The following is a 288358-nucleotide window of genomic DNA, read 5'->3' as shown; positions in this document are numbered from 1 at the left end:
GCAGTTAAATCTCTAGAACTATTCTTAGGTTTATTAGACTTAATACAGCTTGTCTTTTGGCTCACAAATGGGACCAAGAAAGGAGAAGGAATGCTCTTCTCCAGGAAGCCTTTCCCACCTCCTGCCTCCAAGTTCAGAAATTATATCTCCTTCCCGGGCAATTCCATAGTTTCTTTGTTTCTCCCCCCCCCCCCCTTATAATATTGATTATATCTTCCTGTGTTTTCTGGTAACTGGGTATACAGTGTTCTTCTTCACCAAATTACATATTTCCCAAAACATAGGAGGGTTTGTGCTTTACTTTCTTCACCTGCTATAATAAAAAATATCACAAACCGGGAGGCTTAAAGATAACAGAAATGGGTTTCTCACAGTTCTGGCTGCTGGGAAGCCCAAGATTATGGCACTGGCAGATTCTGTGTCTGCTGAGAGTCAGCTTTCCCACTGATGGCTGTCTTCTCACTGTGCCCTTACATGGCAGAAGGGACAAGGGAACTCTCTGGCATCTTTTATAGGCATTAATCCCATTTATAAGGGCTCTGCTCTAGCAACCGAATCATTTCCCAATGGCCCCACTTCTTAATACCAGCACCTTAGGGGTTTGATTTCAATACATGAATTTGATGGGGGCGGGGCACAAATATTCAGATCATAGCCACTTGGAATAGAGTTTAGTCATAGAAAGTGTTCTATTATCATTGTTACTATTGTCTCAATTCATCTAATTCCTACATCAAGCTATTCTGTGGGCACTCGATCTGTGCTTGCTAAATGAATGAGCAGATTCTCATGGCTCTGTGTTTATAGTGACTCCCGCAGGGCCCTTCCCCCACGTCCCAGTATACACACACACTCAGAGTACCATGACACCATTCCTTTACTCTCAGGTCCATGTTTTTATTTGGAGAGGGGAGCACTACTTTACAAAACAGTGAGGACTTCTGTTCGAATGAAGATGTCTAATTTTTCCTGGGAGACCAAAAAGGGGTCAGACCACACTGACTGCAGGGAGTGCCTCTAAGTCAGGAGGTTGAGTCCTGGAGGAGAATTTGCACCCACACAGGGGTTCCCTTCCTCTGTATTTTGGGCAACATTGCTGAAGACTGATGAGGGGTTTCCTGAGATCAACATCCATTCCCTTGTCCCATACAAGACCTTGGTTTGACTGCCAAAAGTTCTCAAATTCGTTTATGACTGAGTCGCTAAACACACTTTCATAGAGCTGAATACCTACATAAAGAAAACCTGATACCCAGAAATGCCATCATTTTGCACGACACCCTTTTCTCTTCCTTCACGTGTGGCTGCCTAGGCAAGTCTTCAAGTCTTCCACGCGGTGAGGAAGGCGGCAGCCGGCTCTTGCGTTGGGTAATCAGGCGTTGGTGCCAGGACCTTTGCACGGCCACTCTTACAAAGACAAGCAGTGTGGTGTTTTGTGTACTTAAAGTGCCTCAAAGGTATTTTTAGGTGTTACAGGATACAATAAGAATACACTGATGGCCGAATTTGAAGGCAAAATCCAGACAGTTTGATTATTAACTCTCTGATTTACTGGTGTGTAAATTCAGTTCCAGCTGGAGGTGGGCATCTGCTGCATTGGAGGGCTCTTGACATCTACTCCTTTAAACGGGAACCAGCAAATTGAGATCAAAGGTGAGTCCTGGGGGGAAGGGCTACTTAAAAGGTGCATATTGTCCGTCCCAGACAGACTGTCTCCAGCTGAGTAGAGAAAGAAGCCCCTGGCCACACATGGGCAGGCAGGAGCAAGGTCCAGCAGGCCTGTGGGATTCCCCAGCCGGCCAACCCACTTTCTCACCTCTCCCCATCCCTTAGCAGTGCCCCTCATTGGTCCTCGCAGTACAAAGCAAATGCCTGAGAGGAAGGCAGCTGGCCTCTTCACGCCTGCTTGTCTCTGCCTGAGTTTTGAAGTTCTTCCAGGGCCTTTCTGTAGCAGACATTCATCCCCTTGGCTGAAAAGGAGCACGGCTCCACGGGAGCCATGTGGGCTCAGGGCCAGGGAGGCTGAGGAGCATACAAGATGGAGACAGAGCTCAGTCCCACGGCAACCCACCAGGATGAACCTGCTCCAAGCTGGCCTGTCCTACAGAGCCCACTTCCTCACCATTGCCTTGAATTATTCATCAGCTCTTGCAGAGAAACAAAAGGCAAAGCCATTTCATCTCCTCCAGAACTGACTGTCCTCCTCTTTGACCTCAGGGAGTCTTAAAATTCAAGACGCGCATCCAAAACTCCCATGCACTTTCGGAAGAGACAGGAAAATGCCCCGTCATCTTCCCCTTCCAGACTCGCTGAGCCCTGCTGAGCAAGTGTCTCTGGCTACTTGGTCCCTCAGCCTGTGCTTTGTCCTTCTTCTCACTGATCATGAGAAGGACGGGCAGGGATCCTTGGCCTCCTATTGAATGACCTGGACATCTTAATAGGTGCCAGGGGTCGGGACAAACGCTCTACCTAGACCCTAGGGCCATCTATGCTCAGCCTCCTAGGCTTCTCTTCAGAGAAGCTCTACCCTCCTGGTCCTGGATAGCCCTGCTTCCCAGACGACTGTGAACGGGGCAAACAAAAGGCACTTTGTCCAGTCGCCGCTGAACTTAAGCCCTCTACCAATCCCACCCCCTTTACTTCAACCCGAGTCCCGGATCTCCGCTTCACCAAGGAAACATGAGCCACCAGGCAGAAGCTTCTCCTCCCTCCACCTCTAGAATTAGAGGCGCCTAATTCTAGGCCTTCATGCCATCACCCCCTTTCCTGACTCGAAGGAATCTCTCCTCTTAAAACAACTACTGTCTCTAGTTCTGCCCTTTGCCCAAAAGCCCTGCCCCCTCGCCAGGACCCTGCTGGCCTGTGTGCACCTCCTCTGACAGAGTGGCAGTGTGCCGAGCTAATACCTTTTATTTAATAAGTAAATAAAAAATGAAAGATCAGTGCCTTGCTGACATCTTTTATGTGAGCACTGCCACCTAGCAGCCATGTGACCTGGGGCAGTTTCAAGCTGCCCTCGGCTGTGGGGTAGTTAGGCAATTGTCAGGGCTTCTGGGAGACAATAGCAATCTCTGGCGATCAGAGGTCAAGCAGCCCTGCACAAGCTCACTGACAGGTGCCCGTTACCATGGCAGCAAGTCTGAGATCAAATTCTGCTAAACAAGCAGCACTATCGCCAAGCAGGCACAAAACCCTCGCCTTAAATCTGTTTCGCAAGCTTGGCCTGGCCCTGCTCCATCCTCAAGCACTCCGACGAGCACCTCGCATGAGAGGATAGCTTCCAGGCAGACAGAACCGAACTCTGACGGCAGGCCCGGCCAGCAAGACTGGGAAGGGGGGCTCGGGGGACACCGCTCCTTCTTCACAGGTCACACCGAAGCGTATGCTGAAAGATCTTCAATCATCCCACACACAGTCCGAGAATATGCAACTTAAGCTCTTTGGTACAGCTCTTTCCTCATTCTGGAAAAATGGCAATAATGATGGCATCTGCCCTCTAAGGATGCCGGGAGAAGGAAGTGAGTTAGTCAACACATCCACAACATGTAAGAGAGAGGCTGGCTACGGTCAGTGCTCGCTCCGTTTATTTCTTATTATCATGTTTCTCTGAACTCTCTCATTCTCATCAACCTACAGGATGCCTCCTTAGATCTTACCTTTCTGTCAGTTTACACCCTCTGTGCTGCTCGACTTCTTCAAAGATTAACCTTCAGTCTGTGTCTCTACTGAATCAACTCTACCTCAACTTTCCACTCAAGTCCACAGTTTCCCCTAATTTCCTTTTCAATTCCTCCAATATCTGTGACACCCCTTGCAGGTACACTGGCCATCCTGTGGCAGGTGCAGGAGAGATTTCAAGAGGTATATCTGAGGAAATGTACCTCTTTAAGGAGCTCTGGAAAGAGAAAAGAATGCCAAATCGTACATTCCTCGAAGGCCAGGGCCTCATCTTAAAATGTGACTTAAAAAATTTTTTTAAATGTTTATTTATTTTTGAGAGAGAGAGAGAGAAACAGAGAGAGGGAGACACAGAATCTGAAGCAGGCTCCAGGCTCTGAGCTGTCAGCACATAGCCTGACGCGGGGCTTGAACTCACAAACCCTGAGATCATGACTGACCTGAAGTTGGACACTTAACCAACCAAACCACCCAGGTGCCCCTTAAAATGTGACCGGGAGGTAGAGGTAGTCCTGTCCATATGTCACAGATGGAAGTGACTCACTACCCACAGTAGAACACACATTGACATCTTAATCCTCCTAGGAGTTGTGAGGTTCTAAAAATAGGGGTGATCAGACAATGCAGGAATCTCCCAGTTCAAGGCTGTTCTGTGTTTGACATAAAATACTTTTACATATCTTAAGATCCAAAGAAAAGTAAAATTCAATCAAATGACCAATCAAATTGAAGGCAAGCTGAAAGTTTCTTTGAACAGCAGGATCACTCATTGTCCAACATGAAAGGGAAAGCCATGCCTGGGGACACCGCAAGGAGCGTTCTTGACAATGGGGGCAACAGGTGAGGGTAGAGGCAGTATCTAGACCAAAATCTCTGCTTGCTGTGTAATCTCCAGCAAGCTGAGAAAGCAACCCCCCAAACTCCGAGAATACAGCAGGATGATCTGAATTGTCCCCTGATACCTTTTATTTGAGAAAGAGGTAAAACCAAGTATAGAAATGTTTAAGAGTATCAAAACTACAGCATTAATATTTTGCCTTAGGAATCTGTGCACGTTTGGTATTTTAGGTATGTGAAAAACTTAGGATAATTTGGCCTATTGCAGTTGTAAACAGATCAATGCTGAAATTTCATCCTGAATGTCAGGTGGATAACTAATTTAGACTTTTGACTTCAAGTAGAAACCTCACTAAGTTTGTATAGCATTGAAACATCTAAGAAAACTTAAGCTTTTCTTTTAACCACCACACTTTTAAGATTGTGACCTGTTAGTTCTTTAAGAGCTGATTCAAATACTCAGGATATTTTGTTAAATCAGGCAATTGAGTTACTTAAAAAGGAAATCAAATGTATTAAATTTGTACACACAGTCTAAAATATTTAAAGTAGTTTAACTGCATTTGGAAGTGATACAACATATTAATCTAAGGCCTTCAAAAATGATTTTTCAGATTTTCTAGATGTACAAATCTTAATCTATTTATAAGCAGAATTTAAAATCAAGAACTTGAGTTTCAAATGTGTACCTTAATAAATTGAACTTTAAAGAAGCAAACAAACACAAAAACAACCCCCCTGACTAATTTGTTTTGGCACAAAAACTGCCCTTAAGTAACTAAAGCAATTAAATAATTACTGTCTACTCACCTAGCCTGTGCTGCCTAAATCCTTATACTATCTTGGGCATAAGTCTCATCTCTCTAACAAGTTTGTTTGTGGCACCGGCTGGGTTGTCTCTTTCTGCTCTATCCTCCAGGGGACCAGTGGTACATACTCAGCAAATTCTTTTCTCACCTGACTGTATGACTTTGGACAAGTCACTCTGAGCCTCAGGCATCTGAAAAGGAGGGAGTGGACATCCTGCTAAGAGGTGGTCTCCATGAGAGAAGGACCTATGTCTGTCTCATCACATTGTATCCCCAGAGCCCAGACCTGTATGAGGCACACGGCAGGTACTCAACAAACACCACCGCATGAATGAGCAAATGCACTAGATAGTTCTAAGGCTCCTTTTACATGGACCCCAACTGTTATGTCTCACAATGTCTCAACGGGCCATAGGAGCAGTCCATCAACAGAAAGACAGTAACCTTAGTCACAGCAGATTAGGGTCACAGTTGGAATGAGGCAAAGTAGATCTTGACTATTCCTGTGTGGTCACCTTTCAACCAAAATGGAGTCTGCTGCAGACCAGTCTGCCTTGCTCTGCTGTTTCAATCTTCCTGTCCCAGAATGATCTCCTCCTGGCACCGTCTGAGAAAGCTAACACCCTTCAGAGGAGAGCACAGCAAGCCCTGCTTTGCCAACCTGGCTTATATGAGTGGCCTCCTGTCGCGTTGTTTTCCTGCATTCTCACACTAAGAGACCCCCTCCGCCCCAGGGGTAGTAGACAAGGAGGCAGGAGGGAAAGGAGACCGATAAACCCCTGCCCCACATACCTGGAGGGAAGTGAGGGAACGTGGGAGCTTCAGTGCCGTGGCCAGTGGTTAATCGGCAAAGGGACCTGGGTGACATGGTGGGTACAGAGTTTTCTTCCCAACTCTGCCTCGAGCTCTGTGCAACCTCAAGCAATGAATCTCCTCCTCTCTTCGGGACCTCCTTCTCCAGACCTACAGAACAAGGGCAGAAACAGAAGATCTAAGGCAGCAATTCCCAAACTTTTTGGTCTCAGGAACTCTTCAGCACTCTTAAAAAGTACCGAACCCCCCAAAAGCTTTTGTTGTATCTATTGGATTATATTTACTGATATTTACTGTAGTAGAAACTGAAACTGGGAAACCTTTAAAACATAAGAATTCAGAAGCACGCATTCTACTTGTCATCAGAGTGAGGATGTCATCTCCCTAAAAGAATTCCGTGATACACTTGAAGGAAACCAGAATATATCACCCCAGGATGTGCCTCTTTGACATAAAAATTGTTTTGAGCCGAAGACAATTAGGAGCAGTAAAGGCAGAAAAAGCTCTCCCTTCTCTGCCTGAAGGCAGGACATATGTTCTCCTTCACTGAAGACAGACTCCCATCAGCCCTGAGACGGCATCAGAGGAATCCGCAAACAAACCTTGTTAAACTCACTCTTCCCTTTCCAGTTACTCCCTCACCATTCCCAGCCCTAGCCCAAGCTTCTTTGTTTTGACAGATCTTCACAAATGTGTTGTTTCTTTGTCTAAAGACTATAAAAGCTGCCTGCGCTGGCCAGTTCGTGGGGTCTTCATTCTCTTACGAAGGCTCCCGTGTACGTGGAACAATTCAGTACAACGTGTGCACTTTTCTCCTGTTCATCTGTCTTTGTCAGTTTGATTTTCGGATCCACCCAGAGACCTTATGGTCCTCCCCTATACACTTAGGAGAGAATAAACATTTAAAAAAATCTTAATGTCATTATGGAAGTAGTTTTGACCTCTAGGACCACACATCTCACCCTGAGGATTACACCCCACTTTGATGCCCTCTCATCAGAATGGTGACATTAGCTTTCATTAAGAAAAGAACAGCGGTGCCTGGATGGCTCAGTCGGTTGAGCGGCCAACTTCGACTCAGGTCATGATCTCGAGGTCCGTGAGTTCGAGCCCCACGTCGGGCTCTGGGCTAATGGCTCAGAGCCTGGAGCCTGCTTCCGATTCTGTGTCTCCCACTCTCTCTCTGCCCCTCCCCTACTCATGCTCTGTCTCTCTCTGTCTCAGAAATAAATAAACTTTAAAAAAATTTTAAAAAAAAGAAGAGAAAAGAGCAGACTGAGGGGCATCTGGGTGGCTCAGTAGGTTGAGTGGAGGGTCATGAACCAGCAGTTTGTGAAATCGAGCCCCAAGGCGGGCTCTGTGCTGACAGCGTGGAGCCTGCTTGGGATTCTCTCTCTCTGCCCCTCCCCTGCTCAAGTTCACATGCTCTCTCTCTCTCAAAATAAATAAATAAACTTAAAAAAAAAAAGGAACAGACTGGAAGTTATTAACTTCAAACTGAAGATGCCACTTGACATCTTCATGCCCTCCCATTGGCCTTCACTGCTTGGGACCACACCACCATGGCCTCCTGAGAACCCCTTTCGTTTCACACGTCCTGCCTGTTGTTGCCAGTGGAGCATCTCAGATCGTCCCTCCCTCCTGTCCCGTTCCTGCCAGGCCAGCCCAAGTCAAGGCGCCACGACGCAGATGCCCCTGTGAGAACTGGCGCACCGTGTAGAACAACTTCTGGAGCTGCTGGAAAACTGACTTCTAAAGGGACTGGTGCTTCCTTAGACCCAGGGAACCCGGTGAACTTTCTGCCCAAACTGCCTTTGCAGGCAGACACCCTAAGCAAGAGGCAAGAGTCTGGGGGACAACAGGAGAAGAGGATGAAGGGGACCGAGCAGGCAGCATTAGGATGGTGGGTGAGGTCAGGGAGAGGGGCGAGTGGTCCCCACCAACAGGGTGGGCCCCCCGGGGGTGGAGAAGCCCCGGTTCTCTGAGTCTCAGGCTAAGAGCATAATCAAGGACTCCCACCCAGTCCCTCGGGCAGATCCAGGGGTCTGATCAGCTGCCTCCTGCCGCCAGCATCCCCCTGCTCACTGGTTTCTGTTGTTGAGCCGTGGCCAGTGCAGAATGAACGGCCCGGCACACCCCGGTTGGGTACACAAGTTCGGTCCCCGGTAGCACCTGCGCACATCTGCGCACATCTGAGCAAGCGTGCTGGAGGGTCGTGTTCCAGCTCAGGGTCCGTTAGCTTCACACTCCCTTAGGGGCCGGTCACCAACAACTCAGCAGAGGAGACCCACCAGTGATGAGGGCCACAGCCCCACCTGCAGACAAAATCGTGAAGGGGGCCGGCTGCCCCTCTCCACGCCTTCCGTTTCTGCACTCATCTCCCACCACCAAGGGCGGAGAGCTGTAAAGTGCTTTGTTCTGGGACCTCCTAACATTTTGGGAAAAACTATGTATCCTTCTCAGACATTATTTATTATTTAAAAAAAATTTTTTTTAATGTTTATTTCTGAAAGGGAGAGAGAGACAGAGCAGGAGCAGGGGAGGGCAGAGAGAGAGAGAGACAGACAGACAGACAGACAGACAGACAATCTGAAGCATGCTCCAGGCTCTGAGGTGTCAGCACAGAGTCCGATGTGGGTCTCAAACTCAGGAACCGGGGAGATCATGACCTCAGCCGAAGTAGGACACTTAACCGACTGAGCCACCCAGGCGCCCCTATCCTCCTCAGACATTTTAAAAATCACATATAAAATTTGTATCACAAGTTTAAGTTATTAAGAAATATGTTAGCTTCTGGCACATTGACTTTTCAAATTGTTAAATCACTCGTTTAATGTATTGAATACCCACCTTCATCTATTGAAAAGACACGTGAACAAGCTCTTTTTAACAGCCATAAATTTTCCATCATTTATGATGCCTCCTTGCACTCGTATTTTCAACTATGTGACCCACACAACTTTATCTTAGTAGGATAAGCTTTTAAGCTTGAAAATCTTATATTGGTCACCATACCATAATCCTTGGTTATAAAATATGTACATAAGTTAAAATTTTACATATTAAAATTTCCTAGATTATTTGTTATATTTATTAATTCAAAATTGAAAAAGTTAAAATTTCCTGTCACCATAAAAATCTACATGTTACTCAATACTATAGATCGATTTGTCATTGCAATTTATATTAGTAAATAATTGGGTAAAATAAAATAACTATCATATACAGTTTTTAAATAATCATCAAGCATAAAAAAGGGAACTAGTCTTTTTTTAAAGATTAGTTTTTGTATTTTGGATGAATATTGCTTATTGCTAGAGTAAGACAATATTCCGTGGAAATTGCCAGCAAAAAGAAGAGAAGCTATTAATAGGGCCACTAAATATACAGAAAAGCTGAAGCAAGCAGGAGACTTGTACCCAAATTAAAAATGCATATTAGTTCACAATACACAATAATCTTCTGGGTAAAAGCTAAAGAAGATTGTTTTCCCATGCATTGGAGCAAATGATTAAGAAACTACCTCATATAATTTACTTTAACTTGAAGCTATAATCTTAGTCTTTCGCCTCCTCCTACTTGAAATCAATCCCTAGTATGTACTAGAGACTCGGACACCAATATTTCAAGTTGATCCTTTATTTGGCGCACTGGAGGGTCTCCACCTAGCAAGATGCAGCATGAGAGAAAGAGGTCCCCTGGGGGCTTCTGCAAAAGGGGGATTGCGGGGAGAGAATCAGCCTGACACCTCGAATGTACCCCCAAGGACATCAGTTTTAGGGAAAAGCACATATGGAAACCAGGATCTGGAAATCGATTCTACTGAAATTACCCACATCCACGTACTCCTTGATGGAGCTTTGAGTGCTCCCAATGGCGGTTGTTCTGGGGTGCTCTGTCCATCATATTCCCCTGCCTGCACCCACCCCGATATCCATTTCGTTCAAGCCAAAGATCTAAAGCCAAAGATCTAAAGCCCCCATCGGCAAGCCAGCAAGATGTTCTCCTGCAAGTTCCAGTTGCTCATTTCTTCTCCCCTCCCTTCCCTCAATCTTCCGGACACAGTGGCCACTCCCAGGGACTTGGGGTCGTGGTTTCTGACTGTTGCACAGTAAGAGGTACCTGCTGATGAGCTGACATACTAACCTGCAATCCATAGGGAGATGATTTCTAAAGGCCTTGCCTCTGGTGGGTGACATAAGTGAGGATGTGCCTATCTTCCTATGTCCTGTGTTTTTCCCTTCTCCTTCCTCACCTCCTGGACACTCTGCAGTATCTCGGCGTTTCTAGACACAGTAAGCTGCAAATGCCTAAGACACCCACCAGAAATGCAAATATAACCTCGATTTGCTAGACAGACTCAACCGTGGGCCCCTAGCTCAGAAGGCTCCCAGAAGCCCAGTTTCTGGAGGGAGTGACATAGGAGGGTGGGATGGGGTTTCTCAAAGGTGGTTGTGATATAAGAGCAGAATCAGAGGGTGCTAGATACCTCAGTGAGTGAGCGGCTGAACAAGAGAACCTAAGAACCCTGCTGGTGTCCCCATTGCCCCTCCTCTCCCTGCACCGTTCCTGTCACTGGAGGAGTGCCACGGCAGAGCAGAAGAACAGGACTGAGAACGGGGGCAGGAGGAAGGTGGTGACTCCTAATTTCGAGTTCTATCTTCCTGGATGAAGGGAGAGGGAAAAGAACTGGCCTTAGGCCACATCTCTAAGCAAAACAGGATTTCCTGCGCATCCTGTTGTCTTTTTTCTGGAACCCCTCCAATAGTGCCTTCCACACGGTTTCTTCCCTTCCCCACCCGGCTCCCTGGCAGGTATTTTTAGGCTGAGGGGCCTCTCTCGGTGGTAACCGCTGAAGAGGAATGCCCAAGCACCTGCATCCCCTGCGGTTTCCTGGACTCAGAAATCCAGGGGTTCCTCCTTCTTCCAGCCTCAGCCGGACAACCCAAGAGCCGTCAAGAACTTTCTAGAAGTGGATCACTGAATCCAGATGAGTGATCTATTGAATACTTGTGTAGCTATAAAATAAGAATTCATTCATTTAGAGTTTTGTCCAGTTGCAGTGTGTAGCCTGAGTCAGAAGGCCATTAGCCGTACGTATTACAGCACGGTCTGCTTCAAATGTTTAGTGACTTCTGGGGAGAAGCAAGACATTCCTGTGTATTAGGTATGATGTTACTACTATTATCCTCATTTTACACATGAGAAATCAGTAGTTTGCCCAAACCCACACAGTCAATACCTGATAGAGAGGAAATGTGAACTCGGGTGCTCCTTTTACCTGATTCCAAGGCCACACTTGTTCTTGGCTCCACACTGCCTTTCAGCTTCCTAGCCTAGGCCCTCAACAAGCCTCTCCCACCTTTCATACCTTTTACTTCTACCCCTTCTCAAATGGTAAGAGCCAAAACACACAATAATTAACGTGACGAGTAGCACCTAACAAGAGACATTATCAACACCTCCTGAATTTCAGCCCTATACACCCATGCAAATTCCGCCCTCACCCCAAGGATGCCTGCCACCCTACCTGGGTTTATACTGTGCTCTTGATCTTGACATCTATCCCTATCTTACTTTCTGCTCCTCCTTATGACCCCATTGCTTCCCCGTGGGAGGAAAGGGTTCTCCCCAACCAAACTTTGTCTCCTTAGAGCTCTGTTTCATATCAAGGTAGGATCTAAAAGCAGATAATGTAGGGGCACCCGGGTGGCTCAGCTGGTTAAGCATCTGACTTCGGTTCAGGTCATGATCTCACAGTTCATGGGTTCAAGCCCTGTGTCGGGCTCTGTGCTGACAGTTTGGAGCCTGCTTCTGATTCTGTCTCTCCCTCTCTCTCTGTCCCTCCCCTGCCTGCAGTCTGCCTCTCTCTCTCTCTCTCTCTCTCTCAAAAATAAACATTAAAAAACATTTTTTTTAAAGCAGATAATGTAGATGATTCTTGGTAAGAAAGGCAGAATCTCTATTAGCACAATAACACACTGGGGTAATGCTATTTGTCCATATTGGCAAGAGGAAGTTAAAGATTTTTAAGAAAATATTCGGTCAGATGGTTGTTGAATGAATGAATGATACACTCTGAAGCTAGACCAGGAAAGATGTTTTTCCATGCCTATGCCTCAGTACAAGCAGAAACCAAAGTAGAAGGGCCCAGAGGGAGGGCAGAGGGGGAAAAAGCAAAAAAAAAAAAAAAGACTCTGGAAGAGGAACCCAGAAAGAGGGCAGGAGTATTCTTGGGCCCCATCTGAGGTAACTGATCACAGACTGACAGGTATCCCCAGGGCAGAGTCAAGGGCTACTTTGAGCCACTCTACTCTTGCCTGTTTGTGCTTGATACAGGTTTTCTGTCTGTACATGGGGTCGCTTCCACACTTCAACAGGTCAAGGGATAATTAAAAGGTTACATGTAGGGGCGCCTGGGTGGATCAGTGGGTTAAGTGTCTGACTCTTGATTTCCCCTCAGGTCATGATCTCATGGTCATGAGATTGAGTCCCACATTGGGCTCCATGCTGCGTAGAGCCTGCTTAAGATTCTTTCTCCCTCTCCCTCTGCCCCTCTTTCTTTCTTTCTTTCTTTCTTTCTTTCTTTCTTTCTTTCTTTCTTTCTTTTCTTTCTTTCTTTCTTTCTTTCTTTCTTTCTTTCTTTCTTTCTTTCTTTCTTTCTCTCTCACTCACAAAAACAAAACAAAAAAAGCCAAAGCACAAAGTTACACTTACATGTGTGTGTTTCACCTACAAAGTGAAAAACTTCTTGAGAGCAGAATCCTGGTCTGATTCATCCTGAGTTTCCCATAGATCTGACCCCACGTTACGTGACATAGTGCCTTGTAGGTAGCAGGCGCTCGATACATATTACAGATTTGTGACTAAAAGAGTGCATATGCCCCTTTTATGAAACAGACGGTTACATCTTGATTACCACACACCATCCTCCAATTTGTCATACACTTAACATTTCCCTGATATACAGCTTCAAGCCACATGCAGCGATTTTCAGGAATATATTCTTTGATAACTCTGCTCTATCTCTCAAGCAGATCTGTGGAATCAACACAACACAACCAAACAAAACATCATATGATGAAGTTCCAAATGTTCTTATCCTAGTGCCGTATAGTTTGTTTACCAACTAGAAGAACATGAAAGCCGACTGTGTAAATAGGCACCGGATAAATTTTTGAGCAAACTGTGTTCACCAAATTTAGGAACCTTGATTCCCTAAAAACAGGATATTTGAGAGTAGGGATTCCTAAACTGAGATAAAGAAAATGTGGAAGGGTAGATAGGTAGAGGGTGCTGGCCACTGAAAAACATAAGGTGCTCTGCCTACTCTTCATAAATTTGTAATCCCTTTGAGTCAACTACACATACAGAGATGATAACAAGACCTGTCTTGGTGTCTCAGTTCAAATGAGTACTAAGTTCTTGGGCTGGTTAGGGAAAGCTGCTGGAGGAGTTGAGATGTGAGCAGGACCCTGAAAAATGATGAGAATCTGGGGTCCATTTGAAAGGTCCATTAGAGAAGGCTAAGACTTCAGCCTGGGAAGGGGCCGGGACCACACAGAACCCGACTTCCCACGCGTGGCATCTTCGCACCCCCACACAGCCATCTCCGGGCCAGCCTGAGTCCTGGGACTCTTCCCACGTTTCCTCCTCCTGCTGAACTACACCCTCTCTGCCCCCCAGAGCTGTAACTCACTCAGCCCAGATGGTGGAGGTGGACATTTGCCGTGTGTGGCAGAGGCTGCTGGTCAACACGATAGCTCTTGTCCCTCTGTCTTCCTTAGAAATAAAACTAAGTGCTGACCAATGTGATATACACAGGAGTGGTGTGCACCTTCTAGAAAATGTCCTTCAAGGAAAGTGGCTTATCCCACCCCACCCCCATCTCCTTCCTGCCAACGGGAATGCAAATCATGTGGTAAGAGCTCATCCTGAGGAATGCAGAGCAGTAAGATCTACTGAGCCCCGGTCCCTGACAGCTTGGAGAGCCAGGCAGCACTGGTCTGCCCCTGGACTTCTGTCATGTGGGTAAGAAAAAAGCCACTGTTAAATTTTCTATTGTTCCAAATTGTTTTTGTTTTTGTCTTCAGCCAAACTTAACGTTAATTTTACACTCTACAGTTGGAGGACACAACACACACACACACACACAGATTAGTTCGAGTAATTTAACAAAAGGAAAGATGCTTGTCTACTTAGAAGTTAAAGAAATAGAAATTAAAGACATGAGATGCCATTTTGTCTGCTAAATTCTAAAAAAAAAAGAAAACCGATAAAAATGATAATAAGTCTTTGGGGAAACAAGTAAGCTAATGACAGTGTAATAAACTGGTACAATTCTTCTAGAAAACAATGGCCACTTCAGATATGTTTTTATACCACTACCCAGTGGTCCAATTCCTAAAAGGTTGGAAAATGCATCACAATCAATTAACTCAAAAGTAAAAAATGTATAGGGGCACCTGGGTGGCTCAGTTGGTTAAGCCTCTGACTTGATTTTGGCACAGGTCACAATCTCACAGTTCATGAGTTCGAGCCCCAAATTGGGCTCTGTGTTGACAGTGTGGAGCCCGCTTGGGGTTCTCTCTCTCCTCTCTCTCTTTGCCTCTACCCTGCTCATGTTCTCTTCTCCTCAAAATAAATAAACTTAAAAACTGTTTTTAAAAGGTAAAAATGTATAAAAATGATGACAGCAGAGCTATTTTAATAGCAGAAAACTCAAACTGCCCAAATAAGATGCTACAGGGAAATGGTAAAGGATGACATACTAATTTGATGGAGAACCATCCAGCCATTTAAAATAATATATGACAAATACCATGCAATAACTTGAAAACATACAATATCTTACATAAAAAAATACTTCAGGAAACCGAATGAACGTTAGGACAACAGCTGCCAAATTGTGGCCGTTTTCCCAGTCCTGTGCCTTTAAACAGGTTCAACTTATCTCTCTCTACAGTGTCCAGTGAGAACTGTATGTCCCAGATCCGTTCCTTGCAAATTCCTGGTCTTTTTCTATGTTGCTACCCTTGCAGAAACAATCCCTTCCTATTCTTTTGTTTTGTTTTGAAACTTATTTGTTCTTGAATTTTGAGTTTCGGGTTTTACAAGATGGTTTCCAGGGGAACATCTCAGGTAGACAAAAGAACTTCTAACAATCTTAGTGGGATTGCTTCACAGCAGCCAGACATGCCCAAAGAAGAGAGACGCCAGTCTCAAAAAGAATTTATGGATGTGGTTTTGGAGCATGTAGTCAACTGAAGTGACAATAATAGAACACGTACGGCATTTTAAAGAGAGTTGTACTGAAAAAAGAGACGATACATTCTGGAAAATCTAAGACGACAATAAACAGATCAGTGGTTGCCAGGGTTTGGTGGGGATGAATAGGCAAAACACAGAGATTCTTCAGGGAGCTGAAAATACTCTGTCTGAGCCTATAATGATGGTATGTATCGTTATACATTTGCCCCAAACCAGAGAATGTGCAACATTGAGACTGAACCATAACGTAAACTATGGACCTTGGATGATTATGATGTGTCAATGCAGGTTCATCAGTAGTAACACATGTACTACTCTGGTGGAGGATGTTGACAACAGAAGGGCTGTGCATGTGTAGAGGAAGAGGGTTGATGAGAAATTTCTGTACTTTCCCCTCAATTTTGCTGTGAACCCAAAACAATTATAAAAAAAAAAATAAACTCTTAATTAAAAGCAAACAAACTACAACAACAAAATATATAGCCAGCTTGGAGTAAAAGAGCTAAAATTTCACAAACTGCAAAATGGTCTTTGGGGGCCCCCAATCTTTTTTGTTTTTGTTTTTGTTTTGTTTAGTAAGAAGTTGTCTCAGAAAGCTACTCAGAAGCCAACACAGACTATTTCTTAAGCAAAAGAGGAAGGCAAAGCCAAGAACCAGGATGGAGACACCAAAAACGATGGGGAATAATGGATCAGGAAGGGACTCCCAGGGACAGGACTGGGTCCTGCTCTCAGAACAGAAAGACCTGGCAACATGTGCCTGGCGGAATTCCAGAATTCTTATGAATTCTGTGCCTGCTGTGTATCTTCCCTTAATTCCTGTTTTGAAGGGAAGTATTTACTGCAATTGTCCTGGCCCTATCTTTCATTGTTTGTTGAGTGTTCGCAGAGCATGTAATTTGTCTCTTCCACTTACAGGTTTCTGAATCCAAAGGAACCACAGCCAAGGAATTCACCCTCATTTGGACTTGATAGAAATCACAGGACTCGGGCCTTGGAGCCTAATGCTACAGGTAAATGAGATTTGTAGGGGTGCTCAGAGGGAGGGAGTATATTTTGCACATGACAGGAGAATGAATAATTGGAATTAGGAAAAAGGTTGTGGTCTACTTTTGGAGTAGTGGGCACCAGTGATTCATGCCTTTAGGTAGCCACTTCCCATATTGACTCTGGGCTTGGCCGTGTGACTTACTTTGGTCTGTGGGACACAAACAGAGGTAATGCAAGCAGAGGCTTGAAGAAACACTTGCTTAGTGGGGCTTGCCCTTTCTTGCTCTTTCCATGGAGGCCTTCCACTGCCATACAGAGAAGCCCAGAGACCTAGTGGAGAATGAGAGATCACGGGGAGACAGGCCTCAAGCTGTCCCACGTGAGACATTCCAGGTGAGGTCTCAAAGATGAGAATGAGTCCCACTCTGGCCCAGCTGGTCCAGACTAGAAGAAACATCCAGCTATCCTATAGAATTATGGTAGTGGTGTTAAGCCATCAAGTTTTAAGGTGGCTTTTTAACCAGCAGATACAGCGAAACTCAAATAGGGGCAAATCTAGCTTATGGAAGGTGGGAGAGGTGACTCTGAAGCAGAGAAATCTCCGGGAAGAACAGGCCTACACGTGTGGGCAGTTTCCCAAGACAAACTAATGCAGATTCACAGGGGGAGGCCATAACGATGGTTAATGAGGGGCCAAGAAGAAGAAAGTGCCAGAAGTTAAGTCTAATAATGGGAAAAGTGAAGATGAAAACTGGAGGATGAGCAGTACTTTTGGAAGTTGGTGGGATTAAGAAGAAGCAAAGTAGTGGGAGAAATGAATGGGTCAGAACAAGTCAATTCAGAAATAAAGCTTTGAACCCAGAGAGTTCTAGGTCTTCTTTCAATGAAGCAGCTAACAGCTAATTCGTGTGGTGTGCAGTAAACACTGAATCAGAATATGTGAGGGTGTGACCCTGGAATCTGCATGCTTAACAAGCTCCCCAGGACATGTTAATGTATACTTTCTTCTCAGTGAGCTGCCCTACATATGAAGGAGTATTGAAAGGGGTAAACTCTGTCAAGTTACCAAAGTTCTAGAATACCCTTTCCCTAGGACAACAGGTCCTCGCTCCCCTCAAACACAACCATGGAAGATCAGTAGTTCTCAAAACAAGATCAGTAGTTCTCAAAACAAGATCAGTGGTTGAGAACAAGTGGTTCTCAAGACATTAGAATCACCTGGGAAACCCAGAAAAAGAAAGAAAGAAAAAGAAATTCTATGTCCTACTGCACAAGAATTCAGTCTGAATCTCTGAGAGTAGCATCTAAACATCAGTACTTTTAAAACGTCCCAGGTGATTGGATTATGGGGTGGAGGAAGACTCTGGAAGAGATGATGTAATCTCTAAATCAAGAATCCATCAGGTTTCTGAGAAATGAGTAATAAATGCAAAATCTCTCTGAACCTCCTCATTTTCATGTATTTGGCGATTGATCTAAACTGCCATTAAACTCAAAGAGCAGTGTTCAGAATTTGGTGACTAATGTCTATTTCTGAGTCAAAAATGAAATAGCATTTATTTTCATCATGTAATAAAAGTCAGGCGAACATTAACTCAGACCCAATGAATCAGCAAACGTGATTATTCAAACAGCCTGAAGTCAAGTTATCTATGAAAATATATTTTTGCTTAATTTGTTACACAAAACTTCAAGATTTTGGTAGAAATGTTTAAACTACTACTACTAAAAAAAAAAAAAGAAAAAAGAAAAAACAGAATCTAAATGAATAAATGAATAGAGCTAGCCTGATGTCTGAGACAATAAAGAGTAGTTGGGAGCTGTGACAAATCAAATTTTCAGGGATGAGAAGATTTTTGTGCCGGTCAAACCTAAAAGGATTGGAGCCCAATTTAGCTGACAGGCTGCTGGTCTACGGGCCTCTGAGTCATAACAGAAACTATTAGGATATAGACAAGAACATAAGTATGAAACTATGATAGTTAAGGGATCAGGAAAGATTTTAAAGAAGTGGGGACCGTGGAAACATTTTAAAGGCTGAGGATTTTTTCAAGTTTTAAAATGTAATTTAAAGAGTGTTAAACTTTTCATTTTGAAGTGATTTCATGTGCAAGTATGTTATAAGTTTAGTACAAAGACTTCCTGTATGTTCTTTACCCAGGCTCTCCAGATGTTAACATCCAACATAACTTCTGTACAAAGATCAATATCAGGAAGTTTACTACAATACTGTTATTAATCTACAGACCTTATTTGAATATCACCGACTGTTCCACTAATGTCTTTCTTTTCTTCTTTCTTTCTTTTCTTTCTTTCTTTCTTTCTTTCTTTCTTTCTTTCTTTCTTTCTTTCTTTCCTTTCTTTTCCTTCTTTCTTTTCTTCCTTCCTTGCTTCCTTCCTTTCTCTCTCTCTCTCTCTCTCTCTCTCTCTGTCTCTTTCTTTCTTTCAGGTTCAAGACCTAATCCAGGATCACACTTTGCATTTGGTTATTGTGTCTCCTTGGTTTCCTTTAATCTGGCATAGTTTCTCTTTGTCTTTCATTGCCTTTCATGATCTTGACATTTTTAAAGCGTGCTGGTCAATTATTTTATAGAATGGCCCTCAGTTTGGATTCATCTGATGGTTGCTCATGATTTAAATTCAGTTTATATATTTTTGGAACAAATAACACAGAGTGATGCTGTATCTATCTGAGTGTGTTCTTTTTTTTTTTTTTTAATTTTTTTTAACGTTTATTTATTTTTGAGACAGAGAGAGACAGAGCATGAATGGGGGAGGATCAGAGAGAGAGGGAGACACAGAATCCGAAACAGGCTCCAGGCTCTGAGCTGTCAGCACAGAGCCCAACATGGGGCTCGAACTCATGACCTGAGCCGAAGTCGTCCGCTTAACCGACTGAGCCACCCAGGCGCCCCTATCTGAGTGTGTTCTAACCAGAGACATATGATAGTGACTTGGACCATTACAGTAAGGAAAATTAAATCACTAAATGAAGCTGGGGCTTGTCATATTTCTCTATTATAAGCTTACTATTTTTCCCATTGGAATTAATCATAAGCTTTTGGGAAGATACTTTGACATTATGTAAATATCCTATTCCTCATACTTCTGTTTACTAATGTTAGCATTTATTAATGACTTATGTCTGAAACAATTACTACTGTGGTGTTTGCCAAATGGTGATTTTCTTTTTTTTTTTTTAATTTTTTTTTAATGTTTATTTATTCTTGAGACAGAGAAAGACAGAGCATGAATGGGGGAGGGTCAGAGAGAGAGGGAAACACAGAATCTGAAACAGGCTCTGGACCCTGAGCTGTCAGCACAGAGCCCGAACGTGGGGCTCAAACTCACGGACCGCAAGATCATGACCTGAGCCAAAGTTGTACGCTTAACCAACTGAGCCACCCAGGCGCCCCCAAATGGTGATTTTCTAATTTCATTACTCTTTCTATGTTTATTAGTGGAATTCTATTTACTTTTCTTCTCTCTCATTTGTTTGTATATGTAAGTATAGTTTGTGGATTCTCATTTTATTCTATGGGTTATAATCTATTCTTAGCATTATTTATTTTGTTGTTCAAGTTGTCCCAGATTTGATCACTAGGTACCCCTTCAAGTAGGCTCCTATATCCTTTTGACATATCCCCATCGTTTCTGTTTTCGTACTTCCTTACTTCTGGCAGCACAAGACACTGCATGCCCATCCTGCATTTTCTCCGCCTCAGACCTAGAACCAGCCATTTCTCCAAGGAACCCTAGTAATTTCCGTTAGAGAATGGTAACCAGAAACCAAGATCTGGGCAATTAGTGTGCCCATTGGTACTGAGTGTCATGGCTTCTAGGCTTTCTCTGCAGATAGATATCTCGGTCTATTGTCATATGCATCTACATATTAAAAATTACAAGTTCAGGGGCGCCTGGGTGGCTCAGTCGGTTGAGCGCCGACTTCGGCTCAGGTCACGATCTCACGGCCCGTGAGTTCGAGCCCCGCATCGGGCCCCTGTGCTGACAGCCCGGAGCCCGTTTCAATTCTGTGTCTCCCTCTCTCTGACCTTCCCCCACTCATGCTCTGTCTCTCTCTGTCTCAAAAATAAATAAACGTTAAAAAAAAAAAAAAATTACAAGTTCATGGTGATGACCTCCAATTTGATTCCAACGTGACCAAGTTCATTCTAGCCTTCCCCTTTTCCTTATTTATAACTCCTTTCCCTGACCGTGAGAAGCTTGGCTCTCATTTTCCATACCATTTTAAATTATTTGCTCAATCCTAGTTTACATGTCAGGTGGTTTTAGACAGTCTACCCTTTTTACTACACAACACCTATATACATCTATCTTCCCATACATGCATTTTTAAAGCATCCATCCACATCTACATAAAGTACAATCATTCCATCCCCCAAAATAGACAATCCAAGTATCATTCATTACTGCATCCAGTTCCAAGTCCAGGACTTCTTTCAGTCTGGATGTCGCTCTTCATGGTTGGTTAAAGCATGCGTAAGACAGATTTATCAATCACCAACAAATCCAGTACATAACAGCAGAGAAAGACCAGGGATGACCACAGTGGAAGAAATCTCTATTATAAAAGAGGAGAATTGGGAAAACATACCCACACATGAACACAGACACATCCTGAACAACAATACACATAAGACATAATTCTCCTGGGGTGACTATGTGACTTGAAGGTGAACATGACTTAAATTGTCTAATCAGGGTGAATCTCAGAACTCTGGCTTAGAAATGCTGTACAAAGGGTTTGCTTTTTTCTTCTCAGCCTCATCGTCTGAAAATGCTCTGACAGTAGAGGAATAGATTAATCAATTTGGCAGCCTCTGGTTTTCTTCTCCTGGAGGCTTTTTGTTCACTGAAATAGCTAGAGATGTTTCCCTTTCTAGGAGCTACATAATTTTAGCATCCCCTTTTCTGTGTGTAACTTCAAAGAGCCTGAGAGTGTCTTAGGAGTTGAACAGTCATGGACTGTGGTTGTCCAGGATTGGGATTTCTTTGGCAATATAACTCCTTTACAAACTTAGTTATCGTCAAGAGATTTTGACATAGGCTAAGAACCATAAACAGACAGCCTGCCTCTAGTCATTGTATTTAAGTCTAGGACTTTAGACTGTCTAACAATAAGCCTTTGTTGTATGACCATCCCCTAAAGCCTTAGTGTAATGGCTGCTACTTTTGGGTTGGCTTCTGCTTCTGGACAGTTTCTGACCATAACTTGCGGTGGAATGATTTGTTCCATCATAGCTGCTCTTATTTGCCTTGTCAGGTGAATACTGTTTTGTAGGAAGCTTTGGGGAGTGGTCTAAAGAGTCAGGCTTGTCTTTTGCCCTAGTCTTACCTCCTATCTTTACTTCACTTGGAGTAGAGTATTTGGTCTTTGCAACGCTGCTAGATTTTAGTCATCTTGATTTCAGGCCATACCCAAAAAGGGAATTTCTAAGCAAAATCATATACCCTTCCTTCTCTGCCTTCAGATGGGTCACTTCATCTTAAGGTCATTTCTTTATTTTTTATTATGTTATTTATTTATTTATTTTTAGAGGGGGAGAGAGAGAGTGAGTGGGCATGCAAGCAGGGGAGAGGGGTAGAGGGAGAGAGAGAGAAAGAGAGAGAGGGAGAGAGAATCTTAAGTAGGCTCGACACTCAGCACAGAGCCCAATGCTGGGTTCAATCCCACGACCCTGGGATCATGACCTGAGCCAAAATCAAGAGTCAGACTCTCACCCAACTGAGCCACTCAGGTGACACGTCAGATTTTTCTTTATTGTAGGACCTTTCTGTAATCAAAAACCCTGGATATTTCCTACTATTTCCCCTTATGTGCCTTGTAGGTTCAGGCCTGACTCTCAACAGGTCACTGCTGCTTACCTCATCACCTCTGCTCGGCCAAATCCACATTTTAGGGTTTGTATTTTACTGTACCCCACTCCTGGAACGAAATTTCTGTATCAGTTATGAATTCTCTGGTGCAAGAAACAGAAGAGTTTGCTCAAATCACCATAAGCAATGAAGGGATCTATTAGCTTTTATAAATTGAAATTCGGTGATGAGGCAAACCTCAGAGATAGCTCACCTCAGACTGGGATCCACTTAGCTGCACACTTCTCTTCACATTGGCTTCCTCCTTGAGCTCTTTCCATCCTAGCAGCAAAATGGCCCCAGCAGTTCTTGTCTTTCCATCTTTATCCTCTGGTTCTGAGAGGAAAAGCAATTAAAACAACTTTGGTACCATGATTGCATGCCAGAGCCCAAGATCAGCACTGATTGGACTGTTGAGATTCCATGGCTACCTCCAAACCAATAGGAGTTTAGTATATTTGGCTAAGCCAACCAGTGCCCATCTCATGGATGGTGCGTGACAACAGTAGAAACCTAATTGAAAACAGTAGGCCATTAGGAAGGGGAAAGTGGATTCTGGGTAGGCAACTAATAATAATCCATTTCCAAGCCTTTCAAAATAAATTTGTTCCCAGGCCTTTAAAAAATAACTTCACGTTATCTTTTTTTTTTTTTTTAATAAAATTAATCTGTATCTGAAATGATGTCTTTCTGAAGAATCTAAGGCTTCGTGAGAACGGGGACCTTATCTGTCCTGTTCATTTCACTTGAAATACAATGCCTGGCATTCAATAAATATTTGCTTAATAAATGAATGAATGCATTGTGTTTATCCTGAATCTCTGAGACCTTCCAGCATAATGTCCCAAACCTCTAGGGCATGAATATTTCATTTGAGATGCTTGGGCTTAAAGCTTCACAGCTGGTAAGTGGATGGCCAAAACCTGAACTCAGGCTTGCTGACTCCACATATCATGCATTTCCGACTATTCCAAGCTGCTTTCATGTGTTAAAATAAGCCCTCAGAGTTTTAGCACAGCTGTGTTCAGAATACATGTAGGAACTACATAAAATATGCTGACAGCTAGTGTCCAAATAACAATTTGGAGGATTAATGGGACTCTAAAACTCACGTGAATTGATGTTTGCTTTTCTGATCTGAGCTATCAACATGCTCCAAGTTAAAATCATATCCTGCCTAACAGTATATGAAAGAATGGGATTGATCTGTTGCTAGTCTCCTTTCTCATTTTGTCATGGCAATAACAGAAGGCACATTATAATTTTTCTTATTGCTTATAGCTTCTGTCGAAGGTAAAACGTTTTTATCTGATAGTGTTAGCAGAGAAGACTGATCAACAGAGTAATAACATTAACTGATTATCTACCATGAGCTAGGTACTTACTCATTTACATATTTTAATTTTTATCCATTTATTGCATATTTATTGAATACCTTCCATGTGGCAGGCACTGTGCTACAGGAAAGGGAAACAACACTTAGCGCAGGCTAGGGGGATATTACAGATTATAGTGCATTGATTAAGACAACAAACTCTGGAGTCAGAAAGATCTGAGTTCAAACCCTGGCTTTGCTGTAGCCTGTGAGATCCTGGGCATACACAGTTAACTTATCTTTGTCTTATTTGCTTCATTGCATGAAATTGTTCTTTAACTTATATACAGTTGTTTTGTGAGTCTTAAGTGAGATAATTTAAATGTTGTACTTGCCATGTCTGACAAATAGGAGTTGCTCAATTAAATGTTATTTTTATTATCAGATGGTCTCTATCTTCAAGTTGCTTACAATGAGTGCAGAAAACAGACATAAGCCTTCACACTTAATTTCTCCCAAAACGTTCTGAGTGTTATTTTTCCCCTTTATGAGCAAGGAAATTGAGAATTTCAAGAGTTTGTTCAAGGCCTTCATTAATGAGTAAACGAGGCAGAATTCAAAATTCAAAGATGTCTAAGTCCAAAGCCATGTTATCTTCAATTATCTGAATGAAGAATTGAGACAGTGGTTCTAGTCCTGACGTTAATGGTTCTCAACCCTGGAGAGAGTCTATAAAGCACCAACTGCCAGAACCCTGTTCCAATTCAATTAAATCAGAGTATCAGAATCGAGGCTGAGTAGGGCATCAAGTTTTTTCAAAATCTCCTCAGGAGATTCTAGCAGGCAGCCAGAGTGGAGACCCACTCAACTCTCTAAAGACTCTTCCAGCTTTAACAGTCTGATCCTTTTATATATGGCGGCGGTTGTCAGAATGAGATCAGTGCTTGTAGAAGCAGGGATATTCCAGGACTTCCCTCCACTGTGGCTCCGTGTCACCCCTGTGTCCTTTAGAGGAAAGGCCCAGGGCAGGTGGAGCTCCCTTCACCTAGGGCCACCGCCGTGGGTTGTAAAACCCAGTAGAGTACCCACCTGGCTTACCCAGCAGCTGCATGAGTGCTGGCAAAGGAGGCTGGTGAGAATCCAAGCTCCCTCTTCAGGGCTGGGTCGACAGATCAACGGTATCCTTCACACATGGAGGAAGGAGCGGCCTGGGAAATGTCCCAAACAGATGCAGCTGTTCTTTGTTGCTGGAGAGGATGCCAATAACATTTTGTTCCTTGGGGTTCTCAAGAATGAAAAGTGTGCATAGCTATAAAAACAAATAAGCCCATAGGGATAATCATCATACTAACCTAAATGTCATATAGACACATATTTAAGCTAATTAAGTCATAACCGATATTTTGACCTATTCTACCACAGACTTTACATTGCGATATTCAATAAAGGGAAGAAAAATAGTTCATCAACCATGGGGTGCCCTCTGGGATACGTCAGTCACTTAGCGTCAAAGCTTCTGCAGCTCCTGAAACTGGGGTCATTTTAGGAACTCATTCCAGAGTCCAGTCCACATAAATCTAACCTGTCCACTCTCTGATTCGCTCCTCATAGCAATTCTGTGAGATTCATGGTCAAGCATCACTATTATTTTACAGAGTTAGGAACTGAGGCTTAAAAAGGTTAAGTGATTTGCTCGCTGACTAGAAAATGCATATCCTACATTCAAGCATGCCCCTCTGGATTCTATATTCTTAAGCTGACTATCTACACAGCTCTTCCCATCAAAATCTCTGCAGAGTGAGCAGAAGACAGGAGCTCTTCAACTCCAGAGATAGGCTAGATCGGGTTATCAAAGATAGAGGTCAGTTCAGGTGTGTTACAGAAATAAAGCGACTATTTTTACACGCCGAGTACCAAGACCGCATGCAGTGCGCAAAGACACCTTTCTCTGGAATCCTTGCTCAGATAAGTGAACTATTGAGGGGCTAGAGCATCATGGAACAAACTCGGTTTTAACCCACCCACTGCCTCTGCTGGATCTCTCTTCCTCATAGCTTGGTGGTACCTCAGACAGACCCCTTGTCTTTTTCAGTCGGTCAGATATCAAGGATTTCTCATTTTCAAATATTAAAAAGTCCAGTTCATCTAACACAAAACTTCAATCTCCTGTATATTTTCAAAGCGCACCTCCTCCCCCGTTCAGGCCTGACCCAAACTCAAATACTTGAATTAAAGAAGGGAGGTGGGTATGGACCAGTTCCTTACTTACCCTAAAACACCCTCGCCTCAACTTACTCTGCTGCTTCTAACTACTCCAGAACTAGGGCAAGGAGAGGGAGGAGGGGCAGAGAGGCAAAAAGCTGTATTTGACCAGCATTGGAGCAATATGGTCATGGCGTCCACTACTTGACAAACCACGGCCTTTTCTTTCTTACATCACTTTTGTTGATTTTTGGAGACCTCCTTGCTGGAGACATCTCCCTGAAGAGAGTAATATCCCCTGGCTGACCACTCACGATCCCCTTAGCTCCTATAGGACAGCTGACCCATCAGTCTCTGCCGGTTTGTCTAGTCCCCATGGGCAGACCCTTTGGGTGGGGTCCTTTCAAGGCAACCAGAGCCTGGCTTTCATCTGAGGTGTCCTCCCTGACCCACAGAGGACAGGGTGACACCCACCCCTGCCTGCAACAGATGGAAGTGTTATTCGCTGTCCCTTTGGCCTCTCTCTTCACCCTACACTGGGGACAAGTCTATCAATATTTCCCCTTCAGACTTTGCAGGCTCTGTGCCCTGCCAACTCTAGACAATACTTGTCAAACTTCCCTCAGAGTTCCCTCTGAATCCACGGCCATCTTGGGTTTCTGTAGTTATGTAAGCTACTAGTTTGGAGGTGAGTAGTCAACATCTCATATCTTCAACCCTTTCCCAGCTCCTATCACACACTCGATTTGAGTAGGAAGAGGGGCGGAAATATTCTGCTCAGGGGAATCCTCTCTCACTAAGCTCACAGCATTGCTGTTGCCTTTTTTGTGTGTAGGTGAGGGTGGGTGATATGCTATAGGTGGCAAAACTCGTTCCAAGTTCTTAGCAAGTCTTACTGATACTCTAGCACCCTCTGCCCTCAGCTTTGGAGCCTGAGTCGATAGGACCATCCTCCTTCATATCGTGCTACAGAAGTAAGAGAGCTGGCCACCTCTCTGGGCTGCCTTAAATGCAGTCCTTCTCAGTCACACTGATTTTTAAAAGGAGAACACTGTAATTAAAGTAAGTCATCGATTAAATTTAAGCAATCAAATTACCTCAAGCTGTTTTCCAACATTCAGTTTTAATATTCAGAAGCTTAAGCTTTGTTTGTCTTTTCTAACCATAGGACGATTCCTAAAGTTACTTGCAAAGTGTGGGAAATGCTTGTTTTCCTTTTAGGGATATGGAATAATAAACCAGGTATAATACAGAAAAGCAATTCAAGGACTCTTAGATCCACCAATCATATAACAATAAAGAAGTCTTAACAAAATGGGCATCATAATATAAGCTTTTGAAAACAGTGTTCCCCTCTTTCACTAGTGCTTGGCTGCAGAAGAAACTTGAAATCAGTTGAATTCTCAGACTATGTAATTCCTATTTACATCCCTGGGGAGACAGAAATATCAAGAGAATATTTTTTAAAGTTTATTTATTTTGAGATAGAGAGAGAGAGAGAGAAGGAGAGAACGAACAGGGAAAGGCAGAGAAGGAGTGAAAGAGAGAGAATCCCAAGCAGGCTCCACACCTCCAGGGCAGAGCCCAACACAGGGCTCAAACCCATGAACCACAAGATCATGACCTGAGCCCAAAACAAGAGTCAAATGCTTAACGAACTGGGCCACCCAGGTGCCCCAAGAGAATATATTTTTAAACGCTCAGTAAAACTACAGATTTGAAGAAATATAAATCTTACCAATCATATATATGAAATCTCTTCTATTTGAACAGGTTGATCTATAAGCTGTTCTTTCCAGGTCATTTTTCTTCCTTCTTCTAGAGAATCTGTGTGAATCATTGTGGCCATAAAACTATATGACTGAACACTGCTAATTACATGACTTTTAACTGGAAGAGAACAATGTTTTAGTTCTCCATCTCTTGATGGAGCCGTCTTACTCAGCCATAGATTTTCTATCAGCGTGCAGCCAAGAGTTGGGCTTCGCTGGTCAGAGGGTCTGACTGTCTGTGGAAGATTCAGGCATGGCAGCCAACAAGACTCAGAGGGGCAGCTTCTGCGGCTTTCCTAGAATCCTCGTTCAAGCTGGGCTTCTGCCCGGCCAATGGGGGGCCAGCCCTGTCCTAGAGCTGGCGGCACCCTGGCCTCCCGCACCCCACGGGCTCTTGGCCAGATCCCTCTGCCCTGACCCTGGATGGCAGCAGGACGCCCAGGCACATAGGGACAAACCTCCTCCGCTTTCCACTCTGCCATGACATCAGCCGGTGCAAGAAGTGCCAAAGTATAGGAGATTGGTTTAATAACTGATTTAGCCATTTCCCTCAAAATAAAAATAATGTGCCTCTGAATTACAACATGTTCCTGTAGTAATATTGAACACAGTATCTGTGGGCCAGCAGGACCAACAATGGCACCCAGCTCAGTATCTTCCTTCCAAGTGCCCCCACATGCATCAGCTCACTGGGACCTGACACTGATGGGAGGGAGGGAGGCTGCACTAATATTATGACCTCTCTTTAAAGCCATGGAAAGGGGTCATTGCACTGGATGAATCTTGCCTCGAGTCACTAAGCTAGGTACTTTCCAGTCAGAACTGAAAGCCCGATTTCCTCATCCTCACGGTTCCTACTGCATTAACTGAGGAGAAGAAGGCTGCATGGCACTTTTTTTTAATGTTTATTTTTGAGAGAGAGACAGAGTGTGAGCAAAGGAGGGGCAGAGAGAGCAAAGACACAGAATTGGAAGCAGGCTCCAGGCTCTGAGCTGTCAGCACAGAGCCCAATGAGGGGCTCAAACTCATGAACTGGGAGATCATGACCTGAGCTGAAGTCAAACACTTAACTCACTGAGCCACCCAGGTGCCCCTGCATGACGTTTTTTAAAGAATAGGTTTTTTTTTTTTTTTCTGATTACAGAAGTAATGTGGATTCTTAGAAAAAAAAAAGAGGAAAAATACAAAGCACGAGGAAAAACAGAAAAATTGCCCATATTCCCAGACAGGATGAGTGCTATTAACATTTGGATGTATAATCTCACATGTACATTCTTCTTTAAAAATGGTTTCATACTGTGCACACTGTGTTTAATAAGTTCCTTTCATGTTCTTCCCAATTATAAAGGTAACGCATGCTTATTACAGGAAAACCAGAAGACATGGATGGTCATAAAGAACATCAAAACCATCTCATAAAGCCACCCATTAAGAAGCAGTTTCACTGAATTTGACGTTTAGAAAGCCCACAAAGTTGCAACACGTCTCTGTCGCAAGGGTAAGATGTTTTAGGAAGAGTAAGGAACCAATACTCTGCCATTTAGAATCTAAGCTGATTTGTCTGGAATGAATGTCTCTTTATTCCAGCTTCCCTATCATAAATACAGGCAAGAATTTCCAATTACCATCACAAGAATGTTTGGGGATCGATGATACAACATTCATCGGGAGTTTTGAAGGTTCTGGAAGAAATCTACCATCTCCAGACTGAACCACACTAATTCAGATTGGGTTTCTCCTTGCCAGGCCAGACCACACGGAACCGGGGCCACGTGAAAACAGCAGAAGGTGGTCTGGCCGGAGATACAAACTCAAGCTTTATCTAGGCCAGGGAACGGAAGGGGCTGACCAAGCGAAGGAGAATGGGGAAGCCCATTGTTCTTCTGTCCAGGCCAAACCACCCAAGCCACATTCATGTGCAGGTGCTAAAGATTCTATGAGGGAGACAGTGCTGTCTATTCTAGGACTTGCATACCAATTTTTCTTTGAAAAAAAAATTTTTTTTTTGCTATATCTCTCATTGCCTTGGAAATGATAGCCCGAATGCGGAATGTTCCGCCATCTAATCTAATAACTATCTTGATCGTACAGCTGTACCTACATAAATTGAATAGACACGATGTCTTAACCAGCCAAATGGCAGCACCAAGTTGAAAGTATTCGGATGCTACAGAACATTAAGTCTCAAAGGTAACTCTCAAGATGATTTTGGGTCATGGCTGCGAAGAGGACTCGAGAAGAAGGCACTGAGGTTACCTGGCTAAAATAAAACAGAACAAACTCACCACACAAATGAAAACATGAAGCATACTCCCAGTGTAGACAGTGCACTGTCGTCTCCTATGTCCTTGCACCATGTGCTTCCCGGGGCCGGCTCCTCCTCTCCAAAAGTCCTACTCGTTTATGGCAAATGATACCTCTGTCCATGCAGTTGCCCCTAAGCCAAATTCCCCAGCATTATTCTTGACACCTCCCTCTTTCCCATTCCCCATATCTAATGAATTACTGAGCCCTGCTGATTCTGTTTTCTAAGTGAGTCTCAAATCCTCACTTTCTTCTACCCCTACTTTTGCTAGCACTGTCCAAGCTGCTGTCACCTCTCATGTAGTCCACTGCTATCCACTTCCCGGTGGCTCCCATTTCTATTCTTGCCGTCCCCTCCCCCCCACCCCCCGTCAGAGTGACCCTTCGGAAACACAGAGCTGACAGTGTTTCTCTCCTGCTGAAAACCCTCCAATGGTTTCCCGTAGTTCTTTGAACTAAAGAGTCATTTCCATACAGTAAAAATCACACTTTTGAGTGCGCGATTTTGACAAACGCACCTAGTGATGTAACCACCATGGCATTCAAAATATAGAACAGATCTTTCCTTGTGAATAAGAAAAAGCTGTTATAAAAACTCAGTTTTGTGTGTGCGTGTGAAAGTAAGTTTTCATTCTATTTGGGTAAATACCTGGGAGTGGCATTTCTGGGCTATATGACAAACGGGTATTTAACTTTATAAGTAACTACCAAGCTGTGTTCCAAATGGGCTGTACCATTTTGCATCCCTGTGTTGTAGGATCAAGTCTGAACTCCGTATTAGGTTTTCCAGGGTCCTCTTCTTTTGCCTCCTGCCTGTCCCAGAAGCCAACTACTGGTTTTTATTTGATCCACAGGATGATTTCAAAAACCTGGGAAACATCAAAATTCCTGACTTATCTTGAAAAATCTGAAGATGTGACAATGCTGAGTCTGTAATTTCCATGGAAAAGCCTTCTGAGCGAGTGGTGACAGACTGTCCCTCTAGGCAGCATGCATTCTCTCTGGTTTGCCACAGCCCTTGACATGCTGATGCCGTGTACCTGCCCTTCACTAGCTTAGGTTACTTGTCTAAAGGCATGAGGTTTAATGCCCCACAGTCAATGCTTCAGGGCCATGGTGCAGGGAGTTTGGAGACTAGGGCTGGTCCCCTTGTGTGTTCCGTTTCTCTTTCTGGCACATTTAGGTGGGTGACCAAATGGAATGACTATACAGAGTAACCTAAACCTCAGGAAGTCAAGAAACAAAGGCGATGCCCCAAAGAGCTCTGTGATGAGAGGGAGGCAGGGAAGCAACTGTGAAGAGGGCGTCCCCCTACCCCGCTCAGGCCATAGACACTTACCTGTGTACAAAAAAGCCTGTGTGGTCCGCAATGCCAGCTGGCAGTGACCCCGCTTCTCCCTTGATGATTTAACTTAGCCTGGAGTCTAGATTACTGTTCTACCGAAGCACCAATGCATCTCAGGCAGCACCGATCTGAGTTACAGTCTGGCTCGGGAGAGCTCTGGAAGACAGCTAGAAATTTTCCACGCCAGCTTATGTAATCCGGTCTCTACCGCAAATCCTGGCACAAGGTCACTGAATAAATCCTTATTGAAGATGAATGAACTTCGTGCAAGTTGCTTCTCTTCCTGCTTCATCTGTAAAGCGATGAAGCTAATGCTAAAGACTTCTCAGGGCTCTAGAACTCTGTAGTTCTATGGATGTCTAAGTAGTTTCAAGCAAAGTAGAGGTCAGCAATAAATACCAGGGGTCTCCTCCATTTCCTGGTCATAGTAAAACAGATTTTAATAATGGCAGAAAAAGAATCAGGAAGGCTCCGATTTTCCAGGGCTGAGCGGAAATAACGCTATTAGTCATAGCTGTGTTTCTCAGCATTGGTGTCAGGGTGCATAGATCAGACGTTTACATTTTGCATATGAGTGGAGTTTATTTGCCAGAAATGAATTCATCAGAATTTGCCTCCAGGACTCAAGACACGTGGCTGTAATGGGTGTGATACACAGGTAAGGCCTGTGCAGTCCGGCCAGGTGACTGGGGCTGCCCTGCTGGTGTGGTTTAAAGAGCACGTTCGGGCTCCTTGCCCAAGAACTTTCTTCTGTTAGCCTGCCTCGGTGCCTAAAATTCCCACTTGTAGTCTCACCTTTGAGTTAAGGCCTTGAAAGATGGTGTTCAGATGCTCCAACATGTGGGGAGAGGTGTTAACCCAAAACGTTTGCATGTGTTATCATGTTCGGAGAATAATTTTCTCCAACCATGATGATATTTGCAATCCATTATTGAGCACTAATCCTGTACCAAGCACTTTACATGCTGCTGAGTGTGTTTTATTTCCCATCATGTGCTCAGCTACCAATGTGACAGGTACCGTATCTATGTTTGTTTACAGGGGTAAATGTAGGCTTCGCAAGAGTCAGAGGTCACACAACCCTAAGGGGATTCAAACCCAGATCTGCCAGTTCTAGATTTCCTCTATTTTTTGTTTTATGGCATAACCTACACGCATTGAAGTGTACAATCTTAAATGTATAGCTCAATGACTATTTACATATGCACACCCTCACTTAACTACCACTCAGACCAAAATAGAGATCATTTCCAGCATTCCTTCATGTCCCTCCCAGCTGGCTCCCCCAGCACCACTCCCCTGCAAGAGGAACAGAACCCCCTAAAGCTTAACTATTTGGTTCTATGAAAGGGGCGGTCGCCCAGGCAAGCTCAGGGAGAAAGGAAATGGTCCAAAACAAAGAATATTGGGGGGGGGGGGTAGGGGAGGGAGACATCATGGGGGAGCTGCCTCAGGGAAAGACAGGGACTTGTCCTCGGGCACCACCTGCCCCTGCAACGGACCCAGCCACCGCCCAGGTAGCTGGGACAACAAGCGGCATCTCTGAAGCACGTGTGCAGAGACGGTGCGGGAGCACAGGATGTGCATAGCGCTGGTCTCTCCTATTGCCGGGAATCCCAGTCTCTAACAAGAAGCAGGATGCTGACAAATGAAAAGGAGATGTATTTGCTGGCACACAGTCCACAGAGTGGGAAGACAGGCCAACCCAGGGCTCCCACAGGAAGTTTCAAACCCACTTTGTAATGCTTAGTTGAGCTATCATCAACTCTTCCCAGATCCAATACTGTGTTTTTACTTTGCTGACTTTAAATCAGGCTTCTCTGATTGTCCTTGTGTCGGCCCAACAGTTTGGGATGCTAGTTGGGAATTCTACAACCTCGCGGGCTTCTGCACACCATCAACTGCATTCTCTTCAAGAGAGCTCTTTGGCCAGCTGTTGAGTTCTTGCCAGTTATTCCTTAAACAGGCATCACTGTATCTCCAGATCTGAGGTCCTAAAGAGCAGACAGGTGTAGGAGGCACACCTCAGAGAAACTCCGTGACTTCACCTGTGGGGCAGCGGCGGACGAAGATGAGACGCTACATATGTAGGTTTCTGCCGACGGGGAAAGAGAAGCATGATCTTGCAAAGGCGGGCGAAGGTTGCAGAAGGAGGGAGGAAGAGAAAAAGGCGAATGAAGAGCAGAAGGAGAGAAAGAGAAGAAACAGAAAAGCGCTGAGAGGGAGAAGGAGAGAGGGAGGCAGTGAGAAGGGAGGAGAGAGGGATTGAGGAAGAAGGATACAGAGAATAAGTCGAGGAAGGAGAGATGTGGTTCAGACTTTGAGAGGACAACACGGGACTCTGTGAGACAAGCGAAATGGAGTTTTGAAGGCTTAATTATCCATGTGAATTGTCAACAGCCGGAACAGCTGAATAGTGCCAACCACCTACCTCCATGGGTGCCCACAGAAAACTAGACACGAAGCACTGCCCCGCGGTGTCCAAAAGTGCACTTACCCTTAGCAGATAAGGGGGTTCCTATAAACATAGCTGCGGAAACAGGTTTGGTCCTTGTCGGTCACGTCCAACTTACATAGCTGAGAAGCTCTCACAGGTGAGAGCAGTAAAAGCAGACGGAAACAGTTTGGGGCTGCCCACGCTCTACAATTTCCACGGGGGAGATTTCTTGAGCTGTCATCAATGATGCTAAACTGGACACAGTGCCTTTCAGACTAAGAAGTCAGGGGAACACGAACTATACCTGGAGAAAAGTTCTGTCTGTTTAAAACTTTTTGTTCGGTGTTTACAGGTGGTAACCCCTCAGCTGAACCTGAGTCTCCCAGAATGGTGCATCCCGACCCCTGTCCCCCACCCCCACCCCCACCCCGGGAGGGCTGCAGAGCCCACGTGTTCCTACAGGTGTTTGTCATCAAAATTAGAGACGGCCTCAGAGGTGCGCTAAGTAGTGGGTCTGTTCGGTTAGGTTTGGGAACGATAAAACATTTTACTTTTTAGCACTGATTTACCAATTCAGTCACATCCCTTGCTAGTCAAAAGATACCAAATTTCAAAAGACTAAACCTCTACCAATAAAGAAACTCCTTTTGAAGAATATAAAAATAGTGGCTCAAATGTATGATATTCTATTGGCATTTTTCCTAACTTGATAAACATAGAAGTGCTGGTAATCATGACACAGAAGTTAGAACTCTGAACCTAGCCATCTATGTTCACATCTTAGGAAACCTGTTCACAGAAGGCATCTGAGTGAACTAGAAACACTGGGGGGGGGGGGGTACCTGGGTGGCTCAGTCGGTTAAGCAACCGACTCTTGATTTCATCTCAGGTCATGATCCCACGGCTTTGTGAGTTCAAGCCCCACATCAGGTTCTGTGTTGATTCTGCTAGAGCCTGCCTGGGATTCTCTCTCTCTCTCTCTCTCTCTCTCTCTCTCTCTCTCTCTCTCTCTCTCTTTCTTCCCCTCCCAAGCTTGCACTCCATCTCTCTCAAAACAAATAAACTTAAAAAATTATTTCAGAAACATTAGAAATTAGATGACTTTAGTTTTAGTACTTTGTCATCCACTAAATGGGAATTATTCTTCGGGTAAGTCATTATTTATTCATTAATTCCAGAAATAATTTCTTGAGCACCTAGCATGTGTCAGACTCTACCAATCCCTGAGAATATAGAAAGGCCCATTCCTACCACCCTGTACTTCCTCACAGAAAGTAAGCAAGTTGTATCTAATTGTTTCAAAGCCTACTGTGTGATACTGGTCTTCTCACATTAGAAGTATCAACTACTCAAGAGAGCTAACTCTGTTATCGATTGTTCACCTTCCTTTCTCCAACAGCTAAGGCAATACAGACCACATGGTATGTGCTCAGCAACTACTCGTCAAATGAGTGCGTTTATCTTAACATTTTCCAAGGGCGCCTGGGTGGCTCAGTCAGTTAAGCCTCTGACTCTTGATTTCCGCTCAGATCATGATCTTGTGGTTCATGAGTTCAAGCCCCATGTCAGTGCAGAGCCTGCCTGGGATTCTCCCTCTCTCCCTCTCTCTGCTCTTCCCCCCTGCGCTCTCTCTCTCTCAAAATTAATACACAACTTACACCCATTATTTCATTCAATCATCACAACAACCCTATGAGGTAAGTCCTGTTCTCCTCCATTTTACAGTTGGGGAAACTGAGAAAAAGAGAAGCAAAGAAATTGGCTATAACTCACATAGCACAACTGGAATTCGAACCCACAAAATCTGATGCCAGCATCCATGCTCTTATACTATACTGCCTCTGAATGGACCAATGAATAAACTAATGAATGAATGAATGAATGAATGAATCTAAGTAGTTCACAGCCTGTGGGTTTTAGGATCATTAATTACAATATGAAGATCCTGGATAGCACTCCTAAACTTTTCCACCAAAGTTTAGTACAAGTTCATTTAACTAATCACTTTCCTAATCATCAGCAGGTACTCTCCATTTGTTAATTTGTTATTTAAAATGCACTATCTGGGGCGCCTGGGTGGCTCAGTCAGTTGAGCGTCCGACTTCGGCTCAGGTCACGATCTTGCGGTCCGTGAGTTCGAGCCCCGCGTCGGGCTCTGGGCTGACAGCTCGGAGCCTGGAGCCTGCTTCCGATTCTGTGTCTCCCTCTCTCTCTGCCCCCCCACCCCGTTCATGCTCTGTCTCTCTCTGCCCCAAAAATAAATAAACGTTAAAAAAATTTTAAAAAAAATAAAATAAAAAAATAAATAAATAAAATGCACTATCTGATGTACAGGAATGGTTAAGGCCAGTGGCCTGTGTCCTCTCCAGCATGCCCTTTATTTCTGTTACTGACACTTGAGTTGTACCATCCTCAAATCTGTGTGTGCCTTGTCTTATTATAATTATATGATTTAATTAAATGTTCTTTAAATGCATAGATTATGACTACAGAAGGAAATGGAGCTGTTGTTTCTATGAAAGCTACACCGATTAGGCGGTAAATATGCAAGGATGGATTTTTATCTGTATGTTTGAAATATTTAAACATAGACAGTGAGGGGCGCCTGGGTGGTTCGGTTGAGCATCTGACTTTGGCTCAGGTCATGATCTCGGGGTCTGTGGGTTTGAGCCCCATATCAGGTTCTGTGCTGACAGCTCAGAGCTGGGAGCCTGCTTCGGATTCTGTCTCCCTCTCTCTGCCCCTCCCCCTCTCGTGCTCTCTCTGTCTCAAAAATAAATAAACATTTAAAAAAAATTTAAAAATAGACAGTGAATGCTGGAAAGCTAAGTAAAAACTTTTGAAATATTTAAGAAATGCAAGTCACTTGCATTTGCAAATTGCTTCCAAATAACACGTGGAAGAGACAACAGTAGAAGAATTGTAAAACATCTTGACAGATTTTTCACTTAGATTGCTTTGCTGGTGGCTTTAGATTCTCACAAAGACCAGGCACACAGGGATATCAGACAATAAGAAAATCCAGTAAAGGAAACCACTCTCATAGAAATCCCCTTAGACCAACATCACAAGGTAAGGGCACAAATATATACTTACATATTTTTTTTTTTTTTTTTTTTTTAATTTTTGGGACAGAAAGAGACAGAGCATGAACGGGGGAGGGGCAGAGAGAGAGGGAGACACAGAATCGGAAACAGGCTCCAGGCTCCGAGCCATCAGCCCAGAGCCTGATGCGGGGCTCGAACTCACGGACCGCGAGATCGTGACCTGGCTGAAGTCGGATGCTTAACCGACTGCGCCACCCAGGCGCCCCTATACTTACATATTTTATATGTGATGTATCTATTCTATAATATTCATAAAATGTATGCATTTATGTGTCGTATATTTTAAGAAAAAATAAGACATTTCAGGCAAGCATGCATCATTTTCTAGGATTCTCGTATTTAATCGTTTTAGTGTGCGCACATAGGTTTCAAGAAACTTCTTCAAAGTCTTATGTTTCATCCTCAAGTTCGTAAGAGCTTTGCACCCAATTCCGTGGTAGACATGAATATCGTTCACCAAATAGTTCTAATGCTTCTGGGCACACCGCAGAATTGCATCTCCCTGACCCTCTCTGAAGATGGATGGCTCCATATGACACTCTTTGGCCGATGAAGTGTATGAAAGGAAATGACAGGGGAGCATGTCAAGATCTAGTTCATGATTTATGCGTTGTCTTTTCCTCCACTGAGACAATACACAAAGCTCTACAGAGAGTCCGTTCCATGGGTCTGGATCCTGGGATGAGGACAATGTGGAACACCGGCCCCAGCTGCCCCTCGTGGGGGTGCCCCTCGGGGACCTGTTGCAGGAATGAGAAATAAGCTTTGCTGTCTTCAATCACTGAGATCGAAAGTTTTTTTGATACTGGAGCATAATCTAATCTATCCCGACTAATACGTATTCCACGATACATTTGTACCTGTTTAAATATGTACATGTATTACCCTCCAAATCTGAAGATAAACACTGAGCACTCCAGAGAGAGACCACATTTACCCAGTGGCTGTACTGCCTACCCTTTCCTCCCATAGGAGAAGTATAGAACCGATGTCTCTAAGAATCCCTCCAAATGCTAAGATTATGTCATGTTGTGTATGAGGAAAGAACAGAAACCCATGAAAGTTGTGCCGATGTCGCTTAAATCAACCAAATAAAATAAAATTAATTTGATTGGAGAGCTATTATATCTGATCGTCGGGCAACTGATTAGATTTCCATAGAGTCAATCTGATTTGGTTGTTATTGTTTCGATTGTCTTAACGAGGCAACTGGATTGCACAGTGATCCAATTGATTGTTTTGGCAATTGGCCTGCCGACTGTTGGCCATTTAGCCGGTGCCACAGTTTAACCCCAGGACAGAATGTGAAATTAATTCACTCGCGTGCTGCATTCAAGCATTTTTTCCTACAAGCTGCTGTGTGTCAAGTACTGTCATAGCATGAAAAAATATTTATCAGCTGTAAATATTTAAAATGTACTATCTTCCCCCTGTATACATGCCACACCAAGAGATCTAAATATTTTGTGATGCTATAAACTTCGATTGGGTCATGCTTCAGTTACTTCCCTGCAGAGCTTCATGTCAGCATCCCTTAGGATCAAAAATTGATCACGCCTTGCCCTTACAAACAACCGATTCTGATGCCACCGATTCAAAATGAAACTATTTGTGCGAATGGTGAAAGAGTGGACTCCAGCTCCAGCAGACCGGCGACTCGTCTGCTCTCTTCGTGATCGCGTGCACTCAAACAGCGCTCGGGCTTGCTGCAAAGACCAGTGAATGAATAAGTGAATGAGCAATTAGCCAATGACGGAGAAGAACCGATATTCCCTTATTTCCGTTATTTTCCAGAAGTGAACGGAGTGGTTTTCTGAACACATGAAGCGCAACAGCTTCAGGGTTAAGTGCTCTGGGTTTGCAGTGACTTGAGCCTGGATTTGATTTCTGATCTCACTGTGGCAGATATGAACTTGCCACTCCCCTGTCATGAGGTAGTCAGTTTTCCCACTGTATTGAGTCTAGGTGAATTCTGAGCAATATAATTAGCAGAAGTTATGGTGCACCAGTAAGACATCTTGTAAGATGTCACCCTTAACTGACCTGGCGGTTTCTGCTTCCTGTCTCTTGGAAGCCAGTCACCAGGTAAAAAAAAAAAAAAAAAAAAAGCAGAATCCTCTGAAACATGAAGGTTCTGGTTGGATTACTCCTTGGATGATGCGCACACAGAGAAATGGTCCATTCTGAGAGAAAATAGGACACGTTGGATTTGCTTTCCCTTTGGGACTCACAATTTCAGTAGGGACTTGGCTATACAGGTTTGAAACTCAAAAGAGACATATGCATTAGAAATGTAAATTTGAGAGTTAACAGCAAATAGATGGTACCTGGAAACACGGATAGTTAGTAAGATACAGGTGAGATTATCTTTAAAAATAAAAAGCATAGAGGATCAGAAAAGAAAGTGGGCCTGATTCATAAATATGAGGAATACCATCCCTTAAGGAAAGGGCAGAGGAAGAAAACTGTAAGAGATTGAGAACAGAAGGTCCAGAAAGGTGGTGGAAATGGAGGAGAATCCTGGATCGCAGAAGCAAAGCAAAAGGACTTCGAGAAAGAAGGTGCAGTCAGCCATGTCAAATGCTGCTGAAAGGTCAAGAGAGCTGACAGGGAGGACAGGGCTGTGTGGCAAGATCGAAAAGCTGAAGTCTCTGTTTTCCACAACCTCTAGCAGCTGGGGTTTTAGATCTGAATGAGGTTTCAATAATTAGGTGCGTTTGCTTGAGATTTGGAAAGTGAAACTGAGCAATTTTTCTGGAGCTTTTGGCTGTTTCCATGCCCTTTGGTGATACATTTATGAAAACTGAAACCCAGTGCTGCTTCCAGAGAACACCACTAGCTAATAACGTAGTGACCACAAAGACCATCAAAAGCCACGTCCAGGGGTGCCTGGGTGGCTCAGTCGGTTGAGCATCTGATGTCTGATTTCAGCTCAGGTCATGATCCCAAGGTTGTGGGATCAAGCCCCACGTCGGGCTCTGCACTGGGTGTGAAGCCGGCTGGGGATTCTCTCTCCCTCTGCCCTGCCCCTGCTCACTCTTTTTTGCTTTCTCTCTAAAAATAATAATAAAAAAAAAAAAAAAAAAAAGGACACAGTGGGTGTAATGTATCAACAAATACTATGAAACTGAAAGTCCACAGATTCCATTCCATCAGGCTTTCAGATCTGGACACGGCACACAGAAGACTCCGGAGTGCCATCTGCCTTAAAGTCAAAGAACACGACCCAGTTACATCATAAAACAGGTTAGTTTGCATTAACCCACTTTGGCTGCAAGGAGAGCTGAATATGGGAAATTAAGATAGGGAGAAGGAATGTTTGAAGGGTAGGCATGCAGAAACCCAGCTCCAACCCAGCCCCAACAGGGCTTTGGGGCTATGGAGATGCGAAAGCAACAGACAGACTTACACGAGAACAGCAAAGGGACTCAGGCTGGCTTCTCCTGTACGTTGAAAAACTCGCACAGCTGAGAAGGTACCAAGTTCAACCGACAGTGGTTGCCGCCTGGAGCTGAAGGATTATGTTTACCTGAATGGTGCACATGTTCTGATAAGATCAGAAGACTTTTCAGCTGCTACGATTGGTGACAATTTTAGAAGGAACCTAGGACGTACAAAGCTTTTCCCATTTAGTACCTTTCTTCCACAGCTTTCTTCTGAGAGAGATGGGAAAAGGAATCCATCTCATTACTCCTTGGGCTAAATTTTGGCAAGGCAAGGTTGAAGAACTTCCTAAGGTCAATAAGCAGAAGCAATCCTAAGACTTTTGAGGAGACGTCCCAAATACATAGTTTTTCCCTGTTTTTAAAGAACCCTACTTCAATTCATTCCTGTCACATCCCTATAAGGAAAATAAGGCAAGTGTTCATATTTGTTTCCATTTCATGGATGAAGAAACTGAGATCCTAGAGAGTTTGACTTAACTAGTTCCTATCACTAAAAGCAGCAGAGCAGTAGAATGTCGGTTTCACCTTTCCTGGTCTTTTGGTGAACGCTGTAGGTGGATTAAAGACAGTCCACCTTGATTTGCAAAAGTAGGGGCTTGCACAGTTACTGAACCTGTAAAATTCATGAAAAGTCACCAATAAATACATTCTGGGGTAGCCTGGGACTTCAAAATCAAGAGACATATTCTGTACTATTCTAACCAAGCTACGTAAGTAATAGCTATGTTGATACGAGAAAATGATAATATGAAAATAGAGTACTGTAGTTAATGGTTTCGCGTTGATTGGCACGGAATGTCTAAAACTGCCTCCATTTCTCTACAATCCCAAGTTTGCCCAGTCTGCTGTGAGGATGCCTGGAGGCTCAAGAGGGCCGTAAGTATTCATAAGAAAATGACCAATCTTCTTATGTCTTTCTGCTCTGTGGGTCCACTCTCACCTCCTCCCTTGCAACTGAAATATAACGCAGCACTGGGGCACCTGGGTGACTCGGTCTATTAAGCATCCAACTTTGGCTCAGGTCACCATCTCCTGGTTCGTAGGTTCGGGCCCTGCGTCAGGCTCTGTGCTTACAGCTCAGAGCCTGGAGCCTGCTTCGGATTCTGTGTCTCCCTCTCTCTCTGCCCCTCCCCTGCTCATCCTCTGTCTCTCTCTCAAAAATAAATAAACAACAACAACAAAAATGTAATGCAGCACAGCTACAAGATACATGCCGTCATTTTTCACAACTTTCCCTTTTGCCTCTACCAGAGATCAGAGTTTTGCCATCTTTCTCATGTCGTTAATTTTAGTTATGTTCTGAACACAGACTAAGGAGGTCTTCAAGGCTACGGGTGACTGACAGTGTTTAGACAAGTCCAATTAAGTGTCTTATGTTTGGACAATCTTGGGAAGATAAATAAATCACTGAAACTCTCATTATGCAAACTGCCATTTGGCCATGGCGATGTTTCTCCTGGGAAAGCAATGAAGATTTGTGTCTGGAGAAAGGGTCCAGCCAGCTGAGTGCACCCTGCCCGGAGTAGCATTCCTATCACGGAATGAACTGAACGAAGCATCCAGTTCAACTCTGTTTATGCGTGTCACTGTTCTCCCTATCCTTGGACTCCCTTTCCAGCTTCGTTTCTCAGCGAAGTTGTGAACTGAAGAGACTTCCTTCACTCAGGTTCTTCAGACAGGCTTGTGGTGACGAGGCAGTGCCCAAAGGTGACTTTGGCTTTGGCCAACACCCTTGCATCCTGCTATTTGATTCCCAGGGCCTCCCGCTGCCCCCTGTTCTGCCCTTAAAGTGCCTGTCTTCTCCCAGGACTCCCTTCTACCCCAAGTAGAGCCCTAATATAAGCAACAACTAAAGGAGTTTTCTAGTTCTTCCAGAATTTACACCTGGTGCAGTAACCATCCTCCCATGTCCCTTGTTTCTGTCCCCTCCCTACATCCCACGGGCATCTGCGAGTGAAGCTTATGAAGATCACAGAAGTCACTAGGAAGATCAAAGAAATGTGTATGCAAACTAATTTTCAGATAGCATCATGAGATTTTTGTAATAATTTTGTTAAGTTTGTTAATTCCATGGTGGTTATGTAAACTTTTAAAAATGTTCCTAAGCTGGGGATACATCCTGAAACATCACAGATGAAATGGCATAATGCCTGAATTTGCTCTTTAAATACTTTGGAAAAAAGCAGTCATGATGGAGACAGAAATCGCACCATTTATTGTAACAGGAAATTTAACATAAGGGATTATTAACCAGGTCACTGACAAGTGAAGAGAATCAAAGGGATCATGGAAGTAGCCACTTCAGGAAGCAGTTACTGCCCTTGGGTTGGGAAACAAGGGAAGGGGTTGGAATTATCAAGACCTAGAGGCTTGGAGGAAGCTCCCCACTCAGCTGGACACAGAACTCTGAGAAAACCACAGAGTCTGAGCTCCAGGAAGGGCTGGGGACCTGAGTTCTCTGACCTCCTGGGGCTGGTGCCTTTGGGAAGAATGGTGAAGCTTATTGTGTGAGTGTCAGAAAAATGACAGCTAGATACTACTGTCACCCTGGGAAGGGACTGCCACTGGGGGAAAGTGGCACTGCAGGGTGGTATTAGCAGGACGCAAACAGGAAGAGGCAGGTCCCCTCTTCCTCCTCCAGCCTCCGTCTCCCTGTAGCACCTGCCATGGGCAGAGTCCAGCAGTCCATGTACAAAACTGGAATGAGGTTTGAAGAGCCCCAGCCCCCAGCATCTCAAAGAGAACATGCAGGGGTGGGTTTGGAGGTGAGATAACAGCTCCACAACCAGTATGAGGGGGATACACAATGCAAGATTGGCAAATAGAGGCTAATGGTTGAAACTGGGTGATGCACACGTGCGGACTGACCTGCTATCCTACCTCTGCATATGTTCGAAACTTTTCTGTAACATCAAGTTAGGATAAAAAGGGGCTCACTTGAAAAAGAAATCTTCTTTTCAATTTTGCTGTTATTATTATTATTAATATATCAAAAATTTAAAAAAATGATTTTAATGGAAATCAGCAGCACCTGGGTGGCTCAGTCTGTTAGGCATTTGACCTTTGATTTTGGCTCAGGTCATGATCTCATGGTTTGAAGGATCAAGCCCCACATCAGGCTCTGCCCTGAGAGCACGGAGCCTGCTTGGGATTCTCTCTCTCCCCCTCTCACTGCTTCTCCCCTGCTTTCATGTGCTCTCTCAAAATAAATAAACATTAAAAAATTATAATGGAAATTAGAAAAAAAATTAAGGATCTATCTACAATACTGCTATTTACAAAAAACAAATTTGTTTTTAAAAAATATTTAACAGCATTTTAAAGATTTCCTTTATTAAGAATCTCACACCTTGGGGGGAACTGACCCATGCAATTCACTGTAACCCTCCCGCCCCTCACTATAGCCTCTTCTTTACTTTAGACAGAGTTCTTAGCCTCCACCTCCATTTAAGGATATGACCTAGCTCATTGTCAGGCTGCCAAATGACACATGTAAGTGCGTGTCTCCTTACCTTTTCTCCATGCATCTTTCTTCCATTCCTTTCATCATTACTACTCTGTTCTAAAAAAAAAAAAAAGCTTATCTTATTTTTGAGAGAGAGAGAGAGAAAGCACAAGTGGGGGAGGGGCAGAGAGAGAGAGAGAGAGAGGAGGACAGAGGATCTGAGGGAGGCTCTGTGCTAACAGCAGAGAGCCCAGTGCAGGACTCAAACTCAGGGACCATGAGATCATGACCTGAGCCAAAGCTGGACGCTCAATGAACTGAGCCACCCATGCTCCCTACTTCTACTCTCTTCTTAAACTTCCTCCAATTAGTCCATGGACACGGTGTAATCTACAAGGCTCAGGGGAATCTCAAAGAATGGTTGTTACTGGAAATGACCAGTTAGCTCAAATGGTGCTCTCCGTGTCTCCCATGCCAAGATGGGATGTTTCATTCTTCTTTCTAGGCTACAGGTGGCCTCTTAGAACCAACATGGAAATAGTCATACAGTGGGTTGGGTGGCAGCTGGAAGAATATAAATGGTAATTCCTAGGGAGGGACTGCACTGTGATCCCTCAGCAGCTGGAGAAACACATGCACTCATCCTGAAAGGGGATCAGGGAGGCACCTCACAGACTATACGTATGGTTCCGAACCTTGAAACATGGTTCCTACATTGAAAAGTAGGAGCATGTCCTGGAGATGTGTCCTTTTTAGTAGTTAGATTGATCTTATTCTTTTTTAACAGCTACATAGTATTCTAGAAGATGATGTACCACTGTCTTTTGCTGGTGGACATTCAAGTTGTTTCCAGCTCTTTACTGTTAGAGACAATACTGCAGGCCAAATGGGTTTCCAGCTTCTGTTAATGACCGAGTTAAGTCCTTACCAGAGGATGCTCTTTCCCTCTGGAAACAATGGTAAAGCCTACATAAAATTCAAAGGCAAGAGGTGCCTGGGTGGCTCAGTCGATTGAGCCTCTGACCGGATTTCAGCTCGGGTCATGACCCCAGGGCTGTGGGGATTGAGCCCCATGTCAGGCTCTGCAATGAACAGAGGCTGCTTGGGATTCTCTCTACCCCCCTCTCTCCCTCTGCCCTTCCCCTGCTTGTGTGCTCTCTCTCTCTCTCTCTCTCTCAAAGTAAATAAATAAACAGGAAAAAAAAAGAAAATTCAAAGGCAAATACCTGAAGTCACTGGAGAGTGAACAGAAACAGAAAGACCCTTGTGGGGAATAAATGCTTGGAGGAAAGGAGTGCTGTGAGATAGGTTCCCCAGTTCTGCTTGCTTTCAGTCTGGGATTAATGTGGTCCACTTGGCATTTGGCAGCCTGGTGGTGAGGGCACTGATGGGAAAACCCACAATCCTTCCAGTTAGTAGGATCAGGAAAGTGACGCTGGGGAACGGTTACTCGAGTGAATGGAAGGGAAGAGAAAGGAGACAGACAAAGGATCCCTAAACTAAGTCTACCCACGTCTCAGGCTGACCTCTGAACCACGCCTGTGCGGAGCAAACAAAGCAGCCCAGCTGAAGCAAAGGACTTAAACCAGGAGCAGAGCTGCTGTCTAAAGAGAAAGAGTTCTACAGTTCAAGCCTAGCCAAGGCACTTGCCTGCTAAAGCAAAGCAAACAACACACATTAGAGAAAAACAGCACACCCAAATCTTCACAACTTCACATTCATAATGTACATGATACATTGCAAAATAACTTGACATAGGAAAAATCAAGAAAATGTAGCACATTCTCGGGAGAAAAGAAAATGAACCACATCTGACCCCGAGTGAACCAGATGTTGAAACTAACAGGTACCTTCCTTCTTGATGAAGTAGAATATGCTCTCAGTGAATGAAAACACAGGGAAGCTCAGCAGGAATATTTAAACCAAAAAAAAGTGGAAATTCTAGGACTAAAAAATAAAATATCTGAAATTTTCAAATTCCCAGATGCACTCAATAACTAAATGGAGATGTAAAAGAGGAGTAAACTAGAAAATAAAGTCAATGAAATGATCTAAGAAGATGAACAAAAAGAAAAAAGATTTAAAAAAATGGACAAGGGACCTCTCAGATAACATCAGATGGTTTCACATATAGGTAATCTCAGAAGAAGAAGAAGAAAGAAAGCACAGGGCAGAAAATATTTGAAGGAATAATATTCAAAAGTTTTCCAAATTTGTTGAAAACCAGAAATGTAGAGACTCCAGATGCTCAACACCAGTTAGAATAGATATAAAGACTAATATTGAAATACATGATAATTACACTGTTGAGCAAAGATAAATAACAAAGCTTGAAAGCAGGGGGAAAAAATACACATTGCAAACAAAATCCAATTAAAAAAATGAATTCTCATCAGAAACTGTGGAGGCCAGAAGAGAGTTAAGTATTACCTTTAAAGTGCTGGGGGGGTGAAAAACTATCAATCCAGAATATCTCATCCAGCAAAACTATCCTTCAAAGATAAAAGCAGAATAAGAGCAATTTTAGATAAAAGAGAACTAAGAGACTATGGCCCACAGATCTGCCCTATAAGAAATGCTAAGGGAAATTCCTTAGGCTAAAAGGAAAAGATTCTAGATGGAAATTTGGATCCTCACTAAAGAATGAAGAGCATTAGAAATGATTACAGCACACACACACACACACACACACACACACACACACACACCCCTAAGAAATTGAAAATACTTCTCTTAATTAAAAAAATCTGTTTAGAACAAAGAGTATGGCATTGTCTTGTGGGATTATAATATAGATGTATGTAATACACATAACAACTACAACACAAAGGACGGAGCAGAGGAGGATATGGTTCTATGCATTTGCAAGTTTTCCACCTATTACACAAATCGCTACCATGTTAACTGTGAAAAGTTAAGGATATATATTGTATATTACTAGCCAACCACTAAGAAAAATATGCAGAGAAGAATAGCAAAGGGCCAGTAAGAAAATTTAAATAGAATTTAAAACATTCAAATAGTTTTAAAGGCAATGAATGAAAAATGTAGGCTAAAAAATAGAGGATACGGCTAAAAAAAAAAAAACCCAAAAAATAAAATGATAGACAGACATACCCAAACAAACAATCACATCAAATATTATGGATTAAACAATTCAGTCAACAGAGATGATCAGAATGGATTTTAAAAACTACTGTTTACCAGTGAGACACTTTAAATCTGAAGACACAAATAGGCTCAAAGTAAATGAATGGAAAAATACATCTATACTACACAAATAGAAAGCATATGAAGGCTGCAGTGGCCATATGAATATGAGACAAAATAGATTTCAAGATGTTGTAGGTTGAGTTGTGTTTTCCAGGAAGATGTTGAAGCCCTAACCCCTTGTACCTGTGAATGTGACCTTATTTGGAAATAGGGTCTTTGCTGATGTAATCAAGTTGAGATGAGGTTATGGTGGATTGGGCTGGACTCTAATCCAACAACCAATGTCCTTATAAAAAGAGAGAAACTTGAACACAGAGACACATGGAGAGAAGGCGGCTATGTGATGGCAGAGGCAGACTTCAGATTGATACATCCACCAGCTAAGGAACACCCAACAGAAGCCGGAAGAGACAAAGAAAGGCCTGGAGCCTTCAGAGGAAGAATGGCCCTGCCAATACCTGGGGTTGGGACTTCTAGCCCCCAGAACTAAGAGAGAATACATTTCTATTGTTTTAAGCCACCAATGGGCGCCTGGGTGGCTCAGTCGGTTAACCATCCAACTTCACCTCAGGTCATGCGCTCACGGTTCATGGGTTCGAACTAGACGTCCGGCTCTGTGCTGACAGTTCATGGCCTAGAGCCCGTTTTGGATTCTCTTTCTCCCTCTCTCTGCCCCTCTGCCACTTGTGCTCTCTCTCTCTCTCTTTCTCTTTCTCAAAAAAAAAAATAAATAAATAAATAAATAAATAAATAAATATCAAAAAATTTTTTTTCAAATAATAAACCCCAAGTTTGTGGTGCCTTTTTTACGGCAATCCTTAGAAACTAATACATGAGACAAAAAGTGTTATCAGAGATAAAGGGGAATATTTCATTATAATAAAAGGGTCAGTTCATAGAGGAAGGCCTAACAATAAAAATGTGCATACAACTAATGAAAGTGTTTCAAAATACATGAGGTAAAAATAGCATTAAACACAAAAATAGACAATTCCACAATCAGAAATCTTAGCACCTTTCCATCAGCAACTAATAGAATAAATAACAAGGCAAAAAAAAAAAAAAAGAAAATCAGCAAAGACACAGACGATCTAAGAAAAACACTACCCACCACCTAAATATATAAAGGAAGGGAGAATTGTTTGCCTTGGAACATTTTTTTCTGCTATCCGCACTTTTTCTGATGTCCTCAATTATAGTCTTGGCCTTTCTTCAGATATGCAACATATTTACCCTATTTCTCCCTCAAATTTGTGGTTGCAAATGTTTTTAGTTTGCTTTTTAAAAATGTCCTTCATCTTACATCTTTCAGGCAGCATTTTATTTTCTTCTTGGTCAATCGTTTTAAAGTTTTCTTTTCTTATTGATGCTATCTTTCACACATTCCTCCTTTCTGTTTTGTCCTAAATTTATTCTTCTTCTTATAGATTTCTCATTTCCTTAAAAAGATAATAGCAAACACATCCAAATGCTCTAAGTATATTCAGTTTTTTAATTATTTACAACAACCATAAGAAGTGCCATTTTATTCCTGTTTTATAATGAGGACGTGAAGGCACAGAGATGTCGAATAACTTAGACCAGACCATACAGCCAGTAAATGGCAGAGCCAGATCCTAACCAGGCAGTTGAGTCCCAGTATCTGTGCTCTTAACTGTTGAGCTATAGAATTTGTTTTCCTAGACTGCCAATTAAATATATTGACTCCTTTGTAATGATAACCTCTCTTTCATTTCCTCTTTAACAACTTCTTCATTTTCAAAGATTTGAGTCATTCTATCAGTTATGTTACTCTTCCTCAAATTACTTTTCGCTAGCTCCTTTATCATCATGAAAACAATTTTCTTTCTAAGCCTCCTGTGGTAGACTGAAAAACACCCCTTCAAACATATCCATTCCTTAATCCCTACAGCCTGTAAATGTTATTTCATATGGCAAAGTTTTGGCAGATATGATCAATTTGAGAATCTTCGGATGAGATCATCTTGGGTTATCTGGGTGGGCCCTAAATGTAATCACACTTATCCTTAAGAGAGAAGTGGAGGCAGATTTGACACCCCCAGGGAGAAGAAAGAAGTATGTAGGCAGAGCAGAGAGGGACTGGGAGTGGAGTGATGTATCCATGAGCCAAGGAATGTGGTCGTCACCAGAACCTGGGAAAACCAAGCAACCGATTCTCCCCTATAGCTTACGAAAGAAGCACAGCCCTGTTGCCACTTGACTTCTACCTAGGGTGGCTGACTTCAGACTTCTGGCCTCCAGAACCGTGGGAGAATAAATTTCTATTGTTTTGAGCTTCTTAGTTTGTGGTACTTTGTTACAGCAGCTGCAGAAAACTCATACACTCCTTCCCTCAGCTACACCGTTAAAATCTTTCATTAGTTGCCTTCTTTCATGGGGAAAAATAATTTTATTCTTTCATTTTAACAAATATTGGATATAGGCCTACTGTGTGCTGGGCTTGAGGAATGAACATGTAAAACAGAAAGTGTCTGTATTCTGAAAGAGCTCGGGTCAAGGGCAGACAGTGCTGGGCAAAGTAATTGCAAACAAAATATAATAAAGTATATATTATGAAAGTGAGAAAGCTAGGAGATCACACAGGATGGGTATGAGCTTGAGAAGACTAAGTCTGGCTTCTTCATGGAGGTGACAGGAGGGAAGAATGAACCAGGCAGAGTGGTGTTCCAGGCAGAAGGAACAGCATGTGCAAAGGCAGCAATTAACTCCTCTCTCGGGTCCTTGGCATCTTAAGACACCCTTATTTCCTTCAATTAACTGATAAGACCCACAAAAAGTCATTTCTTCTGTACCAGATGCTCGGTAGTTCTCTAATAATTGAAAAGATAAATCATAATTTTAACATTACCAGTTTCCTTTTTTTCCCTTCTGACAACATTCTTCGTAGAAGAATCAGCAGCTGAGGATTGGAGATGGGAGTGCTGGTTCCCATTTCCATTTCTCACATGTGCATTTCCATAGTTCACAAGTTTCTTGATAGAACACATGGGCCATAACAAACATGAACATGTTTCCAGAAATACATTGTGTGACCAAAAGGGACACCACTCTTATTCTCATTCGACTTCTAAATATGACCTTCAGAAATTGACTTTTAATTTTCAATATTCCCAAAGACTCAGGAAAGCCACTGGAGGATTCTTCTGCCTCCATTTAAAAGGTCTTAGCCATCTCCACGGACATTGGCATGCCCTCACCATCCTGGGGATCATTAACTCACAGTGGGCAGGAACTGACCCCCCACTGTGCTGATATCTGCCTTGGCTTTCCAGCCAGAAACCGCACATTGAAGGTGAAGAAAAATGTGCATAAACAGCTGTGTTTTCCTTTTTCCTTGCCTTCATTGGGGGAGACCCTGTTTGGGTCCATGTTCTGCACAGCTCATAGCTCACGAGGGTCATCTATCAATGTCTGCTAAGATATTTGAAGGTGTTTGTTCACTCTTCTCATCAACGTCATTATAATGATGCGATATACTTAAAGAGCAAGAAAGAAACTGGACACTGTCATGTGTGAGCTTTGAACTCATCAAACAACTCTGAAGGTCAGAGGAAGCAGTTTGATCATAATGAGATAAAGAATTAGGGTGTACTTTAAAAAATTATTTTTACTGTTTATTTATTTTTGATAGAGGGAGAGAGACAGAGCTTGAGCAGGGGGCGGGGGTGCAGACAGAGAGGGAGACACAGAACCGAAACAGGCTCCAGGCTCCGAGCTGTCAGCACAGAGCCCGACGCGGGACTCGAACCCACGAGCTGTGAGATCATGACCTGAGCCGAAGTCAGACGCATAACTGACTGAGCCACCCAGGCGCCCCAAGAATTAGGGCGTACTTTTAAATTTTCTTTCAGCATTGAAGGCTATTAGTAAGATAGAAGTACAGAGGTTCGGGAACTGGATAAGGGTGGAGAGAAGATGGTGTCATTTCAGAGCACAGCTGAGCACATAGAGCTAACCCCCTTTTCCTCCTCGATTTAGCCAACATTTGGTTGGCTGTTACACAGCTTCCAGCTCCGTTTCAGAAGGTCTTTGTTTATCTTTGCAGGGACAATTAAGTGACAGGAATGTACAATAGAGTGAAGTATTGCCAAAACAAACAGCTCTCTTAAAACATGTAGAAGTGGCTATTCTTGCTGGTGTTTCTGCAAGAGTCAGAAACCACTTGCTAATAGCATAATTCCATTTCTCTGCAGGCAGGCCAATCTTACTGCAGAAGAGGGAGTATGTGGGCTGCTTGGTAGAGAGAAGTCCTGGAAGCATGAATGGGCCCACATTTTATAACATAGCTGAACAACTGACTCACTCTGTGACCTAGGGTTACATCTCTTAACCCCATAGGGCTTGTTGTCCATCCAGCTGGAAAATTTGGTGAGATGGGAGACTGGACTGCGAATCCTTTTTGGTGCAGCTGTTCTGCTTGACCACAGGGGATGGTTTGGGACTGCTGGGCCTTCCTGGCTGAGTGACAGCCCATGGGCTGTGACTGGTAAAGGTAAGTGTCAGAAGATACAGCGAGAGTTCAGGCTGGTGAGAATATCCTAGAGAGGAGACGGAAACCTCTCTGCACCATCAGGGGATGAGCATTTGTACTCTGTTTCCCCTCTGGCCTTGGTCAATAGTCACATTTCCCTATAAAATGGTTCTTAATTAGAACTCGGCAGGTTGTAGACCCCCAGCTCACTGGCACATGGTGACAGTGCTTAGCGGGGCAGGTGCTCTTTGTGTTCCTTGCCCCAGACAGCTGCAGAGTCTGCAGAGATGTACGGTCAGGTCAGCTATGCTGAGGCAGGGATGAGCTGGAGGGAAATGAGGAGCAGGCCCTTCCTTGGATCTCCAAAGGGGAGCAAGTTGGCCTAAAAGACCCGCACTCCAATGGAAAAGTAACTGATTGAAAATTAATGAGTTAAGAGAGAAAATAATCCAAGGAAGGGAATGTTCATCTCATAGGAAATGGACGTTTGGTACTGCCTTTGGGTTTCTGAAAGACGTTAAACGTACCCCAGGATGGTGACTTCAGATCCGGGGCCTGGAATCAATAACATTTCGGTCATGCAGCTTCGGCCTTTGAAGGTGTGACTTCTGATGAAACCTACAAAAATCTAGACTGGTAATGTGCACTTTACCCTAAGGCACAAGGGAGTTCCCAAGGTGCCTGGGAAACTGATAAACTGTGCCTGAATTGACTCTTTTACTCCCACAGCTGATAATAATAGGTTTGTGTTTCAGACAACTATTTACCTAGTCTAGTCTTAAGCAGGTGAAAGGAGAATGGTTTGGGATAAATGGCCATTAGGAGGGAAGCAGAAGTAACAAAACACACATGGCACCTTGCTTTACTAACGTCACAAATCCACAGGAAGCCGCTGAGAGTGGAGCATTTATCCTCTGCCATGGATTAGCTGAAAACACAGTCAGAGTAGCCAGGTGAAGTCTGTCCTCTGCCTGGTGATTCTAGATGTGACTTTCAGGGCCTACCTCAACGTTTGAAGCCCTCGGTATCCTCCGTAGGATGGGTACTTGGTTCTACCATTAACTTCCAAAGAATCAGGAGGGAAACGTAGACATCATCCTGGGCTGAATGAGATCAATGGGAATGCAAAGAATTAAGAAGAAGAAGAAGAAGATAAATTCGGAGGAATTCAAAAGAATAAACGCCCAAATTGTAGTATTTTGAGCCTAATTTACCTGAGTAGAGAGGTTGGGATGACAGAGGACTTCCCAAGAAACCTGCACTCACATGATTGACAACTGCCTGTCATTCTTCATTCATTTAGCAAACACGCACAACACTGCCATAGGTACCGCAAAGGATTCAAAGACGATAGGCAACATGACCATCTGAAATAAAATACATAATATGGGTGCACATACCCAAAATACAAAATACAACATGTCAGAAGGCTGATAAGGCAAGATATGTTCTGTCTGCAGGAGGATCCATTTAAAGGCATGCAGGATATAAGATTAGTAAGAAACCTTGAATGATAGACTTCATTCTGTAGGCAATGGGAATATTTGAGTGTTTCAGTCCTTCATTTATTCACTCACTCAACAACCATTGCTGGAGAACCTAATATATGCCAGGTCCTTTGGTAGGCTTTGGAAATTTAAGAAAAACCCGAATTTGTCCCTGCCTTCAAAGCAAGTACATTACCGTAGGAAAACATTCTGCCAAGAGCTAACTGGCAAAAAGTAGTGGACCAGCATAGTAAATACATACAGCAGCTTTGATATCAGACAGAGCTGGGTTTAAACTTCATGCCTGCCACACACCAGCTGTTGGACCTGGACAAATTACTTACACTTATCATCTGCAGAATGAGGCGAATAATGGTAGATATTCCATAGGGTGGTCATGAGGCTTAAGTACAGTAGTGGACATAAAGCATTTAACACAATTCTGAGCACATTGGAGCACTTGACCAATGTTTACGATCATCAAAATGATAATTTTCAGGACTGCTATTTGTACCTACAGAAAAGGAGCAACCAGTGCCATGGGAGGGAGAAGAGATGGGCCCATCAGGAAAGCTTCCCAGAAAAGATAATGGTATGTCAGGTTTGGGGGGATACATTGAAATTCATCGAACATGGGGTCAGAGAATTCTAGGAAACTTGTGCAAAGGCATGAAGAGAAGGCCTTGTGAAGAGTTGTATGTGGCTGACAATCAGGGCACCGTGAGGAATATGGGACAGTAGCTGGGACCGGCCCGTGGTCTTGAGCCTGGTATGCCCGAGAATCGTCTTTACTCTGGCCATGGCCCCAGAGCCTCAGCTGCTTCTCCCTGTTGGCTTTCACCATCAGCTCACCATTTGCGATTTGGTTTCCCCTGTGACTGACTGAACGGGGTAACAACATTTACCTAGCTCTTTTTTAGCCACTGATGAGCAAGTTTTACGGGTAGGGTCTGTGAATGAGTTCATAGTCTCTACATCTCTTCCTTCAACTTATAAGTACTAACTTCTGGGTCACCTGGGTGGCTCAGTTGGTTAGGCCTCCGACTTCGGCTCTGGTCATGACCTTGTGGTTTGGAAGTTTGAGCCCCGCATCAGGCTCTGTGCCGACAGCTCAGAGCCTGGAGCCTGCTTCAGATTCTGTGTCTCCCTTTCTCTCTGCCCCTCCCTCTCTTGCTCTCTGTCTCTCTCTCTCTCTCAAAAATGAATAAACATTAAAAAATTTTTAACCAAAAATTAAAATTAAAAATGAAATTAAAAAATAAGTGCTAACTTCTGACTTGTCATGCAGGTACCGTGCTGTTTCTTGTCTGGGTGATTTTCCATCCTTTTCACGCATTTATTACCTGTCCAACTTTTAAGATGCAAATCGAGAATTACTTTCCATCTCTTGTTCTTGGATAGAACAATTCAGCACCAAAAAGAGGTCAGTCTCCCCAAGTTAACTTACAAATTTAATGCGTTTTCAGTACAAATACCAAAACGTTTTTTCACAATGGAGCTACATAAGTTGATAGTAAAATTAGAAAAGTAAAATGAGAAAAGGTACAAGAGGATTAAGGATATTAAGACTATTATAAAGCCTCCATAATTAAAACAGTATGGTACCGCTACGTGAACAGAGACAAAATAGAATAGAAAATAAAGCAAAAACAAACAAACAAACAAACAAAAAACTAGACCCAAGTACCCAGGGAAAATCTGTGTGTGAAAATGGTAGTATTTTAAATCCCTGAAACAAAGATGAATGTTTTAACAAAGCTGCTGGGACAAACTAGATAGTGATTTGGAAAAGGATAAAACTAGATTCATATCTCATGCCATAACTAAGAATAAACTTCAATGAATCAGAGATAAAAATATAAAATGTGAAACCACACAGATGGGAGAAGAATATGTGGGTGAATTCTCTATAACTTTGGTATAAAGAAAGACCTCTGACTATGACTTAAAACCCAGAGGCAATAAAAGATGTAAAAACTTACAAAAAAAAAAAATGTTGCATGGCAAAAAACAAACAAAAAACCCAACAACAACAACAACAACAACAACAACAGCACTATAAACACTATAAACAAAGTTGACAAAGACAAACTGGAAGCTATTTGCAACATATATTATAGATAAACAGCTGATATCCATAATACATAAAGAATTCATTTAAAGATCACAGAAAGAGACCTGGTAGTCCTTTAGGTATTTACCCAAAGGATACAAAAATAAAAATTTGAAGAGGCACGTGCATGCCAATGTTTATAGCAGCATTATCAACAATAGCCAAAGTACGGGGAGAGCCCAAATGTCCATCAGCTGGTGAGTGGATAAAGAAGATGTGGGGCATATATATATATATGAATATTACTCAGCCATCAAAAAGAATGAAATCTTGCCATTTGCAATGATGTGGATGAAGCTAGAATGCATTATGCTAAGTGAAATAAGTCAATCAGAGAAAGACAAATACCATATGATTTCACTCACATATGAAATTTAAGAAACAAAACAGATGAACGATTGGAAAGGGGGAGGAAAACAAGAAGAAAGGGAAGCAAACCACAAGAGACTCTTAAAGATAGAGAACAAACTCAGAGTTGACAGAGGCAGCTGGGGGTGGTGGTTGGGTGATGGGTACTAAGGAAGACACTTGTAATGAGCACTGGGTGTTGTATATAAGTGATGAATCACCGAATTCTACTCCTGAAACCAATACTGTACTGTATGTTAAATATCTAAAATTTAAATTAAAAAATAAAAAACAAAACAACAAAAGATAGGGGCACCTGGGTGGCTCAGTCGGTTGAGCATCCAACTCTTGATTTCAGTTCAGGTTATGATCTCATGGCTCATGAGACTGAACCCTGTGTCCAACAGTGTGCTGACCGAATGGAGCCTATTTGGGATTCTCTCTCTCCCTCTCTCTCTCTCTGCCCCACCCACTACTCTCTCTCGCTCTCAAAAAAATAAACATTAAAAAACTTTTTTTAAATGTTTGTTTTGAGAGAGCGAGAGAGAGAGAGAGGGAGAGAGAGAGAGAGTGGGAAAGGGGCAGAGAGAAAGGGAGACTCAGAATCCATAGCAGGCTCTAGGCGTTAAGACGTCAGCACAGGGCCTGAGATGGGGATCGAATCCATGATCCACAAGATCATGACCTGGGCTGAAGTCGGACGCTCAACCAACTGAACCACCCAGGTGCCCCTAAACATTCTATAAATAAATAAAACAAAAGAAAACAAAAGAAACAAGCAAAAGACATGAACAGAATAGACACATACACATAGTTGAACATGACTGGAACATGTGAAGAGAAATCAAAATTTAGACTACTCTGAGGTATCATTTCTCACCTACGTGACTGGTTAAAATGTTAAAGTCTGACACCACACTTTGTGGGTGAGGTTGTGGGGAAACAGGAATCCTTAATACCCTGCTGATGGGAATGAAAATTAGTACAATCTTTGAAGAGAAGAATGTTACAGTATTTAACAAAACTACATATGTGTTTACCTGACTCAGCAATCTCATATTTAGGAACTTTCTCTGAAGATACACCTCCAGAAACATAGAAATATATATGCGAGAGGTTACTCAATGCAGTGTTGTTTGTGATTGTAAATACTGTAAATGTAGGAAAGTCATTAAATAAACTATGTTGTATCCACATCATGGAGTTGTACACAGCCATAAATAATTGAGGGTGATGTTTATGAACCACATTTTTAAGTAAAAAGAGCAAATTACAAAAAGATATCTATACGGTGCCACCTTTTCTACAAAAGTGGATAAATAAGAAAATACGCATATATCTCCTTAAAAAACAACGGATACTCAGAGATACAAGAGGTAGAGGTGGCTACGGTAGAAGAAACAAGAGGTGGGGGAGTGACACTGAGTATTTCTGTACAGTTTTGACTTTTGGAATTGTGTTTATACACTCAAAACAATTATGCAATAATAAAATTTTTATAAATAGGGAAACCAAAACCTAAAATAAAATAAATAAAATGGCATGCAAACAAAAACAAACTTAACCATATTTCAAGTCAAGACATCATCTAACATAGGAGGGGAAGAGCCAACCCAAGTAATTTTTGCACATAGTATCATATACCCTCAGACTAGAACAAGAACTGTAAACAACTATGAACCAAGTCAGTTGAATTTGCCATAGTTTGTCACAGTGCAGGGGTCGGTGGCTATAAAACTGCTTTCAGTGTATTACAGGATGAAACAAGTTAATACATGGAGGATAATGGGGTCAGATTTCTCATTGTCAGAGAAGGTTGTGTTGGATTAGAATTGGAAGTATCAACATGGCCTCATGGTTTATTTTAGATCTATACATTATAGATATATATTAACTTCTATATCTTTGTAGGGATATAGACATAGATGTTATATCCACATCTGTGTAGATATGGATGAACGTATAGATGTGTATACACATATATCTGTTTCCTATGTCCACTGAGAAGGTCTAGAAGCAATGACACCTCAGCAGCAGTGAACACTCACTCCTATGCCCAGATCTTAGTTTCTGAATTTCAACCTGTCCTCCATGAAAAGAAAACTGGGTCGCTTGGAGATATGGCTGATTTTATAACTAGTGCAGGAAAAGTTCAAGATGAATCACGAATATCTTCTTGTACAGCAAATTAAGGGCATTCTTAAAGAATAATGGCGCAGAAGAAAGTTTGAAGCAGTTCCCACTGCCAAATCTGGGATAATCTGAGCATCAAAATAAATTATATTTACAGATTACCTACTGAATAAAATAGGAATTGGTAAGTTCATACTGATATGAACAAATGAATGAATGATGAGTAAATGAGGGAGTAGGAAAAACTATTCTCTGTAATATACTGCCACAAAATAAACATAGAAGAAATAAAGGAGTTTTAAAAATCATTTCACAAACATCCTTGTAATAATCTATTCAGCAAGCATCATCATTAGATGCTAAAACTAGTGGCTGAAAGTTGATAAGAAATGGTAAATCTAGGGGCACGTGGGTGGTTCAGTCAGTTGAGTGTCCAACTCTTGATTTCAGCTCAGGTCATGATCTTACAGTTTGTGGGATCGAGCCCCATGTTGGGCTCAGTGTTGACAGTGGGGAGCCCAGTTGGGATTCTCTCTCTCCCTGTCTCTTTCTCTGTCCCTCCCCTGCTTTCACTCTCTCTCTCTCTCTCTCAAAATAAATAAACATTTTTTAAAACATGGCATATCTATGTTGTCTCAAATATCTTTTCACAAAATACTTATTAATGACAAGGGGAAATGGCAAATCTAAAGAAGAGAACCTGGCAAACACCTTCTGAACCTTGTAATCCAATTTAATATTGCCAGTAATGAGACAAATTGATCACGTACCTACTGATATACCTACTGATGTGATGCACTCAGAAGGATGCAGTGTGACCTCTGTGGTGCTCCTGCCAAAAATACATAAACTTACTCTCATAATGAACAAACATTACAGACACAGAAGTCAGATTTTCCTCTTTGGTATGTTCCTATTTCTCTGCAAAGATTTCTATCATGCATTTATCACACGTACTGCAAATATGCATTGATGGGTCTGCTTCCTCCTGTATCTTGGTTCGTAGAGTCAGGGACAAAGTTATTTATCTCTCTATACTTCTAAGTATATTGCCTTCTTATGCATAACTCAATAATCACATTTATTATACTATATTTTACATATTACTTTGCCTGGTTTTCTCCTGTGTTTTAGTAAGACAATCCAACTAATAATGGCTTCAATAAGGAAAGCACTTGATTACCTTATAGAGAATTAAATCTGGATGCACATAGTTCCAAAGTTGGATCAAGAGTTTAATGATTTTATGGGATTTTGTCAGCATCTCTCTGATTCAATTGGCTTTTCCGTCAATTTCAAGATGGCCACCACTGCTTTACACATCATGGTCTTGTATAACAAGAAGGAAGGAAGTAGGTAGTTCAGGCCTTTTACCAGAAGAAGAATTCTTCCCTAAGTCTCTGGTAGATTTCCCCTAAAGTTTCATTCACATGCGCACTCCTAGACAGATTACAAATCATCCTCTCTGGCCAGACGCATTACTGTCTGAACAAAACTGGGGTTCTGTTAAGAAGGAAGAACAGGGTGGGTGTCTACTGAAGGGGCAGCATTAGTGGCTGCCATATTCCTTCACTCTGCTGTAAATTCTCTGATGGCAGAAACTGATTCTTAACTCATCATCGTCATCATCATCATTATTATTATTATTTTTTTTTTACCTACAGGGTATAGCATAGCACCTGAAAACATACACTCAACAAATGTTTACTGAATGAATGAAAACGACCAAGCATGGATAGTATAAGACAATAACAAACACGGGAAGGTAACAAAGCTGCAGAAATGTACAAATTCTTATAATCTTGGACTCTGGCCTCTAATTCTCAATTCCCTTCACAGAAGGTAACTTGCAGAAAGGAATGAATTGTAAAGGTGTTTTGTGTTTCGGGGCACCTGGATGGCTCAGTCGGTGAAGCATACGACTTTGGCTCAGGTAATGATCTCGTGGTTTGTGAGTTCGAGCCCCGCATCAGGCTCTGTGCTGACAGCTCAGAGCCTGGAGCTTGCTTCAGAATCTGTGTCTCCCTCTCTCTTCCCCTCACATGCACATGCTCTGTCTCTCTCTGTCTCTATAATAAATAAATGTTAAAAAAAAAAAAAAAGGTGTTTTGTGTTTTTTGGTGGTTGATCTAGCATGAGTAAGAAAGAAAATGGGAAGCTGATAGGCAGAAAGGCTGATATTATCTGTTCGGATTGCTCTGTATTGAAAAAAATTTTTTTACATTTATTTATTTACTTTTGAGAGACAGAGAGAGACAGAGCACAAGTGGGGGAGGGGCCGAGAGAGAATGAGACACAGAATCCAAAGCAGGCTCCAGGCTCTGAACTGTCAGCACACAGCCCAATGTGGGGCTCAAACCCACAGACTGTGAGATCATGACCTAAGCCGAAGTCAGACACTTAACCGACCGAGCCATCCAGCTACCCCCGGATGCTCTATATTTAAAAAATGAACAGCTGAGGGGCACCTGGGTGGCTGGGTCAGTTGAGCGCCCAACTTTGGCTCAGGTCATGTTCTCACAGTTCATGAGTTCAAGCCCCACAAATGGCTCACTGCTGTCTGCTCAGAGCCCGCTTGGGGTCCTCTGCTCCCCTCCCCCTTTCTCTGACTCTTCTCAGCTCACACTCTCTCAAAAATGAATAAACATTTAAAAAAATTAAAAAACAAAAATGAACAGCTGAGATTTCACATAACAAGAAATACACGGGAAGGGCAGCCTCCGTGTGCCGCATACAAGGCATAGTTGTTGAAGATTCTGCTATCATATCCAGATGCTGCATACCCCAAAGGGGTGAAGAAACAGACTCTTTGGTATTTTAGGAGCAAAGAAACCTTTCCTAAAAGGTCCCCAGTGGACATCTCCTCACACTTCTTTGATCAGAATTTGGCCACATGCCCAGTCCTAAACCAGCCACTGGAAAGTGTGACTGATTTAGGTTAACCGTTCAGGATGGGAGGGATGCCAGCAAGAAAATCTGCGTGGTGGCTACTCCAGTTTGGGAGTTATGGTCACAATATAGATTAAGAAACTTCAAAAGTCTGAACTTGTTTTATTTACTGTGGGTAAAATAGTTATGAAAGTAGGATCTAAGAGATATTTTAAAGAGAGAACAGTCAAAAAAATAAATAAATAAAGAGAGAACAGTCACTCATTGAACATGGGTGGGGGGAGGGGCAAGTGACAGGGAGAAATCAAAGAGGTTTTGAGGTTGAATCTCTTCTCAAAATTGATCTACAGCAACAACAGAAAGATGGGGAGCCACTTACAGACTATTTCCAGAAACTTGGAAACTATTCCCAGACTTAAAGTTCAGTTGCGGTTAACAATGAACAAACAAACAAAACCCAAAGCGACTAGCAGAATGCAGGACTCAGAGCATTTTATTATGTGGCAAGACAAGGGGGTAAGGTCAGCTAAGAACAACATATGCAATAAATTCTTCATGTGGCTAAGGACCACTTCACCTCCCAGGGGGTGGAAAAAGCGATAAGGGAAAAAATTATTCTGCTCAGAATTTTGTCAGTTGGGACAAACTAGGTAAAAGGAAGAATAGTTATGCAGAAAGTAGCAGCTTAAGCTTTGGGAAAGCAGAAATGGATAGCATCAGCACAGTCAGACGTGGGTTTTCAACATCAGGAGGGTGGATCCTCGCAGTTCAGAGAAAAGATAAAAGGCTAGAGGGGCGCCTGGCTGGCTCAGGCGGAAGAGCTTACGACTCTTGATCTTGGGGTCATCAGTTCAAGCCCCACATTGGGTGTAGAGATTACTTAAAAAAAAAAAAAAAAGATAAAAGGTTAGAGACTCCATGAAGCCATTCTGACTATAGTTTCATCTGATATGGATGGCCTAGGGCTGGGTGGGGTGGCCATAAGAAGTTTTGTGGCTTCCCAAGGTACTCTCTGATGACCCTAAATTCTAAGACTATCTATTAAAAGAGTTATCATCCCATAGTGGATAAAACCTTGACTATGGAGTCAGATAGAATGGGGGATAAATCCTGTCACTGACTCTTAGCAGCTGTGTGACCTTAGACCAGTTGACAACTGCTCTGTGCCTGCATCTCCTCATTGTTAAACTGTATGTAACAAAAAAAAAAAAAAAAAAAAAAAAAAAAAAAAAAAATATATATATATATATATATATATATATATATATATATATATATAATTTTCACCTCTTAAATACTTTTTAATAAAAAGAGAGGAATTAGGAAGAAAATCAGAAACACTTGCCACAATTCTGTTTTCTAGATGAGTCCCTTCAGCAGGCTTTGAGATTTCAATCAGGAGAGAAAAAAACACCGAAGAAATAAGCGAAACTCCCTGCCCCCAGCAGACCTGCCCCAGCTCTCCTCTCCAAACGTAATCATCGCTAACAGTTTCTTATGATTACTTCTGGAAAAACATTCCAAAACAAGTTTTATTTTTGAATTAAATGCTAAATAAGAGGCAAATAACAACAAAGAAATTGGTCACATATGGTGTGTGGTGCAACAGAAGTGGACAAGGAAGCAAAAGAGCACACCCACCGGGTTCTCCTCCCCTTCCTCCCTCCACCCCTCCCCGCTTCTCCTCCTTCCTCACTTCTCCCCATCTCTTCCTGTACTTCCTTTTCTTTCCTCCATGCCCAGTAGGAAGACTGGAGCTCCCGGGGCTGAGAGATCTGCAGATCCAGCAGGGAGAGGAGCTTGCCATGTGCCTGGCAGAGCTGGCTGAGGTCAGCCGTGGACCTCCGTGACTTATCACCAAGAACTGGGGGGCCTCGGAGGAGACAGGATCGAAATGCTCCTCCCTGTTTTTAAGGGACTTTGGCAACAGGAGGAGAACTGTGCCCTGAATCTCAGCTGGTGCATCGATGTGGACGCCCGAACAGTAGACCAATCACGTCAGTGTGGAACCTGAGCACCTTCTAGAGTGGGCCAGTAAACGGGATGTGAGTAAGTGGGTAAGGAGATTGAGAGAGCCCGAACTGGACCTGCCTCCTCTTTTCTGACCAGTTCACTAGACCTAGAATCCACAAGGAATGCTGTAGACACAGTGGGTCCAGGTGTTATGAGGCAGTTGACAAAGTTGCTTATGATAATCCTTAAGGGGAAGTGGAGAATGTGATCTGGGGGCATAGACATTCATGTGGCTTCCTAATTAGTTGGGCCACCAGAGGTGAAGGATGCTGAGGAGGGGACCGACCCGTGCTGCTTGAGGAACATCATCCACATTATCTACACAACAAGGACATGGTTGGCAGAAGACCTCAGGCTTATCTGACATCCTTTCTTTCTTTCCTTCTTTCTTTCTTTCTTTTTCTTCCTTTCTCTTTCTTTCTCCTTTTCCTTTTCCTTTCCTTTTCTCTTCCTTTTCCTTCCTTCCTTTTTTTTTTTTATTTTGAGAGAGAGAGAGAGAGAAAGAAAGAGAGAGAACAAATGGAGGAGGGAGAAAAAGAGAGAGGGAGAGACAGAATCCCAAGCAGGCTCCATGCTGTCAGCACAGAGTTCAGTGTGGAGCTTGATCTCATGAACCATGAGATCATGACCTGAGCCACAACCAAGAGTCGGACGTTTAACCTACTGAGCCACCCAGGCACCCCTATCCTTTTTCTTTTTTTAAAGGAGAATGTGCTTTAATGTTGCATGTAAATCGAAATGAAGCCTTAAAATTTTCAGTATTTTAATAGTACAATGTTTTAATAGAATTTTATATAAAATTTAATTAAAAGAACGACTTTAATAAAAATTTTCATAATAAAATATCCTCCTGATGTTTCCCCATCTTTGTCAAGGGAAATTGCCATGATCTAAGCTCTTTGTGCTGAATTGACTGCAAAAAATGGCTATACTTACTCACCTCTTCCTCTACATACAGTCTTTGCACCAAGACCTTGCAGCATCTTCCATCAAGAGATGTCCCTGTTCCTTGAATGGGGCGGGGGGTGGGGGCAGTGTCTAGTGACTAGCTCTGGCTAATAACATGGAGCAGAAGTGATGGTATGACGGATCCAAGCCTAGGTCTTAGGCAGCCGAGTATGTTTCCACTTCCTCTGGGCCACCACTGTGTGACAAGCCCAGGCTGGCCTGCTGTGTGATAAGAAACACATCACACCACCTCAACACCCAGCCGACGGCCAACACACTGCGGGCAGGTGACTGAGGCCACCCAAGACCAGCCAGCCTCCAATCGGCCACCTGACCACTGACACGTGAACAAGCCCAGTGGAGATCGGACAGGCCTGGCCCTGTTGGGCAGAACGTCCCAGCTGATCTGCTGGCGCTTGAATAGTACCAACAGCTTATTGTCTGAAGTCACTGGCTTTGGGGTTGGTTTGCTCCACAGCACTAGCCGGTGGTTATGGGCCACACGGAGCTGTCCTGCTGATCCGTCTTGCTCTCTGGAGCTCATATCCTTTGCTCCCGCTATGCTCCTAACAGACCATACCGTCTGCTCCACAGCTTTACAAATGCAAAACTTCTGCCTGGTTTACCCAGCTCCTCCCTCCCCCATCCTTCCCCTGGCTGATTCCTCCTCATCCTTGGAGGCTCATCTCAGGCACAGCCTTTGTCAGGCAGCGTTCCCCAGGGCTCCCTTCTCCAAGTTTCTGCCCAACTCCTGTTGAGTGCGTCTCCTGCTACATGCTCATGGTTCTTATCCGTGCCTCCGTCATAGCACTCGTCCTAGGCTACAGTCCTCTGTGTACGCAGCTTTCCATCCTTGTTTCATTAGGAATTCTTTGAAGGTAGAAATCTGGTCTTTCGTCTGTTATCTCCACAACGAGTATATTTCCTTACACATATTCAATGCTCTCAAAGTGTTTGTTCCGGGGTACGATGAAGTGTAACAAAACAAAACAAAAACAAAACCCACTTTATGTGTGTTTTGTACAAAAAAGACAAAAAACAGAAGAGAGTGTATTTTGTCTCAAAAAGAGAAGATATAAAAGATACTAATTATACAAATTTAATAAATACACCATTAGCTTGGAGATAGCTATGGGGTACCAATTAGGTCTTCAACGGTCCAGAGTAACCAGCTGATACACGTTAACTCCTTTAGCCGTCCACCCAGCAGGCAACACTGTGTTCCTCAAAGCAGAGGTCACCACCGATGAAGACCGTTGTATCTGCAAAGGGTACCTGAAAAGATCCCATGAAATCTGTATTTTTTGGGGGGTTGGGGGGGAGGTTACCAAGATCACGCAGTGCAATGTCTGAGAGGCCCAGCTTCCAACCACAACTGAGCCGCTGTTTCTATTGCTTTAAGGAATCAGAGAAAAGCAATCATAGACACACTACAGCGAACGTGCAGGCAGCATGCAGACAGACAGGTTACCCCAAGGAAAGGACTCCAGAATAACATGATAATTTTCTTCAAAGAGTTGTTTAAGGATTGTCACAGAAGAAAAACCCACTATGATCCTGAAAAACACAGCTAGGACCAAAGGAAGTTGAAGTCAGACAGATACATGCACAGGCAGATCTCCTAAAAAATTAGATTTGCTTTAAAATGGAATAAACAACTCTTAAGAAATAGTGCCTTTTTTTTTTTTTTTTTTTTTTTTTTTAATCCCTGGAGATGTCTACAGAGAAACTAGCTGACAAAATATCAGCAAAGTTGCAAGGAAGTTTCACGCTACAGAGCTCCCTCTGCTTGGCTATTCAGCAAAAGATAGATCTGTTCGGGAAGCAGAGTGTACCCACTTCCCACAAACTATCTGCACTGATGACAGGTACCTGCCTAAGTGTTGAAAACACGTGTGATGCTATCTGCCCAACTCCAAGACCCTTTTCATGCAAACAGCATTTCAGCTCCGATCCTATTTGCAGAAAACACCATCCTCTGGCCAGACTAGACGGACCAGGGGTGGACACTTGAATTCACAAGCCTGAATTTCAAATTTGGGAGTTTGGGTATAGTGCACCGACGGCCTTCAACATGCCCACAGAGGGACACAGGAAGCTGCTTTGCTGAGAAGTACACAGATTAATGCTGACTGAGCAAATACCATATGTCAGGCACTGTTCTAGGCGTGGGTGAGCCTGCAGGAAACAAACCAGATAAAATCCCTGCTTTCATAAATCTCACATTTAGTATGAGGCCAGGAAGCAAAGATAAGAGGCAGAGAGAGAGAGAGAGCGAGAGAGCAAAAGAACAAGGCCTGAACTTCCTGGCAGGCCCCTGAGAACTGCCTGTGGGTTCTGTGAGAAACCCCAAACGTTTCTCTAATAAACTTCCTACTTGCTTATGCCGACTGGAGTTGGTTTCTGTTATTTGCAACCCCGAGGGTCTTAACTAGGACCCCATAGGAAACGCATTCAACTTCCTGTCTGTCCACTTGACCAGCACCTTGGGGCAGGTGGATAGGGGAACTTTTTAAGATCAGTAAGTCAGAAGCTAGTGGAGGAGAACGAGAAAACTTTTCTTGCCATCCTTCCATATATCACTTTTCGAATTTAGGGTCTCTGGTTCTCTACTTTCCGTAATAAGGAAGACAGAGAAGCTGCTTCCTCAGATACTCCGGATGGCAGAGCAAAGGTTACGTGATAGGCAGAGTTTCGTGTTCTCTGCGGCATCCAGCTATTATTATTATTTAATATTTCTACTAAACTGTGTGATAAGCAAGGAAGTACATTCTCCACCCAGGCTTATAATAATAAATAAAAATCATTCCAAAACAAGGGGAAAAAAAGCCTCTTTCCCCCAAGAGCTTAGAGGGGAGACGCAAATCAAACAATACAGGACAGGGATGTGGCCCGAGATGTGTTCAGGAAGTTTTAAATAGATTGTGTGGCAGCGTGGTCAGGTTTCCAGGGGCTTTTCGAGAGAGCAAGGGGAGAGCTATTTGGATGGTGACGGGGCTGGCGTGTTTTGTGGGGGTGTAGGTCCTAGGACAGTGTGTACCTGTCCCCCAAGGAGACTCTGGTGGTCAGGATTTAAGTTTCGGAATCTTCAACTTATTAAAAAAGAGGGGAAGATATTAAAAAAAAAAAAAAGCACCTTGCCATTTGACCAAATCTGCTTTTATTTTAATGACTCTGAGATGCAGATCTTCTTTCAATATTCTACTTGCTGATTAATTTCCTGTTGACTCTGAAGGTAACTGAAAACCTCTTGGATGCAGCAGAAATAGCCCTACTGCAAGTGATTCTTAGTAATGGGATTGAGTCACTTGGGGTAGCCTCCAGGGGCTTCCTCTAAGCTCCAGGTGAGTGGGAGGTTTTTGGCATTTAAAATGTGTCACTCATTAACACAAGTCATCCTTCTCCCTTTTGCAGTGTCCTGGGCGGGTCCAGGTCCTGGTGTTTGGTTCTGGAGGCCCAGCACTAGGCTAGGTTGTGAAGTCGGCTCTGTCCTCCCCCTGCTCACCCCCCTTTCTTTGACCTTTCCCATCAGTCTTGACACTTACTCTCCATGTTCAGGCTCCTCATTTTTATGTATCCACCTGGTTATTACAACCTGCAGAAAGAAAGTACTTTTATTTTTTAATTAAAAAAAATGTTTATTTATATTTGAGAGAGACAGACAGACAGACAGACAGAGTGAACAGGGGAGGGGCACAGAGAGAGGGAGACCCAGAACTCAAAGTGGGTTCCAGGCTCCACGCTATCAGCACAGAGCCCGACGCGGGGCTCGAACTCCGAGATCATGACCTGAGCCGAAGTTGGCCGCTCAACCGACTGAGCCACCCAGGCACCCCCCAAAATATTTTATATTAGGTATGTACACTTGAGTATGAATTTATGTCAGATTACTTGTCCTAAGGGCGCCTACACATAATCCCTTGCATTTGAAGGGCGGAGAGGTTTAAGGGAAAAAGCATTGGGATGGTTGTTCAAAGATTCCAAACCCCCTTTGGCTGGGTTTCCTGGCCCAGACACTTACTTCACTTCTTAGTTTTTTTTTTTGTTTTTTGTTTTTGTTTTAAATTCTAGAACATTAGAGGTTAAACTAGATCACTTCTAATAGTGTGGGGGGGGAGGGGCTGATATTTGAGGAGATCTGGAGCGTCCCCAGGTCTCTGAGCTGATCACATCGTGTTCAGCCTCTTTCATCTAAATGCCGAGAGATCCAAAGGCACCTTCCAGCCACCGAGATCCGTTGTCTGCAGATTTTCTGTCTGGGGAAGTTCCTGCCAGGATTTTATGCAAGGAAAGCCATATTTATTATTCTGGGTATTTATTCACACCTGAAGTTCCTAATGCTAACTTCCTAATGCCACCTAATACAGTGTGATCACCACAAAATAAGTTTAACACTAAGAAATGTAGGAACACACAAGCTTTCAGCTTTCGGTGGAACTGCCAGCCGCCTCCTGGCCCCAGGTGCGTGCTTCCCACATTGCTCTCTGGACAGGACAGTGGTTTCCACTCTTGGCTATCACATCAAATCCCCTGAAGAGCTTTTAAAGTACCCCACCCAGGTCACCTCTGGGACCAGCTACACCAGCCTTTCTCTCGGCAGTGGGCCCAGACAGCCATCTTTGAAAATCCTCCTAATTCCAGCTTTCCTCAGAATCGAGGACCCCTTTCGGGACATATGCAGGACCCTAGGATTGTCTGACGTGGAGCGCATCTTCTAACCCCTGCCTGGCTGTAGCCTCTGGGAGACGCTACCTCACCTTTCTTCTTTTTCTCAAAATCTGTGTAGATTAAGGAGCCTCCATTTTATTACTGGGCTTCACGGGGGAAATCACACTCTGCAGGTTACCTTCTTCTATCTCAACCTCATTTTACCTTGAATAACCTACATGTCAGCCCCTTGGGGGTCCCAGTCCCTCAGACTCTAGGGTCTTCCTGTCCTTTGATATGGTCAATTACATTTCTTTAAGTGTTCACCCAATATATCTGAGGATTCCTAAGGACCTGCATTTCCACTGACACCTCTTCTTGCTTTCCCTGGACTTCTTCTTTCTACCCTCTGTGTTATCTCCTGCCGCCATCATCCATCTTCCCCATTTTTCTCCATGGTCCACACCGTCCCTATTCCTTCATTCCCTCAAAGCACCACTCACAAAAGACTGTGTGTGTGACAGGCTTTATGGATAGTTTAGTGCTAACAAAGGGCATGACCACACGGAATGGCATAGGCATCAACTTAAAATTGAACAGCCGACTTTATCATCCCAAGATCCAGCAGCCATGGAAAATTCCAGCCACCCATTAGTATTTTGTACTCTTTTGGCCACACCCGCTCAAGAGACTTTGTCCTTGCTTCTTTGCTGTTGTTAGACTCTATTCCCCCAGATTCCCTACCATTTTCGATGCAAGGAAATTCACCTTTCAACATCTTAGGCTAAGCTAGCCTCTGCTGACTTTAACACATCTCCCCACACTCGTTTGCTTGACAAGACAGAGGGCCAAACACATAAAGGAATGCACAGTGGTTCATATAACATTTTCCTTTTAGCCTGATCACTTTTCTGAGCGGAGACATTCTCCTAGGTCACGACTTGCATGGGTCTGCCCGCCTTGTTCTGTTGCACCCATTCTGGTCTGATCTCAATTCCTTGATTTAGCCATCAGTCCATGACCGAGTAGCACCGGACCACCCGCCGTGCGATATCTCTGCTAGGTGCTGGTAGGGGCAGCAGAACATCAGAGCTGGGAGGGACTCAGGGGCAGTCCAGCTCCTCCACTTAGGGGTGAATAAAATCACGAGCACCTTGGTATCAGCCCAAGAGTGTGGAGTGGTTCGTGTGGGCACTTAGGCCTTGGGTTCACAGGCAGATACACAGCAGTGTGGTCTTGAACTAACTTCTCTGTGTTATTATTAGCTCTGAGGCTAATAATAGAACCCATCTCATCAGGCTGATAGGATAAATGAACGAGTACATGAAAATGCACGGAATGGTGTCTGGGCATGGTACAAGTTTAATCTTATTATGACCTAGGATCCCATGGCCAGTTAGGAAAAAACAGATTGAGAATCCAAGCCTTTTGACCTCCTGTCCCCTGTGCCTCTTACTCTGCCAGGTAATAAAACATAACACATAGGTGAATTCACAGAATCTTGCCATCTCGCTGGGCAAACGAAACCAGAACACCTAAGACCATCAGAGGCAGCCATTAAGGAATGACTGTAGGAATAAAGCAGTGATTCTCAAGCTTGGCTACACATTAGCATCATCTGGGAGAGTTTTCAACATCCTCATGCTCAGACCATACCCCGGACCAATTAAATCAGAATCTCTAGAGGTGGGGTCCTTAGCATCAATATGTTGTAAGTCTTCCACGTAATTTCAATACATAGCCAAGGAAGAAAACTCACTGGTTGGAGTAATCACGACCCCCTCATGGGCCACCTTAGTTCAAAAAGGGGATACCATTTGCTTCCAATCACTACAAGTACTTTGGAAAGCCTGAACTTGACCGAATCTTAGAACTCCTCATCCAGTCATTTTTAAAAATTATGTACTTATTTATTTTTGTAATTCAAGTATAATTAACATACTCCTATGTGGAATTTAAGAAACACAAGAAATAAAGAAAGGGAAAAAACAGTCCCTATTTTTTTTTAAAGCTATCACTGATTAGGACTTTATCATGTGCCACGATGGACCCTTCTGGTGCCTTACCTCACTGACGGGGCATAATAATCCAGTGAGACCAATCCTATAATGAGTGCTGCTTTACAGATGTGGAAACCAAGGCTTGGAGAGATGAAGTCATTTGGCCAAAGTGACATAGATTATGTTCACGGATCTGGGACTCAGACACAGGCTTTCCAACCCAGAGCCCATGGGGGCAGACCATGAGTCCCTCTAACTGCTCTGCCCCCTTAAGCAATCCTTTCTCAGAAATGCTTCTCTGCCCTGCCACCCACAATCTGAGGGCAGACACTCCTCAGCTTGTCACCACCACCTCCACTTTCTCCAGCACTGTGGCCCAAACCCCAATGTTGGTCACTTTTGTAAAATATAGTGTTCTTTCTGCATTTGCTTCAATCCCTCTATCCTAAGAGAGACCAACTGTTCCCTCTCTGTGTCACAAATCTTTAAAAAAATTTTTTTTACTGTTTATTCATTTTTGGGAGACAGAGAGAGACAGAGTGTGAGCAGGGGAGGGGCAGAAAGAGAGGGACACACAGAATCCGAGGAAGGCTCCAGGCTCTGAGCTATCAGCACAGAGCCTGACACTGAGCTTGAACCCACAAACCGTGAGATCATGACCTGAGCCGAAGTCGGACACTTAACCAGCTGAGCCACCCAGACACCCCTCTGTCACAAATCTTTATACAGCATGTTCCTTGCTAATTCCCACTGTTAGTTTCCTTTCCATTTCTAGTTACTTTTGTATCTGGACTGCTGAACTTCCAGCATTCTTTGTGGCCATTCAGCCTATTCCTTCCTACTTAAAAATATTCAGGACAGCGTAAGGCTAATCTTTGTCCTCATCTGCTGTGTTTCTATCTCCAGTCTTCCAGAGTATAATTATCTTGGTCTGAAAAGCCTTCATCAAAAGAGTTTGCATTTTCTTTTCCTTTCTAAAGCCAAATTCCTTACTATAGATGTATCAATTACCTATTGTTGTATAGCAGTTATTACTGCAAAATTACTAGCTTAAGACAGCACACATTCATTATCTCACAGTTTTGATATGTTAAGAGTCCAGGAACAACTTAGTTGGGTCCCTTGTCCAGTGTCTCCCAGGCTCTGATCAAAGTGTGGATTGGGCTGCAGTCTCATATGGGGCTTGACTAGTGAAGGATCCACTCCTGAGTTCATTCAGGTTGCTGCAGCATTTAATGTCTTGCAGTAGAAGGACTGAACACTTTGGTTTCCTGTTGGTTATTGACCAGAGCACTTTGGTTTACTGTTGACTCAGCTTCGTGCCATAACACATCCTCCACAGACAGCTCATGACAACGGCAATTCTCTTCTTCAAAGGCAGCAAAGGAAGGGGTCTCCCTGCAAAGTGGGAATCACAGTTGTATATACTGTGATCACCTACATGTCATCTTGGTCTAATTACCTTTGCTGTGTCCTATGGGTTAGAGGCAAGCCACTGGGTCTGTCTACACTCAAGGGAAGGGATAAGGGCATGAATACCAGGGGGCAAAGATCACGAAGACAAGCCCCCTTAGACCTTGTCTTCTACAGTGGGGCATGGGCACCTCCCACCCCTGCTACTCCTTCTGATTTTTCCCTCTTCTTTCCCCACTTCCACGTCCTGCCTCCCGGTCTTTGCCCAGCATGCCCCAAATTTGGAAGGCAATGGAAGTAAAATTTCTTCTATCCCCAACCCTTACCCTAAGGACAGGAAAGGCATTTGGGCAGAAGTCCTTCATTGTCAGTTAAGGTAATACGGCTTGGCAGTGTGACCCAGGACAAAAAGGGTATCCCCCCCACCCCACAACATAAAAGGGCCTCGGCACAAGTTTACATAAAATAGTGTCAAATGTATGTACATGAGAGGAATATGAGCTTTTCACAATAATCAAATGGCTACAGTTGGAAGGAAATTAATCCTTGTTATGATGACGTGACTTTAACCTTGGACATCTAAAGAGAGAGTAAACCATAAGGCAAAACAGAAGCCCTTCCACTCTTTCCCACTGGCCAAAACTCACCCCTATATATACATTGCCCCTCTCTAAGCCAGTTGTCTCAGAGATCAGAATTCACCCTTTTTGCTGTTGAACCAGCAGAAGTTGGGCTGAGAAGAGAGGCCATTGCAGAGGATGCAAAAGCATGGAAGTACCAAATGGTGTAGACCTTGATTATTTCTCTAGGGAGTGGAGAGTTTTACCTTCACAAACGGTATATGAGAGTGTAAACCAGAATAGGTATCAGCTGTCAAAACTACAAAATTCCCAAATAAGAGCGACTTAAACAAAAACAAAAATTGTCTCTCTCTCATGTTCATGAAGTCCGGAGATAAGGGTGCTAAATAATCCATGGGGGGGCAGAGAAGCAGACTCCTCTATGCTATGCCACCACGTGCAATCTCCATTCCCAAGGTGACTTCATGCTCAAAGTGATTGCCAAAGCCCCGTCATCGCACCTGTCTTCCAGTCAGTAGGAAGGGAAAAAGAGAGAAGAAAGGCATCTTCGAGTCCATTTAAGGACACAGTGTGGAAGCTACACACACAGGCTTCTGCTAACATCCTACCGGCCAAAAGTAAACGGTACGGCCACACCTGGCCACAGGAGAGGCTGGGAAATGGAACCTTTATTCCGGTCAGCTAAGAGTCCAGATAAAAATCATTCACTTAAAAGGAGGTAAATACCAACTGGTGGACAACAAGCATCCTGTTGCCCAGGTGTGTGAAGACGCACCCCCCGCCTACCCCCTGCAAGCAGCGTTCAGCCTCCGGCTCAAGCCCCTGCAGCCTGGCCTGGCCGGGGGGGGGGGGGGTTCCCCCAGGGACTTGTCCACGTTCAGTGGCTGAGATGGGGGCTCGGGAGTCAGCCTTTCAGCCGAGCGTGGGACTCCTCTGACAGACCACTTCAGCCCCAGCGCCCCTGTGGGGTTGGCTGAGGTGGCTATTCGGGACTTTGAGGTTCTACCCTCTCCTTCATCTCAGTCCTGCTCCCGTTTCCTCCTTCTCACAGCTGTTGAGACCAAAGTACTACTTCATAAACATCCTTCACCCCAGGCTCTGGTTCCCAGGGAGCCCCACCTGCAAAAACAGGGGGGAAGAGGATTTAAAGAGAAAGGACCACAGGAAGTAAAGAGAGAAGAGAAAGAGTTAGGAAATAGGGAAACATACAAAGGACACAATTAGTCAGGGTTCTCCAGAAAAACAGAACTTACAGGGTGTGTGTGTGTGTATGTGTGTGTGTGTGTGTGTGTGTGTGTGCGCGTGTGTGTGTGTGCTTGTATAAATATAAAGAGATTTATTATAAGGAATGGGTTCACACAGTTTCAGAGACTGGTAAATGTCAAATCTAAAGTGCGGGCCAACAGGCTCAAGACCCGGGACAGCCAGTGATGCAGGGAAGGCCAAAGGCAGACTGCTGGAGAATTTCCTCTCACTCAGGAAGCTGTTTTTGTTGTTGTTGCTGTCATTGCTGTTGTTCTATTTAGGCCTTCCACTGATTAGATGAGGCCCACCCACCTTACGCAGAGCAATCTGCTTACTCAAAGTTCACAAATTTAAATGCTCATCTCATCCAAAAACACCCTGCAAACTGACGCATAAGATAACCCTCAGAGACACCCTCTCGAGACCCAGGAAGCTCCCTTCTGGAACCTTCACGGATCTCCCTTCATCTCCCAATATACACAGGCATGCACACATACACACATACATGTACACAGGCCTAGGTGGTGGACATTTGTACCTAGGGTGGTTCAAGAGAGCAAGATTCCTGATTTTATCATGGCCTCTGATGCCCTGAAAGGTTGTGAGACTTTATAGAATCACTGGGTGAAGAATCATTTCAGGTATTGCTTATTAACTTCAGGAAAGGTGAGACAGGTTGAGATCCAAAAGGACAAAACAGAGGGTGTCTCCCTCCAACCAGTGCAGAGATGTCGGCAGCTGGATCTGCCAAGGAGCATGTGTGTACAAACAATAACCAAGCCAGGAAAGGTCATTCCTTCTTGCCTTCCATACCCAGGTGAGAACAGAAAAGGCCATCGCGGAGATTCAGCAGGAGAGGTCTGAGCCGATGCCCAGCACACCCTCACGGCTCAGGGCTGGCCTGGCACCTGTCAGGTTTCCCTGCCTAACTCCGTCCATGCTTTATCATCTTTACCCTTATTTGTCCTCTTACAGCTTCTCTTAGATCTAAGTGTGTATTAGAGTCATTTTTTTTTTTTTTTTTTGGTCTTTTCTGTTAGATTACTGGAAACCCACTACAATGATGATGTAAGCTCTTTAATATGTACTTGCAAGGGCCAAGGATGGTTTTATTTCTCGCGTGCACTCAAAAAAGTCAAGACCAAGTTCTTATCATTAGAAATGCAGATTATAACAGAAGGGGTATGGTGTGTTACCATAACTTTCCTGTCCAAAAAGATTTGTATATACCTTATAAATGATAGTGGGGAATTCAGAAAAAAGCAATTACTTGTCTTCCTTTTCCTTGTTAGGATACATTCAAGATACAATGAAAGAAACTTAGAAGACTCAGAAGATCAGAACAGGGAAGCTCGTGCTGATTAAAAAGCCCTCCTGGGAACTGAGACTGAGGAATAACATGACTGGTTCATAGTCAAACAGCTCCTTAGTGGTAGACTTGGGTTTATAACACAAGCCTTAACTCCCATGATATGTTGTAAATGGTACTCAGGTTTCTTGTCTTCCTGTTTCCATTCAATAAGCCCATCATCTTCACAAAAACAATATCACATGCAAATGGTACTTTCCAGTGTTTGCTGATGGATTGGCAGATGGTACTTAGACTCTCACTGAAATCTGACTTTTCTTCTCATTGCATCTGCAACAGGGTCATCCGTACCCTTGCCAGGCACAGAGCAGGGAGAGGATTCTGCTAATGCTTCCCAATTCCTTGGGGTGAGCCCAAATTACTCCAATCTTTAGGGATTTGCAATAGCTGGCATTTTATCGGATTATATAACAGTCATGTCCTCCCCACCTCAACCCCCATCAAAAGTGCAATCAGGCACATCAAAATGACTTGAAAGAAAGAAAGAAAGAAAGAAAGAAAGAAAGAAAGAAAGAAAGATTGATTAGCATACTTCCTGGAGACAAACACAGCAAGCTTCCCGTGTTGCAAACAAACAAAGGCCCTCACAGCCCCTCCCTCCAGGAATATTAATAATACATGAGGATTTTCAGGAATTGCTAGAAGTGTGACACCCACCCTTTCTAGAGTTCCCGGAAGAATGCCGATTCGTTTCTGACAAATAAGTTCATTTAAGCATGTAATGAAATTCAATTTGATTTTTAGACCTTTGCAAGTGCTTCACCCCCCCGCCCATCAAACCATGCATTAGGAAAAATTACCCCGTGTTGGACCTTGTGGGGGCTATAACCCTGTGTAAAGAAAGAACTAGAACAGGAGAAAGCAGCCTGCGCACCTCCACGCAGCTGTGGTCTCGGGTTCCTCCCACCCCTCTCCCAGTCCCTGGGTCACTGACCGCAGGAAGGCACACAGCTCCACCCCAGCCTGGCCCGGTCGGGAGCACGCTGCTCTCCTCCCACAAAGCAAATTTCATCCTGCCTTTGGTAGATGATGGATGTGACTAATTTTCCCTTCTGAGGGTTATGTACATGAGGACCTGTCACAGGCCACATCTTCAACTGAGTCATGAGGGCCGAATTGCCAGTTGTGCCCACTCCATCATGTTTAACGCCCAGAAGTTCTACAAAAGCCCGAACCCACACAAAGGAACTTGATGGCAGGGCTCAGACTGGATCAGGCTTGGCGGGGGGGGTCTCACCCCGGTTCCCTCAGCCACCTTCCCTGAGCCCCACCCAGACCCTTCCTTGTCAGCCCTCTCCCTCCCCACCCCGCATCTTGCACCCGCACGACTGCCCCTCCTCGGGAAGGCCACTGCCAGCTTCTGGCTGTGGGAATGGGGATCTCACCAACAGTCCCTAGATCGTGCTCGCTGGCCTCCCAACCTTTCTTCCGGTCACCTTCCCATTCATTTCCTGTGAGCTGTGACCCTTTCTTGGGAACATTAATCAGTTGCGTGTTTTTTTTTTCTCCCAGAATTCTAGGAAAGTGACATCTGTATGACTCACACTCCTGCAGTTTAAAAAAATGTTTATTATATTTGATTGAGGCAGATGAGCGTTTTGCTAGATGCTTACTGTATGGATTTACGACCGTCTGTAACCATTCTGGGAAAGGAAAAAAAAATCGGCAGCACTAGTTGTTAATGAGGCTTTGCCGTATCACTAAAACTGAGTGAAAACATATGGGATGAAATATCTTTAAATGGTCTCATAAATGTCTTTATTTAGCAATATGACAGATTTCCTTTATAATGCTAGTTTCAGGAATAAAGTTAACACCACCCTTAGACACTATATTCTACCACTCATTGCTTGATAAGAGACTGATTTTTACAACCTCTATTGTTATTATCTAAAGGGTTTTACAATCTATACAATCATAAGCTTGTTAAATAAACTATGCAAATTTATATGGACAAGGGTATAAATTAATTCAGGTCTAAATAAATCAAACCCTAGCTAGACCGTGATTTAATTAAAAACTGAAAATATGACTCATGGCACTTACGAGTGCCTGTCTAATGATGTGTACAGCCAAAAGAGCAGTCACTGCTCAGACCGAGAAATGTACAAGGGCTGATAGATTCTTCAAGGTCAAAATAGAGAAAGGTATCAAGACAGACACGGCATCCTAAGACTTCCTATAATTGCTCGAATCAGTGTCTTCAGGTCAGTTTTAGAACAAGGAAAATGTACACTGTAGTCATATAAACCCATAGATGTTCCGTTTTTTTTTTTTTAAGTTTATCTATTCTGAGAGAGAGAAAGTGAGCAGCGGAGGGGCAGAGAGAGAGGGAAAGAGAATCCCAAACAGGCCCCATACTGTCATATATATATATATATGTATATATGTATATATATGTATATATACATATATACATAGTTTTAATATATATATAATTTTTTTCACACCTTATTTTTCTGTTTCTATTTTTACTTTGTATGTTATTGCTTTTATAAAGTATTTTCTCCCTTCTGTTTTCTGAAAGAGGTTTGCTGTTAGCAGCGCCCCTACTGCGTCCCAGGTCCTTGTGCACATTTGACGGTCGATGAGGCTTCTTTCCTGGAACGCATGCAGATAATCTTTCACCTGGCTGAGGCCCCTCTTCAGCCTTGTGTCCCCAAAAAGGACTTGTGACCACTGTTGGATGACCCTAAGCATGAAGCAGATTTCAGGGCAGGGAGTGTGGAGCAGGAATGTCTGAACCCAAATCAGGACACAGGAGCAGACCAGCATGTGTGTGCTTATGATAGATACTGGGACGGTATTTGAAACCTGGGTTGTCCTGGAAACCTTGGCGCACACAGCCTGGGCAATCACAGATCTGTATCTGACTCCCGTGTTCCAGACAGAGCAGGTGGAGAGGAAGCGGTGGCCCCAGCAAGACTCCAAGAAAGTCAAGTTTGTCTCCATTCCAGTTCTCTCCTCTTGTCTACGTGCAGCCCAGCCACCCCACCCCACTCACGACTGGCTCCTCCCTGGAGGGCTCTCTGTGAGTCGTGCCATTTTGTAGTAGATTCCTCCTCCAATTTTTCCAATTAAAGCCTTTCCCTCACATTGGGGTTTTAAGAAGAGTCTCTAGGCCTTCAGGCAAAGGAGTCAGTAAGCTGGGAGTTTGGGGTCTCTGGTAGGATGAGAGACGGGATCCTCTTTGCAGCCAAAAGGTACTCGGGCGTCCTCCAGTCCATACAGGGCTTCTTGGGCCTATGCTCCACCACGTCCCCCCACCGCCCAACGCAGGACCTTCTAATCCTCTGCAATGGCCTGGCTCTGAGAGCTTCAGGGACAGGAGAGGGAAAGGTCATGCCAGTCCTGTGGAAGTTGGGAAACACTGGGGCTCTCAGCAGAGGACAAGGGTGGGGGTTTCCTCACATGCTGACCTTGCTTAGGATAGGGAGGGAGCTGGTGCCAATCTCTAAATTACTGTCCCTTCTTTTCATTCCTCACATGAGCTTGCTTCTTCTTCCCCCAAATCTACAACAACTTTTGGGAGGCCCAGAGAGAAACACAGTATTTGGGATAAAGTTTAAGATGGCCCAGAATTTTCCTCAAGAAATAGCCAAAACCTAAGGTCTAGACGCCCCCTCACTGCCAGCTGTGACCAACCAGGGAGGGGAAGGGGGAAAATAAACAGTTCCTAAAATGACAGAGGCCAGAGCCTTTGCAAACGAATCTCACCTCTAGTCAGTTGATCTGATGATTCTGCCTAATTCCCGAGAAGTGCAAAAGCCGAAGGCTTCTTCCTCCTCATTCCTATCATCCCACCGAAGCTGGTCACCAGGCCAGCTGGGGAAGGCCATCCGTGGGCCTACGGCGCCACCTAGCAAAACCAGAAGGTACTCGAGAAACACTGAGCTGGGATGTTTTTGGTGTTTGTTTTGGTTTGGTTTTTTTCCACAACCAGAAAAAGGGGGTTTCCATTTCATTCAGAGTTCTGGGAAATGGAATTTGTATAAAACCTTTCTTGCACATGATGGAAAACATTTATTAGCATCTCATCAGAGAATGTGGGCCAAAAGCAATTGTAATCAAAACATAAGGATAAGAGTTCAGTTCTCTAAACTTGCACTTTTTCCCCCAGTGGCAGCTGTGACTATGCAGATTTTGCTTCAGGAAGAATTTGATTCTGCCTTAGCGTATTCATTTTGAAAACTGACAGAGCCATCATTTCTCCTATTTTCTTTTCTTTCCCTTCTTTTTTTTTTTTTTTTCCTTTTCTCTTCCAGGTCAGATTTACCTCTGCATGATGCCTGAAGTCCCGAAGGGAACAGAAGCTAACCCAGGACAGATTCTACAGGCAAGTTTAGGAACAGTTCAGTCAAGGGGACATTCTGACAATTTTACAACGTCACTATGCCCATTGGGGTTCCGGGAGCTGAGATGAGGCTTCCCCCCTTCCCACCAACCTGGCCCCATAAGGAAACACCTGCCATGCTTGCATAACCACGGCTTATCGAGGGATCTAGGTACACCCTAACCACAAGTGGACATGGCCCCACCCAGAAAGCTGGACAGCCTGCCCACCTGAGGTACGTAAGCTCTGAGGAAAACAGAGACTCAAGGAAGCATCTAAGCTTCCAGCCAAAAGATGTCTTGATGACCACATTGGGAAGAGACAAGTCTTTGCCTTTGACAGTATGAGGAGAGCAGAGGGGGTGTGAACATGCACTCTGGAAACAAATGTTTGCTCTAAGTTCCATGTTTGCTTCTTTCTACGTAAGCCTCACCTCAGTTCTCTACACACAAAAAAGATAATTCTACTACCTGATGTTTCATAGGGTGAAGACTAAGTGAGATAAACTATATAAAATGCTTATGATGAGGCCTGCCACATGGCGGGCACTTCATAACTATTAACTAGTATTTAATTACCTCAGAGTTTAAATAAACAAAGCTGAATTTCCTAGCGCTCTCACAAGCCAATTGTGGTTTTCTTTCCCATCTGAAGGTTTCGTTAATTAGCACTGCAAACTGTGCTTGGGTAGCCAACCTCAGTGGCAAGTTCTTTGGATATTCCCACACTGGCCATAGAAACAGGAGGAAATACATAGCCTTAAAAAAATTCTTTTAGGAGGAAGCATGCAAAAAAGTTTGAAGACCACTTCAAATGGTCCATCTCAAACGGATGCTCAAATAACAATCATCAGTGTTGTTTCTTTTCACTGTGATCGTTCTTCAACCCCCAGCACTATCTCTGGTTGAGTCAGTGAACTTTCTTGAACACTCCTATGGAAATCAGGCTTCCTTTCACGTTTCATCTATTAGATTTGAAGTTTCTTAAGAGCAAGGATCTCGCCTGGCCACTCCATGCCCCCAAGCAAGTAGAAACTAAAAACGGTTTTGTACTTTTGGATTAAACACCTAGACAACTTGAAAAGAGGTGATTTGGAGTCAGAGATTACTGGTCAACTGCATGGAAACTAGGGCCAAATGAAAACAAGTCTCAACTTCTGGAGCATCTCTTAAGGGTCAGCCTCTGTGGATTGTCATTGAACCTGGTCCATTATCATCTTCAATCAGTGCCTCACCAGAATCAAATTACAACACAACATTATGAACAGCACATTTCTTAGGAAGTGGCAAACTGATGTCCTTTCCCGCAAGGTGAGGTTCTGAAGAATTTACCAGAAAGACTCTGACACAGTGAGTAATGCCAGTGAAACAGCACTTTATCTTTAGAAGTCATGGGATACACATGAACATACGGGACTTCTAAGGCCGGAGCCGGAGCACAGGGCTGCCTTGAGCTTCACTGAGCGGGATCAATGAGGTTGTGCTCAGGCATCAGTGGTGGGGAAAATGACTCGACAAGTGTCACATGTCTCATATCTTAGGTCTCATGTGGCTTTCTAATTTAGTTCTAATTGAGCTGCGAAACAAAGATTATGAATATTAATATGATCTAAGTGTAGTGTAGTCTACACTGTTGTGATTTTGGGGGGCTCATCCTGCAGCTGTATTGCATAATCCCACACTCTCATCTGAACTGAATCAATAGTCCTCGATGAAAAATTCTTGCAACTTCTTTATAGGTGGGGAGTCATGGATAGACATAAAAGGCTTTTTTGACTGCTGTATTATTTAGCATTCGCTTCTGAGTCTAGCTGTAGTGTTCATGCAAGGCATGCCCGGAAGTACATTCTTCACCTGTTTATATTGATGTACTTATATAATAGCAATTACAATCCCTGAGATCTTCTGACTTAGGGCACAGCTCTTTATAAGTGAAAACTCTGTTCACAGTAATTGGAGCATAAGATCTCCTTCCTTATCATTATCCTATAGTGATATACTGGAGCCAGGAAAGACCCTCTGGTTTCATGTACCTTCATACCAAACCAACTCCCTGCCTCTTATATGCCACAATGGTCTAATGCAGTATAGTTCTGTACAAATGATCTCTTTGGCTGCAAACTATGGTCAAGTACATATGCACATACACTTGAAGACACGTGACTTCACGAATTCAACATAATTCCAAACAAAATTCCCCTGGGCCTTTGGGGAAACTTGGCAAGCTGATTCCAAAATAAATATGCAAGAGCAAAGGACCTAGACAAGACACTCCAGAAGAAGAACCATATGGAAGAACTTGACTTCCAGATATTAAAATTATTCTAGGGCTAAAGCAATCAAGATAGCATGATTTTGGTGGGCAAAAGTGTAGATGGACCAGTGCAGCAGAATACAGAGCACAAAAACATGTCTACATTTGCATAGACACGTGACTGGTTTTTTCTAGAGCTGACATTGCAGATACATGAGGAAAATAGTAATTTTTTCAATATATGGGTATGAGGGAAACAAATTACCATATATTTTTTGTTTTGTTTTGAGAGTGCAAGTCGGGGAGGGGCAATGGGAAGAGGGAGAGACAGAGAATTCTAAGCAGGCTCCGCTCCCAGCACAGAGCCCAACGCAGGGGCCCATCTCATGACTGTGAGACCATGACCTGAGCGGAAATCAAGAGTCAGACGCTTAGCGGACTGAACCACCCAGGTGCCCTGTTACCCATGTATTTAAAAAAACTTTTGAACCCTTCACACTACAACTTCTGTAAAAGTAGAATTATAACATTTATCAAAAATGAATATAGGGGTATAGTTTTATGATTTTCTTGTTTATAAGGATTTCTTTGAAAAATAGATATCATAAATGATTCTTAAAATGAGATCAACTAGATTGCGCCTGGGTGACTCAATCGGTTAAGCATCTGACCCTTTTATTTTTTAGTGTTTTATTTATTTTTGAGAGAGAGAGAGAGAGAGAGAGGGAGAGTGCAAGCTGGGGAGGGGCAGAGAGAAGGAGACACAGAATCCAAAGCAGGCTCCAGGCTCTGAGCTGTCAGCACAGAGCCCGACACGGGGCTCGAACTCACAAACCGTGAGATCATGACCTGAGCCGAAGTCAGGTGCTTAACTGACTGAGCCAGCCAGGGGCCCCAAGCATCTGACTCTTGATTTTGGGTCAGTGATTCCCCATAAATCAATAAATCAATAAGAACAAGACAACTGATACATGGGCAAAAATCTTAAGCATGTATTTCTCAGAAGAGAAAGAAATAGACAAAAACCACAGAAAATGAGCAATTTTATTAGAAATTAGAAAAAAATACAAATTAAAACCATAATGATCAGTTACCATATACACAAGCAGTAAGAATACTACTAATAACCAATGTTACTGAGAATGTACAGCAATAGTTACACTGTGGAAGATAATTTGGCACCATCTAGTAAGTTAGAAAAGTAAACAAACTCTCTGACTCAGTAATATTCCACCCCAAGGTAGAGTCCCTAGAGAAATTCACGCACGGCATACTGGGAGACATGTAGAAGAATGTTTCATAGCAGCCCTGTTTGTAATTAAGGAAAGAACCCTGAAAACAGATGGAATGTTAGTAAACAAAAGAATGGATAAATAAATCGTGGCATATTCACAATGAATACATCAACGAACAAATCCAAAAGCCACACTCATTGTAGATGGAATTCAGGAAGAAAACGCTGAGTGTAAAAAGCAAGTAGAATACAGTAAAACCTTGGAGTGTGAGTAACTTGCTCTGCGAGTGTCCTCCAAGATGGGCAAACATTTCTAATAAATGTTAATTTGATTGCTTGAAAGTTGCTTTGATACGCCAGGGGTTTGGATTCCTTTCGCAAACCAAGGTTTTACTGTACATGCAAAATGACTTCATTTACATAACATCGAAGAACATGCAAAACTAAACAATACGTTCTTTGGGGATGTCAACATATAAGACAAAACTATAAAGAAAAGCAAAGGGATGATGAATACAAAAATGCAGGTAGCAGTTATTTCTGATAGGGAGTCAGGAAGGCTTCCAAATAATGGCAATGGTCTTTCTTAAACTGGGTGGTTGGTAATAGATTTCTGTTGTGTTATTACTATTTTTTTTTAATTTTTTTTAATGTTTATTTATTTTTTTGAGACAGAGAGAGACAGAGCATGAACGGGGGAGGGCCAGAGAGAGGGAGACACAGAATCTGAAACAGGCTCCAGGCTCTGAGCTGTCAGCACAGAGCCCGACGCAGGGCTTGAAATCACGGACCTCGAGATCATGACCTGAGCCGAAGTCGGCCTCTTAACCGACTGAGCCACCCAGGAGCCCCTGTTGTGTTATTATTATTTAAACTTCCCACATTTTTGTAACATTTTTATTCTGAATTTTTTTTTTTTTTTTTTTTTTTTTTTAGAGAGAGAAAGCACGTGTGAGTTGGAGAGAGGGGCAGAGGGAGACAGAGAGAGGGAATCTCAAGCAGGCTTCACGCTCAGCGCAAAGCCTGATGTGGGGCTCGATCCCACCAACCTGAGATCATGACCTGAGGTAAAATCAAGAGTAGGACACCCAACTGACTGAGCCACCCAGGTGTCCCTATTTTGAAATAGTTTTATATTCACATAGAACTTCTAAAAGAGCACAGTGAGTTCCCATGTATCCTTCATCTAGCTTACCCCAGGCATTAGTATATTTCAACGATCAAAACCAGAAAGTTGACCTTGGTGCCACACACTATGAACTAAACTGCAGATCTTATTCAGATTTCACTGTTTTTCACATGGACTATTCCTGAGTGTGCGTGTGCGTGTGCGTGTGAGTGTGCGTGTACCTCTATGAAGTTTTATCGCACGCATATTTTTGTGTAACCACCACCACTCTCAAGATACAGAATTTCTCGGGGCGCCTGGGTGGCTCAGCTGGTTAAGCGTCTGACTCTTGGTTTCAGCTCAGGTCACGATCTCAGGGTTCACGAGTTCGAGCCCACGTCGGGCTCTGCTCTGCGCTGACCGTGTGGGCCTATTTGAGATTCTCTCTCTCTCTGCCCCTTCCCTGCTCGAGCTCTCTCTGTCTCTCCCAAAAATAAATAAACTTCAAAAAAAAAAAAAAAAAGATACAGAACTTCCCATCACCACAAATAAACCTTATAGTCACACCTTCTCCCCAAAACCCTAGCAGCCGTTTGTCTGTTTTTATTACTGTAATTTTGTTACTCTATTTATTTTTTTTAATGTTCTTTTGTATCTATTTAATACTTTTTAAAAACTCAACCTCCAAAGGGAGGAATGCTTAGCAGGTAGAAAGGAGGTCCCCACCATCTGTCCTCATTAGCCTACGTGGTGAAATTTTCCCAGGTTTGCTGAATTGCCTGGTACTTCGTGTTCCCCACAACTCACCTTCCTCACCCCCTAAGAGACCACGGGTAGTGGTAAGAACACTTTTTTCTCTTTAGAGGGTCATGTCAGAATCAGAAGACCACCCTGTCTTCCCTAACTTGCCCCTCCCCCTTGATCTCAGGCCACTGCAACCGGGTAGCAGCTTATGACAGTTTCCGTTTCAGAGGGTGAGGTTAACCCATCAGAGGGAAGGCTCACCAAACAAATGAGACACAGATGGAGAAAGTACAGATGCACTTTGAGTCATCGGACTGGACTGTGACAGCTCAGCACCTAAGTCATACTTTCGGTTTTCATCCCTGTCCCCGCAGGCTGACTGGCTCCTGCTTAAGCACAGTCCCTGGCGGGTCCCAGGCTCCTGGTGGCAGGCTACTCCAGGCGCAGCCGGTTTAGGTTGAAGCCAGATATTTCAATTCATTTGAACCCCAGCCTAGCTGCCTGCCTCTCCTGGAATCTGCCCCACCTCTTCTGTAATGTGCCTCCTTTTCCTCCAATCAGCCTCCTGGGGATAAAGAAAGCCTTCCTCTGCTCTATGCCTTTTTATGTAAAAACAAACTCTATCCCATTTGGGCTCCTGTAATTCCCATGATGCTTACTGCATCTTTCAAACCTGGTTCAAACAAAACAGCCTCCACCTCCTCCCTTCCCCCCTCCCTTTCTAGTTGAGGTGTGTTTTGTTTTGTTTTGCTTCCAATTTATAGTGCTCAATCAGGCATGTATAGGCAGACCCTGTTTTTGCCACAGTCGGTTCTTGGAATCTTTCTCATAAAGGGAATCATATTTCCTTCTAAGAACAATGCCATAATTGGAGGTTGCATTCCTGTAGAAAGCCCAATCACAATTAAATAAGCTTATTAAACTGTATGCCTTAGGATATTATCATGTGACTTGAGAAAGGGGTTGTGGACAAGAAAGTCTGGGAAACACTGGATTTAACAAAGTTAATACCCACCCTGTGCAAGAATGATCAGATCTTTTTGTGACCCACTGACTTTTTTGGGGGGTAGAAAGGCAGGGTTTCTACCAGCTACTTGAATGTAGAACCACCACCAAATTAAAGCATATATATGACAATAATGTATCATTTTTTAAAAAGCAAAGTTAAAAGACCTGACGATGCTATTCTCCAACTCCTGCAGAACGAACACAAACCTGCTACATGTGTTGAGTCTGCTCCTGTGTCCAGACCTACCCTCCACCTCGCCATATCCCCATGGCAGCTGACGGATGACAATGGCTCCCTTGCCCTTCACTCAGGTCTCATCCACAAGCGTTGATCCCAGGAGCACTTCCCAGTAAATGCGTTCCAGAGAACCCAACCTCGGACAAGAGTCAAACAGCTCTATAGATATGAGAAGGAACAGCCCCCCCTCCCTTTTCATTTCTAGTTTTCCAGAGGTAAGTAGTTCCAACTCCTTTGATATACTCTTTGCATATCTCTGGAAAAAAATGCTTATTGTGTTACTATTTTTGAATATTTCTGTTTTAGGCATTACCAATCAACTTTCCTCCATGGAGACTGAGAATATTGCTCTCTTTCACACACGCACACGCGCACACACACACACACACACAGGGCACACTTCTCAACCACCTATGGCCTCAGTAAAGTTAGAATCAATACTCAGTAAACATATTACTATGATTATACATAAAGGAAAAATAAAGCTTAGCACTGTAACAGAACATGATTGCTTTTTCCACTCACACTTTATTTCCCTAAAGTTAGTATGTCTTGCTTTTCCATTTGCTCAATTTTCTGTTATATATTATTCATTTATTTCCAAATGCTTCCCTTCTTGATATATCTCCTCTTGATAAATTCAAAGAAATTAACATTCCATCAATTTCATCTTCTTGAAGATGTCTTTTCTAGAGCCTCTGGACTGCAGTTACCTGAATGAATTGACTTCTAATGCTGTCTTCTGTTTTCTTGGAGTCTCCTCTCCCATGGTTTCCTTCACATCTGTCTTTCATTGGATCTCTTCACTGGTTTACTTCCTTGTTTTGGTGGGTCACACCTTTCAGTAGTTTCCTTAGCGACAGTGCAGGGAGGTCAAGGTTTTGACAGCGTGCTTGCCTGAGCAACGGCTTATTTTACCTTTGTCCTAGGCTGATTCGGGAAGGCAGTGGACCTAATAATGCCTCCTCCTTTTCTAAGCCTTTGTCTTTGGCAAAATCTCTTCTCCCTTTCATGGTTCTCTATCTGCTTAGGCATCCATGCTGAAGGAGTCTTGAACGTGTCCTCAGGATAAGAAATTGATTTCAATGCCCATAGCCAAATATCAGTTTAGGTTGTGTGAGGCACCAATTATTTTTTAAAGTCAAGTTCACTCTTATTGAAAGGTTTAAGCTTAGCTGTCTAATTTCAAACATTTTCATCCCTCAAGGAAGTCTCTATTTCATTATCATTGACATTAACGAAAAATGTTAAATTCCCTCCTGAAATATAGGTCTTGGTGATCCTATGAAAAGCATGAAAGGCTAAAGAAGAGCCAAAGTACCAGTTTTCATATTAGGATAAATACACAGACATATAGTGGTATGAGACATTTAGTATTTTATGGTTTGTGTATATATATTTGTATATGTTATATGCATGTTATACACACATATATATGTATAGCACCTTGAGGAGCATGACTTTGAATGGTACAGGCCCACTTATGTCAGATTTTTTGATAAATATAGTACAATACATAATTTTCTTTTTTTTTAATTCTTTTTAATGTTTATTTATTTATTTTTTCAACTTTTTTTTTTTTTTTTTTTTTAATTTTTGGGACAGAGAGAGACAGAGCATGAACGGGGGAGGGGCAGAGAGAGAGGGAGACACAGAATCTGAAACACGCTCCAGGCTCCGAGCCATCAGCCCAGAGCCTGACACGGGTCTCGAACTCACGGACCGCGAGATCGTGACCTGGCTGAAGTCGGTGGCTCAACCGACTGCGCCACCCAGGCGCCCCAATGTTTATTTATTTTTTGAGAGAGGGAGAGAGACAGAGCACGAGCAGGGGAGGGGCAGAGACAGAGGGAGACACAAAACCCGAAGCAGGCTCCAGGCTCTGAGCTGTCAGCACAGAGCATGACGCGGAGCTTGAACTCACGGACCGTGAGATCACAACCTGAGCCGAGGTGGGTTGCTCAACCAACTGAGCCACCCAGGCACCCCTATAATTTTCTTACTAACATTTTCTTCTCTAGCTTACTTTATTGTAAGAATACAGTATATAATACATATAACATACAATTGACTGCTGTTAATAAGGCTTCTGGTCAACAGTAGGCTCTTAGTAATTAAATTCTGAGTTAGTCAAAAGTTATATACAGGGGTCATATATGTCTATGTTGGGGGGTTGTTCAAAGGTCAACTATATAAATGTAGCTAATGTGTCTACATCTACATCTACAGTTCTAAGAGTATACAATTAAAGATTTTTTCCCACCCAGTTTCCTAGTCCATAGAGACCATAATTTGTTTTGTGTGTATCCTCCCAAAGATACTTAATGTACTTGAACATTAGAAAATACATTGGTAACTTGAAAGGAGTGTCATGAATAAATTATTCAAAAAGGCATGGACAAGGTAAAAGGAAATGACATGGAATGGTAAAGCATCTAGGGACTAACAACAGCACCAGTAAATTGGGAAGGGCAAAAGGGATGGAGAGAAATAACTAGAATCTAGAGATAGCTGTTAGTGAGGGCTATCCAGCATGAGCAATGGCCCTTGATGGAAGCTCACAGCCACTTCAACCCAGGACCAGATTGAAGATCCCTAATCCCATCTCCAGCCAGGGTCTCCCATTGGCTGAGCCCAACTGGAATCCAGAGAATGAGGAACTAGTTCTTCCAGTGAACGAGTTCACTAGATCTGCAAAGAGACAAAATTCAAAGACAATCTTCCCATGGCTTCCTCTGAGCCCATCCAGGCCAGTGTTCACCAAAGGGCTGTTTACAAACCACCTACTGTGCACAATACAGTTTAAGGTGAGACAGGGATTAATGTTCATAATTTGAAAAAAATTTCAAACAATGACAAACTTAACAGAAAATCTGTATGTATAGAAAAAAGAACATTTTCTTCCTGAGCCATTTGAAAGTAAATGGCCAGCCTAAAGCCCCCATACCACAGAATTCTTTAGTGTGTTTCCTATAAACAAGGGCATTTTCCCATGTAAACAGATACAACCATCAAAGTCCAGACACTAACCTTGATACATTACTACCATCGAATCCTCAGACTTTGAAACCTAATTCCCAATGTGATGATACTAGGAGGTGGGACCTTTGGGAGGTGATTGAGTCATGAGAGTAGAGCCTTGTCAGTGAGATCAGTGCTCTTATAAAAGATGCCCCCAGAAAGCCCCCTTGTCCCTTCTGTCATGTGAGGTTTTGGTGAGGATACAGCCATCTATGAACCAGGAACCAACTCCTACTAGACACTGAAACTACCAGCACTTCGATCCTGAACTTCCCAGCCTCCAGAAATGTGAGAAATAAATTTCTGTTGTTTAACACAGTCTATGGTATTCTGTCATAACAGCCTGAAGGGACCACAAAAAAGAATTAAATAGAGCAAAAGGCATTTAGAGTAGCCAGGCAAGATGGAAATGATTCAGAAAGACATATTTCTTCATTGAGCAGGCACATATCTACTTCTTAGTTTCTGAGAGGATATTGCAAAAAGGGTCAAATAACTGTAAGGAAAAGCAAGAAAGAAGTATCATATGGCAGTGAAAATTTGCGGTGTTGGTGGTTCATTGAACTAGTGAGGAAGCCACCAATGCTTTTGGCTGAAATGGAAGTGCTATTTATCACCCTGAACCTCTCCAACTATACACTCACACAAACACCAACCTTTTATTTTCAATAAGCCACTTGGGTACGATATTAAATGTCTTAGATATTAAACATTGGACACTTGTCAGAGAGGCAATGACAGACTACTACAGCAACCGATGCCAGCTAGTGAAACCACTTTGCAAATGTTTCTTACTCTACAAGTGAAAAAGGAAGTTGATTTGCAGGAAAATATGAGGTTCAAAGGGAATTTTAACTAAGACGCTAAGAAAAACATAATTTTGTAAAGACGGTTAATTCTCCAGGAAAGTATTCAAGAGCAGTAACTGGCAGCATTTAACAAACTGGCAGCTGAACAGAATGTGAAAATCTCTTGTTTTTAATTTATTTAAAATATACAGAACCAAACTGTTCCAATTAAAGTGAGTAGCTAAAGTGACAGGTTCAGTGACAGGTTTTACAGATTAATGCCTCTGTGGTTTACACATTCTGACACACAGAGAGGACTATTTATTGTAGTTAATTGAAACAGTTGTAAACAGTGTCTTACCAAAAAAAACAACTGAATTTTCTCTTTAATAGAAATTTTTACATTACATTCATTTAATATGTAATATTGGTCCTGATAATGATACTGGATTTTTTTTTTTTTTAACTATCCCTATCTTTTAGAGATGAGATCTTTACAGATGAAGTGATGGGATGTTTCCAATTTGCTTCAAAATTGTCCTGTTGAATGAAAGAAAGCAGATAATCATACACATGGTGTAACACTGGCCAGGAATAGATCATTGCTGAAGCTGAATGATGATTACGTGGGACTCCTTATGCTACCTTTTCTTACTTCTGTATAGGTTTGAAATTTTTCATAATACAAATTAAAAAAGAAAAAAAGATTAAACCCCCTAGGGTGAGAGGGTAGGGAATGTGGTGGTTTTGATGGTCATAGTTTCCAGAGGATTGAATTAAATTCATCCTTCTGGTGGATGATACATCAAACCCTTGAAAAGGTAAAGAAACAAAACGTGGGTTCATATTAAGGGGTCTTTAACCTACGTATATGTACCCGTGGCTCCCAGTAAGTCCAGGCGTGTGGATCTTCCACGATCAGCTTTCTTAGGCGTGGACTGCTTTCACCTCTGAGGCACATGTTTTCTTGACTCCGTTTAAGTGGCAAGACTGATTTGGAAGAAGTCATTGTGTAAAAGGGAATACATCTATTTTTTAACAGATTATTCAAAAAAAAAAAAGCTTTGTCTAAAGGTTTCATGGTTTTGTCTTGAAGCAATTATATATTTTAGCAGAAGCCCTGGTCAAGGTTGGTGGGAGGCTTTTGAACCTCCTAAATCTCCTCTTTGCGGGGGGAAAAAAGTGCTCAAAATCAGATGCATTTCCAGATGAAAATTTCATCAAGATGTTGATTAACATTTGACTTAAATGATAGTTTAACATTTAAAAATTCAATTTAACTTATTTGAAAACTTAGTAATACAATAAAAGTAACTTCAGGCTGTTTGTTGGCTTTACATCTTTTTTAACAGCAAAAGATAATGAATTTGTCTTTCCAACAGTACATGAGGATTCACCCAAGACCTTTCCTTCTTGCTAATGGGGTTTGTTTTCATTTATTGTAGTTTGAGTAGAAGGTTCAAGAGAGGGAAATGTGAGAAGAAAAAAAAAAAAAAAAAAACCCGAGGGGTGCCGGGTGGCTCAGTCAGTTGAGCTACCGACTTAGGTTCAGGTCACGATCTCGTGGTTCGTGAGTTCGAGCCTCGCATCAGGCTTGCTGCCCTCAGCCCGTCAGCGTGGAGCCTGCTTCGGATCCTCTGTCCCCCTCACTTTCCCCCTCCCCTGCTTGCACTCTCTCAAAAATAAATAAACCTTAAAAAGAGAGAGAGAGAGAGAGAGAAAACCTGAACAATTAGATAGAGGCTACAGCAGGAAGCCTTTCACTGTTACATTTCTGTCGATATTTAAAGGAATCTTCAGTCACACACACGGGAGCCCAGTGTCTCTCCAGAACGCCCTTTCTCTGCAGAAGTCAAATCCGTCTCTTACCCTGTCCTACTTTAGTCTGCGAACTGGCATGTATTACACAATACGCGGGCCATCCACGGGCATCTTTGCAGGCAGCCTTGGAAGCAGCACCAGCACGGGCGATGCCTGGCAACCAGCATCCGGAGCCCAAGAGAACTAGTCCAGCCTCGAGACTTCCAATGGAAGGCGGAATACGTTTGATTAATTTTTAGAAAATATTAATCCCCCTCTTTCTCCTCCCCCTGGAAATCAAGTATACTTCCCTACCCCCACTGGCTTTGGGCTTGACCACGGATCTCGTTCGGGCCAACAAAATGTAAGCAAGACATGATTGAGAGCAGCTTTAAATGTACTTGTGTATTTGGCTTCTCTCTCGGGCTTCCAAGGTCTGTTGTAGGAAGAACAGGCCCTGGGTAGCTGCTGATCGAGGAGACTGTGAGGTCACACAGAGCACGCCTGAACCCCACTGAAGCCTGAAGCCAAGCCCAGGGGACCAGCAGCCTGGAGCAGAGCTACCCTGAATGATACACAGACCTGTGAGCAAAAAAATATAAAAGCTAATTGTTGCAAGCCACTGAACTTTTGGTGTTTTGTTTTTTTTTTAATGCAGCATTATTGCATCAATAGCTGGCTAACACAGAAATCATCTAAATATGCAAGGAAACGGAACCACGGGAGGAGATGTGTTTTCTAGACAGACTGTATGTAGCAGTGACTCTTCACCAACTTTAGAGTTACAGACTGTCTTAAGAATCCAATCAATACCCCGATTAGGTTCTTCTCCAAGCTTCTCAATTCCCTCTGTCCCTCCCCGTGTTTTCACGTGAGTCCATCCGATTGACAGCACCTAAACCATGTCTGGAACCCTAGCTGCAAGGAAGTTTGGGATACGTAACTTTTTAGCTTTTCCAGCCTTTATGACCTAGAGGCTTCAGTGGGACTTGGGTGAGTCACAGTACTCTAATATACCACCGAGAGGAGGGGGTGTTTAGGGAGGAGAATGAAAAGATGAAGCTAGAGAGAATTGAGAGAGCCTGGTGTCAGAGAAATTGTGGCAAGACAGTATATGAAGAAGCGAATAGTTGATCACTTAGATTACATGATACAGAAAACCATGTAGAAATGTAAAGAAGCTACTGAATTGGGCAACGACAGTGTCCTTAGAGACACTGGAAAAGATAAGGTAGAAACAATGAGTCCTAAAATAGTCCTCTTTCCAGAACTTCGGTTGGGAAGGGGAGGGGAAGGATGTGGTTACCATCCATGTGTTCTTGTGTAACAGTGAATCATTCCTCACTAAGGGATTAGTAACCTTGGTCTGCCCTGAACTAACTAGAAGGAGTCTTAATTTATCTTTCTTTGCCATTGAAAAAAAAAAAAAAAAAAAAAAGAACTTGTCCTCTCCCTGTTCCCTGAATCAGGGATCTTCTTGGGTCTCCCAAGTCTTCTTGTGAGTCAAGAGATGTGACTCTCTAATTCCCTGTGCGTTTTCTCATTGTCAAATTATCACAGCCCACAGCTGTGGGAAAGGACCCTGAAACTGCTGTCAGTGCTAGACCTGTGCTCCACTCGCTCTCTGCCCCTCCGCAGCCTGCATCTCGTTACTTCCTGGCAGGGTCCTTCTCTCTTGCTCGCTTTCTTTGTCCTAAAATTCACATTAATTCCCACATTGTGCCACAGATCTCAGGCCTCAGTCCTCCAAGTCAAGCCATTGCCTCATAGCATTTGTACACACAACCAATGACCTCCCGATACCCATCTTCCCATCCTCCCTTTAGAAAAAAAAAAAGCAAACAAACAAAAACACTCCACGTTCTGCCTGAGCCTAAAAAGACACTAATTTCTTGGCTTCTCACGGAGCTACCAGAAAGGCGATTATGTCTGAACCAAAGGGAGTCTCGCTCCCCCTTCCTTCTGGTGGAGAAAGGTGTTGGCTGGAATGTTCCTGGAAGCCGTGTATTTAGCATGTCTGAGCTTCCCCACCTACCCAGACCACTCACCTCTAGGCTGTTGGATGAGAAGGAGATAAATTTCGGTTTTAAGTAAACCACAGCAATTTGTTTTAGACTGTACCTGACATAATACAATGGCTCTGAGACACATCGCTCTCCTTGGTGACAATGGCTGTGTGGTCCAGCTGCCACATGATGTGCAGGACTGACTTCACAGTGCCCACTGTGTCTTCCGGTCTGACCTCCACGATTTGTTCTCTGCCTCTTATCAGTCTCCTCTGACTAAAACATAATCTTAAAGATGTGTCTCATCTGTTATGACATTTGGAGATTTGGGGGCAAGAATGAAGAGTACTTGGTAAGATTCTTCTGGAAGCTTCGTCCCCTTGGAAACAATATACATATTCCCCATGATCTTCTGGCATTGGTACCAGTGAGCTTGCAACAATTGCTTAATAGTAATGCTTGCGTCTCTTACAAAATAGGGATTATGATTGTACCTATCTCCCAAAGTGGCTATGATAATAGCTTTAAGGGAATATAGTCAAATTATCCTACTTTTGCATACTTTAGGACAAAATAGGACCATTTGAACCGGTGCTTAAATCTCTCCTTGGATCTTGGAAAAGTCTGTGCCATCAGCTTCACGGTGAACCCCCTCTGCCTACCTTACAGGGTCATTAGAGGATGATACAACACAGACCCAGGGCCACCAACACATAAGGCACATTTGTGCTTATTACAGAAGAGTGACACCCCCCCCCCACCCCCACCAGGACTGTTTGGCTTGGTCAGCAGAACAAGGCTCGATTTCAGCCCTCACTCTTCCCCTTGGCTCGGTGCCTTCGGCATTGCGAAAACTCAAGGCTGCTGACACGTTGTGAGGCTGGTGCGTTGCACCAAGGGGTCCAGCCAACAGAGTGGAGTGCGTGGAAACTAAACTCAAGTCCCCTTCTCTCACCAACTGGTGTCTCTCAGCATGCAGGTACATGTGCCTGAGGAGAGGGCATTTCTGGCTTCGCACAAAGGCTCTGTCTGTCTGCCAGGTCCTGCACCCACTTTTTGCTGATGAGCACAGAGGTGCCTTAGAGTTGCGGGTGGCCCAGCACATTCCACCCTCTCACTTGGCGATCCTGATCACTGGCACTCAAGAGGCACTCTGCGGTATGGGAGGTGCTCTTCTGGGCCCCCTATTCTTTCCTACCAGAGGAACCGTTTCCGTACTTGCACCATCTTGTATACTTCACGGCCGTTTAAAATTTGCACCTTTTCAAGGAAGCAATTGGAAAGTTGCTCCAGGGAATTGCTTTACCAGTGTGTCCTGTGCTTTAAGGAAGGGGCTACATAAGACCGCACTTTGGGGGATTTTGCCAGTTTCCCGGGCTGTCTGCATGGGCACACTGGTAGGAAGAAATTCTGCACCACCTGGGGAACAGCCAGACTTCATTTATGGTAAAGCTGAGCCAGAGGGCTGTTCCTGGCCAGTATCAGAGCCTGGGGGTGGGGAGTGGGTGGCCAAGCATCGACACCCTGTGATGTCAGACTTGTCTTTCAGTGCCAAGGTGGGAAGGAAGACTCAACATTAATTCCTTAAGGAGCCTGTTCTCTAAAAACCTGGTGGCCACTAGAGGGCTCTTTAGGTTTTCTCTGTCTCTGTCTCTGCGTCTGTCTCTCTCCTCTGAGGCTTGTCCTGCTAGGAGCTGAGAGATTTATTGAGTCGATTTGGACCTTACCAGGCCTGCTAAGGGATCGAGAAGGATATTTGTATTTTACAGGGTAGGTTACGAAGGTGGACAGCAGGAAGACAGAACCCTTGCTCACCCATCCACTTTATTTCTGCTGAGGGAGTTACCCTGAGGCAAAGGGACCTTCTTAGAAGCCCAATTTCTCCAAAGTAAACATGCATTAACATTTTTTTAATGTTTATTTATTTTGGAGAGAGAGAGAGAGAGAGAGAGAGAGAGAGACAGAGTGTGAGCAGGGGAGGGGCAGAGAGGGAAGGAGACACAGAATCTGAAGCAGGCTCCAAGCTCTGAGCTGTCAGCACAGAGTCTGATATGTGGCTTGAACTCACGAACCGTGAGATCATGATCTGAGCTGAAGTTAGATGCTTAACCAACAAAAATCTTTGAAATATAGGGGCTCCTGGGTGGCTTAGTCGGTCGAGCGTCCGACTTTAGCTCAGGTCATGATCTCACAGCTCATGGGTTCAAGCCCCACGTCAGGATCTCTGCTGATAGCATGCAGCTCAGAGCCTGGAGCCTGCTTTGGATTCTGTCTCCATCTCTCTGCCCCTCCTCTGCTCAAGCTCTGTCTCTCCCTTCTCTCTGAAATATAAATATTTAAAAAAAGAAAACAAATGTTTAAAATAAATTTTTGATAATATAAAGGCTGAGTAACTTAAACTCCTACAAACAGCATGTAAGAATTAACTGTTGACCCATACTCTCATTAACATTGGACATGATCAATCTCATAAAATTTTCCAACACAATGGATTAAAAATACACATAAATGTTCTTGTTAATGAGCATCTGTATTTTGTGTTTTGTCTTTTTTTTTCTTAAGTTTATTGATTGATTTTGAGAGATACAGAGAGAGCATGAGCTGGGGAGGGGCAGAGAGAAAGAGAGAGAGAGAGGGAGGGAGACAGAGAATCCCATACGGGCCGGCGCAGAGCCCAACTCAGGGCTCAAACTCAAGAATCCATGAGAACATGACCTGGGCCGAAATCAAGAGTCGGACGCTTAACTGACTGGGACACTCAGGTGCCCCTTTGTCTTATTTCTACCCTCTCAAAAGTCTTTGCCCAATATGGATAATAAAAAATGATATATATTTTTTAATTCACAAAATCTCCCTGTGCAAGGGAAATATGACTTCCATGTAGGCCTTCCCTACTAGAGTATCCAGCCACTTTGGCCTAGCCCTCATTCTCTCGCAAACACACTGTGGCTGTCTGCTTACAAGGACAATGTTCACTGTGGGACTGCTCTACTGTGATAGTTTTGTGACTGAGCCTGTCAATATGTGAGCACTGTCTATTTATTTATTAAAAAAAATCTTTTAATGTTTATTTATTTTTGGGAGAGAGAGAGAGAGAGAGAGAGAGAGAGAGAGAGAGAGAGAGAGAAGGGGCACGAATTGGGGAGGGGCAGGGAGCGAGGAAGACACAGAATCTGGAGAAGGTTCCAGGCTCCCAGCTGTCAGCAAAGAGCTAGAGGCAGGGCTCAAACTCACCATGAGATCATAACCTGAGCCCAAGTCAGAGGCTTAACTGACAAGCCACCCAGGCGCCCCTAGCACTGTCTGCTTTAGATTAAAACCACCTAAAGGGCAGACCCCGTTTACTTCTTCGCTCTGTTCAGCAACATGTATAGTATACCATAAGTGTTGCCCTTGGCAAGGATAGGTTTCAGACTTGGCTTCTAATACCTGATTCTGACCACAGTTAATATGTAAAACTGGGGATTTGGCTAGGATCTATGCTGGGAGGAAAAAGAAGCAATAAGCAGAGAGCTGCCCTCTGCTGATGAAAAGAAAAAAAAAAAGCTTAGTAGCATAACTTCAAATTCATGGTCTGTAGCAATTTATAAAGGAATTTGAAGTGTCAGCTCTGGTTTCAGATGTTCTGAGGATTTCTTCTCCACTTAAAAAAAAAAAAAAGCCCTGTTTTTAAGATTATAGATATTTCTTTTCAAAGAAATATATGATTACTGAAGAAAATCAGCAATTTCTTCAAAAGTATAAAAAAATTGGGGGCACCTGGGAGGCTTAACCTCAGTCAGTTAAGCTCTGACTCTTGATCTCGGCTCAAGTCATGATCCTGCAGTTTATGAGATGGAGCCCTGTGTCGGGCTCTGCACTGACAGTGTAGAGCCTGCTTGGGATTCTCTCTCTCCCTCTGTCTCTCTGCCCCTCCCCCCATGCACCTGCTTTCTCCCTCTCTCTGTCTCTCCAAATAAACATTTTAAAAAGTATTAAACAAAGACTTATAACCCTATCATTTTAAAGACAACTACAAATAACATATTTTGTACTTCCTTCTTGTCTGTATAAGCATACATACATACATATAAATGTTATGTTTCCCAAATTAGTAAAATAAGATTCTGTATCTTGCTCTTTCCATTGAACATTGACATTTCCTGCCATTAAATACTCTTTGAAACCTGATTTTTAATGGCTGAATATTTCCTTCCAAAGGCATATCATTAATTTATTAACCAAGTTCCTTCTGTGCCCAGACAACGTCTTTATGGCTTCCCTCTACTGCTTTCTCTTCTTGGGCACACAGGATGCTTCCATTTCCCAGCCTCCCTTGCAGCTGGTGGGGACGCAGTGACTGAGAGCCAGCCAACGGAATATGGGTGAGAGCGGCCCTGACCTTAAAGCCAACCCATGCCATCCTCCCGCCCTCTCTTCTGCTACCGCAGCCACTCTGGCAGCCATGTGTTCAGATGGCACATGGTTATAACACGGAAGCAGCCTCTGTCCTACAGGCACCACTTGGAAGAGGGAAGAGCATCGGACTGGCATCAGATAGGACCCAGTGGAAAACAAGCCTGGGTGTGTTCCTGCACACAGCCTAGAGATGCCTGAGGTAAAGATAATGTCAGACCTGTGAGTTCTTTCCAACTTTCCATTGTCGTAAGTGGCAACATTTTGCTCCTTGCCAATTATGCTGCTATAATAAGTAAGAAGTGTTAGGATTTCCTGCCTTTTAAATAAACAAATAGTTACTATTTCCTTCTTTATATGTTTATAAAACTTTACAGTTTTCTACAAAGGACTATTTTTTAATATAATTTATTGTCAAATTGGCTAACATACAGTGTGTGAAGTGTGCTCTTCGGTTTTGGGTAGATTCCGTGGTTCATCGTTTACATACAACAGTCGGTGCTCATCCCAGCCAAGTGCCCTCAATGCCCGTCACCCATTTTCCCGCCCTCCCACTCCCCCATCAACCCTCAGATTGTTCTCTGTATTTACTCTTATGGTTTGCCTCTCTCCCTCTCTGTAACTTTTTTTCTTCCCTCCCTTCCCTTCCCCCATAGTCTTCTGTTTGGTTCCAGGCAGTCCGTCTCAGGACAACCTCAACCTCAAGGTCCATCTTCCAGACAACTACAAGCAGAATTGTCTGGAAGATGAACCTTGAGGTTGAGGTTGTCCCGTGACGGACTGCCTGGAACAAGGGCTCCCTCTTCCCCATGGGAAGCTCTGTGCCAAGACCCAGGCCCCTGTGGGGCTTCTTCCCCCAACTCTACAAGGCCAACATCTAGCTGCCAGGTTCCAGGAGTGGCATTCTCAGGCCGCCGCTACCCAGCCTGCATCTCAACACAGACCACCTGGAACCTCAGGTCTTCATGATGGGTAAAGCCCGTAGTTGTCACGCTTGGCCCCTAGGCGCACAACCTTCAGATCAGTGTGTTCCATTTTACGGGGGGTGCCGTCATAGCATTTTTCATTCTAATGCTTCTTACTAAAGAATATATTTATTGTATATAAAAATTCAAAAGATAGAAAAGGGTAGAGTTAAAACTCTCCCCTCTGCTCCTCAGTCACCCTATTTTCTTCCCCAGAGGCAATTGATTTGGTTTCTTCTGTGTCCACAGAGAGGTTATAAGTGATTATAACTTGTGTGCAACAACCAAAGTAAGTAACAAATGACGTTCCTTCTCGATCAAGGAAGGCATCTTTTGATTTTTGAAATTATTGCTTTTTATTTTTTTTTTTAATTTTTTTAACGTTTTATTTTTGAGACAGAGAGAGACAGAGCATGAGTGGGGATGGGGCGGAGAGAGAGGGAGACACAGAATCTGAAACAGGCTCCCGGCTCTGAGCGGTCAGCACAGAGCCCGACGCGGGGCTCGAACTCACGGACCGTGAGATCATGACCTGAGCCGAAGTCGGACGCTTAACCAACCAAGCCACCCAGGCGCCCCTGAAATTATTGCTTTTTAAAAGTGAAAACATTCATGACAAAAAGTCAGTCTATACTGGCTTTACATTACACACCACCCCTCATTCTTAGACCTTCTCCCCCAGGAACAACCACAGTTACCAATTTCTCGTAATGCACTCAAAACATTCTTATGTATCTATCCCAGAAACATTAGCAAATTAAATAGACATATGGACATACCAAATACACATTTCTGACTCTCGCTTTTTTCACATAATTATGTGTCTTGGCTGTATGTCCATAGCCGTACATACGGATAATCTTCTTTCTTTTGAAAGGATAAATCGTGAAGTTTTCAGTCTTCTACCGGAAGATCTTCAGGCTGTTCCGAGTTTGCTGCTATTACAAACAACGTCCCTGTTTTCCCTTGTCCCCATTATTCACACAATGTCTTTCTAACGAGTGTTGGGGGGTGTGTGTGTTACAATTTTCCAACTATGAACATTTGTAAGCCTAAATTTTCAGTCACATAGACTATTCTTTCTTCCTAAGAACAGGAGAGTTTCAAAAGAAATTGTCTATTATCATTCTTGTTCAGAATGTTTGCACCTTCATCATAAGTAGCATCTTCCAAAAATTTTGAGGAAGACAAATTCTTATTATTTTTACTACAAGATTTAATAAAATTGAATAACATTTCCCTCCCTCTTGGGTGTTTCAGCCTATTCTAGTTCAGCTCGGTTATTTTGCGGTGAATTTCAGTGAATCTTTCTCTTAAAATGCCTCGGGTGTGTGGAAATTATCTGAGCGTTATTCCAAAGTGACTAAGCATCCGCTGCTGTTTGGAAATGCACAAAATAATTGCTGTTGTGTTACAATTGGATGAAGATGGTGACATCTGAGAAACTGACAAGACTGAATACAGAAGTGAGCGCCTTTGGGGAGCTTTCGTTTCAATCTGGATGAAATGAATTTAAGCACAATGGAGTCACGAAGATAAAGATATGGCTTACTGTAGCTCCCTCACATAAATTTGTTTTTGGCATTTGAACAAAGTTCAAAAGGAAGGAATACAGGTGAAATAGCAGGTGAAAATACAACTGTGGGAGTGCCACTTTCTGTCATAGCTGAGTAACTCCTATTAAACTGATCCTCCTGCACATAACAGTATAAAGCTCTAGAAAATATATTTTTAGGGGCGCCTGGGTGGCTCAGTCTGTTAAGCATCCAACTTTAGCTCAGGTCATGATCTTGTGGTTTGTGAGTTCGAACCCCGCATCAGGCTCTGTGCTGACAGCTCGGAGCCTGGAGCCTGCTTCAGATTCTGTGTCTCCCTCTCTCTCTCAAAAATAAATAAACCCCTCAAAAATTTTTTGAAAGAAAATATATTTTTAAAAAACACATTTAAGTGCAAAGGACATTGAAGCACCTGGGTGGCTCGGTTAAGTGTCTGACTCTTGATTTCAGCCCAGGCCATGATCTAATGGTTCCTGGGATCGAGCCATTCATCAGGCTGGACTCTGGGCTGGGATTCTCTCTCTCTCTCTCTCTCTCTCTCTCTCTCTCTCTCTCTCTCTCTCTGCGCCTCGCCCTGCTCGCGCATTCTCTCTCTCAAAATAAATAAATAAACTTCATACATGCAGTGGAGAATAATCTACAGCAGAAATATTCAGGGTGGGGAGGAGGGCAGCAACACTTGGGAGGAGGGGAAAGATGCAGTTTCCCTGGTTTTATAACCCTTAGTCTCAGACTGGCCCAAGTCTGTGCAATTGACCCCTCACTGTTAGAAAATACATAATATTTCTGGCTAGAAGAACCAGAGGTCAGAGTTTGGGGCAACCATACCTTTTGGAAAGGAGGGAAATCACAGAAAAGAGAGAGCTAGACAGGAAGAAGCTGTGTTTAAAGCCTACATCATGCATACCGTCTGAGCCGTGCTTATGCAAGGCAAACTCAAAACAGCCCAGCTCAGCCCCCAAAAACTGAACTCAGACTAGAGCTACTACTCATGGTAAGTAGCATCAAGTTTGCAGCTTGAGTCTAACCATGTGATTTGTCCATTTAAAAAGAGTGGAACATTCTAAAAAGAATGATTGGTGGAATATAACAGAATCCAGTCTTCATCACATAATATTTACAATGTCCAGGTTATAATCCAAAATTATTTGAAAACCAATAAATAAACATACAAACAAACCAGGAAAATGTGATCTGTCCTCATAAGAGAAACAATCAATGCAGATTGATTCCACTATTATCTAAATATTAGAATAATCAAGCAATGCTTTAAAAAAGCAGTAATTATATCTATACTCAATGAGGTAAAGAAAATTATGCCTGTAATGAACTAAAAAATAGGAAGTATCAGTAAGGAAACAGAAAATATTTTTTAAAAAGAGTAAACAAAAATTCTCGCACTGAAATGTACATCTTTTTTTTTTTTAAGTTTATTTATTTTGAGAAAGAGAGAGCATGCAAGTGCCAGCAGGGGAGAGGCAGAGAGAGAGAGAGGGAGAGAGAGAGAATCCCAAGCAGGCTCCACACCACCAGTGCAGAGCCCAGTGTGGGGTCCGAAACCACAAACCGTGAGATCATGACCTGAGCTGAATCAAGAGTCTAATGCTCAACTGACTGAGCCAGCCAGGTGCCCCTGAAATATGCATTTTTTTTTTCAGAGACAGAGAGAAAGAGAGCAGGGAAGGGGCAGAGGGAGACAGAGAGAAAGAGAGAGAGAGAGAGCAAGAATCCCAAGTAGGCTTCACAGCCAGCGCAGAGCCCAACACAGGTCTCGATCCCACCACCCTGGTATCATGACCCGAGATGAAATCAAGAGTCACTCAACCAACTGAGCCACCCAGGCACCCTGAAATATACATCTTTTCAACAAAATTTACTGCATAGATTTAATAGTAGAATGAGGATGGTAGGAAAGGAGTCAGCAAACTTAAAAATAGCTCAACAGAAATGATCTAGTCTGAAAAATTCAGACGAAAAATATTTAAAACAATTAATAGAGGGGCACATGGCTGGCTCAGCTGGTAGAGCATGTGACTGACACTTGATCTCAGGGTTGTGAGTCTGAGCCCATGTTGGGCGTGGAGCCTTCTTTAAAAAAATTAATAGAGCCACACGGGCATTTGGGATCATATGAAGAATCCTCACATATTCATAACTGGAGTCTCAGGAGATGAGAAAGAAAATGAAGCAGAAAAAAACATTTGAAGAAATACTGAAAATTGCTCAAATTTAGTAAAAGACAAGTTTTCAAATTCAAGACACTCAACAAATGCCAGGCAGGATGAATAATGGAAACCGATACATTATATACCCAGTGATTTGAATAATTGATGATGCATCAGAAACAGTGAAGGCCAGAAAACCATAGAACAACATCTTTAAATTGTTGGAATAAAGAAGTCGTCAACTCCAAATCCTATATCCAGCAAAAATATCCCTCAAGGATGGAATGAGGTGAAGACATTTGAAAATAAAAGAAAACTTAAGAGAATGGACTCCAATGGACCTGAGCTAAAACAAAAATGCTAAAGGAAGTTCTTCAGGATTAAGAAAATGAGATCAGAGGGAAACTTAAATCTTTGGGATAAGGACTGAAGAATATTGGGAAAGGTAAACACGTGGGTAAACACACAAGACTATTTGTCCTCTTGATTTCTTTAACATATATATCATGTTGCAGGCTTCATTCTGTCAAAGATATAATACAATTTATGACTACAACGTAAAGGGCAGGTGGTGTGGTTAAATGAAGGGAAGTAGTACAATATTATCTCAAGTAGACACTGAGAGTTAAGGGTATATACATTGTGATTCACAGAGAAAACATGAAAAAAATCACGCAAAGAGGAAGAACAAAAAAACAAAGGCAAATAAAATAGAACTAAAAAATATTCGACTAACGTAAAATAAGGCAGAAAATGACAAATACGAGGATAAAAACCAGAGGGAACAAAGTTGAAGACATACAGTAAAATGGTAGGCTAAACCCAATCATATCAATAAATGCCTTAAATGTAAATATGCTAAACACTCTCTATCAAATTGAAACATAGAGACTACCAGAATGAATTTTTTTTCAAAAGTCCCAACTACACACCGTCTGTAAGAGATGCTGTTCAAAATATAGATGTGACTATAGACTTATTTTAGATTAAGGTTGGCAAACAGTTTTCGAAAGTCCCAAAAATCCCCATCAAATTCTCTCTAAGCACTCCTGCCGTCATATTAGTGTTCTATCCTTAATGGCTGCTCTCATATTTCTCATAAACACAAGCTAAGAGAATAAAAGCAGATATCGAAACAAACACATATTCAACATTCTCCCTAAAGCCCATGGGAAAAAAAGAAAAGTTCTCCCATTGTCTGACTGCTGATGATTTCTAGAACACAGTGTGAACACGTTATAATATCCAGGAGAGGGTAGATTGTGTGAAATTGGTCAATTAATCCATCCATCAATCTTCAAGTAATATGTAGTTCAAACAAAAAAACTCCTTTAGAACTATTAAGGATAACGTTATCCCTCACTGAAATTCACTTAGCAGATATTGAAAGGAAAGCAATTCATAATTAGGAATTCATTATAAGGAATCCCCTTATAATCCCCTGAATTATAAACTGTGAAAGTTCCATGTGGTTCTTGAACACTCAACACCTTGCTTCATCATTGCTGGCTCTATTTTATGTATATAAAGTTGGAAGTGATAGCTGTCCCTTAACTAATCAAACTTTATGACATATTGTAGATTAAAAATTTTTTTCTGGAGGGCCTATTCGGTTTTTCACGGGAATACATTTACAAAAGAACACTTTAATTTCCACTGGGTTTCCTTAGAAGTGATGTTGGCATCATCCACAATCATGTCTTAAGCAGCATCATGACAGCAGCATACTTTCAGACCTAAAAGTGAATCTTTTGGGGTGCCTAGGTGGCTCAGTCAGTTAGGCATCAGACTTGATTTCTGCTCAGGTCATGATCTCACAGTTTGTGCGTTGGAGGCCCGCACTGGGCTCTGTGCTGACAGCGTGAAGCCTGCTTATGCTCCCCTTCTCTCACTCTCTAATCCTTCCCTGCTCATGCTTACGTTCTTTCTCAAAATAAATAAACATTAAAAAAAATTTAAGTGTATCTTTAAAATATCAAATGTGACATATTGCCCCCCAAATAGAGAATTCTTGTCCGTGAGGGCAATTACAAATTCGCATCTACTGCTTACCGGATGAAGCTACTTTCTTCAGAAAATTCCCAGCTCTTTCCAACTCCATTAGTTTGGCTACCAAACACTGCCAAGCATGTAATTTTAGATATTTATAGCAGTTGAACAACAGAATCATGATTATATTTCACAACTGACATAGCTGATTTCATATATCTATACCCATATTGGTGTCTATATAGTGTTCCTGACAGTTATGGGACTATTTTTCCTTTGAGAAGTTGGATAGAGTAGGGATACATCCCACTTGTGCCTCTCCAATGATGGTTACACAGGTGAGATCTTCTGGTGGAGGATGGATGATGAGGGAGGACAGATCAAAGGTCATTCATAGGTCTTTCAATGTAGTATCTAAATTAAAGGTTGGGCTGTTCCCTCAGTATAAGAGAATCACATGGGGAAAAACCAAGAGTTTAACTTGGACAAATTGATTTTGACATACGAATAAGATGGCCTGGAATTCAGATGAAATTACTGCAACAGGAAGAAAGATCCAGGGTCCTCGATGCACAAGTGATCACTGAATTCAGGAGCACAGATGTGTTCATTTGGGAGACTGGATTCAGAGAAGAATGTCAAGGATGGAGCCCCGGACACAAGAAGCCCGAGAAAGTGACGGGGAAGAAAGTCCGGGAAAGGAGGGGGGTGGAGTATATTGTGCTACTGAAATCAGAAGGAAGAGGGAACAGCAGAGTCAAATGGAGCCCAATAAATACGTATTTTCCCAACCAAATCTTGTCAACGCTCAACAGGGAAGGGTATTTCAGCCCTTGGCTCAATATGCCCTTGGTATTTTTTTAATCTTTTCTCATTTCAGCTGTGTTTAGGCCAACTTTCCAAACTAACCTTTGGGATATGTATGTCATGCATACTTATGTATCAGTTTCTAGGGCAGCTATAACAAATGACCACAAATTTAGTGGCTTAGAACAACTCGTTCTCTCCCAGTTCTAGAGCCCAGACGTCTGAAATCAAGGTGCTGGCAGGGTGAGTTCCCTCTTAGGGGCTCAGAGCGAGAATGTGTTGTGTACCCTTGTCCTATCTTCTGCCGTGGCCAGCAAGTCTTGGCACTCTTTGGCCTGTGGCAAGATAACTCCAGTCTCTGCGTCAGTACTCACATGGTGTTCTTTCTGGCTGTCTGTGTCCAAATTTCCCTCTTCCCATAAGAACAGCAGTCATTGGATTAATAGGACCTCATCTTAACTTGATTTAATCTACAAAAATATTTCCACATAGGGTCATATTCTGAGGTTCTGGCTCGACATGAATTTTTGGAGGACACTATTCAACCTAATACATCATCCTAAGGGTACGATCACAAATTTACAGGTGCTATAGCAACGAGACTCTAGAAAGGGATAAATTTAAGATATCAGAATGGTACTCAAAATAAATGAATTATATGTGGGCACCTGTAGGAGGAGGTCAAAGAGAAGACGTGACGTCCGGTTGACCCATGAACTGGACCTAGGGAAGCAGAGGCTCCTATCCCCTTCTCTGTCCTTGAAATGTATGTTCTGCCCACAGTGAGGCCACTTCAAGGACACTGCCTTAAGAGAGCAATGTGTTACTGAGATCATCTGGCCTCTACACTGACTGAACCCAGGCAAGGCTTCTAACTCTTAAGATTCTGGCTGACGGGTGTGGAGACCTACTCGTCTTGTAGCCACCCAAGACAAGCCTAGTGCGTGAGCCCCTTTGCTTATAAAATCTGCTACCTACCAACCTGGAATAGTCTTCCTCTTTCTTTGGTCTTTCCTTGCCCTCCCCTAATAGGGCCCTGCTTTGAAATTCACAGGCACTCCCAAGCATGGAACCAACAGCCTGGAATTTTTTGCAACTTGGTTTCCTTCCTTTGTAATAGGAGCTCAAAGTAAGATAAGACTCACTTTGCAGAAATGTTCACACAGTATTTTTTTAAGTTGGCATCTCATCTGCTCCTAAGAGATTGTGAATAGTTTCTGTAAAGAAGAAATTAACTTTTTTTTTTTTTTCCTCACTCACTGAAATATAGAATCAGAAAGCTTTTCCAGCCCTTTGGGATCTGGATTGGTAGTTTCCAGAGCCATGCAGATGGCAAAACTAATGGACTCGGAAGTACTGAGGTGTGGCAAAAGACCGTATGTTTATTTAGACAAAAGTACCTTCTCTTCATTATCATCAAATATTTACTATGTACCATGGTCTTTGTGGCCCTATTAGGCAGTAAATGTATTTGGGCCTAAAACAAAATTCTTTCCCTGGGGTGCCACTGGGGAGGAGTAAAAACCGAGCACAAACACAGAAGTAACATTTAGGCTGATTCCGACAATATTTTGAGCCACCCAATCAAGAAGTGATTCTAAGATAAGATATGATTCATGCGCAATCCTTCTTAATCATTCTTGGGTTTCTTCCCCTCCTACAGTCCTTGGCAATCATGACACTTTCCAGGGTCCCTAAAACCGACCAGAACAGGCCTAGCAAGGCCCCACGAATAATCCTGCAAACTCTCAGTCATCCAGGTGAGTCCTCCAGACCCCAGAGCCTCACTGCTCTCTTCTCTGGGTCCTAGCTGGTCACAGAAGCAGCATGTGGATCCCAGACCCTCTTGGGAGCTTCCCAGGTGAAATCTGAAACCGGCCAGTACTTGGAGGGCAGGGAGAGACCTATGAGAGACACTGGCCACTCAAGTTGGTAGATGCTATCTTTTTTTTTTTTTTTTTTTTTAAGTAGGGTCCAGTGTGGGTCCCAACTGGTGGGGCTTGAACTCACAACCCTGAGATCAAGACCTGAGCTGAGCTGAAGAGTCAGATACTTGACTGAGCCACCGAAGCGACCCTGTAGTTAGGTACAGTTCTAACAAGCAAAGGGAATTTATATAGGAGACTTGAGTGGTAACAAGATGAGCGGATCCCTGCACCCCTCTGCCAAACCTTAAAAGTTTATGCAGAGATCTTAACTAGGTTTAGTCACGTGTACCCTGCAGGTGTTCTCAACACTATGTCACTATCTCAAGGTTATGTCCATGGAGCATCCCCTAAGAGCCCAAAAGGCAAGCAGAACCCACTTTCCAAGGACAGGGGAAGGGACGAGAAGCGCAGATTGCCCAAGCGCAGCTCAAGGGTCAACTGGAGGTCCTGTCTCTTCCCTCCCCAACAGGGCAGTGTTAGGATGATCTTCGCAACAGCTCCAAAGACCATAGGGGCTCTCAAGACCATAGGGGCTCTCCATAGTCCATCATAAAGAGGGGCCCCATAGGTATTTCAAAGGCCCAGTATTAAGACTCGATGGCATTTTTAAGAGGAAAAGCAAGTTGTAGCAGACACAGCTTTCTGTGACACAAAAGCTTCAGGACTGTTGCTACAGATGAAACTCGGCGCGTTTCAAGACCCGGACCAGAGCCAGGGTCCTAGAACTAACTGTCCAAACACCTTTTCGTCGCTCTGACCGCCTAACGGAAACACAGCCCGAAGTTTGGCTGAAGCACTCGTCTTCTGCCCAAAGATTTTCTGCCGGGGAGCCCAGGGTTCCGCCCCCTCGCTTGGGATAACAAGTGGCCTCGCGCGGTCACACCAGGTCCTGGGGCCCTCGGCAGGCCTCGGCGTCCCGCCGCTGCGGGGCCCGCCGGCCGGGGCAGGAGTGGCGGGCGCGCGACGCCTCCCGCGGAGCCGTGGGTTCCCCTGTTCCTTCCCAGGCCTCTCCCACTTCCTTTCCCACCGCTCCCCGCCCGCCCGCCCGCCGAGGCCCGGGGCCGCACCTCCGCGGGGTCCCGGCCGCCTCCCGCAGGGTCCCGGCCGCTTCCCCCCCGGGTCCAAAAGGGGGAGAATTCCTGTGGGTCCCAGGAGTGCCAAGAGTGCGCAGCAGGACGGGAAATTGCAAAAGTCCTCAGCCCTCTGCCCTCCCCCGCGGCTTTCCCGTAACTCCCGCCCCTCGGCGCTCGCCCCGCAGCTGATTCATAGCCCCGGCGCGGGGCCGCCCCTGCACGTCCACACCGGCGTCCGCACCCGCGGCCCCGCGCCGCCCAGGACCCGGCCTGGAGCCGTCCGCCCGCCCGCGGGGTGAGTACCCCCGCCGCCCTGCCACCCCGCCGCCCGCTCGCTCTCCTCCGCGCCCCGCGGCAGCCTTCCCCGCGCCCCGCCAGCCCTGCCCGCGAGCGGACCCGGCGTGGCGTCCGGAAGGATCGGACGGCTTTGCAAGCCCCTTCCCGGGGTCTGCCCGCCTGGACGCGGCCCGGCGCACGGCCGCCTGCCTGACCCGCCCCGCGCCGCCTCCGCCCGGCGTTTGCTTTGGCTCACCGTTCGACCCGCTCCGAGCCGGTGCTTTGAGGGCTCCCCGCCTCTGGCCCGCCTGTCTGGTGCGTAACTTGTAAAGAGTAATTCTTTCCAGAGCGCACAATGCTGGGTCCGTCGCGGCGTTTCCTTCCCTGCTTGGAAGTTCACAGTCCCGTCGCTTCTTTCTCAGTAGTCGGGAATGTGTGTTGAATTAAAATTCCCACTTAATCCACCTTTGCTTCTCTCCCAACACATCACCACGGAAGTTAATTGTATTCCCCAACACCCCCCCCCCCCCCCGCCAAAGTTCCCTCCACTCGGAGTTGTCGGTGGTGTCCCTCCTGCTGGCCTCTGTTTACACCTGGAAGTGGGCGGTGCTCACCCCGGTGTGCAGCGAGGACATCCCGGGGGTGCGGTGGTGCGGGAGCGCGGGACGGACACCTATCCTCCACTCGAATGGAGGGGGCGCGGAGCTGGCCGGTTGAGCGGCGGGAAACTTGCAAACGCAAACGCCCCCCCCCTCCCCACCCCGCATGGAGGGGTTCAGTAACTTGTCCAAGACCGGAAAACTGGCTGCGGTGACTCCGAAATCCCGTAGCCCAGGGCTTTGGCCCTGACACCATGAGCCCTTTCTTGATGGTCCTTGGCCTGTCTTTCATCAGCCTAGCCATGCACGCATGCATCCTGCCTGCCTGCCTGTGGTGAGAGGCGCGCCACTGAGTGCCACTGAGGTGCCACTGAGAAAGGCCACTTGGTAACCGACAGGCTCCAAGACTCTTTGTGACTGAGCTTATGCTCCAACTCCAGAGGAGTAAAAGCGGGGGTCCATGTAGAAGATCCCATAGAAATAAAGATGGAATATTTGATTTGAACAGGAAGGAAAGAAGCTTTGGGTGTTATGCCCAAGTCTAAAGCTGACATTGGGACTGGGGTAAAGTTAATCATCGCCTCAGCCTCAGTTTCCTCCTCTGCAAAATAATAATGGTTCATACGATGGACCAGGCACTGTTCTGAGTACTTTACATATGCCAGCTCATTTAAGCTTTGCCAGTGAGGGAGGGAATAGCTCTGTCATTCTCGTTTTATCAGTGAGGAAACCAAGGCCCAGAGAAGTTCTGTAACTTGTCTGTGGTCACACAGCTAACAGGTGAGAGTCAGGAATTGGCTTGGAGTCTCCTTATAACCACTATGCTGTGCCTCAAACTCTAGGACTCTTTTTGGAGTGGTTCTGGGGGTGGTGCTTCATTACTGTCCTACTTTGTCTCCCTCCTGGGCTGCTTTAAAATGCACCCTGGAGGCTGAAGGGCCCCAATCCTTGGAGCTTATTAAAAGCACTGGACTCCAACTTCAGCTGCCTGTTTAGAATCTTCAGGTTGTGCTCAATTCGTATCTGCCCTGGTAGCATTCAGTACTGTTAGAAGCTAATAGTGCCGGGGAGCTCACCACCTAATATTTCATTGCCAGACAAAGTTAATTCTCAGCTGTAACTTGCCTCCTTGTGACTTACATCTTGGTCCTGCTTCTGCCTCATGTTGTCCCAGCAAATATGTCTGAGCCTTTTGTATCAAAGGTCACCTTGACAGTGTCCCACTCAGGCCACATTGGGGAAAGTATTTACGCACTGGGTCTCTCCGTCTACCCCTTTCTTTAACCTGAAGGGCCAGGAACACCTACAGAGATGCACATGTAGGTGTGCCAGAGTCTCTGATGATTCTTACAGCGCTTTTGTCTTAGAAAAGGAACCGAGTCAGGAAAACTATGGCTTTGAAAGAGAAATCAGTGGTAATATCCTTCCACAAGAGGAAGGAGTATGTTTTCCTGTGGGAACTGGGCTGGGGCACTGTTGGCTCGGGTAGAAGGAAATCTTCCTGAGTGTCATCTTGCTCAATTACAGGAACAGGGAGACTTGGCCCTCTTTTCCCTGGAAAAGGAAGTCCTCCTTGATTTAAAAAAAAAAAGTAAAATGTGGAAAAATCAAACAAATAGAATATTGTGAGAAATATCCTTCCCTCCAAGCAGGCTTCTTTGTAGCTACATAAAGTGAGTTTCTTTCCCAACAGCTGTGTTATTGGATTCACAGCCTTCCTTCCCTTCTCATTTTAGTTCTGCAGTTGGCCCTTGAACAGCGCGGGCGGTAGGGGTGCCTAAAAATCCACATAGAACTTTTGTGTCCCCCAAAACTTAACTGCCAATAGCCTACTGTTGACCAGATAACACAAACAGTTGATTAACACATTGTGCACGTTATATATACTATGTTTTTACAATGAAGTAGGTTAGAGAAAGGGAGATGTTCTTAAGAACATCATAAGGAAGTGAAACTACATTTACAGTTCTGTACTGTATTTATTGAAAAAAATCTGTGTGTATGTGGACCCATGCAGTTTAAACTGGCATTGTTCAAGCATCAACTGTACTGGCTTTTCAACATTTATATATTCCAGGTTGTCTGAATTTCATTTTTATGTTTTAAAAGCAATTCAAGTAATAACTGACTATATTCTTATTCAAAAAAATAGAGAAGTGTAGGGGCGCCTGGGTGGCTCAGTCGGTTAAGCATCTGACTTCAGCTCAGGTCATGATCTTGTGGTTCTTGGGTTCGAGCCCCGTGTCCAGCTCTGTGCTGACAGCTGGGAGCCTGGAGCCTGCTTCGGATTCTGTGTCTCCCTCTCTCTCTGCCCCTCCTCCACTCATGCTCGGTCCCTCTTCCTCTCAAAAATAAATAAACATTAAAAATTAAACAAAATTTAAAAAAATAGAGAAGTTATGGAATGAAATTGGGAACTACCATGATCACTCTTATTCTCAGAAGAGGGATGGTGACATTTGGTAAATACCATTCCATGATTTTGTTTTCTTTTCTGTGCATTTGCATAATAAGTACACATACATATGTCTTAATGTATGTAAATGAGATCTTACTATATATTGTGTAGCTTACTTTTTCATTATCCAGGTCGTAGGGATCTTTCCATGTCAGTACAAACCTTTTGTTAAAGACTACATGTTATTCTAAATTAGAAACATAATTTATCCATTTGTTCCCTTCTTGATGGATATTTGGATGATTTCAAATTATTCAACATTAGCAGCAGTACTTTAGGAAAGACTGCACTCATCTTTGTGTGTAAGCCTGAATATTTCTGTGAAATAGAGTTCTAGGGTCCAAGGGTTTGTCCATTATTTTCACTTGATACAGTTCTTCAAATCATAGCACTGCGTCCCACCCCAGGTACTGATTTAAATTCAGTGCATGAGAATCTGCTTCCCTCATCCTTCCTAACATCAGCCATTATCTTTTTTTTTTTTTTCCATTTAAATTTGCAAATCTGGTAAATGAATGAATATGGCATTTTAATTTGTATTTTGCTTATTACTACTGCAATTTAATTTCTCTTAATATTTATGGTCATGTGTGTCTTCTGTTCATGTCCTTTGCTCATTTTTCTTCTATTTTTTTAAATGTTTATTTTTTTGAGAGAGAGAGAGACAGAGCGTGAGCATGGGAGAGGCAGAGAGAAAGGGAGACACAGAATCCGAAGCAGGCTCCAGGCTCTGAGCTGTCAGCACAGAGCCCGACATGGGGCTCAAACTCACAAACCGTGAGATCATGACCTGAGCCAAACTCAGATGCTTAACTGACTGAGCCACCCAGGCGCCCCTCTCATTTTTCTATTGAGTTGCTTTTTCCTATTCCTATGAATCTCAGAAGCTCTATACCTATTCAGGATCTTAACCCTTTGTCTGTTGTAAATTATTTCAATATTTCTTCTAGTGTGATTCTTTCCCCACCCCCAATCTTTTGGTCGTAAAATACATAATATAAAATTTACCATTTTAATCATTTTTAAGTGTACAGGTCAGTGTTACTAAGTACACCCTTATTGTTGTGCACCCATTGGCACTGTTCATCTTTGGAATTCTTTCCACCTTGCAAAACTGACACTCTATGCCCATTAAACAGTAACTCCCACTTCTCCCGACCCCAGCCCCCTGTAAGCAGCATTCTACTTTCTGTCCCTATGAATTCGACTACTCCAGGCACCTCACAGGGATTGGAGGAATCGTATAGCATTTGTCTTTTCGTGACTGACTTAATTCACTTAGCAAAATGTCCCCAAGACCATCCATGTTGTAGCAAGTAACAGATTTTTTTTTCCTTTTTAAGAATAGATAATATTCCGTTGTATGCATACACCGCTTTTATTTATCCATTCATAATGCTTTTGTTTTTAACTATCTTTTGCTACACAGAAGTTTTTAAAAAATTTTTTTTAACATTTATTTATTTTTTGAGAGACAGAGACACAGCATGAGCAGGGGAGGTGCAGAGAGAGGGGGAGACACAGAATTGGAAGCAGGCTCCAGGCTCTGAGCTGTCAGCACGGAGCCCAATGTGGGGCTCGAACTCACGAACCATGAGATCATGACCCTGAGCTGAAGCCGGTCGCTTAACTGACTGAGCCACCCGGGTGCCCCTACACAGAAGTTTTAAATATTGGTGCAGCTGATTTGTGATTTTTGTGCTTCAGCTGGCTTCAGAAGATCTTTTTCACCTAAAAATTATTTTTCAAATTATCTTATTTTCTTTTAACGTTCCCATTATTTTGACATTCACATTTAGCTCTTTAAAATATCAGATTAAAAAAAATTTTTTTTAACGTTTATTTATTTTTGAGACAGAGAGAGACAGAGCATGAACAGGGGAGGGGCAGAGAGAGAGGGAGACACAGAATCCGAAACAGGCTCCAAGCTGTCAGCACAGAGCCTGACGCGGGGCCCGAACCCACGAACTATGAGATCATGACCTGAGCTGAAGTCGGACGCTTAACCGACCGAGCCACCCAGGCACCCCTAAAATATCAGATTTTTGCATGAATTGAAAGGTAAGGATGGAGCTTAATTACTTTCTGATGTTTTAGGCAATTCACCTTACACCATTTATTTAAGTATCTGTCTCCAACTCATGTGAAATTCTGTCTTTATAGTAAAATAAATTCCTATTCATTTAAGAGTCTATTCCAGGACTCTATTCTGTTTTATTGATCTTTTTTGTTTCTTCTTATGCCAGCACCACCACCCTGTGCTAAATGCTCCAGCTTTTTATATTTTTATATCTAGTTGTTAGTATTAGTCTTTTTTTCGAAAAAAAAATTCTTCTAAAAATGATTCTTGTCATTTTCTCTTTAAAAAAAATTTTTTTTAATGTTTATTTATTTTTGAGGGAGAATGTCAGAGCATGAGCAGGGGAGGGGCAGAGAGAGAGGGAGACACAGAATCTGAAGCAGGTTCCAGGCTCTGAGCTGTCAGCACAGAGCCCAACACGGGGCTCGACGCGGGGCTCGAACCCACAAGCTGTGAGATCATGACCTGAGCCGAAGTCGGACGCTTAACCGACTGAGCCACCCAGGCACCCCATGTGATTTTCTCTTTTGTGTAAACTTTACAAATAGCTTGCCAAGCTAAAAAAAAAAAAAAAAAAAAAAAAAAAAAATCCTGTTGGAATTTCTCTTTGGATTTTCTTGGGTTTCTAAGGGTTTATAATTGTTAGTAATTCTTTATGCCTTAATGTCCATTCTGGTCTGAGCTCCAACTCTGGAGGAAGCAGTGTGTTTGGAAAAGCACTGTGATCTGGGGACTGACTCACCTGGACTTCCAAGTTCTGGAAGAACAATGTCGCCCTGTGTCAAAGTTAACTTTTAACCTTCTGAGCTTTTGTTTCCTCACCTGTGTAAGTGGATGATAACTGAATTTCTTTCATAAGACTCTTGTGAAGATTCAGTTAATAAACTCATGCAGATCACATAGCACAGCACCTGGCAGGGAGCTGGGGTCCACTTCGTGCTGGCTAGGATCATTTTCACATTTACTTTCATATCCTAGTATGGCCTCTGCAGTGCACCTCATCGTAGAAGGAACCAGTAAATGTTTCCTTTCTGTATCAGTAGTATCCTGGGAGACAAAAATATGTAACAGCTATTGAATATGGTAGTATTTCTCCAACTTGGGTGTGCATGTGACATCCGCTAGGGATTCTTTTTTAAATACAAATTTTTATTCGGTAGCTCTAATGTGTGGCTGATTTTACATTTCTAGTCTCTTCGGTGATGTCAGTGCTACGGGTCTTCATCCACGCTTTGAGTATATAATCTTTCACTGGTATTTAAAATCATACTGCTGGTGATAGTATTTCCTATTGGATTAAATGTAGTTGACAGGACTTGTAAATTGCTTTCTTTTAATATTATATGCTAGAGAACTTGCACGTAAGAGAACTTGAACTAAATTATTGTTGTGTTGTTTCTTCCCTCCCTCCTTTCCTTCCTTTCTTCTTCTTTTTTTTAAGGACAGAGGGTTAATAGGGCACAAAATATAATACCAAGTTCTAGTCTTAGATCTGAAATCACTGAGGCAATCAACTCTCTGGATCATTTAAAACCGTTGTCTTGGGGCGCCTGGGTGGCGCAGTCAGTTAAGCGTCCGACTTCAGCCAGGTCACGATCTCGCGGTCTGTGAGTTCGAGCCCCGCGTCAGGCTCTGGGCTGATGGCTCGGAGCCTGGAGCCTGTTTCCGATTCTGTGTCTCCCTCTCTCTCTGCCCCTCCCCCGTTCATGCTCTGTCTCTCTCTGTCCCAAAAATAAAATTAAAAAGTTGAAAAAAAATTAAAAAAAATAAATAAATAAAACCGTTGTCTTAAGATGAAGATAGCCACATAAAATACATCCAGTCTGAGTATGAAATCTAAAGTCAACTAAAAAGCCATAATTTCAAGTGTCTTACCAAATAGAAAAATGTAAGATGTAAGTAACACTTGGAAAAATGTAAGATAAAAAGAACCCTTGGAAAACATGGAATTAGCTCCTACTGTGTGAGAACAGTAGATGTTGTACGTCAACAGAAGCTATGCTGTCATGTGAGTAAAGTTTTCATATGTCATGTGATCTCTTGGTCACCTCTTTCTGTTCTCCATCTGTCCAATGGGGGGCTTTGAGCAAGGTCACTTCACATTCCTTAGTATGCTGGTCTGTCAGAAGGGAATGGCAGTATGTTTTTCTACCCAGGACATTGATTACTTTCTGTAATTGAAAATGCATTTTTAAAGCCCCTATATTCTCTCAGGACCTGAGAGATCACGTTTTTGTACAGAAACACACGACACGCTTGTAGGCTGATCCAGTACTTAAAAAATACCAATCTTTTTTGGGGCCCCTGGGTGGCTCAGTCAGTTAAGCATATGACTGTTGGCTTGGGTCATGATCTCACAGTTCTTGGGATTAAGCCCCTTGTTGGGCTCTGCGCTAACAGCACAGAACCTGCTTGGGATTCTCTTTCTCCATCTCTCTCTGCCCCACCCCTGCTCGCACTCTCTTTCTCTCCTTGTCTCTCTCTCAAGATAAATAAACTTAAAAACAACAACAACAGCCACCACCTTTTTTTAGGTCTATTTGACAAGTATGGTTTGGATTTGAATCAAAAACTATTGTCAACTGGTTTAACCCTGTTAGGATATATGGTTCAAATCTGAAAGTAATGGAATTGCCACTACTTGCATATGTAAATATGTGTAAAACGCACACATGTTGTAAAGAATGCTTTATGTTGCAGAATTACATAACTTGAGAGATTTGACCATAATTTCCATCCTGCTCACCTCCTTTACTCCATCCCAGCTCTAAATCTGTAAGTGTTACTAGTTGGGTGTGTCTTTGGGGGCCAGTTTGGATCCTTGAAGTAGAAGACAGCAAGGCAGAAATGGATGTGGAAGAGATTTGGGGGAAATGCTCTGGTGAGGGATAAAGGGACAAGGGAGCGGGAAGAGGCAGAGAAAGCCTGCAAATCCCATGCAAGGTGACAGGGAAGAAGGAAGATTGAGAGGGAAGGGCTTACACCTACAATGCAGTTCTGAGAATGTTTTGCCCAGGCCAGTGGGGAGACGTAGATCAAATGTTGCCTATTGGAGGAGTCCCCTGTTGAGCAGAAAAAGTTTGGCCCGATCATCTGCTGGGAGCAGCCTGCGGGGACTGTGGGCTGGGGTTTGAATGTGCAGTGGATGGAAAGGGGCAGCAGTGGAGGCTGTCAGTCAGCTACGGTCCTGAGGCAGAGCCTTCTAAAGGGAGCACAGAGGGGCGCCTGGGTGGTGCAGTCGGTTAAGCGTCCGACTTCAGCTCAGGTCATGATCTCGCGGTCTGTGAGTTCGAGCCCCGTGTCAGGCTCTGGGCTGATGGCTCAGAGCCTGGAACCTGCTTCCGATTCTGTGTCTCCTTCTCTCTCTGCCCCTCCCCCCTTCATGCTCTGTCTCTCTCTGTCTCAAAAATAAATAAACGTCAAAAAAAAATTTTTAAAAATAAAGGGAGCACAGAGTGGCACGGTTGCACACTCGCACACCCGTCTTCCAGAGGTGTTTGTGCGCACACGCTATTCTGAAATGGGCTTTTTCACTCAGTATTTTTTGGATATTCTTCCATGGCAGCACATAGATCTATCTTATCCTTTTCACAGTTTCATAGTACTCCTTTGTGGAAATGCACCACGATGGAATTTTCTGATGCTTTTTCACGGACATTTGGACACTTCACGGAAAACATTTCACGTTTTCATTTTTCCTAAATATTAACAATACCACAATGAACCCTCTTTAAAATACATCAGTTTTGTATACAGACACACATATACAAGCATACTATTTAGAGGACAAAATTCCAGAAATAGAATTTCTGGATCAAAGGGAATGCACCCTGGAATTTTAATAGGTATTTTCAAAATGACCTTGGCAAAGTTGTGCTGTTTGACCATCAGTGAGTAACAAGCCTGCTTCTTCAAACTCTTATCAATGCTAGGTATTAAGACCTTTTTAGGGTTTGCCAGTTGGATACCACGCAGACCCACATACAGACATATACAATTACTTTTTTAATTTGCATGTATTTAATTAATAATGATATTGTCCTGTTTTTCTTTATTCTCTTTTGGCTATTGGTATTTCGTTTTTTTGTGAATTACATATTTATATCATCTATCAGTTTTTTTACAGGGTAGCTTATCTGTTTTTGATTGGTTTCTTTTTTTTAATATTTATTTTTGAGAGAGAGCACACAAGCAAGGGAGGGGCATTGAGAAAGGGAGACAAAATCAAAGCAGGCTCTAGACTCCAGGCTGTGAGTGCAGAGTTGGACGCGGGGTTCGAACTCATGAACCATGAGATCATGACCTGAGCTGAAGTCGGATGCTTAACTGACTGAGCCACCCAGTTACTTAATGGGTTTAATTTAAGTAACATGTCCACAGTGATATAGTTATTAAGTGCCAGAGCAATGATTGGACCCTCAGCAGTCTTATGTCAGAGCCCATGCACTTGACTATTACAGCTTCCTTTTCCCACAAAGGTCTAGGTTATTGTTCCAGTATGATTCTGCGGAATAATCTGTCTTGTCTCCAGTGATTTAAAATATATCGTTAGCATGTACTAAATTCCTACATCTTCTTTAGGTCCAGAATACTCCTTGGATCTAGGTTTTCTATTCCTTTCTTTGTCTTCACTTACCACTCAAAGATCCAGCTTTAATCAGTCACAAGTTCCAAGAATCTTTAACTGAATGTTGATTTAAAAAAGAAAGGCAAGGGGCACCTGGGTGGCTCAGTCGGTTAAGCGTCTGACTTTGGCTCAGGTCATGATCTTGCAGTTTGTGAGTTCAAGCCCCACACTGGGCTCTGTACTGACAGCTCGGAGCCTGGAGCCTGCTTCTGATTCTGTGTCTCCCTTTCTCTCTCTCTGCCCCTCCCCTGCTCATGCTCTGCCTCTCTCTCTCTCTCTCCCTCTCTCTCTCTCTCTCTCTCTCTCTCAAAAATAAATAAACATGAGAAAGATTTTGAAAAGAAAAAAAAAAGAAAAGTGATTGGGCATAAGCCAATTCAGTCCCATAAATAAGGGATGATCTTACAAAACTAGTAGAAGCACTTAACCGGGCAGGTTTAAAGAGAGGACAAGGAGTGCTTAAACCTTTCTTTGGGCACCACCTCCAGGTGGTGGATACTTTATTTTATTTAATTAATTTTTTTAATGTTTATTTATTTTTGAAAGAGACAGAGTGCGAGCATGGGAGGGGCAGAGAGGGAGACACAGAATCCGAATCAGGCTCCAGGCTCCGAGCTGTCAGCACAGAGTCCAACGCGGGGCTCGAGCCCATGAACTGTGAGATCATGACCTGAGCCAAAAGTCCAACGCTTAACCGACTGAGCCACCCAGGTGCCCCTGGGTGGTGGATACTTTAGGAGGAAAGGGGGGTGGAATTGCAGTGAAACCTTACAAGTAATGCATCCTGTGCTATAATGGTGGAGGCCCTTTCAAAAGGGCTCCCAAAAACATGCAGTGCTCATAGAAAAGAACAAAGTAGATGAACTTGGGAAATGTGGGGAACATGCCATGCAACTCTTGGTGCTGCCGCACAGAACTCTTTCACAGGGAGCACACACCCAAGCACACTTCCTGGATGAACAGCTTCTTTCTTTAAAATAGAATTTGCATATGACATCACTGGGCACCCAGCCAGTTCTGAAGAGTTTGGCAACACACCCCCGTTCTTGGGAAGCAAATGACTGGTCATGTTGCTTCTCATGGGGATTATTTATGGTGAGGAAACGTCCCAGGAATAAATATTTTAGTAATGACGGTACAAGAAGTCCTAGAGAAGAAGGGCAGACTCACACCCTTTGCAAAAGCTGTGCCTGTAGTGTTTGTACTGAGGGACGTTCAAAGGCATCTTCGTTTTGCACAGAGACAAGATTTGAATGAGAAGTTCTACAAAATGAGTGGGTAATTTTTCTTTTCGTTTCTCCCTTTGTCTCCCCAGAGAAGAAATGTCAATGAAAGACTATGAATTAGGCAATGAATTATGACTATGAATTAGACTATGAATTAGACTATGAATTTGGCAACAGGAGAAGTAGAAGGGCCTGAAAAAGAATCTCCTTAATAAAATAAAATTGAAAGCAAAGAAGAAAGAATGTGAGAAAATTAGTACAAACGTTTATTCATTTACTGGATATTTACTGGGTAACAACCACGTCCTGGGACTATGATAGACAGTGGGGACTCAGGTCCAGGCCTGTCCTCAGGCAGCACATAGTCTGGCTGGGAATGATGGAGATCTGAAAAATAGAAATAAAGAACAGATTTGGGCAAAGAACTAAGTAGTGTGGGTGAGGCAGGAAAGAGGTTTTGCCTTTCCAAATTCTTCCTGACTTCCTTTTCTTACTGGACACTGTAAGTGGCAATACTCCCCACGGACATGGCAAGAGAAAGCCTGATGGAAGAACCAGAGGGCACGGCGGGCTTTTCCGGAACAGCAGTCCTTAGGAGAACAGGCGGAGCACTGACTGCCGCGGAAGGGGCTCGCCGGCCCAACTCACACTCAGCCCTTATCCTCCAGGTGCCGTAGGAAGGCCTGGCCTAATCCTGCAGTGTCGTTGATCTGCATCAGGGGTCCAGTCTAGGGCACGGGGCACCCCAGAGCTCATGTGCTGACCTCTCTTCTCTGTCTGTATGGAGTCTGCAGGCGATCATCCAGTCCTGTGGCTTAAGTACCACATGCATGCACCGAGGATGATTTCTACCCCTGCCCGGACCCCTCCCCTGGACCCCACTTTGTGTGTCCAGCCAGCTCACGTGGCTGTCACATAAGCGTCTCCAATGTAGCAAGCTGCAAACCGAGCCCTTGATAGAGCCCACTACATCTGTTCGTCTCTTCTCTGTTGATAGCAGCCTCCCTTCTGCCAAGAGCTCAGGCCATTTTGGGGGCCACCCGTGATGTCTGACTTTGTCAGCCCCTGTCACATCCTGCCAGCTCTGTCTGTCAGATCTCTCCTGAGTTCCACCGCTGTTCCCACCTCCACTGCCGTGACCGTGGCCTGAGCCAGTGCCATTGTCCCTGGACTACTGCAGACCCTCCTAACTGCTGTCCCTCCCACCACTCCTGCCCCCTCCTGTCCTCACCAGTCTCTTCCTGTTCTGGTGAGTAAGATAGGCTATTCCTGTCCCGAAACTCCCCAGTGGCTCTCACCTGGCTCAGGGTAGAAGCCACAGTTGGGAAAATGCTTCCCTGTCTGCTCTCCCTCTGTGGACCCTCTGTTTTCCCCTCCTGCTTCTCACCTCTCACTGCAGCAGGAGCTCCTGCTGTTCCTTGAGTGAGCCCAGCACTCTCCCACCTCAGCGTCTGGGTGCCACTCACCCCCTCACCTCCAGGTTCTTCCCTGTGGTTGTGGGGGAGCTCACCAGCCAAGAGCTGGTGCCCTCGGAGTAGGCACAGGGTCTTTGGAGGCAGGTTTACAGAGGAGGAGGGGTGGGGGCCACATGGGCTGTTCAGGGTCACCTGGGGCCTGGGAGCAGCTGACTCAGAGCCCTGGGTGTCTATGTCCTTCGCACGGCATCAGGCGTCGGGAAAAACTGTTCGTGCAGCGTTTCCCAAAGGCTGACACCGGTGTCTCTGGGATGTTCTTCCAGCTGCTGACTCTCACTCTGCAAGTTTTGGTGAACTTTACTGATTTTGCCAGAGTATTCAGACGACAGCCAGGACCCATAATCCCTCTGCAAGTGGTCCTGGCGTGGTCTTGGGCCTGAAGTGTTGGGATGGGGGCTGTCCAGTCACACCACGGGAAATAAGCACTTCGCCCAGGTGCAGGCAGTGACCGCTGTGTCCCAGTTGCCACCTGTCCAGCACGTCTAAAACGGTGCACGTCAGAACAGATGAAAGGAAAAACCGTAGATCTGAATGGCCGCTGAAGCCAGCCTCCTTGGATTCACAACCTGCCATGTGTGAGACGGTGGGGGAGGGCGGGACTTCCAGACGGGACCGTCCTGGTGCTTCTCAAAGACTTTCCTGTGATCATCAGACCATAGAAACAAGTCCTTTGTAAATGCTCATTTTTTGGGCTTTGTTACATGAAAACTTCATTCTTTAATTTCTGGTTACCTTCAATGGGTAGGTGGCTTCTAACTTTTAGTTTTAAGTTTCTCTGTCTCTATAATTTGTTGACATTTGGGAACATGTGAACTGTTTGACTTACCAGAACTCCAAAATTTTAAAAACACTTCAAAGAGCCCTTTCGTACAGAGAACATCAGGCAGCCTACCTCACTCCCTGAATCATCTGGTCTTCGATTTACGGGATGAGATTTCCTCACAGCATGGCACCCTGCGTTCCTCAGGTGATGTCGGTGTTAGGACGGGAAGATCCTGTACCCGTAGCCTAGGACTGGAAGGATGCTTCAGTTGCACACTGAGCGCCAGAGGCTTCGTGCCAGCATTTTCCTTTGCCTTGCCTTTGGCTCTGAGCAGAAACGATTTTCTCTTGAATTTGGTTTTCTCCCTGGCTTTGATATTTAATTGAAACAGGAACCTGTTTGAAGTTGTAAGTAGGGATGTTAGAGGGGGACGAATGACCCGTCTGCCAAAAGTAGAAGGACTATGACTAAAAGCCGTCGTTTGCAGACTTTTGCTTGTGTTTGCACGCGGGCTCATGTGTAAGCAGATTTGACTACCCTAGAAGAATGGAATGGTTTGGTGTATTCTTCTTCTGTCTTCACTGCTGTTCCCATTTAGTTGGAGGTAGTGAAAACGGGTGATGTGGTTCGCTGATTTTCTGGCTTTTGATGAAGTCCAGGTGGCTAGACAGAGGCAAAATGGGCTCTGAACTGTTTAATTGCCTCTCTCTGGGATGAGTCAGACTTTGAAGTAAAAAAGTGAAACTCAAGGCTTCCGTGGACTAACACTCTTATTATAAATTAAGAACATGTTAGCCTTCTTGAGGTCACCGAGGTCCATTCTTTGTGCCCTCAGATTGGCCTGTGGTCAAAGGACCCGATGAATCAGTGCAGTTCTTTGACCTGCCGTTTACAGGCCTCCTCTAAAGCAAGGAAAGCCGGAAGCTATTTTGAACAATGAGACACTGCCTATCTCTCTAGGTGGAATGTGCTTGTTTTTCCTCGGTGAAATTTTAATGAGGGAGATGACTCCTCTGTAAGTAATCAATTCAAATACAGCTCTTCTCTGACCATGGTCCTTTTTTTTTTTTTTTTTTTTTTTTTTTTTTTTTTTAAGATTTAACTTTGTTTCTTTGCTTGACCCTTCTTTACCAACCTTCGCTTGGCCTGAAGAAATTGGTAGGTCACTTGTCTATTGGCACACAGCCTCAGTGGCACGCTCACTGTGAACAGTCATTGCTCCTGCCCCAGGGATCGGCTGCTGTTGGCCGGCTGCTGGCTGAGCTCGGCTGGCCCCTGGGGGAGCAGCCGGGGTGACTCAGTTCTGCCTCCCGTGTTGCTCCTTCTCCTCCTGGGTCCAGGAGGGGAGCCCAGAAATGCTCTTTTCGTGCCAAAGAAACACAGAAGAGCAAGCAAAATTACACAAGGCATTTTGAGGTCTAGGCTCCAAGCTGGCACCCCACCGCTTCTGTTTTATTATGGGTCAGGGCAAGTCACACGGAGTAGGGAACTACACTCTTATTTTGCGGGGCAGGGGGAACTCCAGACTCACCTGACAAGGGGCATGGACGTAGGGAGGAGAGGAGAGTGGGAGCCCTTAATACCATCGTCTACCACAATTGGGTCAAAGAAACCTGCCCAGAGCGAAAATTGAATAAAATTTTCCTTGTGTATAATTTATCTTTTTCAGAAAACCAGAACCTATGGCTCTCTTTTCAGCCTTTCAGACAATATTCCTCTTGGCATTGCTGTCCTTGAAAACTTACCAGAGTGAAGGTAAGAAGTGGAAAGAATGGTAAAGAAAAAAAAAAAAAACAGATAAAAAAACCAAGGTTAATTGGTGCTTTGGAGAAAAGTGTAACAAGTCTTCTTTTCTTTGACAATTACCTGGAATTGGTGAGGCGTTCACTCCATCACTTGGAATTGGTGAGGAGTAATGGTTTCCTTAGTCTTGACTATCCTGGTCTTCATTGCTCATTGTAATCAGCCACACCATGACCCTGATTTCCTGGTCAGTGCACTGGTCGTCGAGGCACTTGTGAGAGGATCTAATCTGGCAGAACTTCGTGGTATAGACACTCTACGTGGCCATTGCCAGAGAAATTCCTTCTGCGTCTTGCCATGTGGAGACGGGGCAGACTAGCCCAGTGTTGGCCACTAGGTTAGAACAAGTTGTGATGTCCTTCAGCTGCATTCACGGAGCAACTCTTTGCTGCAAGACAGTATGCTAAGTAAAGAAATTCTGTTTATGGATGAAGAAATGGTATTTGTTATTTAGCTCATCTCCCAATGAAGGGGTTTTTCAAAATACCAACTTTGTAAATCTCGTCAAGAAGAACACTTGCAGAATGTTTATAAATACTTTGTATATTATTTTGAACTAGCTTGACAGTCAAGCGTGAGCGAGTCTATTGGTTTATAACATTTGTTGGGGTGCCTGAGGGGTTCAGTCAGTTAAGCGTCCGACCGACTTCTTGAGCCGTGTTGGGCTCTGTGCTGACAGCTCAGAGCCTGGAGCCTGGTTTGGATTCTGTGTTTCCTCTCTCTGTCCCTTCCCTGCTCGTGCTGTCTCTCTCTCTGTCTCCCTCTCTCAAAAATAAATAAACATTAAAAAAAATTGTGTTGCTTTCACCTGTATTTTACAAAGCTTTACATTTTCCTCATTCTGGGTTTATTTGCTATACTCCCTTCGTAACACAAAGCACAGGCATATGCTCTGAGTGATTATTCACACAGTTCCTTTCCATCGATTCATGAAAATGATGTTTTCAAGAAATACCCATAGAATTTTTCTATTTCCTTTAAAACTCCGTGAAAAGATATTTAGAAATAAAAAGGAGATTTTGTTCTGATAATAGCTCAGTTCTCTGATATTCTTTGGGTCTGGGTCTGTTTCTTTTAGGTTCACGCTACATGAGAAGATGCTACTTTTCTGACTTCTTGAAATTCATAGTTTGTTGATAATCCCCCATAATCTGGAGCTGAAAGACGGGAATTAGGACTTCTCATTTGTAGTCTGTGTCCCCCTCACTCTATCTTACTTGCTAAACGTGACACAACTGGACTGAGTGGGTGGTCCACACCATAGGAAGGTTCAGGCCCAGCTAGAGCCCCTGATTCCCAGACAGAACCACACCCCCACTCCAGGCTCTCCAGGAAATCCTAGGCATTTAATTCCAGGCTTTTGGCACAGCTCACTTCCCTAGTGAAGTCTCATTATCTGATCCAACGACAACAGACTGTGTGCCTTCCATTTACAACACACTCTGTTCTCAGAGGAGACTCTGGTGAAGAAAACACACTTCCAGCCTCTTTTATTTAGATCAGACGTGCATGTACCTCTTTCTCTCTCCACCAGTCTTTATTTGTGTTTCCAGCTTTCTCAGCTCAGCTCGCCTGCTCTGCCAGCTTCCTGCTCCTGTCCCCACCTACACTGCTTGGATTTCTTGTCTCGGTCTTTGCTGCATCTGCCAAGTATCTGCTAAATCTCCCACCCGATAACCCAGCCAGGCTCGGGTCTGAGACTCCGGTTCAGACGACCTAGCTTCTCCCGAACAATGAGACAGAGCCCAGACTCACTTCCAGTTAGCCCTGAGTTATGTCTGCTTCAGTCAGAGATCACGACTCTAGCATTTGGTTGTATTTTCTTTTCTCTCGTGCAAGTATATACAGACCAACATGGAGATGCAAATACGTAGATTTTTTTATGGAAGTAAACTGGTACTATATATACTGGGAGTATTTATACTATATAGATACTTATTAAACTATGTATAAAGTATGTATATTGTGTATAGTATAAGTATGTATGCTGGAAGGTTCTATAATTTCTTAAATATAGGAAAAGTATGAAAGTATGTATGGGTGAAGTATGTATACTTTAGTAATACAAACTTTATTATATACTTATTCGAACAATACAACATTATGATGAGGGTTTTTACCTTTGAGGGTAAATATTCTTCTGAAATAGCATTATATTTAATGGCTGTGTGATGTCCCAACTTGTAAATGGATGATGGTTTATTTTCTTAAGTAGTGTTGGGGCCAGACAGAGAAGCTGGGTGGGGAAAGTGGGAGGAGAGTCTGTGATGAAACCCGGGCCTGTCTGATCGCTAAGTCTGCCCTTCTTGGCCCCATTCCAGTGCACATTATAGAAAGAGAGCTGGGCCAAGGGCCAAGAACTCTGAGTTCTGGTCTAGTTGTGTGACCTTGGGAAAGTCCCTTCCCTTTTTCTAACCTCAGTTTCCTCACCTGAAAAATAATGGGGTTGGAGTTAAGAATCTCTGAGGTCCCTTAATCTCTCTGACTTTACCTTGACATTTCCCACTCTTTCCCAAGGAAGTCCTCAATTGCTTCTGACCAAATTATTTCTGACTGATGTCTCTCAACTACCTGAGTCACTCAACACTCACTGATAGCATACATCCATATAGTGTTCCTCTTTTGCCTAAAGCATCATGCGATAGCTTCCTAGAGCTTCCAGAAAAAGAGTTGATGCTGGTGGTTGACTCATTCATTCAGCAGGCGGTCATAGTGTCTACACTGTGACAGGTGCGTTACTGGTCTTGGTTTCAGTGAGCTGAGTAAGACTCAGTTACACCCTTCTTTAGCTCCCAGTCCTTGGTGGGGACACAGGAGAGGCTATTTCCGCACGCTGCGATCAGTGCTCAAACAAGGGCTTAGAAAAGCAGCCCTGAGGAGAAGAGAACGCCAAGGCCGGGTAGAGGTGTTAGTGAGCCAGTGCTTGTCACGCTCCTGAGCCCTTGTGGAGATCCTGGGTCTCTCTAATTTGAGGTCAGCGTCTCCTGTGGAGAAGATGTTGTGCCAAGTGCTGGGGACAAGAATCCATCCAGAGATGCCTACGCCTCAGCCTCTCCCCCCCAGGAAGTTTGAATCTAGAGTGTGAGACCGACGGCAACAAACCACTATGCAGACAGGATGCAATGAGGGCTGGGAAAGATGGGATGATTTAGCAGGCACCGGCATTCCCCGGGGCTACTGGTGCCACAGTTATGAAAAATACTCCTTCCTGGGGCACCTGGGTGGCTCACTCGGTTAAGCGTCCAACTTTGGCTTAGGTCATGATCTCATGGTTTGTGAGTCCCACGTCAGGCTCAGGCTCTGTGCTGATGGCTCAGAGCCTAGAGCCTGCTTCGGATTCCGTGTCTTCCTCTCTCTCTCTCTCTGCCCCTCCCCCATTCACACTCTGTCTATCTGTCTCTCTCTCTCTCTCTCTCTCAAAAATAAATAAACATTAAAAAAGAAGAATCGGAATACCAATTTATTAATTTTCAGTGGGAAATAAAACTGGAAAAGTGACTGGTGCCCAGCCTTTTGGTGCAAAGTGACTTACAGGGCTAAATTATGCATTCTGAAAGTGTCATCATAGTGAAGTGAACCCGTTATCTTAGAGAAATATTTCTTTTAAAACCTAACATATGGCTCTGAAAGTAATGCATATTTCTGAAGAACATTTACAAAATACAGAAAAGTATAAAAAAGCAAGTTAAAATCACTCAACCTCTCTGTCCAGAAATAGAGTAGTTTTACCTCCCTTTATAGCTTTATTTAAAAATTTTTTATTTATTTATTTTATTTTTTATTAGAGAGAGAGAGTGTGTGTGTGTGTGTGGGGGGGGGGGGGGGGTGGGCAGAGGAGAGGGGCAGAGAGAGAGGAGAAAGAGAATCCCAAGCAGGCTCTGTGCTGTCAGCACGGAGCCTGACACAGAGCTTGATCCCACGACCCTGGGATCATGACCTGAGTCAAAATCAGAGTTGGACGCTCAACTGACTGAGCTACCCAGGCACCCCCCTCTATAGCTTTTTAAAAAATAACATAAGTACTTTGAAAAGTACAAAATGGAATGTATAGTTCAGTGTATTTTTTTTTTTAAAGATTTTTTTAACGTTTATTTATTTTTGAGACAGAAAGAGACAGAGCATGAATGGGGGAGGGTCAGAGAGAGAGGAAGACACAGAATCTGAAACAGGCTCCAGGCTCTGAGCAGTCAGCACAGAGCCTGACGCGGGGCTTGAACTCACAGACCGTGAGATCATGACCTGAGCCGAAGTCGGACGCTTAACCGACTGAACCACCCAGGCGCCCCCAGTGTATTTTTAAAAAGTGTATGAAAAAGGTCAAGAAAAACATAGGATTCAAACTTGGCAATGGAGAGAGAAAGGATTTGGTAGCATGGACCTGGTAGGATGGTGGGGACTCAATTTCTGTATTATTCGAACATCATCATGATCACATATATTAAAAAAAATTTATTGAAGTGAAATTCACGTAAGATAAAATTAATTATTTTATGGTTAAAGTGAACAAATCAGTGATATTTAATATATTCAAAATATGCAACCATCACCTCTGTAATTTGAGAACATTTTTATCACCTCCTAAGGAAGCCTTATAATCATTAAGCAGTTATTTCGCATTCCTCCCTTCCTCAGCCCCAGCAGTCGCCAATCTGCTTTATCTCTCCATGGATTTACTTATTCCGAGCCCCTTGTGCCTCTCCAGCTGTGTTCCCTCCTTGAGCTAAGAATGTTGTCACAATTATTTTACGTCACACTAACTGCCTTGCTGGTCTCATCCAAAGAGTTTAGTAAATTCTTGCCAGAGGTGTTTTAAGTTTAGTGCATTGACACATAAGTAATCATGTCTAGAGATAGGATGTGCTCCCACTTCATAGTCTTTTAATAAACTATAAAATATTGACTTTCAGAGAGATAATTCTTTTTGATTTCCAGAAATACGACATTTATAGCCAAGAGTTCTCTTGCTTTATTTGGCCTTGCTAGAAGTTTCTAAACCAGTTGGATTGCCCAATAAAATATCCTTTTGTTTTACTGTTTATCAGTTTAGTAACTCGCTGTGTCTTCTTGAGCAAACCATTTCATTTATCTAGATCTTAATTTCTTCATCTACCAACTGACTTCCAAATTCCCTTACAGATTTTTAAGATGTCTGATTCTAAGGTGCACATGTGAGCAGTATTTCCCAAAACTAAACAATGGTGATATTGACCAGTTTATTATCTGTGACTGTTCAGTTGTGCTCCTATTAAATTTCATTGTTTGTATTAAATGTCTTGGTTTTGGTCTTTCAGTCTTGTCTGAACCCTTGTCATTGGCCCCTGAATCACTGGAAGTTTCCATCGATTCTGCACGTCAGTGTTTGCATTTACAATGGAGTGTCCACAACCTTGCTTATCATCAGGAATTAAAAATGGTTTTTCAGATAGAAATCAGTAGAATTAAAACATCTAATGTCATCTGGGTGGTAAGTATTTTTTGGTCTTTCTGGCTCAACATTTTAAAACTCCTTTTCTGACACCGTGATTTGTCTTTTATAACATTTGCAAAAATCCCAATATGGAAACACTTAGCAACACAAAATGGTTTTCCTAAACAATTACCTTTCTGTGTTTTTAGTTAAGAGGATAGAGGACAAAGTAACATGACATCTTTGGTTCAGTAGGTTGGATGAGATGTGTTAAGAAAATAGATTATTTCTTCATTTCTGCCCTGTCCCCTAAGAAGGCTCTTGGGGCTGTCCTTATGAGTACTAGATTCCAAAAACCCATGAAGGTCAACCTCTTTCCTCTTCCCTGTCCACCAGAGATTTTCCTAAATAAGGTATAATTTTTTGGCAACATTCTTCTTGTCAGTTTCTTTGCTCATACCATGCCGAAATACATTTCTATCCAGTAAAGAAAGAGGTTCTTCATGGATCTGCCATGTTGGAGAGTAGCGCAGGCTGTTCTTTGTTGCCTCACTTGGGGCTTTTTCTACAACAGATTAAATTGTGAGAATCCTTACTTTCACAATCTCTTCACCTTTGAATTCTTTGGAATAGATTTTTCACTTGCCTTGGTTCAAATCATGGTTGTGTCCATTTAGCTGATGCTTCTCCATCTAGTGCACTGTGACACTTTGGTGGTTTCTTTCAATTTCCATTTATGGTCCAGGGAATCTTAACTAATCTACACATACATCATGTTCGTTCATTATCATGGGATGTTGAAAGACAATACAATGGAATGTTGTCTCATTGAAGGGGAACAGAGAATTTGCCTGAATTGAAGGGAAACACAGGGATGTGTCACTGCTGGGGACCTCCATTTGCTCAGTGGAAGGATAATCTTCTCTCAGGCAGTGGAGGCATGGGTACAGGGTACAGAATGGTTAGTTCCTTTAGTAAAGTATAAATTCCACTAATTTTATGTTATTTAAAAAAATTTTTTTTTTACACTTATTTTTTTGAGAGACAGAGACAGAGCCCGAGCGGGGGGAGGGGCAGAGAGAGAGGGAGACACAGAATCGGAAGCAGGCTCCAGGCTCTGAGCTGTCAGCACAGAGCCCGACGCGGGGCTCAAACCCACAGACCGCAAGATCATGACCTGAGCCGAAGTTGAACACTTAACTGACTGAGCCACCCAGGTGCCCCATAAATGCCACTAATTTTGAAGCCTCCAGTTACTTTCCATATTCGTGATTGCATTTGAGATCTGAGTGAGAGGCCTAAATTAAATAGAACTCTGACTCTGTGAATTTAGGATTGATACCAGGTCTGCAATTCCACACATCCATGGGAAACTACCAAGAATGAAAGCTCGTTGGTGTTCTGATTTTAAACAACAGTAATGCTCATGGACAGCTGCTCACCGCCCACCGTCGGTACATCTTCCCACTGTTGTACCTCATGCTAATCATTTTTGTATTTGTATATCTTTGATGGATACACTCACTCGTTGTTGAGTTGGACCCAGTAAAATATTACGCAAAGGTCATATTGAGACTAATTGTCTAAGAAAAAGAAATTCGGGAGAAATGCTGGAAGAATCTATGGAAAACTAGTACCTCACACTACTAGCAGAAGTGACACTGACCATGGATGGACTGGGTTCCATTTTCTATTTTCCTAACAGGCAGTTGTTCATACCTGTTTTCACCTTTGATTCGTGTAAGAGTTCTTTTCTCGGGTAAAGCACCTTGTGAAACCTACTTCTGTAACTACTAAGACTCAAGATCTTTGTCCAAGGTATTGTCCCCATATCACCCAGGTCAGCCTAACGGTGGGGGGGAAGGAGAAAACCAAGGCCTAGAGAGGTCTGTTGTGCTACTCAAGGTGACAGAGTCAACGCAGTGCCCTCCTTCACCCACGTGCCCGGTCAGCGATGATGGCCACACACAGTCCCCAGGACGTCAGTGGCCGTTGTGTCCCACAACAATGCCGTGAGAAGCCCTTGTCTGAACCTCGCAGGCCTAAAGTCAAGGAAAGACATGAGGTTCCCCCTCCAGTGCAGGGGAAGAAAGCCAGCCAAGGGGGTCTGCTTCTGTCTCGAGCGCCATCTCCCTTTTGAAAGGCCGTTCCCTGTAATGCAAGCCTGACGGGACGCTTTCATTCATGCGCAGAAGGAGCAGCTTTTAGGACTCGTGCCTCAGATGGTCCTGTTCCTAAACAGGCCTAGCAAGAGCCCCCTGCCCCAAGTGCTCACAGCTGGGCCCGGGCCCCTGAGCCACCTCCCAGAGGGCGCGGACCACTCGGAGCCTTGCTGGCGGCCACGGGCTCTACACAGTCTGCCCTGGGCCAGGCTCTGCTCTCAGCCCGTCCAGCCACTTGCTTTATGGTCCCGGCAGTGGCAGAAGGCAGAGTCGGGTGGCTCCAGCCCAGAAGGAGGCCCGGAGCCGTCGGCCGGGGCTCCACGAGCACCTCAGGAGCCAGTCGGTGGCCTCAGTTGGACTTCCGTATCAATGCGTGTGCCAGTTTCTTGTGACCTACCGGTGTCTGCCGGGGCCGAATGAAACTTGCCGCTTCAATTGGTGAAAACAGCCCAAACACAGTTCATCACTTTTTTTTTTTCTTTTTTTGGTAATCACTGAATTGATGCATTCAAGGAAAATTTTATCTCCTGCATTGCGAGTCTTTAAACAGCACACAGCACAAATTGTGGTTAGACAGAACCCACACAAGTAGTGTCTGAAAGAAATAGAGCCCACAGCATGTTAATGAAGGGATGAGATCATTCAGCGCGTCGTTGGAGACTGGGAGCCTGGGTCCAGCCATTAACTCAAGGCACAGGTCTGTGAGCGCTGAGCGGGAATGAGGAGGTAAACGCAGGAACAAGGGTGTCCTAAATGTGGGAAGCGCCATGCTGGCAGCTGACAAGGTCTCTGAGGGGTTGGGATTAGGCCGGACCTTCTCCAGCAACTTGAAAAAGGACGGTTTGAGCCAAAATAAGAGACAGGATTAGAAGCTAGTGTAGAAGGGAGGGTGGAGAAGAATGTTCTGGGAAGAGCCCACAGGTCTGAGCCAAGGCCCAGAGGGAAGGGCTGTGAGCTCCCAGGCCCGAAAACACTGAGCACTTGGGGGCGGGCGTGACCCAGGGGTGAGCCTCACCGGACACTGGGGGTCATGGTCACTTCTCCTGTTTTATCCTGACAGCCATAAGGAGAGGAATAACAGGGTCTGGTTGGACGTGTTTGAAAAGTCTGCTCTGGCTGCGGGTGGGGAAGCTGGAAGAGGTGGAGTGTGACCCGTATGAAGCGGGCTGTGGGGTGGGTCCAGCAGAGAGGTGCGTGGAGTGGCTGGGGACAGTGGAGACGACAAAAGAGGCTAAATCTCAAAGAGAAGGAGGTAAAATCCAGACTGTGGCCTGTTGACAGCAGGGTCTCCATTATGGATACAATCTTGTTGTTTTTGGTAGTTGCTCTTAAACAACACAAAATATACTCAAGGCTGCTCATATTAAATAGTAGAAGTTGCATAGATCAGGACCTGAAAAGTTATATTTAAAAAATAGTTTTTTAGGGGCTCCTGGATGGTTCAGTCAGTTAAGGTCATGATCTGTGGTTCGTGAGTTTGAGGCCTGTGTCCGGCTCTGTGCTGACAGAGCAGAGACTGCTTGGGATTCTCTCTTTCCCTCTCTCTATCTGCCCCCCCCCCCCCAAATACATAAATAAACTTTAGAAAAAAATGAAAAATAGGGGTGTCTGGGTGGCTCAGTCAGTTAAGCGTCCAACTTCAGCTCAGGTCATGATCTCACGGTTTGTGAGTTCAAGCCCCATGTTGGGCTCTGTGCTGACGGCTCAGAGCCTGGAACCTGCTTCAGATTCTGTGTCTCCCTCTCTCTCTGCCCCTTCCCTTTCACACTCTGTCTCTGTCTCTGAAAAATAAATAAATCACAAAAAATAAAAATAAAAAATAAAAAATATATTTTGTAGTTTAGAGATAAAACAATCCCAATAAACCGAGATAGAAACATTCCGTAACTCACCAGTCCTGCAAAGAGGATGAGCACGGTCACCCTCGGGTGCCTCCCAGGTGGACTGAGGTACTCTCACCCCAGGACTGGGTTGGCTTCTGCCCAGGGTGATGGTTAAGGTTGGCAGCCTGGGAAGAGAAGAAGGCATCAGTGGAGGGCAGGCCTCAAGGTCTGCCAGCTCCAGGTTGTGTGTGACATGCATGTTGCCCATCCTCTTGATTGTAGGGCTTGCACTTGGCCCTTAGACATGCGGGTTCAGACTCAGTTTTCCGCAGGAAGCACAGGTGTTTGTTGTCCCGTCACCCAGCTGTGGGGGCCGAGAGCCGGTGTCCTGGAGGGGCCCACCGAGGAGCATGCGTGCCCAGAGCCGTGTGGGACGTGAACAAGAATAAAGCCCAGTCCCTGCGGTCTTGGGGCCACGCTCGAGCCAGGGACACAAGGACAGATGAAGTACCAGCAGCTACACACAGTGTACAGGAGGGCTTCAGGAGAGGTGGGGTTGGGTGCATCCTGTGCCTGCACAGTGTGCAGGGAGAGTGGGGACCCGAGCCAGGGGCCCTGTGTGAGGAAACGCTGAGGTGGAAAAGCGTAAAGCTATTCCCGAAGTGCGAGGTAGAGCACTGTGTCCAGAGAGATTCCTGCAAGGGAGAGGTAGGTTGGGTTTACATGGGGTTTATGGCTGTAGATGGTTTACAGGAGCCATAGAAGCCTATGGAATTAGAGAATGAAAATACCAGTAATTTAGAAAGGTCAAGATTAAAGGCTGTGGGGGAAGACCAGTTGTCGTTCCATGTGGGCAAGCTTCCCACAGCGGAAGACATTCCTGTGTGGTTGACATTCTGACAGATGGAGCTCAAAGAAGAGGATCCAGTCCCTGTGGCCACCAGGTCTACAGAGATAAGGGACCAAATGAAACCAAACAGAAAACAGACAAACAAAACCAAACGAAACAGAAAACAGACAAACAAAGCCCACGGGCCTCATGGAGATCCATCTACCGGCTTCTGACAGTGGAACTCCTGGGTGCCATGAAGGCCTGCCCTCTCTACTAAGATTTGGCCAACATGATCCGACCCTGGCTAAAAATGAATGTTAAAAAAATACTCATTAGTCTTGCTTATACTTTTTAATTTTGTATTGTTTATTTTATTTCTGAGACAGAGAGAGAGTGTGTGAGTGGGGGAGGAGCAGAGAGAGAGGAGACACAGAATCCGAAAACAGGCTCCAGGCTCTGAGCTGTCAGCACAGAGCCTAACTGCAGGGGGGTGGGGGGAGAGGGGGAGTCTCGAACTCACAAGCTATGACATGACCTGAGCCGAAGTTGGAAGCTTAACTGAGCCACCCGGACGCCCCTGGTCTTCCTTATTTTTAAAGAATGACTCAATTCTCTAGTTTGCAAAAATTTTTCTCAGCAGGCCTGTGTGACAAGCACGGTGCCTACCTTCTGACTCTGCTCTCTTCCCCTAAGACGTAAGTAGCTTCAGTTTTCTCTCACTTCCTCCACATGAGCCATAGGGCACGGGAGCTGAGTTCTCAAAGGACAGGAGGCTGCGGCAGGTGCTGCTGAGACATTGGAGCAGGGGTGACTGGCTGATTGGGAATGAACTACGCTTGCGCGTGTTGGGAGCTTCGGTGGGCTTTCAGGTGTAACTGGTCAAGCCATTTTCCAGGGCAGCATCGCTCCATGTTTCCAAGTTTTTCTCTTTATTTCTAGGAGAACTATAGCACCACTGTGAAGCGGAACCAAGTTCTGCGTTGGAGCTGGGAATCCAAGCTGCCTTTGGAATGTGCAAAACACTCTGTGAGAATGAGGGGTGCGGTGGATGACGCCCAGGTCCCCGAGCTGAGGTTCTGGAGCAATTGGACTTCGTGGGAGGAGGTAGATGGTAAGGAGTGAGGTGCTAAAAGAATTAAAGTGTTTCATATTTAATATTATTTGGGGATCAATAGTCAAATAGTGGAAGTCTCTTTTGAGGAGACTGGGTAGAAAAAGGACATTGTTTTTCTTTGTCTTCCCTTGGAACTAAAAACTGTGGGTGTGAAACTTGCCACCAGGAGATAGACATCTATGGTTTTGCCTCAGAATTTGCTCATTGAGGTAATTAGGCAAGTTCAGACACCTTTATATTCATTTTCCAAACATGTGACACAGGCAATGCTAAGAAAACACGGCAGGACATAAATTGCACATGTTGTTATTAGAATAGGACAAAATGTGTATGCATCCAGAACAGAGGTTGGGAAGATTTTCTGTAAAGGGCAAAATAGGAAATATTTTAGGCTTTACATCCCTTGGTGGTCTTAGGACTATTCAGCTGTGCTATTTTAACATGAAAGCAGTCCTAAGCAATATGTAGACAAATGAGAATGGTTGTGTTCTAATAAAACTTTATTTACAAAAACAGATGGCAGGCTGCAGTTGGCCCAGGGCTATAGTCCGAAGATGCCTGATGTAGAGAGAAGGGGGTGAAATATGGAAAAGTAAAATCGGGTCTTCATTTGAGTAATGAGATTATGGATAAATATGTCTTCATTATCTCTTAATTTTGATAAATTATTTTTTTTATAATTAAGATTTAGAGTAGATTTCTCCAGTTTCTTACGCTTCATTTGAACTATAGGCAGGTTCTAAAGCAAAGGCATTTGGCTCTCTCTCCACCTATATACCCTGCCAGAGTATCTGAAATTCCTGCCAATAGAACAGGAATGTTAAGTGTTCATGCAAATTTATTAAGTCAAACTGATAACACATTAACCCATGAGTAGCCTAGTGATTAGTTTAATACTGGTAATAGAATTAAATCTGCATTTTAGTCATATTCTAAGTAGTCTACATATTCATTTAGCCCTCAACTCAGTCCTTTGAAATGTGTATTAGTCTTATTCCCACTTCACAGATGAGGAACCTGAGGCACATTTAGTTTAAAGAACCCACGCAAGGTCATCAAGCCAGTTAGCGATAGAGCCAGAATTCCAACCTGACAGCGTGGCTCCAGGGACCGCCCTCTTCACATCACATCCAACTGTTGAAAGAGAACACACACAAGAAAAACAGAGATTAAAATAAAAAGATAGAGAGAGAGAGAGAGAGAGAGAGAACAACAGTAGTAACGACTTTGATAAGATAGACTAGATTTCTCAAAACTATAACCTCCAAACTACTCAGGAGCAAATGGAAAGCCTAACTGATGGTTCCTAACCCCCAAACGCTGGTTCTCAACCATGGTTACACATTAGAATCACCTGAGGACCTTTAAGAGCGCTCCTATGCCCAGGCTACAGGGTGTGGGTGACGTTGCTGGTGGCAGTTTCAGTGACGGCAGTGGGCCGAGTGAGCAGGAGCAATGGGGCCGAGCGCTTAGAAAGGGGCAGCTCCTTCAGGGAGGCTGACCGTGGGGGAGCAGGTCCAGAGTGGGCTGGAGGGAAGCATGGGGAGGATGGCGAGTTGGCTTACAATGCGGGACACCTGAGGAGTTTTATGCACTGGTGGTCATACAGAAGGGGACACAATGGAACAGGAGATATTTGAGTGACTGGCATTTCTGAGAAGGTGAGAAGAAATGAAGAGGGACACATGGCCGTGGGGATGGGCAGACCTGGCAGGTGTGAATGTGGCTTGGCCACATTTGCTGAGCTGGGGCTCAGACCTAGCTGTGGCGGTGATGAGAGGGGGGAAGGATGGCATGAGATCATGTGCAGCCCACTGAATGCAGATCCTCCCTCGTGGCTGCGGTCCGTAGAGGGCAGCTACTGCTGTCCTAGCCAGATTCTAGCCGTGACCCGGTAATCCCAGTGTGACAGGACGTGCTGTCTTTGTCCAGCAGCAGCTTTCGTGTGACCACAGGAGCCATCTTGGGAAGGATCGTTTCTGCAGGCTCCCAAGTTTAATGGTTTGCCTAGAAATCTAGGCTCCTATTTCTCGAGGAGGTAGAGGAGGTAAATTTATCTGTTGAGAAGGGAGAACAGAGGGGCTGGTTTGACTTGAGTGATGTTCTAACTGAGCTGTCTTTTTTTTTGTCTTGTAGTACAGAGTTCTCTTGGACACGATCCATTGTTCGTTTTCCCTAAGGATAAGCTGGTGGAAGAAGGCTCCAGTGTCACCATTTGTTACGTTTCTAGGAGCCATCAAAACAACATATCCTGTTATTTGGAAGGCGTACGGATGCATGGAGAACAACTTGATCCAAACGTCTGTGTGTTCCACTTGAAGAACGTTCCTTTCATTAGAGAGACTGGGACAAATATCTATTGTAAGGCAGACCGAGGAGACGTTATAAAAGGCATCGTTCTCTTTGTATCCAGTAAGTATGTACGTTCTCTCTGCTCTCTCTTCCCATTTCTATGGAGTAGCTAGAATGTCCTTTACCAGAAGACAAGTAAACATTTCCACTCGTGGCCTGGATGTTCTTTTGTCTCCCGAATCTTTTAGGAGCGACTCTGGCAAAGGTCCTCTGAAGCAGTACTTGCAGGATTTCCTGTTGTTTTCTTGCCCTTATGAACCATTTTCTTCCTAGAAACCAAGAGTATTAAAGGGGGGAAAGTTCAGGTCCTGGCCTGGGCCACTGGGAAGGGCCCTGCCTCGCCTTAGCCGTGCTGCAGTCGGACAGTGGGGAGAGAGATGGCAGGTCAGACGACTCCGGAGAGGCAGCCAGTGCTGTGCCCAGGAGACCTGGCTTTAAATCTTCCCACACCTGGGCATGTCACGTTGGCTAAGTTTCCTAGCTTCTCTGAGCCAGTTTCCTCCTCTGTGAATGGGCCCAGTAATGGTTGTTTGAGGGTGAATGAACACGGACGGGGCCTGGCCCCGACACTGTAGCTGCACATAGTAGGAATTCGGCAAATGGAGGCCATCCCTGTTCTGAGGTGGGTGCAGAAAGTGTCAGGTGCCTCCGTCGGTGGCAGTCAGTGGAGAGGGAACGTTTTATTGTTTATGTAGGTCTGTGTGAACATACATGCCCGCTGGCCTCCTGTGTTTGTGTGGAGGCCTCCCTTCCCCTGCTCGCTAGGTAGGCCAATATCTGCGACCGCCGGGTCCCTGCTTCTGCTGCCAGGGGCAGACTCCAGGCTCCCAGACACCTGGTGCAGCTGTTCCCCTTGGAACAGCCTCTGAGAGCCTCAGTGGCTCTGGGGGCTGCCCGGGTCCTTAGAACTCCCACTCCCTGCTGCTGAGTTTAATGGCTCCCCAAATCTGACTTCCCGGCATCCCAAGCATAATAGCCCTGAGGCTCTCTGCAAGCCCCAGCTTCCACAGTGAGGCAGCAGGCAACACTGACTCCATTCATTCATTCTTTCTTTCTTTCGCTCACTCACTCTGGCTGACACTTGGCGACTTGTTGAGCGCCTACTAGCAGGCACTGGGGGTCCAACTTCCATCACATGGACACAGCGCAGCTCACCGCAGAACTACCACCGGTCCCCGTCCCGGTGATGCCTCAGAAAAGAACAAGGAGAGGAAGAGAAGGGGCCAAGATGGGGCACCTGACACGTGACCTTCTGGAGCTGTCAGCGTGATCCTTCTGTCATTCAGCCCTGTGGCCTCAGACCCAAAGGGAGCTTTTCCGATTTTCCTTGTCTTTCAATAAAGGGATTTGACTAGATCTTTCATCTGTTTTCTTTGTGTGGCCAGAAGTATTTGAAGAGCCCAAGGATTTTTCTTGTGAAACCCGGGACTTGAAGACTTTGAACTGTACTTGGGCTCCCGGGAGCGACGCTGGCTTGCTCACACAGCTTTCCCAAAGCTACACTTTGTTTGAATCGTAAGTTGGCTCTGATTACGTTCTTGACAGGTCCCTTCTTGTGCCAACAATAAGGGTCACATTTAGATGTTACAGACAATGTGAAGAAATAGTTTACAACCACCCTACCAGAGTCAGAAAGAAGTCTTTAAGCGGTCACAACTGTATAATGCTTTTCACCTGAGTTCCGTGAAAGGAAAACGTAGCATAAAAATGATAAAAACAGTTAATGGTGAATCTTGAGGTGTAAATTGTTCCATCTGGTGATCTGGGTATATCTAATCTCTAACTGTTTAAGAATATTCAAAATAAATTGAGGAGTATTCTCACCACCCATGTTGGGGGTGGGCAGTCAGCAATTCATCGCTACATAAACCGAATAAACCTTTAACCACATAAATGGAAGTTGTTGAAACAACATCTTCCTTGGTGGTATTTGTTGATGCAAGTGGATCAGTGCCATTGTGTGCAACCCAGTTTGAAAGCCACCAAGTGTGCCCCAAGGGTACAGAGTTGCAGATCTGCGTTGACAGAAGTGGAAACCCTGAAATTATTGTTTTGGGTGTGTTTTTCTTTTAAGGTTTTCTGGGAAAAAGACACTTTGTAAACACAAAAGCTGGTGTGACTGGCAAGTACCTCCAGACTCCCAAGAAATGTACAACTTCACACTCACAGCTGAAAACTACTTAAGAAAGAGAAGTGTTCATCTTCTTTTCAACCTGACTCATCGAGGTGAGACCAGTGTCGGAGCTTGCTGTGGTTCCTCACTCGTTGTTGTGTCACACACTGTGTGATCAAGGAAATGTGCTGTAGGTGTTAGCCTAAGTCACATCCTACGTGGACGTTTTAATCTATATCTCTTGTCGACGCCACACTTCACGGACGCATGCATGGCCCCTGGTCCCTGTGATTGGTTTTGAAGATGCAGTAAGCACCTGTATGCTTACTACTCACCTTTAGACTAGAATTCTAACAGTAACTCACTTCATCTCCTGCCCCACAGCCCCCCACACCCTGCTCCTCCACTGAGATCATTTAAATCGTGCACGTGTGTGTGCCTGTGTGGGAGTACGTATTCTCACTTCTAATGCAACTCTAAAAAGACTGTATTTTTATTTTGTTTGGTTTTAATGTATGTAAAAGACATCAAGCTATATGTAGTAATTTAGTAATTACTATGTAGATAATATTGAATTGCCAATATTGACCCATATTATTGAGTGTTGTTATAGTCTACTGATTCTCACTGTTATCAAGTATTTCATTGTGTAAGTATACAGTATTTTGTCCAGGCATCTCATTTGTTGGTTTTTCAGGTTGTATCAAGGTTTTGCTCTTGGGTGTGGTGTTAATATGAGCATTATGTATGCAGGACTCTTCTCCAGTTGTTTTCCTTGAGTGTATACCTAAGAGCGGGATTGGTGAGGACATAGAGAATTTGAATGTGCCACGCAGGAGACAGTGCCACATGGCTTTCCAAAGTGGCTGTACCAATTATACCCTTGCCCTTGAATTCATGTAGTCTTTCCAAGGTGGTATGGTCGGTCACCCTTTTCATTTTTGTCAGTTTAATGGCTACACCGTGGTATTTTATGGTAGTTTCGATCTACAGTGTTTGACCACCTGTTTTCTCTTTTATGAAACGCAGAATCTTTACACATGTTGTTCACTTTTTCTGGAATGTTCTTCCTTCCCCTTTCACCTTCTTAATTCCTACACATCTTTTAGATTCATCACCACTCAGTCAGCTGCGTAATTACAGAGTGCCTCCAGTGTGGCAGGCACTGGGGACCTGGCAGTGAACAAAACTGGATAGCTGCCCCTTGTGAGCTTGTCTGCTAGTGTGTGCAGTAGGAGGGGTTGAGAGCGGGGAGTGGAGACATACAGTAAACATAGCGTACTTCAAGTACTGATACGTGCTATGGAGAAGGTAAAATTCAGGTTTAGGGGAGATAATGCCTGTATCAGGATGAGGGAGTTGAAGAAAGAAAGAAGTAGAAGACGTCTAGGGGAAGAGCATTTGAAGCAAAAAGAATAGGATTTGAAAAGGTGGTGGGATAAGACCAAACTCTGGGTTGTTGGAGAGACAGAAAGAGTGTCCTCATGCCCATACCAGAGATAAAGGAGATTTGGGTGGCAGGCAGTGTCCTGGTCATGTGACAACTGTGGAACTGGATGGTCTTACCTAGTTGTGTTGACAGGTGTTCATCAGGACAGATAAATGATGTGACTCACACTGTGGGAAAAGATCACTCAGGCTGGACCATCCGGGGCAGGGGTGGAGATGGAGAGCTGGTTAGGAGGCCGCCGCGGTTGTCAGGCAGAGACTTTGGACCAGATGGGGTGATGAAGTTGGTGGGGAAGCGGTCATATTGTGAATTCACTCTGGGATAGAGTTGGTAGCACTTACTTAGGGAAGGCATGTGCATGGTAAGGGGAAGAGGAATTTAAGATGGTTCCTTAGGATGATTGCAAGGGTTTTGGCCTAAGCAATTGGGCCAGTATTGGAACTATCCCCTGAAATGGGGAGGTACTGGGGAAGAGCAGCTCCGGGCAGGAGCACAGAGTTCCGTGTTTACCAAGTCAAGGTTGAGATGTCTTTCAGATATCTCAGGGGAGATGTTGAGGAGACAGTTGGATATAGAGTTTGGAGCGCATCGAAGAAGTCTGGGATGGAGAGTTAGACTTGTGAGTGAGTCATCAGCCCGTGGGTAGTGACCGAAAAGGAGATAAAAAATGAAGGCTCAGGATAGGGACTTCTAGAACTCCATCTTTTTGGCCAAAAACTCCTTTTACACTTTCACTGTCATGACCCCACTTGCAATGTTGCATTTATTTTGTAGTTGTCGATTCGTGCTTGCTCCTCTGTTGCCCTTTGAAAGCGAGGGCCGTGCCAGCTTTTGTTTTCTCTCCCATCTGACAATTTCTGTTTTTATTGGTATGTTTGGACCATTTATATTTAACATAATTATTAATAGGGTTGGACGCAAGCCTACCATTTTATTAGTTGTTTTCTATTTGTTCCCTCTGTTTTTGAACTACACCTCCCTAAAATTGAGTATCTCTTCCCAGCCTGCCACCTTTGGATCTTTGGATTATTTGAATACTTTTTTAGTATTCCACTTCAATTTATCTACTGGCTTTTGCCTACATATATTTGTATTCCTTTCCCCGCCGCCCCCCACCCCCGGAGATTACAATATGTTATTAATCTTTCACAAGAGTTAGTATTTTTCACTTTAAGTAAAGCATAGAAGCCTTCCTTTACCCTCTCACTACCAATGCAGCAATACTTGAATTTCTGGTCTTCTCTGCCTGCCACTATCAGAGTTCTCAAATAGAATATTCAAGAATGCTCCATGTGATATATTTAATTGGATTCAGGGGGATAGACAGGATGGGAGGGGCTTTCTTTATTTTTTCAAGACCTGAACCTCATCCAGTCAGTTTTTCATTTCAGATATTATATTTTTTGGCTCCAAAATTTCCATTTGATTCTTTTTTTTTTTTAATAGTTTCTATTTCTCTGCTGAGAAGTGTTTTTCTTCTATTCATTTCAAATGTGCTTACTTTTATGTCACGGATCTGTCTTAAAGTCCGTACGAATTGCATTCTTATGGACGGGTCACCGTGAGGTTGGCATCCTTTGACTGTCTTTTCTCTTGGAAATTAGTGACATGTTCTGGAGTTTTGTAGGTAGAATAATTCTAGATTGTACCTTTGATATTACTGACGTTATTTTATTTAGATTTTGGGTTCTGTTATGTTCTCCCCATGAGCCCCTTTTCCAAGTTTTGATTCTCCTTCATAATCTGCCTTCTTTTGTTTAATTTTAAGAGTCCTCAGTAGTTTCTTTTTATGTTTTGTTCAGAGTTTCTAATATAATTGGTGAAAGAGAAAGGCTATAGTTGGCTTACTCCATCTGTGCTCTAAGTCTGGTTTTGTTGCCATTTTTTCAAAACTAAACAAAAATAAATAAGAAATGAGCTGCCTATTTACCAAAGTCTTTGGATTTATGCTTGAATTTTTTTTTAATTTTGTTTCCTTTTTTTTTTTTGGCAGTTCACCCAATGGCTCCCTTTAACGTATTTGTCAAAAATGTAAGTGCCGCAAATGCCACCATGACCTGGAAGGTCCACTCCATTGGGAATTATTCCACACTATTGTGTCAGATTGAACTCTATGGTGAAGGAAAAGTGATACAAGTAAGAATACTGCTTCACTTTCTATTTTCAAAAATCTCTTTATGTCCTGAACAGAGAGACTAATGAATAAAACCTCTTTAAAATCTTATTTCTGTGTGGGTTCAGATGATATGGGTCATCTGTTTAAAAACAGTCCTGAAATTAATCACAAGCTTTAGCATTGGGCAGAGGGCCTTCGAGATTTTTTCACAAAGAAGTAGTAGTCGTACCCCACCTCAGAATGGACCAGGCTGTGATTGGACTTTGCCATGAAGTGTGCTCGCTGGTCCTCCTGTCTTCTTTCTTCTTTCTTCCTGTCTCCTTTTTTCAGTTCATCTCATTGATCTTCTTCTTTTCCTTCCTCCCTTCCTTCCTTTCTTCGAAGAAGCAAAATGTTTCTGTCAAGGTGAATGGTAAGCACCTCATGAAGAAACTGGAGCCTTCCACAGAGTACGCGGCCCAAGTGCGCTGTGCTAATGCCAACCACTTCTGGAAATGGAGTGAATGGACTCGTCGCAACTTTACCACGGCCGAAGCTGGTATGTTCAGTTCCCCTCTCTTTAACCCAAGGATCTAAACTGACTCACCAGAGATGGGTTGGTTTCCCCGAGAGCTTTCAGTCGTACCAAAAACTAAGGAAAAACTATTACAACAGAGGCTGAATATCATCGTTTTGTGGTTGTTTTGTTTTGTTCATTTATTGTTTTTCAGAGAGAGCACTTGCGAACATGAGCTGGGGCGGGTTGGAGGGGGGGCGGGCAGAGGGAGAGGAAAGAGACAACCTTAAGCAGGCTCCACACCCAGTGAGGAGACCACCTTGGGACTTGATCCCACAGCCTGGGATTGTGACCTGAGCCGAAATTGGGAGTCGGACGCTCAATGGACTGAACCACCCAGGCGCCCCTGAATACCATCTTTTAAAAAAAGAGCTGAATTAAATGCTTAGTGAGATGTGAACGGGAAGACATCCACCTCAATGGGATCCACCTCACCCACCTCAATGGTCATCCACCTCAATGACCTAGGTCATTCAGCATCATTTCTTTTGTACATTTTCTCTCTCGTCTTTGGTTTCGCCAGAACGGCTTATAAGCTCCTGGCGTTGCTGGATTCCCATCGGATCTGGGGCTCCGTAAATTAGGATAGACTTTTAAATTAAGGACTGGGGACAAACAGTAGTGTTGCTGCCGAGGAAGGCGTTGATCTCATACCAAACAACTTCAGGCTATGTTTGGAAATGTAATGGTGTTTGGATACTTAACAATTATTGATACATCATTTGTTCAACAACAGCAAACTGTGAGCGTTCTCGATCACTGTCGCGGTGGGAGGTTCCTCACCACTGACGGAACAGTGGGTGGGTTTTTCTGACAAATAACCATTATCTTTCAGTTCACATAGGCCTCAGGAGACTGGATGGCCCAGCCCTGCTTTCCTCTCCTCCCAATTCAAAATAATAAGTTACTGTTGTTGACCAGTTTACAGATGAGGCAGTTTGGGCCCATAGATTGGAGAGACTCACCTAGTTTGCAAAGTTAATGAATGGCAGAGACATAACAGTATTAATAATTGTAATAGCAGCTAACGTTGAGCTCCAGACAGCTTGAGGCGCTTGCCGTGTTTTTCCCTTTTCCTCCTCACAGCACGCAGGAGACACTATGAGTAATTATCCTCACGTCCTAGATGAGGACAGGAGGCACAGAGAAGCTAAGTGACTTAATTGGCTTAGCCCGTCAGCCTGTTGACTGTGACCCACACCCAGGCCACCTGACTCCAGAGCTCCCCCCTTAACCAGAGCTGGATTCTATGTGTTCTGTCTCTTGATGTTGTTATTACAGCCTTGAGATCTTGTTGATTCAGGTCTTGTTCTTTGGCTGCCAAAGGAAGGATTACATGTATATATTTTATTCTTGCTTATATTTATGTGTATAGGCTGGCAGGGCTCTTTCTGTGTCTCTCCAGGAGGACCATTTTATTTTATTTTATTTTTAAGATTATTTATTTATTTTGAAAGAGAGAGAGCAAATGCACATGCTTGCACATGTGGGAGAGGGACAGAGAGAGAGGGAGAGAGAGAGAGAATCCCAAGCAGGCTCCACATTGTCAGCGCAGAGCCCTGTATGGGCTCTCGATCTCACGAACCTTGAGACCATGATCTGAGCCGAAAACCAAGAGTCAGAAGGTTAACCGACTGAGCCGCCCAGGCGCTCCCCCTTGAGGACCGTTAAAGCAGTGACTCGAGCTGAGGGGTGACAGGGACAGCTGATCGGGTCCTACACAAGGGTTGGTCACCAGTTGTACATGGCAGGCTCCCTCTCCTTGTCTGATGTACCCACCCCTCCCCTCACTGGGAGCATAGACCCCTCGAGAATCTGCCGCAGAGAGCCCTGTTCCTGACGGTAATGTCACTCCCCAGTTTTGTCTTATTAAAGAATTTTTACTTTGTTACTGCTTGGCTTTGGGTTTTTGGTTTTTTTTTTTGGAAGTTTATTCCAACACTATAACTAAAGTTAAGTGCAAAAGGAAAGTGGCAAACGGATAGAGTGTTTAGTAAATTGTATATACTTTTAGGTTGTAGTACCGTAAACCTTAAAATAATTAATGTTGCTTTTGATGAGAACAAGAAAATGAGATGAATTTGCTAGTGATGAATCTATAGATTTTTTTTTTTTTTTTTTTTTTTTTTTGCCTCTGATAACACTTTGCTTGATGCTGGAAAAGTTGATGCCTATGTGTATTATAACCATACTTAAGTAGAATTGTAGTGAGCAGACTTAAATGGCATTTATGTGACACAAATATGGAGCATTGTCAACTGTGCTGTGGGGCACTGTTCTGACAAGGACTAATTTATAAACCAGCTGAAGATTTTGCATTAAGCTTAGAGTCCCATGTTGTTTCAATACGTTTTTGATTTAATATTGGCTTCTCCAGTGGGCTATTTAGCAAATTGAAATCTGCTTCAATACATTTTTTAAGAAAATACACGGTCATCTTTAAATTGAGGAGAAAGTGTCCGCAACTAAAAAAGGACTTAAATTTCAGTTATCGGGGGCAGTAAACTATATTTTTATAAAACAGCTAAATCTTTATGTGTTATGTTCCAAAGTAATTCTTCCTCCATGGGGATGTTTGGAATCAGATCACTTGTCCTACAGTTGATTGGAGGTAAAGACAAGGATGCACACTTTTCCAGAACAATGTAGCAAGGGCAGTGAACGGGTGCCCTGAGAGTCTGTCGGGCGGGCAGCTGACCCAGGCAGGCCAGGAGCTGGGGGAGAGAGCAGCGTGGGGAGGCGGGGGATGTGGCCTTCCCAGTGGAGGGGGATCGAGGAGAGGCGCCCAGGCTAGGACCCGGTGAGAAGACCAGCCAATGTGAATTGTGAAGCCCCCGGGCTGTCCATTAGCACGCTTCCGTTACAACCTTTGCGAAGGAAGCAAGGCTGTAGCCATGGTCTGCCGCTCCTAGAAATTCAACAAATGGGAAATTTACCTAACTGACCTCCTAGAGTTGGTCTAGCTGATGGATGGTTCCACAATGTTCCGGTGACTTCCAAAAGCTCAGGCTTGAGAAGAGCTTTTCAGTTTGATGCAGCAGACCTTTTGTACGGCACCTACCATGTGCACCGGGTGAGGAGTGAACGATGCGGCCGTGGTCACGTGGGTGGAAGTCACAGAGAGTGAGAAAATGAGAAACAAGCCTCAGGTAGGACGGGTCATCTTCGCCACCTTTGACCAGAGTAGAAAAAGGGTGAACGTACCGTTCTCTGTACATATCGCAACCCACGATCTTTTCTTTGGTTGATTTCAGCTCCCTCAGAGGCTCCTGATGTCTGGAGGAATGTGAAGTCAGTGCAGGGACATTGTGTCGTGACTTTATTCTGGAAGGTAAGACGCACAGATTCCACCAGACACGTTGGCTTGGCACTGTCCCTCAGTGGGACGCTGGCTGCCGGTGCAGGGCTCCGGCTGGCAGGGATCTTAACGTGAGTCGAGCAGAACGTCTTACCCAGTGGGGGAATCCCCGCCCCCACCCGTCTCCTTGATGCTCAGACTGTTCCCTCCTGGACAGCCGGTGGCGCGGATGGCGGGTTCTGACCGTTGGAAGCTGTAGCTCTGTAACTTCTGTCCAGCCTTGCTCTAAGTTTTGCAAGGCCCGGGGCACCGGTGTAAGTGGAAAAGCACATACCATATTTGAAAGATACGACTATTTACGTACAGTAACTTACATGTAGGAGTTAGGGGTCAAGCTAAAAAATACTTTACATGTATTTTGAAAAAAGTAAACTAAAATCTATTTTGTCATTTTGCCTTGTCTATTAAGGCCTCCATGGCAACCTGGAAGTCCAGGCTTGTGCTTGAAACTCCCGGATTCCTCAGCTCGTGTTTTTGTATCAAACATGACCGTACCGGGTGGCTTGGCCCCCAGCCAACGCCCACCTGGCTGTCCTTCCCACCTCCACACTGGCCGTCTCCGCAGGGAGCCCAGGCACTCACACATGGGCACAGCCCCGCAGACAGCCGCTCTCTGCACCCATTCTCAGACCTGGAGGTGCTCACACCAGGGGCACCAGCTGTTCTTGAGAGGGCAGGCTGGGGGGGACGGCCCCTGGCACCAGGCTTAGGACCTTGTGGGCAGGGAATTCTCTTCGACGTGGAGGATGGTCTAGAGGGAACCCCGTGCTCCGTGAATGGCTCAGGGCACAACTGCGCAGGGAAAGATGGCTGGAGGGGGAAGGGAGACCAGGGGCCAGGCCCCTCCTGCCCGGATCTGCTCGTGTCTTCTCCCCTCGGTGCCCTCTGAGTCCCTTCTTACCCAGGCTGAAGGAGCCCCTTCCTCTCCTGACTTGGTCATGCTTCTCTAGATCCAACATGCTCTTGAGGAGCTCAAGTAGTCCTGTTCTGTACTCCACTTCAGTTACCGCGGAATGCCTGATTTCAAGCTTGCTTTAGACGGTTATTTTCTCTATTAAACTGTTTTTTAATTTGCTGGTGTGTGTGTGTGTGTGTGTGTGTGTGTGTGTGTGTGTGTGTGTGTAAAGCAGTTGGGGGCCAGGAAAGATGAAAAAGTAATGATGCAAACTCCTTTCAAAGAAAAACCCATTTTGAATTTTTTAACATTTATTTTTGAGAGAGTGGGGGAGGGGCAGAGAGCGGAAGACAGGATCCCAAGCAGGCCCCCGCTATGAGTGTAGACCCCAATGTGGGGCTCGAACTCAACAAGCTGTAAGATCATTGCCTGAGCCGAAATCAAGAGTCGGCCGCTTAACTGCCTGAGCCACCCAGGTGCCCCGAAAACCCATTTTGAAATGGTTATCCGTATTTTCTCTCAGCCACTATCAAAATTGCAGGCCAATGGGAAGATTCTCTTCTATAATGTAGTTCTAGAAAATCTAGACAGACCGTCCACCTTGAAGCTCCTCTCCATTCCTGCTCCGGCCAATGGCACAGAACTAACCCTCGACCAGTGTTCTTACCAAATCCGCGTCACAGCTAACAACAGTGTGGGCACGTCCCCCGCTTCGGTCATCGCCGTGTCCGGAGACCCTGGAAACAGTGAGTTTCGTTTTGTTTTTATTCTGTGGCCCAGGTGATGTTATTAAGTAGCAACGGACACATTGGAAAGGCAGTAACCTGGCGGGACAAAAGAGCTAGCTCCTGAACGCCATTAGTCTTTTTCTTTTGGTCCAGGCATGGCTGTGTGTTTCCCGGGACAGCCCTGCTCGGTGTGAGAGTTCAGCCACAGCTCAGGACATTGCTGCCCTGAGATTCTCCAAGAAATTCAGAGAATTATCTCACATTTGCTCAAGTAAATGCAACACCAATAAGCAGTCTTCGCTGAGAGCTGGGGTTGGTGTAAACGTGCTTTGTAGCTTATGAAATCGCGGGTCGCATTTATCGTACTGTAAAATATTTGTCAGTCCTTGCCACCCAGAAAGAGCCCATTAGCATTGCCAGAGGTGAGAAGGAGAACTGACTGGCATCATCCTTCTGGAAGGCTTTGCTGAAGTAGAATGAAAGATGGCAACTGGCTAATCCCTCAGCCTGTGAGAGACCAGACAAGGTAGAGATGACCTTACGTGGACAGTCAGTAGCCATATGAATCACCTTCTTGGGAGAGCTGTAAAAAGAGGTTGGATATACTACCCCCCCGCCAACACACGCACGCACAGGAACGCGTAGGAGACAACGCACGCTTGGGCACAAAGTAGTCGACGTCGTGTACTCATTTGTGCACCTGTCGATCATGCTCTTCTTCAGGCTCTGCTGTGACACTTTCAGGTCCTGCTCATGGGGCTACAGCACGTTGTGTTATACCTCTTACTCAAGCTAGGCTTCAATTTAGGTTAAGTAGGCTCGATGAGAGAGAAGTGTTGCTTGGTTTTATTTTATTTATTTTTAAAGAACAATCCGGTGTGTCAAGTAAGAAAAAGAAATTAAGCTTGGGCACAGAAGAAAAACTAAGGAGTTACTTAACGTGACCTTTGCTTATCAAGAACTGCATTAGAGAAGGAAGTGAAAAGCTGTATTCTGTCTTCATTAGGACAAAGCAGGAAGAGTGGGCATTTCATTCACCCTGGGGGAGCTGATAGATAAAAGAAGACGGCCTTGAATGAGGCCCGGTTCCAAACAACACTAAGCACTGTAACCTGTTTGGGGGTCTTCTCTATCTGTGGGTTCCTACCGAACCTTCCTTCCCTATGCCCTGCTCTCAGACCTCCATGCCTTCCCCTGTGAGGGTATCCAGTCTTCCTTAAGTGGCCCACATTCTTTTTTTTTTTCTTAATATTTATTTATATTTGAGGGAGAGAGAGGGAGAGTGAACGTGTGAGTGGGGGAGGGGCAGGCTCCAGGCTCTGAGCTGTCAACACAGAGCCCAACACGGGGCTCAAACCCATGAGCTGTGGGATCATGACCTGAGCCGAAGTCAGACGCTCAACTGACTGAGCCACCTAGGTGCCCCCCAGTGGCCCACATTCTTAAATCACTTCAGTGGATAAAGTCACCAATGTGCTATGAGGCCGACAGTTAAGGTTAAGCCAATTCATACTAGAGTGTGAATGACTGAAAAAACATGTCCTTTCTCCTTCCCTCTATCTCCACTTCTTAAAACATATTTGCAGCTTTCAAACAGCAGCTTGATAAGAGTTACGGTTCTAAGTTTGGGATGAAATTTTAGCCAGTGTGAATAAGAGTGAAAAATGTCAACTTTGATGCAAACGAGATTTATTTCTTTAACAGAAGAAGACAGGGAAGCCACATAGGTGGGGTATACAAAGGCCTTCATGGGGAACCCTTTATCTTATACCTAGAGCTACACATCCCTTTGGGTGTCCCCCACTGGATAATAACTACAAAAATTAATAGCACTGTGCTTTCACACCAATGTTCAGGTGTAATTAGGATTGCCCAATAAAATACAGGATGCCCAGTTAAATTCAAATTGCAGATGAACAACGAGTCAAGTTTTAGTAGAAGTCTATACCAAGCCATGTTTGCTCCTTTCTGAGCAAATACTGCTTTTCTGAGCAGCTGTCTGCAGGCCCAGTCCTGGTCTGGGTCTGTCTCACTTGACTGGCTGGGACCACTGCCCTGTCAACAGTGGCGGGCTGTGAGGTCAGCCTCGGGAACTAGGAGAAATTCTCATCCCTGAAGGCGCAGGGTGAGTCTGCTTGAAATCACTAGAACTGTCGTCCGTTGAGATCATATCGCTTTTTTCCAATTTAAACCTATCGTGGCTGATAAAGTGTGTTGAGATTGGTCATGAGCAGTGTGCACGTCCTTGCATAGTCCAACTTGGTACGTATCTGAACTCTTTCCTTTGTTGTTCTCACTCGGTTTCTCCCCCTAACATCACAGACGTAATAGTTCAGGAGCAGCCAGCATCATGTGGGGGGATTAAGGCGCATTATTTATCTGTCCAACAGATACTTTTTAAAAGTAGATCGAGTACCAAGGGGTGCCTGGGTGGCCATGTCGATTAAGTGTCTGACTCTTGACTTCGGCTCAGGTCATAGTCTCACGGTTCATGAGTTCGAGCCCCACGTCAGGCTCTGCACCAACAGCACAGAGCCTGCTTGGGATTCTCTCTCTCTCTCCCTCTCTCCCTGGCCCTCCCCCTCTTGTGTGCTCTGCTTCCCTCTCTCTCTCAAAATAAATAAATAAATAAACTTTAAAGAAAAAAAAAAAAAGGTGGATCAAGTGCCAAACATGGGGTCAGCCAGTTTTTCGAGTAAAGGGGAAGATAGGAAACATTTCAGGCTTCACAGATCTGCCTCTGTTCGATATCGTACGATCGTTTGATCGGCCTCTGTTCGATATTCTGTATTCTTTGTTTTTGGCAGCTCTTTAAAAATCTTAAACCCCTTCTTAGCTCAAGGGTCATAAAACAAGCTTTGGAGGCTGGATTTGGCCTGATGGCAAGTTGTTCACTGACACTTGTCTTGGGGCTGAAGTCTCGTTGGGTCTCAGAAGATTAGAACAGAGGTATCCTAAGGGCAGATGTAAATATTTGCTGGGGGGTGAGAGGCAGGAAATCACCTGTGAAAACATTACCCCATCCCCGAGCTTCTGTAGCCACTCAAGTGATGGGGCCCTTAACTGTCAGAGACAGTACGTGTTCAAGTTTATTTTCTTCTTCAAACGCTTTTTTGAAAATGTACAATGAATTCCATCTGAAGCATGGCTGTATTTGTAATGTGCAGAAGAGGTTGAAGAAGAAAGAGTCAGGGGCACAGAGGACGGATTCTGTCTGTCTTGGAAACCCCAACCCGGAGACGTCACGGGCTACGTCGTGGAGTGGTGTGAACGTCCCGGGGACCCGCTCTGTGATCTCCAGTGGAAAAACCTAGGTCCCAATACCACAAGCACAGTTGTTAGCTCAGGTAAGGAGAGTCCTCTGTGTTACCGTCTTGTTCCCTGCACCTTGCAGCAAGTTCAACCAGGACCTCTGGACCATCTCATGGATACTTGGTGCTAAACTAATCATTTTGAAATGACGAAATCAGGCCCGGGGGCGAGGAGTTCACATTTTGCAATGATGTGGTCTAAGATTTGGTCTGAAACATACTTTCACAGACACGCTCTGGACCTGAGGCTGGGATAGGTTTTCACGATTTCATAAATTTGTGCCTTGAAATCAGTTCTCTCAAATGAACGGCAAAGGGACATTATAACCCTCCCCGTCTAGAGAGGTGTATGGATTTGGGACACATTTAGGACATAGCGTGGTCGGAGTCAATCATCAGCTCCTTCACTTTCGGTGGCAAATGTAGAATTTGATCTCTTACCTCCCACGTTGGAGTTGTAATTTCAGGATTGGCAATTTAGCCGAGTCCCAGAAGCCTAGGTTTGCCGCTGGAGTAGAGGTGTCAGTAGCGCCATCTGCTGGGCTCGAGGTAAAGATGTGGGGAATCGTCGACCTGCAGAGGGTGACGGAGGCCAGGGAGGGCATTCAGTGAGGGAATGAGGCTGCCCTCGGCCGGGGCGGTGTCAGTGGCATGGCGGTGCCGAAGGTGGATTGCAGAGGTGCGGGTGTGAGGGGAAAATGAAGAAGTGCAAGCAAAGCCTTCCAGTGCTCAGCTTGGTGGGGTGGGGGGTGGCGAGAGAAGACAAGTCGCTGCAGGGGACTTGGAGTCAGAAGAGACTTTAAAATGGTTTTCTGGGGATGCCTGGGTGGCTCAGTTGGTCGAGCTTCCGACTTCGGCTCAGGTCATGATCTCACGGCTCGTGGGTTCGAGCCCCGTGTCGGGCTCTGTGCTGACAGCTCCGAGCCTGGAGCCTGCTTCGGATTCTGTGTCTTCCCCTCTCTCTCTCTCTCTCTGCTCCCTCCCCTGCTCACACTCTGTCAGTCTCTCTCTCTCTCTCAAAAACTAAATAAACATTAAAAAGTAAAATAAAATAAAATGGTTTTCTGTGCGTGACTGAATTCTGCACCCACTTTCCTGCACGTGGACAAAATGGTGTTGGAGAGGACGGCGTAGGGGACAGCTCCCGCAGGCTTAGTTGGAGTCAGTGGACTCTAAGGCCAGAGGAAGCAGGGAAGACGGTGGAGACGAAGTGCAGAAATCCCGAGGAGGAAGGCATTTAGGAGACGCCAATTCATTTTTCATTTGTTCCTTTGCAGAAATAAAGAGAATGTCACTTTGTGTTACTGAAAACCTGTTGACCTTTCTTCCGTAGATGCTTTTAGACCAGGGGTTCGATACAACTTCAGAATTTATGGAATTTCTACAGAAAGGATTCCTTATTTATTAGAGAAAAAAACGGGATACTCCCAGGAACTGGGTAAGTCTACAGCGCTTAACGTGTCCGTGGGCAGACTTGTTCAGAACAATCCAGAGATCCGAGCTGTGGGTTCAGGAATATTTCAACACTCTTCCTGATTTTCAGGGTCCCATTTGTTCTGGTAATTGGATTTAAAAAATATTTTTACTCATAAACTATAAACCATTTCCATTAAAGACAGTGTATGGCAAAAGAAGACAAACTCATTGCTAATTTTGCCACCCAGAAAACAAATATCCAGAGTTAATATTTGATGTATTTCCAGGTATTTCTCTCCCTGTACAGATAAACATTTTTAAGTAAAAAGGGGACTTTATCCAGTTTATAAAGTGCTTTTTTGACGCATGTCACTAAGTATTATTTAACTATATCATTGCAAATAATTGTTTGCATATGTCAAATCGCCTGTCGTCGGACATTGAGGATTACAAGTTTTTCAACTATAAACCATGAAACACATCTTCAAGTGATTTCTCTCTGCAGTGCTCAGTCTCTTTTATCCTTAGCCCCACCTCTTATGCCCCGAGTCACCATCATTCTAGTGAAATCTTCGTCCATATCCACAATAATGGTTTTTAAATGAGGTCTTAGAATACTTGAGTCAAGGCTTGAACTTACATAGTTTCTCATTTCTTTTACAATTTTTAAGACTTTTATCACATGCCGTGAAATCATCCTCTGGAAATTTTCCTGTGGTTCCACCAGCCACGGAAGGCAATTTCAATTCCACTGAAATCTGGGCCCTTTGGGACCTCTCCTCCCTTGCACCGATCAGGTCACCTCTTCCCACCCCTTCATGGGTGGGAGGGGGCTGAGACTGGCAGGGTGTGCGCGCACGTGCGTGTGAAACAGGCTCAGGAAACCTCCAGAACAAACACTCCTGGGTTGCTTCAGTGACGCTTGCATAGCTTGGTGCTGTCACAACCCGGGAGCTAGAGTCCCACCAAAACCCCCTTCAGTCCGTCCTCTGGCAGGGTCTTCCGTCAAGCACTGTTAAGAATCCAAGAGCAGAATGAAGTCTAAGAAGGCCTTCATTCTCCTTTTTGCTGCGTGACCTCGCGCAAGCTGTTGAGTCTCTCTGGCCGTCCTTGTCTTCATCTGTGAAAGGCAAGACTTGGACAGGAAGATGGGTCACCTCCTTCCCAGGCCTCACAAACTGTGTCAGGGCATAAATCCCCCCGAGAAGTGGAGAAAACTCCCGAACGAGGCATGTGAGTGCCTACAGGCTCTGGGGTTGGCTGTGGCCCTACTTTTAGTTCACGTGAGCCCTCTGAGAAGATTTGCGAGTGATGACTCTTCTTACCCCAACTTCCTTTCCTAGTGCCTTCAGACAACCCTCAAGTGCTCATGAGTAACCTGACCTCCTACTCCTTTACCCTGAGCTGGAAGGACTATGCTGCCGAGTCCCAGCCCGGTTTTGTACGAGGGTACTCCCTCTATCTGAAGTCCAAGGCTGCGCGGTGCCTCCCGGGATCTGAAAAGGCAGTCCTCTCAGGTGACGCGTGTGTTTGTTGGTTGGTTTACTCTTTCAAGACTTCACTCTTCAAAACCGCCAGCGAGGCGGCCATGTCTGAGCCCGGCCACACCGAATCCTGTTCTCGCATGCTTTTTGATCCAGAGTGTTCTTCAGCAAACTAGTGGGCCAGACGGCGGGGGGTCAGTGTTTTGACTTACTTAAAACAGAGTGCCCGGTATTTTGGGAAGCATTTGAAATACCATCAGCGGCTTCGGAAAACCTGCCGGTTACGAAGCTTCCTGGCTAAGCCCTTTTTCTTTTTTTCCCTTTGACTTTGTTAAAGGTTATTACAATATATTTTTAAGTCTCTCCCCAGCTCTTACTGTCTCTCCCACACTTGTGTGCTCTCTCTGGATCACCAGCTTTTCTTGCCATGTTTTCAAGATTTCACCCATGACCCAGAGTGATGAAATGATGATTTAATATTTGATTGGTGTAGGATGTTGACGGTGCTGAGTCAACAAGATGATTATTGGTGCCCAACCCTGTCATAAGATCTCTCTCACGCTTTTTTTTTCTTGAAAAAAATTTTTTTTTTCTTTTAAATTACAGATGATTCAATATGTTGCAAATACAAAATTGACAACCCCAAACAGAAGACATTTGTCGTGGAAAACCTGCAGCCCGCATCTTTCTATGAGTTTTTCCTCACTCCATACACCAGTGTCGGCGAGGGCCCCCAGGGCGCTTTCACAAAGGTCACAACTCCAGATGAATACTGTGAGTTGTCGAGATCAGGAATTTTTAAACCTTTCTTCTCTGTCTCTCTTTCTCTTTCTCTAGATGGGATTCTGTGTCACACACACACACAAAATGTCACACAGAATCCAACTACGTTAAACAGACAAGAGTCTGACTGACTTATGACCTGGAACCTTCCTCTGGCCTGTCTGTCGCTGCGGTCCCTGAGCCACTCGGGCCCACAATGGCTTGAAAATCACAGATGGCAGTTTCCTGTCAACTTCAGAAGGGCCCCCGGGGCCCCAGACCCACTGTCTAGAGGAGGGCGGGTGGTTTTCTCAGCAGAGCTGCCCTCGGCAGCCGGTTCCCTGGCTGGTTTCCCTCAGTGGCAAATCAGCCGCTTCCTGACTTTGCCTTTCTGGGGTAATGTTGAGAGAGATGGGGCGGGGTCTGCTGGGATCAGGCAGGTTCCTTCATGAACCTGCTGTTGCCGATTGGTGGGGAAAAAATGAGACAAAGAGATCCACTTTTCAAAATGCATTTGGCTTGAAAGAAGGAGAAAGAAGAGGGCAGGGAGAAGGGCAGCAGGAACCAGTTAATGGTAAATCAGATTCTGGTGGTAAACACTGACCTCCGATAAACAGGAAGGTGGGGGTGGGGGTGCAGGGGGAGGAAGATACTGATGGAGAAGAAGAGGAAAAGCAAGTATCAAATTGTGTATCATGGAGGGTCCCCACTGGAAGGGACCTTTGCAGACACTCCTCTCTGGAAAACAGGCTGAAAAGTCTGCCCCAAGTTACCAGCGATCCTAGGTCCTCGGTGCAGGGTCCCTTTGCTGGTGGCAGAGCCGTAGGGACAAGGTGGCCACAGCAGGTAGAGCTGCTGACCAGGGGTGAGGACATCTGTGTCTATGCCGGCAGATCGGGGCACTCAGGGCTGCTCACTTGTCAGCTGCAACGTGGCCCCAGGTTTCCAAGTTGAAGGTCAGAACTCTCAGATGTCAGTCAAGGATTTATATTATTTGAGCACTCTTAACAGTTTTAGGGTAAATTCAAAAAATTTTAAATTATATTCAGGCTGTTGTTATTCCAGTCTTGGTATTTATTTAGCTGGTAGAGGGTGTGTGTGTGTGTGTGTGTACACATACATCATAATACAAATAACTATCTTTACCTCAAGTATATTTTCTAGATTTCATTTATCTCCCTTATTCATGATAAACCTCCTTAGCCTCAGCTGTGACTCTTTATTGGTTTATTGACTATTATTAAAAAGGAAAATAAAGTGCGTAATTAGAGCAATGAGAATGACATTCTGCAGTTACAAAAATAATACGGGCGAATGTCACAACTGCCATGCCGAGTGACAGAAGCCAGCCCTGACCCTTGCTGTAAGAGTCTGCTACAGAAAGAGGCAAATGCGTTATTAGAAGACAAGATGTGGTTACCTTGGGAGGGGATGATGATTGGATGGGGACACCAGGGGGGCTTTCTGGGGAGCTGATGTTCCTTTTTGTGCTCTAGGTACTGGCCACGTGTGTTGGCACTTGTGAAAATGCATTGAGATGTGCTCTTATGAGCATTTTTCTGAATGCATATAATGCATTTCATCATGCATTTTGCTAAAAAAGTTTAGCAAAACCAGTCTGAAACTTGGAAACTACCATGGCTAGGTCCCCGGGCTTCTTAAGTAAGTTAGAAGTCTATAACTTAACTGAATCTTAAAACCAGTTATAGTAGTCCAAAGTACTGAGTTGAGAGCAAAGTATTCTTTAGTGGAGTCAGGAAGAGAGTTTCTTCCCCCTTTCTGCCATCAGGTTTAACTTCAGGCCAGTTGGTGAGGTGTTAGCTACGGCATCGTCTTACCTCTCCGTGTGTCCTTTTCTTCAGAACCCTGTGCTGCCCCATAACACTGGGCTGGGCATCTACCCAGGCCTGTCCTCCCTTAAAAAATGCCAACATTTCCCACCATATCCCCAGCCCCAAATCAAACCTCATTCCTTCCAGGACAGCCAGGTGTCAGGGCTGGTGACCAGGTGGGGGGGCGGGGGGAGGGGGGGCAGGGAAGCAGATATATTGAACAGAAATATACGTACATGTGTACGTGTGAATGACCGTTAGCCCACCAACCCCCCTCCCTGTGCAATTTGCATCTGCAAAAGACAGTGTTTACTGGCCCAGTGGAATTATTATTTGTTGGGCTTGCAGGCAGGGGGAACAGAAAAGATGGGTATTTAAGAAAATGACCTATCTGAGGAATCAAAATGGATAATTATTCCAGGTTAAGACACATTCAGGTCATTTTGTCTGAGACTAAAAGTGGGGGATGCACTAGTTCATTTCTGAAGTATAACAGAAACCCTCAAAATCTCCGTGGCATACAGAAACGAATATTTCTGTTCATGCTCTTGGCTTAACTGATCTCAGCGGGGCTGTGCCAGGCTGGACTCCAGGCTTCCGTCAGGTTTGGGTTGGTTCCATGGCTTCACTCTGGGGCTCAGGCTAGAAGGGCAGCGGTTGTGAGAGACACATCCTTCTCCTGGTGGATCACAGGGGCCTAGAGGGCAAGGCAGGCTGTGCGTGTGCACTTAAAGCAGCTGCTCGTGTTACAGCTACTACCAGCCCATTGGCCAAACCTAGTCACGTGGCTGAGCCCCAAGTCAGGACACAGGGAAGTACGCTCACTGTGAAGCTTTGGCAAGGGGGGGGGGGGTAATAATTCTGATATGGGGGCGGGGGGGTGAAGAATTGGGAGTAGTGATCCGGTCTCATAGAGGAGGGACCAAGTCCAAGTCTAGGTGTTGATGGCGAACGGTCCCTGTGTTGGTTGGGAGGTGGAACCCCCCACCCCATCAGCCAGAATTCAGATCGAATCTTGCATAACTAGACCTTTGAGGATTAATAACTATGTAAAATTACTCTCAAACTTACCTTTGTTCCTTTGAGGAGGGAAAAGTACTCAGGAAAATTTTCTCTGTTTTCTTCTCCAGCCCATATACTGATACGTGTCATACTCCCCATGATTTTCTCCATTTTGCTCATCATGATCTTATGCTACTTGAAAAGTCAATGGTAAGTGCGTGGGGAAGATTTTATCTAAGAAGAAAGAGAAATATCTAGAAAAGAGTTTAATAAGATAGAAATCACACGGAATAAAATGAGAGAAGGTGCTACAAAGGCGAAGGACAGAGACTTCGATGAAAATGTGAAAATTCTGCTAACATTTTTGCTTTTCAGGTCGAGACATAAGGAAAACAATAGCCGTTTGAAAAGATTGCAAAGCCTGTTCAGTAACGCTAGTTAATATTATGGTATTTCACGTAGTGTGTGCTTGGCAGTATTCTAAGTGATTCTGAGTACTTTGCCTCCGGCTCATTTAATCCTCTCCACGCCACTTGTAAGTAAGAGCCTTATCTCCGTTGAATGGATGAGAAGATGTAAACATAGCGGAGTTAAATAGCCTGGCCAAGGTCCCACAGTCAGTGATAGAGCCAGGGTGAGAACCCAGGAAGCTGACTGCAGACTTCTCTTAACTATTCACTATATTGCAAAATTCAGTCTAATTTTCACTGTTTTCTAGGATGAAGGAGAAGTGTTACCCTGACATTCCAGATCCTTACAAGAGCAGCGTTCTGTCATTAATAAAATCCAAGGTAAATGCTGGGAGATTGTACGTATACCATGTATCTGTTAAAGACTAATTGAAGGTTAGGGATGTGATAGTACTTTTCTAGACTTCCTTAGAAGATATAACAGCGAAGGCCACCTTGTCTCCCAGGGCTGTGAAATGGGTGAATGGAGCCTTGAGATTTCTTCCATCGGGGGAAATCCTTTGGTTAGCAACAGCACCTGCAGTTAACTTGTGACTAGGACAACACACACACAAAACCTGAAGCCCTGAGTGCGTTTTGCATATACTTTATATACTCACACACACACACACACACACACACACACACACACACACACAATTTGCATTTCTTTTGTTTGTTCCAGGAGAACCCCCGCCTAACAATAATGAATGTCAAGGACTGTATTCCAGATGCTATTGAAGTCATAAACAAGCAGGAAGGCACTAGGAAGTCACTGACAGAAACTGAACCCACCAAGCCCACCTACCTTTACCTCCTCCCAACAGAGAAGAGCCACTCCGGGCCTGGCCCCTGCATCTGTTTTGAGAACTTTACCTATAATCAGGCGGCTTCTGACTCCGCTTCTTGTGGCCACGTCCCAGTAACCCCTAAAGCCCAGCCCCAGCTGGGACTGTTGACATCATCTGAAAATGGACCGAAGGCACTAGGAAAAAACTACGTCAACTCCCTGGGAGAAATACCAGCTGGAGAAACTAATTTGAATTATGTGTCCCAGTTGGCCTCACCCATGTGTGGAGACAAGTCCAGTCTCCCCACAAATCCACCAGAGCCAGCACTGTGTTCAGAGTACAAAACGCAAATGGCCATTCCCATGGGTCTGGCCTCTCCTCCCTCGATTACCCTCTTAGATGAAGGTGAGCACGACCACTAATCAGTATGTACCCGTCGCATGCCTTTCTGCTACACAGACACGAACAGGAGGCTCGGCGGCACCATTCTGTCACCAGATGCCTCGGTACGTAAACCCACCGAGCGGTCACGGCGGGGGGAGTGTGAGACCACTACGGTCCGGCTCAGTTTGAGAGGTCAGGAGCTATGGAACTTAGCACTCCTCCTTGGAGCAGGCTTGCCGTAGACATGGCAGGCTCCTGGGGACAGGCTCCCCTTGCTGGTGTGCTCCAGGCCCACCTTTCGAACAGCAGGCCTGGAACCTGACATAGGGATAGACCCCAGACCCTCAGTACTGGCCAGGGGGGCTGTGGTCCCACAAGTTCAGTTTTTAGTGAGGAAATTTTCCATTAAGCTTTACCCCCACGTCCAGTATCTTTAGGGTAAAGGAACTAGATTTAAGGTTTTAATAAAGGCCACAGAAGATTCGATACTAGAGCATGAAGTGTCAATGTTATTCTGGGTGTGTTTAATGAAAAAAATCACAGACGTTTGAGGGTAAAACAGATTTTAGACTTGCCTTGAAGTGATGATAATCTGTAGTTCACCAATGCAGTAAAATGAACTCTTCTGGGGGCACAGACCTTAGAAAGGTAGACACGTGAATGATCAGGAAGGTCCCAACTGCCTTTCCACTGAGCTTATTGCATGCGAGGCAAGAGCGGGACTGGCAGGGACTCTTGACTTACTGTCAGGATAACAGCACTCCTACTTGGTAGACATCAGTCTTTGACCGTGAGTTTTGACGACTACCTCCGAATAGAAACGAGAAAATGTTATTAATTCCATTCACATTTTCTGGTTCCTCTTTTTTTCAAGAACTACTATACAGAAATGACCTGTTCTCATTTGGCACCCTTTGGTCTTTGCAATGGTCTGGGTCAAGAAAATACCCTCACTGTCTTCATTTATATTCCTGTTATGCTAACATAATGAATAAAGTGCACCCCCATCGTTGGGCATGGTTTAGACGTAATTGTAAAAAGCTCTATACAGGGTGGGAAATTCTGTATTCGCTCAGCAGCGGCTTTGTCTCCTTGAACCAGTATGTACAAGGCACCGGGGGCATGGCGGGCATTCCACACGTGCCCGGTCCTTTCTCTGCCTTCTGCCCATCGGCGCTTTACGTTTATTTACCATGTTTTAAGCAAGCATGTTTAGGAACTCCTCGTTTGCTGTGCCAGAAGCGACAGCGCCTCCGCCTCTGGTACCGAACGCCCTGCACTGTGTCATCGGCACCACACAGCCAAGACTGAGAGCAAAAGACGCACACCTCCAAGTAAGGTGACTGCCAACTGGCCGAAATATACCAGCACAAGCAGGGCTTCTGTTCAGGCTTTTCAACCTTTTCCTTACACAGAACTGAACCTTTTGCTGGAGAACTGGGCATGTATTCCTAACACTGTAAAAATGAGTATCTTGAGTAATCTAACAGCTTTGAGAAGACTTTGGGGGCCAGTATTGTCATCACTTAGACTCCTTGCTCCTTTCTCATGCAACTATAAAAGAAATGGCAATGGCAGTGAAGACAGATTTGTAACTAGTGTCTTTCATACGGATTTTCTTTTAAAAATAACCCACAAAACCTTGAAGTCATTTTTGCAAAAAAGCCTTAATTAAACTATTTTGCAGCTGCATTTTGTGTGTTCTCTACCTCAATGAAATGAAAATCTAACAGTAAGTATAGCCAGTAAGTCACCTCATGAGCTCACTAAAAATGTAAATTTGGGGATAACACTCCAAACCTCATCAGAATCTCCATGGCTTGAGACCTGAAATATGTGTGTCATCAGCTCCCTTCCAAGCATTTGGATGCACACTCAACCTTGAGAATCATAAAGCAAAATACCAACAGGAAATGTGGGGCTACATAACTTAATGCTTACAATATCACTGACTGCAGTTTTGGCTATAAACATTCTCCCATGTCCGGAACACCAAACGCGGTCATATCTAAAGCGTTTGTCAATACTACGTGGCGTCTTAACAGCATTGCTTTAAGCAATGTTCTTCAGAAACTCTGAAATTTGTATTCATGTGTCAGAATTATTAGGATGAAAAAAATACTCCTGGAGAATTTCAAATGACAGAAAAGTATAGTAAGTTTAACAAACCCTTATGTACATCATCAGGCCCACAGCCACTAACCCACGGCTGTTTCAGTCCATCCGTACCCTTATCCGCCCTCCCTCCTGATATTTGGAAGTGAATCGTATGATTTCATCTGCAAATATGTGTGTTCCTCTAGATAAGCTCTACTTTTCCTAACATAACCGTGAATACCTTTAAAAAGAACTGTACCTAAAGCCGCATTAGTAACACTTCCTTAGAAATATCAGGGTATTTTGATGGTGGGAAGCACTGGTGTTAATGATCTATAAATACCACATCAAACTGGAGAGCAGTCCTCAGCTGCCTGCAGGGGACCGTGATGGTTCAGGCTGGGTGCAGGGACGCCGCCACACCAAACCACGGACTCGCCACCAAAGGTGCTTGCTCCCAGTCTAACACCTGACTCGCGCTGATTCTAACGAAACTGATCCCCCACTAGAATGTGTATTTACTGAGAAGATCAAGTTGAATTAGACAACATCTAGTATTTCTTGTAAGAGCTCCATGGAAAGAAAACTGGCTTTCATCGCAAAGAATTTACAAAACATATTAAACATTTTGCATAAAGAACCTTTAAAAACCCTTGAAGAGATACAACAGAAGAGAAAATGCCTTCAGAATGAGCAGTTAAAAGATATACAGTAACTATATTCAATTTAAAGCACCAAAGGCAGTTGACTTGATCCTCTAAGATAAGCATTAAAGAAACAAGCTTTAGTATTTCTTTTTTTCTAATCAATGCAAAAGTAGTTGCTATGGTCTGAATGATTGTCCTCCTCAAAATTCCTATGTTGAAATCCTAACCCCCGAAGGTAACGGTATTAGGGAGATGGGGCCTTTGGAAGGTGATTAGGTCACAAGCCTGGAGCCCTCACGTACTCGGGATGAGTGTGCTTATGAGACCCGGGAGGGCTCCCTATTCCTTATGCCACGTCGGGCCACGAGAATTCTGGGGCCTAGGAGACGGCCCTCCCTCGACCATGCTAGCACTCTGGCCTCAGCCGTCCAGCCTCCAGAACCGGAGAAATAGACTTCTGTTGTTTGTAAGCTACCCAATCTGTGGTGTATTATTATAGTCGCCCAAATGGACTAAGACGGTATTTTATTTTTGAGTATTTTTATATACCAAAGAGTCTTCTTTCTAAATGAAATAAACTTTCTAAAGTTTAGGTCTACAAAGATCAGCTGTATGATGATTATTAAGTATGCTTTTTTAAAGTTTATTTTGGGGCCCAAAACATGCACATACAGAAGGCAATGGGAAAACGATACACAGAAATATGCCCAAGAACCAAGTTATCCGAACAATCTGTTTCTGTAAGCGAGACTATCGTACCACACATAGTCAACTATAACCTAGCTTTGACCTGGCTTCGTCATTGAATTTTACTCTCCAGCCTTGGTAATTTCCCTTGTGGTATTTTCTTTCGCCACTAGGTGGCTATATGATACCCTATCTGATGAGGACAAGTTTCTGCAGGAGAAATCAAATACCTTCCCACAAAAAGTCATCATCATACATACCATCATCACTTATCTTGTATATTTCCTCGAAAAAGTTAGAACTGTTTTAAAGACAGATCCAGTTTTTCAAACCCTTTACAATGAAGTAAAAAAAAAAAAAACAAAACCAAACTATAAAGTATTTGCTTAGATTATGAAGAATGTTTTCTAAGTCTAGATATTTTAAAACATTTGGAGTAGGCCACTGATGTGTTAATGGAACTAGACTCTTATCTGTAGTACCTAAAAGTCATTTTTACCGGGCGTCACACGTATCAGCCATAGCGGCACTAACTCAAATCAACGCAATTCAATCCACTGATTGTTTTAAAATTTCAAATAGAACAACACAGGTTTTAAGAATTTTAAGTACATTTTATTAACAATGTATCCCTTTGATAAGATTATGCTTCAGGAGGCTTTTAATGCCCTTGACATAAACTGTACACATTATACAAAAACAAGAAAACCACACACACGCGCGCGCGCACACACACACACACACAATCAAGGTGAGCAAAACCATTTGGGGACAAACCTTCTTTAAATTATACACAACTCAATGAAATATTCTTACGGAAAATATATAAATACTTTTTCTTTCTATGTTACAGTTGTACAATATAAATCAGATTTCAATGTCTGTTCAGTGACCTACAAACACCAGAACCTCCAAATATGTAGCAGCTTATTACTAAATAAAAAAAGAATATCGTGTGGTTAGGGAGCATTAAGTCCGAGATTTTATTCACAATCCCTTACCACTTACCACTTTTCAAAACTAATCTACACCATTTGTTTTACAGCGCAGCTTCAGGGTTTCTGCCAGGCCAGTAATGGAACATTTTTCAACTACTCTCTACGAAAAATTTTTATCTCCCCGCCTCTGCCCCAACGCTTTGTATATTTGTGCTAAATCAACCAACTTAGTGACAAAATTATAAGGTATACTTTTTGGCATAAATTATATTCTTCAAATTAAATATTTTATAAAAAGAATCAAATAAGATGTGCAATTAATGCGTGTTGTGGCATAGCTATCCACCTACATTACAAAAATACTCCAAAGGGGGGTGGGGAATCCACATTCTGTGTGAGTCATATAAACCTACTATGAATGAAATCTACTCTGGAAACCTGGAACTAAAAGAAAGAATGTTCCTAGAAAGATTCTCACAGATCTCAACGTTGTCTGATGGACACTGCTATCCATTTCACTAGTACGCTTTTATAAGGAAACTCTCATTGTAGTGATACTCTGGAAATGAAGCTGGTAATAATGGATTTCCTGAACGGGGAGACAAGGGAGACCTTCCCCAACCTACATTTTGGAAAACCTGAAATGTTCTTTCATCCCATCAGTTCTTCTCCTAAAACTCTCTCAGTTAGTTCTACCTTCTCTTTTTTCCCATGTGTATTGGATTGTTGATCTGAGACAACACTGGAAGCATAAAACAAAAGGGGGAAAACCTTCCTTCCAAAGGACTTTTCCCAACGTGGTTTACAAAGCTAATCTCACACAAAATTAGCACCTCACTCTTACCATGCAGAAAGGACTGTGGTTGTAATCTGGACAATTTGATGGGTTTTTTATTGCTCAATGATCTGTGCTTTAATGTGGGGATAAAAGGCATCTTCTGAATGGAATGAAAAAACAACTTATATAAAGAGCAGTAGACAAATCAGAATAAGCACTGACGCCTCACTGTCGAACTTTACCACCGTGATGTGCCCTGAAGAACTCAGCTTTAATTACCTCAAGCCCTGGATAAAAGAGCTGAAGACTATTAAAGCTACTATATCAAAAGAACTTGTACACATGATGTTAGAGTAACTGGCATAATGATGTATATCGATACCTCCAGAGAGCCTCTACTTTAATGTCACTGTCTTACAAAATGTACTTATGCTACTAATCTTTATTAGAAAATTTTTTATTAGGGAGACATTTCCCCCCTTCAAATCTACCTAGGCATAAATAGGAAATAAAAGTATAAGAAATCTTAGACCATATTTAATTATCAATACTAATTTCTAATTTCCTTATTTATCAGTATTTACTTTAGTATGTGAAGCTGAAATCTGTTCTTGAAAAAAAATTTCAATTAGAAATAACAATTCACTTTATAGTTAGATATTCACAGCTTACAACAAGCACAACTGCCCAAATTCCTCCCAATTATTCAATAATTACCAATAGTACAAATTTATATGGACTAAGATTAATTCTAAAATCTCAAAAAAACTACAGTATTGACATTATTTTGGTACTTTATAGTCTGGTAGTTACCTATTATTTATAGATGATTTTCTCAATTATTTCTATTACCACTGACACCATTCCTAATCTTTTCTGCTATAATTTAAAATTTTTAAATACTAAGTTAATCACTTGGCACTGCATGTGAGCATTTTGCATCATAAAAGTCTTTTATACAAATGAGTACTTGAAAACATATTAGACCCATCAGTGAAACATGGATAAACCAAATAGCACTATACATTTAAGTACAGACTTTTTTTTTCCCTTAGATTACTGATAACCACAAAACTCTGTCTCCCCAAACTAAGTGCTATAGGCAATTACTATAATGCATACATACATGTCTTTCAAAGTAAAAGTCAAACAACAACAACAACAACAACAACAACAACAAAAAACTGTTAGGCTAATAGTAACAAAGACTTCATTCCAGGATGGATGAGTGAAATGAGGTCCAGGATGGGGACAGGTGTGTGTGTGTGTGTATGTGTGTGGTGTGTGTGTGTGTGTGTGTGTGTGTGTGTGTGTATGTTAAGAAAGAATTACTATTAACTTTTGAGGGATTAAACCACAGATTTTATACTCTATATTAACTGAGGTAGTGTTTAAAATGAATGTCTAAAATATGTCAACCCCATCATGAATGAATAAGATTACTAAATTACCTCCTTTGGAGTTTTTAACCACTATTTGGTCTAATATCTCTGACATTTGGTTTCTGGAAGGCAGTTCAATCGTCCAAGACCAAAGACCAAGGTGACAGGCAACCAACGTTCTTAAAAGTACTGTTAACATTTAAATAAACACTTGGGTTCAGTGATAAATTAAAGTGAAAAACAATATTTTATTGTCACTTGGTTTTACGAGAGCAAATCCGAAGAACCACTTCTGAACACGAGCAGCAGCCTGCAGCCCTTCTCTGCTGTGACGGTGACGCTGCTGCACGGTGCACGCGAGAACGCACCGGACGAAGCGCGGTCAAGAGGCGTTATGAAGTGAGATGAAGTGCTTCATCCCGGATGGAACTTTCAGTGCCAGTAAATTAAAAAAACAGAAACAAAACAAAACGAAACAAAAAACACAGTATCTCTGTGAGTTACGTTTCCTAGTTCACAGGGTTCTTTACAGAGATCTCAAAGAACAAGCCCGTTATAAAAACAATCTGTAATATGGGAAAATATTCATCAAGGTACTGTGTGGCAAAGCTGATGTGTAACTGTAAAAATGGTATAAACAAATGAATTAAAAAAGGGTCCTAATCAGTCCAGCTGGATTTTTTTTTCTATTATATATAGACCTCAAAAAAGATAATCCTTTCATTTACAAGCATTCTAATGGTGATGGCCATGCTATTTTTATATACAAATTTGCATATATGTTTAATTCCTGTAAAGATTTCCAAATATCTTTAAACATATACAAATTAAACACACAAATAAACAAAACCTTGCCCTCATCAACTTAACAGCTTCACAAATGTGATAAAGGCAATTGTTGTGTTGATAAACTCACCTATCACCGCATTTAGTTTGTGCAAAACAAGAACACTGATATAAAAATTAAATTACTGCTGCTTTAAAATTTGGTACTTAAGGCTTTTCACTACAATTTTTAATCATAATTAAAGTTTGCATTAATGATTTTTTTTTTTTTAAGGAAATATGGCTCTTCTTTTCCCACGGAATGTGTAAATCGGAGGCAAACTTATCTCTTCCTCAGGAAATCCCAAGTGTCAACTTACTGCCTTCTTTTGCTTTAGGTCTCATTTAATAGTGCTCGCTCTGGTTCCTGTTTCAAATGGTGATATGGGAAGTTGATGAAAATGACAAGTCCACTGAAAACATGTGCATTCTACAAATGGGAAATACTGAATTATAAAATGATGTTCCGATACGAATCAAGAACTGTAGTGAAAAACCTTAATTGGTTCAGATAGCCTATAACAACACACTGCAACAAAAGTGAAGAGACAGAAAACAAACAAACTGTGATGCAAGTCTAGTAACATCAAAATAACTTATACAAGTTCTGGGTTGTTGAGGCTCTTCTTTTGCTTTGAGGTTGCAAACCTCTGAAGTAGTGTTACAAACATTAGGAAAGATGCGGAAGGGCCAAAGTTCCCGCTCTAATACCAGCAGTTCTCGCACACCCCGCTGTGGTAACGGGGTGCAGCCTCAGAGACACCGATTCCTGGTTTCCACGAATTAGTTAACAAACAAGGCATCTTTAGATTTACCCTAAAAAAAGAATTCAGAAATAACTGTGTGAAGGGTGCTTCTGCATATCCTATTATTGTTCCACTGTGGTTACGCTCTTAAAAGGAAAAAGTAGAAAACCTACGTAGGTATTCAGTGCTTGGCTCTTGCATATAATGGTAACTAAAATTCTTAAAAGTGTGGTAATGAACAGCGAACCCCCAGAGGGCTCAACAGGGACAAGAGGAAGTTGTTCCGGTTGGGGAAGTCCGAAGTTCCAACTGTGCGTGTACCAGTGATCGCTGGAACAGAAGCTACTCCTGTCTTTGCCGCCCGGTCAGCATTTTCTGAGGCTTTTTGTTAGGAACTCTGCAAGTCTGAGTATATATGGCGTCCATCTATGCACGCGATAAGCACCGAGGTCAGGACTCAGCAGCTGTGTCCACTGCAGGTGGCTTTGGTGGTGCTGCCAGCACAGCCTCTGCTTCTTCATGCATCTAGGAGAGAAGTGGTGACTTGCTGGCGTATCAACAGATACAATCTGTCCTTTAACTTATCCAAACACAGAATTATTCTCGAAAGGTAAACTTCCTAAGTACGAGTGCTACTTACTTGTAAGAACTGTACATCTTGAAATAATTCTTGTATGAACCTCCGACACGGAAGTCGAAATGTGCAGTGTGAGAGCAAATGAGAAACCTCAGAATAAAGGCAGATGTCATCAAATGTTTGAGGATACTTCTCCTTAATTCTAAAACCGAAGAAAAGATGATGGTGGGATAAAAACTGTAAAAACAACTTACCTATTTTTCCACCAAAATATCACTTTTTAAATGTTTTCCCTCTAGACATTGATTCGATGGCATATTGGCCTAAGAATATAAAATATTAAGTATCCCTAGCTCACACTTAAACTAGACATTTTAAGTTTGGGGTTACCAGAAATACTCTTTTTCACTAGCATGAGAAATTGCAAAATTTATTTATCCACCTAGGATGACTTAACTATTTTCAAAATTAAATTTTTAAATAGAAGTAAGTTTTTGGTTAAGTGTCCGACTCTTGATCTCAGCTCAGGGCTTGACCTCAGGGTCGTGAGTTCAAGGCCTATGTTGGGCTCCACGTCCAACTTAATAAAAAATAAAAAGAAAAATAGAAAGAAGTTTTAAAAGTTAGTTTGAAGTTATTAATATCCTTAACTGGGCTATCTCTTTCTATCTTCCACCTTCTAACAGTGGCTTTTAACTCAGAATCAGGGGTGGGGTATGCGGGGTAATACACAGGCTAAAGACCCGCTACTGCTAGAGAGTGTGTGGCCGGAAAGTCTGCAGTAGGACCTCTGTGTTACTGGGTTTTTTTGTTTGTTTTTTTTTTTAATTTTTGAGAGAGTGAGACAAAGTGAGAGTGGGGGAGGGGCAGAGAGAGAGAGGGAGACACAGGATGGGAAGCAGGCTCCAGGCTCGGAGCTGTCAGCACAGAGCCCAACGTGGGGCTCGAACTCACGGACCGTGAGATCATGACCTGAGCCGAAGTCGGACGCTCAACCGACTGAGCCACCCCGGCGCCTCTGTGTTCCTGTTTTTTTAAAGGCCCACAGGAGACTCTGCACTGTGTTTCTTGTGAGGACCACTGCTTTTTAACAGTGCAGATCGAAGATGGTAATGGTTCAATGTAAATTTTCTTTTATCATGCTGCTCTGCTTTAGAAAAACAATAAAAATTCTGCAACTTGTACTACGAGAAAGAGGAAAAATAGGGGGGAAAAATTAAACCAAGAAAATATCACTTGTTTTTGTATAGGTCCACTTATCTTAAATTGTTCAGTCTCACAATTCCCACCCTTTCTTAAAAATTATTCAAGACCCCAAAAAGCTTATTTTTGTGTGGGTTACAGTCACTGTTAATTACCATATTAGAAATTAAAATTGAGAAGATTTCAAAATATACATTAATTCTTTTAAAAAATAAGCCCATTACTTGTTAACATAAACACATATATTTAATAAAAAGTATTTTCCAAAACTAAAAAGTAGGAAGAGTGGTATTGTTTTACATTTTTACAGATCTCTTCAAGTCCGGCTTAACAGAAGACAGATTCACATACCTACTTCTGCATTCCATTTGTTACTGTAATACATTATTTTGTTTGAAGTACACGAAGGAAATCTAGCCTCACACAGATATACCACGCAGAACTATGGATGTAAGCTAATTAGTCTAACTTTTGAAGTGTTTCAAGGATCTTTTTTACCCTAAAGAGCAGAACAGAGAATACTCATGGTTTACTTACGTTAAAAGCCCAGTTTCATGACATTTAGTTGAAACTGAACTACTCAAATTAATGACTAATCTCAGAACTTCTTTACGAAGGAGTATGCGGCACATTGGTGTATCATCTGGAATTGTTTTAACACCTGAAAAGGCGATTAAAATATTTTATCTTTGTCACAATAGAAAATGATTACAACTCATGAAATTTGTTCTTAAACTAAAGATCTAAGACAGAGATAAACTGCGCATAATCTACTGATCGTTCTGGAAATAAAATTCTAATGCAAGAAGCCAATTAAAAGGACACACCTCAGCAGCTGATACAGGTGACTAAATACAGGTACTGATAAGTACACCTGACTAAAACAGGCTTGCCACAATTTTGAGATAACATCAATTAACATTATTTATCAACAACAACCACAAAACGAAGTATAGTTTTACTAACAATGTTTGGATTTGAATCTGAAACTTACCTAACAACAATTCTGTGCTTTTGGTGCTGCTGGCTGAGCCTTCTTGAGACACTCCATCACTGCATCCAGAAATCCCTGAAAACTTAGAAGGAACCACTTCTAAGGGATTATGGATAGTCTGCTCACACCAATCAGAATATGGAATGTCTTGAAGGTCTGAAGAAAAAATTAATTATTGCAATTAAAGTATCATTATAATGGCTTAATTCCTATGCTTGCATTATATACCAGAGAGGAGATGATTCCTTTTAATTTCTTTCCAATTTTCAACATTTTCCATAATGATCTTGGAAATAAATTCAGACTGTTCAGATAGTGAAATTTGTTAAATTCTAAAGATTTTATACATAAATTTTCCTAAATTACAAAAATAACATAAAACTAGTGATTAAAGAATTCAAATAAAGACATATATAGAATAAAACATGAAGGTACCTTATCTACTCCCTCACCCATGACTCCCACCCCCAAACTAAATGCCTCCCTAAAGGGAAATATGGTTAAAAAGTTTGACATATATGTATCTTTAAGATCTTTTGCTATTTTAAATTTCTTTTTCTTATTCTTTGGGTGTGTTAAGTAAGATTATACTATACTATTATTCTATGACTTGCTTTTCTCCCCATTTAATAATTACCAATATAAGAATCATACTTCCCTGGGCTTATCATCAGTTCATTCCTTAGAATTAAACTTACTACCCTTCCCATGCACTGCTAAGGTACTCCTAGATGGGATTTTGAAGTCAACCAAACATCTCAGTGTTTCTAAGATGACATTAATTTTTTTATTTAAAATTTTCCTGAGCACTTAAAGTGATTAGGGCAAATGGAAATCGGGAAGTCTTTGGCTATCCTCTTAGGGAGTAACACGGGTCAACCTATAAAATCATACAACCTTCGTACTATAAGACATACTGGAAATTAATTAAGGCTCTCATCTCATGAAAGAAAAGAAATTCAGAGAAAGGAGACACACACTTAGCCAGAAGGTAAGAGCTCTTGACAGATGGTCCAGTAGTCTTTCTACTATAGCACGTTGTCACAGTACAGAAAAAAAGCCCTATTTTTAAAGCCCAGGAAACCAAACCAATGTCAATCTCCCCCTATGTTTTTTTTTCCACAAAACAGATATCACTCCCTCCTCTCACCTCTAAGCACTTCCTAAGATTACTATTTACATAATACTAAGCAGAAAATACTTTGGTTCCTTGGAAAAGAAAAGTTATAAATTGGCGTAGTTTTAAAATTCTGGTTATTAAGGAAATCATGTGTCTTTCAGCCACTTAAAATAACACATGCTACTTCATCATTCATGGATTTAAAAAGTAAAACTATTGCCAAAAGATTTGAGAACTAAAGATGTACTTAAAAAGCAGCAGTGCCAAAGGCATCCAAATCGGTCAGGAGGAGGTCAAACTTCACTCTTCGCAGATGACATGATGCTCTATGTGGAAAACCCAAAAGATTCCACCAAAAAACTGCTAGAACTGATTCATGAATTCAGCAAAGTTGCAGGATATAAAATCAATGCACAGAAATCGGTTGCATTCCTATTCACCAAGAATGAAGCAACAGAAAGAGAAATCAAGGAATCGGTCCCATTTATAATTGCACCCAAAACCATAAAATACCTAGGAATAAATCTAACCAAAGAGGTGACAAATCTATACACTGAAAACTATAGAAAGCTTATGAAAGAAATTGAAGAAGACACAAAAAAATGGAAAAAGATTCCATGCTCCTGGATAGGAAGAACAAATATTGTTAAAATGTCGATACTACCCAAAGCAATCTACATATTCAATGCAATCCCTATCAAAATAACACCAGCATTCTTCACAGAGCTAAAACAAATAATCCTAAAATTTGTATGGAACTAGAAAAGACCCTGAACAGCCAAAGCGATTTTGAAAAAGAAAACCAAAGCAGGAGGCATCACAATCCCAGACTTCAAGCTATACTACAAAGCTATAATCATCAAGGCAGTATGGTACTGGCACAAGAACAGACACTCAGATCAGTGGAACAGAACAGAGAACCTAGAAATGGACCCATAAACGTATGGCCAACTCACCTTTGACAAAGCAGGAAAGAATATGCACTGGAATAAAGACAGTCTCTTCAGCAAGTGGTGCTGGGAAAACTGGACAGCAACATGCAGAAGAATGAACCTGGACCACTTTCTGACACCATACACAAAAATAAACTCAAAATGGATGAAAGACCTCAATGTAAGACAGGAAGCCATCAAAATCCTCGAGGAGAAAGCAGGCAAAAACCTCTTTGATCCTGCCCACAGTAACTTCTTATGCAACACATCTCCAGAGGCAAGGGAAACAAAGGCAAAAATGAACTATTGGGACCTCATCAAAATAAAAAGCTTCTGCACAGCAAAGGAAACAATCAGCAAAACTAAAAGCCAACTGACAGAAGAACAGAGGGTTACTGGAGGGGTTGTGGGAGGGGGGATGGGCTAAATGGGCACGGGGCATTAAGGAATCTACTCCTGAAATCATTGTTGCACTATATGCTAACTAATTTGGATGTAAATTAAAAAAATAAAAAAATAAAAAAAGCAGTAGTGCTGAATAACCAGGTAAGAGACGAACGTGTTATTTTAGACTCAGTTGATGAACTCCCCAGGGACTATGATGACAAAATATTCCAGCACAAGAACAGTAAGAAATTTAAACTATATTCAACTGACATGTTTCTGAAAAGTTATAAACTTTTATGTATTTCAGCCTTCCCTTTAGCCAGCGATGATAACTCCTAACATGTCTAACCTGTTAGAATCACATCCTATCTCTGAACATGTCATCCGTTCTCATTTAAAAAAAACAACAACTCATTCTTCTAAGTACACTAGAACTATATAATTGCACGAACATCTGTGAAGGTGGCAGAAGCAGAACAGGATGTTAGCAAATACCCTCTTCCAACAGCCTTTCCTTTGAGCTTTACATGTTTGAACAACTGCCAGACCAGATGTTCTAAAGAATGAAATAAGCTCTAGTCTTGATGCTCCTTTAAAATGGTCATTAAATAGTACAGGGATTAGTTTTTAGTTATCTGCCATGGACAATACGGATGTCTTCTTTCTGATATACAGAATCTTCCAGGTGGCCTACAGGAATGCTTCTGAAACTGTACTGTGCACATGAACAACCTGGGAATCTCGCGAAAGTGCAGATTCTGATTCTACGTGTGGAGTGTGAGATTCTGCATTTCTGACAAACTCGTAGGTGATGCTGATGCTGCTGGTCCTCTGACCATACTCTGGGCAGCAAGAGATCTGCAGGGCCAGGTCTCTGCCTATCTCTCTAGATCATACATCCTCTTCCGTCTTGCTTTCTGAGCTCTATTCACACAGGTGTCTTTTCAGTCCCTCCTACTTCCCACGTACACTCTCATAAGAGAAGACCTTTGCTCAGACTGTTCACTCTCTCTTCAAATTCTCTATATGCCAGTCTTTACTTTGTTAGCTTCTATTCATTTTTTAGACCACAGCTCAATAATGACTTCTTCAGAAGTCTCCTCTTTGACTTGCCTATTTGGTTGTAATCCTTTGCTAATACCATGTACCTACCCTTGATGACACTTACTACAAATGCAGTGTTATATTTACATAATCAATTGATCAAGTGACTGATCAGTCAATCCATTCATCCATTTCTTTCCCCCACTGAACTGAAGCTCAGAGAGTGTAAGAACAGTGTGTTATTTTTTGTTTTCCTTCCCTCACAAAAGTTTTCCTGTCATCTAGTTTAATGTCTGGCCCACGGTAGTGGCATAATAAATATTATGTTGAGGGCATGAACGAATAAAAGTTCGGTGACTTTTTAACCATTTGGCCTTCCTCCCTTCATGCTTCTGAGATGGGTATCAGTAACAAACTGCAATCATTTCCCAGTTCAGATTTTTCCCCTGCTGTTCCTTAGAAACACTTCACGTCACTGGCGCACCAGCTGAGAGGCTCTGACAGCTATGCCAAGGTGAGCACCTTTCTGCTTCCAGCAAGTGTTTCACAAGTCCCAAACCCCACGATGCTCTCTGCCGATCACTCTCCCAGCTACAGGTCACAAATGGATTAAATTAGCTATGACTGTCTTCTGACTAGGTAATTGGAGGGCTGGTTTCCCTATTTCTTGTTTGATAAAATTAAGTAGAAAACAGTATAGTAAAATCCATCGTAACTGTTTCATAAGTGTTTGATGAATAAGTATATAAATGAAGCAGAACTTGCAGAAACTAAAATATCATAAACGATGTAGAGCCAAATGATTTAAAACCACACTATTTTCTACCGTGTATAATACATCAGAACAATACTGCCCAAACCTCTCACTCACAGGAAATGAGAATAATTACAGCACACTGGGGCCCTGGACAGGGCTGTTCACAGTGGAAAGTGCCTAGGCCAAGGGTTTGTCCAAACCCAGGCCCTAGGGGGCATGGAAACATTAAGGGAATTAATTAACTTAGCATACCCATATCTTATTTATGGTGCATCAGCATGCTGCAACCCATCAGTTGGAAAGCTCTGAATCAGACTATCAAGGAGAAATTTAGAAGAGTAACTCAGAGAACTTTAGTAATGACCAGGTTTTTCTTGATTGTGGCTAAATGATATTCACCAAGAAAGGATATCTATGGAAACACTTTAAATGCTCATATAAACACATATTAATTTGAAGTTGCTAATACAGATGGTCCTCAACTGATGACAGGTCGACTTTATGATGGTGCAAAAATGATACACATTCAGTAGAAACTGCTTCAAATTTGGAATTTAGATCTTTCCCTGGGCTAGCGATCTGCAGTATGATCCTCTCTCGTGATGCTGGACAGTGACAGCGAGCCACAGCTCTCGGTCAGCCATGTGATCATGAGAGTAAACAGCTAATACACTACAACCGTCCTGTTCCCACAAAGCCATTCTGTTTCACGTTCAGCAGAGTATTTAATCAATTACATGACGTACTCAACACCTTACGATACAACAGACTTTGTGTTGATGATTCTGCCCAGCTGTAGTCTAACGTAAGTGCTCTGATCATGTTAGACTAGGGGTGCCTGGGTGGCTCAGCATGTTGAACGCCCAACTCTTGATTTAGGTTCAGGTCGTGATCTCGTGGTCGTGGGATTGAGCCCTATGTCAGGCTCTGCACTGGGCGTGGATCCCGCTTGGGATTCTCTCTCTCCCTCTCCCGCTGCCCCTACGCAACAAGCTCTCTCTCAAAAAACAACAAAAACAAAGACAAAAAAACACTTAAAACACAGAAAACAAAACAGTGATTGCCAGAGGAGAGATGGTGGGGCCAGGGGTGAAAGAGATGCAGAGGATCAAGAGCATACCTATCACGATGAACACTGAGTAATGTACAGAATTGCTGAATCACTGTATTGTACACCTGAAACATAACACTGTACATTAACCATACTGGAATTTAAAAATATTGAAAGAAGACCAGAATTGTTGAATAATTATATTGTACACTTGAAACTAACAGAACACTGTATTTTACTAACGTTAGAGAAAAAAAGGGGGTGTGTGGGAGGCTCAGATGGTTAAGCCTCAGACTCTTGATTTCGGCTCAGGTCATGACCTTGCGGTTCTTGGGTTCGAGCCCCATGTCAGGCTCTGTGCAGACAGCGTGAAGCCCATTTGGGATTCTGTCTTCCTCTCTCTCTGCCTCTCCCCCACTTGGCTCTCTCTTTCCAAAATAAATAAACATTAAAAAAAAAAACAACAATAAAAGACAACAGACAGATCACACAAAGAGTCTTATGTGTTGGGCATGAATAGCCAGTTAAAGAACTGTCAACAGACTAATCCCAGAAAACAGTATGAAAGATGAATTGGAAGGGGCCAAAACTGGAGACAGAGACACTAACACTCCAATAGGAAATGATGAGTGACTGAACTAAGGCTAGGGTAGTAAGAATGGAGTAAGAGGGATGGTCATCAGAGCTGGGACATGACTTGTGACTGGAGCAGACTCAGATGACGTGGAAAAGCTCATAATCACTCACCTGAATGACTACATATTGCACTTAGTTGGTTACTGGGCTGGAAACCCAGAATTTCGATACAGACACAATAAAGGCAGTTATCATCTGTATGTTCCTGTAATCCAGTGTCTTCTGTACTTTCTAAAAACAGAGAAGCATCTGAATGGATCGAATTCATTATTTCTGTAAGACTCATCTGTTGTCGTAGCAAGTGAAAAGAGTTTTTTACAAGACCTCCAGTTCCAGATGGAAGACCTGTGCATAAGTAAACATGAAACAGAATCTGATAAAATCAATGACATCTCTTTCAAGGTACCTCAAACTATGTGAATTTTTGAAGAAGAAAAACTAGGGAAGAAAATCAGAAGTCTTTCCATGACTCAAAATCTAATTTGCTTTAAATTAGGAAATTAAAATTAGAAGATATGCTTATATATTAGTTTCATATGAAATTCTAAATAGAAGATGGAAAATTAAAATTATACAATTAAGGCATCATTTCAATTATTCTCAGTATTTCCATAAAGAAATGTAATAATTCTAAGTCTAAAGAGGTAATTGTTTAAAAAGGATCAAGATTATGACGCTTTAATCTGTGGCTGATATGCATACATTCATTAAAATCTTACAGTTCAAAACAAACAGAGATCACGTAAAATATATTTTCATCTCTTTTCCCCAAACCTGTTTCTTAGACCTTTTGAAAGAATTAGTGTTGCAAGTTTTTCACGCATAATTTTTAAATCAACTGATCCAATTTTTGTCTTCTTGAGAGGCTTAGTTGGAAGAACACTTTAAGCCCCTCATAAAAATAAAAACATACTGTGGTTTAATTTTAAATTAACGCAATTATTTTGGTATAATTTTTAAGCTGACCCAAAAGTAAGTATATCTGAATTTTTAATGTCATCCTACTAAAAATATTTTTCTTTATATCAATTTTGTTTTAAAAACAATTTTCTTTTTAATATAAAGAGGAGTCTCAAAAGAACTTAAACCATGCATTACCTCCTGCATCATGGGCAAACACCCTGGCACCTCGATCATCATGTGGAGGTATGTTTTTTGTCTGAAAATAGGGAATATCCTTTACCTAAAATAGATAAATTATGAAGAAGTTCACTTTATGAATATTAGCAAAATTAAATTAAATGCAATCTTAAATAGAATTACTATAGCACATGAACCTACCACAAAAAGTTCACTAAAGAAGCTTAAATTACCAACATCTGACAAAATAAAATTCTTAAAGTCCTTATTTATTCTTGGTAATTTCAATAAATATTGAATGATTATTTTAGAATTTATCTAAAATGTCTTTAGACTCCTGAGCAAATGCGTCTTCTTCAGTACCATCTACCATGGAGATATTTGTGAGTATCTGCTGGGATCAGGGCCACCTTATATACTGGGCACATGCGGCCGCCTTATACAGGATACACAGGTTTAAAAAAACCAAGGAATGTACTGTGAAACGTCCACAATGTTACATGTGAAAAAACACACAAGGGTAAGTCAAATGTGACTAAAAAGCAGTTAAAGTTTCACTAAACTTCTATAGAGAATATACCGATAAAGAAATAAAACAAGATGCTGATTTGGTTTGGGAAGAGAAGGAAGGATCATGTTCCGGGACTTGAAAATACTGAATTAAAAAGTACAGAATAGTAGAGAAAGGTGAAACAGTTTCCATCATGAAACGTCTTTAAACAAAACTGCCTTAAAAAATGATCTTCCCCTAAAACAGTATTTGCTCGAAGATACAATTTCTAGTAAGGAGTCACAGGGTATGAAATAATAGGAAACCAACTAGTAAGAAAACAAGAGGACTTATGATACCTGGAATATGTCATTGATGTCTACTGGAAGAGCAAGACCAATATAGTCATCTGAACTACCGTATGTTGCACTGGACACCATGGATCTCACTGACGAGGATCGCTGCAGGGTATTTTGATTAATAGGACTCAGTAAGTCTTCTTTATCTAATGACGCATAACTTAAAGCTTTCATGAACCTACAAAACCGTAAAACAAAAATCCACTTGCATTAGTTTCTTGATTTGTAATATTAATCAGATACAATTTATATGAAATTATAATTTATTTTTGTAACTTCATAAAAGATAAGTAGCTAGTCAAGTACTAAACAGTGCCATCGTTTATTAAGAGCATAAAAACACTTGAAATTATTTAGCTGTTACAAAATGACATACAAAAGATCATCAGTAATGAGACCGTTAGGAAAAACAACTGCTATGGCCTCCCAGGTAAAAGTGTCAAGGTGGGCAATTAGAACTTTCAATATCTAGAAGCAAAACAAAACAAAACAAAACAAATCTTAGAAGTCACAGGTATGATCCAAGGGTTATCTTCACAATCCTTTCAAACTACAAACTTTGCTATAAGTTAACTAAGGGCATGTCTATTAACTCCATTTAACATTATTTTTATGAAAAATAAGAATAAACACTTATTGTGTGGCAACAAGATTTATGTAACACAGAAGACAGACACAAAACAGCAATAATGTTATCATTTGTAAACATTACAAGATAGTCTTATTTGAAGCACTGATACTTCCTCAAAGCACGCCTTACTAGTGATGCCATAATAAATACGGTATGCTGATATTTCCCTAATATCATGCATCTTTCTCATACAGATTTCTTATTCATGCAACATCCATGCTAAAATATTTAGTAGGGGCCTGCTTTGTTTATACAAGGCACTACACAAGGCTCCAGAGTTAATGTACACTGGCATTCGGAAACCCAAGTCATTTAAAATTTAATAATGTAACCTGATATTTAGAAAAATTATTTTATAATGCATACAAAATAAATCCTTCATAAATAGTAGCTATTAAGATTATCATAATAAAAACCACTAATTTCTAATGTCCGCTTAAAAACCACTCATAGTTGAAACTGACAAATTTCATAACATAGGTCAGCGGTTTTTAAATTGTATTCTGTTAAACCTCTCGTACTCCATAAAACTCTTAAAGGAGTACTGCAGATAAAGGAAGGAATTATTGGATCACTTGCCCTCCCAATCCCTATCTCAACTAAGTAGATCCATTTTAATCTATTATCCATATTGGGTTTCCATAGAAATGCTTTTGTGAAGAAAGAGTTTCTCTACCTAAAACGCAACATTTGAAAAGCTTAAAGCCACTGATCTAGTCCAAATTCCATTAGATAAGGCAACTGAGGCCTAGATATTCCAAAATTCATGAACTTTACTACATAGATTCACAACAGTGAGCAACTGAAGTCTGCCTGGTTTCGTTCTGGATTGAGGAAGTTTGCAAAGCTGCTGAATTCTAGGCAGATGAGACATTATAGCATAATTTATGAAACCTTGTTCCTTGTTCAAGCTCATTCACTCAGTGCCAGGATTAGAATTTAGGATTAAGGATTCCTAATCGAGTGTTTGTTGTATCATGTCCCAAGGAGACATCTCAGTGAGATATGATTTTTTAAGACTGTTGGATTCATGCCATCCATTATATCACAGGTATCTACAAGCCTGCTTTTTTAATTTTATGAGAAAAAAAAACAAAAAACAAAAAAACAAAGAATAATAATCCTTCTCAGCCTGGCTTCCAAACTGTTATTTTAAAGTAAACTTGTAGTTATCTTCCATCATTTTCATTTTCTCTGAACGAACTCAATAAAGGAAAGGGGTAGGAACACAATTTTACCCCCATGGAACCTGGTACATAGCAAGTACTCAATACAATTTGAAGAACAAATGAAAGATTTGATGAACGTGAAGTTTCGTTATGCTGTCATGCCTTCGCACAAGCTGTTCCTGGCTCTCCTGTTTTTTTCTTGTTTTTACTTATTTCCCTCCCAAGAAATTAAAACACCTAATCATCCTTTATAACACCAATAACTTCACATTTTACTCCAGGAGTAAAATTCCCAAACCACCTTCTCCTGGTCTAATAGAGAATACAGGAAATAAGATTCTAAGAATCCAGACTGGTTAGGAAATAAATGATCTGGGGTAGCTGTCTTTTTCTGGTCTATTCTTATGAATATTTAAGCAGTACAACTTTCTAATCTGTGCTTTCAACAATTCGGATAGAAATGCCTGCTTCAATGACACATAATGAACAGGATGCTTCAGAGTTAATGGTGCTTCGGTTACTGCACTGAGCTGTGAGATGGTGCAACTCTTACTGCTTACTTTGTTGTGCTATGTTTACTGCCCCTGCTTGCTGTGCTGGTCTTTGAGTTTTCAAATACTTTATTGTAATATAAAAGTTTCCTCCTTTGCTATCAATTTTATCAATTGTCCTTTCCTGTTAAGAGTGTTCTACCAGTCAGAAGCTTTTCATTTTTGCTTCCATAGGCCTGAAAACCTGATATCCCTGCTTGTTAGAATAAGTATCAACACACTCTGAATTTGGGTCAGAGGTACCTTATCTCTTTTGAATAAAATTCATGAACCTCACTGCATAGATTTAGACTAGTAAGCTATTAAGAGATTTTCCTGTGTTTGTTCTGATTGATGAGGTTGCTAAAGCCAGGTGAGTTCCTGGTAGATGAGACATTACTGCATAATTTATAAAATTCTATCAAATGAAATACAATTTATTACTGCTGCAAAGGAACCCCTTCTACTAAATGCATTGGCATCACTGAAACAAAACTGCTTAATAATATCTTAATGTTCTGAAGAATTTGGCTGTATAAGAGCCAAATGGGTTACGTAAGGAAGTAACTACCCATGATGATGATGATGATAGGTGTCAGGCACTATTCTCAGCACTTGACAAATACTAATCCATTTAAATGAATGTAAATTAATAACCGAAAACTAAGAAAGTTTTTCGAAGTAACTGGCCCAACAACAAAGAATGGGTACAAAAATCTTTGCCAACAGTCAAATTTAACATTGCCTATCTTTTAAAGGTAAAATCAAAGTTGTTTATTTTGATCAACTTGATCTAATCTTTAGATATGGCACAGAAACTCCCTACATGTTCTTGAGTGTAGGCAAACTACTACTGCTGAATCCTCAGAGCCAAGGAATTCATTTAATGTTCATTAGGTTCCTACCAAATAATCACAGCTACTTAAGACAAAATGAAAAGAATTTCACTGAAATCTGTCGTTACTTAAAAAAATAATAGTAAGGTCAACTTCTGGAGCCTTAAATTGACCTACCTGAAAAGGTTGTTTGTTATTGTAGGTCTTAAGCTCCTGATTCCCCCGACATGCTTCTTTTTAAAATCGATCCTTGCAGAAGCGAGAAATAAAAAAAAGCTTGTGACTTGTGTGTCCTTGAAAAGCATGTATGTTTATTTTCAGGGCCTAATAGAATTTCTTTTCCCCCCTCGCAGCTGCAAGAATCCATTTCAAATCATATCGGGTAACTAGGAGCTTACAGCCTACCATAGTAAACAATTCTAATAGGTCGGTTCTGAGGCTGATGTAGATGTAAAACCTGGCTAATGCTTTCCATTTAAGCCTGTTAAAATGCAACCGTTATTGTTCATTTTTAAGTGCATATCTGCTCACCTGCTTGGTGTTAACCTGGATTCAAAGCTGTTGGCCTTCATGGTGATGGTATCAGTAAATAGCACATCTTTTGCTGGAGATGCCAAAGCTTCAGAGTGAGATAAGGATGGATGCATTCTTTGCTGCTGTAATCTTTTCAGTGTAGCGTAGCCAAAGGCGTCTCTAGAACTTGTGTAACTAAAGTTACAATCTGCTAGACTTTTAATTGTAGCAATAGAGGGTGCTTTAAGGGACTGTGCTCTTCTAGGAAGCGTATGAGAAGAACCTGGAGGCACCAGGGACACTGAGTTTGATTTGGAGAGAGATAGATGGTTAGACTGTGGCGTCAGATAGTGGCTTGTCTTAACAGTTTTAGTACTTACCACAGTACTCATACTTCCACAGTCTGTGTCCACAGTCGTAGCATCCACACCTACGGTCTCTCGTGAAGGACTGGAGCTCATTGAACTTATTCCACTTGTTGTAGTGTCTGTATTAAAGCTTTGGCTACGTATCTTCATATGTGAGCTTGTTGAACTTTCTACAACTAATCTCTCTCGGCTTGTGTTTTCTCTGTGATTCTCTGTACCAAGACTCTTGGTGAACTTTAAGTCATTCTCTCCAATGCTTGGAGTACTACCAGCGTCTTCAATGTGCTTATTCCCAACGAATGAAGTTTCTAATTGCAATGTTTTCTGTACTGTGGACATGGGTGTGAAATCATCACTATGGTTAAAGTCGACACTGGGCTCCGTAAGTGTTCTGATCCGCCTGTTGTTTGTCTTATTTTCAGATGACAGTTTCCCTCCTTTTGGATCACTGCTACTACGATGTTTTTTATTAGGCAAAGTAAGCGAATTTAAGATACGATTCTTCACAAGTTTACTAGAAGCAAAGAAAGGGAAGGAATTTTTATCCTTTATAGGTCCAGGCCGATCATAAAATGCTGGCTCTGTGTCTTCACTGATGTCAAGAAAAAATGTACTAGTAGAGCTGCTGCCAAACCGGTCATCCTCCATTATGAACATACCTATGATCAAAGGATTGTCAATAAAAGCACAGAAAAAACAACAAACAAGATCATAGCAGCTGTTAGTGATGTATTTCCAGAATTTTTTGTTTAACAGTCATCTGGGGAAAAGATGTCAAAAATAAAGGGTTATTAAACTGCTGAGAAGCCACATAAGAACTTCTTGAGACCAAGTGTCTGAACTTGAGTGAGATGTGAAATTATGTCATTATGAGGATCTTCGGTTATTTCCAAAGAAAAATTACAGGATTCATTATGGCACAGTTTACATGAAGTGTGTTCTTGTTTGGCTGTTTATTTTTTTAATGTTTATTTATTTGAGAGACAGAGAGGGGGAGGGGGGAAAAAGAGAGAGACAGTGTGCACATGCATGCACACACAAGCACTGGAGGGGCAGAGAGACAGGGAGAGAGACAACCCCAAGCAGGCTGAGCTGACTGTGCAGAGCCCAACACAGGGCTCAATCTCATGAACCTATGAGATCATGACCTGAGCCTAAAGAGTCAGACATTTAACCTACTGAGCCACCCAGTTACTGCCGATTGTTTGTTTTAATGGCAGTGAATTTCTAAAATCTCCAAATATTCAGGATAAAATTAAGAGAAAAGAAGGAGGGGCCCCTGGGTGGCTCAGTCGGTTAAGCGTTTGAGTTTGGCTCAGGTCATGATCTCACAGTTTGTGGGATGGAGCCCCATGTCGGGCTCTGCACTGACAGCACAGAGCCTGCTTGGGATTCTCTCTTCCTCTCTCTCTGCCCTTCCCTGCTTGCGCGCACGCACTCTCTCTCTCTCTCTCTCTCAAAATAAATAAACATTAAAAAATAAAAAAGAAGATTTGACCGTGGACGTTCACTCAGTTGGTATAGATTCCTGTTAGTTTATTCTTCAAATTACAATAGAAATGAATTCCTAGTCTTAAAATATACTTCCAAGGAACCAAGTCACAGCATTTTATTTTTTTATTTAAGTCACAGTACTTAAAAAAAAAATTTTTTTTTAATGTTTGTTTATTTTTGAGAGACAGAGACAGAGCATGAGCAGGGGAAGGGCAGAGAGAGAGGGAGACACAGAATCCGGAGCAGGCTCCAGGCTCTGAGCTGTCAGCACAGAGCCTGACGCGGGGCTTAAACCCACAAACCGTGAGATCACGCATGACCTTAGCTGAAATCGGGACACTTAATCTGACTGAGCCACCCAGGCACCCCTAAGTCACAGCATTTTAAATTCATGTTTAAACCAATTAGGTTTACTGTTTTCTTTTAGGCGCTAAGGGACTCATTTAAATTCAGTGTCTAATTCTAGTAAAAGACTCAATCTGGGTGTCTAATGACATCTATGACATTTTATCCTATTTTTATTTTTAACTTTTTGTTGAGTAATTATAAACTACTTCAAATATATTTTGAAAGAAAGCAAAAAGAAACCCTAAATAAATTTGCATATTATATTTCCATATTTTGTTGATTCTAAGATGCACATTTTTCACACTTAATACCTCTAAAATCAGACTGCATCTTGCAATCAGTGGTATGTCCTAGCTTAAAAGGCAGCATTTTTTTTTTCTTTTTTTTTTAGTGGTATACTAAAATACTGGTGCGTCTTATAATTCATAGAATCTTAAGACCTGGTGAACTGTGGTTTGACAAATGTTGCATTATTTTCTTAAAAAGAACGTCTTAAATTTTGTATGCCTAACAGCATTTAGCACAGGGATTAAAACCACATACTGTTTTTTCTTTGATTTTGACACTCTATCTTTTAATAATTTCACTATTTAGTTTAAAATATATCTCCTCTCTCAAAAATGAACATGTGAATATAATATCTCTTAACAGATACATGCTGGTTCAATAATCTCTAGATCTGAAAAATGAGTGAACAAAGCATGTAAACAAAGAAGGTAAGTGAATAAATAATTTACTTGTTAGATTTTAGAATAAGCAAAAACGAGAATGGTTCTTTTGGCACACAGCTTATTTCTTTAACTCTGTAAGTAGGATTTTCCAAAAGCTATTTAGAAGGCAAAGAGAGAGAACAATGTAGGCTGGTGGCTATCCTCTCTGTTGTGAGAAGAGAATATATTCTCCAAGACCCCATTAGTGCCAAATTATCTTAGAAAAAAGTAAATCAGGAATATAACAAATACATTTAAATTGTGCCATTACAGATGCAAATGTTAATTTTAGCTACCTTCATGTAAGCTTGTCAACAATACTCACTTGATGGTGCAGATTCGCTTTCACTATTATGTCTAGAGCTGGTTGACTCAGAGTTCAAACTCAGAGTGCTCGGGATAGATGAGAGTTCATTACAGAGTTGTTCTACATCATCTGGAACCACTGGCCACAGATGTTTGCGACTGTGCCTTACAGAATCCCAGTTGTGACATTTCAGAATATCACAGCCTTGTTTGGTTTTGGCTATGAGGCCAAGCACGTATACACAGGTCCTGTATGTAAAAGATGTAGTAATGAACTGTTTATATTTCCAAACTGAGATTTCTTAAAGCAACCAAAAAATATTAGTTTGCTATATGTACATTTGAATTTTTTTTAAGTCATTAAAAATTGTGGAAAAAATGTATTTAGAGGAGTTAGGAGTAACTTAGAAGCAGTAAATGACATGAAAACCTTTCTTTTTTTTTTAATGTTTATTTATTTTTGAGAGAGAGACAGAGAGAGTGTGAGCATGAGCGGGGGAGGAGCAGAGAGAGAGGGAGACACACGATCATAAGCAGCCTCCAGGCTCTGAGCTGTCAGCACAGAGCCTGACATGGAGCTAGAACCCACCAACCGTGAGATCATGACCTGAGCCGAAGTCAGATGCTCAACCAACTGAGCCACCCAGGAGCCCCCTAAAACCTTTCTAATATAGATCGTAATTTCAGTGAAGTAATTTGAAAGAACGTAATGTAATCTTAGGAAAAAATGACATATTCTAGCTTTTCTGGGATCAATCTAGAACATTTGGGCTATTGAACTACTGCAATATTTGAACATATGCTACACTGTCACTGTTTATTTGCCAGTTACTAAACTTCAACATAATAATAATAAAAACGGAATTATAACATTAAGCAAGGAGGAGCTCTTTAAGATGTTTAAGTTAGTGCATTTAAAAATCTTTATTTAAAAAATTTTTTTAAGTTTATTTATTTATTTATTTTGAAAGAGAGTGCACGTAGGGAAGAGGTGGGGGGGTGGGGTGTGGAGTGAGCCTGACGTGGGGCTCAAACTCATGAACCACGAGATCATGACCTGAGCCAAAGTCAGACGCTTAACTGAGCAGCCCAGGCATCCCAAAATCTTTTGTTTGTTTGTTTGTTTGTTTATTTTTTTATTTATTTATTTTAACGTTTATTTTTGAGACAGAGAGAGACAGAGCATGAATGGGGGAGGGTCAGAGAGAGGGAGACACAGAATCTGAAACGGGCTCCAGGCTCTGAGCTGTCAGCACAGAGCCTGACGCGGGGCTCGAACTCACGGACCGCGAGATCATGACCTGAGCCGAAGTCGGCCGCTTAACCAACTGAGCCACCCAGGCGCCCCTTTTTTTTGTTTTAAAGTAAACTCTACTCCCGATGTGGGGCTCAAACTCATCACCCTGAGACCAAAAGTCACATGCTCTACTGACTGAGCCAGCCAGGTGCCTCCCCCACACTTTTTTTGTTTTTACCTTATATCATTAAGACTTTCAATAAATTAACAGTTCTAATGGGCTAAATCATAAAATAGTCTTCCCTCACAGCCATTTGTTAACAATAACATATATATACAATAGAAAGATTTATGAGTGAAATAACATACCCTCTGACTGAAAGAACCTCACACTGCTTTGCAAGTTTTAGTATATCTGGAATCACATTTTCTTCCTGTAGCAAATTGAGACCCCAATTTGACGAGCCAATATTTCCCTGAAAGAAAAGAAGTCACTTATATCAAATCGATTTAGAAGAGTAACTCTTTCAAGAAATTTGGAAAGCTACTAAAAACAAAAATTAACCCCATCTTGGAGAAAAAATGTGAAAAAAAACCTCAAATAAGGAACTTCAGAAATCAGTGTTCCATTTATCTCGGCAAAAAAACTAAAACTAATAGTTTAATCATCTATCTTCCAGCCTAAAAATATTTAAAATGGGCAGAAACAATCTGGGTTTTAGAACATTAATCTGAGAACAAGTTCCAAATCAAATGATTTTTTTTATTATTATTAATGGGAAAATTAGAAATATCTTAAAATGATGAAGATCTTATAGAAGTGTTTATTACAAACCAAGGCCCAAAGAGATGCTTTCAGTTTTTTAATTTCTTCCCATTTATCCAAATCTGGCGTACGAACATTATGACAGAGTTCAGTAATAATATTCTGGAGAAAGAAAGAAAAAAACATAGGAGTAACAATATGTTTTTAATGTATTTTCTTACTGCATCTTAAAACCTATCATTTAAGGTTTGTATTTAGTAACTTTTGTGTATTTAAAATTCTAAAATAATTTTATGCAAAATTTCTTAAGCAGCATTAGTACAGGGGCTCTGAGTTCATATTCTAAATTAAAAACACTAATATAAAGATATGTGCCCCAGAAGTCTTCATAGACTTAATATAAAAATAGGACACTACAGAGTATATTTATGCAAAACTTTTGCTCCTGAGATGAACACAAATACAAAAATGAACATAAACTGCTAGATTACTATTGTTCAGAAGACACACAGGCAAATACTTATATATCTATTTCTAAAATAAGTAAAAGGTTACATTTATTGAAAACACCTAGTAGCAAGACATATTCACAGCCATAAATTTGGTGCGCTAAGCATGAAAGAATAACTGCTTGACTAATCCGGTTACATTTCATGAAGTACAGGGGAACAGGGAAGTACAGACAGGAACTGATACTTCCAGTCTGCTGCTCACCAAAGATAACTAAATCTGTATCAGGCTCAGTTTAACTTCCCAACAAGAATGACAAAATTCACTTTTTCAGTATGTTTTTGCTGAAGAGAGAAACTTCCCCAACTGTAAAGGACGAAACTCAGACTTTCAGTGGGTTACTTACTCTATGTAACCAATTAGCTATGCAAAAGGTAACACCTACCTCCGGGAAAGGAAAGGCATGCAAGGCAGTAATATGTCTAAGGATTACAAACACAGAATGCCTACATCAGTTATAAGACAGATGGCTTTTAAAGCAATTATGCCACTAACTTTAAGGCTTTTGAAAAGTTTTTGCAAAGACACTACTTCAGCAATATTAAGATTTTTTCCTACCACTGTAGCTATTTCAAATGATTAAATTATGTTTTTACCTGTACTTCCAACAAATGACAGCCTGTTTTGTGGTGTACCAGTTGTCCATACAGGTGTACAGGCAGGTAGACATGAGGACGCTGTAATCTAGTATAACAAAGAATATTGATATGCCTATCGGCTCACTTACAATATGCTAATTAAAACAAGAACTACTAATAAAGTACTAGATACTTTAACCAAGCACTACTTTAAAGTACTAATACTTTATTAGTACTACTACTAAAGCACTAGATAAAGATATAATTTCTCAGCATACAAAAAAATATGAAGGTGGAGGAGCATGAGGATTTCTCTAGAAAATTAAGTTTAGCTGGCCTCAAACTAACAGACTAGGGTAAGAGCATGAAGGGTATACGAATTAGATCAGTAAGGTATTCAGCATATTAAGAGTGACACTGGAATTTTTCAGCCATCAATGCCATGCTGTAAGATCTTTTTATGTCAGTGCAGGAAGTAAAATTTCCAAGTACTCAGAACACTTTAAACAATAGAGAGTTATTACAAATTGGCTTTAATTTTTTTTTTTTTTTTGAGGACCAGCAATAAATTATTCCATGAAGTAGTCTGTACCTTTGGTTACTTCGACGAACATAGTTATCACCATCAACTGGCTTTCGGTAAGTAGTAAGTGCTTCATTAAGTTGTTCTTCAATCAAGTCAACATATTTTGAATTATATTCCTAGAAGATATTGTTTTAGTTGTATATAGTATCATAACAACATTCACTACATTCATAATATGTTAGGTACCTAGCAAATCTTGGAAGCATAAATATGAGAAAAATGAACACCTGTTCAGGAAATTTAAGAAATTTTAAAAAGGGTAAAACCAAGTATTACGAATGCAAATGTTCTACCATACCCCAAAGCTTTCTGCTTATACTTTTTTTTTTTCAGTCTATTTATTTTGAGAGAGAGAGAGAGTGAGTGAGTGAGTAAGCAGGGGAAGGGAGAGAGATGGAGCGAGAGGATCCCAACCAGCCTCCATACTGGCAGCTCAGAGCCCAAATGGGGCTCAATCTCACAATGCTGAGATCATGACCTGAGCTGAAATCAAGAGTTGGATGCTTAACTGACTGAGCCACCCAGGTGCCCTCTGCTTATACTTTTATCCCCATCTGCAATGAATATTTTAGAATCCATATAAGTTAATAATTTTGTTTTTTATCTTATTTAAATTACTTTCCCCATTAAATATGAATAAACAAAAAACTAGCCTCTTAATATTAAACCCTGAAGGTATTCACTAGAAATTTAAAAAGGGAAATTAAACCATTAATTTAGGGCCTTTTGGTAAAACATATCCCTTTCCCCACTGATTTAAATCAAGTCAAATGTATAAATTTTTCCAACTAAAACTTGGAAAACTTCTAGTTAACTTCTTTAAACTGAGAGTCAGTCACTTGCATCTTTATTTCAAGAGATCACTTTAAACTGGTTAGAAGGAATGGGTAGGACCTCTCTGGAAGGCAATTTGGCAGTATGTATCACAAATTTTAATTCACATACTTTTGACTCAACAACTATACTTTCAGAAATGTATCTTAAAGGGGCACCTCGGTGGCTCACGTCATGATCTCACGGTTCATGAGACTGAACCCTGTGTAGGAGGGCTCTGTGCTGATACCGTGGAGACTACTTGGAATTCTCTCTCTCCACCCCCCTTCGTCCTCCCCCCCCATGCACGTGTACTCTCACTCAAAATAAATTAATAAAAAAAAGTGTATCCTATAGATAATACTTGTACAAGTATGCAAAGATATATGCAAAAATATCCAACAAACACTGTTTACAAAACAAAAAACATTGGAAACAATGTCAATACAGGAGTGGTTATCAAGGTGCATTCACAGAAAGCACTATGGAGCCATTAAAAAGAATGAGCTAGGGGCGCCTGGATGGCTCAGGTGGTTAAGTGTCTAACTTCAGCTCAGGTCATGATCTCATGGCTCGTGAGTTCAAGCCCTGGGTTGAGCTCTGTGCTGATGGCTCGAAGCCTGGAGCCTGCTTCAGATTCTGTCTCCCTCTTTCTCTCTCTCTAATATAAATAAACATTAAAAAAAAAAAATGAGCTCGATTTACATGTGTAGCTCTGAAAAGATGGCAGATATACTGCTAAGGGAAAACTTAAATAGCTTTATCTATACTTGTAAATAGCATTCATTTGTATTTTTAATTTAACAATTTTAAGGTTTATTTATTTATTTTGAGACAGAGACAGTGCAAGTAGGGGAACGGCAGAGAGAGAGAGAGAGAGAGAGAGAGAGAGAGAGAGAGAGGAAGGTAGGTAGGTAGGAAGAAGCCCAAGCAGGCTCCGCACTGTCAGTGCAAAGCCTGACATAGGGCTCAAACCCACAAAACTGTGAGATCGTGACCTCAACTGAAACCAAGAGTCAGAAACTTAACCAGCTGAATCACCCAGGCACCATTCATTTGCATTTTTTCAATAAAGAATATGTACTTATAAATGTACAGAACATCTCTGAATGCACACAAACTGTTGACAGATATTACCTTCAGAAATGACAGAATAAGGGCACAGGGAGATATTTTTCATTCAAAACCATTTTAGACAACTTGAATTTGGTGAGTTACTACCTTCTCTCTCTACTTAGAGCCTCTAAAAACTTTGTTTTTATGTTTTTCCCTAGGTTCCATATTTATTTTGTAACAGTAATACAAGGTTTTGATTAGACCATACCATTAGAGAACACCATCATTATTATTACTGCTACTATTACCACTATACTATTATCATGCTCCCCTGTATATGTGAAAATCTCAGTGCAAAAAAGTCTACTTAAGGCAGCTATTCTGAGCTTTATGCAGGAGTAGTTATATTCATGTGGTTAATCCTTTGACCAGGGCACTCACTTGGAAAACACTAGCAAAGGTCAGGGGTATGGTTTATAGCTGTGAAACGCACTGAATTTCTGATGTGGGTCATCTTGAGGATTCTGTCCAAAAGGACCTATCTGGAGGGCAAGAAAACCCCAATTGAGGGGTGGACCTGTGCTCTCTCTCCCTCCCTCCCTCCCTCCCTCCCTCTCTCTCTCTCAAAAATAAACATTAAAAAAAATTAAACTGAATGAATTTTTAATATTATACTGTCCTGGATGTTTGATGACTTTGAAAAAGAGACAGACTTAGTTCATGTTGGCATGCCATAAGCTACTGGGAGGAAACCAAAAATACTGGAAAAGAGTATGGGTTTGGAATCAAAAAGTATCACTGCTCTGCTATTTTCATGCTCTGTGACCTGGGATAAACTAATCCTCTGGGATAAAATTTACTCTTCTTAGCCTCCAAATTTTCATTCACAAAACAGAAATAATAAAATATATTTCACAGGGTTGCTGTGATTAAAGCAAGGATTAAAGGAGGTAATACCTGAAAAGCACTAAGCTCAATGGTAGGCAATCAGTAAGTTGGTTTTCTTCTCTTTCTCTTTCTCTAATTAATTTGAGAGGACTATGTTGTCTTTATTTTTACATCACCCATTTACTGCCTAATGAACTGTAATTGCAATTCAGGATGTGTTTGTAATTTTCTAATGAAAATGTTCTAGCGAAATTCACCAATGACCTAACTGTCAAATTCAACAGCCTATTTTCTACTATTCATCTTATGCAACCTCTTTAACAAATATGGATCACCGGCCTCTCCTTCCTGGAGCATCCGTTAGTGACAACATTCTCTATGACAATTTTCTCAGTGTCTTTGTCCTTCTATTCCCCTCATTAAAACAGAGTGTTCGCTAGGGAGCAATTTCCACTTTTCTTTCTTTTTTTATTCTTTACATTTTCCCTGGTGATCTCACTCATTTCAGATTTCAGAAGACTCCCAAATTGTCATCCTCAGCACATATCTGAGTTCTTGATCCCCAATTCCAAACATTTTCTGGATACCATAACTTGGTCATCCCACAGAGCAATACCAATTCAACATATTCAAAATTCATTATCCTCACCCTGCAAGCCACTTCTGTAATCACAATCTCTTAATGGTGATCCACTGCATGCTCAGTCATTGAAATCAGAAACTTTTAAGAGTCAGATGGACTCTTTATTCATTATATACAATCAGTCAACAAATCCTACCCATCTTATTTCAAAAATGCTCAGAAAATATACCCTGCCTATCCAATCTCAGCATTACTGGAGTTCACATTCTTACCAATTCTCGCTTCTAAACTGGTCTCAATATTTCTAGGCTTTACCTTTGATGATCAAACTTCTGCCTCTACCCTGCGACCTGTCATGTTTCTAAAGCACAGGTCCGATTATGATTAGTCTTTAAACACCTATAATAATCCCCCCACTTCCAATAAAACTGAAATACCTTAATATGACATAATGTGGTTCGTAAGGCCTATAATCTAGTTCTAATTTACCATTCCAGCCTCATCTTGCCAGTCCACACTTATCCTAGCCCAATTACACTGGAATACAGATAGCTTTCTTCATAAATCTGAAGTGTCTATAATCTATATAGATCTATTCTGCTCCCTCAGCCTAGAATACCCTTCTTCCTACTCATCTACCTACCTCCTCCTCAAGACCATTCCAAATATCATATGCTTTCCTGAGCCCACCCAACATTGCTTTCACTAATGCTAATCCCTAAGGCAGAATCATTTGTGTTTCCTTATACACTGCACATGCCTTTGTGATTGCATTTATATTTTATACCTACTATTTGAAAGTACCGTACCAGATATGCTAAGCAATTTTCTAATACTGTAATTTGTATAATAAGGTGACCGATTTTACTATGGTAATTTGTTTAAATAACTTCTATTTATGAACTAAAACTATCATATCTTACCTCAATTCTCCAATTCATCAATTACTAACGACTTCATGCCTAAAATATGTTTTATAATTATAGAGTTTTTTAAATGAGAGCTTCTTGTGAAATATGGTTCAATATAGACAATGTAAATGATTGACATGATGAAAAATCTAAAAATTATTTACATTTGGATTGATTACCCATGGGATTCTAAGATGCTTTGACAATTTATAATGCTTCAAACAAAATAACCACAGTGACAACCAACTAAAGAAAAGCTAGTAAGTTCTCTAGTCACTTCATATTATTCCCTCCTTCCTAGGTTTCCCCATTATCTAAAACAGCAGTAAGTCTGTTCTCAGATTATGTAAAAGTAGCACCCTAAAACGAAGTTAACTTAGATTATTATATCTGCTTGGTAGAACTGTTTTCTTCCTTCATTTAGGAAAACTGTTTTAGTCGTAGCTTCAAAGGGCTATCTAAGGGACCCAAGAATAAGAATGAAAGAATTATATCAGTAGATTGTATCAATTAAACCAAAAACAAAATTTCAATAGAATGTACACAAAATCAATAGTTCACTATAAAATGACTGCTCTCTAGCTTTAAAAAAATGGATAAATATAAATACAAGTAATTATACAGAATTTAAGACCTGACTTCATATGAATGTTTAAATATTTGACCTCTTTCGTTTCAAAACACTGATATGAAAAATCCTCTAAAATCATAAATCTATTTCCTAGTATAAAAACATACCAATTAAAGCTTATTCAACAGAGAGTTACCTTGTGCCATTTTTCCAACTGTTTTGCTACATAACCCCTTTCATTCAGATAGGAAAATCCTTTTGGAATGGAAAGAAATCTGTAAATTAAAACAAGCAATAGTTTAACACAAAGTCTTACTACAAGTGTTTAAAGGAGCTAAGATATCTTAAACAATACTATATTTAAGAAGCTAAAAGACTTTAGGAATAGCTCCTTCCTGAAAGTAAAAGGTCAACTATTACTATAATTTCAAATAAAAATAAATTTTCATAATCTTGGAAAAACATATGAATCCAATCACAGTAAAGAAAATGTCATGAAAATCATGAGAAGACACAGAAATGTAAAAGAAACATTAAGGAAAACAATGAAAAGACAGAGTTTCAGTATTAAAGGATGTCTAAGATTCTAAAATAGACCTCTTCCAGTAGTTAATACTAAACTCTTTAGAGTGCTTCCTGTTTGGATTTGAACTGAGCTTTAAAATATACCGCTAGAGAGAATACAACAAAAACACAACTATAAGAAAAATTTACTTAATATTTACCTCAGGAGGAGAAGCAAACCCTTGTCCCCAAGGTGAGATAAAGCTGGCTTCATCTGAATAAGAGCATGAAGATTGGCCTAAAAGAAGTATTAGGCAAATTAACAATTGCAAAAGACGGTAAATTCTCCATTTCCAAAACGCCCGTGTTAAGTACATTATAATTTACATAATTTTCTACTAAAATGGAATATTTTAATAATTAAAATTAATTTAAAATAATTGAATAAAAAGTCATGTCTAAGTATTCTATTATAAAATAATAAACCTTCACCTTGTCTTCACATGCTTCATCCAGAATATCAAGAGCTTCAGAAGAAATTGTTTTGTTTTTATCGTGTAGCTGGGTCACTAGTAATTCAATTCCCCAGTTATTGAAGAATTCAACATTAGCTCTCAATAATACTCTTAAATGTTTTGTTGCATACAGCCTACAGGCCTACAAAGATAAATGAAAATAAAAAAAATAAATTAAAAAAAACAAACCATGGATCGTCAATTTGGGCTTTGTTTTGGGGCAGTTTTGCTACTTGAAAATGGCAGGAAAATTGGAATTGATGGTCTAGTCCTTGATATATTTTTTTAGACTAGTAAATGAAATACTTTTGTCTCAACCTAGCTGCTTCTTCCCCTTTATAGAAAAAAAATGGGTACTACACATAGTTCCTTGAAGGAACTACTATTTTAAAGTAAACTCAAATTCCATCCCATATTCTTAGAATTAATAATTAATTCTGCTTGGCTAAAATTTATGAGTTATTGAATTAATTGATTATAAAAATATAGTTTTATTGCCTGTGTTACACTCACATCAGTAGCTGCAGTAAGGATTTTGGAAAGGATGACTCTCGCCAATCCATCTCTGCTATAATCCAAGCTAGAAACAGTCAGTTTCAGCAAGTGATCTTGATTTTTCAAGGAACAGAGGTTAAGGAGACTAAAAAAAAAAAAAGATGAAAATATAAATAAGCACTTCTACAAAAAAGCATTTAATGACAAATATCACATAAAAAGAATAACAAAGCAGCAAGATAACTCTATTTTTTTTTTGTATTTTAATAAAACTTACTAAATACATGTACACAGAATAAAAAGCATACCATTTCTGACTACATTAAAAATAAAGTTCAGGTATATTTTGAAACAGAACTAGGGATATTCACCACTGAAATACGCTGCATTTTTCCAGCATTTTGACTCCATGAGGGTGGCAAGAAAGTGTTCCAATAAATAAAAAGTAGTGTTGACTAAGGGTAGTCAATAAACCATTATTCTGAAGACTTCGTTCAGGTTTCATTCCAGACGAGGCATTGAGCCACTGAACAATATCCTTTACTAGATCTTCTAAGTATCCTTGCCCATCCTAAAAGAAGATACATTGTGTTATTATTAGAAAAGCACTTTTGCTTTTAATTAGAAAAATTAACTGTAATCAAGTCCAAAAAAATTTAGAGATAATGATGAAGTTACTAACAACAGATACCAATCACTGAGTACTTGTTCATTTCACAATGCTATATGAAGATGAAGATGATATTATCTTCCACTTAACAAGGAAAAAAACAGGTTTTCTAGAAGGCACGTAACTTGTCCAAAGTCACATAACTAGCTAGTGGCAAAGTCAGGATTCAAATCTAGGTCTGGGCTCATTCTGTATGCTACTAAACACAACTTATGCATACTCAGAAATAAAAGGAAGAGGGTTAATTCAATGAAAAACATTTGCCCCGGATAATATTCAAAATGCTCATTACCTCTTCGGACTCAAGAAGAAATTCTGTAAATTGACAACCCACAACTGTGAGCTGCTTAGACTTGGCAAAATCCAGATCCAGGTTGGCATATAATTTACTGCTGGGCTTGTAGAAGTAAAGTAGTCTTCGCACAAACCTAAAACCAAAATAAAATTAGCAACAAAGTAAGAAGCCAAACAATTACTTAGTCATAGCTTATCATACAAGATTTTGAATACATTTTGTGTTTAAACCACTATAGTAAATGGCAAGGAACAAACATATTTGGTACATTACACACACGCGTGCGCGCACACACACACACACACACACACACACACACCAATAAAAAAACAAAACCAACCAAAAAAACACCTTAGTTATCAAGAACAGTTTGTGAAATAATTTTATGGTGAGATGCCTGAAAGATATAGTAGAGAGCAAAGATGCTAGCCGGAAAAATGCAGATATAACATAACTAGCTAGAAGATAAGACTAGATATATATAAAGAAGCCACCTGAACATAAGCTTTCTTCTGTATTTTGTGACGATCACTGTTCCATGACTCTATAAAATAATCTTACACTAGATAATTGTAAGCAAAATGTATCATACTACAATTCTGTCAGTTTTTCACAATTAGGCAAAAGGTCAAGCATAAAAGTTGCAGGTAAAATTCAGGCAACTTAATTTATAAAGCAATGAATACAATTAGTGATCTTTCAGCTTTATAACTTTCAACATTATGGTCTAAGCTTCCATTTAACTTAGTTCAATATAATTTCATGCACTACAATTCAGTCCAATAAAGGTGCCAAACTCAGGATTTGGAGAAACAAAGTTGAATGAGACTTCATCTTTGTTCTCAAGCAGTATGAGAAGTTAGTGCTATGCTTCTTTATTCCAGTGTAAATTTATATGTTTCATATATATTCCACATATAGATATTAAGTTAAGCATTATGAGTAGATGAATACAACCAAATAATAATTAAGGACATGAACTTTTCAAAAACATGAAGGCCATTTTATTAAATGAGATCAGTACTGGTGGTTGATTAGTCTAAACTCAGGATAACACAAATGCACAGGGTACTAGAGAGCAGCACAAAGCTTAAGTACTGCATATGCCACGAACATTAGCTCGTTTTATAAAAAGTGTGGAGAGCATCAACTTGGTTAAGGGGAATGTAAAAAGGAGGACAAATGAATAACCCTCCAAAGCCAGATGCAAATGCACGTAGCAGCAGAACAGTAAAAATGGCCATCATTTTGAGAGGGAAACACTATGTCCTTATTATGTCATCCTCACACGTTAGGGTTAAGATTACCATATGGTTGATATTACCCCAATCTGAGAAACTTTTATCTGAAGTACATCAAGTGTTCTAAAACTAAAACCAGAATATAAATAACTAGAAAAAGAATTAGCTGATGCTTTTGGGTTATAAGACTAAAACTCAAAAATGTATACATGTACCTACTAATACCAACCACTAAAATGTATGTATGTATCTTTAAAATACCAATTATTACTTTTCATGGGTATTAGGCATAATATAATTCAAATCTAAGTTCTCTCGATTTAAATGCAAAACAGTTGTTACATACCTGTGCAACTGTTCATCTTTATAGTTTCTTAGATTTACATTTGGCCACTAGAAAAACATAATATGTTATATCATATATGTATTTATCAATTCCCAAACATTTAATTGTGATGAATTACAATGAATAATAAAATGAAGCCAATCAAGCCATGACCAAGAAGTATCCTGCCATACCTTAAGAATGGTCCCTATAAGATTCCAATTCCATTCAAGATTCTCTTTATGTTGAAGGACTTGGCTATCTCTAAGGTTCATTATAAGAGCTTCCTCTGTATCCTAAGACCATCAGAAAGTAATAAGGAAAATTAAAGCAAATTATCTTCACATTGAGAAGACTAAGTTCAAATTTTAAAAATATAAAGAAAGATTTTTCATTTAAGGATGAATTGTGAAGGCTTTTTAACTTTAAAAAGTTATAAAAACATAGCTCTAAACTACCTGGTCATTATAAAACTGAAATGCCATTTGAAGATCCATAAGCATGAATAAAACTGCAAACTCAAGCAAGTATATGCACATTAAAATCCATCGGCTAAAAAATTAGGAAACTAAGTTAAAACCTGCGGTATTTTATGTCAGTACCTTAAGAACAAATATATCTTTCTGGACTCGGAGATACTGATCCCGTTTCTGGTGTGTTGCAATTGCTTTCTGAATAATGTGATCTAAATGGAGGCTGTAAGGCTTAGGTCCTCGTTTCTTCATTTCATGGAAGCGTTTTAAACAGTTCAAGGCTGCACTGGCTCGCCTAATGAAAAAAAACTGAATTAATTCTGTAGCAAAGTTAGCATTATGCTATCTATCTACTGAGAGAGAGAGAGAGAGAGAGAGAGAGAGAGAGAGAGAAAGAGAGAGGGGTTCTTAAGCAGACTCCATGCCCAGCGCAGAGCCCGTTGCAGGGTTCAATCCCACAGCCCTGGGATCATGACCTGAGCTGAAATCAAGAGTCAGATGCTCAACTGACTAAGCCACCCAGGTGCCCCAAAGCTAGCATAATTTTAAAGAGATCAATCTGGTAAATTACTCTAGTAAAATATATAAATTCAAGGCCAGAGATTGTTACTAAAAAGTAAATCATTTAATCAAATTTGGAACCACAAAGAAAAAAAGTATCAAAAACACTGCTGATTTGTATGAAGAAACACAAATTATTTAGAGCCAACTAAATATGTATTTACTAATCATTTTTCCTGTGGCGGTGGGCACTTTTTATATATTGGTTTTAAGAACTACAAAGTCTGAAATCTAGTGTTCTCTATTTTCTTATAAAAGTTTAAAAACCTCGCTTTTCACATTTAAATCCTTAATACATCTGAAACTGATTTTTATTTATGGTATGACACTGGAATATTTCATTTCCACTCCCTGTGGATAATCGATGATTCCAGTATCAACCTGTACAGTCTCTACTTCCCCCATTGATCTACAACTGTAAATGGTATCCTTTCACATATTATTTTTAATTCCTTGTTTGTGGTACATAAAAGCACAATTCTTGAGAATCTGGTGGCAATCAAGTCTCAACTACAGAAGTTCTGGTAAATATAAATCAGATTTAAAATTTAAAAACCTTGAGATGTGTTCAGATTAGCAAGTATTTAGAAGTAAAGAGAGCTTGCTGAGCTAAGAAAAACAAAAACAAAAGTCATTGTAAGACTGTTATTACTGAAATTTTGAAGGTAAATTTGAATTCTTCATAAACCCTAAAATTCATGGCCATAATCTAACCCAGAGAGTTTAGGTCTACCAGGCTTTGGGAAATACATTTTTCCATCATGTTAACTACTAAAATAAAAACTGAAAGGGGAGCCCTGGCTGGCTTAGTCAGTACAGCATACAGCTCTTGATCTCAGGGTCATGAGTTCGAACCCCACATTGGATGTAGAGATTGTTTACATTAACACATTTAACAAAGAAAAAAGTTGAAAGCTATCAGTACTAATGGAAGCCTAGAGTTAGAACTGAGACAGATGATCCCTATGGCTTTTAGGGATCTTCAGTCTACTAAGTAATAGTATATTCATAGGTAAAATTAAAATTATTAAGTAAATACATTATTTATTTATAGTGAGGCCCATATATGTACTTTTGAATTTAAAAAATTTTTTTTGTTTTGAGAGACAGGGTACAAATGAGCAAGGGGCAGAGAGAGAGAGAGAGAGAGAGAGAGAGAGAGAGAGAGAAGCGGGGCTCACCCAGGGCTTGTGTTTTACCCAAAGCAGGGCACAAGCTGACCCCGAAGCGGGGTTTGTGCTCACCCAAAGCGGGGCTCATGTGTTACCCAATGCAGGGCTCGAGCTCACCTGATGTGGGGCTCAAACTCACCAACTATGAGATCATGACCTGAGCCAAAGTCAGATGCCTAACAACTGAGCCACCCAGGCACCCAAAAGCTAACTTTGAAGAAATGTGTAACTGTTAATAAAAATTCACAGTTCTGAATAGCTAATGAACTGCATTTTACTAACGTTACCAAAAAAAGTCCAAATATATAGATTTCTCCGATAATAGGCAGAATAAAAAAAAAAAAAAAGGAAAAAACACCCCTGCTTAGACATAATCTTAACTAAATGAAAAGATTCCTACTAGCACTTTCCAATCAAGCTTCTTCATCTTTACCTTCTAAATTATATGTTATTAGCACTGAAATTCCACCAGAGCTACAGCTGTATTACCATACTCTTGGTTAAAAATTCTGTTTGTAGTATCTACTTCAGTATTAAGAGTTTAGTTTACTTCAATGCCTACAGTATGAGTTACTAAATTCCAACATTTTTAATTACACACATAAAAGAATACATTGTTAATATTTGTGCTTTGTTAACTTGAAATATTTTAGACATTAAAAAAAGAGCCTGAATTGCTGCTGAAAACATAAAACAGTCAAAAAAATTCTCAACCAACAATTTTAATGATGAAGTAGATGGATGTCCTTGTCCAGAAATATGCTAGAAAAACCTGATTTTACTAAGCTATAATACTTGGTAGCCTAAAATACAAATTACTAAATAATACTATTAATTTTCCTTTACCTATGAGGCTTCCCTAAAAAAAAATTAAAAAAAACCTGAAAAATTTTAAAAAGAAGAGAAGGTCATCTAAGTGGGTATTAATATCAGACACAATCTTTGCTACAGAGCTCTGATACTTACAGTCTCTTTTCCTTGGGGATATCAAAAGATGCGGCCATATTCATTAGGGTTGGCAGGCAGTGCAAATGATGGCTATGTGAATGAGGAAGAATTGTATTTGCCTAAAATGAAACATAACATTTTTTACAAGTTGATAACTAGAAATATTTTATTCTAGAATATCCATAGATAAAACACTAAAGGCTTTACTCATGAAATTAACTTAATGACTTTCCAGTACAAACTTATTTATAATTTTTTATCTTATCTACTTTCAACAAGGATGAGACAGAATAAAGATACAGACTCACATTAATAAAACTCCAAATTTTATAGATCCTATATTATAACTTTATAATTTTTAAGCAGTAATCAATTAAACTCAATTCTTAAATGATTTAAAAGGATTACATACCAAAACTTAGATCCAGTGCTATAATTAATCCTGCTTTCTAAACAAAACCCACCACTCAATTTGCTTTCTATCAATGAAGATAGATAATAAACAATGAACTAACACCAATATACTTAAAATGACCAGCTTTTATATTTCAAGGGAATCCTAGAACTCTGGTCAGGGAGGAAAGGAACAGATGAAATTTATTTTTAAAAAATCCTTCATTTAAAAGCAACCAATTCTAGATATTGATAACCTTATAGAAAATGATATACTAAGAATTAAAATAAAAATCAGATCTGAGAAACCTGTAATATTACTTAATTCCTCCATGGATAGGCTGAATGAGAATGCAGCACACGGCTGAACAACTCCCTGATAAACAAGACAGTTCTTTTATTTTTTTTTTTATTTTTATTTTTTTAACGTTTTATTTATTTTTGAGACAGGGAGAGACAGAGCATGAACAGGGGAAGGTCAGAGAGAGGGAGACACAGAATCTGAAACAGGCTCCAGGCTCTGAGCTGTCAGCACAGAGCCCGATGCGGGCCTCGAACTCACAGACTGTGAGATCATGACCTGAGCCGAAGTCAGCTGCTTAACCGACTGAGCCACCCAGGCGCCCCAACAAGACAGTTCTTAAACTCTGTTCAATTCTCTTTATCTCACTCACAGAGCCCAGCTGCTATGTGGGGGAAAAAATACAAAACACTAGGCGTGGGGGAGGACTGAAACAACAGAAATAAAAAGTATTCTGCCAATAAGAGAAAACCATAACAATTTTAAAAGATCTGCCACAGGGTTACTTCTTCCTTAATGAGTTGAAAGTGGTTCCTTTTATTTACCATTCTATTAACAAATAGGTGACCTAGAAACAGGAATTTCTATCTTGCAAACAATCAGTTCTCCCATTCCTTGATTTGCTGGGACTAGAGAATGGTCAGATCACTTTATTAGCTCCTTTTTTCCAGCAGTTACTGAAGTCACAAAAATCAAGGCAAAAAAAAAAAAAAAAAAAAAAAGATTCTTACCCTCTACACCTCAACCCACAAGTGTGCAGAGAAAAATGTGTTCAAACAAGGGAGTTCTATTTAGAAAATTTTCACAAAGTTTTCTAAAATTGAGGCACTATTTGCAACAATGTGGATGGAACTGGAGAGTATTATGCTAAGTGAAATAAGTCAGAGAAAGAAAGATATCATATGTTTTCACTCATATGTGGAATCTGAGAAACTTGACGGAAGACCATGAGAGAAGGGAAGGGAAAAAAATTGTTATAAACAGAGAGGGAGGCAAATCCTAAGAGACTCTTAAATACAGAGAACTGAGGGTTGATGGGGTGAGAGGGGAGTGTGGAGAAAATGGGTAATGGCCATGGAGGAGGGTACTTGTTAGGATGAGCACGGGTGTCGAACGTAAGCGATGAATCATGGGAATCTACTCCCAAAGCTAAGAGCACACTGTATATGCTGCATGTTAGCTAACTCGACACAAGAAATATTTTAAAAATATAATGAATAAAATTCAGGCACTGATTGCCATATTATTTCTACTGCTACCTGATTAAAATATCTACTTTTGTAATTTCTTGCTTATTAGGCAGAATATCTTTCTGAGATACATTAAGATTTATAGGACTCAAAATGTCAGCATCAAAAGTGAGTATAAAAATCAATATTCAGTACTTATTAAAATTTTTTTTATTTTCAATGTTTTTTATTTATTTTTGAGACAGAGAGAGACAGAACATGAGCAGGGGAGGGGCAGAAAGAGAGGGAGACACATAATCTGAAACAGGCTCCAGGCTCCAAGCTGTCAGCACAGAGCACGATGTGGGGCTCGAAGTCACAGACTGTGAGATCATGACCTGAGCCGAAGTCGGACGCTCAACAGACTGAGCCACCCAGGCGTCCCAATATTCAGTACTTTTTAATTTTTACATTTGTTCCATTTATAAAACTAGCCTATACATAAATACACACACACACACACACACAAACACACACACACACACACACACACACACACGTATAGATAAATACAAGGCATCAAGGCTCTTTGCAATGCAAAGACAAATAAATGAACTTTACTTTTTGAGGTACTACAAAGTAACATTATTAAAATAACCTTTTTATAAATTAAAACAGTAAATGGTATGAAACATAATCAGGAGTTGGGAACTTACCATATGTAGAAGCTCTCCTAAGAGGATGGTAGCTCTAACTGAGATATGGTCATCACTGTTTGTTATCACTTCAACCAAGCCCTTTGAAAATAAGGAAGAAAATATTATAGTTGCAAAACAGTATCTAGGAAGAAATGTATGCATCATATATGCCTGTTGCTCTGAAAGAACTCTGTCAGAGAAAATTTTAAAAAATAAAATAAAGTTAAGGCTTATTAAGTCTTGCCTCTAGAAGTCCATTACGAATAAATGCAGAGAGTATCAGCGCCAAGTAATTATCCATGAGGTCTGGCCTAGAAATAAACACAGCACAGAAACAGTTTAAATACTGTTCAATATATTACATAATTGAACATAAAAACAGTAACTAATAAATTTGAACTATTTCTCAAAATTCTACCTGGATCTGGCACGATGAGGAAGAATAGTTTTTGCCTCGGCTGCTACAAAGCCATCTGAAAGCCTCCAACTGTCTTGGAATCTGCCTGGATCTAAATAGTTAAAACCAGGTGGTTAGAAAAAAATGAAAAAAATCACCAAAACATATCAGTTAACCATCAGCTAGTCAGGCTATAAATAATGTTTTAAAATGTTAGTTAAATAAATAGACTGAAAAGGCATACAGAAAAAACTGATTTCTTGATGTACACAGATCTAAACTTCTTTCATTTTGGGACTTAGGAGTCATTTGGCTAAAACGAAATGAGAATGAGATAATCTAATCTGAGAATTACATCAGTTTCTTTTCTCCTCTCTTCCTTTCAAATTTGTCCATCTTTCTATTAATTTCACTGTTCATATGCAACAGCTAGGGTCATGGGAAAAAATTTTTAATTTCTTATTTTTAGAAATTTATTTGACATTTTATTTTCATATCAATTCCATGATGATGCAATAAGAAGATGATATTTAATATTTAGTTCACTATTTTGCTTTTAAAGGACTCTGCCTCTATCAGATAAACCATTTAAAAAATTACAATATAGGAACAGATACAAATGTACTTCGATACTTACCTACACTAAGCAGTGCTTCTATGAATTCTTCAGTCACAACAGGTAGAGGAAGACGAAATATATCATAGAGTACTTCAAGCAGACCTCGCTACAAGTGCAAATAAATACAGTCCATTTATTTTTATGCAATGAATCATTTAAATTAAGAAACTAAAAAATTGAAAAAAGATTTTTTTAAATGTCCTATTCAGAGAATAAAATACTGATAAAGACAAAACTACTGTATGTTAGAAAATTACCATATCAGGCCTATATTACACAAGAGATAACTACAGCATGCTTACTATATACACGATTTAATCTTTCCAATAAATCTTTTATTATCCCCATTGTAGTAGATATGGAGAAATAGATTTACAGGTTAAAAGTAATTTGCCCAAGGTCATGGAGCTATCAATACTAAAATCAGGAGTCAAATCTGAGTTGGCCAGACTCCCAAAACCATGTTCTTTCACCATCTGCTAAGTAAGCAGTCAAGTGAATTGCCCTAACCTTTAGCTCCCTGCTTATAGGTCTTTCCATCTACAATCACATCCTTCCATTTCCGTTCTAAATGCTTTTCACTTCACATTAAGCAAGGCACCATTGGCTAATATTTTCTAATATTTTTAAACTCCAGGTTTGGTTCAAGTAAAGAAAAACAAGAAAAGGGCAAATTTATTCTTTTGAACACAATTAAAACAAAAACATTTAAGTGGAGAAGGAAGAACCACCAAAGAATTTTTTTCCTCCAATTTCAATTTGTTTTAGCTGTTTAATATAAATTCTTATGCATTAATAATTTAGGAACATATCTAATAAATAAGCATATAAATATTAAACTAATTTTAATCAAAACCACCACTCATACATATTATAAAAACATAAGTTAGAAGGCATAAGATACATAAATACTGTATTTAGTTTTTACTAAATATATTTCTGTACTGCTTGAACCTTTTATGAGAATGCCCTTCCATATTGTTTGCATTTTTTAATGAATAAAGTACAATTGATTTCATATTTTAATCCAGTTTTTAATACAGCCACAGTTCCTAACAACATCAGTATTTCAAATTTTTCACATTATCCTTAGGGTTCAACTAAGCAGTATACATTTATTCATGTATTTGTTTAAAAAAATTTTTTTAATGTTTATTCATTTTTGGAGAGAGAGACAGAGCATTAACAGGGGAGGGGCAGAGACACAGAGGGAGACATAGAATCTGAAGCAGACTCCAGGCTCCGAGCTGTCAGCACAAAGCCCAACACGGGTTAGAACTCAAGAACCATGAGATCATGACCTGAGCTGAAGTTGGACGTTTAACTGAGCCACCCAGGGACCCCTATTCATGTGTTTTTTTAAATGATCTATGATATAGAATAAGGAAAAGGCAACACCTGAAATAGCTTTCTTTTTTTTTTTTTTGAACAAATAATCTCCTCTGTTAAAAGTCTAGGAATGAAACAATTACAGTAACTTTTACCTACCCTTATTTCCATATTTGGTATACAAAGTACTCCAATTAGAGACTGGATCCCAGAGTTTCCAGGTTTGCATAAATTAATAATACCTACAAAGGATAAAAAGGGAAATTACTGATCTGAATTTCAAAAAAAAAATCTATAGTATTCATAATATAAAATCTACAGTATCTTTCCAAATAATTTCCAAAACTGTGCAATTATTTGGTTATCAGAAGTAACATTTCCCTGTTGACTACAGATTATTAGTAACTTTATCATTTAAATTCCTTCTTCTATTTGTTTCATACCCCAAAATGTTCATGAATCTGTCTACTACTCCTGTTTACTGATGACTGGTTTTCAGAAAGTAATACCAGAGAGAGTAAGACAATGTTCTGTCTTTCTTATATAATACCTTCTTAACCTAAAGTGGAGTGAAAAACTTGCTTGGCTTTTGTCTTTTAAAAGTTTAATTCTAAAATTTATTGAATGCACAAAAGGCTGTACCTGACAGACTTCAATTAATCTTTATAGATCAAAATTTTAAGTGAAATAACTGAATCAAACAATTTTAAGCACATTATTATGTTACAAAGGAAGTTATGTGAAGAGCCAATAAACATGGACAAAATATTCAATATTCAGTCATTGGGGAAATCCAAATAACATTCCCAATGAGATACCACTATACACCCATCAGAACGGCTAAAATTAAAGACAACACGAAATGCTGGCAAGGATGCAGAGCAACTGGAACTCTCATACACTGACGATGGGGGTACAAAATGGTGCAAGTATGCTGAGAAAAAGTCTGTCAGTTTCTTACAAAAAAAACTAAACATGCATCCACATTGTGACCCAGCAATTCTGTTTGGGTATTTACCCAGAACAAATGAAAGCTCATGTCCACAGAAAGACTTTTTAATTGCTCTGGTAATCATTAGCACACTGACTTACAAATAGACCATTTTAATAATTTTGTACAAATCCCTCTGACTCTAATAATAATGTATAAAGTTAAGACTGGGATAACATCTAAATCAGATGATGCAATAGTAATTTAACATATGAAAAAATAATCACGTTTTTCTTACTGGATGTTAAAGCAGCAGAGTAACTTACCTGCCCATGACCGGAATGTTGCTATGATTCCCATTTTACTGGCTAGAAACCTCGCTTCTCTGTCTTCTCTGTTTGAAAGTGGAGCAGAGACCCAAGAAATTAAATGTTAAAATAAAAAAGTGTGATTCTTTTCTACTGTATCAGAAAAAAACCTATCATTAACACTTAAATGTTCACACAGGAAATAACACATTAAAAAAAAAAAAAGATCTACCTCAAAGAAAATTACCCAATTATATACTGACTCCCGCCCCAATTTAAAATTCCCAACATATTGGTTTAAAATAAGTTATAAATTCCACTTTTTAATTTAGTTCGACTTTTTCTACTCTTTCTGAAAACTATTCTTAGATACCTCATTAACACCTTTAATTGAGCACTAGAGGGGTGCCTGGGTGGCTCAGTCGGTTAAGCGTCCGACTTTGGCTCAGGTCATGATCTTGTGGTTCGTGAGTTCAAGCCCACGTCGGGCTCTGTGCTGACAGGTCAGAGCCTGGAGCCTGTTTCAGATTCTGTGTCTTCCTCTCCCTCTGCCCCTCCCCTGCTCACACTCTGTCTCTGTCTCTCAATAATAAACGTTAAAAAAAAAAAAATTTGAGCACTAAAAGCAGCAACACCCTATTTAATAAGCATCTCTGTCACAAGGCTTAGCAAAGAAAATTACCTTTTACTTTTGCCACATGGAATCCTTTAAGTATTTATTTATTTAACCTCTACTCCTAACGTGGGGCTTGAACTCAAGACCCCAAGATTAAGAATCACATGATCTTCCGATGGAGCCAGCCAGGTGCCCCAACGTGTATTCTCTTTACTTGAAACTTCTTGCCCAAATTTATTTGAACATTTCTAACAAGCAAGCCCAACAACCCATATATGCACTGATATTATTAAAAAACTAGATATTAATATCAACAGCTGCTTTCTTCTCTTACAATTGTGTATCCAAACTGTCTCACTTGTTCTTTCCCATACAATAGTTCATGACCACTAATTAGGCAATATAACTATTTACATTCATTATATATTTTCCATGTATGGCTTATGGCCAGTTTCAATACTTAATAGCAATCCTACACTATTTATGCCACCTCAACCCCACCTCTATTCTGTGTCTGTTTTTTTCTGTGCTATCTTTTTTCTTTCCTAATAAAATCCTTAAACAGGTCTGAGAATACAGAAATTGAGAACTTAGAAAGCAAAAACAGAGGGGATTAAAAAAAAGACAGAAAATCAAGTTAAAAGAATGGTGAGTAATCAGAGTCTACAAAAGAGGAATGAAACACTTAACAATAAACACAAACAAGCCACCCTAAGCTTGGCAGCATCAAATAAATGAGAATGCAACAGAAACTGAAATGAGGAGATGAGGTGGTGAAAGAAATGAGAACTGGACAACTATGGGATAAAGCTTCTGGTGACCCTTCTCTTAAAAATGTTAGTGACAAGGGAGCCTGGATGGCTTTGTTGGTTAAGTGTCTGACTCTTGGTTTCAGCTTAGGTCATGATCTCAGGGTTCCTGAGTTTGAGCTCAGTGTCAGGCTTAGCTAACAGTGCAGACCCTGCTTGGGATCCTCTGTCTCTCTAGGGGATCTGTCTTGGGATCTCTGTCTCTCGAGAGGAAGAGAGAGAGAGAGGGAGAGCAAGAGGGAGAGCGAGCGAGAGAGGGGCCCTGCTCATGCATTCTCTCTCAACAAACAAACAAACATTTAAAAAAATGTGAATGACATACCTATAGTGACTGCCTGGTAATCCATTCTCTAACATATTCAATAAGTTTGTAGTATTTTTTTTAAAAATCACTCATTTCCTTGTTTCCTGGCCATAATGTACCTATACTCTAGGAAATACCCATACTCTAGGAACTTAATGAATATGTAGAACCAAACAGGTAAGGAAGGATTTTGGTGGAATGTACTTTTCCCTCTCCAACTCTAAAAAATACCCAGGCTCATCTCTCATTCATCCTGGTAGACAGAACTCTAAAAACGTCCTCCAACCCCTGAAGATTCTATGCCTTAATCCCTCGACACTGTGAATATGGTATCACTGCCACGTTGTGACTAATTTATGTTATACAGCCTGGCAGATCATCTGGTAGGCTTGATCTAATTGGAGAGCTTTCACCAGCTGCTGGTAGAAGAGAAAGTCAGAGAGATTCAAAGTAAAGGGTTCCAGGAATTTTTTTCTGTTTGAAGACAGAGGGAGCCATGTGCCAAAGAAAGAGAGTGGCTTCCAGAAGCTGAGAGTAGGCCCAGCTGACAGCAAGGAAACCGAGAACTCAGTTTTACAATAGCAAGGAAGTAAATTCTGCCAACAACCTGAATGAGCTTGGAAATGGATTTTTCATCAGAATCCCCAGATAAGAGTTGTGCAGACTTATGACCTACTGAGCTATGAGTTAATAAACTGATGTTATTTTAAGCTGTTACATTCACAGTAATTTGTCATGTAGCAATAGAAAGTGTATTTCTCCCATCAAGAAGGACAATGCTAAGTATCATAAGGAAAAGCCAAGAAAGGGGCTAAAAGAATCCCAATCCATAAGGAATAAGGTTTGAGAAGTCTTAGAGAACATCTTTTTTGATTTCTTAGCGCAGGTCATGAAATGTTAGGGTGTGATGAGTCCACAGGGATAGAAGTGATTAAAGATCTAAAGCCACTATTTCATAAAAATGAAAAAAAAAAAAATCTCCGTTTTGTAATATTCTAAAACTTAAGAATTTTAAGTTGTACACTATCAAATAAGTGCTTATTTATGTCTGCAATCCAACAATTCTACTAGAAAAACACTTCATAATATATTTACTGTAATTATGCCATCTGCAAAATCTTCACAGATAATACATTAATACATTGATAATACACTGATTCCCTGAATCAATTTACAGTTATCTCAGAATACCTAGTGAACATGTGCTTTTCTCTCCAAAAAAAACTCTGAAAATTACCCTATTTCTAGAAAACAACCTTTTCTCTCTCTCCTTTTATTTCCTTACTAACTTTACTTTCAAAATTCTACAGAGTATATCTTTCTGCTTACTCAGTTTGTTAGGGTAGCTCTTCATTCTATTCCCTTTCGTTTTTCATTCTTTTAGTCTCTCAATGCAATTATGCTAAAAATACATACAAGAGAAAAACAAAGATCTAGGTTTCTACCACAGCCCATCTTATATTTTTTTCATTAAGAGCTTAATTCCAAGTCTTTAAACTTCTCATAGCTTATTTTTAATTTTTTAAACCACAGTTAATTATATTATGAGAACTATAACATAACTCCATGAAACAGGAAATTTATTTAAATTTACATGTTCTGGCTCTACAAACAATCAGGCAACTCTAAAAGCTTTAACAGCAACACACTTCCTTGTAAGTTATTAGGAACCAGTGGTACTTACTTGAGTTGTCCTTCAGCTGTATCTGGACTATGTCTGTAGTGAAAATCGGTATAGGGTGCTAAAATTCGCTAATAAAAATAAAGGAGAAAAAGAAGAAGAAAAATGGTCCTTATTATAAAATGCATTCTTCCTGTAATAAGTTAAAGTTAATTTCACTTATCTATATCTTTGACTGGGTATACTAGTTGAGAGACTTACTTCTCCAAATTCATCAACAAGGAATATACTTGATTTTTTTCATGTACCAATCGAATTTTTTTAACTTTTAAATTGAGGTGTAACATATATATAAAACAGTGCATGAACCATAAATGTAAGGTTTGGTGTATTTTCTCAAACTAAGCACATTCCTATAACTGGCAACAGAGGAAGAAAACATTAGCATCCTTAAAGTCTCCTTATTCCTTCTTTCTACTCAGTCACTACCTACTCCCAGATTATTATCCTGACTTTTAAAACTATGACTTAGTTTTGCTTCTTTTTGAACATTATTAAGTGGTTTTATTTTATAAATTCATTCTTCTTTTCACGCTAGTATAAAAAAATCCCAGTTATTTTGGTATATTGCTCTTGTATTCAGCAATCTTGCTAAACTCACTCATTTTAAACTTTTAACCACTGTATCAGGTTTACCATCCCTCCCATTGTGCCTCCTGCATTACTGTGGTCTAGTTTTTAGTATTAAACAGAATTTAAAATACATAAGACATTATTAAAATGACTTTTTCCAATCGGTATTCTTTTATATTTAGTCACCTGTGCCTTTTCTATCATGCATCATTCCTTCCTACATTTCCTTATTTGTCTTAGATCATTTTCCTTCTGAGGACTCCCCTTACTCTTTCATTCTTTGTGTGTCTCATTTTTTAAACAATAAATATTTATGATCTCATATGGTTTCTGTGAGTCAGGAATCTACTAGAGGCTTAGGTATGCAGTTATGGTTTAGGGTCCCTCACAAGACTGCAGTCAAAATACTGTCAAAACTAGAGTCACCTGAAGACTGTTTCAAGATGGTTCATTCACAATGTGCTAGTTAGTTGGCAACAGAGCTCAGCTCCTCCCACATGTACCTCTCCCCTTGGGCTGTTATAGTGTCTTCCAGACATAAGGGCAAATAATCCAAGAAAGTGTACTGTTTCTTTACATTCTCTTTGGTCTTTTCCTCATTTTTCTTAGCCTCAACATCTGTATTTTCCCTTTGTTTTTGAAAGACATTTTCTTTGGGTTAGGCTGGCGTTTCTTTCTTTGGGTATTCTAAAGATACCATTTTACCATCTCCTAGTTTCCATGATTTCTGTTGGGAATCAGCTATCAGCTATTACGTTCCTTTGAAAGTGATGTCTTTTTGTTTTTTCTTTTCCCCCTGGAGCTGCTTTCAAGATTTTTATTTATCTTGGTTTTCAACAATCTTACCATGATGTGCATACATGTTGTTTTCTTCGTATTTCCTTATTTGGAGTTTTCTAAGCTTTGTGAACATGAAGCTTTATCACTTTTAGAAACAAAAGTTCTGGCCACTGTCTCTTTAGATATTTGCTTCTGCTCATTTTCTCTTTCTTCTCTAAAGACAAAGTTCTGTTTTATCACTTTTGTTGTGTTCTGTTCATTTCCTTCTTGTCCCCGCTCTGTGCTTTACCCTGGATATTTTTATTGACTTTTCCTCCAATTTACTAATAATATCTTCTTGTCCAAAATGAATTTTTCATTGAGTTCAGAATTTCAGGTATTCTATTTTTCAGTACGAGAACTTCCATTGAATTCATTTGTATATTCCAATTATCTGGTGAAATTACCCATTATTTCATCTATTTTCTTCCTTCATTTTCCTGAACAAATTACTCATGGTTGTTTTAAAATCTTTTCCCTCTACCTGCACTATCTGGATCACCTGTGGGCATGTTTCTCTTTTGGGTTTTTAGTCATATGGTTGTATCTTTTTGCATGACACTCAAATTAATAAGTGAATGTCAGGCATTGTGAATATTATAAAAGGTCTAAGTGATGTTATCTCAACCAGAGGTGGTTTATCCTTTCCTCTGTTAGGTAGATTAATGGGGGCTGGTGGTGATCATCTTATCACCAACCGAGTTAAATTGAGACTACCTTGTAATTCTGAGACTAAGTATACCTTTGGTTTTCCTATGTTCCTGAAGTATGATCTTCCGGGGCTTTCAACAGAGCTTAGCCACTATTTCTCTCCTCAGCAATAAGAGACTAGGGATCTTTCCTACATATTTCCTAAGTTTTGAACTTAGATCTTTAGCTATCCACCCAGAATGGCTTCAGAATATGGGAAGTGTCAAGAACAGGAAATCAGCTATGAAAGATCCAATTCTGTCACCTTAGTACCACACAAATGCCAAAAGCTCTTTTGGTTTTCTGATCCCAGCAAAGGCCTACCTGGATTTTCAGGTTCTAATTATATATTAATCAATAAGTGGCCCCAAGAAAAAAAGTAGTTGCGTATAACCAGTGTAAATTCACAACTTTTAGGCCTTCCAACTTTTGCCCACGGCCCCTCCTACAGGCCATCTGCAATTGCATGCACTGGGGGCTGCAGCATATTCCACCATGCTTTCCTCAGGACTGGACATCACAGCCTTTGCCCTGCACAGTCTCGTTTCAGCAAATGTCTAAAGGGGTAAATCAGACGTGGTCTGAGGAATTTTCCTGTTTCTAGGCTTGTCACTCCATACCTGCATGACTGCCAAGTAAGTCTGGTCTTCTACCAGGCCCACGTCATGTTCTTAGCCGTTAGCCTAGGCCCCAAACCTGCAAATGCCCCAAAGGCACCTCTAGGTGCTCAGGGCAACTCTCAAAGAATCTTCCTTGTCTAGAATTTTACTGCTTACACAGCTCTATACTGCTTTAAATATATGACTTTCCTAATTATTCAGCTTTTCTAGTTTCCATAACAGATGCTATGAGCTATCCCATTCTACTCTGAAGTAGGAGTTTAAAAAATACATTTTTTAAGATTTACTATAAAAAAATTACAATTAATTTACCACCCTGATAGACTGTCTATTCTGATAACACTATTATATTAAATCCATACATTTTTCTGTCTGAGGCTAAAACGTATCCCAGATAGTAGAAATAAATGCCAGGGTAAATTTAAAAAGGGATTTTTAAGAGGAGGAAGATTTGGGGCTAACAATAGAGACGGTAGCAATGAAAACAGTTCTTCTGTATGCAGTAAATGGAAATCAAAGTATCAAATTAGAATCACATTTTGTAACATATAATTAATAAAAATGAGGACAATATTCTCTTGGCACACTATATAAGGATGATGAATAATATCCAAGGTAACCAATATTCGTTGAATATTTACTATGTGCTAGGTATTAAATAAAACATTTTATGTACATTAGAATCAACATACATAAAGTACCCAGAAATACTGTGTAACTCATTATAAGCATTACATGAGTGTCGGCTGGTGTTATTACCACTACTATTATTATTATAGTATTTACTGTTCACAATAAATCTTTTGAGTTGAAAACCATGACCTTCATTTTACCTAAGCAAAAATGGGCCCAAGAAAGGCTTATAACTTAGCCAAAGTCATAAATCTAATAGGTCACTGAGCAAAAAAATCAAAACCAGATCTGTATAGTACAAAGTCTATGCTCCAAATTACTATGCTATTCTGGGGAAATCTTGTTAAAGGAAAAAAGAACTAACATTTGTGGTTTTAAATAAGTATATACAAGCAAAGACACTAGTGTACTTAAATGTCTGCCATATTCTTTTGAGGGTTTTTTTTTTTTCACTTAAGTCTTTGCTAATCTGCTTTACAATTACATAGGAATAATAAACAGGCCTATTATATTACCTTCCTTTACTATAATTGTCTCACCAATGCTAAAATTATAGTTTTTCTACTTGATTAAAAAAAAAACAGGCTAAACATATCAAAAGTGCTAGTTTATTCCCATTGGACTCCCATTAATAATGAACATATTTGAAATCACTTAACTAAGGAGAATATTGTACTTAAATATGTTAGTTAATTATAAAGGCTGTCACTTTCATAATCTCAAATATTTCTACTAGCCCTAATAAAACCAGACTACAAGATTTAAGACAACTTTCATAAAATAATTTAGACAGATACATCACAGAACAATACATCTTTTATACCTTGCATAATTTCATACCCAAATATTAAATTGTAAAGTATTTTAAAAACAAAGATTCGTACTCTATTTCTTTGAGTTGCTAACAAGTACTTCCAAGTTCAGAGAATTTTAGCATGGGTTAATAAATAAGTAGTATATAATTAGCAGGAGCTATTCACACAACGTACTAAAGTTCTTAAAAAGAAATGGTTCTCTTAAACAAATGCGTATGTAAACTGACTTGTGCTCTAATTTGATTAATAAAGTTTTCACAGATTATAAAAAAAAAAACAACTTCACTTTACATGTTGATGAAATATTCTTGAGAAGACTATTTTCAATTCAGTCCAAACTGAATGAGTTATAAAATACTGCTGGGGATAAGCCAGTCTTCATTAATTTAGGTTTGGTTATTAATGCTGTGCTGCATCTGTTAACTTAAAAATTTCAAAGTATGTACTTAAAGTCATATCTTAAAACTAGAAAAGGATATTAAAGTTCCTACCTCTAATTCTACATCAGCTCGCACATATTGTCGGGTCTTTGGATGATTAAGGAGGTGCAAAATTGTAGTAATGAGGGCCTCATTTATTCGACTTAATTGGCAATCGATCACATTTTTCAAGATGGTGTTTAGTCCACCTCGAAGGGCCACCACCTCTGGATTCTGAAGTGCTAAAATAAAAAAGAAAAACTTAATAAATTTACATAGGAGATAAATAATAAAAAGTAATAAATCGGGGATTTTATTTTGAAACTTAATTTCCTTTCTTACTTGAAAAACTTTCTAGTCAAAGACATTTAAAACATGAATAATATATATCTAATAAGAGTCACTGAATATACCTCCCCAAAACCTGAATTTTTTTAACGTCTCTGACTTGCTTTTTTTGTGTCCTTTGTCCATATTTTACTGGAATAGTTCTTCTTCCATATCAATTGCAAGAAATTAGTCAACCAATTTCAAACCTTTTATCTGTTTTGCAATTTAACTTCAGATTTTAAGCTCAGAAACAGCTCCCTTAAAAGATCAGGCATTTTCTGATCATGTGCGTACATATGTGTGTTTTAAACGAGTTCATTGACCACCATTTCAGTTTTCAGTCTGTCAGGAAATTGAGTTTTGCATTGATAGCTCAATTTTTTTCAAATGTTTAATCAATTATCCCAGCACGTTTCCCAACCTGATTTTTATCCTTCTGATATACTAAAATTTTCTATTTACCAGAGTCTGCAACTAAATTCTTTTTCCTTTTTTCTCTCTTAATAATTTAGCTTAATAGCTTTTTAAAAAATAAATTAAAAATAAAAACCTTTCCGTTCTCTTCCATTTATTGTCTCTCAAAAATGTTTACATGGTCGGATCTCTCCAGTTTATTCTAGCTTAATTTTAGAATTAGGTTTCTTCTATTTTTTCTAAATTGAGGCATAATTACATATAGTAAAATCCACAGATCTTAATGCTATAGTTCAACAAATTTTGAATAATTTTTATTCTCATTACCAACATCCAATCAAGATACACAAATTTCATCATCCTAGAAAGTTCCCTAACACCACCCCTTCCACTACACAGACAACCAATGTTCTCATTTCGACCCATATAGGTTAGTTGTATATTATTGAGAATCAATTGGACAAATTCAAAAGTCAAAAGTAACCCCCCACACACACAAGTCTTACATATTTCTTACTAAGTTTATTTGTTATAGACAGTTTTCTACTTTGGAAACAGTATCTTTTTCTATTATACTTACTGATTATTGCAGAAACACAAAATAAATCTATCAAATCTATACTGTCACATGTCGCCATTGTATTGAATTACTAAAGTTCTGTTTTTCAACTGATTGAGTTTTCCAGATATATCATCTACAAAGAGTATCTTCTTTCCAACACATAAACTTCATTTATTATTTAAACTTACTAACTTGGCTGAAAGTTCTTAGCAATACAAATTAGGATTTAAAGTTTGTAGTATTTATAGAGATCCACCATTAAAAATAATACAGAATGTTGGGGTGCCTGGGTGGCTCAGTTGGTTAAGCGTCAGACTTCGCTTAGGTCATGATCTCACAGCTTGTGTGTTCAAGCCCTGCATCGGTCTCTGTGCGGACAGCTCAGAGCCTGGATCCTGCTTCAGATTCTGTGTCTCCTCTTTCTACCTTTCCCCCGCTCATGCGTGCCCTTGCTCTCTTACAATAAATAATAAAAAAAATTTTTTTAAAGAATATAGAATGTTGATCTGAGATAAATATTTTAGAATGTAAACAAAGGAGGCTTCTAATTATTTTACTTTATGTATGTGTATAGGTATGTGTGTGTATACGTGTATCTATGTGTATATGTATATAAAATGATAGTTTCATTTAAAAATTGGTAGGTTTCCATATTTTAATACTTTCATTTATATTATACTATGTAAGAACTCTCTCTGTTCCTTGAAACAATTTTTTTTAAGACAAAACTACCTGAATGAGTCTTTTTTGGAGGCAATTATTTCATCAAGTACTTTTATGGTTTTTGATCTACTATTTTCTATTTTTAGTTGATTGAAATCCATTCATTTCAAATATACATAAAAATTATCTCATAATTAAAAAGCTCCTATTTTCTTCTTCATTTGTATATTAATCTTTTGTTTCTATGTTTTTCAAACAATAGTGTGTATATGTTTGTGTACCTGTGTATGTTTCTCTTCCAATTAACAGATTTTGTTAATGTTTATTTACTTTGAGAGAGAGAGAGAGAGCGCGAGAGCGAGCAAGAGCACGTGCACGCAAGCAGGGAAGGGGCAGAGATAGAGAATCCCAAGCAGGCTCCGCACTGTCAGTGCAGAGCTGGGAGCAGGGCTCAGATACCACCATCCATGAGATCATGACCTGAGCCAAAATCAAGAGTCCGACACTTAATTGACTGAGCCACTCAGATGCCCCTGACATAGATTGTTTAAATAATTTTTTTCTTTAATTAAGACTCTTCATTGTTGCTTTTCTCCTGCTTACCTTAAAACTGATTTTCTTTCCTTCTTTTTCTATTTCTTGGGCTCACGTACTCATTTTCAATGCTTTTTGCTTAACTATAAAAGCATCTTACAGTAAGTTAACTCTAAGTATAGCTTTCCAAGCATCCCATACACTGACATGTCCAATTTTTATTATTTTAAAAAATGTCATTAATAAGGGAGTGCCTGGGTGGCTCAGGCAGTTGAGCATCAGACTCTCGATTTCAGCTCAGGTCATGATCTCATGGTTCATGGGATCAATGCTGCACTGAGCTCCGAGCTGGCAGTTGCCTGGGATTCTCTCTCTCTCTCTGCCCCTCCCCCAGTTACACACTCCTCTTAAAATTAAAATAGACCTTTTAAAAAAAGTCCTTAATTTAAAAAAAGTCCTTAATTAAATTTCTGTCTTATTTTTCTTACTTTTATGTTTTTTTGAAAGAGTGTGTGTGCAAGTGGGGGAGGCGCAGAGGAAGAAAGAGAATCTTAAGCAGGCTCCATGCCCACTGTTGAGCACCCCCGAGGCTCGGCTCAACCGCACAACCGTGAGATGACCTGAACCGAAATCAAGAGTCCAACACTTAACTGACTGAGCCACCCAGGGGCCCCCTGACTTTGTCTTTAAATTCACAGGTATTGTGAACGTATTTCTAAATCTTCAATAATAGGGTCTGATTCTCTTATTTAGTTTAAATTCTGTCATTAATTTATTACACCAAGAGTGAATGTTAACCTATACCAGCTCTAATTTTGGTGGGGAAAAAAATTATCTTACCATTTAAAACTGTATTTTTTGGTTTGAAGTGAGGCTGAACTTTTTTTTTTTTCAATATATGAAATTTATTGTCAAATTGGTTTCCATACAACACCCAGTGCTCATCCCAAAAGGTGCCCTCCTCAATACCCATCACCCACCCTCCCCTCCCTCCCACCCCCCATCAACCCTCAGTTTGTTCTCAGTTGTTAACAGTCTCTTATGCTTTGGCTCTCTCCCACTCCAACCTCTTTTTTTTTTTTTTTTCCTTCCCCTCCCCCATGGGTTTCTGTTAAGTTTCTCAGGATCCACATAAGAGTGAAACCATATGGTATCTGTCTTTCTCTGCATGGCTTATTTCACTTAGCATCACACTCTCCAGTTCCATCCACGTTGCTACAAAAGGCCATATTTCATTCTTTCTCATTGCCACGTAGTACTCCATTGTGTATATAAACCACAATTTCTTTATCCATTCATCAGTTGATGGACATTTAGGCTCTTTCCATAATTTGGCTATTGTTGAGAGTGCTGCTATAAACATTGGGGTACAAGTGCCCCTATGCATCAGTACTCCTGTATCCCTTGGGTAAATTCCTAGCAGCGGGTGAACTTTTTAAATATGTTGATTAGCCATGTATTTCTTTGAGAATTATTTATTTTTCCTACTGATCTGTATATGAGTAAGTTCTTTGCCAATCATGTCTGTAACATTTCTTTCTTTCTTTGTTCTAGTACTGCATGTTTTCTTGTCTCCTTACAATCAAATCTATAGCTGCTTAAATCTGATTTTTTTTGATAATTCAAGACTCCTCTTCCTTACAATGATCAGATAAAATTCATCCATTTTTTACCCCATTTTTCCCCCATTTAACTCTTTAATGCTTCTGCATTTAGATTCTTCTTCCTTCTTTAATGTATGATGGAGTTTGTTGTTTTAACTCACATCAAGATACAGTGTGGTTAACTAATGTCTGAGACCCAGACTTTAAAGGATTTTATTCTAATTACTGGAATTTGGACAATTCCTAAAATCCGATAAGCTAAATTTTTCATATCTTTGTATCAATAACTAAGATTTCATGTATGAAAGGCATTTGAAGAATATCATATTCTTATATTCTTTTTAAAACACTACATTTGTTGGGGCGCCTGGGTGGCTCAGTCAGTTAAGCGGCCGACTTCGGCTCAGGTCATGATCTCGCGGTCCGTGAGTTTGAGCCCCGCGTCGGGCTCTGTGCTGACAGCTCAGGGCCTGGAGCCTGTTTCGGATTCTGTGTCTCCCTCTCTCTGACCCTCCCCCGTTCATGCTCTGTCTCTCTCTGTCTCAAAAATAAATAAACGTTAAAAAAAATTTTTTTTTTAAATAATAAAACACTACATTTGTATTACTTGAAGAAAATTCTGACCCAGTTCACATTTAAAAATGTTACATTCTTATATATATACTTTCTAAAATGCCTCATTTGTATTACTTGAAGACAATTCTGACCTAGTTCACAGATAATGGCAATGCATGCTCGGACCATTCTGTCTCTTTCTTGAAGTCCGTCATTTCCAACTGCTATTAATGAGTTGGCCACAGAGCTAGGAAACAAGGAAGCATTCACAGTAATCATCTGGAACAGGGAGGAATCAGAAAAAGAAGTTATTTATTTCATAATACATGTTTAAAACCTATTTTGTTCAGATTGAGGTGTTCACAACCATAGAATATTTATAAGATCCAAGCATCAATTTTAATCTTCTTCTTCATGGGTACATTTCAAAGGATTACTAGATCTAATAATTAATGCAACAGATATTAATAATCATTACTATGGAAAAATGTTGGCTTTTTTTCCCTAATAGTTCAGAATATGAATCAGTTAACTGACAGGATGTAATGTTTCTGAGATTCTAAGCTCCTGTGGAGTAGGCACTGTATTTTACACAACATTTCAGAACCCAGACGAAGGAAATCAGTGGTAAACAGTTGTCAACACACTGCTGTACTATAACATTCCTGACTCTTCTCCTCATATAATCACCACCAAGGTATGTTCCACCAATTTACCTCATTATGCATACTCTTTCTCCCACCAAACTCTAATTTGGACCCTCATTCTTTTTCACTTTACTACCAAAGATGCCTAATAATCTCCTCGTCTCTACCCATCACTTGTTGCTACGCAAACGGCAAAGTTAGTAATCCATAATCGATCTTTAATATTTCAAGAATTATGATGCAAAGAGTATGTATCTGGTGACAAAACTTTTTGGATGAATCATACTTTAAATGAAAAGTTTAATTGGAATACTGAAAATAGATTTGGAATCTATTCCAAATTTGGAATACTGAAAATAGATGACATATTTTCAGTTTGGAAATCAGAAAGAAAATAAATTATGTAGTTAATTACTGTTTAATAAATAAAGACTATTTGGTAGATGAACTATTTCAAAATAACAGGTCCCTGGAGTGGGAATAATTAATCTGTACTAGATGTTACTGGATTTATAATCCTGTGTATCAAGGGCCAAGTGATTTGCCTAAATGAATCCCTTTCAATTGTAAAAAATCTGTGATACGTTAATCTCTTATTACATGAATAAAGAAATAATACATGAAAAAAATTGATGGCTTCATTGCGGCTTCAATAAGGCAATGAGTAGAATTTCAATTGGATAAAGAATAGGAACAGCTGAAAAGCAGGAAAATTATATAGAAAATGAGTGAGACAAAAACCAGGAAAGATTTCCTGGATTGGGGGGGGGGGGGGGGGGGGGGGGGGGAATCAAAAGACATTGAAAATGAACCAGCAAACAAAAAAATCTTCCAAATGAATGAGACAGGTGAAAGAGAAGGAAAAATAACATGAATATTCCTTAATTATTCATGGAACAAGGTATCCTAAAACAACAAATGTTTCTTGCTTTTCTTTAAAAATAAAGAAGATTAATACTTATATAGAAAATTTTTAAACTTTTAAAATGCATACCAAAAACGACAGTGACCTAGCCACTGTAATATTAATATTAATTTCTACTAAGTCAATTGCCAAGATGTTGCTGAAAAAAAAGAAATACGTACTTTGGTTGTTAAAATTACCAAGGAAATTACAGTTCCTCTAACCAATACTGGCCACTATTCACTCAGCAAGTATATTTTCCTTTTAACTCTATCTGATTTTAGCTAAACCAAGAAGGACCCCTGAGCCATCATTCTTCCTCTGAGCCTGTATCCTACCACCAGGTATAAGCAATTTTCCTGCTCTTGGATTCACCAATGATATCTGCCTTAAATAACTCTGTTATTTCAGAACAGAAGAAAATAGTATTTTTCTTATAGCCTTACTAAATTGTAAAGGGTATGTTTACTTTTACTGGGATGTTTTATAAACTAAATTGTAACGTGCCAAAACCTTTTACAAAACTGAAATAAAATATTTACTGAATAATTCAGAGAAGCTGAATTTAACTGTTTGAATCTACCTGGAATTGTCTTTTCTTCTGAATGCAATTTTTAGAGCAGCAATTCCCAAAGAATGGTCCAGAAAACTAGGTCTCTAGGATATTTTCAGAGATTCTGTGAAGTTAAAACTATTTTCATAATAATACAAAGACCTTATTTGTCTTTTTTACTCTCCATCTCTCACAAGTATATACTGAAGCTTCCAGAGGCTCCATAGAATGTGAAATCACAACAGATTGAGTGCAGAGGCAAATATGACAATCTAGCTACTACCTTCTAGCAAGACAAACATTTAAGAGATTTTCAAAGATCTCAAGTAATGCCATTGTGTTCACTAAGTTTCTTTTTGGAAAATATGGCTATTTTTATAAAAATGTTTATATGTGATGGGCTTATTTTTAATATGCTAATATATATTTTAATTGCTCATGCATAATTCCTAGTATGACAAATATGGACATATATCAACTCAAATAACCAAAGTTATTTTTGTTCTTCAGAAACAAATTTGGTTTTCTTGAATTCTCAAAATCATGGCAGAAGGAGAGACTGTATGAGTAAGTAAAAACCATACATCTAATTTTTAAATTTAAATTTGAAGAGTCAAATCACAGTCCCAATGCAATAGTTCACCTGTAACAAAAATATTGTAATCTATCTTCAATATCACTCTTACTAGAATTGTGAATTTTTTTTAAGACACTCATTCATTTACTTCTTCCTTACTATGCTCACCTGTGGGTACCATTACTAACCACAAGCTGGACAATTGGAAGAAAAAGGAGAAAGAGGAGATCTAGTTAATGTGCAAATTCAACATACTACCATCCTGGAGTATGCACTGAATTCAAAGGTGGGTAAAGAGGAGAAGGGTTAAAATTTTTAATGTTTTAAAAATAACTGAAATAATTTTAGATGTTTTTACATTAAAACAACTATATACTGCATGAGTCTCATAAATGTTTAGGATGAAACATAATACCTAGGATGAAACACGAAAAATTCTTACATAAGCTGATTTCTAACCAAGTTAACTCTTAGTTCACGGTGTTCTTCTGCCATTAGGGTATCACATTAAATAACAATAAAAATTCCTTGAAAACCTCTTATTAGAAGTGTTACAGATTATCCTTAACACTATTGCAGAATTTAGATTTTGACCTTTTATCCTGTAACATGGTCTGAACTGCTTATTGTAACTGCCTATGGATTGTATCCAAATTCATCTTCAAAACAACCAGCTTGTAACTAGTTGTGACGTGCATTTAAATGGTATTAATTCTAAGCATACAAGTAACAAAAATCAGAGTGGGGAACAAGTAATCCTCTTTCTCCAATAACTTATCAAAGCAGTAATTTCATTTACATGTCTATTACAGGAAGAAATACAGTAGTTCCTCCCTACCCCCTTATCCATGGGGGATATGTTCCAAGACCCCCAGGGGATGACTGAAACCACAGATGGTACTGAATTTTATAAGTAAACTATACTAAAAGCCTACTTTTGACTGGAAGTCTTACATAGTCAATCAACACATATTTTGTATGTTACATGTATTATATACTGTGTTCTTACAATAACATAAGCTAGAGCAAAGACACTGTTAAGAAAATCATAAGGAAGAGATAATGCATTTACTGTTCTGTACTGTATTTATCGAAAAAATCCATATGTATACATATATTGTCTGTGTGTGTGTGTGTGTGTGTGTGTGTGAACCCACGAAGCTTAAACCCGTGTTGTTCAAGGGTCAAGTATACTGTTTTTTACTGTACCTACATACCTATGATGAAGTTTAAATCATAAATTAGGCACAAGAGATTAGCAACAATAACTAGCAATAAAATAGAACAATTATAACAATATATTGTAATAAAATTTATGACTGTGGTCTCTCTCTCAAAATATCTTATTAGACTGTACTCCCCCTTCTTGTGGTGATGTAAGATGATAAAATGCCTATGTGAGGACGTGTGGGAGGTGATGCTCTAGGTACTGTGACATAACATTAGGCTACCACAGACCTCCTGACCATATGGCAGAAGGCAAACCAAGCTTGACCTTGGGTAATCAAAACTGCAAATAAGGGCGGACTGATGTATTCTTTACAATGAACATTTTATAAAAAAATATTGTGCTAGCTGTACCCGATCACATCACACAGAATATTTATGCTTACCTCTAGGTTTAATAGACCTATTTACCTCATATAATTTTAACCAAGCAAAAATGTTTAATGGGAATTTAGCCTTTTTTCTAGAAAGATTTCATAAAACAGTCTAAATCTAAAAATGTAAAATATTTAGCATGAAAACCAAAACTCTGCCTTTTCTCTCAGACATAGAGCATACCTTTCTGACTAATCGAAGTGCTTGTGTCCTCTCTACCTCGTTGCTCTGCTGTATGTCAATGCACCTAAATAATACACAAAATATTTAATTATTGATAAAAAATCTTAGTAAACAGTTTTTTTGTATAATACCACCAGATCAGACCCATCTTCATAATGTTATATGGTATTTTAAATTTTAACACATGTGATTTTTCAATACCAGCAGATATTTAGTTAACTTACATCTCTCTAGCGATATGTTATAATAGAGCATTTCAAAACTACTTCATTTAAAACTCCAGAAAAGAAGAATATAGTAAATAATTTACAGAATTATGTACATCGATAGAGAAATAATGAACTTATAAAAAAGCTAAGTATCAGAAATCTACTGAAAAGATTATTCATCTATCTTTGATAAAATTCACAATTTTATAAAAACTGTGAAGGAAAAAGTTTTCCAACTTATGTTTTAGTTTAAATGTGATTTTTAACCAGAGCCTACATTTTATATATTATGACTAAGTTAAAAGTCATATACTAGCCACAGGAATTCTATTTTTCCAAATATAATTTAATATCTAAGTGCACTTCAAAACTTAATGCTCAATCAGATATCACTTATCTAACATTTCTCTGTAAAATTTATTAAATTACTCAATTTCTTAAAAGTCATTGGTTTATGTAGCAGAATAACTCATTTTTATTTACGTTTAGGTAGTTCACTATTCTAATCAATACATATAGATAGTTTGCTACTGAAAAAGCATTTCTTCTATCTGAATACAATTAAATCTAAGACAATTTTATTAAAAAGTAAATAAACACAGAATCTCATTTCTGGCCACAACAAAGTAGCTGGATCAGACCAACCCTCCAGCCAAAAACAACTATAAAGATTAAGTAAAATACTTCCTTAAAAAAGTATGTTAAAATACTTTTAAACTGTTAAAAGGGCAATGGATGATAATCTCTGAAAAGAGATGGACAAGCTCCACATCCAACCAGGCTTTGTCCCGAGAGGCACGTGTCAATCCCCACTTTTAGGGAAATAGAGTCCTAGCAGAAAACAAAAGTCTTGCAACACTGGAGTGACAGGTTGAACTTTGGTGCAGCCAATGTGGCTGTGACTTAAGGGGAAAAATCCCAGAGGAAAGAAAACATAGGAAAGTGAATGCAAATCTTCATGCAACCTCCTCTCCAAGGCACCTATCAATTCCTATGTTGTGCGGAAGCAGGGTAAAAATCCAAGAAACCAAACAAAAAGCTACTGCTGCAAAGCTAAGGAATTACGCAGAAATTTCGGCAGGTGTATAACACTCTACAATAGATAGTAGGACTCAAGGCTGGTCAAGGTGAAGAGGTTCTGCTAAACATCTACAACTATTACTTGAGATCCCAAATATAGCCACTCCATAGAGCAAAGGCAAAGCTAAAAGTAAACTTTAACGAAATCAGTGTGATAAGCCAACATTCTAGGATAAAGCTCAAGTGTCTTAAGAGGAAAACAGCATGATCCAATGGCAGATATTCTGAATACATAATTTTTACATTCAATCATATAATAATAGGAAGTATGCTTTAAAACAAAACAAAAGGCCAAGTCACCAAAATCCAAGAAAAGAAAATTACAACCAAAATAGAACACTGGTGATTCACATATTGTTGTTGTCATAAGAAGGCTATAGATGCCTATGATAAATACGGTCAAAGTAAATAGAAGGAAACATGGAGAAATAAAGCAGCGACCTAGAATCTTTAAATAAGAGTAAAACAAATCATAGAAATACAGTAACAGAAATTAAAAATTCAAGAGACTGATTTACTAGCAGGACGGAGTTAAAAAACAAACAAACAAAAAACAAACAAACAAACAAACAAACAAAACAGTAACCACACTAAAGCACAGAGATTTACAACAGAAGTTGAAAATACAGTAAGGACATCAGAGACCTGTGGCACAGTGAACAGATCCAACACTTCTCCCAGACATGGGAGAAGAAAAAACAGAAGAGAAAAAAACCTTTTAAATAGCCAGAGAAAAAGATGTATCACTTACAAAATATCAACAAGAGACTACTTACTGTTCAAGTTAAAAAAAAAAAATCCAGAAGACAGTAACTTATTTAAAGTATTGAAAAGAGGAACCAGTCACAAAAATAGCCTTCAAATATGAAGGCAAAAAGAGAAACATTTACAGACAAATAAAAGATGAGAGAGAATTCATCTCAAGAAGACCTGCATTACAAGAAACAGTAAAGGAAATTCATCAAACAGAAAGTGATGCAAGATGAATGAAAATGTGCAAATACAAGAAAAAATGACATCAGAATGAGTAAATAATGTAGGTAAATGTCAACAGTTCCAATTTAAAACAGTAGGGTTTTGTAGGGTTACAAATATATGTAGAAATAAAAACTATAACAGTAATACAAAGAGCAGAAGGGAGATGATATAAACCATTAGAGGTTTCCTGCATTGTTCTGGTTGTAATAAAATGCTAAACCTGAATATCAAGGATATGAGTTGTAATCTCTAGGGCAACTGCTAAGCGAAGACTTTATAACCAAGATACTAATAGAAGAGGAAAAGAAATTGTGCACTATTGCAAAAGAAACAAAAAGGAGGAACACAAAAACAAAGAACCAGTGTGACAAACTCAACATAGCAAACAAACTCAAATGTATGAGAAAATTAACACCAAGAAGAACTCATAAATAAATAAATATATATATTTATATAATTACATTGCATAAAGTCCACAGACCATGCATATTAAAATACACTAGACAGTCTAGATGTTCCAATTAGAAGACAAAGATAAGATAATCAAACTAGATTTAAAAACAAACAAAAAACCTATATGGTGTTTACAGGTGAGAAAATTTAAATGTAAAGACAAAAATAACAGAAAGTAAAAGGATGGTAAAGGATATATCTTGCAAACCCTAAATCAAAGTGAGGATAGCCATATTACTATGAGGTAACATGAACCCTCATAAAAGATGTACTCCTAGGAATAAAGAGGGACATTTCATAACTATAAAAGTATTAGCCCAATGTGAAGGTTTAACAATTCTATATATGAATGGTTCAAAATATATAAATGATTGGCAAAAGGAGGAGAAAATCTGAATAGTACTATAAGTGTTAAAGAAATTGAATCCATAATCTTAAAACTACTTAAAGAAAACCCTCTGCCTAGATTCACTGGTAAATTCTGGGGGGAAAAAACCAACAACAATAACAGTATCCATCTTACATAAAGTCTTCTAGGGAACATAAAAATAGGGCAACACTTCCCTAGTTGTTTTACAAAGCAAAAAACAAAAAACAAAAAACAACTTCTTGGTTCCAAAACTAAACCAGGACATTAGAAGAATGGAAAAATATAAGCCAATACCATTCATGAACTTAGCTACAAAAATCTTCCACAAAATATTATCAAACCAAATTCAGATAATATTTAAAAAGGACAAAACAGGGGCGCCTGGGTGGCTCAGTCGGTTAAGCGTCCGACTTCGGCTCAGGTCACGATCTCGCGGTATGTGGGTTCGAGCCCTGCGTCGGGCTCTGTGCTGACTGCTCAGAGCCTGGAGCCTGTTTCAGATTCTGTGTCTCCCTCTCTCTCTGACCCTCCCCGTTCATGCTCTGTCTCTCTCTGTCTCAAAAATAAATAAATGTTAAAAAAAAAATTAAAAAAAAAATAATAAAAAATAAAAAGGACAAAACACACAACGAACACGTGGTGTTTACTTCAGGAATGCAAACAAGAAAGATACTAAACTTAGAAAGGGAGAAATAAAACAGTCACCATTTGCAATTAACGATTATGTACATAGAAACTGTAAGATAATTTTGACAACAATTAGAATTGAAAAATTGAATCTAGCAAGATCACTAAATAAAGTTGACTATCCAAACCAAAACCCAAAAACTCACAATTATTTTTCATATATTAGCAGCAAAAAATATGAGAAAGAAAAAATTTAACTTACATTAACACTATCATTAAAAAGTACCTTAGAATAAACATAACAAATATGTGCAAGACCTCTGCACAGAAAACTACAAAATACTGTTGAGAGACATTACAGTTCCAAGTAAATAAAAGTTTAGAGTATGCAATATTAAGATATCAATTCACCCCAAATTAATCTAAAACTTCAGTGCAATTACCACTAAAATCCTAGAATGTTTTAAGGAAATGGACAAGTTGGTTCTAAAATTTATACGAAAATACAGGACATAAAATAGCCAACACAGTCTTGAAGAAAAGTTGGAGGACTTACACCAACAGATATTAACACATATCAAGCTGCAGTCATTAAAACAGTGAGAAACAGGGGCAAGAACAGACAGACAGACTAACTAAAGAGACTAGGGAATGTAAAAACAGATCCGTAACTATCAGTTATCTGGTTTACAACAGAAGCGTCACTACTCTAGACAAGAGAAGAAAATCTCTTTAATAAATGCTGCTAAAATGTACTGCATATCCATAAAAATGAATCATGACCTGACGCCTAATTAAACATACAAAGGAATAAAACCTTTCGGGGAAAACATAGCATAGTATCTTCTAAGAGTACAGGAACATTAACTATAAAATCAGATTCTATTATTTAGGAAGAGACAAAAGGCAAAACAGACGGACTTGGAGAAGATACTGTCAATACATACTCCTGTTGAAAGGAATCATATCCAGAACATCAAGAACTCCTATATAATGAGACAGACAGACAATTCAATATACAAATGAGCAAAAGACAAGGATGTCCAAATAGCCAACAAACAAATGAAAGGTGCTTAACATCATTCCTCATTAGGGAAATGCCAACTAAAACCACAAGGAAACTCGGGGCGCCTGGGTGGCTCAGTTAGTTAAGCGTCTGACTCTTGATTTCGGCTCAGGTCATGATCTCATGGTTCATGAGTTTGAGCTCTGTATCAGGCTCTGCACTGACAGAGCCTTTCTCTCTAAAAAAACTAAATAAACTAAACAAACAAACAAACAAAAAACCCCAAAAAATAAAACCCACAAGGAAACTCAAAATGAACTCTACAGCAGAAAGTCTAGAAGTAAAAACTGAAAGCAAGTGCTGATGAAAATGTTGAGAGACTGGAAGTTTCCAACATCATTGGTAGGAATGTAAATCAGTACAATCACTATGGGAAAATGGCAGTATTTAGGAAAGCTAACTAGACATAAACCTATGATCCAGCAGCTCCTACACATACCTAAGAGAAAGTAGCGCATATGTCCACCTATAAGAATGTTCAGGCGCTCAATAGGTTAAGCGCCCAACTCTTGATTTCACCTCAGGTCCCGATCTCACGGTTCCTGAGATCAAGCCCTGCATGGGGCTCTGGGCTGACAGCATGGAGCCTGCGGAACCTGTTTGGGATTATCTCTCTCCCTCTCTCTGCCTCTCCCCCGTGCAAGCATGTGCTTTCTCTCTCTCTCAAAAACAAAACAAACAAAAAAGAAGAAAAAGAATGTTCAGGGCAGCTTTACCCAAAATAGCCAAATGCTGATAACAACCCAGAAAATCACCAATAGAATGGAAAAAATGAACTACAGTCTATTCATAACATGAAATATTACACAGCCTTTAAAATAAAAACCAACCTGGATAAATCTCACAAGTAACACTAAGGAAAGAAAAGAGTAACTACGTAATTTTCCAATATATGATGCTCAAGAACAGGGAAAACTGGTTTACAATGAGAAAAAGCAGAATAATGTTTAGTATTGGTTGCAGACAAAAGGGAAGTTGACTGGGATGCTGAAAATATTCTCTTATTTAGGATAATGGGGTACTAGTTTGTATATACTTATAAAAATTATCAGGTTTTACACTAAAAATTTGTACACTTCATGATATGCATGTTAAAACTTAATACATAATTAAAAAAAAAAACACAGCTCTCGTAAAATTACCTTGCTATTAAATAGTCCACTTTCAATTTTAGCACCTTCTGCAGAATACTGGAGTCTTGGATGAGATATCGAAGAGCTCGCAGCCCTGCTGCCCGTACTTCTTTTGCTTCATTCAATAAAGCTAACCGCAAACTGCAGGAAAACAAAAAAGTTTTGCTGCATGAGTGTCAAATACACATAAAACTATGGTACCAAATTCTTCCTTAATTTGAAATAAGCAAAACTACTAGTCATTTTACATATATAAAAATCATTCACTGTAATATGGAACTTCAGTAATCTGTGCTGCTTCGTATATTCTTAAAAATCAAGAAAATGTTATTTTGCCCTACTTTCTGTAGTTTTATATAAGCAATGGGAAATTAAATATGCTTTTTTCAAGGTATATCACATACACCTCTACAATCTATTCCTCTCTGCCTACCTGGTTCCACCCCTCTCAAGGAATCATTGGCTTAGGGGTACCTGGGTGGCAGAGTTGGTTACGCATCTGACTCTTGATCTTGGCTCAGGTCACGATCTCACAGTTTGTGAGCTCATGCAGCACACTGGCTCTGTACTCATGGTGCTGAGCCTACCTGGGATTCTGTTTCTCCTCCTCTCTGCCCCTCCCCCGCTCATGCATGTGTGCACTCACTGTCTTTCTCTCTCGAAGTAAATAAATAAACTTAAAAAAAAAAAGAATCACTGGTTTAAACCAATAAATACTTTATGGCAGTAGGCACAGACTGTATATATGTTTTAATTCCTAAGCACACCAAAAAGATGGCTCTTGAGATTATAACATTATGCCTCTATCGGTGGGCTTGAGAAAATAAAGTCTACCATCAGCACACTCTATCTTAAGGGAGGTCTAGAGATAACTGTACAGGTTCTTCTTGTTCTTAGGAATAATTAAGAGCTCTTGTTCTATGAATTTCAGATTTAATTTAGGAGCTTAAATAGTAGAAATCCATGTATTTTCCATCATTAGCTTTGATTAATTACATTTGATAATTAAAAAGTATCAGTAAGAACAACAGGATAACAATTAAAAAGTACTGGAGATCCGGGGCACCTGGGTGGCTCAGTCGGTTGAGCCTCCGACTTTGGCTCAGGTCATGATCTCAGTTTGTGAGTTCGAGCCCCGCACTGGGCTCTGCGCTGACAGCTCAGAGCCTGGAGCCTGTTTCAGATTCTGTGTCTCCCTCTCTCTGCCCCTTTCCCGCTCATGCTCTGTCTCTTTCTGTCCCTCAAAAATGAATAAACGTTAAAAAAAAATTATTTTTTAAGTACTGGAGATCATAAATTTTTCTAATATTCAAACAACTGTTTCCACAAAATTAAATATAAGGTGTCACACTATCTTTTTGGTTTAGAATTAGTAAATTTGAAATTACTAAAATCCAGAGAGGTGAAGGAGAGAACTAAACTATACTTACCAAATTATGATATCCTCATAGTTAAAACCCAATTTTTCTTCACTATGGCCAATATCACAAAGAAGCTGTCAGAAAACAAAAGTATGTGAATGTGTTATGTATTTTTGTCTACTTATGTATACATTCCCTTTTAGACTGAAAAATATAGTATTTATCTCCAACAAATATCAGAAAATATATGATTTTATTACTGTTCAAGTATGCATATTTATTTCTACTGCATTACTGTGTTTTTATTTGACCTGCCAGTTTTAGGTTTCTTTAACCCTCCTTTTTGTTTTCATTTGAATCAACCAATTATGCTTTATTATTCTTTATCCCCCCTCAATAAGTTTACAGTTTTAAAACTATCTTTTAATGGTTACCATTGAGATTACAATGTGCACTGTTAACTAGTAACAGTCTAACAGATATTATTACTTTACCATGTCCTCAACAATGCTAGACTCTTAAAACACTTGAATTTCATTTACTACCCTCACCTTTCACTTTACTGTTGTTTTTCTACCGATGTTTCAAGCCCCATAACACATCACAGTTATCTTTACTTTCAGTTAATATTTAGTCAATATCAATTTATATTTGCCAACAATTTCACCTTTTCCATTATGCTTCATCTCAGTGTTATCTTAACAGGATATTCTTCCTTCTGTCTAAAGAATCCTCAGTTTGTTGTTGACTTGTTTTATTGGGTGTTTTTATTTACTTAATTTTTAGCCAAGGTTGCTGGTAACAGATTCTTTAAAATTTGTTTACATGGAAATTTTTTTTTCACTTTATTTTTTGGAGGATTATCTTCCTGGATTTATAGATTTATGGGTTAGCTGCTATTTTCTTAAAAGCTTCAAGATGGTTTCTATTATCCCTATTGAAAAGTCTGTTATCAGTCTTACTATTGGCTCTTTTGAAGATTTTTTTTCTCTTTGTTTTTCAGCAATCTTAGTGTTCAGGTGTGGTTTTCTCTGTATCTATCCTGCTTAGGAAAACAGAAATTCCCAAATCTCTGGTTTGATATATTTTAATTAGTTTTAGAAAATTTTGTACATGATCTCTTCAAAATTACTTATTGCCCAATTCCCTCTCTTCTCTTTCTGGTAATTCAAATGTCAGATCCTTTGGTGTATACTGCAAATCTCTAAAACCTGTTTTCTATTTTCTCCATTCTCTTATCTCAGTGCTTTGGCTAGATATTTTCTATTTATCTATCTTCTGATCCGGCCTATCTGATCTTCTACCACACCCATCTATTGAGTTCTTAATTTTTAGACACTGTTTTACCATTCTTGAATCTTCATCTAACTTTACACATATCAATAATAAAAAAAAAAAAAATCCTCATTTTCACCTATTCTCTCCATATTTCCTCTATTTCCTTGACATGTAAATAATAATTTAAATATTTGAAGTGCTTATTATATAAATGTATGTGAATGATGTAGATTGCCTGTAGATCCGTTTCTACTATGTTCTTCCTTTCATTGTAGTCATGCAGTCCTGTCTCTTGATATACCCTGTAATCTTTGTATATAAAAACTTGTACAGACTCCTGATAATATCTTTGTCTACAGAGGGTTTATCCTCTTTGTTAGGTCACTGGACAATACTAAGTACAGAAAAGTTGCTGCTCTGGTAAGTTTCAATCTACCTCTGGTTTTCCCTTTTCCTCCCCACTCCCCAGGTCTTAACTGAAACCTATTTTCAACTGAAACCTAAGTTTCAACTGAAACTTATTTATTGTTGAGGGAATTAGTCCCAAGAGGATGACATACCTATTTCTGTCTTACAAAAACACTACAAGCTCCATCCTTATTTTCAAATATTCTTTTGCTTTAGATTTTTAGGTTTCCCATCTCAGATAGTCCCAGGATTCAACAAATGTACTGAGACAAGAATCTCCTTCTAGTAGATTGCCCCTAGGTCTCCACCAAAAGTCTGTGCTGTTTTTTCTGCTGAGTACTCCTGGGCCTAAGGTCTGCATCCCTAGCTCTCTGCCCACACTCTAAAGTAGCCAGTGGGGCGCCTGGGTGGCGCAGTCGGTTAAGCGTCCGACTTCAGCCAGGTCACGATCTCGCGGTCCGTGAGTTCGAGCCCCGCGTCAGGCTCTGGGCTGATGGCTCGGAGCCTGGAGCCTGTTTCCGATTCTGTGTCTCCCTCTCTCTCTGCCCCTCCCCCGTTCATGCTCTGTCTCTCTCTGTCCCAAAAATAAATAAAAAACGTTGAAAAAAAAAATTTTAAAAAAATAAATAAATAAATAAATAAAGTAGCCAGTATCTCCTGGCAAAAGTTGTTGGAGAAGTAAACTCACCTCCACAAGCTTCTCCCTTCTCCAAAGCTTTGGCTCCTATATTTCTTTCTGACTGAGCAGTTTCCTGCTATACCTTCTTCAAACAGGCTTTCCTTGTTTTCATTAAGAACACTGATCTAATACTAACTACTTCCCTCCCACCTGGATGGTATATACCACTTTAGTCTGAGTTTTGAAAACTGACTTTTACCTAAAAGTTACATAGAAGTTTCTCAAGTTATTTGGAGGGCCTAACTGAAATGAATTCAAGAGATTGATCATTTAATTAACACTGAAGAAACAGAAGGGATTCCAAGTGCTATTATTCTTCCTCAGTATGAAGTTATGAACATCTTAACCATACAGAATAAACCAACCAAAGTGGTGGCCATCACATCGGTCTCTGTGAAAGGAATGGACCCAAGAACGTATTTTAAAAGGCACAAAACTGTAGAAATAAAAAGCTAATCCTATCTTATTGGTAGGCTCCTTATAAAATTTCCTATCCAGTTTCTTCTTTAGAAGGAAAAAAAAAAAAGGCAAAAAAGAAATGTTCCAAATAGAAGAAGGAAGAGAATAGGAATAGAGTAGCTATAAGATAACGCAGTATTTTCATAGCAGGGAAGGACACTACACAAATGATCACTTTGTGTGGTAAGGAAATGCTGTGTAAATAAGCAAATAGGCAAAACAAGCTGAAAAGTTTTTGTTCACAGGTCTTTATCCAAAATGTTTGTTATAAAATCCTCAAAATTCTGAAATATGATGAACAAAGAAGCTACAGACTTTCAAACGGCATGAAATTTTGTTATTTTTATTGCATTTTGTTGCAATGTTAAAAGTACTAAAAAATGGGAGGATGAGGACATCTTTATACATAGATATAGATTTAAAATACAATGTAAGATTTCCTAAGCTTTGAGACAAAAGAGAGGAAAATTTATATATCTCTAAAAAGCCAACTGTATACCTAAAAGTTAAATGACATATTCGTCAAAAATATTTGTAAAACTATGATAAGCAAAAGGTTAAGGGCTTGTATTGGTTTGCTAGGGCTGCTATAACAAATACCACAGACCAAGTGGCTCAAACACAGAAACTTACTTACTCATGATTCTGGAGGCAAGAACATCAATGTATCTTGACAGATTCTTTGTTTTGAGGTCCTATCTCCTTGGTTCTCTCTGTCTTCATATGGTTGTTCCTCTGTGTATATCTTTGTACTAATCTCCTTGTTTTATCAGGACACTGGTCATATTGCACTGTGGATCACCCATATTACCTAATTTTACCTCAACTGCCTCTTTAAGGGCCGTATCTCCAAATGCATAAACATTTTGAGGTACTGAGGGTGAAGGTTTCAACGAATGAATTTTGGGAATACATAATTCCGCCCTTAACATTCTATCCTCACATAGCAAAGTAATATAAGCAGGCTCTTATAATGTGAAAGGCCTAAACAAGTTGGGGAAAGATCACTGAGAAGAGGCCAAGAAAAAGTAAAAAGAATTTAATAACATGACGTATTTCCTGTTTCCTAAATTCTGAACCAAATACACTGAAAAGTGCCATTTGAAACAAAGTTTACCAAACTAGCAAGAAATTCCTTTTTAACATGGTTATTCCAAATAAGATAATACACTGTCGGCATTATAAACTGAAATTATAAACCGAAAACATTTTGTAAAATAAATTGGAAAAATGCAGGGCACTTGGGTGGCTCAGTTGGTTGAGAATACGACTCAAATTCCACTCAGATCATGATCTCAAGGTTTGTGGGCTCATGTCAGGCTCTGCCCTAATGGCCTGTTTGGGATTCTCTTTCTCCCTCTCTCTCTGACCCTCCCCTGCTCCTGCATGCTCTCTCGTGCATGCTCACTCTCTCAAAAAATAAACAAATAAGTGAACATTTTTTAAAAATTGGAAAAATGTACTATGGTCAGGATCTGCTTTTGGTGATTTATATGAACAAACTAATCTAAAATGTAAAGTGGTTCAAGCATAAGAGGCTCATGACATTATTTACAATGGTAAAGAACTAGAAACAAAATGTTCATAAAGGAGGAAACTTACACAACCTATTAATATTATATAATATTTAAACATAAGGAAAAACATAAGGAAAAAAGGCCTAATGTACCCTGGTAAGATGGAAAAAATTCTAAAAGATGTGTTTTTTTTTTAAGATACATATTTAAAAAGTCTATACCATCAATATTTTAACACCAAAAATGAAAATGCAATCATAGGTAATTTATTTTCCTCTCTGCTTTTCTGTATTTTAGAAATGTTAATATATACTGAATATGTAGTATATAACCTAGGGATGGTTAACTATATAAAGAATTCATGAATAGGAACAGAAATAACATTTATTGACTATTAATCTTGTTAACCCTAGAAAATAATATTTTTGTAAATGAAGACAAATGAGGCTTGAAGATAGTAGGTAATATGACTTCCCAAGGCCAAAAAACTATTAAGTGGTAAAGCCAGAAATCTGACCAAGCCAGTCGGGGTCCAGAGTCCACTGTGAAAAATGTTACTACAATTTTGTATTAAAATTAGTTACACAGGGACAAAGGAGGAGGGGAGATTGGATATAAAAAATAAAGAAATAACTGAATATTACCATCTTTATTTCATATCTCCAGCCTCAAAAATAGTATGACTCTAAAGTCTGGAGAACTGTACTCTGGTCATAAACGCATAAAACAAGTGAAATTAACTATTATTTTTTCCAAAACAGCTAACTAAAAACACACATAAAAACTTCCCATTTCAGCAAAAAACATGAATAGACACTTCTCTAAAGAAGACATCCGGATGGCCAACAGGCACATGAAAAGATGTTCAACGTCGCTCCTTATCAGAGAAATACAAATCAAAACCACACTCAGATATCACCTCACGCCAGTCAGAGTGGCCAAAATGAACAAATCAGGAGACTATAGATGCTGGAGAGGATGTGGAGAAATGGGAACCCTCTTGCACTGTTGGTGGGAATGCAAACTGGTGCAGCCACTCTGGAAAACAGTGTGGAGGTTCCTCAGAAAATTAAAAATAGACCTACCCTATGACCCAGCAGTAGCACTGCTAGGAATTTACCCAAGGGATACAGGAGTACTGATGCATAGGGGCACTTGTACCCCAATGTTTATAGCAGCACTCTCAATAATAGCCAAATTATGGAAAGAGCCTAAATGTCCATCAACTGATGAATGGATAAAGAAATTGTGGTTTATATACACAATGGAATACTACGTGGCAATGAGAAAGAATGAAATATGGCCTTTTGTAGCAACGTGGATGGAACTGGAGAGTGTGATGCTAAGTGAAATAAGCCATGCAGAGAAAGACAGATACCATATGGTTTCACTCTTATGTGGATCCTGAGAAACTTAACAGAAACCCATGGGGGAGGGGAAGGAAAAAAAAAAAAAAAAAGAGGTTGGAGTGGGAGAGAGCCAAAGCATAAGAGACTGTTAACAACTGAGAACAAACTGAGGGTTGATGGGGGGTGGGAGGGAGGGGAGGGTGGGTGATGGGTACTGAGGAGGGCACCTTTTGGGATGAGCACTGGGTGTTGTATGGAAACCAATTTGACAATAAATTTCATATATTGAAAGAAAAAAAAAACTGCCCATTTCAAAGGATTGAAACACACATAAAAACTACACTTAACACTATTAAACATAAATTAGTATTTGAGATTTCCATGTATTTGAGATTACTAGCATTGTCACTGTATGGTACCATACATTATTTAAAAAAAAAAAAAACCAACAACTGCTTATCATAGTATTATGCTCACTTAAACCTTGGACATATTCCAACTCAAACAATAGAAAAATGAAGCTTACAAGTTGTTTATATCAACATATATAAAATAGTGTTTTTAAAATGGGAAAAATGTTATACTTTCTTAAACTGATTTGTTTATCTCAATTCCTAAAAAGGCAGTAATTCCATTTTTTTTCTGCTACAGTACCAATGGATGTTAACAATACAAAATACTTTGAAATCCTAGAAATAAAGTAAACAAAGTCTTGTCAAGGGTTGGTAGAGTACTTAAGTAGCTTAAGTATGTACTTGGTTCTCATTTTTTGTACTATCTTCTTCACACTTGCCAGGTATCCTTGTAGAAAACTATAGATTCAGAGAAACGCAATTCCCAAATTACTCACCTTTTAGACACAAAATATATGACTGTCCATCATTTAACATCTGTTAGAGTTAGCAGTTTTGATGGAAAATTAAAAAAAAAAACCTCTCAAAGTTATTATTATGATCTCCAAAAACCACAATTTGAAAAGTATTTTGAAAGGACTATCATTTTCTGCTATCTAGTATCACTGCAAGATAAAAATTTCAACTGCAAGAAACATTTCTTTTTCTTTTCTTTTTTTTTTTTAACTGCAAGACATACTTCTGAGAAAAATGTCCACTCAGTTGGAAACTGGAATATCACAAGTAAAAACTAAAAAGAACAATTTATAACAAAACAGCATATTTGTCATTTTCAGTGCCTAATTCCCAAAGATAGTAATAAATGTTAGGGTGATGCTTTCAATGTGGTTAATTCATGTTTTTGTTTCCAGAATTATAGAAGAGGATCTTCTTAATTAGTCTTAAATGAAAATATCCTTTTTGAATTAGAATTATCCCAAGTAAAGACTAAGCTTTCTATATGTAAATAATTCACATAAGAATAAGAAATCACAGAAGACACTGGTAAGATTTCTGAATTTTTAATTACCAGAAAAAAAATAGTTTCACTTCCCATCACCAAGAGTTCACCTATTAGAAGTTTCAAAATATTAGGAATAAACTATTCTAGTATAAAATTCTTATAGTGACTGACTCACTACTTTACTAATAATCTCCTAATTTAAATAACCAAACCCTAAAGTACAAATTAAACCCCTTAAGTCTTACTCTAGGAATAGGCCAAAACCAGCAAGAAGAACCCTAAACTGGTGCGTTTAAACAATGAGAATCTTATCCTGCTTCAACAACTGATTGAATTACTAATTAATCTTCTGTCATTAAGTAGTAGTTTGTCCACTACTATCTTAGCCATTTCTGGTAATTTCTTGTCTCCTGTATAAGTTATTAAAATGTAACACTGCCTTCTCTATCACGTAAGTGTGTTAAGAATAAAATCATGAATTATGCTTAGAAATCACTGAAGACCTTTCAAAATATAAGAATCCGTATCCTAACAGATACTGATGCAAAATGCAAAATTATTAGACATCACACTTTTCACTGGGTTTCTGTTGCTCCCATCCCATGTGTTTTTATGACTATCGGTTACAATGCCTAGCTGAATGTGACCAAAATGAGAGAACGTATAGAAGACAATAAGAGAGGGCTACCCTCTCCTTTTAGGAGAGCTGTAAAGATGATGTATCTTAGCCAAATGGAAGGTGTTTCAGAATGAAGCTAACTTTAAAAAAAAAAGAGAGCTGTGAAATGGGAAAGACAGAATGCAATTAACATTTTTTCAGCCCTTGAATTGTTTTGTTTGAAATTAGGACACAACATTTGGTTTTCCTCATCATGAGAGCAAATAACTTTTTTTTAACTCTAGCTCTGTTGAATTAAGTTTGTTGAATTTGTTTCTTATAAGGCTTTCTTATAAAAACTGAGATATCCAAAAGGAGCAATCAACAATATTATATTCTGACAAAGGTAAAATAGAAGTCTAAACTACCTCTAGGTAATTAAAATATCTGAGATGCTTATTAAAAGTACAATTTTTAAAAAAGATAATGATCAGTTAAAACAGGGCAGTTAAATGCTATGTTATTCCCATTTTACTCATATTGCTCTGAAGGTTAAATGAATAGTTCTCCCAAATAAGCAACAGATTGAGTAATCCAAACTTTAAAAAATATACATGTATATATCATCACAGATAAGATTTCCACATCATGGTCTTTTCTGAGTGCCTTTTTTTTTTTTTTTTTTTTCTTAGAGAGAGAGTGCATGCATGAGCAAGGGAGAGGGGTTAGGGGGAGAGACAAAGAGATAATCTTAAGCAGGCTCCATGCTCAGCGTGGAGCCCAATGCAGGGCTCAATCTCATGACCCTGGGATCGAGACCCAAGTCAAAATTAGTCAGACACTCAAGTGACTGAGCCACCCAGACACCCACAGAACGCACTGTAAAAGCAGGTTTTAAAATAAGAAATACAAAGGCTTTGGCTAAGTAATCACACTTCAAAAATTCTATTCAGCACAAGGAAGTACACAAGTGTTACTATACATGATTTAAAATAGCAAAAAGGGAAAATATTTTTTAATGATGGAATGATTAAATTATGGTATATGTATGTATGTATGTGTATGAATATACATATTTGTATACATATACATATATTTTGTGACTATATCTACACATATATATATCTACACACATACATGCAGTTATAAAAAAGTAGTAGATCTATATTTATAAAAAGGAAAGGATTCTATGATATATTGGAAAGTAGAAAAAAGCAAACTATAAATCAACATATATCATGATCTTATTTAAAAAAAAAACCTTTGTGCATACATATATAATAAGTGGTAAATAAACTGAGCACTATATTAAACACAACTTTTTGTTTCACTCATTTAATTCTCACAACTCAATGAAATACACACACACACACATACACACACACACACACACACACACAATCATATCAGAGAAGGGTAAATACTTCCTAGTGGTTACCTCTAGAGAATGGCATTTTTGTCACAGTGGTGAGGAAGATGGGAAGGGTATCTGAGAGAAGACTTTCACTTTTTACCATATATTGTTCTGTGCTGTTTTAATTTTTTATATTTAGCTTAAACTATTTTTGAAGTTTTTTTTAAAAACAGTACCAAATAAAGACTCCTTTGGAACTTTCAATATGAATAGGAGATGAAATATAGGAAAAGAGAACTTTTAGAATGTAAAGACCTGAAATAGTTTCATCTTTAAACAGGTCTTTAGATTATAAGCATGTTGTCAGTTTTAAAAATAGGATACTGAGATTATATTCATCAGCAGTCTGTTATACACACTACTTTATCTAGTGCAATGATGTCAGAAGGCAAGCATGGGTGTGTGACATTCACATGGTTACAGGATCACATCACTAGCACCCTCTCTTCATGCCTTAAAAGGAAGTTTATTTCTGCAGATGAGGTCTACTCTCTAAAAGATTTTAGCCCCACTGATCTACTAAATTAAGTTAATCCTAACAGCAAGCTTCTACTTCATAACAAAACAACTAGTAGTACGACAAAAACTCATATTTAAAATGCAAAATCTTCTCAATGTAATATAAAACCTTTAATTAAACACTTGTTACATACCAGGCTTTGGAGTAAAAATGAAGAGTAGAAAAATAAATACTACATGTGATTTGTGCTTAAGAAACTCAGTTTAATAAGACAGTAACCCACAACAAATAATAACAAGAGAACAGATAAAATTTAGTAGACACACATAATCTGTTATGGGAACACAGAGAAGGGGGACCAACCAACTCCTAACTAGTCTAAGTGGCATCATAATTATTTTTCTTATTTACTTATTCTATAAAGATATTCATACAGATTTCTCAGAATTTCTAACCATACAAGGAAATGAACTTACAGATTTTACAGAAATACCAGCTATGTAAATGTTTACAAACTTAGCTCTCCAACAAAATGGAATTCAAAGGCATATTATATTATGATTAAATTTACAGTAAGCATTTATTTTGCACAGGGTGCTTGAAGAAGTTTTATAATAAAATCTACAGCCATTTATTTACAGTGGTGGTTCTTAACCAGGGGCAATTCTGTTCCCAAGGAAATATTTGGCAGTGTCTGGAGACATTTTTGTTTGTCACAACTGGTGGAGGTGTGCTACTGGCATCCAGGGGATAGAAGCAGGGATGCTGTTAAACATACTACAATGAAGAAGACAGCCTCCCAAAACAAATAATTATCTGGCCCAATATGTCGGAATTACTGAGGTCAAAAAAATCCTGTTACAGTAACAGCTTACCAATCTGCAATTTGTGAACTCTTAAGCAGACTCATGTCCTTAGAGTCAGCCAAGAAAAACAAAAACAAAAAACAAAAAAACAACTATAAAAATGGCAAAAAATACAAAAGCAAACAAAAACAAAGGCACTACCTGTTACGAAGTACATATTGTGTGCCAGGCATTGTACTGAGACCTTGCCTCTTTACCTGAGTAAAGAAATCGGCCTGAGACTGCCTTGCTAGTTAGGGTCAGAGCTAGGCTGTAAGTCTCTATCTATTTGATCTAAAGCTCATGTTTTTCCCATTGTTATCATAGGGCAGAAAACTGATTTTATCAAGTCCAGTGTTCATGGACTTTACTAATGGGAGAGTCCCTCAGACCCCAACTCAAGGTTTAGTGCCTCATATTGTAGACAAATTCTAGTAAGTCGGGTTTTCTGGTTTTAAATCCATAAATAATTTATAATAGCAAATAGAAGGTTGCTATAAGCTAGCACAAGGGCCAGACGGAAATGTGAAAATTACAAAGAGAGGATATAGCAAAACAAAAAACAAGAATACAAGAAGCCCCCAAGCCTAGGGCCTTTATTAAGGAGATAAATCATTCTGTTATCTACAGTGGTACAATGGGGGAAGAGACAGGGAAAGAAGAGAGAAATGAGGGAAAGAGACAGAGGGAAGGGGGTAGAGAAAGGTGAAGAGAGAGGTGACAAAGGGGAAGAAGGGAAGAAGGAAAGAAAGAGAACAGAGAAGGAGAGAGTGAAGGGAAGACGGGGGAAAAGAGAGTGGGAGAACACATATCAAGGAAAGACCAAGTAAAGAAAACAACTTAGTGAAATACTGTGGGTAAAATTCAAAGATACAGAAACAGTGAAATGGAAAAGGGAAGAAGGGAGAGGGCAAGTGACCTTAACCCAGAGAACCTGAGATTGAGACAGAAATAAATGGAAAATAGAGAAAGGAAAAAGGTGTCCAACAGATTCCTAAAATTAATGCTTTTAATTTTACTACTATTCCAAAAAGCCTATATATGTACTGTCCATTATGGTTAGTATTTACTAGCCACAGGTTGCTATGAGCACTGTAAATGTGGCTAGTCTGAATTAAGATGTACTACATGAATAATATACATATTTGATTTCAAATATTTAGTATAAAAATATTAATAAACATTTCATCATTAATGTTTTATACTAATTATATCAAATGCAATAATCTGGATGTACTGGATTAAAGAAAATGTATTGTTAAAAATAATTTCGCATGCTTCTTTTTCCTTTTTTAGTGTGGTACTAGAAAATTTTAAATTATATTTGTGGTTTGCATTATACTTCTACTGGATGATGTGCTCTAGATTTTTAATATTGCCTTAAGATCCATACTAGTGCCAGAGTGAAAAAAAAAGAAATCACTGCCATCCTTACATCCATTCCCAACTTTCAGAATCCCAGCTGGCAAAAGATGTGGAACTACGTATCAAGATGTCAACCTGATTATGACAGGAACCATGAGTTCAAACAGGACATAAATCTATATTAAATTTGTTTTAAATGGTTAAATCTAGGCAAATGGTTAAGATTTATTCAAGATGAGTGAAGAATGTGAGATAAAACTGGGAAATTTAATAGAAGGGAGTGAAACCAGGAGATACCATTACAATCTTGAAAGAACTTTGGGTCTAAAAGACTTGACATTAGCTGATGAGCACACTGAAGAATGCATTTGAGTATTTTCATTACATTCATTAAAAAATGAAAACATACCTACGGATATTTTGGAAAACTCTTTCTCAAGCACTTATTCAATGTTTTTGGAAGTTGCTTTAAAAATATTACTTTCTGAGGTGCCTGAGTGGCTCAGTCAGTGAAGCATCCGACTCTTGATTTTCAGCCCAGGTCATGATCACGGTTCGTGAGTTCACATGCTGCATCGGGCTCCGTGCAGACAGTGCGGAGCCTGCTTGGGATATTCTCTCTCTCTCTCTCAAAAATAAATAAACAGGGGCACCTGGGAGGCTCAGTTGGTTAAGCATCCAACTTTGGCTCAGGTCACGATCTCGTGGTTCATGAGTTCAAGCCCCGCATCGGGCTCCATGCTGACAGCTCGGAGCCTAGAGCCCACTTCGGATTCTGTGTCTCCCTCTCTCTCTGCTCCTCCCCTGCTTGCTTGCACTCTGTTTCTCACTCTCTCTCAAAAATAAATAAACATTAAAAAAAAATTTTTAAATACATAAATAAACAAATTAACTTTCTTGTCCCTCATATAATTTTCTCATGTTATATAAAAATACGTGCCAGGGGCGCCTGGGTGGCTCAGCTGGTTAAGCTGCTGACTTTGGCTCATGTCATGGTCTCGCAGTCTGTGAGTTTGAGCCCCGCATCGGGTTCTGTGCTGACCGCTCAGAGCCTGGAGCCTGTTTCAGATTCTGTGTCTTCCTCTCTCTCTGCCCCTCCTCTACTCACGCTGTCTCTGTCTCTCAAAAATGAATGTTACAAAAAAATAATAATAATAATAATAAAAAAAATACATGCCAGAATATTCCAAACTTCACAAAAGAAAAATTAACATGTATGTACTTACTTCTCTAACTATGAAAAAAAATCCACTCTATATAGAGCATTATTTCACATCACCATACTGAAAAAACAATTTTGGTACGCAGTGACTATATTTTATCCGTTTATACCTGTGAAATAAAGTCCAAGCCATATCCAATTATTAATTAAACATTTTGGAAAGATTAAAACAGTGCCACTCAAACTTTAATGTACACACAATTTATTTGAGAATCTTTCTTAAAATGGAGATTCTGGTTCATTAGGTCTAGGGTGGAGCTAAGCAGTACGTTTCAAACAAGCTTCAAGGTGATGCCAGTGCTGCTGGTCTGTGGGTCACACTTTGAGTAGTACGGGGCTAAAATATATAATTATTCCCAAATTTAAAATGTAGCAGAACAATGTATATTTAGTAAACTAAAAAAAATAGTAATTTTTCCCAAAGGAACCATTCTGTTTCCTATTTATGGCATCACCTCAAATAACAGGCATTTTAGTGTTTCCAAGAGTTGGTTGTCCAGAATTGCTTCAAAAACCTACCGTCTATCAAAGTCAAGAATTCTTGGATTCTAACAAAGATCAAGTCAGTATTTATTTGGGATGAGGGCCCCTATGTTTATCCTAGGCTCTAATTGAGATCCAGAAAATGGACATAGAATATCAGGGAAAAGAGAGAGGAAGTTTTATTATTTCTCTAGAAATTATGGTGTGCGCACACACACACACACACACATACTTATTAACTATAAACATTTATCATATATTATCACATAAAAATGAGTTATTATTAAAAAGGCAAAAGAAACACATGTGAAAAATCCTGAAGACTGGAAGATGGACTTCTTAGTGACTGTTTTCTTTATTCTTTTCTGAACCTACCAAATTTTCTACAAGCAGCACATAATACTTCCATTATTCAAATACACTGTAATTAATAACACATAACAAAATCCATGAGCAGCAGCAGAGGAAAGCACTAATATTGGGTGATTCCCCAAGAATTTGTTAATGGTAGTTAAAAAGCATCGGAAGTAAGTATAAGGACCAGAATTTTAGATGATCATATTAATAAAGACTCAAGTTGCTTACCTTAGTAAAGTTATTCAGATGGCCTAGTTTTCTCATATTTGATACTCCTTGCAATTTGGCCACATTTTGGAGAATCTCCCTTAAGTTGTCAGAAGGTTCTAGAAGAAAAGATAAGAGAATTTAACATAATTTTAAAAGAGTATTTTCCCAACCAAACACATAAAACATGCAGTATTAAAATTCCGCAACTTTGGCTCTTGGCTTAAAGTCTTACTCTCTATCTCAAATCCATCTACTTAGATGACTTCAAAGTCCATGTGGATGACTCATTAAATGACCTTCATGCCTCTACTCCATTCATACCTACGGTCCAACTCTGTGTATCTTCACCTGGAATTATTCATAACTACTAAATCTTAAATTTCAGCATCCCAACAATCACTTTTGGCTACAACATACAACAGACACCAAAAAAATACTGTCCTATTCGAATCAACCAAAAAACTGAACAAGATATATGAAACTACAGTTCTCAAAACATGGGACATCAGGAAGTAAAGAACAGTGATCCCTGAGAGATGAGAAACACACAAGTGTGCCCTACAATTGCCCCATCTTACTGTCTTAAGAAAGCTTCCAGGCCGGGGTGCATGGGTGGCTCAGTGGGTTAAGCATCCGGTCTTGATTTCAGCTCTGGTCAAGATCTTGCTGTTCATGAAGTTGAGCCCCATGCTGGGCTCTGCGCTGATGGTGTGGAGCCTGTTTGGGATTCCCTCTCTCCCTCTCTCTCTGCCTCTCCACTGCTCGTGCTCGCTTGCTCACTCTTTCTCTCTCTCAAAATAAACATTTAAAAAAAGTTTCCAGGCCTTGCTGCTGAGAGGAGAAATCCAGGCAAGTATTCTAAGCTTTAAAGACAGAGCTCAGAATCCAAGGAAATGAAAAAGAATTAGAAAACAGGGCCTGACACAGAGAGAAACTCTGAAGATCGGCAAAGGAACCCCTGAGGTAGTAGGTATAGCAGTGACTGGTGCATGTGTGTGAAGAAATTACTACTCAAAAGAATTAAAGGGAAAGGACCTTGCATGCACACAGGACAGGGAGCAGTGCCTGTTCCTAACAGCCAGACTGAGAATCTGTATGGTTCATGTGCAGTGGTTAGAAAAGTCTTGGCTATGTAGTAGGGAACAATCAGATAACAGACTAAACACTTCTTTTATCCCACATAACAAATCTTCAAAGCTAGACTTGAAAGAATTAAACTATTTCCAAATAATTAAACTGTCTCAAACCAAAACTCAAGATTTATAAGAATTAGAAAAAATATGAAGCACCTAACAAGGCAAAATTTACAAGGTTTAACAGTCAGTCAAAATTGATCAGACACTCAAAGAAGCAGGAAAATATGACCTATCATAGGCAGAAAAATTAATCAACACAAAATGACCCAGAACTGACAGAGATGTTAGAATTAGCAGAAAAGAATATTAAAACAATTTTTATAACTATAGTCTATATGTGCAAAAACTTAAGAAGCATGAAAGGTGTAAAAATCACTCAAATTGAATTTCTGAAGATGAAAAGTAAGTCTAAATGAAAATATGTTGGATGAGAATAAATACATAATAACTTATAGATGGCAAGAACTGCTAACTTGAAATTATCCAAAATGTAATACAGAGAAAAAAGAAACAAATGAAAGAACATCAGTGAACTGAAGGACTTCAAGTAACACAATTACAAAATATATAACTGGAGTCCTCAAGGAAAGAAATGGGGGATAGAAAAGTTATTTGAAGAAATAATGGGTGAAAACTTTCCAAATTTGATGAAAATAAGCCAATAAACTCAAGAAGTTCAACCAATCTCAAGCACAAAACAGGAAGAAAACTAGACCACAGCACATCATAATCATTGCTCAAAACCACTAGCAGAGAAAATCTTAAAAGGAACTAGATTAAAAAAGACAAGTTACATGGAGAGGAGCAAAAAAGACTTCTCATGGGAAACAAGGCAAATGAGAAGACAGTAGAGTAACATCTTCAAAATACTGGGGGGGAAAATGCTTTAAATATGTAAAAAACATTTTTAGCTCACTTGCTTTACAAAAACAGGCAACGGCCAAATATGGCCCCATGGTTGGTAGTCCACCAACCAACTGGAATAGAGTGTCAATTTCCTCAGGTTGCTTGCTACAAGCTATTTTTCTATGAATATATTCACCATCCCATTTGTTTAAACAAAAGCACAATCTACAGAAGAAAAAAAAAGAGCATCACGTCGCTGATTTTTAAGAGCCATTATGACTGCCTTTGAGATTTTTATCTGTTAACACAAAACCAAAGAACTATTTGTTTTGAATTACTGTTTTCCTCAGCAAATGAAACTGCATTGTCTTATTTTACATTTAGCTTGCATCTGCCTACTTTCCTCCATTCTGTTATACTGGGTGTTAGCCATGACAACCACAAATTGGTTAGTGCCAAACCACTAAGCACACTACAAATCCCAGCTATTTCCAAGCACTTTAAAATTGCTACATACGGAGATCATTCATTTGATTTTAGAGCATCTCCTACAAATTCTGGATGATACTTTTTTTTAAAATTCCAATATAATTCAATCTAATTTTAACTAGTTTAGTTTACGTCTTTATAATTAGTGATTCTTTGAGGTTATCTTAAAAGTGGAATGAAAACAGCTCCCCACTGGGTAGAATCAGATCTACTAAAAAGAATTGCAGGCGACTGTGAATAAGTCAATGGTTAGTATTTAGTAGTATCTTTTCATTATTATAAATGGTACCTGGAGAGTTTAGGAAAAAATTGTAAGCCAATTGTATTAAAATGATTTAACTACATTTGAGAACTTTATACAAATATAATAACAACCCTCAAGGTAATTTAGAACCTACAGCAGTTTGCAAAATCAGAGTTAAGATCATTAAAGCCAGTGTGAAATTCACCTAATGGAAACATATAATCTAACCAGTTCACATCAATTTATAATTAGGTTTTCAAGCACCAAACAAAGCTTCACTGAAGTGACTATACAGTTACTACTATGTAATGAGCTGACAGGACCCACAGTTAAGACCATCAATCTGGAAAGATATGTTCTTCACAAAAGCTTGTGGATTTCTAATTATTACCTATTTTCTAGGTACAAACCGGAGACATTTTTCAAAAACCACAATCTTGCCACAAAAATAGAATCTCTTATCTGAGTTCATTCATTCAACAAATATTATTTAAACATCTATTACAGTCAAGTACTATTTTAGGTAGTGAAAATACATCAGTGAGGAAGAGTGATCCCTTTTTAATGAAAACTGACAACAGCAACAAAAAAAAATCTCCATGCACGCAATGTAAAAATTGACAGGTGGTGAGAAGTCAACACTGGATCAAATGTTTACCAAATGAATAATGATATAAATAATGATATAAAATGAACCTAACACACTAATAATATAGATATTACAGATCAAAATGAACTAGCCTTTCTCCTTCCTCACTGCTTTCTTTTACATAATTAATTCCCAGGAACCTCAACTGCAGACAACTTTCAAAGTTTCTTCATAACATATTTGCTGAAAAACAGAAGCTGTTTCCTCCCAGATACTATGCTACTTCCCAAACCAATTCAAAATAGTTTTGGGGCATTTCAGATGAAATACCATGTAATGTCATGTGCTAGAACATTCTCATAGAAAGATCAGGTTAGGGGCACCTGGGTGGCCCAGGTGGTTGAAGGTCTGTCCAACTCTTGATTTTCGCTCAGGTCGTGATCCCAGGGATTTGGGATCAAGCCCCCTGTCAGGCTGAGCGTGGAGCTTGCTTAAAATATTCTCTCTCTCTCTCTCTCTCTCTCTCTCTCTCTCTTTCTGTTTAACATATTCTCTCTCTGTCTCTTTCCCCCTCTGCCCCTCTCCCCAGCTCACTGCATCTCTCTCTCTAAAATTAGAAGGAGGAGGAGGAAGGGGAGGACAGGGAAGGGGAACGGGAAGGAAAAATATCAAGTTAAAGTTCCCCCCGGAGATTAAATGAGAAATCCTGGTTTCTTCCTTACCTGCCAGATCAGGAATCTGCAAACTTTTTCTGTAAAGATCCAGACAGTATTTTAAACTTTGCAGGCCATAAAGTCTCTGCTGCAACTACTCAACTCTGCTGTTGTACCAAGAAAGCAATTGTAGAAAATACATGAATGAATGAATGTTTATTTCAATAAAGCGAACTTGGCTCACATAATTTGGTGCCGTAATTTGGCAACTCCTGTGCTAGATAGTCAGAACTTAACACTAGAAAGAATAATGAGCAAGCTGAGATCAATGTGTTGCTTTATTGGGGATTGGGGAAGATGGAGAAGAAGCAAAAAGAAATTTAAGGAGTTTACCTCTTTTTATTTATTCCTACTCCCACTTAATGTTTCCAATTTAACTTCTCCAAAACTACCTACTGATAACAGTGCTATGTGAGAAGTATAAAGAACAAATGAGATAATTTACTAGTATATTCCCAGAAGCCTTGATGTTTAGGAAACCCACAGCAGCGTAAGGGGGAAAAAAATGTGGCTAGCTGACTATGATGACAAACCATTCAAAAGCAAGGAAGCAAAACATTAAAAAAAAAAAAAAAAAAAAAAAAAAATTCGTAGAATTACAGTGGCTCTTTTCCTCTTATTGTGTAACTGGTAAGTCTTATGAGTGTTCCTGACAAATCTCTCTGGAGGTAATGAAATGACTGCATTCAACTCTAAGTATCCAGCAATTTAGTATTATATAAACCCATATGCATAGAGATACATATATACAGAAAAACAATAATCAAATCTTTTACCTATATCTATATATCTACCGACATGTATATACACAATCATTCCCTTCCAGTTCAATTCTCCATACAGGTACACATGTGTGTACGTGCACAAACGTATATGTATTTATGTGTGAATAAACATGCATTTATTTTTATTTTTTTTTTATTTTTATTTTTTTTTAATTTTTTTTTTCAACGTTTTTTATTTATTTTTGGGACAGAGAGAGACAGAGCATGAACGGGGGAGGGGCAGAGAGAGAGGGAGACACAGAATCGGAAACAGGCTCCAGGCTCCGAGCCATCAGCCCAGAGCCTGACGCGGGGCTCGAATTCACGGACCGCGAGATCGTGACCTGGCTGAAGTTGGACGCTTAACCGACTGCGCCACCCAGGCGCCCCAAAACATGCATTTATTTTTAAATGTTTTCAATATTTACTTTGAAACATGCTGCAATAAACTTTATATACATATATCTTTACCTGTCAGTAAATACACAACATAAAACTGATTTTTAATTTAGGTTTGGGGCACCTGGGTGGCTCAGCTGGTTAAGTGTTGACTTGCTCAGATCACGATCTTGTGGTTGGTGGGTTTCAGCCCCACGTGGGGCTCTGCGCTGACAGCTGAGAGCCTGGAGCCTGCTTGGGATTCTGTGTCTCCCTCTCTCTCTCTGCCCCTCCACCCCCACCCCCCGCTCACACTCTCTCTCCCTCTCAAAAAAATAAACACTAAAAAAATTTAAATAGGGGCGCCTGCGTGGCTCAGTTGGTTAAGCGTCCAACTTTGGCTCAGGTCATGATCTCACGGTCCGTGGGTTCAAGCCCCGCGTCAGGCTCTGTGCTGACAGCTCAGAGCCTAGAGCCTGCTTCAGATTCTGTGTCTCCCTCTCTCTCTACCCCTCTTCAGCTCACACTCTCTCTCTCTCTCTCAAAAACAAATAAACTTAAAAATAAATAAATAAACTTAAATTTAAAAATTTTAAATAAATTTAGGTTCAAATGCACAGTAAATTAATGACCAAAAACTACTGGCATCCAGCTATTTGGGAGTATTGTAAAGAACAACTATGGAATAAAAAAGAACTATATTCAACTCCAGTTTATTCACCTACAAACCATGTAGGCTAAATTACTTAATCTCATGGGCATCCATTTTTTCCTATGTATAGTGAAAATACTAATTACCTACCTTGAAAGCATTGTTACAAGAAGTGAGGTGCTTAGCAGTGTCTAGCCCATAACAAACACTTAAGAAACAGCAACTATAACTGAAAGTTACTATTTTTTCAGTAAAAACAATTTTTATGGGTCATACGAAAATTATGCAGTTAGCCCAAGCAAATGTTTAACTTGCACATTAGCGTGTCTAAATTAACGAACTTTTGTTTTATGTTTTAGAGCATTAATTTTATGATCCAAGATTTGCTCATTTTTAAAGTGGAAACTTATTTTATTTGCCTTCTTGAAAATATCAAATGGGGCGCCTGGGTGGCTCAATCGGTTGAGCAACCGACATCAGCTCAGGTCATGATCTCACGGTTTGTGAGTTCGAGCCCCACGTCGGGCTCTGTGCTGACAGCTCAGAGCCTGGAGCCTGCTTTTGATTCTGCGTCTCCCTCTCTCTCTGTCCCTCCCCCACTCATGCTCTATCTCTCTCTGTCTCAGAAATAAATAAACATTAAAAAAAATTATAAAAAAGAAAATATCAAACAGGAATTAGAAGTGGGAGCAGAGTAAAACAATACTCTCTGTGATTTATTTGTGAATACACATGAAAAATGCTAATAAGCAACTAGCTAGAAAAGTTAGGTGCATAAGAATTTAATATAACAAAATTAAACATGACTATATGAATCTTTTATGTACTTAATATCTTTATTATTATCTATGATTATTGAAAGCAGACATAATGATTAAAAATAATGGGAATTAGTATAGTTGGTATTACCTTTGCAAAAGCCAAGGGCAAGTCTGTCCCCCTCCACTAGGCAAGACACTGGGAGTATATCTTCTCACCCCTACCCACAGGTCCAAAAGTTGAGGAAGAACTGCTTCAAGTTCTCTAACATTTCCTGTAACTCTAACAATTATTAATATCAAAGAGATAGAATTTAGTAGGGAAAGGATATATTCTGCTAACAGCATCCTGGGAAAAGGACCTTCCTTTTACCTGTACTGCAGAAGAACTCAGAACTTCCCAAAAGAGCCTGTTTAACCTTTGGATACCTTTTCTTATACCAATGACAAAATATGCCCCTTCTGAACTTTCATCATTTGTTCTGGTATAACCGTATGGAATGCAAAACAAGTACTACTGTCTTTCACATACTGAAAACAATCATATTTCCTCTCTGTAGCAGATAATAATCTCTTAATCACTGACATATTTTGAATATAAAAACTGTAGTAGAGATGTGCAAGGAAAATCTATCAATTACTACTGCCAATAAGTCAGTTTAATTATAATCTTAACTGTCAAGTTTATCATACTAAAAACTGAAAGTTTTCACTTAGGGCTATTTTAGAAGTATGATAGACACGAAGCACCTCTTGAAAGGGAATGATTTGGACAGAGGCAGGGCTACAGTGGTCAGCAAGATGACACTAGGTTTCTTTAGCCTGGCCTGGCCTTTGTCTACCCAACTTGGGGAAAAATCCTTCTCCCTCTCAAAGCCTGGCTCAGATGTATAAAGGTTTTCCCTAACCTAAAGCTCCCTTCTTTATGTTCCCATGACACATTTTTCATACCACTATCGCAGCAGTTACGGCAGCCTATCTATATCTGATCTGTCTGGCTTCCAATTTACACCTATTAGTTCTACTATAATTATCAATACCACCTCCTTTCACTCTGTAAAGGATCCTATGTTATATCATAAATGATATGATTACTGTAATTGTAAACTTCAACTATTGTTAATAGGATTTCCTTACAACTAGATCTGTCCTCTGTTTCTCTTTCCAAGAGAGTAGAATAGTTTTGCTGGGTTCTTGTTCCGGTGTCCTACTTGTATCATGATGGCAGGAAAAGCAAAGGTGGCTTCTGCTGTAACATTCTGAGATGGTCTTCCCAATGGCCCAGGGATTCAGATCTCTTTCCCTCCACTTCAATTCTGGATTGTCAAGTTACCTCACCTCACACTTTTCTCTTCCTATTTATTCAAAAATACATCTTCCTTTCTATAATTCCAAAAAGAATTGCTCATTTTGAATGATTTCAAGGGGAAAATATTTATATATTATTGAAGGAGAAGGGAGGTTCTTGTTGAAGGTTATCATTTCTACCATTGACTTGATAAATTAAATATGTGACATCTACCAGTTCACTGATGTGATTGGTTTATAATTTTAGGAACAAAAACCATGTTTTTGTTGGTTTCTTACATGTTTAATTGATTTACTACAAGCATGTTATAACTGTAAGATATAGGCCAGGATTGATTAAGGTATAGAACATGAAAAAGTCGGCTAGAAAGTGTCAAATGATTCATTTGAACAGAACTTCTATTAAGAGATATATGAATATATAATCTTAATAATTAGAATTATATATTCTACAGGCTTTATTTCAAATCACTTTGAATAAATTATAAATAAAATTAATATAAATCGCTTAAATTATTTTTAAGTTAAACTTTAAATAATAGACTATTCTTCCAAAAGTTCCCAAAGAAAAAAAATTCTAATATTAAGATTATATAATGGGAATAATATAGCAGGAGCACAGGCTTCTCCTTTAGATTACATTTAGCCATTTTATTACTTACATAATTAAAAATATAAATGTATTCCATAAAGCATAGCTTTGGCCTATCCTGGAAGTAGTTCTGTATGTAGATTTCTAAGTTTCATTCAATTGTACATTTCAGTGATCACTATATGCCATATACTGTGCCAACTGCTGGGTGAGGAATATTAATAAACATAAGATATGGTCTCAGCCCTAGAGACCAAAATTAAATGAGAAAATAAAGTAATATAACACAGAGGTTGGTAAAGTAATATAACACAGAGGTTGGTAATAAATATTATGGGAACAAAAGAAGGGTGCCTGACAGACTTCACTAGACGGTGAGACAAGTGAGGACAGGAAACCTATCTTTTTCACACATGCAACCCTGGCCTCTGACACAATCCCAGACACATGGTGGGTTTTCAATAAACACTGGTTGAAAGAAAGACTGAAAAAGGCAGACGGATGGCAAAAAGTAGTATGTGAGGGGTGCCTGGGTGGCTCAGTCAGTTGGGCATCTGACTTCAGCTCAGGTCATGATCCCACAGTCTGTGAGTTCGAGCCCCGTGTCAGGCTCTGTGCTGACAGCTCAGAGCCTGGAGCCTGCTTCAGATTTTGTGTCTCCCTCTCTCTCTGCCCCTCCCCTGCTCATGCTCTGTCTCAAAAATAAATAAAAACATTAAAAAAAATTTGTTAAAGTAGTATGTAACAACATGGAAACATGAAGAAGTGCTATTTTCCTCAAGGAACAACAAGAAATTCTATACTCCCAGAAAACAAGATGATCGGGAAGAATAAGGGAAAGTGAAGATGCATTACAATGGCCTGTTGAAATATACTAAGAAACTTAGATACCTTTGGACAAAGGGTATTTACTAAGAAAAACACTTATGCAAGTAGATGGCATATCAGCTCTGTGTTTTAGAAAGACAACTTTGGGAAACAGACTGTAGGAAGGAGAAAGGCAAGTATAAACAGAGGTTACAATTTCTTCCATGCAAGAAACTTCATCAGTAATGAATCAGATGGTCAGAAAGGTAGAGGATTACAGACAGGAGGAAAGGCAGAGGAAGGAGCTAAGAATAAATCCAGGTTTCTCAAGTGGGTAACCTAGAAAATCCTAGAGCAAGTGCAGATTTAGGGAATAATTTTTTTACCATTTGTAGTAATAAGTGTATGCACCAAAAACAAGCAACAACAACAAAAAATACCTCATAATGTTGTATGTGAAAATGATGAAGCAAAATAACTGGCTATTTGGCCTGCATACAAAAGAGACTTACAGGCCAATGGTTTTCAAACTTGTGTTCTAAGAAATACATGAGTTATTATAGGAAACACTGATTCCAGAGCCAAGTATGCCTAGAAAGGGACCCACAGTAATGTGCATTTACAAGAGGTATCCCAATGATCCTTATACACACTACAACATGCTAGAAAGACTGCCAGAATGTTATGTGACTCGATTCTGATACTTTTGGATTATTTGATCTGAACTCTAAGAGATAAAAAGCTACTTTATGAAATATGCTTCTGTATCATTTTCAAATAAGAATGTTACAATATGAAACAAACAACACCCCCCCAGACAAAACAAATTACTAATACATATAGAGAACATGCAATATCATACTAATATTTTTACATGAATAATCTCTTTTAATGTCCACTCCAATCAGATAAGGTAGGTTACTATTATAACATCTTCACGGTAAGAAATGAGTCTTAAAGAGACAGTAGTTGCCTCAAGTTACATAAATACCAGAACTGACAATAGAATTTGAACCTGGGGCGCCTGGGTGGCTCAGTCAGTTAAGCGTCCGACTTTGGCTCAGGTCATGATCTCGCGGTTCGTGAGTTCGAGCCCCGCGTCGGGCTCTGTGCTGACAGCTCAGAGCCTGGAGCCTGCTTCCGATTCTGTGTCTCCCTCTCTCTCTGACCCTCCCCTGTTCATGCTCTGTTTCTGTCTCAAAAATAAAAACGTTTAAAAAAAAAAAAAAAAAAGAATTTGAACCTAAGCAATCTAATGTCTACCCTTATTCCACAGTATACATACAATCACTCTACAGTCATTATACTGCCTTTTATAGGATAATGTCTGTTCAGTATACGTAGCAGTTTGTAATTACACATTTATTTATCTGACTGATACTTATCTCCCCCACTCTAAGTCTGCTTTAGTTCACCACTGTGTCATCCGAATACCTAGAACAATGGTTGACACACTAGTAACCACTTTGAAAAAATTACTGAATATACTGTTCAGAAAAAAATTCATAAAAACTTTAAAATATACCAAGCTCTGTTTCTTGATCTATGTACTAGTTTCACAAGTGTGTCAATCTGTGAAAATTCACTGAGCAATACACACGTAATGTATCTATTCTCTCTCAGTATAATTTAACAAAGTTAAAAAATAAAAATAAAAATAAAAATAAAAACAAAAACAGATTTGTTATATTATCAGATACCACAGACTACATTTATTCTCCATTAACAGTAAACAGGAATTTGTTACCTTGATTTTTCACAATCTGCCATTTATAACAAAAGAAGTCCTCATGTCAGAACTGTGAATATTAAAATGCAAGAATTTACAAGGTAATACTATCTTATGATTAACTGTAGCAACAGCTATAGTACAGATGCTTGTAAAAGAGGAACAAATAAAGAAGATCATGTTGCTTTAAAACATAGCTATTTTACAACTCTGAGGACCAAAAAAAAAAAAAAAAAAAAAAAAAAAAAAAAAAAAAAGGAAGTTATTCCCTTTAACGTAACCAAAATATCTTGCTATTGCTCTGAAGAGGAATCTGTAAGAATCTATTTAATACAATTGACAAGGTAACTATCTTTTTTGCCCATTCAAATTTGTCAAATACAAATGTTTTAAATGACAGTGCCTAGGAATACAAAAACAAAGAAGAAGGTAGATATTCAAGCCTGTTCTCTCCCTTCAGAAAAATCACCTTCCTGGTTCTCCTCTGCTCTTCTCCCCACACTTCCAAACACTGTATTTATATTCATGGCAGTGTTAGAAATCACGCTCTGGGATGTGATAGTTGGATAAACATCTAAAGCCTAACTATTTACCTTCCCTAATAGTCCTCTAATCATTCCATCATTATCTATTTTTACATGGTAAATGATTTGTGAATTTATAAAGATTTTCCCGTAAAGATGATTCAGGTGTTTGAGGTAAAAAAAAAAAAAAAGAAAAAAAAAAGAAAAAGGAGAAAGGCTGCTTGACAGGGAAAAGAAAAAAAAAAAAGTATGATGTGCTTTCTTAGAGTTCATCTCTTTCCCTTCCTCACAATAAAATCCCACATCAGTGGAATACTTGGGTTTATAACACAGTAATGAGGTATGTGTGGAAGAGAACTGTAACCATATTCCCAAAGCACTTTACTTTGTGCACAAGTACAAAGTATACACAAGTATATACCATGCACAGAAGACATTCACCAGTCTACAGAAGTGGCTGTCATTCAAAGATTTCTGTCCTGACATTTATTTTAATGTCATTTTTTTGTCAGAAAAATATGAAAAATACTGTCTGCAATAGAGCATTTTCTAAGATAGTAAAACTAAAAGCAGTAACTATATTAAAAATACAATCACTGGATGTTGTACTGTAATTTCTATGTCTTAATTTATTATATTTACAAAGATATTTGTAAAATTATTAGATTTCCACAGTACCCTAATGAGGAAATCTTTTATTATATGAGAAAGATCCTGTTTGTCTTTGAAACAATTCACTATATAAATAAGCCTGTAAAAGAATAGAACAGCTGGGCCTAAGGCGTAGACAATTAATTGTGATATACACCCAGCCTGTTAGAATTATTTAGAAGTTAGTTGTACATTTTGCTTGTACGGCTACTTTCATGTTTCTATTTTTCTCTACAAAACATGACTATTTATAGTTCAGAGCAATTGTCTGACAGGTGGCTTCTCTGAATGTAATGAAGGGCTTCTTCACTCTCAGAAACTGATAAAGGAGCAAAAGGGTAAAAATTCACTTTGGCTGCAGGACATTTTAGTGTGGGTTAGAAATCTATTGCAGTGTTATTACCTAACATTTCCATTTGTATTCCTGATTCTCCATTTTATCTCATTCTAGTATTTCTACCATTAGTTACTATTTCTCATTCATCTCTTTCACTAACTCTTTTAAACCTATCTTCAAACAAAACAAAACATGTTTCTGCCACTCTTCCATTTTTGAAGTAACATAACTTCTTTTCTTTTAACATATCTCTGAACTTCAAGTTAATTTATTCTTACCTCATCATCTCCTAAACATCATCAATCTAGGTCAGTGTTCCACTAAAAGTTGTTCTCAAGTTTACTACTTGCCCTAATGCAAGGGCTTTTTCTCAGCTCTTCAAACTCCTTGACTTTTCCATTACAGTACTAGCCAATATGATAGCCAAATCTACCTCTGTCGCTTGGTTTCTATAATTATACTGTCTTGGCCCTCCTTCATAACTATTTCTCACTGTTCCTTGTGTGTCCCTTTGTCTGTATTCTTCCTCCTGCTTCATATCCTTTAACATGACCTAAAGTTGTATCCTTTGCCCTCTGGTTTCTCTTTTCATCGTCTCCCTAACTATAACAAACTCAGTTTCATTTTTTTTTTTTTTACTTAATATGAAATTTATTGTCAAATTGGTTTCCATACAACACCCAGTGCTCAGTTTTCATTTTTTAAGTAAACAATGCCCCAAATTTCTCTGGTGGTCTGTCTACCTCAAATTCATTATGTCCAATAATAAAATTAATTTAAACATCAAAAAAGAAAAAACAAAAAACTTCCCAAAATTTCCTTTTTCAGGAAACAGTAATAGTCTTAACTAGGAAGTTATACCCAGGTAGTTACCAAATATCTTAAGTGTATGTATCTTAAGCATCTCTTATATAGACTATCTCCCAACAGACTCCTGTTTTCATATACTACTAAGTTCTGAATCAGTGATTTGCAGATATTGCCATATTTAGCATTATGTTTTTATGGTTAAGTAAAATCATTTCTATACACCAAACAAGACACAACTCACCTAAAATTATGAAAACAAAACCATACTGGCTAATCTGGAGTCCCATGCATGAAAAGAAACACATGAAAAATTAACCTTTTCATCAACATTGATGAATGATCATTTTAGGGGGCCTTGGTGGCTCAGTTGGTTAAGTGTCAGACTCCTGGGGTGCCTGGGTGGCTCAGTCAGTTGAGCGTCTGACTTCAGCTCAGGTCATGATCTCACCACTTGTGGGTTCAAGCCCCACGTCGGGCTCTGTGCTGTTAGCTCAGAGCCTGGAGCCTGCTTCGGATTCTGTGTCTCCCTCTCTCTCTGTCCCTCCCCTGCTCATGCTTTGTCTCTGTCTCAAAAATAAATTAATAAAAACATTAAAAAAAAAAAAGTGTCAGACTCCTGATTTCGGCTCAGGTCATGATCTCACGGTTCATGAGTTCAAGTCCCACATCAGGTTCTGCGGTGACCGTGAGGAGCCTGCTTTGGATTCTCTCTCTGCCCACATACACTCTCTCTCTCTCAAAATAAATACGTAAACTTAAAAAAAAAAAAGTTTAAAAACTGATCATTTTAATCAGGCAAAAATAAAATACATAATTAATGTGTATAAGTGTAAACAAGTCCTCTAATTACAAGTTTTCTACTTGTTATTCTTCCCTACATTGCACTTGAACATTCATAAAAAACTACATAATACCAATAATCAAAATCTAAAAGCAAATTTACAAAGTCTCTTTGAATTAACCTTTCAAAGCTTTGACCTACTATAAATGAAACCACTATACTGTATCTCTTTGGTTACATCTTGCATGAACAGGAGGTTTGAATATGATCTACTAACTGCTAATTCTTTTTATATTTATTTATGCATTCTGATAATGCTTTTGAGACATCTGTTTTCCATATTTCCACTAAAGGACCACAATGTTTCACTTGAAAACCTGGGGTCAGATAAAGTCAGGAATTCAAGTATTTTTATTTTAAAATGTAGTATTTACCAGAGATGCACTATCCCCCGAAAGGTCAGAGGCAACACTGCCTACTCCCCCACGGTAGTATTTTTTAGGTGAAAGATGTGAGCAGACACGCTGAGATAATACAAATTCTGGTCAGGTTTTGTTGTCAAATGAGTTTAGGTCAGGTTAGGTTTCCTCAGGTCAAGTTATTCATGAAAATGAAAATAGTTTTCACTTTGAGAAATTTTGGCTTTTCAAAGTTGTGGCTAAGAGACTGTAGCACACTGTACAATTAATACCACCAACATTCCAGACCCTGCACTCTTTTCTACAAGTTATTGCAACTATCACTTTTTCCATCTTCCCAACGACAGAAATTTGTGGTAATACTGATGTATAAATTTTCTCTTTACTCAAGTTTGATAAAATTACTCCAGAAATAACTACTTTTGGTCAGCACAAGGAATTTAACCCCCAGCAAAAAAAAAAAAAAAAAAAAAAAAAAAAAAAAAAATCCTACTATTCAAAATAAAAACTTGTTGTTTAGGATAAAAATACAAATGAAAAGAAGGACTTCTAGCCTTCAGAGCAACTACCTGGCTATTGAAGTGTATCTGTGAACTACCGACACGTGTACTACCTGAATGCTGTTAGAAATGCAGAATGTTGGGCCCTCCTATACCTACTGAATCTGACTCTTCATTGAAACAAAATCCTTAGGTGCTTCATTTGTATATTTACACACAAAAAAGTGAACCTAGCAGGCCTGACTGCTTTTCCTTTAAAAGGATTGCTGACCTTCCAAAGTTGGCCCTTGGCAGGCATCTGGAAACAAATGTGGGGAAGGTTCCCACCACCCTACCTGATAAGAGTGGCTCACTGGGCCTAAACTGTTTACACAAGCAATACGGTTTATGCTGAATACCTGCTTTCCTTCTGTGGGTCTGCAATGTAGTTGCCTGCCAAGCAGAAGGTGCCTACTTGACAAGTCCTCAAAAAACCCTGGGTATCTAACAAACTCCCTGGTGGACAATATTTCACTTGCTCTCATAATTTGCTGCTGCAGAGGATGACTTCACCAGAAGATACTAGAAGCTTGTACCTGGTTTCTCCTAACTTTACCCAATGTAGTTTTTCCATTTGCTGATTTTGCTTTGGATCCTTTTGCCATAATGAGCTCTAGCAAATTATGAAACCTGTGAGTGATCTTGAGGACCTCCAACACAACATTAAAGTTTGAGAAACACTGCTCTAGAGCTTAAGTGCAGGACTTGAGGACGATGACTTACCCTTGGGCCAGTGAAAGATAAGAAATCCATCTTGTACAAAATCAGATCTTAGAAAAGACTACTCTCCTATGGGGGTGCCTGGATGGCCCAGTCAGTTAATCGTCTAACTCTTGATTTTGGCTCAGGTCATGATCTCACAGTTCGTGAGTTCAAGCCCCACATCAGGCTCCGTGCTGACAGCACAGAGCCTGCTTGGGATTCTCTCTCCCTCTCTCCCTGCCCCTCCCTCTCTCTGTCTCTCAAAATAAATAAACATTAAAAACAAAACAAAAAAAAAGACTACTTCCCTAGGAAAAAGTGTGAATTGGAAGAACACGCAACCAACAGAGGTAGATAGCAAAAAACCCCACCTCTGGGTAAACATAGCGTATGTTTTGAAAACAAAGATTTCTCTTGAGATTTTGAAGCTGCTGTACAAAGCTCTGGAACTTAGATATATGTACTTCTGTACTGTCCAAAAAAATCCCAACATGAGAGTTTTAATTTAAAGTAGCCCCTTGTTGAATATACAATGGGAAAAAAACAGTCTCTTCAACAAATGGTGTTGGGAAAACTGGACAGCTACCTATGAAAGAATGAAACTGAACCACTTTCTTTCACCGTACACAAAAATAAACTCAAAATGGATTAAAGACCTAAATGTGAGGCCTGAAACCATAAAAATCCTTGAAAAGAACACATGCAATAATATCTCTGACAATGGCCATAGCAATATTTTTCTAGATATGTCTCCTGAGGCAAGGAAAATAAAAGCAAAAGAGACTATTGGGACTACATCAAAATAAAATGTTTCTGCACAGCAAAGGAAACAATCAAGAAAACTAAAAGACAACCTAGTGGATGGGAGAAGATATTTGCAAAGGGCATATCCAATAAAGGGTTAGTATGCAAAATATATAAAGAACTGATACAACTTAACACCAAAAAACCAAATAATTCCAATTAAAAAATGGGCAGAAGACATGAACAGACATTTCTCCAAAGAAGACACACAGACGGCCAACAGACACATGAAAAGATGCTCAAAATCATTCATTACCAGGGAATGCAAATCAAAACTACAATGAGATCACCTCACACTTGTCAGAATGGCTAAAATAAAAAACACAGGAAAAAAAGTGTTGGCGAGGATGTGGAGAAAAAGAAACCCTCTTGCACTATTGGTAGGAATGCAAACTGGTACATCCACTGGAAAACAGCAGGGAGGTTCCTCAAAAAATTAAAAATAGAACCACCCTATGATTTAGTAATCATACTACTGGGTATTTACTCAGAAAATGCAAAAACACTAATTCAAAGGAAAATATACACCCTTATGCTTATTGCAGAATTATTTATAATAGCCATACTATGGAAACAGCCCAAGAGTCCACTGATAGGTAAATGGATAAAGAAGACAGAAGATATATATATGTATGTGTATTGATATAATGGAATACATATGTGTGTATATGTAATGGAATATTATTCAGCCATTAAAAATGAAATCTTGTCATTTGCAACAACACGGATAGAGCTAGAGAATATAATGCTAAAGTGAAATAAGGCAGAGAAAATTACCATATGTTCTCACTCATGTGGAATTTAAGAAACAAAACAAATGAGGGGCGCCTGGGCGGCTTCATCAGTTAAGAATCCAATACTTGATTTTGTTCAAGTCATGAGCTCACAGTTGCTGAGTTTGAGCTGCGTAGAGTCTGCTTGGGATTCTGTCTCCCTCTTTCTACCCATCCCCCCATAAATAAACATAAAAAACATAAAAAAGGAAACAAAACAAAGGAGCAAAGGAAAATAGAGAGAGAGAGAGAAACCAAGGAACAGACTCTTACCTATGGAAAACAAACTGATAGTTACCAGAGAGGAGGAGGGTCACAGAGTACACTTACGTAACATCATGAAAAAAATAAAATTTTTAAAAATTTGAATGAAATAAACTAGTCCTTGGTCTCCTGTATTCCCAGGCAACAGCCAAAGCAAACCCAACCATCAACCAGCCCCATAACCCAACCACCCAACCAGGTAATCACCATCTGCCTGGGTAACCTAACAAATTTAAGTGCACAAGCAAAAATCACAAACACAGAAGGAAACCTGAAAATAAGCTATTATAAACAGAAACAAACAGCAAAACAATCTAAAAAGACTTAAAATGTTAGAATTATCATATACATACTAACAATGAAATAATAATATTTTATATATCTAAAGCACGGGGCAGGGGGTGCTGGCAAACTTGTTCCATAAAGGGTCAACTGCAAATATTTTAAGCTTTGAAGGCCACTCGATCTCTGTCACAACTACTTAATTCAGCAGTTGTAGTATCAAAGCAGCCATAGAGCATGACTATATCATGCAGCATTTGCAAACCATATTTGCAAGATTTGTAAGCCATAACTTACAAACCTCAAATTTAAAAAAAAGGAAGGATTGAAAATACAAGATTCAAGAGAGCACTTATTAAAAATAATTACAAACATCCAAGCAGAATTTCTTGACATAATTATCATGATTAAAATAAAAATTCGGGGCGCCTGGGTGGCGCAGTCGGTTAAGCGTCCGACTTCAGCCAGGTCACGATCTCGCGGTCCGTGAGTTCGAGCCCCGCGTCAGGCTCTGGGCTGATGGCTTGGAGCCTGGAGCCTGTTTCCGATTCTGTGTCTCCCTCTCTCTGTGACCCTCCCCCGTTCATGCTCTGTCTCTCTCTGTCTCAAAAATAAATAAACGTTTAAAAAAAAAAAATTAAAAAAAAAAAATAAAAATTCAATGGGGAGAATAAACAATAAACACAACTGAGGGGAGAATTAATTAACTGAAAGACACATCTTAAGACATGATACCGAATGTGGCCCCTAAGAGAAAAGGAGAGGAAATACATGAAAAAGCTTAAAAAAACAAGATAATGAGAATGCCTAACATGCATTTAATAAGAGTTCCTAAAGGAAATAAGAGAAAAATGCAGGAGATGCAAAAAGTCAAATATTGAGAATTTTTCAGAATTGTTCAAAGACATGAAATTCTTAGAATCAGGATGCCCAATAAATCTTAAAGTAGGATGCAAATAGCCACGTAAACATATTTCATTAAAAGTATTTCACGTCAAAGCAAAAAACCGCTAATACTGAAAAAAGACAAATTATCAAGAAATAAAAGCAACTTGATGAAAGTGTACTTTTTTTACATATTAAAAAAACTAATCAAAAATGTATGAACCTTGTATGAAACCTAACTTAAAATGTTACCTGTACAATAATTTACCTGTACAATAATCAGGAAATTTGAACATTAACTGAATATTAGATGAGATACAGAAATTACTGTTAATTTACTTAGTTGTATTAATGGTACTATAGTTACAGATTTTAAAGTCCCTATTCCTTAGAGATACATACTGACATATTTACAAATTAAATATTATATGCCTGGGATTTGTTTTAAAATTATCCACTAGCAGGGCGCCTGGGTGGCTCAGTCGGTTAAGTGACCGACTTCGGCTCAGGTCATGATCTCACGGTCCATGAGTTCAAGCCCCACGTCGGGCTCTGTGCTGACAGCTCAGAGCCTGGAGCCTGCTTCAGATTCTGTGTCTCCCTCTCTCTCTGGCCCTCCCCCATTCATGCTCTGTCTCTCCCTGTCTCAAAAATAAATAAACATTAAAAGAAAAAAAAAAAAAAACCCTTTAAAATTATCCACTAGGGAAGGAGGAGGATATACAGCTGAAATAAGATTGGCCTATATGTTTACAATGGTTGAAATGGAGTGAGCAATTCATGAGGGTTCCTATACTTTTGTCTCTACTTATGTCTATATTTAATAATTTTCATAACATCATATTTTTAATAAAAATCTAATAATCCCAAGTGCTGACAAAAGTAGACTCAGGAGCAGTTCTTACATATTGCTACTCTGAGGATATAGATACAGGAGATAATAGAGATATACAGAGATATATAAGCAGTGATTCTACTACATCAAGTTCTATTAACTCAGAGAAATTTAAGTATTGAGTACCACAATTCACGTATAAGACTATGTATAAAATCAGGGGCGCCTGGGTGGCTCAGCCGGTAAGCGTCTGACTTCAGCTCAGGTCATGGTCTCATGGTTTGTGAGTTCCAGCCTCGTGTCAGGCTCTGTCTGTGCTGACAGCTCAGAGCCTGGAGCCTGCTTTGGATTCTGTGTCTCCCTCCCTCTCTCTGCTCCTCCCCCACTCATACTCTGTCTCTCTCTCAAAAATAAACATTAAAAAAAAATTTTTTTAAAGACTATGTATAAAATCATTGTCTATAATTGTTCATAATAGCAAGGAAATACAAACAACCCAAATGTCCATGATCAAAAGAATGGATAAATAACTATTATTAATTTAATAACACTCACCCTCTGGATTTTTATCTAAGCACTTGATAGACATGAAGCTAAAGTCTTTGAACAAATTTTCTCATTTAATACAATAATCTTGCAAGATGCACGATATCATATCCCTTCCCATGTATAAGAAAATTTAGGCTCAGAAAATTAAATAGCATGTGAAAGATTTCCCTGCATATTATGGAGCAAGAATTTGAATCCAGGTCTTCCCTACTACAAACACAATTTTCATTTCACAGTAATAATTAGGAATATATATTTTCAAAAAAAAGAAACAATGTTAATCTTCTAAGCAAAACAGCTTAAACTGATATTCGAAAACAATACAGTAACACAAAAGTAAACAGTAGTTAGTTCAGATCTGTACAAATTACCAATAAGGTTGGGAATAATGTTATTTCACATAATTTACAATTCTTATTTTATGTGTGTGCATGTGTGTAAGCATACAATAAAAACAATTGTGGGGGGTATTTCTGACCAGTTTATCTCAAACAACTTAATACTGGCATAAGTCTCCTCAAAGTACAGTAACAGCTGATCTACCTTTATATAGAGAAAGCCCTCTTCTTTTTTAAAAAGTCTCACTACATTAAGTCATCTCTAAAGTTTCCACCAACTTTAAACTCTAGGTTTAGAGTTCAGCTTATTCAGCTTCAGTTTTAAGCTTCAACTACACTAGTTCCTAACCCATGAAGTCTTTCTTTAGTGTAAAGTTTGGCTTACTAAAAATGCTCGGTTCAGGATCAAGGGATAAATAACAAATGAAGAAATCACAGTACCAGTTAAGAATCACATGCATGGTACTTCTAGCGATTAAACTGACATAGCATGTAAAAGTGTTCAATTGAGTGTTAATTAGGATTACACTCAAATACTCAAATAAACACTCAATTATTTTTTAAAGGCAGATCACTCATCAAAATTTTTCATAATATTTCTCTTAATTTATTTTAGGCTATGACCATGGCTTGCTCCAATACTTTCTCTGGGAAATGCTAACAGTAAAAAACAATAATACAACTTAATAACAGTTAAGTCCTCCTTCTCTATTTGCTAAAAATGAAAAACGTTCCTCAATCAACAAACCAAAACCCAGACATTATATAATCATATTGTTATGGCAAAACACGTTTCAAGTCTAGTGTCAACCCTAGGGTTGCCAGGAATACTACACTGAGGATTGTGCAGTCTCAGTAGTCCTCACGGGAAAGAATGGCATGATCCCTGAGCAACTTCTGCCATAGCACACACATTCGTTTGCCAACCTTAAAGTAGGGTTTTACTTTGCCAAAGGCACAAATGTAGTTATTCCATAATTTCTTTTAAAAATATTCAGGGGGCGCCTGGGTGGCTCTGTCGGCTAAGCATCCAACTTATGATTTTGGCTCAGATCGTGATCTCAGTGAGATCTGTCCCATTCTCTCTCTCTCTCTCTCTCTCCCCCCGCCCCCCTTTTCTCTCACTCTCTCTCAAAAAAAAAAAAAAAAAAAAAAAAATCAGGACTCAGAACTCTACCTGGCAAATAAAAAAATATTTATTAAATAAATAAATGTTCCTGCACAGGGGCGCCTGGCTGGCTCATTCATAACAGCACGTGACTCGTGACTCTTGACCTTGGCGTCATGAGTTTGAGCCCCACGTTGCATGTACAGATTACTAAAAAATAACAATAATAACTGTTCATGCACAGAATTAAAAAGCAAAATTAGGGTCCCCTGGGTGACTCAGTCACTTAAGCTTGTGACTTTGGCTTAGGTCTTGATCTCACGGTTCATGACTTCAAGCCCTGCACTGGCCTCTACTGTCAGTATGGAGCCTGCTTCAGATCCCTGCCGGTTCTCTCTCTCTCAAAATAAATAAACTAAAAAAAAAAAAACAAAAACCAAAATTGGGTAAAAAGTAAGGATTTTTAGCTTGAACAACCAGCTGAAACAGCTGAAAATCTAGATGCTAAAAGATAGCTTATTGCAGGGACCAAAGTTACTTAAAAAAAAAAAAAAAAAAGACAATTTTAAAAATACATAAATAAAAGTTATGATGTAAGACAAGATTTCCCCCCAAAATTTACCTGCTATCCTGCTTATTTATCAGAGCCCATATTCAGAATAAAAATTTAAAACACATTAAAGAGAATAAAGGTAAAATTAACTTCTCTCAAAAATAAAATTAACTTCTCCCATTCCTCTAGTTTCCTTACTTATTATACTTCCATTCATAGATTCAACACCTAAAGAAAACATCTAGCAGCAGCACCAGGAAAGTGAAATGAACAGAATCATATTTTACAGAGCTTATGCAAGCCTAATAACTCCCTTCTCAATCTCCTAATTTGTCAATCAAGCTTAACTATCCAACCAGTCTACATTTTTTTGAATGATGAGCAACTAACTTTAAGAGCAAGATCTGATTTATCTTGTAATCTCCATCTTGAAACTTCAGAATATTTATCAGAATAAAGTACTCTGCCTATGATATACAGTCAATAATTACCTGAATAAATGAATACATTTCTATTCACAGTCACAAAGAACTGTCATTATTAATGACAACTCAGACATTATTTGCTACCTCAAAATACTAAAGTGATTAGGGTTGGACATGTGTCCAACAGCCTATTGAAATAGGTCACAAAAAAGTGACCTATTTTAGTGCAATCATCATTTCTGCAATGTAGGTTTGGTGGTTTTCTCTTGAATACTGAAGTCTCACGTGATTCAAACTGGATATAAAGTGAAAGGATTAATTCACTCACTTATTCATTCAATTAACATTGATTTAGTGGCATGTGTCATGCATAGCCTTCTCCAGGGACCTCAGTCCATTATCCAGAAAACAGCCAGAGTGATCCTTCTAAATCAGGTAACATCACTCCCCTGCTTAAAACCTTCTAATAGCTTCCCTTTACAAGCATACCACAATCTCCCAAGTTATTACTTGCCTGCCTCTCTACTCTCCTACTCCCCACTCTTCCTCTCATTCATTCAGCACTAGCCATTATTTGTTCTTTCCTTATTTCTGGGCCTTTGTACCGTATGTTCTTCCACTTGTAAGAAGCAGACATTCCCCCATAGATCTTCACTTGGTGCTTCCTTGTTAGTCCTAAATCAACTAAGTATCATTGCTTCAGAGAAGCTTTTTCTGACAATCCTCCCAACCACCACTCAACTCTCTTTCAAATATCCAACTGTACGTTATTCAGAACATTTATTAGTAATTAACATTCTATGTTCATGTGTGTGTCTGCATTCTCCCCACTGGAATATAATCTCCTCAAGGGCAGAGACTCAATCTCTGTTACCACTGAATCACCAGGAAAGGAATGGTACCCTGACCATAGTAAAGGTCAATAAATACTTGTCAACTGTGACTGAGGAAGGCACAATATTATAAACAAGGTAACACAGAAAGTTCTATATACTATAAAAGCCCAAAGAAGGAAGATACTGAACCCTGCTTTGGAAATTAAAATTAACTCTGTAGAAAACTTGTTGCTAGCTACTGTAAAGACAGTAGGTTAGATAAGGACAGAACTAGAATAGAGAGACTAGTTATGAAGCCAATGCATTCCTCCAGGAAAGTAAATGGGGGCCTGAATAAACGTATGGCAGCAGAAATAAAAATAACAGATTTGACAGGTATTTCAGAAACAAAATCATTATCATCTGGTCGCAGATTTGATGTGTAAAATAAGGACAAGGAATGAGGCTAGGATGTCTCCTGGGTGTCTGCTTTGGCCCCATTAAAGTACTGCTCTTAATCCAGATGAGAAATATAGAAAGATTTTTATAATAAGATAATTATTAAGTTTGAAATATAGTGATAGAAGTGACATGGCCGAGATACTGAGTGAGCAATATGGAGCCTTCACACTAAAATATAAACTTGACATCATTTATTCAGCTAATAAATATTTAATCAAGTACATACAATGTGTTGGGGTTGTTCTAGGCACTGAGGATACCATGGTGAATGACAAAAGTGTCCTCACAAAACTTATATTCTAAAAGAAAAACAATACTGTAATAGCAGTAGTGACAAAGGCTATGGAAGAGGAAACAATATAAAAGAATCGAAAGTGGCAGAGATGGGGGCTACCTGCAATAGAATGATCAGAGCAGGCCTCACTGATAAACTGATATTTGAGCAGAGAATTAGGTGAAGTAAGGGAGCAAGCCTACAAATATTGGGGGAAGAACAATTCAGACAGAATGTAACAGAGGTACAAAGATTCTGGCTCTAAAAAGAGAGTATGAGTAGGAGTGGATGGCAAGGAGACTGTTTTGCCAAATAGACTAAAAGTATTAGGAAATGAGAATGTATGCAGAGGTAGCCAGAGACCAGATTACAATGGGAGTCATCACACAGAGTGGTAGCATATTTTTTAGAAAAATTTTCTTGTCATACACATTCCAGTATTTAATACAGTGCTGAGAATATAGCAGGTGCTCAGTGACTTCTTTCCAAATTAGTGAAAAAAACAAATCAATGTATTAATGAATCCCCATTTTGTTTGAGCCCAATTTATAGTTGATCAGTTCCCAACCTCCAATTCATCCCCAAAGGATAAATCAAATAGCAATTTAAAGGACTATATTATAAGTTTTAGCAATCTTCAGAAGCAGAATTCTTAAAATGTTTTGAACAGTGACATCATCACTAGAACAAGTATATATTCTTCCAAGGGGACTGCTTAAAGGAAACATCTACTTCAAAGTATATGATTTTTAGATTATCTGCTAAACCAACACATGATTTGATAACTTCACATTTTGTAATGTTTTAATAATCATTTTAGACCAAGCTCGGATCGTGCTGGACAGCCAACAGTTTACTGTATTACTTCAGTTCTATTCTAGGAAAAATCATTTAAAACAGTTGGGAAAAAAAATGATGTACCGTATGTACAAGAGCAGTAAGTAACATAATCCTGAAAAACATGGCTAAAAATATAGATTTACTGCATTTTGTCATTCTTAATTGATAGAATCAAACAAGCAATCACTCACAATTGACCATTAAAATCAAGTATTCTTCTGATAGCAAATAATCCACACTCAGTGAACTAAACAGTCTAGATTCAGAATCAGCAAGGATCTTCCAAGGCTATTAAGTGTTCCTGCCTTCAGGGAATTCCAAACTCATTGTTTTCCATACTTCCAGAGTAGATACATGAAAATTTAAAACATTTTGAATATTTAAAAGAAAGTGAATACTAATATTTTTTAAATTATCAACATTTAGAAAATGCACTTTATCAGAAACTTCTCCACCTCCAGTATAGTGAATACTTGTTTCACTTTCACATTTACTCTTGTTCTTGCATACTGAAATAAGTAAAATGTTCTCTATTCTACTAATCTATGCTTAGCACATATTGCTAAGTTGCTTTCAAGTGTTTAATCAATTTCCTATGCAATACTCAGTTCTAATTTCTTGGAGACAAGCATCAAGAGATGAGCAGTGAAATTTTTTTCTATCAAAGCATCACCAACTCTCAGGGGAAAATAATCCCCAAAATCTAATGAAGGATTAAGTAAAAACAAAAACAAAAAATTCTTTAACAATTAAAATTTATTTTAAAACAAAGAACATAAAACACTATCAGATACAGCAAAAAAAAAAAAAAAAAAAAAGTCCATTACTATGGCAATAAAGTACATTACTATTACAATAAAGAGTCACCAGAAGAAAGACTAGAAATAGAAAAAGAAACAGAAACCAGTGAGAGAAACTGAAAAATACTAAGGGAAAGACAGAAAAACAATCACATAAAGACACTTTATAACTGTCAGTGAGGTAGGTCCTAGACACTCTCACTTAGTCTCATCAAGTTCTAATAAATCTACTAAAAAATTCAATCACATTATTGCTCCTTCATGTGGGAAACCTGAAGAATCAGACAGAGTTCTAAGAGTCTCTTTTGAGCTCTTAAAGAGAATCAGAAAAGACATTTAAACACTTATGCTCTTTCAAGAAGCATCTCTCTATTGCATACTCTAACAACTTGTCAACTTTGATGAATACCTGAAACTGCATGTTGTAAATCTAACACATTAACACACTGATATTTCCATATAAGAATATTACTGAAGTGAGGACCAAAAAGTGTTTATTATCCTCCCTTTTTCCTTGTAGAAATACCAAACCAATTTCAGTAATCATCCCACCAATTTTATTAGGTCAATGCAAAACTTTTATTGAGTTGAAATTCTAATTTTTCCAAATTTTTTTCTAACCTGTAGCTTTGAGCAGCTTATTTTGATCTGATTATACTTTTTCTTAGGATAATCCTTAAGAAAAAACAAAACACAAAAAATTCACCTATGTGTTAACTGGCTACAAACTATTGAAGCAAAAAGTCAGTCTAAAGAGGCAAAAGACAGATATTCAGAAAATGATTTTAATTTTTTAAGGAAAGTTGGAATTAATCTCATTATTCCAAACCCTGTCCACTCACATAAATCCACTCCCCATTCAAAAGGAAAGAATCCATCCACATCATGACATACCTGATATACACTTTATATACAACATGGTGATGTAACACCATCATATGCCCATTGATCACTGGGCATATGAAATCAGATACAAGAGTACATACTGTATGGATGTATTACAGAAAGTTCAGAAACAGGCAAAACTAGTCTATGGTGTTAGAAGTCAAAATAGTGGTATCCTTCATGGGGGGAAGTAGTGCCTGGAAAGAGACACAATGAGAGCTTCTGAGGTATTACAATATTCTGATTCTTGATTGGGGCTCTGATCATCCATGTGTTCAATTTGTCAAAATGTACTGGACTATACAATTATGACAAACATTTTTTGGATCCATGTTTTCTTTAAATAAAAAACAGGGGCGCCTGGGTGGCTCAGTCAGTTAAGTACTTGACTTCAGCCCAAGTCATGATCTCATGGTTTATGAGTTTGAGCTGCGCGTTGGGCTCTGTGCTGGCAGCTCAGAGCCTGCAGCCTGCTTCTGATGGTCTGTCTCCCTCTCTTTCTGCCCCTCCCCCTGCTCATACTTTGTCTCTCTCTCTTTCTCTCTCTCTCTCTCTCTCTCAAAAAAAAAAAAAAACCCTAAAAATTTTTCAAAAAATAAACTAAAAAATTTAGTAATATTTACTGCTCTCAATATATTAGGCATTTTAACATGTAAAAAGAGGGTCTAACATCTCCATGTAGTTTTCAAGGCCCTCAATAACTTACCCCAGTATGAATACGAAAATTCTATATCCTGATTCATCTCTCAGTAAAATTTTTAATGTCTTTATTCACACTCCATTCCTCTTGATTTAACCACATCCTGCTCATTCAAAGCTGTAACAGTGTCCCACTTTATTTTTTTCCCAGCTCATACCTCTCTCTCCCTTCTCTCATCTCCCCTGCTTTAAATTACCACTAAAGAACACCCAATATCTATTTATTTATATTTATGTGCCAAAATTATAGTAAATATTTTATAAACATTTCATTCATTTCTCAAATAAGTGTTATTCCAGCAGAGATGAGAAAACATGCTCAGAGAAGGCAACTTGTCCAAACTCAAAAAAACTTCTAAGAGGCAGGATCAAGATTCAAATCCAGATCTGTCTGACTCTAAAGGCCATGTTCTTAGCTACAGAGCTAGACTGTCTCTATATTATGCAACTAGCACATTATTTAATGTTATTTTGTTCATATTAGTCATATTTTGTACCTTAATGTCTATCTTTATATAATCGTACCATCCATATTGTATACGTATATTCTAACTCTATCTAAAGTCATACCTTACCTGCTTTAAACCATGCTATGAGGCAATGCTATCTGGAAAACAACCAGGATGTAAAAGTAAGCACTCCAAAAAATGGCAATAAACACTCAAAGTATGTATCTTCAACAGGTTTAGTCATTACAGGTAACATATATTATTGTCAGTAGGGCTCCTTAATTCTTCATAATCACAACATATTTATATTTGTTTTCCATATAATATTAATAACTCCAGTTAGTTTCTATTTTACAACAGTGTAAAAGTAAAAAAATAAAGGACTGCTAAATGTAAGAATGATAGTTGCAATGTAAAGTGATAGCTGAGTACAAGGACACAGCACATAAGATCAAAAAGAGCAGTCCAATGTCATACAAGGTATTAATAAATTGCCCCCCCCCACCTCCCACACAATAATCGACATTCATTATGATGACCCCAGCTAAAGATAAAAAGTTAAAATATAGTTGATATATCCTTCTTAAGAAAGGGGAGAAGTACATAATAGTTACAGAAATAATTTTATCCAAAATCTTAAAATGTACATTTTAGAGCTCAGCCAATAGCCTGCTTGAGGGCTCCAAATTGACATTACTACAATATATAGCATACTTATTTAGTCACTAGTTATTCCAGCAATATCATTTATCTTCTATTGTCCTTGTTTTTAAAAAGATTATAAAGGGTTAAGTGCATAGGTTTTAGAATCAAAAATAGTGAATGGGATCTGAATCCTACCTCTCTCTTTTACTGGCAGTTATGACCTGGGGCTAGTTAGGCATCCTCTGGGCCCCACTTTCTTCATCAGTGATATAAGGATATTAAGAGATATTTTTGAGAAATGTAGGAAGACTAGGGGCGCCTAGGTAGCTTAGTCAGTTGAGCGTCCAACTTTGGCTCAGGTCATAATCTCCCAGTCCCTGTGTTCGAGCCCCGCATTGGGCTCCATGCTGACAGCTCAGAGCCTGGATCCTGCTTCGGATTCTGTGTCCCCCTCTCTCTCTGCTCCTCCCACGCTCCAGTCTGTCTGTCTGTCTATCTCTCTCAAAAAGAAATAAACATTATAAAATTAAAAAAAAAAAAAAAAAAAAGAACTGTAGGAAGACTACATTAGATAATTTAAGTAATGTTTTTAACAGTTTCTAGCATATAGTAAAGTTCCAAATATGGTGGTGGCTATTTTTTTTTTTGTAATCAAAGACCATGTCTTAAAAATCTAGCAACCAGAACAATGCTGGACACACAAGTAGTACTCATTAGTAGTTGGTGATTGACCTGTATCACAGAAAAGAGTTAAGAGTCTAATAGCACATGGCAGCATCCAACCTGAGTACACCTACTACTTTTATTTGTAAATACTTAGAAAATAAAAAATGAAGGAACTAGGATCGATCACTGAAAAACGATTCCTCTATTAAATTTTGGCTAATTTCATAAGAATTTCATTAACAAATATGGCTGCTCAGCAAAGAAATAAACAACACTGAATAAGATACCTATAAATAAAAAGTTTGAATAATGATGGATGACATTTGTCAGATGCCAGAGAGAAGATTCCTATTTTGAATGAGAGCTAATAAAATAATTTCTAAAGTAGCTTCCAATATAGTTAAAATAAACATAATGTGTATATACACACACCTCCCCCAAATCCACTCATACTCCAGTACCCCAAGTGAACATTTACTCTCATTACTTATTTTAAAAATAATTACACTTTTTCTCTACCGTACCTTTACAATATAGAAACAATTACTGATATAAATGAAATTTTTTTCCTAGAACTCAAAAATAAGTCTAAACTTTTAAAATAAAACAACTATTAGAAGAATAATAACAAGAAGAAAAGACAACTGCTACAGTTTATCCAAATCCCTTACTCTTCTCCTTTATTATTTTCTTTTGAAGCATAATCAGCACCCTTTTAAATTTCTTCCATTTTGATAGGTAAAACAATAATGTATATTTCTATATTCAAAACAATGCTGAAACATGAACATATAACACTGAATTCTCCCATGACAAAGGAGAAAAAGGCTATTTTAAGGTTCTTATTAAAATACATAAAGTGATTTAGGGGCGCCTGGGTGGCTCAGTCGGTTAAGCGGCCGACTTCGGCTCAGGTCATGATCTCGCGGTCCGTGAGTTCGAGCCCCGCGTCGGGCTCTGTGTTGACAGCTCGGAGCCTGGAGCCTGTTTCAGATTCTGTGTCTCCCTCTCTCTGACCCTCCCCCGTTCATGCTCTGTCTCTCCCTGTCTCAAAAATAAATAAAACATTAAAAAAAAAAATTTAATAAAATAAAGTGATTTAAACATTTTTAAGGCTATGCTAACCTAAAATTTAACTCACTAAAAAGTTGTAAAAACTGATGTTGAAAATTATCCTCATATGACTCACGAAATCTTACAGAAGAATTAATCTGACCTGTTTGGACCAAGTTATGTATGCCATTCAAAAATAACATTGGAAATACAAGCTACAGCAATAAAATAAAACCACAAGTCATTCAAATTAAACAAAGTAGAAAACAGCTATTTGTATTCAAATAGTCCATTATCATGATTTTATACTAATCATGTGACAGATATGATTAAAAACTTATCCACAACACATGTAAATAAAATGTTCCACAATATTCTACCAGCCACCTGGTCACACACACAGAAACTGCCATACAGCTAAATGTTAAGAGTTCACAGCTCACCTACCTCCAACCACTGGAGTCTTCTCTCTTTCTGCAACTCTATTCCCCTCAGTTTTTTCTTTTTCCTTTCTCTCTCTCTCTCTTTTTTTTTTTTCCCTTGGGGGAGGGGGCTGGTGGTGACGGTAGTGGTGTGGCCAAGTTTAGGGAGTGTATTACACAGAATTATGAGTGGAGAAAAAGCAGGGCAATTAAAAGTTTTAGTATATGAGGGATGAACATTAAGCATGGAAATAATTAGTATACTACCTTAAGATGTGATTTCTCAAAGTATGAAACTACATATGCGTGTGTATATATATCCATATGTATACATATATACATACACATATATATACATATACATATATACATATAAAAACATCTAAGAGCAGTTAAATACACTTTTATCTGGTAAGTTGTTCCTTCTAAGTAACTGAAAGTAAATTACTTGGTAGTCTTCTTTGTTTACAGCTCTATGTCTCTTCACTCTTTATTCATTACAAGAAACACATGAAATTACACTAGATTCTGAACAAAACTACTAAAACCCCTGCAAGTGGCAATTCAACTCTCATTTTGCTGCTTTAGTAAAAGCAATAATTTCCCCAGTACACCCTTTACCCAAATAACTAGAGGCCTGGGTAGGGTGCCTGGATTTAGCAATGAAACATTCCACGCTTTTCAGAATGATTTTAATTTCAAATATTCTATCTTACTGTAAGGCCAAATGTTTAATTCTGAGATCAAAAAATATGGTCATTTTAGTGTGGAAAATAACAAAAATAATACCCATCTCATTTATAATCTCTATCTCCATACTGCATACATCTAGAAGTTTGGTAACAAATTTACAGAGCCCTTTGAACATGCAGTATTAATTAACGATGGGGAGAGGAAACACATATACTACAAAACAATGGAAGAAAAAAAATCATTTATATTTGGATTTAGAATAACAGCCAAGCATTTATATACTCATAGTCACAAGCACACAATTATTTCACAATATGCCTATAAGCTCTCAGTCCAGTCCCAAACTACCTTCAAAGTCAAAAGAGCCCTACTTTGAAATGTAATCAATCTTGAATAATTAAGACATTTACATACAGAACTCATCACCAACTTTTTCTCAACATTACCTTCAAATACTGAATAATATTCCAGGAATGTGTTAGTTCACAAAATTAAGTTACAATTTTTAAAACACTGATCCAAAGTTCTACCTATTCAAATGCTACCCTTTTAAGCAAAGGTCTTATACGTGTCAAGACTATTGTGAGGTCTTTCCTCTAAGCTATTCCTTACCTGTCTCCCATTTTTTTCTGAATTCCTCCAGATTCTGATTCCTTTATAAGGACAACTGACAGGCTCTTCAAATATTATTATCTCATATTATGCCCTGATATAGGTATATCCCAACCGTAATATAAACTTGAAGCCAAGAATTGTCCTTCCTGATTCACGGTAACACTTACTAACACAATTATATAATATACTGATCAAAAATATGCTGACTGACATTAACAAACCACTATAAATCTAAATCTTCAACAAAGTGGGGTAAAAAATGGCCAAGTAATTAAAAGAGCCAAATTTTTAAAAATCCAGGTAATTAAAAAACTATTTTTGTATTTCTTAATAAACTCAACTGAATCCATAAATAAGATATTTTGAAGTCTCAGCATATCCTCAATTTCATTGTACTTTATAGAAATTTCATCATTACCAGGTGCTCTGCTCAGTTTATGCAATCTGTCTGGACCAGACTTAAAAATTTTTTTTTTTTTAACGTTTTATTTATTTTTGAGACAGAGAGAGACAGAGCATGAACGGGGAAGGGGCAGAGAGAGAGGGAGACACAGAATCGGAAGCAGGCTCCAGGCTCTGAGCCATCAGCCCAGAGCCCGACACGGGGCTCGAACTCACGGACTGCGAGATCGTGACCTGAGCCGAAGTCGGGCGCCCAACCGACTGAGCCACCCAGGCACCCCTGGACCAGACTTAATAAAAGAATGAATTTTAAGAATGTACTTGGGTTTAGGTTCTCTTTCAATCCTGTGACTCTGAACATATATTTAGCTAGTTTTACACAATTATTTTCAACTTAGTTTGGCATCTGCATAATATTTAAAGTATATTCATTGTAGAGATAAAATAAAAGTAGCTCATCAGTTTTAACCTGGCCACACTAACAAAAAAGCACAGATAATACAAAACAATGGATGATCCAAAAAGCATTAACAGTCAACTCTCAATTATTCATATGTGGATTACCTAATATATATTTTAGCCTATTTATGTTTGCTATTCTAATAGTATTTGCTCAGGAAATAAAAATTGATGCTAATCATTCACATAAAAGACACATCAATCTACTGCAGGGGAGGAAAGCATACAAAATCTTCCCAAACCACATATAAATAATGCTATTTAGATTATGTAATTTAGCACTCTTCCATCATTATTCACCTTTTTATTAAGTGCAGGTAAATGAGAGTGGACTGTATTTAGCTTGGTGATAGTCAGAGGTACAGATACACAGGCATGCAAACCATTCACTCACCCCACTGTGCTTTTCACAGCCCTATTTTCAGTAGCCTGAGACCTGGGAGGGGGAGGAGGCAAGTCACTGCAGATGATCACTTAAAAGGAAATTGAGAGTTGACTATAATTTACATTTAAAGTGCTATGAAATACCATCACTCCTACATGTATTCATTGCCGTTCATGGGAATACTTCTCACAGTGATTTAACAAGGCTGTAATGCTTTCTTTTAACCTTTCAATATCCCAGAAACGTGATAGCTGAGAATCACAAAGACGGAAGTGACACTATTACACATGTAACTTAGTATGCGTTTTAGAAATTCAGGAAACTGAAGCCCAGAGAGGTTAAATAGCAAGCCAATATCCTCAAATGAAGTTAAACTGAGTATTCCAGACGTCAACTTCAATGCCACAGTTTCACCGCCTCTTCAACCAAAACTCTCCTCTTGGCTTCAGAGATCATAGTCTTGCTAGTTTTGTTCTCTTCTGTTGGCCACCTTTTTGTCATTGACTCCTACACTATGACAGACACTCTCATCAGCGCATCCTCTAATACTCAAGTCTTTAACTCTAACTACATTTACATTCTTCTTCTCTCAATGACCTATGCAGGAACCAATCAGATCACAACTTCAGAACCATTCTGGTACTCACAGCTACCTTTTATACATCTTTCATAGACTTAATCACCTGATATTCAAGTGTAAAGCTGAACTCATTATCATCCTTCCAAAATGAGTTTCTTCATTTCATGGCACCCTCAATCTCACTGTTCCTCAGGACTACAAACTTAAAATGTTTTTACTTCTACTCTCCTTAATACAATACTACTCCATTTCCCATCTCTCTCTCCATTCTGCCATTCAATAAATACTTCAGTTATTATTATATGACAGATGCTGGGAAAGCTTAAGATCTGGTGAGGGAACAACAAGTGGACAAAGAACTTAAGGCAATGGGAAGAGATATTTAGAAAGGAATAAACACAGATGTGGAAAAGTAGAGGAGGAAGCAATGAATTCCCACTGGAATGATTTTTAGCAGTAGCACGTGACCCAGACCTTAAAAAATTAGGATTTCAATAAAGAGTGCTGAAAATGAAATTCTAGGCAGAGGAAACAACCTACCCAAGTTCAAGTCAATAGAAATGTATGCCAAGTACAAGGAATAAATTATTTTTGACTAGAGCAGATTCTCAACCAGGGGTATAACACTATCTGCACAGGGAAAGAACAAGAATGGGGAGGAAGGTGCTTTAGAGTAGCAAAATCTCCTTATCCTCTTCAAGAAGCGCTGTGTGTAAAGAAGGAAGAGAGTGTGTTACAACAGATAAACTACGCACAGAGGTTGACAGAATAATACGATTAAGACAGTACAGAAGATAACAATTCTGAAATAAATCATAAAAGGCCTTCAATGCCAAGCTAAGAAATCTGGACTTGATTCTGTGAGCAAAAATGAGGCAGTGAAGTGTAAGTGGTTTTTTGTTTGTTTGTTTTTGTTTTTTACTTAAGGGAATGATGATAAGATCAGATCTATATTTCAGAAAAATAATCTTGGCAATCATATAGTAGAGAAAGTGAAAAAAGGTTCGAGAAGATTTTACATCATCCAAATGAGATAATAAAGATGTGAACTAAACCAATGACAATGGAATATGAAGAGACTAGATTCATTAGATATTTCAGAAGCAAACTGGAGGACCATGGCAACTGAACAATAAGCAGTAGGTCTCTAGCGTGGTTATTAGGAAGGATGCTGGTGGTAAATAGAAAGGGAAAAGGGAATATGCAAAGTCTTACACATTGGGCCTTTTAGAGGAGTACTAGACAAAAAATGCTAATATGTTTTGCAAGCTTAAGAGAAAGGGTCTGAATAAAAATATAGTTAACATAACCATCTTAACTCTTGGATTTTTTTTTCAACTCATGGATTTTTGAAGCCATCAGTGAAAAGACTGTTCAGGGACTCTGCACTATAGGAGACAAGAAGATCAAGGACAGAACCTTAGGGTTCACTTGCTTACGGAGCTGCAAAACCAGTCAGTGAACAGAGAAGGAGCAGCATGAGAGGTAGGAAAAGAAGTAGGAGAATATTTCACAAAAGTCAAGTGAAGAAATAGTTGCAAGAATAGCAACAGTGTGGTGGCTACAAGTGCATGATCTGCAGTTAGTCACTCACTAGCCCCTAAGATCCTGACTGAGTTACTTACCTAAATTTCAGACCTTCAGAATTTTAAAGGCTATATCCTCCACTACAGGGATAAAAAGAACACTTCAAACAGTTATTAAGGATTAAGTGAGATAACATATTTTAGTGCCTGGAACAAAACTATTAATACAGTAGTAGCACTAAAATAGAATGGGGAACTTAAAAATGCCAATGAATTTTGCATGAGATTACCAGCATCCTTCAAAAACCTATTTTCAGTACAGGGGGAAAGCTGTGCTTAGAAGACTATAGTGTTAAGGAAGAAAGCTACAGAGTGATGATAAACCGTTCTTTCTATAGAACCTATCGAAAAACAGCTGTTTTGTAATCTTTGTCTTTATCTTTCCACACCTCCCACCACCATCCCATGCCTGGTTTAGTACCTGACCCATATGAAGGATACAAGAAATGATTACTGAACATGACAAAAATTAGCCAATAGCAAGGAAGAAATGAAAAAGCAAAGGATCTTAGTTCTACAAAGAATCTTAGAGAAACAGTATCAGGAGCATAAAATGCCTTTCCAGGTTAGCCTTAGAAAGGAACAGAGATGCTTTATTCCCTGACTCAGGGAAACTGAAGTATGTATGAAATATAAAAAGTTGGCTCAGTAAGTAGAGCATGCAACTCTTGATCTGGGGGTCATGAATTTGAGCCCCAGGTTAGGCACAAAGATTACCTTAAAAAATAAATAAAGGAGAGAAGAAAATGGAATTAACATTAGACAGCTTCTACCTTCTTAATAAAGAAATATAAGTACTCTGCACAAAGTAAGAGAACTCCAAAGTCAGTCTGAACTCTGAAGAAAACAAATTAGTTGGTAACTGCATTTCAAAATATATTCACCTTCATTTCTCTCCAACACCCTCGTCTAGTCTCCCACCATTTCTTAGATTACATCAGCAGCTTCCTAGGCAGCTCCTCTTCACGCAGACTTTACCCTCCCCAAGGTGTGGTATATTCTCTTGAGAGCCCACGTTTCCTTTCACTATGTTCCTCACTATTCTTATAAGTCAACCACTCTGTGAAGCTTCTCTAATCCTCTAACCATCAAACAGTTCATCATTTTCTTCTCAAGGCTACTTCTAGTCCTTGTGCAGTCTGATTACTTAACTCATCGTTCCATATTGCAGGCACTTTATTATGTCTATTCCAGTAAACTCCTAAAAAGAATAACATCTTCCTTATCTTCATTCCTTCAGCACTTAATTCAGCATTTAGGATATAATGGCCATTCATTCAATGTTTGTTTTGTCTAACTGAAGTCAGCAATTAAACAACATAAGTAATCTGCTGTCTAGAAAAAATCAGGAAACAAAAAGTACTGTTCAAATCTGCATCATTCAGATAACCTTCCTACTTTTCTAAGTATTAAACAGCAACTAAGACCATTTTTTTCTTCTTACTAATGGAAAAGTAAAAGCGTTGGATAATCAAAAAATATAAAACTCAATACTTTTAAATAAATTATATTCTAATAGTTACATTAGAATACAGGTTTGTCCATGTCCTTAAATTCACTCTGAACATAATGATTAAATTACTGTATAGTAAGAAGGACGTACACAGGAAGAATACTCTGTGTCTTTTCAAGTTATTCAGTAGCATAAGAGATAACACTACTGGACTGATAAAAAAAAAAAAAAAACAAAAAACAAAACAGGCTATCCTTGCAGTGGAAGTGACTAAGGGAAGCATTTTGGTTTCAAAATAGATATTGGCATGCAAAACAGAGAGAGTATTTAAATGATATCAATAGCAAATATCAGGGACTTTCACAAATTAAGTAGAGTAGTTGTTTGAACAAAACTGAAAGCAACAATTACCAATAAGTTTACTGTGAGATCTACTGCAGTGAAGTTCCTAAACTAGATCAAAATTAACCCATCAACAATTTTTAGTTGACACATACTATGTATGAAGGAACTACAGCACTAATAACCAATATCAAAACCAAAGTGCCATATAACGCTCCTGAGCCTCAAAAAGCTTGCAAGACTAGTTAAAATATTATTACTAAGAAATTTTCTGAGGTCAGAGAAATAATTCTAAGGTTCTATAAAATAAAATACTACATTTTACCTTAACTGCACATAATAGATTACTCTTTGCTTAGACCTAATTTACTGGTAATCTCACAGATTATTTCTTTACAGTAACTATATTCAAAAACTCTACTTCAGACAGACTATACCCAATTAATAGTAAATCTCAAAAAAAATGAAAGCCTCAATACCATAATTCCTTATTAACAAGTCTATGATGTTCAAAACAATTCTGAAATATTTTAAATGTGATATAATTTTGATTCCATAGTGTAGGAAGACAACTAACATTTAGTTAACATCACTCACAAAAGTATCAGCTCCTGTGCTGAGTATTTTAAGCACTAGTTCTCACATTCTTAATAAGCCTTTGAAGTTATCCCTCTTGGATATGAAGAAACCAAGAATCAAGCAAGGTCAAATAACTTGCCTCAAATCACCTATTAGATATGCCAGCTAAGATTATAATCCAGAACTATTTGACTTTACAGTCTCATCTCTTTTCACTACATACTGATGGTTCCTTTTGGAATAACAATGAACTGTGTGAGACAGCTACACAAAGAATTTCTCAAAGGTTACATAAAAACAATTAAAAAGAGAGCAAACACTGCCTTCACATTAAAAACAAGTAGTTCTTGTTACCCAAACTTTACCTAAAACATACAGTAATCCAATCCACAAACAGCCGCCCTTCAGCTGCAACTCAGACTGCCTATAGTTCTCAAATTATTACTAAAGTATAATTCCTCCTGAACTTTCTTCACATTAGATCCACGAGACGTCTTTAGATCCACAAATCTTCTTTTAACAATGACATGACTGTCAGAATAGCAGTTTCTTGAACAATAGCTTCCCTATATAATGAATCTGAGATTACTTTTTTATTCTAAACTTCCTTAGGATTTAGGAATAAATCTCATATAACCTCTCTTACTTGCATACGCCTTTTGCAATCAGGTTCAACTGGCTGTGTATATTTCAAACTGAAGTATATTTTGTCAAGGCAAGCAGAAATAGCATTTTCTACTTTTTGCATTATCTTGAAAATACCTATTGACATAGGTGTTCACTAATTGCCCAGGGAGCATAACATTTTAAATGGCAAACATACAGAGTTATCTGTGTACCTGAGTAAGACTGAAGTAAATCAAAGGTATCAAATTTGCACATAAGCTCTTATACAAACTAAACTTCTGATACCAGCCACAGAAATCACTATATACAGAAGTTCTGCAAACTCAATTTAAAGCACAAATACAATTTATTTCTAGTACCACATCCAAACAGGTTTTTAATGAGACATTAAGACAGAAGATCTATCTAATAAATGCTCTTTTCACCTCCATCTAAACACATATGCTCATGTAGAAATTAAGTCAATAAAGTATACCTGTTACAGAACTCAAATGCTAATGTTAAGCCCTGTAGGAATGTTGTTGTTAATTTACTGGAAAATCTTTTCCCACATATATTTTATCAGATTTTCCAAGTGTGTTTGTTATATATACAGTCAAGTTTCCAAACTGTTACACAAAAGTCAAAAGCTTTACATCTTTCTACACTAACACTCAAACCCAATTCGCTGGGGAAAAAATGTTCCAATTTAGTGCATTAGTAGAAATCTTTCTGCCTGTTCACACCAGTGCCTAGTTCACCCAAAACAAAGTCCCTGAACTTTCAGAATAAAATATTCTTACAAAAATGCAGTCTTGTAGCTAAATGAAAAGTAGACGTTTAGTTAATAAGTTATCTTACACTTTGACATACAAAATAAAACAAACTAGACAATGCCTTAAATACCAGAGATGAGCCTCAACAATGAGCCCGCGTCTGACAAATACTTTAGATAAGTCACTACGTCAAGTAGAACGTAGGTTAAATTTTTTATTTTTTATAGAATGTTTATGACTTTTCTTTTTAACATCCTAAAGTGTTTTTCGGATCTCAAAAAAGGAAACTGACTCTGTACAGCTGAACCACTTTACACTCTATGCTACAGCCGGTGTGAAATATGACTTCTTCGGAATCAGCAGACCAGATCCTGTTTACCGTGGAAGAAAAAAGAAAAACCGTGTATATAACTACTAAATCTTCAGCCAGCTATTGTCGAAAAAAGTCCAGTACGGTGCCTAACAGAAGATACACTGGCCAGCAGCAGGATTAGGTCCTTAAAAATACAACCGGGGTTCGCCCAGTTCCGAAGGTGTAAACAAACCCATCGCCACTGCAGAAGGTAAACAATGAACCTGCAGCGAGGGTGAGGGGGCGGTCTCTGCCAACTACAGTCCCAGCCGCCCGGGAAAGGGAAACGGGAATGAACTACAGCGTAAAGCAGACACTTAGCCACAGTCACTGACTCTAGGTTTCACTACCGAGTTATCAACGCTCCGGGTCCCCCAGAGCGGTGGGCAAAGAGAAAAGCAGTCACGCAGGCAGCAGAACCCAGCAGGTCCGGCTTCTGCTCTGGGGGACGGGTAGGGCAGGATGTGGTCGCTCTTCCCTCAGACATCCTCCGGCAACCTAAATAACAGCCTCTACCTCCCGCCGGCCGCCTCCGGGCGAATGGCTGCACGAGCTCCGGGATGGGAGTTAAACGCTCCCTAAGGGGTCCAGGCAACCCAGAGGGTCACCGGCTCCGCCGAGTCCCGCTCGGCGTTCCCCGGCACCCGCCGCACCCAGAGGCCCGGAGAAGGGCGCGGGGCGAGGAAAGCGGGCATCGGGAAGGGGGATGGGTCCCGGGAGGCGGCCCCGGGCTCCGCTCCTGCGGGCCAGCAGGCGGGGCTCGGGCTCTGCCTCCCGCACCCCCGCGGGTCCCGTGCGGGGCCCGCCCATGCCCCCTGCCCCCGGGCCCCAGCTCCTCCCCAGCAGCGCGCCCTCGCCGGCGCCCGCGGCGCCCCACGTTACCTCGGGTCAGATCCAGCGGGACGTTCTCCTCGCCGCTGTCATTCCGCCCTGCACGAAACAGACACACAGCTCCAATTAGGATTCGTTCGCAGGCCAGCGGCGGCAGCCCTGGCTCCGGCCAGCGCCCCTAATCGCTCCGCCTGCCCAGGGCCAGGGGGAGGCAAGGGCCAGGGGTCGCGGGCCCCAGGCGGCGGGGGGTGAGGGTTGCAGCGGGCTTACCTCGTATTCGGAGGTTCTTTAGCGAGCGGCCGCGGCCGATCGCCGCCATATTGACGGGTTTCAGTCACAACACCGGAAACCTCGCCCAATCGCGCGAGAACCCCTTCCCCTCCCCGCGCGCCGCGCCCGCCCCCCGCGGCATCTCCCCCGCCCCTCCGCGGCGGCAGGCGGCGGGTGGTGCCGACTGAGCCCCGGGCGTGGAGGGAGCGCGGGGCCAAGCTGGGGTCTCTTGTGCAGCTCGCGGCGCGCGCACACGTCCGTCCACCGGAGTGCGCGAGGTCGCGGCGACGCGCGTGGCCCTCCGAGAGCATGTCTGCTGGGAGATGGCATTTCCCACGAGGGGAATCCCATTGATGAGAGTTTGCAGCGTGGAGGATGCTTCCCCTCCAGTGCCGCGGAAACTGTAATCAGAGCCGGGGCGAGCTGGGAGGAGGCCGGGATGCGGCCGGCCGGCCACCTGCGGGAACCATCCTGCCTGATTCTGCTTGCTTTCAAGCCCCCTTCCTTATTCATCAGTTAAAACGATGTTTACTTAAAAGAAAGAAAGAAAACAACAACAACGCTGCGCGCAGTTTTAACGTAACTCAAATCCCTTCCTAGAAGTCGCTTTGCTCCAACCAAGTTCACATGTAACAAAGTTTGTTTTCCACCCTAGCTCTGACCACCGTGCTAAGCAGCCTTGCACTTGATCTTCAAAACCACACTCAGCCAGGAGAACTCCTCTGAGAGGAAGTGGTCTGGTGGACGTTTTGTTTTTGACCGCCTGGCGCAGACCAGGAGAAGGGGATTAAGAAGCCAAAGAGTGCAGGGTGGTCGTCTGGGGCGGTGGGTAGGATGGTTCCCGCGCACGCGCGGGCGCCGGGAGGCCCGGGGAGAGGGTTTCCTCTGCCTGGAACCAAGCAGACGTAGCTGAGGGCTGTGTCGGGTTTTCTGTCTGTGTAGCTTCTGAACACTGACTAATGTAGATGTTGTGGATTAACATTTTTTATACATAGACCTAATAATTATTAGCTGTAGAGATTTCAGTTCTAGAAACTTTTCCCAGCTAGTATATATACACCCAGCCCCTGACCCAGCAACTTTAAACTCTTCAGTAGACTAAAGAGAGGGTGAGTGTTGTCCCCTCCTGTTCCTCTATTTGTCTTTCTACGTGAGACTAGAAGTTAAACAGTGGAGATCTTGCTTTAACCACATCTCTTCTGACAATGCAGTGGCCAGGATAAATAAGCGTTAAATAAATAATCGGCATTGTTCCAGTGCCCTCTTTAATGTGAAAAAAAAGCAATATTGGAGATATAATTGGCGTTGTCAGTAATAGTGATCAATTGGAAACACAATTGACCACAGGTAGAGATTATGCAAATCATTACAACCATCAAATGATATAGGTCTGGTATATTTATAGAAAATAATGTTCATGATTTTAAATCAAGCAAGAGATTACAAAGTTCCCTTTTTATAAACGTTTAAAATACATATCAAATTAAAATTATACATTATAAATTATTTTACATATATGTGTACATAGAAAAGAGTCTGAGAAGATATACATCAAAATGTTTTTTTTTTTCCTTTCAGTTGTGGAATTACACATATGGTTTCTGTTCTTGTTTGCTGTCTATACTCTTTAAACGTCCTATAGTTAATATATATCTAGTGTAAAATAAGTAAGAGTTATAAAAAGAAAAATAAAAGCAGCATAGAGTAACATCATCAAGAAAAAAAAAAGAGAAACACTACTTCCTTGGGATACTATTCTGTCTGTATTTTCCTGCCTTCCCCGCCCCCCCCCCCCCTTATTAGGTCTGCAATCAGATATCTGTTCCCGATATTGCCCTTGTATTCAAGGATGCAACACAATTAAAGTACTTTTTAAAAATGTCTCCTGACTCAACCAGTAGTAATTTTGATAACAACATACTCGCTCTTGCTTTTGTAGCTTTCAGGTCGTGGTGCACAATTATTTATTCTAGTTACAGCTTTAGGCAAAAATCACAAAATTTTAAGGTCTGGTGAGGACATTAAACATTTGCATTTCATCCCTCCATGTATTACATTTCACCATTTTAGAGAAGTAGAAATCTATCAATGTAAATTCTACCAGGTTCTTAGAATTGTTTCAATTTTCAACCAACCCTTTTTGTGTCCCTATTTATTCTAAATTAGCTCCTTCCTAATACAATTTAACTTCATTTTCTCTTTCATTCTTTCATGAAAGTTGAGTAAAACTGATCCACTTTTAAATTACTTACAGTAAGTGAAAGCCTGAATCTAACAGCCTTTCATCTTTATAACTATACATTCCTATTTAAAGATCATTATTCACTTATTCCGTCTCTTCCAGTAGGAAAAAAGATCATTTTTCTCCAGTCTTACATTG

The 288358-nt window shown here is 40.4% G+C and overlaps 2 protein-coding genes across 13 annotated transcripts; one reads left to right on the top strand and one right to left on the bottom strand.

The window, feature by feature from the left end:
- The first annotated feature begins 107971 nt into the window (after positions 1-107971).
- Positions 107972-162470, top strand: OSMR (oncostatin M receptor). Of its 4 annotated transcripts, none has more exons than XM_042951674.1 (18): positions 107972-108244; positions 123123-123208; positions 128548-128720; positions 134420-134591; positions 136731-137006; positions 138335-138461; positions 139021-139172; positions 142503-142645; positions 143010-143163; positions 146436-146512; positions 147958-148180; positions 151330-151509; positions 152807-152911; positions 154233-154406; positions 154980-155147; positions 158098-158179; positions 158688-158760; positions 159104-162470. In XM_042951674.1, exons 2-18 carry the CDS (start codon positions 123136-123138, stop codon positions 159629-159631), a joined length of 2880 nt encoding a protein of 959 aa, XP_042807608.1. In that variant the 5' UTR covers positions 107972-108244; positions 123123-123135; the 3' UTR covers positions 159632-162470. The 4 variants fall into 4 exon arrangements, with proteins under 4 accessions (XP_042807608.1, XP_042807599.1, XP_042807581.1 ...); XM_042951665.1 differs by having other exon boundaries at positions 138332-138461; XM_042951647.1 differs by having other exon boundaries at positions 138302-138461.
- Positions 162471-166350: 3880 nt separating this feature from the next.
- Positions 166351-286036, bottom strand: RICTOR (RPTOR independent companion of MTOR complex 2). Of its 9 annotated transcripts, XM_042951604.1 has the most exons (41): positions 285979-286007; positions 285760-285807; positions 256479-256530; positions 249482-249579; positions 245474-245571; positions 231525-231589; positions 230104-230235; positions 224179-224242; positions 219865-219991; positions 215123-215292; positions 210485-210552; positions 207090-207157; positions 205992-206074; positions 204522-204609; positions 203906-203996; positions 203732-203798; positions 203506-203586; positions 200945-201045; positions 198375-198540; positions 197967-198068; positions 197794-197840; positions 196204-196339; positions 195613-195812; positions 195260-195386; positions 194724-194888; positions 194453-194529; positions 193924-194002; positions 188912-189021; positions 188338-188425; positions 187301-187393; positions 186835-186941; positions 185248-185477; positions 182021-183029; positions 181667-181738; positions 178324-178501; positions 177493-177577; positions 176506-176739; positions 170468-170623; positions 170011-170134; positions 168334-168472; positions 166351-168218 (listed from the first exon to the last, which is right to left on the bottom strand). In XM_042951604.1, exons 5-41 carry the CDS (start codon positions 245507-245509, stop codon positions 168144-168146), a joined length of 5040 nt encoding a protein of 1679 aa, XP_042807538.1. In that variant the 5' UTR covers positions 245510-245571; positions 249482-249579; positions 256479-256530; positions 285760-285807; positions 285979-286007; the 3' UTR covers positions 166351-168143. The 9 variants fall into 9 exon arrangements, with proteins under 9 accessions (XP_042807538.1, XP_042807560.1, XP_042807522.1 ...); XM_042951626.1 differs by lacking the exon at positions 249482-249579 and having other exon boundaries at positions 285979-286006; XM_042951588.1 differs by lacking the exons at positions 249482-249579; positions 256479-256530 and having other exon boundaries at positions 285979-286036.
- Between the last annotated feature and the right edge of the window lie 2322 nt (positions 286037-288358).

Source organism: Panthera leo, chromosome A1 (genome assembly GCF_018350215.1).
Source record: "Panthera leo isolate Ple1 chromosome A1, P.leo_Ple1_pat1.1, whole genome shotgun sequence".
Classification (NCBI taxonomy): Eukaryota; Metazoa; Chordata; class Mammalia; order Carnivora; family Felidae; genus Panthera; species Panthera leo.
Note: the sequence above shows the minus strand (reverse complement) of the source record. Positions and strands in the feature narration are given on the sequence as shown.

Coding starts and splice junctions, on each gene's coding strand:
- OSMR (XM_042951647.1), top strand. CDS start 123,136: ATGGCTCTCTTTTCAGCCTTTCAGACAATATTCCTCTTGGCATTGCTG. Junction 137,007..138,301: donor CATCGTTCTCTTTGTATCCA/GTAAGTATGTAC, acceptor GGATTTGACTAG/ATCTTTCATCTGTTTTCTTT. Junction 152,912..154,232: donor GGGATACTCCCAGGAACTGG/GTAAGTCTACAG, acceptor TTCCTTTCCTAG/TGCCTTCAGACAACCCTCAA.
- RICTOR (XM_042951588.1), bottom strand. CDS start 286,027: ATGGCGGCGATCGGCCGCGGCCGCTCGCTAAAGAACCTCCGAATACGA. Junction 245,572..285,759: donor CCCGCTGGATCTGACCCGAG/GTAACGTGGGGC, acceptor CTTTTCTTCTAG/AACCTTCTGACAACTTAAGG. Junction 207,158..210,484: donor ACAGCTGAAGGACAACTCAA/GTAAGTACCACT, acceptor ACTTTCAAACAG/AGAAGACAGAGAAGCGAGGT.